At 43.6% G+C, this 288358-nt stretch overlaps 1 pseudogene; it reads right to left on the reverse strand.

Moving 5' to 3' along the window:
• Positions 1–70224: 70224 nt before the first annotated feature.
• LOC142435859 (U6 spliceosomal RNA) lies at positions 70225–70325 on the reverse strand (annotated as a pseudogene).
• Positions 70326–288358: the final 218033 nt, after the last annotated feature.

Raw genomic sequence — 288358 nt, forward strand, 5'->3', positions numbered from 1 at the left:
TGGCGCTAGGCTGCCAGGGGCTGGTGGGGGCAGGCGGGGGTGGGAGGCCGGCGCACGGAGGGCAGGTGGAGACGTCCGCGGCAGCGGTGCGGGTGGATGGTCCCCCGTGGGGGTCGCCAGACAACCCGCGGGTCCGCTCCCCTGAGCTTGGATGAATGGAGGGAGGGACGTGGGCCCGAGGGCAGATCGCTGCCCTGCGGGGATAGGGGAACTGCGGGAGAGGAAAGCTTCTCTCCCAGTGGAGATCCGCCAGTGGGGAGTGGGGAGTGGGCCGCTGGAGTAGGCAGGGCAGGCAAGCGGCTCTGGGCTGGCGTCCGGTTTGGGGATGGAGCCTAAGCCGGTCGCCAGTGAGCTCACGGCAGCTTAGTGGCCAGAGACGTCCCACGAGTCAGGTCCTCTTTCACCTAGACCCCTGCTAGGACTGGGGTGCTGTCCCAGGGGGATATTTCACTCACCAGACTCTTACTATTCAGCTACCTGGTCGCCAATCCCGCTTTGTTTGGAGGAGCTCTCAGAGTATGCGGGTGTCCCTGTCGGCCATCTTCCTCTCTCCACTTGTAGGCTGGTTTTTATATGAGGAGAGGAAATAAGAAAATTTTATGCCTATTAAAATAACATTTTGGTACACATTATTTTAAATGAGTAAAAAAATAGAAGTTCATGGAAGATATAGCTGACTATTTATGAAAACACACTCATTACATGTATAGTAATATTGAGGATGATACAGTAAAATGAGTAAGACTTACCCCACACCCACCACAGTGAATCAGTGAAAAATCACTATACCTCATCACAGACACAGAGGAATGGCCCCCTTGAATGATCTGTATTATTCCATGAGAAGCTGATTGTGTCAGATCTCATCTATGAAGTGAGAGAAATTATAGGGGTCGTGTATAAATGGATACATCTGTACCCGTCATGACCAGCTGTCAACCCACATCATGAGATACACCCACCACTAGCCATCAGGATTCCAGACCACATTTGAGATGAGCAGCGGAGCTATCCTGGTGTGTGGCTCTGTCAAGTTCTCGAGGTTATCTCTTATTTATACCTGATGTAGACCAGAACTGCATTCATGAATGTGAATTATGAGCATGTATAAGTGCCCTATAGAGTTGAAAGCTGAAACCATCACCCCGATACAGCAATAAGCAAGGACATTTCCATATAGGGTGCTCTTGAACCACTGATACCGAAGTGCACTCATCAAGGAGTGACTATGGAGCTTTATTTTCCTATTGGCAGTCATCCTGGGTAAGATAAGACAGAGATGAGGCTGGAGAAAACACTGTGGCAGCTCCAGAGCCCTCACCTTCTGGTTTACCTCCTCACAGGTGTTATGCCCAGATGCAGTTAGTGCAATCTGAGGCAGAGGTGCAGAAGCCAGGAGAGTAGGTGAAGGTGTCCTACAGGACTTCCGGATACACCTTCTCCAGCTATGGTACGAATTGGGTGTGACAAGTACCAGGAAAAGGCCTTTAGTGGAAGGACTGGATCAGTACCCACGCTGGGAAGTCAACATACGCCCCGGGCTTCACACAAGGCAGGAAGACATCTCCTGGGATGCGTCATTCAGCACAGTTTATCTACAGACTGGCAGCCTGAACTCGAGGACACTGCCACCTCTTCCTGTGTGAGACACACGCTGTAGAAATCCACATCCCGAGAGCGTCAGGACACCTGAGGGCAGGGCAGCTGTACTCGCTGAGGCAGTGACTCAGAATATTTAGTTGAATCTTCTCTTTATTTACCTCCTATGAACTTAGAGATGAGAAACAAAGACAATTACTTTCTGTGAAATTATCATTATAATACCGTGAAATTAAATCAGCCCCTCAAGGGGGGAGGTTAAAAATACCTTGGTATGTAGCCTTTCCTTATCTCTCTGTGTAAACACTTACATCTCGGTACTGACAACTATGCCGACTCCATGAAGGTTCGAATTACCACCTCCAGACACAATGAAAAAAACACAGTTTATTGGCAGAGAGAAGGTGAGAAAATGGAAGCCAAGACCATCTAGTACCCAGTGAGAAAAGAGGAAGAGGGAGTCAGTGTGATCCCAGACACAAACTTCCTGCTGGGAGAGACCTGGGCTGCAGGGGGGATTCAGAACCCACATATCACAGGTCACACCCCAGGGGCAGGTGCCCATGCATGGTTTCAGGGCTGGTTTCTTCTTGTGATCTGGGGATGCTTCTCCATCGCACTGTTTCCCCCAAGGAATTTATCTATTTTTTTATGACAAAGGAATGCAAGATTATTGTATAAGAAATATTTAAAATCAGACTATTGCAGGTACGATGTATAATAATGGAATTGAAATCTCAACGGCAGAAAGTGGGAAGGAGCAGATAAAATATAATTTTTATTTCTTAGTGTTATACCTCACTTATTTGTATATTAGTGTTTACAGCAAATGCATGTTTCAAGTACTGTTTGATAATAGTTGAATTGGTTGGATTTCCTTGAAGGCGGACATGATCTTATCACAAACAGTACTGTATTTCATGATGTGTTTAGCAAGATCCTTCCTGCCAATGAATGCCATCTCCTTCTCTTCATTGTGTTGTTCTTTGCGTAGTAAATCTTATGGTTTCCTGATCAACTTGCAATACCATTTAAGTCCTTTTAAGCTCACTAATGCCTAGAATACCAACTAAGTATCCCATTTCATCTTTTGCCCCTTCCAATCTTCCTAAATTTATAGTATGCAAATTATCAATTTTGATCATTAGAAGACTTTTGCGGCTCTTTCTCTTTACCTTGAGTCATGCCCCAGCAGCAAAGGAAGATCCTGACAGCTCCACTCCCAAAGCCTTTACCCAAATTACATCCTCATGGCTGAATCCCCTCCAAGAAACCAGCTCTACTTCAGTCACATTTTGAGTGCCCTCGAACATGAGGGGTCCATCCTCTAACAGTAGTTTCAACAATTTCCTAATTCCTTTTCTTATGCTGTCAGTATTTAACAATGCTTCAAAAGTATGCATAAGATTTTCAAAGCTTCTTCCACTGAAGAAGGTAGTGGGGTCCTTCTGCATTGTCTAGTCTTAGTCTGGAAGCTTTGATGAAATCTGTTCATTTTGGGTGATCCTGCTGGCATTTGATATAACAGTGACATATCTTCCAGCATCACAGCAACACACAAGCCACCACAGTATGATGAACTAACAGACAGGTGGTGAGAATATAACATTATTCCTTCAAAATACACCATACAAATTCTGGCTAATATTTTAATTACAACAAATAAATAATTGCCGAACTCCACCAAATAGTGGAGTAATTCAATTCAATATTTTCAATTTTGGTCTTAACATTTAAATAAAAAGCCATGAGGACATCAAGAATTTAAGTCATGAGAACAACAAGAATTTAATAAGTAAACAAACAAATAAATGGGTCTAGAAAACTAGAATCAATGACCAATATATAGCATACTCAACCAAAAACAAAACATATTGCTCCCGTTAGGCTGGAATTTATTTCAGAAATAAAGTGAAGCATGAAACGAATAGAAACACATAGATATTTAATAGAAATACAGATAGATGAGAGATACAAGATATGGACAGGCTATATAGAGAAAATTGACAGCTAAATCAATAGTTCAGCAGATTGATGGACCAATTAATAGATTTATGATAGATAGATAGATAAATAGATAGAAAGATAGCAGAGATAGGAATATGTGTAGATGGATGACAGAGAGAAAGAGAAACTCGTTCAACAGACACCAGTGTCATTGTGCATTCAGGTTCAGGGGTTTGGGCTGAGTCCAGACAGATGGTGTTCACAGAACACTCTTGTCTATACTGAGATAAATTGAAGACTAAATGCACAAACTACTACATGCAGTGTGTCATAAGGAGGAAGGATGTTATAAAACAATGACTCACTCTTCAAGAGATTGTCTCAAGTACCTGGGTCCCCACAACAGGAACATATCAGTTATTTGATGTGTGTGGTGATGCAGATAAAAGTAGGTCAGGGAAGCTATGTGAGACCAGAGTGTAAGCACCACGAAGGGAAGGTTGGGATGTATTGCATAGGGTCTCGGGACAAACAGCACATGACCCAGTTCAAGACTCAGTGCATGGGGAGCAAGATACAGGTTTCCTTCCTGAATTTGGGGCCTCCCTATTCAATTTTCCCCTGTGTCATGGTTTTTATTCCTCTTCCTGTCTCTGAGAACCAAGATTTAGATGTTTTTAGCATAACCGTCAACTCCAGAGAACAGAGGGAGGAGAATGAAGCATGGAATTAGGACATCTTCTCTGGGTCCTTGCTCTTTTCTTGGGAGACCCCGAGTGCACAAACCTGAGGTGCTTTCTCCCCATCAGAGGAGAACTGAAGGGAAACGTTTTAATATTATTTCTTATTTTTATCTTTACACTTGCTTGTGGATTGTGGGAAGATTTACCAAGATTAATGCTCATTCAACTATTCATACACTCTTGTTTCATTTCATTGACTGTAATACACACAAACTCCTGTTACAATTACCTTTGCTTTCCAAATATTCTGAATGTTCCCCTGGATAAATGTTGCCCTTTTAATCACAGAACTTAGATTATTTTAAGGTAATTGTATCTACCCAGGATTATTGCTCCCAGGTAGGCTTGTCAATTATTTGACTGGAAGTTTTTCCAAGGGGTGAGTTCAGTCCCACACCTGAAGCGATGCTGGAAGCCATGGTCTCAGGACTTCCACAAATCGACCCAACAAGGAAGCCTAGTCTTTGTATTATTCTTTTGTGTGTGTGTGTATTGTTTCACTTTTTGTCCCACTCTACCCAAGACCTTCTAACGCTATCTTTTCCAAAGAAGTGGGTACTGATAGCAAGGCACCACCTATTTCTTCTGGTCATAGAGATCAGGAGACTCCTATCCATGATTCATTACAACATTGGACGAATGGTTTCGTTGTGTCTTCAAGGATCATCACTCTGGAAAGGGTGAAACAATTAGCTGCACCTAGTGTGGTTTAAAGTCCCCAGTCACTACTCTCAAAGCCCAGATGTAGGACATTGTCTTTGTGCGCCGTTATCTCAGCGGGTCTTGTGTCCCTGAGCCCCAAGGCCTCCTCCTGAGAGAGAGAAAAGTTAACAAACTGATGGTTTTCTTTAGTTTAGATCACAGTAGGTCAGAGAAATGTTTAGACAGATTACGAAATTTATGAGATTGTGAAACTGATGAAGGTGAGATATTCTCCATGTTGGATTTTTAACTTCTCTAACAAACAGCTACCCTGTCAGAGAGACGGTGACAAGGGCCAGATTGACCATGAGTATTCAGAGTGACACACTCATCTTTGACTTTAATCTGCACAGATTTGTCTGACACTCCGAGTAAAGCTGACATTCCCTGAGATTTGTTTCCTCTTCTCAGGCAGCAGGAAGTACAGGAGAGACCTGGGCGCTAGGACACACCTGAGAGTCTATTGAGAGTCTATTTAGAAGGGGTCATTCAGTTGATGAGATTCTTCAAAGTCTTCACTAAGGAGACAGAGGTACCTTCCATCATGGACATCATTCCCCACAGACAGTAAGGAGGGACCCAGGCTCCTTGGGCTGCAGATTCACACTGGGTTTGAAACCACTCTCGCCTGAGTGTGAATGAGAGATGCACTAAGTGGAGTCACAGTTCAAAGCTCTCTGTGTGTGAGGTTCTAGTGCTAGTGCCAGTCTTGTCTCCCCGCCCCCGCTCTCTCTCTCTCTCTCTCTCTCTGCATGTGTGTGTTGCAGGATGTTACTAGGATTAAGTTCTGTCCCTCCCAGGAGTCCCAAGACCTGGGTATCCAGGGTTATAGGGCTGGAGGAGTCTGACACGTAGGGCAGGGCAGAAATATGCAAAGTGGAAGACATCCATTTTAGACCCACAGGCCACCTCCACAGGGGAAGGTTTCTCATCACCCAGCTGGTGAACTCAGTGTGATTCCTTTGCATCCTCCTTGCAAGATGGGGTCTGCCACCCTAGATCTCCTCATTGCTCTTCTCCCAGGTCAGGATCACCACAGGTTTGAGATGAATGGAGGATGTGTGTGCAGAGGGAGTCTCTCATCTCTCAATCCTATCTCCACAAGTGTCTGTGCTCAGGTGCAGCTGGTGCAGTCTGGGACAGAGGTGAAGAGACCTGGGGAGTCTTTGAGGATCTCCTGTAAGACATCTGGGTACAGCTTTAATAGAAACTGGATTGGCTGAATTAAGCAGACACCTGGAAAGGGCTTGGAATGGATAGGGATAATTTATCCTAGTGATGCTGATATCAGGTACAACCCATCCTTCCAAGGAAAAGTCACCATCTCCACAGAAAACTCCATCAGCACCATGTACCTGCAGTGGAGCAGCCTGAAGGACTCAGACACGGCCATGTATTACTGTGCAAGAGACACAGTGAGAGAAACTCCTTCCTGAGAGGGGCAGAAACCCTCAGCCTGATGCAGCTGCAGAGCAGGAGTCTCAGAGCATCTCTCAACTCAGCACCAAAGAACAGAGTGTCTGCTGTCTCCCAGTTCGTGAAACCAATAACACAGGCCACTGGCACGACAGGGCGACATCTCCCCACATGGGAGCACTGATGTATCATACCAGTAAGAGTTTCTCTGGAGTGGCCCACTGTGTAACTTCTGATTAACCGCAGCACTATACAGCATATGACGTAAGGTTTCTTCATGAAATTCTCAGAGTTCAGCCCTTGATGCTCTTGAAGATTGAGCAGGTGCGTTGTCATATAGGAAAAAAAAATCAGCTCAAATGTCCTGGCCTTTTCCTCATTAAGGCCATTCCCAATGTTACTAGAATTTCTTCCTAAGAAGTAGCCATGATCTTTGCTTGCTTTCTAACTTGATTCAGTTGCCTGCATTCAACTTGATTCAAGAAACAGCTTTATAGAAACTTCCTGGGGGAGCAGTGGTGCTGTGGCATTAACAAACTGCTCATGGATCCCAGACCTGATACCAGTTAGTTACTGGTATGAAGAAGAATATGGCATCAGGCCTGGAAAAAGGCTTATGACTTATGGCTTATGAACAACCTGTGATATGAAGATAACACAATCTTGCTTGCTGAAAGTGAGGACTTGAAACACTTGCTGATGATGATCAAGGATTGCAGAGGTCATTATGTATTAGGATTCAATGTAAAGAAGACCAAACGATGCTGGCCAGATTCCAATTTTGTTGTTGTTTATGATTACTGTTTATTTTGAACTTACTTTGAAAAGTCAGCATACTTCATGAAGACTCCAGACACCCGCCTTCCTTCCAGCTCCTCTCACAACAAGCTGCCAGGAAGAGAATTCACTCTCTCTCCCAATAGCTCAAGTCAAAGCAAAACAAAAAAAGTGTTACATGACTCAGTCTTTATAAGTGGCCTTGATATTGCCTTGTCTGTTTGAACCAAGTGAAATAAAGCTCAAAGGATTGAAATTTTCTTTTATGTTGCAGGATCCTTCTGCATTTAAACTCTGAAAATTGTCTTTCATTGTGGGACCTTGTGATTCTTTACAATTATTATTGTCCATTCCTAGATTGTTTTCTTCCTTCAATAAAGTCTTTGATATTTACTGAAAGCTCTTGCTTGTCTTTGAAAGGAAGAATAGAAAAGTAAATGTAATATGTACATTTCATGACCATCGATGTCTACCAATCACTATCAAGTTCCTAAAAAGAAATAAAACAAACAATAAATATTAATAAACTTACTATTTATTTGAGCAAAATGTAGTACACACCAAGGGATTGAAAAAGTTATCTTCAATAACTAATTTTTGTTCCAAGATTATATTTGTTGTGATTATAATAACTAAGGAGAATCTTACTACAGTGTAAGAACAATTAAGAACATTGGACATTCTGTTTGAGGCCATACCCCAACATGCTTAACTTTGTGTGGCAATGTAAACTCCACAGCTTGACCAAGGAACCTCCCCTTAGGATATGAGATGGTGCCACAGCATGTTGGAACACCCCAGTTACTTGTTTGTTTCCTTGGCTAAATCTGTAAACCACTCCCACCTTTTTTTCCCCAGGAGCTTTCCTTCAGGAATGTTCTGGTTTAGTTCTTGCCTGATTCAAGTAAAGCAGACCCTTTCACTTTCATGCTGCTCCTGTCTTTTTTCTCAGCTAGAGTGGTGTCGCTAACTTGTTTCACACTTCGTTTGGCTGAGTGTGTTTTTCAATGTGAAAATATACTCTGTCTTATAGATTCGAAATCACCTTAATGACAGTGAGGTTGGGATCGGTGTTATCACAAAGAAGATGATGGGGGTCAGACTTTCTCTTCTCAGTTTCTGAGAAGAATTGGATTGTCTCTACTTCATTCTTGGGGCTTCCAAAATGCAGAACATCTCATCAATTTCCAGGTAAAATCTCAAACCTAGTGGAAAACATTACGTCATGGACAGGGTCCTCTAGGATCCACAAACCTTGTCCGTAGTCATGAATTACCTGTGGAGATTCTTCTGCCAAGTGGTTACTTCTTTCTGATAGTTTCCAGATTCCCAAAATGGGTTGACATAATAAGGTTTCCATTACTTGTCATCAGTAATTATTTTCCCTCTTCCTAGTTGTCCAAGATTTGGGCCTAGGATTGATGAATCCCTCAGATTCTCAACGTAAACTTTGCTATCTCTGGTGACTGCTGAATGCCAGAGCTGGAGCTGCCAAAACCTGCAGAAGAGGTTGGAGTAGTTGTGAGCAATATATTCTAGTAGCAGAAAACAGCCTCCCATCCCTATGGAACTGGTACTCGAACTCCAGAAGAATACCCACAAATCAGTTATCTTGCATCTGAGCTCAATCACACTGAGGGCACAGCTGTTCACTCATGTGGGAGAGAATCAGAGAGAAAACTCAGGTTAGCAGGGCAGGCGTAGGTGGGTAGAAACTAATAAATATTAAAAACTCACCTAACAACACAGAAGGCGCACAGCAAATAACCCAATTAAACAAAAACAGAGAAGACGAATTAAAGTGATAAATACCCAGTTTTAATGCTCATGATAAAAGAAAGGCGGCTGGAATCTCCCAGATCAGAAATCAGAGAAGAGACACCATTCCACAGATTTTATGGACAGTGAAAGGAGAAAAAGAATCTAATAATGTCCCCACATAAGAAACGGATCATAGAGCTGCTCACTGTCATCATGCCTATCCAGCGGTTGAGGGGAACGAGAGGGGATGCACTGTGACCTCTCAGATGGCAAAGGCTGTTGTGTCTGCCATATAAAGCTTATAACTTGAAAGTTACTTTCTTAAAAAATTTAATAATGTGCAACAAAGAAATACTTGGTACAGAACCTGTTTAAGAGCTCTATTTTCCTGAGAATGCTTGTGTTTCTCTGAGTCTGAGGGAGAAGAGTTGCCCATAATCTCTACACAATCGCTTCTAAATATCAGGGAAGATGCAAATGCAGCTCTCTGCCTGCTGATAAACCAGCCACAGCCCCTGATGTTTGAGATCTCAGAGGACATTCCAGTTTCCGGGTCTCTGCTGTTACCATTTCGTGACAGGAGCTTGTCCAGAGGACACATCATGAATTTTGCAGCAACACTGGCTTTCATTTTGGCTATTTCACATGGTAATTGTGGTGTACCGTACTGTGTGTGTGTGTGTGTGTGTGTGTGTGTGTGATGGTGAGTGATTTAGTTTGTATGTGGGTCTGTTTGCAGGTGGTCAGTGTGAGGTGCAGCTGGTGGAGTCTGGGGGCGATATGAGAAAGCCTGGGAGGTCTCTGAAAATCTCCTGTGTAACCTCTGGATTCAACATCAAAAAGGATGGCATGAATTGGGTCCGCCAGGCTCAAGGAAAGGGCCTGCAGTGGGTTCTCGGGTATTTATAGTGGTGGAAGGGTCAATGTACCATCTCCAGAGACAACTCCAAGAACACACTCTATCTTCAAATGGACAGCCTGAAAGCTGAGGACACGTCCATGTATTACTGTGCAAGAGACACCCAATGGGCGCAAATCAGTGAGAGGCCATACACAAATTTTCCCTGCACAGAGGACAGTGGTCTCCAGGGGGCGCCCAGGACCCACAGAGCACAGGACTCAGACCCAGGAGCAGGTGCAGCTGGAGCTTCAAGGCTGGTTTCCTGTGGGGATCTGCGGATTCTGCTAAATCTGTTTCCCTAGGGAATCTCTCTCTAATTTAAGAATATTAGTTCTGTGCCTACTTCTGGTATCTGTGAATTCAAATAGTATATTGTAATGGGAGAATATAGTCTGTCTTACAGCAACAAACAGTCTGTCCCTTAAGGGCAGGAAATGACTCTGTCAGGTGTCCCTGCATCAGAGTTCTCATGACGCTCAGATAAATACTTTCCAATCAGACTCAGGGGAAATGGGAGACTGGGAAAAGGTCACTATTAAGTGCCAACATTATTGACTGAAAATTTCACAGTATATTCTTCCATCACTTTGTAAGGTTTCATGACAATCACTTATTCAAATTATAGAAACGTTGATACATGCACACAATAGAATGCTATACATGCCAAAAAAGTACCAGAGAGACCACAAAGCACATTAGGACATAGACATGAGTGTAACTAGACAATTACACACGCACACAAAACAATGAAGCAAAAACAAAACAAAAAACACCTACAAAGGAGGCTCCACTCAAATTTGGGCATGTTGTCATATAGCAGGAATTGGGAAATGGCAAGGGCTTCTGACATTCGGCAGCGTCCCAGCGTTACTTCAGTGTCATAGAGTCTCCTGTGATGGTGTTCTCAAAGGAACCAAATTACTGTGTTGAACTTAAAGCTTAAAATCTCCAACGTGGGAGGCACAGCTGATTGCTATTCTAAATTCATGAGTTTCAAGGTATGATCACATGATTTCAAATGGTAAAACCAAGATCAGAGGAGGGAATGGAATTAGAGGTTCAATTCAGGACTATCATTGTTGAGGTTCTCTACTTTCTGGACGCCAAGGTCTTCCAGCCTCTACTGATGTGCTGTTGATTTTCTTTCTCTCTTGGCATTGGTCTGACAAGGGAGAAAACAACTCTGCACTTACCTTTTTAGCACCCTCAGGTGGATTCCAGCACTCTTGTGTTTGATGAGTGTAAGTTTTTTCTGGAGCTCCGCTAAAGCTAGAGGTAATTAACTGAAGTTCTGTCATTCTTAGGGAAACATTGTGAACCTAGGTCTGAGGTGTGGCCTTACAAACATCCACGTTTCTCCCTCAGGGGCAATATGGGTCCAGGAGAAATTTCTGCTCTCTTTCCAGGATCGACCTTCTTCTGTTTTTACCTCATCTGTTTCCCCCACAGTTGCTATAGTTTACCACATGAGACCATAACTTCCTGTTTTGGAGTCTTTAACTTCTACATCTTGGTATTTGTATATTATAGATGAGAGGGCCTATATTCTGGGGGGTGGGGGGGAATCATATGGTGTCCTCTGTTTCTATTGGTTTCTTGTGTGACTTAACACTACAGTTAAATGTGATAATAATAAATCATATTTTCCCACAGATTTAGTTGCCAGCTACTTCCTCCAGGACACTATTTCTGCTGTCAGCTACTTTCATAGTAAATTACACACACAATGACACGTTATTCTGCTGATGAAAACCAGACTAGCAAAGGTATTCAACTCTAGGAGAGAGGACACACCCCATAGGATGTCCAGTTCTCCCCATTTACTGGAAAGCTAAGATTATACATAAGTCACAGTGGAATTTTTGCTGACCTAAGATGCCCTTGTGGCAATATTAAAAGTGAACAGAAAAGGTGTTGAACAAGAGAGTGAAACCATGTGTGATGGTTTTCCTGATCAGGATGTCTTTGTGTTTGCATGGTCCAATGCAGCTGGTGGCTCTGGGAGACTTGAGGCAGACTAGGGCCCTTCTGAGATTCTGCAGTCCAACCTGTGGACCCCTCCCCAGCAGTGATGGCATGGATGTCATCAGCCAATTCCATGAAGGGCCTGAAGTGAGTAATAGTTATTCCATATCCTACCTACACACTGTGAATTCCTGATTGACAGTCACCAGAGAAAAGCCAAGAACATTTTTTATCTTCAAATGGACAGCCTCAATCTAGTTCAGTAATGGAGACACGGAATAGGGAATGTGTAAGAATCTGTACACAAACCTCCCTAAAGGGAGGTATGGACTTCAGGGATTGCTCAGGACTCTGATTCACAGAACTCAGTCTGGCAGACAGTGTGGAGGGGAGTTAAGAACTGGCTTCCTCTCCATCTTACAGCTTCCATTGGAGATTTTCACGATGTCAGGGTTTGTATCAACTGCTCAATTATAAATTTTGCATTGTAAGGTGAGGAAACTGGCTCCCATTTCTAAAGTGCAGAAGGACACAAATGGAGTCAGATACACACAGAGGGGACAAGGCAAAGATGAGGGATCTCTCAGCTATGATGCAAATCTGTGTCCAGTAAGGGTTTTGAGAGGAAAGGGTGGCTGGGATTTCCATAAAGTCAGCACAGTCCAGCATGAACTAGCAATCACATCACAATGTCCTCAAGCCATAGTTGTGCATCGGAGCTGTCCTGTGTATCTCAAAACCTGGCTTGTCTTAATGCCCTGGACATCCTCAGACACTGGCTGGGAATCAGGACTAAACAAGTGATGGTTTTCGGAGGACACATTTGAGGGCCTGGAGCATTGTGCTACCTTGTGCAGAGTAAGGAGAGGTGCTTCACTTGAGCAAACATCTTGTCCACTGTTTGCCTTGCGTTTTGATTGCAAATTGTCCCCACCCCTCACAAACATTTAAAAATCCACGTGTCAGAATTTTATAGGTGCATATTAAATAGTTTTATTTAATTGTAATACAAGCATCTTTAGCCTACAGTTGTACTTTCCCAAGGGACCCACAGCCCTGTCAGAAGAGAACTGATAGCCTTCAGTGCCCAAGGCTGGGATTTTAACCTACTGCCTGAAGAATGATTTGCATAGGAGGAAGCCCTGTGCTTATAAATAGAGGCTCCTTTGTTTCTTCTGAGGCCATCATAGGGCAATTCTTCTTTTGAACTCATCTGTGTGTTAGTTTTGAATGAGAGAGCACGTTTTCTAGGAGGTGTCTGTGAATGGTCAAAGGACAGCCCAGCATTTCTGAGCCAAGTATTCTTCCCCTCCAGCCCATCATTGCTCCTGCCCTGACTGAGGCTCCCATATATCCTGTGCATCAGAGGATGGGCAGTATAGAGTTCTTTGAAACCATCAGGTTCACCCCACAGTGTCCTCATTACCCCACACTCTCCAAACACATTGCTTTTTTATACACTGACGCCATTTAATCAACCTTCTCAATGTCCTTGGTCATTTTCATATGTGGTAAATAAATGTTTTAGAAGAATTAATACTAGATCTGTCCCAAGGAGTTGGGGATTGGTTATCCCACAAATATCCACCTCTTCCATGATGCCATCCAGTGCCTTTTTCCACCCACTCCTCCCTTGAGTAGATTTCCTCATGTTTCTGGGCTCTGTGAATTGTTGCAATGTCCAACAGATACTAAGGACAGGCAGCGGTAAGCTCGACAAGAGACTGCCCTTCACTCTTGTCCCTGTATTTCATTAATGTACATATGCCCTGAGGCCTCTGGCAGGATGTCTGCAGTTGGCATTGACTCCCTACTAATGTTCATCAGCCAGGTCTTTCCCCACCTTGGCCAAGATCATCACAAACCCCACCGCTCTTACAAGCAACACCATCACTTCATCCAGTGCCTGATTGCTAAGGAAAACCTCAGGGTAAGTCAAGTGAGTCAAGTGCCACCGTGTTTCAGGGAAGAAGTTGCCAACTAGAAAAGTTGGTCCCCAGACAAGACAAGGTTTTAACTCTGCGGGAAATGCAAGATTCTGAAGAGAGACTCTGTTTGACAGAGAACGTTCAGAAGAGTGCAGACCAGTCAGGTGTCATGACTTCACGTGTAGAGACACAGCAGAGCAAGGAGGGGGGAAGAGTTGTTTAATAGACAGGGCTTTACCTATAAATATAGACACATCGATCTATTTCCCCATCCTCCTATATATATTTGCATGTACATGTCTTTGTCTAGACCTCCATAAATGCCCTTTGACTCCTAGCTCTTTCCTCCATCTCCCTTGACTTTCCTCCTGCCCTACTACCATGCCTCGTTGCCACCTGGGCTAGAGTATACCTCTTGTCTACACAACCTTACCCTTGATCATTCCCCACCAGGCCTGCCATTCCCCCCTCTCTACCATTTGGGGTCCCATGTTGTTCCCTTGTCCCTGTGTTTGTTAACACTACTTCCTTACCCCCCTACCCCCACACCCAAAGTCCCCCCAGAACTGTCGGTCCAGTTTTTTTCCCTACAGATAGTTCATCCAGCCTGTCCTATTCAGACAGACCTGTGGAGACACTAACATGCACGAAAACAAGACAGAGGAAAACAAAGCAACAGTATGCAACCAGACAACAAAACAACAAAAATAAACCACTGAAAATCTGATTATATGTGCTTTTGTATTCTTTCCAGGATGAGGCTTAAAAATGAAGTCCTATTTCCAATATTTTATATTTTCCTAATTATACATTCTCTTCTTGTTCCCAGTTTAGGTCAGCACCTTCAGAGTTGATTCTTCTCTCTGTGCCTGAGATAACAGATCACAGGGAAAAACTGACAAGAGCTTCCACCCTGTGTACCACGTGGTCTAGAACAGATTCAGTAAGAGATTGGCAGTATAACTAGGGGATTTACTGGGGTGGGCATCTGGAGGATCCTTGAGCAAAAGCCGGGAATGGCAGGGTTCAGACTCCATGCCGCTGTCTCTCAGCATCAATGAGGATTCACCTATGGAAGTGGACAGAGACATCATTCCTGAGCAGACAGCCCCCAAGCACTCCTCTCAGACACCACACCCAGGACTCTTCCCAGCAGGACAGTGGGGTTTGGCATTTCTGGGCCCCTGCTGCTTCACAGAAGTCTGGGAGCTGCCACTACCCTTTCAGTGGGCCACTTCCCAGTGTGTGTCTGATGGCACAGAGCATTTTGGAGACTGCAGTTGGATTTTTATCCATGCCTGACCCCAGAAATTCAATAAACACAAATCACAATTATTAAAGAAAAGCTAAATAGTTATCAGTAAGCAGAAAAATGTGGAACCAATAAATAATAAAGGCTTTATACAAATAAAATCATCACAATTCATCTGATACAATTAAAGCTTACTTTAGTGATTTTAAATGAGATGAGAACAGCTTTTAACAATAATACACACCAGCTTTCAATATATTAAGAAAATAAATGATAATATATCTAGGGAAAGTGAGGTAAAATAAAATTGTCACACTTCATGGTATATCATTAAAATTTAGTGATTTTGAATGAGACCTGAGCAGCTTTTAGCATGAATACAAGTCAAGTTTCCAAGTGTTAAGGAAATACATTAATATATCTGAGGAATGAGCAATAAACCCCTCATTATCTTGATGGGATATCATTGTGTTCACAGAATAAAGAAAGGATAAAGTAGAAATAGCATTGTCCCTTTCTAGGGTCACCAGATTCAAAGGAAATAGATGATAACACTATTCTAAACTTTAGAAAGAATGGAAGATACATGTTTAAAGGCAAGATACATTTATGAGATCTACCGAGGCAATAAACCTCAGGTGATTACCCTCTGTCCATAATAGAGGGATGGGAATCACCTGGTTACTAATCAGATTGCATTGGAGAGATGATTATAGTAGATCAAAATGATAAACCTGGCTTGAATGGTTAAAACTTTTTCAGTTAACCCCCCTACTGATACATGTTGGGTCTGATCTGGTTTTTTTTCTTAACTATTAAAATAATTTAATGTGTCTTTAGAGTTTGTTTACAGGTAGACTTTCGATATCAGTATATGTATACAACCCCACACATATTTTAACATTGAAGGACTTGTAACTATCATAGTTAATCATATATAGAGATTTCATGGTACCACAATTGCAACCTAATTATTTACATGGTACAATCAATATAAAGCAGTCCTAGATCTTAAAAGTAAAACAAATAAGAATTTGAAGAAAACATGCAATCTTTGAGCAAGTAACACACCTCTTTCATGTTAAGGACTAACAATAATGACTATTCACACTGAAGGCAGGTAACACCACTGGTTTGAGAGATTTAATAATCAACCTGTTCAGAGTCTGGTGCACAGCCAAAAATAAACATCAAGTGTTCAAATGATACAAGTATGAAGGGTCAAAATTTGGAAGCAATCTAATGAATTAAACCATACCATTAAGTCTCTCTCTCTCTCTCTCTCTCTCTCTCTCTATATATATATATATATATATATATATATATATATATATATATATATATATATATATAATCTAACCCTATATATATATATATATATATAACCTAACCCTATATATATATATAACAGTTACTACTATCAAGCTCTTATATATAAGGGCGAGGGCGAGGGCTAGGGTTAGGGTTAGGGTTAGGGTTAGGGTTAGGGTTAGGGTTAGGATAGGGTTAGGGTTAGGGTTAGGGTTAGGGTTAGGGTTAGGGTTAGGATAGTTACTACTATCAAGCTCTATATATATATAACAGTTACTACTATCAAGCTCTTAAGAGTTTGGTGGCAGTCACTCTTAAGTAGGCACTCTTTAAGTGGATTCCTTATGGTAAAAGCTAAACCTGTTTTCTCGATTTTAAATGTGGTTAAGATGTCCAGGCATGGAAGGAAGCAAGCTGAACCATCACCAGTACACAATAATTAAATACAACATAGTAGAGATATTTCATCTCTGAGAAGTCAGACACATGATTTCTCAAAAATCACAATTGGGACGCAGATTTAGTTGCTGACTTCAATGATAGCCTGAAACTGGCAATTTATGGCCATCTTTAGCTCCAACAAAAAGTATAAGAAAGAGTGATGAGATCAATATTCACCATTCTTGGATCTTCAGCACATTCAGGATCAATGTAGAAAAACCCTGGCATGTCTACTTCCTCTTGTGGATTAAGCCTTTGTTCTTCAAAACAGAAGTACTGTATTCTATTGAAATACTGTCCAGCTTCAAATGGTACAAGATTATATGTAGAAATCCCGATGACTGGCTTGTCAGTCGGGTTCTTAGCTTTGTAAAATGCCAGTGCCGTCTCTCCTGGCATTACATATATTTCCATTTGCTGAGGTCTAAAGTTCCACTGGAGACTTGCATGCACATCCGCATTAAAGGTTACTTTAGAGGGAGGGGGGAACAGGGAGGGAGCGGGGGAAAAAAAGAGGACCTGATGCAAAGGGCTTAAGTGGAGAGCAAATGCTTTGAGAATGATTGGGGCAGGGAATGTGCAGATGTGCTTTATACAATTGATGTATGTATATGTATGGATTGTGACAAAGTTGTATGAGCCCCTAATAAAATGTAAAAAAAAAAAAGAGGAGAAAAAAAAGAAAATGATTAGGGAAAAGAATGTACAGATGTGCTTTATACAACTGATGTATGTATATGTATGGATTGTGATAAGAGTTGTATGAGCCCCTAATAAAATGTTTAAAAAAGAAAAAAAAGGTGACTTTAATAATGTGATCCTTAACAGGCACCATGTTTTCAATCTGGTTAGATCCATGACCAGCTACAGCTGACCCTCCAAGTCCAGTAGTCTGGCAATAGAGCCGATAAAGGGGCACCGCTGCGTAGGACGCCCCCAGCATGGCCATGGCGACCGAGGTCACGTATGTGAGGACAGTCTTGTTGCGGCGCCGCCAGGCCTCCTCCTGCGCGCGCATGAACGGGTTCGTGCTCTTTGGCCCCTGAGGCGGCTGCAAAAGCAGGCCCAGTGCCTGGCTCCGGAGCCCCGACGTCCCTAGCCGCCTCAGTCCCCTGTCAGGAGCTTGGGTGCCACTCCGCCATGGGCAGAGGAGGGGCTCTAGCCTCTGGTCAGCAACGCAGCGTGACCCCAGCGCCCGGCACACAGCTCCAAGTTCCTCCATGCCATGAGCCAGACCTGATCTGGTTTTCAACATTCTCTCTCTCTCCCTCTGTTTCATATTGGGTATACTCTACTCAGATGTATTTTGTCATTGGTGGTAACCCTACTGAATTTATATTATTATCTTTTCTGTTTTTCTCAGAATATGAAACCTGGGATTGATGCACCTATAGACACAGCAAGTAAAATAGGGTTCCTGAAGGATATGGTGGGGTGGGGCTATGGGAGACAGACAGAGTAAGATGGGGTTGATATTAAAGAGTTTAGGAAGTAAGAAAATATTTTGAAACTGACTGGTAGCAAATGTACAATATGTCTTGATGTGATTGAGCTATGGAATTATACGATATCTGCATTATCACACCCAAAAATGGTTTTTGGAAAATAAAAAGCAAGATTATGTGCTTCATAAAATAAGAGATTATACAATATACATATTTAAAACCCCATATAAAATTTAAAATATTATTGTAGTAAATGAAATATAACAGAAATAAATGGAGGAGCATGTCACGGTATTTATTGTAAAACTCAGTGACTCTAAATCTTGCCATTTCTAAACTGAATGATAAATTCAATGTGATAACATTCAACATCTATGTAAGGATAAGGTCACTAGAAGAACAAAACCAGAGCTGCATAGAGAGATAAAGAGAACTGCTCATGCAGTTGTAGAAGTGGGCACCTCCATTCTGACCCTAAGTCCTCGAGTCTTAGTTAGGCTTCTCCTGACTTACGTAGCTTCAGGGGCTGATAAATCTACAATAGGCTGGAGCACAACTTGATGATAGTTTCAAAGGCAGGTAAATAAAAACAAGTCATACTTGTTATTGAAGATGTATATTACTTCAAGGTCAGATCACATGTCAGATACCAGGCCACTGTGGACTCTCAGGATTGGCGGGGGTTATTTCAAGCTTTTGGTCAAATTCAAAACCTAGAGCTTGAAGAGCCCAGATGCAGGATCCAAACCCAGAAGGAAACGAACAAGTTTCCCTACCAATCTGTTTATAAAGGAAGTAGATAACATTCACACAGAATATTTGTTTTCCAGTTGCTTCAGAGCTGTGTCCTGAGTAAGGGAGGTACACTCTACCCTAATCATACAACTGCTTGGCTACGCACAGCAGACCCCATTATGGAATTGATTGAATTGTGTTCTTTCACATGATGAGGAATTACTAGGTGCCAACTACCAAACCACTAAGCACACTACCCCGCCAAGTTGACACAAGCCTAACTATAATAGTCCTCAACAGATACTGTGAAAATCATCAAACTCTTTTACCACTTATTTAAGACCACAGTGCATTAAAACACAAAACCAAAATTAAAACAGCTGACCAGATTTTAGAGAACTTTATGATTTTGTGTCTTTTATACAACTATCAAAACAATAAACAACATAAGGCATCATTAGTTTGCCCTTTATGTTTGCTTGATTCATTCATTTAAACAATATGGTATGTCACTGTTATACTTTACAATTCCCTAATGGCAAATACATTGAACATGCCACCATATTCTCACCAATATAGCTATAGTCTTTGGTGTCTGGTTCGAGTTTGGGATTTCTGATGCTTGTGTGGGAGGAAGTGATAGGTTGTTTTTCTTTTTAAGTTTTCCTATTTAATTTGTATTGTCAAGTATATGTGCAGCAATATTATCTTATGGCTAATATCCCTCTGCAAATTCTGGGCCAAAGAATTTCAGGTGACCATAATCTTATGCTCAGATTTTCACAGTGTTGAAATATATATTTATGTAGAAATTTAAAGATATTCTAACTGACCAGAAAATTAATATGGCCAACCCTAATCTGGGGGAAATAATCTATGATATGAGGGAGAGAAATGAGGAAGGAATCTGAATGGGGAATGGCTTTGTAAACTGCATGTCTAGAGACAATCCCACAGATTCCATAGGCATTAAGGTGAATAATTTTCCTTGAGTCTAGGAAATAAACACAAGCTTTAGATCTCTGAGTAGTTTTCAGAGGGCTGTGCCCAGCGTGCAAATGAAGAGGATGATTTTGGTTGGAAATGCTCACATTTCATATAGAACAGAATCCCCTGGGAAAGGGGCATTTAAAACAGTATGTATGGTTGTCCCCTAAATTTTGAGGACTAGTTGCCTGAATAGACCTTATTTTAATCCAGGGTGCCTGTTGAGTCTCAAGCAGGTGTCTTTTTTTCAAAACCTGAAATATCATTATTCTTTTTCTGCCCCCCTGATAACTTGAATTTCCATTCACTTCTCTGCTGTATCTTTACACTTGAACTCCTGACAGGTTTTGCCCTAATTTTGGATGTGCTCTGGAAAACCAAGTGACTGACATCTCACAGTCTTGCATCAATTAGAAGTTATAGAGTTGAAACTTTTCTTTTCTGGGGTCCACATTCTCCAGTTGGAAACCTCCTCCCTGAGACCCTATGACACTGGCATCTCTTTATTTACACTGAGATTGGCCTTAGTTATCAAAACCTGAGACGTGTTGTTGGTAGGAGTGCTGGAGTTGGTGATGGCAGTGGCTCAAAGAAAACCCCAGAAGACTTTGAGGAGGTTGATAAGGAAGTGGTAGTTTGGAAAGAAAAGGTGTTTGGAGAGCGTGGGTGATGAAGATACCCTGGTGTCCACCTGATGTTTTCAACAAATGATAGCCTGTCCACTCTCTGGGGCACAGGACATACAGGAGCCCAAGGCAGGGCAGAGACTTTGAGGGGCTGGAGGGAGAGAATATTGAGCTCAGAAATATTTGGTTTTCCTTTTATCTTTAATACACACCGCTTAGGTCAAGTGCTCTCTCATTATAGACTAACATGCATACGAGTTCAAACACAGTTACCCTAGCATGGGCTCAGGAGGTAGAGGGTTGTCTGGTCTCTATCACTTTCTGTTTATAAAGACAGTGCTCGCTCACATGCAAATCATTCTTCGGGCACTAGGATAAATTTCCCTTGGGCAGGAAAGCTATCAGTTCTCTTCAGACAGGCCTTCAGGTCTCTTGGGAATGCAGAGCTGTGGTCTAAAAATGCTATTGCTGTGTGTTCTCCTGTGCCTCCTGACAGTTCCCCAAGGTGGGAGATTCAGATATCTGACCTGGGTCTGTGGGGATGGTTGTGAACTCAAGTGAATAATGGGGACCATCTGTTTTTGTTTGCAGGTGTCCTGTCCCAGGTGCAGCTTCAGGAGTCGGGTCCAGGACTGGTGAAGCCCTCCCAGAAGCTGTCCCTCATCTGCACTGTCTCTGATTTCTCCATCACAAGCAGTGGTTACTGCTGGCACTGGATCCGCCAGCCCTCAGGGAAAGGGCTGCAGTGGATGGCATGGATATGCTCTAGTGGCGGTACAAATTATAACCCATCATTCCAAAGCAGACTCTCCATCACTAGAGACACATCGAATAATCAGTTCTCCCTGCAGCTGAGCTCCGTGACTGTTGAGGATTCGGCCATGTATTACTGTGCAAGGGAAACACAGTGAGGGGAAGTCAGTGTGAGCCCAGACACAAACCTCCCCTGCAGGGAAGACACTGGGCAGCAGGGGGCGCGCAGAACTCACTGAGCGCGCACATCCAGCCCTAGACAGGCACAGATAGATGATGGAGCATTTCCTTTTGGAATCAGGGTTCCTTCCGTCTTTCATCTCTCAGCATGTCGACGGACATTTTTTTCTTTTTCTTACTCTCTAAATTTTCTCCTCACTGCCGACCTGAAGGAGAAATTAGCATTCTCTGTGTGCAATACAAATAGTAAAGTGACTCTAAGAGTTCATTTTCATCCTATAGAACCCAGTTTCCTTCTTGAAAAATAGGTTATCATGATAATTCTCACCCTATCTGTTACTCAAAACCTATTGACAATAAAATACAAGCATGTCCAGATTCATGCGTGCAATGAATGATTTCAAATGTACTGAACTCAGTGACCTCCTACAGTCCAGGGTCAGGTCTATGAAGATTTCCTTCTGCATTGTTCTCTGTGCACTGTTGGCAGTGAATGACTAATGATCTCTATGTCTGAGAAAACAATGGTGGTGACTTCTGGGGCTAAATTTCTGACACGTCCTTAGTGATGCTTGCTACCCATTGTCTCCCTGTATGCAGAAACAAAGGTTCCAGGCACAGAGAGACCCCTGCCACTGGGAACAGGTGAACTGAATGACCTGTCTGTTGGGTTGAGTCATTCGAAAGATCATTCATTGGAGTCACAACGAAGGAAGCACTCATTGGAAGACATCTTTGATTCCAAAGGATAGTAAATGTGTCACAAGAGGAGGAAATTGCAAACTGATTTCTCAAAATGTTCTTTAGGCCATGTTTTCAGCAGATGCCAGGGAATGTAGTCAGTGATGCTTTCCTCTCAGAAGCTGTGGTTTCCCCAACTTGTCAGTACCTCTCTAGGGACACCGTGCACAGTGGCTCTTGGGAAACTTCCTGCATTGGAATCTGCCTTCTCTTCATTGGAATGGGCTTTGTCTGTCTGTCACCATTGATCCAAAGGCAGACTTCAGAATAATAGGTATTGATGAGATCTGTTTTCACTCCAGGATACTAACTAGGCCATTTGTTGTCAAAGTTAGAAATAGTTAATGCAAAAAGAAAATATTCTCATGCTGAGTGGAAATTTTCTTCACACCCTCTGATGTATCTTGAAAGTTTTCATCCTAATGAATACTCAAAAATAGATATTTATTCAAAAAATTTCCCTTAGAATGATCCAGAAAAGATTTTCTATGCAATATTATTGTTTGGAATCATATAATTATTAACAAGATTCTCAAGTAAAATGGAAAGAATGAAGAAGAAAAAATAAAGCTAATCCAAAAGAAAAACAGCAAGAGCAAAGCATGAAGCCTTACAAAATAATAACCAAAAAAAGACAAAAATTAAGAGAAAAGATAAGAAAATGAACTCAGGGCAAGAAAACTGAGGAAAAAACACAATAATTCCACAAAGGGGCGGGGGAACCATAAAGACAACCCAATGCATAATGACAGCAATAAATGCATACACATCAATAATGAAATGGAATGTTAATGGATACAATGTACCTCTCAAGAGGCAGTGAGAAGCACAATGGGTAAGGAAACTTGATCCATAAATCTATGCTTACAACAAACACAATTGAGACATAAAGAGAAATAGAATCTAAAAATCAAAGGTCGAAGAAAATACATCAAGAAAATGGCAATAAAAAACAAGGATAGCAATATTAACCAATGACAATTTTGAAATCTGTTACTGGCTATACAAATTAATAGTGAAATATACTTCAAGACCAAATCTTTAATGGGAGACCAATAAGGGCATCATATGATAAAAGGAACAAAAGAGCAAGAAGAAAAAAATATTAATGAATATATATACATTCAATGGCAGACCCTCAAGATATATTCATCAAACTCTTATAGACTTAAAGAGAGAAATACATAATTTTACAGGAATAGAGTTAAATACACCTCACTGGGTTTTACAGAACAACTCAAAAGATCAACTAGATAATAAATCAATACAGTAACAGAAGAACTAAATACTATAATTACTGACCTCTTAGACATATAGGGTGCATGCTATCCGGGAAAACCTCAATGTATCTTCTTCTCATGTTCATATGTACCATTCTTCAGAATAGTCCACATGTTAGGCTACAATGAAGGCTTAATAATTTTTAATTTGTGATATTATAAATAAAAATTTTTACTTCACAACATTATGAAATTAGATATAAACAATAGGAAGATAAAAGAATAAAAAGTTAACATGGAAAATGAGAAATTTTGTGCATTAAATTGCTTGGAAATGGTAGGATTAAGGGATTAAGGTTTTAAATTCCTTACAAAAATGAAAATAAGCATACCACAAGCTTTGGTACACAGCAGAAGCAGTACTAAGAACACTTGTTGTGAACAATGTATGAAGATATCAAAAAAGAGAGCAAAGTCAGTATGGTAACACAACACCTTCAACAATTAGAACAAAAAGAGTTATGTAAAATATCAGTCATAAGAAGGCAATAAATATTAAAGAATGGAGCAGAAATAAATGAAAAGGAACAGGGAAATAATCCATAAGACAAGTTAATTCTTTAAAAATATTAACAAAATTTGACAAACTACTGGTAAACTAATTAAAGTAAAAGGAATAGGAAAAGCAAATATAAAGAATAAGAAATAAAAAATCCAATATCACAACAGAACCAAAACTATGAAGATCACAACAGTGAATTTGAAAATTTAGAATAAGTGGACATATTTCTAGAAAAACACTACCTATCTTTATTTTAAAAATCATTTGGGGGGGGGGCTCATACAACATTATCACAATCTATCCATCCATCCATTGTGTCAAGCACATTTGTACATTTGTTGCCAACATCATTCTCAAAACATTTGCTTTCTACTTGAGCCCTTAGCATCATCTCCTCATTTTCCCCTCCCTCCCACTCCTGCCTCACTCATGAACGCTTGTAAATTATTACTATTTTGTCATATCTCACAATGTCTGACATCTCTCTTCACCCACTTTTCTGTTGCCCATCCCCTAGGGAGGAGGTTATATATAGATCCTTGTAATCGGTTCCCCTTTAAATTTCCACCATCCCTCAACACTCCCAGTATCACCCCTCTCTCCCATTGTCCCTGAAGGGATCATCTGACCTGGATCCCACGTGTTTCCAGTTCCTGTTTGTACCAGTGTACAGCTGGATTTGTAAGGTAGAATTGGGATCATGATAAGATGGGGGGAGGAAGCATTTAAGAACTAGAGGTGGGGGGAGGAATCATTTAAGAACTAGAGGAAAATTGTATGTTCCATCTTTGCTACATTGCACCCTGCACTCTTCTCCTCCCCAAGACCCTTCTGTAGGGGGATGTCCAGTTGCCTACAGATGGGCTTTGGCTCCCAAATCTGCACTCCGCCTCATTCACAATGATATGAATTTTTGTTCTTTGATGCCTAGTCCCTGATCCCTTTGACACCTCGTGATCGCACAGTCTGGTGGGCTTCTTCCATGTGGGCTTTGTTGCTTCTCAGCTAGATGGCTGCTTGTTTACTTTCAAGCCTTTAAGACATCACACACTATATCTTTTGATAACTGGGCACCATCAGCTTTCTTCACCACATTTAATTAAGCACCCATTTGTCTTCAGTGATAGTGTTGGAAGGTGAACATCATGGATTGCTAGTTTAATAGAACAAAGTATTCTTTCATTGAGGGAGTACTTGAGTGGAGGTCCAATGTCAATTGGCTACCTTAATATGAAACTAATAAATATATGCACATAGATTTATTTCCCCATCATCGCATATAAATATATATATACATATATGCATGCCTGCATTGAGATCTCTATAATTATCCTTTGCCTCCTAGCTCTGTCCTCTATTTCCTTTTACTTTCCTCTTGCCCCACTATCATGCTCAGCCTCCATTTTGGTTTTAGTAATTCCTCTCAGTTACATTGTCATTGATCAATCCCTACCAAGCATCTTAAATCCTCCTTGCCACTGATTTTGGATTCCTTGTTGTTCCCTTGTCCCTGGGTTTGTTAACACCACTTCCTTTCTTAAACATATATGAGTTCACTAGGTTTATTTCTCTAGTCACCCTGGCCTAACATACACATAGACTGAGTGAAACAGTTTTTTAAGACAGACATAAATCTTGGAATGAAAGCTACAAACTATGAAAATAATTTTGTTTTAAGTAAGCTCTTTTTTCAGAGCTTCCATTTCTAAAGCCCTAAATATCAGTGAGAAAGGCCGGGTATATAGGCGCCAGTTAATGCCAAGGAGAGAGAGAACTTTATGCACTGAGATAAGCCTTTGGCTTAGCTAGTACCCATGATAACTTGCTCCTGCACACAGTCATGGGAGAATCAGTGAGACAAGGTGGAGGGGGTTAACTTGGGGTTGGAGTTATGGAGCATTTCTTGCTAAGTTACAGGTGAACAAAGTATAACATTTTCCTAACTAATTTATATTTCTACCAAAACAACAGTAGATTGATTCTTCAAGATCCTCTCTCTCGAGTTCATGATACTTTCAACATTCTTGGCCAGAAAAAAAAGCCTCAAATGGGGCTTTCAGTGAAGTTAACACTCAGCTAAGACCCAGAACAAAATTATACCCAATGAGAATGGGGGTGGGGGGCATGGAGTGGAGACCCAATGCCCATCTGTAGACAATTGGACATCCCCTCACATAGGGGTCACAGGGAAGAGATGAGCTAGTCAGGATGCAGTATAGCACCGATGAAGCACACAACTTTCCTCTAGCTCTTTGGTGTTTCTTTCACCCCACTATCATGACCTCAGTACTACCTTAGAAATTGGATTAGATCAGAGCATGCACCTGGCTCCAGATAAGAGCCTGGAAAAACACATGGAATCCAGGATAGATAAACCCCTCAGGGCCAAAAATGAGATTAGAGATACTGTGAGGATTAGGGGAGGAGAAAGGGGGAATTGATCACAAGGATCAATCTAGAAACCTCTATGAGGAGTATAAACAATGGAAAAGTGGGTGAGGGGAGATGGAGGATAATGTAAGATATGAAAATAAAAATCCATAATTTATCAAGGGTTTGTGAGGGAGGATGTACAGGGGAGGGAGGAGGAAGAAATGGGGAGCTGATATCAGGGGCTCAAGGGGTAAGACAATGCTTTGAAAATGATGATGGCAGCATATATGCAAAGGTTCTTGACACAATGGATGAATGTATGGATTGTAATAAGTGATGTAAGAGCCCCCAATGAAAGTATTTAAAATAAATACTCAGCTAAACTCAGATTCTATCTTCACATACACTCAGCCTCTACTGAGTTATTTCTGATCTCTGACTTGCAATGTAAAGCAATGTAAGGAGTGTCAGATGGAGCAAGGTTGCTGAGAGTCCCCTGGCCAACACAGGGTGAGACAATCTTTCATTTAAGAATGTACTGGACATCAGAGGGTTCTGACCCAATTTTGTAAGCTTTTCCAATTGACAGTCTTGTGCCTCTCCCAATCAGGCCCCTTTCCTTTCCCTGCTCCTGTAGTCCCACATTTGATTGTGTTTAATTGATCTACCTATCATTATTGCTTTCTTTTGAATTCTGTAAAGGAGTTCAAAAGAACTACATGTTCGGTGTAAGGAGAGGCTTTCTGCCAAAGAAAAAGACCTGACTTCAGTTTTTGTTGTTGATGATATTTAGTGTGTTTTTTTAACAGACCTTTGAAACTAATCATAGTTCAAGAAGTCTTTAAGAAAAGTATTTCTTTCCTCTCACAACACACTACCAGGAACGATATCCATTATATATATATAATATATATACATACATATATATAATTATATATTATATCTATATAATTGTGCAATTACTCAAATTTTATAAATAGCTAAGCAATCAGAATGTTCTTGTGAGTTCCTGGATCCTCTGTATTTATACTCTCTGAAAATTTATTTTCATGTCAGTACTTTGTGAATCCTTGGAGGTACTACTGCCAACCCCTGGATTGTTTTGTTACTCAAATAAGCTCTTTAATTTTTAACAGAAACCCCAGTATGCTCTTTGACAGGAATGATGGAAGATGAAATGGTATGAACATTTTTTCTCATGGCTGTCTATCAATCGCTGCTACATCCTGAAGGAAAGAAAGAAAGAGGAGGGGAGAAGGATGAAGGAAGGGAGGGAGAGAGAGTAATATAGAAGCAACAATACATGGAAATAGAGTTGCCATCTTAAGGAAATTTTATTTTTATTAATCTAGTAGCTAATCTTTGGTGACAAGGATGTATTTACTACCAATAAATTAGCCAAGAGGAATCAGATTTCAGAATAAGAACAATAAAGTCATTGGCCATTCTGTGTGAGACCACTGCCCAACCAGCTTAACCCTGTGTAACACTGTAAATTTCACACTTACCCAAGAAACCTCCCCTGGGATATGACGTATTGATACACGATGATGAAATACATATACCTCATGTAGTGCCAACAATTATTCTGTATTTTTCTTCCTGATACTCTTTGGATGCATTTCTTTCTAGAAAAGTATACCATTCCATCAACCTACTATCAGTTATGTCTAAATATGCTGGGCAAACATGCAGAGAAAGGACATTCCCAACTTCAGGTCACCATGGAACAGAAGGACTTTGGTCAAGGATCCAGAATGTGCTAGAAAGACATCGCCACATCAAACCAGAAGACATTTAGAAGGAAGAATTATGAAAAACTCATTTCTTGTCAAAAGTCACAACCCCACCCTGATGCACACTCAGGACTGTTGCTGTGAAATTGATGCATATCTGTTATTGCCTACATTTCCTTTGTCGTGTCCGTGCCTAAAACTCTAAACTCCCCTCCTCCACTGTGCTTTTCCTTCAGGAGCTGGCCTTGGAGAGTCTTCTGGCTCACTACATGCTTGTTCCAAGTAGAGCTCCCCCATCTCATTTGTATATAGCCCCCTGCCTTTGTTTCTCAGCAGGAGTTTGATTGGTAACTTGGGACACACTTCCTCTTGATGTGTTTATTCAATATGACATTACATATTCATCTCCGCCTGCCCCTACCGTGTCCTCCCAGAACAGTTATTCTACTAGGTCCTGTGAGGAGTACTGTTTTATGTTTCTACATATTTTTACTTATTTAGTTATCTTTGAGTGTGTTCCAGTTTATACCAACCCTGTGTCCAACAGAACAGGACACAGTCTGATGCTGTGCCATCATCACACTGGTTATGCTTGATCTCACTGCTACATCTGTTGTATCAATTCATGCCACCGAGGAGCTTCCTCTTTTTCACTGACTGTCAACTTTACTAAGCATGGTGTCTTTTCCAGGTTCTGCTCTCTCCTCATAGCATGACCAATGTGTGTAAAGTGAAGTATCACCATCCTTGCTTCTAAGAAATTCTCTGGTTGCACTTCAATTCCAACGATGCTGAGCTTTTCATCAAGTTTAACCTGCTCCAATCCACTTGTCTTCTGGGTATTCTTTAGAATATCTACTGCATGTGAAGAAATGCCTATGGTTAGGTAGCCCATTTATGAACAGTAGAGTGTGATAACTACAGAAACATGCTATAGAGGTGGACAATGAGACAGAGGAACACCAATAGGACATCTGAGATGTACCTTGGCCAAGACAGAGATATCCTGAACAAGAAAACAAGCCAGGAGAAACCTTATTTGCTCCTCTCTTAAGCTCTTGGGTTTATGGTTGTCCATTTTTAAAGCCTTTGTGAAAGACTGCAGCCTACAGTAAAGGAATGGTAATGGGTAGGTAGATGGGTGATGTCATGGGCCAAGGTGATGGCAGAAGCTTAAAAATACAAGACGCATCCAGGAAAGAGATGACTTATCAACATGTTTGTGCCTAGATTCTGGACCCCAAGCTTTCTAGGTAATGCTGACAGATGGCAAACAACACAAACTGTAGGAGAGTGGTTATTGGTTTGGGTTCAAGGATAGCCAATCCATAGTCTTGGTCTGCAAGGGAGAAGGGGAAAACTGAGTGCCTAGGCTTAATCATGTAAAACATGTTCCTCCAGGAACATAGTTTGGCAAGAAAACAAAATGAAAGTGCTGGGAAGAGGCTATGCTGTGATAAAATAGGGAGGCAGTAGCCTGAATGGATAGTTGGACATCATTGGCACTGCCCTTTTGCAATCCCCAGGATGTCTCTGAAGGCAGGGATGTGTGAGGTTGCAGTTATAGGATAAAGGGTGTAGACTAGTGCTCCTCTGAAATTAATCAGCAAGTCAGGCTACTAGAGAAAAACACAATTTGTTTAATGTCCCGTCATCAAGCATACCTTAAATATAAGGCTCACCATACCACCAAGTCTTAAGAACAGGTTTCAACTCAGGGATCTTATTTTGGTCGGTTGCAGAGAACAGTTGCCTTCCAGACCCCTCCGTGAGCAACATTCTTAATCTAAGCTTGACTAAGTTCTAACTCCTTCCAGAAAACTGTTAGCCTATGTAAAAAATACAAAACAACAGAATGGTGATAGTCATTCTATCACCAGTCAAGAGATCAATAGATACATTGTATTGGATGAATAAACCTTATTTGGCTGTTTAGATTGTTGAAGAGCAGGGATCTTACTTTAAAGAGTAGGTTCCCCTCACCCAAACTACCTTATTATGAATGGCCTCATATGTGGAAGTTGATCACTGAATAAGGAAGACTGAAGAAGAACAGATTTGACTGAATTGTAGTGATGGCCAAGAATAGTGAAATAACATTGTTCTCCAAAAGCACAAATAAGTCTGTCTTCGAATAAATGAGCTCAGAATGTTAGTTAGAGGAGAGAGTAGGGAGGCCATATTACATACTTTGGACAATGTTGTCAGAAGGGAGGAGTCCCTTGAGAAGGACAATATGTCCGGTAAAGTAGGGGGGAAGTGAAAAATAGGAATCCCTCAACAAAATGGATTGACAGTGACGGCAGTAATGGGTTCAACCTAAATTGCGAGTCTGTTAAAGGAGAACGCAGTGTTTCTGTTGTGTATTGGGTCCCTACAATGTGGAATCAACTCAATGGCACCTAACATTGACAACCTCAGAAACCACTAATCAATACACAAGAGAGGTGCAAAATACTTGTGTGATAGTTATATTTATAAAAGTTATTTCCTTGATAACAGATGCCAAACCTTTCATGTGAAGTTTTCTGCAACATAAACTCTCTTATTAAAAAGAAAGAATGGCTTGCCTTTGCTATAAAAAAATAAACAAGGTGATGATAAAATCACTGAGGAATTCCTGTCCCTCATTGATGTACACCATTCTCCTGGAGGTGAACTGAAGGAAATTCTCTATGATCCACGCTGCATGTCTTATGGCAGAGTATTTCTCATCTTGGGCTCAAGTGTGAGGGTAGCACACAGTCACTCTGGTGTGAGTGACTATTTGTCCATCAAGGGTACTGTAAATCATTTATCCCTCTATGCAAGTAGTTCTCAACCTGTTGGTCACAACCCCTTTGGGGGTTGAATGACCCTTTCACAGGGGATGCCTGAGACCATCGGAAAACACATATTTTTGATGGTCGTAGGAACTGAGACCTTATCCATCTCCAGGTAGGTCTGCCAACATGCAGATACACCCACATGAGTCCCTGACGTGAAGACTGTTACCCATGCTACACCAGGCTTCAAGACAAATTTTCATTTATTTATAATTAGAAAGAAATATTTCACAATATATAATTATATGTTGTTTTTGTTATTAATCACTATGCTTTATTTATCCTCAATTTGTAACAATAGAAATATATACTGCATATGAGATATTTACATTAGGATTCATAACAGTAGCAAAATTACTGTTATGAAGTAGCAACAAAAATAATTTTATGGTTGGGGAGTCACCACAACATGAGGAACTGTATTAAAGTGTCATAGTATTAGGAATTTTGAGAAACACTGCTCTACACTGGGAGGTCAGTTGCAAGACCTGAGGATCCCTCCAGAACAAGTGATCTATGAGGTGAGTGGGTTTCAAGATGCTCAGAGGGTCCAGAATCAACTGAATCACAATTAAATTCCATGAGAAACTTCAAGGCTAAATCTAAAGTAGATTAAAGACCAGAGGATTCACACAGTATGAATAAACACTTTTTCCCTTAAGTTCAAGTTATTGGGTGAAAACATAACAATAGTTGTGAGAGTACACTTACTAACATTTTCTTTTTTTAAAATCTATATATATTTTTTTACAAAACAATCTTATCACCTTCAAAGTACTCTCCATTACACTTAATAGAGTTGTCAAACCTGTGATTACATTTTTGCAAACATTTTTCAAACTCATCTGTTTGGATGGCTGACAGCACCACCCATGTTTTTTTTTTCCTTCACCTCTTCTTTTTTTTCCTCTTTTTTTTTTAACAATTTATTAGGGGCTCATACAACTCTTATCACAGTTCATAAGTTCATACATATACATACATCAATTGTATAAAGCACATCTGTACATTCTTTGCCCTAATCATTTTTTTCTCCTCTTTTCTTTTTTTACATTTTATTAGGGACTCATACAACTCTTATCACAATCCATACATATACATACATCAATTGTATAAAGCACATCCATACATTCCCTGCCCCAATCATTCTCAAAGCATTTGCTCTCCACTCAAGCCCCCTGCATCAGGCCCTCTTTTTTCTTCTTTTCTTTTTTTTGCCACTTACTAGCATTTTCTATGAGACCAGTAATAAACTGTTAACAAGGTTAGATGATGATACTTCAAGAAAACTGTAGACCAATATTTATAATGGATCTACATGAAAAAGTGCTTGAAAATATTGGGAACTGAGTCAGACAACACACTGAAATAATTATATACCATGACTAATTGGAATCTCCCCCAGAGTTGATTTAACATAAGAAAATAAGCTCTGTAATATCACAAATAATGCAAAAAAGGATTAACTATCTAAATAGACACATGAAACATACTACACAAAGTCAGAGGCTTTTTATGTTAAAAAAAACACCTCTGAAAATCTAACATGAAACAATATAGTTCAATATATGAACATGATAATACACATTCCTATTTTAAAAAAATGAAAATGTCATACTTAGAGGAAAGAGAAAAACATCACCCCACCTCAGAAAAAGGACAAACATAAATGTGCACTTTCACTGCTGATATTAAAAATTGACTATGTTCTAACTAGAGCAATCAAAATATGATTTTTTTTAAAAAAGAAAAGAGGCTTCCCAAATGAAATAAAATTGCCTCTAATCATAAATTAATGTTCATATCCATAAAATATGCAAAATATGCCATAAATAGCTAATAAATATATAAACGTTGTAGGCTACATTTCAACACACAAAAATAACTTTTGAAAGTTAACCCAATAACTATTAATTGTTAATCAACAACTCCCAAACCATTAACCCTTACACCTTAAGATGCTGAGCATCCTTACAGCACACTGATAATATCCTAAAACATTGAACCCCTAACCACCTGAAAAGCTCTTTACATCCACGATGTCTATTAGCATCCTGAGCATTCCCTGATAGCCACAGCTAAGTGGAAAAAATATAGGATTTCCTTAAGAAATCCTAACACCATACACCAGGAATCCTCAAACCAGGCCCGTGGGCCACATGCGGCCTGCCGAGGATATTTATCAGGCCCACCAGTAGTTTTTGTTGCTGCTGCCAGTCCTGCTTAGCAGCAGACCTGTCCAGTGTGCATATAAATTTGTTCATAGTTTCTTTAAAAAAAAACTATAGTCTGGACCTCCAACCGCCTGAGGGACAGTGAACTGGCCCCCTGCATAAAAAGTTTGAAGACCCCTGCCATACACGCTCAAACTAACCTAATTCAATTATCCCAATTGTTTGAGTCAGGAACACAACTTTGAATATATTCTCCAACCTTAATCTTAACTTTATGACACAATGTCTCAATATCAGAAACCACCTTCCAAAACTATACTGTTTAAACCATAACTCTCTATCTTTATGCCATAACACATAAGCCCCTAAGTAGCGCCAAACATAAGCTCGTAGGCACGACACATTGTAAACATAGAGCCCTTTAATCCATCCACCAACATCTGACTCTCCACTCATGACACTGAAATTCTAGTTCTATCCATTGACTCTTGTTCTTGAACCGGGAGCATTAATCCCAGGGCCTAGATTCCAATCTCAAATACAGACTCTGACTCTAGCACTCTACAACCCTACACAGAACCCAAATCTAACCCATCAAGAAACTCACATTGCTAATTATGTATGTGGAACTGTCTGCTCTCTCAGACTTTACCTAAATGTACAGAACTAAGGTAGGTAGACAGGCAAAACCAGGAACCACAAGCACATTTTCAGTAAACTTTTAAGGCATTTGCATCTGATTCATGGAAGGTGGCAAAATAAAGTGGTTTATACATGTTTTATATGAATATTCTATATATGAAATGAAAAGCTCATTAGCAATAATTATGCATGGGAATTCCCACACTGGCAAAATAAATGGATCATAAAGAAACACTAGCAAAAAAGTAAAACAAAAGAGGCAATAGTTAGAAGAAATGCAAATGAGGACTCTCAGGTTTATGACCAATATGTGAAGAGCCCAAAGTCACCATTCCAATCCCCAAGAAAAAAGGTGACCAGATTAAACTCAGAATACAGAGGTCACAGGTCATGGTTTCGTTTGGTTGTCCATTAAAAAAAAATGAACTCTTATTGGGTCAATTCTGACTTATAAAGTCTCTACAGGGCAGAGTACAAAAGGCCCTGTGTGTTTCTGAAACGGCAACTCTTTAAGGGACTAGAAAACATCACCAGTTAATGGTTTTGAATTGCTGAATGTGTGGTTAGCAATCCAACACATAACCCACTACATCCCCATGGGTACATCATGTTCTTATAAACTGGAGAAAACTAGATTGCAGCTAACAATAAGAAAGGTATTCTTTTCAATGTCTCTAATTAATTAATCTAGTTAGGACCCAGACCAAACATCAGTCCTCAAAACAGGGGGTAGGTACACATAGGTAGGTACGCTCTCAGTTGATTTCTACTGTGAAATCATTCTATGTCCCTGCCTATGGGACCATTTTGTTTAGTGGTGGTTTCACCCTATGCCCTTAATAATCTAATTAATTGAATTCATTGAAAACTGTGATTTGAAGAATGTGATGGGATTACCTAAGTGAGACCAAAATAATTTGTTCCAGGAGAAAATATCTTCGGTAGTTATCCATTAAAAATCATATAGAGACTTCCGGGAAGATGGTGACGGAGTAACACATACCAGAGGGACTCCGCAGAATCCAGCCCAGGAGAGTTCCTCAGAGGGAAATTCAACGCCACTGGATCGCAGGAGGCACAACATAAAGATAAGTAGGCTCAGATCCACGGGGTTTTGAGGGGCTGGGGGCTTTTGGCTTACTATAGTGGAAGCCGGATGGGGCTCGACCCTAGCCTAGCCGCTGTGTCTGCCCAAGACGGGACCATTTGGAACCTGTAGCAGGGCTTGGCCTCCGCACATCCACAGTTTTCCCCTGCCTGCCTCAGGGCAGGGACAGGGCCCTTGAGGCTCCACCGGCAGGGATTGGTGTTCAGCTGCATTGTTGATTCTGTTTGCATCTCTGCACTATATTCCCACGCAGGCTTGGAGGGCTGCTCCGGGGCTTTTTCAGGGCACAGCCACAGCTTGCAGCGCCGCATGGGCTGAGCAGGGACTGAACCCAAACCCCCACAGCTCCATAGGCAGGGATCAAGCTTCAGCTACACTGCGGTGCCAGTTAACATCTCTGCTCTTTGCACCCCCACTTCTCTGGGGGCTGCTCAGCAGCTTTCTTGTGACTCTTCTTGGGGCTCAGCTATGGACTGCCACTGGGGCTTGGGGCAGGGAGTGGTCCCTTGCAGGTCCACAGGCAGGGAGTGGGACTCAGCTGCATAGTTGCTTTTCCTTCCCTCGCTTCCCTGTACCCCGGCACAGTCCGGTCTCACTGTTTAATTTTGCTCCCCCTCTTGTTCCTGAACTGCTCTCTCACACTCCATTGCAGACTTATGGGACACTCCCATTGCCCTGGGGCATTTGCGCCTGGGCCACACCCAGCTAGGTGAGCTCCACCCTGCATAGATAGCCCAAGGCTAGGGAAAAGGCCTGCTTGCTCTCCAGGGGATACTCCTCTGACTCCTCACCAGGGAATTCCTGCCTGTGTACCTGGGGACATAAGGCAGCTCAGCCAACACTTATCAATATTCAAACCAATAGCAGGAACTTCAGCCCAGTCCCTGCAACACTGGGGCAGGCAGCCGACCTGCCATCTGGGGCACTCCCCTGATAGGGAAGCCACAGGAAGATAAAGTGGTAGGTTAATAACCTAGCAAAATCAGCTGTAGGCAGTTCAAAGAAGCATTCCTATAAGTCTTCCAGAGAGAGACTAGAAAATGGCACCTGGTTCCTCAAAAACAATTCAATGCAAACAGCCATCAGCCCCAACGACCTCAACAAAAAAACAGGAGAAACAAAAGACAAAGGCAGTAGATGTGCTGAACATAGCAACATACATAGAAGAAGCAGACATTGAGAAGCCATACAAAGAAACTCTCAGAATGCTGCTTGGAGTCATGCAGGATATGAAGGAAACAATACAGAAAAAGGATGAAACGATAGAGGAGATAAAAGCCGTACACCAAAGGGAAATACAGGTGCTTAGGGAGGAAATAACGAAAAACAATAGCAAAATCATGTTCCTTGAGAATCGACTGGAGGAATCAGAAAACCGCATCAGTGTCTTGGAGGACAACCAAGCAGACTTTAATAAACGTGAACAAAAATCTAATAAGAGCATCAGAGAAGCCGAAGAAAACCTAAGAGCTATGTCTGATGCTATGAAGAGGAACAACCTTAGAATTATTGGCCTACCGTAGGAAGACACAACAAAGAAGTCATCTGCAACAGTAGCGAGAGAATTCTTGGAGGAAAACTTCCCCAGCCTAATGAATGAAAACCAAGCAACCATCCAGGAGGCTGAAAGAACACCAGCACGACGGGACCCCAAGAAGAAATCACTAAGGCACATAATAGTTAAACTATCCAACTTTGAGGAAAAGGAGAAAATCATGAGAGCAGCTAGGGCAAAAAAAGCAATCACATATAAAGTCACCACATAAGGATATGTTCAGACCTATCAGCAGAAACTATGAAAAAAAGGAGAGTGGAGTAACATATTCCAAAAGTTGAAGGAAAACAATGCAAATACAAGAATACTCTACCCAGTCAAATTATCGATTGAGAAGTAAAAGTCTTCCCAGACAAGGACAAACTCGAAAAATATGTTACAAAAATCATACAGAGTATAGATTTACTCTGAAACTACAATGGTCACCATACAGAATCAAATGGTGGGCCAAATGCTTGCTATTTATCAAATTATCATCTAATTTAAATACAAGGAGCTCATTGGTAGCTAATCTTTCATGCCATGAATGCTCAAGTGAGTTTCAAAAAGATCATGGAAAAATGGAATAAAGATGAATGGAATTTATACATGATCATTTTGAAGCCTCTGCATATCTGTTCCTAATAGATAATGCTAAACAGTGTAGTATCATTATGTTAAACAGAATAATGCAATAAATCTTTTATAATTCCTCAATTATACATCTTAAAAATCTTTAAGAAACCTGTTCATCTTCCATAAAAACTCAGAAAGAATATTAAGAAATTTACATAGAGTATCTTTCTTGAAGATCTATTAAAATTGGTATTAATTTATTCTCTAGCTATGGTAAAGAGACCAGTTAGGCTACAGTGTATCTGTACAATTCATATAGAAACTTGTGAGAGCTGAAAAATAACAAAATGGTTTAATTTTTCTGGGTCCTGAAAATTTTGCATATTCCAAAAGGTGGTTTCTCATGTTATAGATAAAAATTTAACCTCATTGTACAGTTTTGAGTTTTCTTTCTTTGAAAGAATGCCAGGTTCCATAGGTTCTGGTATGTGTGTACATGCATGCATGTGTGCCTGGCTTAGTTTTTGATATGCTTCCGCACCATAATGGTTAACACGGATAGGTGTTCATGGAGAGATTGGAAGTTTGTGTCTCCTCAGAGTCTCCAGGGAAGAAAGCCTGGGTGATGCACTTTGAGAAACCAGCCACTGAAACCCCTCTGCAACATCCCTGTGCTCTGACACACATGGAGTTTGCAGGAGTTGGTGTGGGTTTGATGGCATCTGTTTGGCCGGTTTCATTTCTAGGGGTGGGGGAGAATGCTGGTTTCATTTGCTACCCTCAAGGCTGTCAGTTCAACTCCACCAGCAGTTCTGTACAAGAAAAGCGAGCTGGTGGTTCCTGTGTAGATTTTGAATCTCAGACACCTACATAGGAACACTATGAGTGAGAATTGACGTTGTGGCAGTGAGTTTGCTTTTTGGGGTTAAGGACAATGAAGGTTTGTAGGTGGTCAAACAGCTTGAACTAGACAGTTCCAATGAGGGTTGACGGGTTAAATTCAGCCTGCATTACTGTGAAGACAGGACTGGAGATCTGTTTCCACAACTTATACTCCAGAAATGCTATGGAGCTGTTCTGTTCTATAACACATGAGGTTGCCATGAGATGGAATTAACATGACTTGGCACCTAACAAAAGGGAAAACTAAACATGATGAAAGCATGTTCATGTCTATGGACACATTGGTTTTATGCTGAAAACATGGCTAAATCAGAAACACAAAAACAATTTTCATTAAGAATCACTGTGCCCATAGTGAAAAACATGTAAGCCTACTGAGAATTTGCATATCTAAATTACTTAGTGAAGAAGTCCTACTGCTACAGTAAATATATGGCAGCTCCACGAAATGTAAGCAGTTGTATCGCACGATGTGGCAATCTGGTCACATTAATTATAGCCTAGAAACCACAAGGAAGAGTTTAAGGTCCTATGGCATCACAGAGTGCACCAAAGCGCACCTGAGAACAATAAAGCAATGAATAAAACAAGTCTTTTATCAAGAATACTTGGATAAAAGGTTAGAGCAATTAAGTATTCCCATGCAGTGGGAGATAGAAAATGGTAACTTTATCTTAAATAAGATGACATCTTACTATATATAAGAATTATATATCTGAATGTTACCTTGTATTAGGAATAATTGTGACCCAATTTTTTTACGAGGAGCTAACCTTAGTAGGACACAGTTCCTACACAGTCAAAGCAAACAAATTGAAGAAGAAACAAATGAAATCAATCAAAAGGATTAAATGAGTTTACATAATTAGAGTTGGGTTCTATGAAACATTGTCTGTATCCACTAGGATAACTGATAAGTGAAAGCTTTAAATACATGTCACTGTGAAAATAACTCAAAACAACCAAAAAAGTGCTTACCTTGAAGGCATGTGTCACTAAAAGATAATATTAATGCACAAAACCAAAACACACTGCCATCGAGTCAATTCTGACTCATAGTGACCTTATAGGGCAGTGTAGAACTTCCCTCTGGATTTTCAAAACTGAAACTCTTTACAGTTGAAGAAAAGCTATTCTTTCTCCAGATTAATACAAAAAAGGACCTGAAAATAAATAAAATATTTGCTGAATTCTGCACATCAAAAGGATGATAAAGGAAACAAAAGTTCCCTATTAATAAAAAGGGTGGACATTAAATCTGGGCCAGCAATGCTCTATGAGTCACGAGGGAAGATAAGGGGATGATGGCACGGGTGGAAGAGCATAGTGATAAAGAGGATGAGCCATTAACAGAACCAATCTCTGAGCTGAGGTGCTCTTCACACTGCAAGTGGAAAGGTACAGCATCAGCAGAGACAAAACCCAGGAGCTGTATTAGAGATTAAAGTCTTAGCACCCCAGTTAGTAAAGGGCTGTGGAAGGCAGTACATGCCTAAAGTCCATTTAAAGGGTATCCCCATAGATTAAATCCTCCTCCGCATTATTTCTGATCATTAATAAATGTTCTCCTTAAATTTTATTTGAGATTGGAGTCCCTCTTGCTGTATAAAACAGAGCACAAGCTAGTTTCTGGTGGGCAGAAATGATTAAGGAAGCACACGCAGTCAAGATGTTTTAGAGTAAAAAGGAGACCCCGTTTTAAATATAGTTTAAAGAGAATATTTGTTAAATCTTAAGAGACAAAGACAAAGTAAAGACACAAACAAAGCATCTATCTGGATGAGGGAGGCCACCAACAGGAGGTGGAAATATCTTCCCAGGTTCACAATTGAGATGTGAATTAAAGAGGTTGTGGGGAAGGCACAGGGCAAAGGAAACTGCCACAAAAGCATGATTGGTTATCAATGAATACATCACAATGACAGATTCTTCCATCCTTTGATAGCAGGCTTACAAGATGGGTCAAGGGCCTCCTGACCAATGCAGTCAGGCCAAGGCTGATAGGACATGGTTCCTGTCTAGGAGACCCCTGTACTGTCTCCAGTTTGGTGACCTCCATCAAGGACACACATGCAGGCAAGCCTCCAAGAGACACTGCCCTCCCCTGGGCTGCCTGGAGAGGTTAAAGTAATCCACTCTCCAAAGCCCTCTGCCCGAGGGCCAGATTACCTACAGCCTTAGTTCCTGGGCAGAAAGCACTCAGTGGAGGTTTACTCTATGCGAGGAATTAAACTGTGCGGGGATTAGGGCTGTGACTGCTATGGCAACCTTTTGCAAAGCAAGGTGCTGGGAAGTTAAGCTCTAATACAAACCTCAGTCCTCATGGGGTGACCTGATGACTGCAAGGCTGGCCTCTTCTTTTGGTAAGGTCACTCTGGGGTCCCTTGCTCTCATGCCTGACACCTGACATGGAGGGAATGGACACCAGACAAGAACCTACCTCCAATCGGGCCTTTCTGGCTTGAGGGGTGAGGGTGCATGAGGGGTTCTGGGCAGGATAAAGGAGGCAGAGTATTCCCATTTGTGAATGCTCTGTGGCCTGTACCCAGCCCAGAAAGGATTTAAATGGAAACGTCCCAGGGGATCCTGGAACTGGGGCCAATAGGATGCGGGAATTGTAACATCCTCAGGAACCAAGACACCACTGGGACGTCACCCTGCAGGGGACTCCACGCATGGGATCCACATAGAAACACAGAGACTCACCTACCCTTATGGGAAGCTCACTCTGAAGCTTCTCAGTCAGAGGAAGTAGGTTCAGCAGGAAATTACATCACCTAGGTAGGGGGTGGGTGGAGTCTGTCCTAAGGGGTGTGACCTGGAAGAGATGAGGAGGGAGTGGCCGAAGGTGAGCTTCAGCACCTGGAGTGGCAACTGATTCTTTCTTAGTTGCACAGTCTGGAAGCCCTGCTGAAACCTGTTCATTTTGGGTGACCCTGTCTGCCTTTGAAACACAACAACACACAAGCCATGACAGGAAGACAAGCTGACAGAAAGTGGTGGGTGGAGAGCAGGCTTCCCAACTGTGAATATCCCCAAGAGACACTCCCATTGCATGGACTACAGAGACATACCTGACAGCACCTGATGCCATCTGCTCCAATTGACCATGCCTCTCCTGGCACCATGTGACTTTCTCATGAACTCCTCCAATCATGCAAGTCAGAGAAGAGGCCTAAGCCTTGTAGACTCAAGAGCCACAATGGAAAGACCCTTCACAAAACTTCATCCTCAGACACTGATTTCAGGCTCTGCTCCCTATGCTAGACCACCCAGACTCCAGCCTCCTTTTCCCTGGTGCATGCTCAGGTGAGCATATAAATTAGAGATTCCTGAAAATGCTGCAGTTGTCTTCTGCTCCTCCTCTACCCCTCCCCCTCTGTCTCAATCTCCTCATTGCTAAAGATGTATTCCCCCCAATCTGTGGGTTCTGTATTACTCTTTTGATGCAATCTTGCTGTGTACATAAATGTCTTATTTCCAGGAAGTTCCAGTCATCTAACTGTCCTTCACCAACAGTGTTTCCTTTAATACATTTGTTGTGTTGATGTCTCTCCCTTCCATTTCTATATTATTGATTGTTTTTTATCAGGAATGGGTGTTGGATATTGCATTATATATTTTCTGCACCTATTAACATGATCAGAGGGTTCTAATTTTCTCCTGTTTATGTAGTCAGTTACATTAATATGTTTTCTAATGATGAAACATCCTAGCATCCCTGGTAATAATCCCACTCAGTCAAGGTGAAATATAAGCTCAAAGGCAGGGATAGGCGCTCTGTAACTCAATCCATCCCATTTCCACAAATCTGTACATAAACTGTTAGGGTGTGTGATGTAATCATTCTCAATTAATTAGAGTCATGAAATCATCAAATTTGTTACTGTGTTTTTAAAACACCAGTGTAATATATCCCGTTGTAGAGTGTATTTTTAAATGCTTTTACCCCACATTCTCTGCAGTTGTACAACTGTGTATTAAAGTTTCTCATGCATGAAAATAAAAAAATAATGTTCTCATGCACATCTACAGTTGTTCAAGATTGTCCTTAACTCTTGATTCATCTTGAATTTATATATTTTAAAATCATGATTATATGTTTTCAACAACTGTTCTGAATGATTATTATGTTAATGCTTATTTTAAAAAATACTCTAACATTTTAGTACTTATTATACTCAGAGCCAGTGTACAATGGAAGTTGCAATTGTTTGGTGTCATTAAGTGAGTTCTGAATTATAGTTACCCTGTGTACCACAGGAAGAAACACTGACCTGTCCTATACCATCTTCATAATTGTTCATATATTTGAGCCCATGGTTTGAGCCTTTGTCACTCTAAAAAGTTATCTTCTTTTTGCTGCCCCTCTACTTTACCAAGCACCACTTTTAATACTATTGTATTTACCTTCAGTGTTCAAATACACAAACACACTAAGGTTTTATGTTTATGAATAAGAACATACATTTAAAAGAACAATAAAATCAGACCTGTCATATGAATTCTAGACTCATAGAACAATAGAGAGCAGAGTAAAAGCTCCTTAGGCTTTTGTTTTTTTCCCTTACATTTTATAGAACATACTGTTTCATCTTTACCATAGCAGGTAGTGTCCTTATAAACAACAGTCCAAAACTAGACCGGTGATGTAGTGGTTTATTTTCTCACTCTCAGACATGCATAAGCACCACATGGAAGTTAAAGTATACGCCAGGTGAGGGGTCGCGCGGTGACCTGTTTGGGGTGACCCTGGTGCACACAGCAGCCTGGCTGGGGTGCAAGCGTCCTTCTTCCCCCTCGCCCGCTCCGTCGGCGCCCCTCGTGTGGTGAGATGTGGGAGGATGACCCAGGGGCTGGTTCCATCCCCCAGTTTTGGGATTGGTTGGGGTTCCTGGGGAGAATTCCTGTTGGAGAAAGGAGGATCCCAGACTGGGGCTTTGGGCGTCGGTGTTTCTGATTCATTGCGGGAATTTTGCGTGTCTCCCCCCCTCCATTGTTTCCTTTCACACAGTGGTGCCTCCTCCCTGAGACTCCTAGAATGTCTTCAGCTCACAGGTGAGCCGTGGGTCTGTTGCTTCTCTCACCACAATGTGAATGCTACTCAGGAAGCCAGTGGCTGCAGCTGGAGCACAAAACGTTTTAGGGCTTCCTCCTGAGGTTTGCCTAGTCTTGTCCCCTGTGCGGGGTGTCTTCTCCAGGAGTAGTGAAGGGGAGAGGAAGGGGTGAATCTGGTCTGGAAACTCCCTGGCTCATTCTTGACAGCCGGTAGGGCAGGGAGCGCGCTCACCCTTGAGGGTGTTAAAGTGATATTCCAGGCATTCCCAGGTTGTTGGGGGTAAGTCCAGGACTGAGACCTCAAGGGAGGTGACCCAGGTTGGTGGCTATCAGTCAACAGTATGGCAGGTGGCAAGTAAAAGGAGAAAGAAACAGGCCAAACTGTACAAAGATGGGGGTTCCGTGAGCAGGAACTCAAGCAAAGAGAGGGCCAGTCTTTCTTTGTGAAAGCATATAAGAAGGGCAAGACCCCTCAAGTACGGAAGATCCCCCAGTCCCACATACACTCTTCAAAAATTTTGCATGTTGCTTCTTTAATTTTTACAAAACCCTGTTTGTTTGTATTTAACAGTAGAAAGAAGCTGGAGGAAAGCTTCTTAGTGGAGGACAGACAGCTGGAGAGAAGGTTTCTTTAAGAGAACAGGAGAAAATTGCCATCAATAATGAATTGCTTTTCATGCAGAGAAAGTAGCCAGTAAAAGACATTCAGGCAATTGAACTGGATCCATATTTCTGCATATTTGTTAGTGTGGGGGAGTGTGAGAGCTGCTCCTGCTTGTTGCCCAGAGGGAAATTTATGTTTTCTGTTGCCTCTGAAGAAGTTTCTAGTAGCTTGCCCTATGTTTAGATTTATGCTGACTCCATTTTAACTGTGTATTCCCACCTGGAGTCATTTTATCCTTATTCTAATGATTTCCCTGCGTATGTTGCTTGGTTTGGGGGTTCTTTTTGTTTTGGTTTTGAATCAGCGATTTAGGAAAAGTTCCAGCTTTAAGGAAGCCATGGCCCAGATCTGGGACCTGAAGGAGGCCGTAGAGTTGCTCAAGGAGATCATCCAAGTGGGGTGTGGCTCTGCCAGTGAGAGACTGAGGGGCTGGCCTGGTGTTCCACACCATTCCTTGAAAACGTGCTGGCATGACAAGAGGCAGTACTCCCCTGAAAACTCACTGCCAGGGATTCTGACCCAGAGACCCTTTGCACAGGGTTGGGGTTTCCCACACTGTAACTCTTCAATGGAGTAGAAAGCCTCATCTTTTTCCAGCCAGTGGTTTCTAGCTGATGGCTTTGTGGTTAGAAGCCTAGCATGCAACCCACCAGACACCAGGACACCTGCTCTATACTGTAGTCTTAATTCTCCACCTCCCAATCTAGCGGGTCGAGAAAAGCTCATCCCCACGCCACATGAGACTCCCTACAGCTCGCTGGCCAGGGGGATGTTCTGCTCCAGTCCCTGCCTGAGTGTGGAATGTGATTCATGTGCATAGACCTGCTCTTGTTGATTCCATGATGTTACATTGTACTTTCTAGATCCAGCTCCTGTGTAGAGACCAAAGCCCTCCAGCATGTCTGTGTAGGCTGATAGGCCCTACTGTCAAAATTGAGGTCAGATTCTAGTCTATTCATTAGCTAATTTCCTTAGGAAAGTCTTTGAGCCTCACTGATCCTCTAGTGGTTCATTTCTAAAGTGGGCCGGATGTTTGCACTTGAGGGTTAAGTGACTCAGTGCAGGGTGTGGCATGCACTTGGTGGCTGCTGCTGTGATCTGTGCCGCCAAGAGGCATGCACACACGTCCTAATGAAGCTTGGCTGAGTGGAAATGAAGGGCATGGGACAATGACAGCTGAGGATGAAGGTCCAGGAACATTGCTGGGGCCTGTCCTCCCTTCCAAATGCCTCAGGGGCACAGGCATTTGAAAGGACGAGGAGAAGGAGCTGGCACAGGTCAGCCAGGACCTGATGCTAACCGGCCTCGCAGAACTCATCCTACTTCTTGATGAGGGCAGGGAACCTTTGGAGGGAGTTGAGCAGAGCAGTGACATGGCCATGGCAGCATGAGGTATATCACTGGGGCTTCAGTGTGGAGCCTGGTGCAGGTACTTGGAGAAAGGGGGCAGGTGTGGATACAGGGAGAGCAGTGGGGAGCTTGTTGGGATAGTTTAAGAAGGAGGTGTGGCCGTGGCATAGGGATTGTAGTGGGGGCTGACGGGAAATATCCGGAGCCATTTTGCGTTGGGGCAGATGATAGAGGGGGGTGGCTGGCAAGATTTGGTAGCATACAGGATCAAGAAATAAAGCTGACACTCAGCTTCGTGATGTAGCTAAAGCTTGGGGACCTCCTGGGTGAGGATCAGGAGGCAGGATGTGGGCATCTTATGCAGGCATTTGCATTCCTTACCTGAGTCATGACCCCAGGAATAACTTGCTACATTGACTGGCAGTTAATGAACTTGCTGGGTCTTTTCCCTCTGTGTCGCAGCAAGGGCCAACCTGACTTAAGCTCTCCTGAGATGGCCAAGCAGCCAGTCTACAACCTGGAGAAAATTGACAACAAAGTAGAACCCACTGTAGACATGCTTCTCAATTACTTGCAAGGTGGGGCTGGTTGCAAGGGGGTGTGGGGTTTCGGGGCTGGGGAGTGGGTGGGGATTCTGCTGGCTCCTGAACAACTACAGGTGTTGACAGCTGTGCCTTCAGTGAGTATGGGACCTGGGGGACACCACTCACCCCAGTGGACCATGTCATTCCAGTTTTCAAGAAGGCCCTGGACCTGGTCATGCAGGTGCAAAAGCGAACCAACAAAGAAACCAGAATAAGAAAAAGCCCCAGTGATGACTCCAAACAAATCTGAAAATAATGGATGTTTCCCACAAACTTTTTGAAGGCCCCTTGTATCTCTCTCACAACTTTTGCCTGTTCAGTTATTTACAGGTTTAAGCCTTATTGACAGCAATTATAAAACTCTGGTGAAAGGTAACATTCCATGATCCTTGTAGTTTTTCCATCACCTCTACCTTTCACCCCCCACTTTCTGCATACTGACCCTATTAACCACCAATAAACTTTGACATCTCACTAGGGGGAAGTTCTGTTCCAGTCTCTGCCTGAGTGTGGAGGGTGATTCATGTGCAGAGACCTGCTCTTGTTCATTCCGTGAAGGTTCACACTGTACTTTCTAGATGCTAGCTCCTGTGTAGCAACAAAAGCCCTCAACATATCTGTGCAGGCTGATAGGCCCTACAGTCAGAATTGAGATCTAATTCTAGTGCTTCTATTCATTAGCTGATTTCCTTGGGAAAGTCCTTGAGCCTCACTGAGCTCCTAGTGGTTCGTCTCTAAAGTGGGCCAGATCTTTGTGGGTTAAGCGACTCAGTGCAGGTCTGGCAGGCAGTCAGTGACTGCTGATGTGATCCGTGCTGCAGAGGCATGCACACACATCCTAATGATGCTGGACTGAGTGGAAATGAGGCCATGGGACACTTACAGCTGAGGATGAAAGTCAAGGAAAATTGTTGGGGCCTGTCCTCCCTTTCAAATGCCTCAGGGACACCGGCATTTGAAAGGACAAGAAGAAGGAGCTAGCACAGGTTAGCCATTCCTGGTGCTAACCAGCCTCCCAGAACTCATCCAGCTTCCTGATGAAGGCAGGGAACCTTTGGAGGGAGTTGAGCAGGGCAGTGACATGGCCATGGCAGCATGAGGTATATCACTGGGGCTTCAGTGTGGAGCCTGGTGCAGGTACTTGGAGAAAGGGTGCAGGTGTGGATGCAGGGAGAGGTGTGGGGAGGTTGTTTGGATAGTTCAAGAATGTGGCTGTGGCATAGGGATTGTAGTGGGGGCTGATGGGAAATATCAGAGCCATTTGGGGTTGGGGCAGATGGGGGTGGAGGTGGCTGGCAGGACTTGGTAGCATATAAGGTGAAAAAATGATGAATTCTTTAATACTTTTTCTTCCTGAGCTGCCCTTTGAGATTATCTGTTCAGCTCTTTAACTTCATCATTTCTTCCATTTGCCTTAGCTACTCTAAGGAATGAGCAATTTCAATGTCTCTTCTGATATCCACTTTGATTTTTTTCTTGCTTTTCTGTCTTTAATGACCATTTGCTTCCTTCACATATGATGTTCTTAATATCACCGCCCCCCACATCCCAGCTCATCAGGCCATTAGTGTTCATTCCATTAAGTCTCTTCTTTAAATGTTACCTAAATTCAGATTGGATAGCCTCAAAATATTATTTTAGCTCTTGTAGACTCATTTTAATATTTTTAAGTTTCAAACAATTTACAGAAATTTTAGACTAAATCTATAATAGAGTTATATAGTTTATATTTAACACACTTGTATCTTTAGAGTAGTGACTAACTTCTTGACTAATTTTTAATTAATTGAGTTTTAGTTTTTGACATAACATTTCTTTATATATTCTGAATACAAGATTATTAGGTATCTCATGAATAGCTACTGATGTAGGTTGCCTTTTAAAATTTCTTGATTGTGTCTTTCCAATTACAAGGGACTTTAATTTTGAGGAAGTTCCACTTATGTTGAACTTGGGCTGCTTATGTTTAAGATGTCATCATTGCTTAAAATGCAAGATATCTTAAGAAACCATTCCCTAATCCAGGGTCACAAACATTTATGTATATGATTTCTATTAAGGGTTTTATAGATTTGGCTCTTACATTTAGGTCTTAGATCTATTTTGAGTTAGTGTTTGCATATGGTGCAAGGTGGGAGTCAAAACCCATTCTTTTTTCCTGTATCTAGTTGTTTCGACAGCATTTGCTGAAATCACAGTGACTTCTCTGTGTACTCTTTTTGAGTCAATTAGCTATGGATGTATGAGGTTGAATTTTTAGACTCTCAATTATATTCCATCAATATGTCTACCTTTTTGTCACTACTACACAGTCTTAATTACGATAGTTTTTTAGTAAATTTTCATATCAGGCAATGTGCATTCTCCACCTATATTTTATTGTCTCTCAGGATTATTTTGGCTATACTAAAACTGTCACATGTCCATAAAAATTTTAGAATCAAAATTATAGAATCAGCTTGTCATTTTCTGGAAAAACAAACCTTGAGAGGAATTAGGTTGAATCTGTAGATGAGTTGTAGAATATTGCCTCTGGATAATAATCAGTCTACCAATCCACCAAAACATCAGCTTTGTACCTGGCTCATTTTTTGCTCAGGTCTCAGTTTAAATGTTTAGCCTTCTCACATCTTATTCAAAGTTCACTCCTCTGCTCCATTATAGTACATTATTTATAAACTTGACATTTATTACACTCTAAATAGTTTGTCTTGATCTGGAGAGTTTATGCTTCAAGTAAGTCTTTTATTATAAAGATTCTCTAGGACCAAACACAATGCCTACTAACAATAATTGTTCTTAATTTTTGTCGGCACCAGTCTGTGCTGAGAGTAGGTGAATGGAGTGTTGTGGAGCGGGAATACTGCAAGAAGTATACTTGAGGGAAGGGGGTTTTCGGCACCCCCATAGAAGCATGCACTTAGTGGATGATGGTTCCGGAGGGGTCCAGTCCCCCAGAGGATCTCTCTGGTGGGAGAGCAACTTTCTGGAGAGGTCTCAGATACACCAACAATTTTTTTTCTGGCAAGTCCCAGACTCCTAGAGCATCATTCTGGTTTGGTCCGGACCCCAAATAGCATCATTCTGGCGGGGTCATGGATCCCTCAGAGCGTCATTCCAGCAGGGTCCCAGAACCCCAAAACATCATTTCACCAATGCTTCCAGTGCTTCATCAATTTGTTGAAACTTTTTAAATTGAATTCAGTCAATGCTTGGCAACTGGTTTTGGCTAATTCCATCAGTGTGGCTTGAGTATCTTCCATTAGTACTGTTGGTTCTTGTTTATATCCTTCCTCTTGAAAGGGTGGAATGCCAACTAATTCTTCTTGGTAGAATAATGTGTATTCTTTCCATCTTCACTTCATGCTTCCTGGATCATTCAATATTTACCCCATAGAATATTTCAGTAGAGTACCTCAAAGCTCAGATTTGTTTTTCTTCAGTTATTTTAAGATATACTGAACATGTTCTTCTATTTTGGTTTTCTCACTCTAGGTCTTTGCACATTTCATTATAGTACTTCTCCGGCTGCTTTCTGAAAGTTTTTGTTCAGCTCCTTGACATCATTTCTTATTAAGTGCCCTAGCTACTCCATGATTAAAAGCAAGTTTCAGAGTCTCTTCTGACATCCAGTTTGAGCCTTTCTTTCCTGTCTCTTCAATGACCTTTCGCTTTCTTCATGTTCTCGGTGATATCCTTAGTGTTTAGTGAGTCAGATATGCTCCTGACATCTCAATATTCAGGTGAGATAGACTCAAGGTTGTATTTGGCTCCCGTGGGCCTGTTGTAATTTTCTTCAGCTTGAATCTGAACTTAGCTACAAGCAATTGATGGCATGTTCCACAGTTGACTACTGGACAGATTTTAGCGGCTGACATTTAGCTTCTCCATCTTCTCTTCCCACAAATGTAGTCAATTTGATTCCTGTCTGTGCCCACAAGTATTTGTTATGAACAAGTTGTTAGCCTTGTAAAATTCTATCATGTGATCTCCAGATTTATTTCTATCACCAGGACCATATTTTCCAATTATTATTCCTTCCTCTTTGTTTCCAACTTTTGAATTCCAATCGCCAATAGTTATCCATGCATTCAGATTGTGTGTTTGATCAATTTCACACTGAAGATGATGGTAAAATCCATCAGATTCTTCATCATCAGCTTTAGTAGTTGGTGCATCAATTTAAATAACCGTATTGACTGGATTTTCTTGTCTGCAGATAGATAGTATTTTATCACATTAGCATCGTACTTCAAGTCGATCTTGAAACGTTCTTTAGGAAGATGAATGTGATTCCACTTGCATGTGTCATTCCCAGCACAGCAAACTGTTTGACTTTCTGATTAAAAATGGCAGATATCAGTCCGTTTCAGCTCATTAACACCTAGTGTATTGATCTTTATGAGTTCCATGTAATATTTTATGACTTCTAGTTTTTCTATATTAGTACTTCAAAATTCTGAGTTTCAATGATTAAATAATTGTCACTGTTTCTTCTCATATTGAGACATCTTCTATCAGCAAATGAAGGTCTCAACTGACTTATTCCATTCACATCATTATGATCAACTCTGCTTTGAGCTGGTAGTTCTTCCCTGACCATATTTTGAGTGCCTTCTATCTTGAGAAAGAGCCCTGGTGGCATAATAGTCATGCATTGGTCCATGAACTACTAATTAGCATTTCAAAACCACCAATGTTCCTTGGGAGAAAGACAGGGCTTTCTACTCCCTTAAAGAGTTACAGTCTGGGAAACACAGAGGGAAATTTCTATCCTGTCCTATAGGGTCAGTACGAGTTGACATCGACTCACTGGCAGTGAGTTGAGTTCTGGACTGAGGTCTTATATTTGGTTGCTATTCATGAGGTTGCAGTGACTAATTCTCCGCAAGTGGACAAATCAGTTCTTCGTATGAACTGCTATCAGGAATCACCTAGCTCTCACCTCAGTAGTTTAATTGATTTGGATTGTGGTATGATCCACTGTTTTTTTTAAACCTTCATTATAAGTGATTATGCTGTGTAACGAGGCTTGAGAACCACTCCAATATGAGTCAGTTCTCCCAACCCCAATATTTACCAAAAGCAGAGAACAAATCACATGCACCCAAATATTCAAACAGGAGATGGCATTATACCTCCCTCAGAAGCCCACTATGGTGGCTAAATGGTCTCATTTCCAGACTTCCTCCCGACCCACCCACACACAAAAAAAGTGTTTCATAAGCCCCTTCTTTGGCAAAATTACTTTTGTTGGATCATTTCTCTATATTTGAATAGAGACCAAGATCATTCACCACCTTATTTGTTAGACATCCAGGAAACACAGAACTTCTGTTACAATCCCTGGCGATAGCTCTCACAGAGTCAAGAATGAAATATTGTACCTGTGTTCCCATGTTTTAAAGACTGTGTATCAGGACACAATGACACACTTAGCACTGCAATTTCAGACTACAGTACATTATTCCATTAAAAATAAACAACTACAATTATATTGTTTCAGTCTGGGTACATTAGAGAAACAAATCCACAGAAACATGAATAAGAGAGTTTTATATAAAGGGTAAGTGCACATCAAGAAAACATCCCAACCCAGTGCTGCCGAAGCCAACAAGTCCAAAATTAGCCCATATGTCCGACACCAATCCATAAAGTCCTCCTCCATCTCACAAAACACACGCAATAAGGCTGACTGCAGAAGGAAACCCGAATCAGTGAGCATGTAAGCATCTCAGCACTGGCAGGGGTCTCCACATGGCTTCTCCAGCAACCAGGGCTGCATCAGGGTAGGTCCATGTGGCTTCTCCTCAGGGATGTCTTTCATGAATGAGCCTTGCCAGTTGAAGAAGGGAACTGGCTAAGGCAACTGCATCCTGATCCAACCATCAGAAAGCAAGAAACCCGAGAATTAGAATGGCAAGGCTCACAGAGCCATTTATCCCTCCACCTTTCAATTAATCCCACACGTGTCAGCCATGTTGGCACAATAAACTTTATCTCACATGCCAACTAGAAATTTTTCAGAAGTAATTTTTATGTGAGGTAAAACATTGTGCACACCAGCAAGTGATTCTTTTTTATAACCGAACTATCAATAAAATAAGTCAAAACCTATATGCTTTTCCCAAGACAGGATTTCACAAGAAGAGTGAAGCATATGTGGGAACTGGCCATGTGTTAGAAAAACTTGAAAGGGACAGAATCCTTTAATCATAACAGTAAGGATGCTTAGGTGAACTTTCCCAGACTTATACAGTCATTAAGTACCAAGGCTGAGATTTCTTCAGTGTGACTCCAGATGAACCAACATGGCCGCTGAGATCTGCAGGAGTAGGAGTTAAAACCACACCACCATCAACAAGTCAATTCTGACTATTGGGACCCTCTAAGACAGACTTAGAAATGCCCCCTGGTGTTTCCAGAGCCTGCAAGTCAGTGTTCCCCAAAGTGAGTAAAGGCGCTCCCCTGAGGGTGAGGTTGGGATCACTGGAATGATGCAGGGAGGTTTCAACAGCAGATACCTATACTTTATCCCAGGTTATGGACTACCCTACAGAAGTTTTCAATTGCCACAGAAGTGCTGAGTGATTATTACTTTCTGTAAGGGCTAGTTAGCCAAATAAATTTGGGAACCTATGAAATTCTTTTTGTCAAAAGATAGTCTCATTGATCTCCCACAGAGCAGCTGGTGGCATTGAACTGGTGACCTTGTGTTTATCAGCCAATACATAATGCACTACACCATCCAGGTTCCTTAAGTAGCAGCTAGTTAGCCCAAAGGCAAACAACCAGTTGCCGTCCAGTGAATTCCAAATCTCAGAGACCCACGTGTGACAGAGGAAAGATATCCTTCCTGGGGTTTTCAATGGTCATTATATTTTTGAAGTACGATGCCAGAACTTTCTTGAGGGTGTTGTTGCTTGTGAACTTAAACTGTCAATCTCTTGATCAGTCACGGGCATTGACTGTTCCATCCAAGGACTCCAGTTAGGAGACAAATAAGAACAAAACTCAAACAAACTCACTGCCATGGACTCAAGGCTGACTCACAGCAACCCTTTATGACAGGCTAGAACTTCCCCTGTGGGTTTCTGGGACTGTGACTATTCAATGGAATAGAAAGCCTCGTCTTTCTCCTGAGGAACAGCTGATGATTTTGAACTGCTGACCTGTAGTTATCAGCACAACACATAGCTACTCTGCCACCAAGGCTATTCAGGATGATTATGAGGTAGGTGAGAGCCTGGCAATTTTCAGGGAATTTAAGAGATCATTGTGATTGGAGCTTTGATTCTGAGATGGAGAGGGAAGTCTTTGACACAAAATGGTTTTCTCTTTCAAATGAATGCTCTAGTTATAACGTGGGGAATAGGTCATGGGAAGCCGGAGTATGTGTGGAGGACACCCTGATGGCACTACATGAAGCAGTTCTCAGCAGCTAACTGAAAGCAGTGCTGTGGAAGAAAGACCTGGCCATTCATTACTGCAGAGACAATATCCTGAGAAATCCTGTGGGGCAGCTTTGCCCTGCCACATGGCTCTACCGTGCGTTGGAATCTGACTGATGGCACCTACAAAAGACTATGCATCTATGCATGGAGGAGAGGTAATAGCTTGAACTTTTACTTTTTGTTTTAACTGTTTTATTGGCCTATAATTCACATATTATACACATACCCTCCTTTATTGTACTCATATTTTTAGCTCCCTATTTTCCCCAAACCTCCCTGTCATGGTGTGAATAACCAGTATTCCAAATGTATGATGAAGTTTTGAACACAAGGATGTGTCTCATTGTACCCCAGCACAGCTAAAGACATAGAGTCTCCATAATTCTACGTCTCCATTTATTTATGTTTTCTCTGTTTCTTCTACTTATGTCTGTCTGGTGCAGACCTACTACTGCAATGTTCTCAGACTCCTAGTGATCAGAGTTCTGTGGTAAAAGTATTTTTAATAGGTTATATGACCAAGGAAAAACCTGATCCCATTGAGTACACCTGTCCCTCTGGGATGTTATTACCCAAGCCTCACTGGCCTTCCTGAGGGCAGGCAAGCTAGGATGCAGGCAGGAAGGTGGTTTCCTGGCTTGTTTACCGTCAGCATGGAGGCAGCCACTGGAAAAGCAGAGCGAGGCTCACAGTGTGTGATGTGAGTGGCCAATAGGTCAGTCACAGAGAAAATCATTAAGAGGGGTATTTCCACACTCAAGGCCCCGAACATGTTACTCCTGTGTAACCCTGTAAATTCCACACGTTGCCTAATGAACCAATCCAAAGGATATGAGAAATGTTTAAATTTACATATACAGCATGCATTGCCCACAATTAAACTAGTTTATTTCCTGCGTTTTGTTTGTTTAGTGGTTTACATATATGTTTCTAACTACAGGGTTGACAGTCCACATCAACCAGTCATTTCTTTGGATAAAGATGAGGCTTCCTGCTCTTTTAAGGATTTACTGGTTGGGAGCCTATGGGAGTATATCTGAAACAAACACACAAACAAAAGCGCTCTACAATCTGCCTTATTTATTTAAATTAGGTTATGCAGTCAGGGTGATTTGGACAGCCTGTCCCCAACTAAAACAGTAACAAAACAGAGAACAACTATTTATTTAATAGTAGAACTCAGGATGACATTGTTCATCAAAATATCTCTCCCTGAGCAACATGGCCTGGGTGTTTATAGACAGTGCTTAAGGATGATGATGCTCTAGCAAGCCAACTTGAAGTGGAGTTTTTGTTTTCAGGTTTTTCTCCTTGTTTGTAAGGGTCTATCCACATCCCAGCTAAAAAAGTTAGCAACTTCTGTCCTTCAAGTAGAAGCGGGCTTAAGTTTTTATTTCAAAGGAGGAGTAGCACTGGTGCGTCAACACATTGTGTACTCTAACAAATTTTCAAATTTGAAATGAGAAAAGGAAAGTACATGACGCCCCAGTGAGGTCCTGTGATGTGTTGCAGCATCAGGAGTACACGCTGTGAACAGCAAATTAAGAAACCTGTACTTTGTATTCTTGCATTAATTTATAATAAATAACAAACTGCTATTAAATTAAGTTTAACTTAGGGATTGAATTCTGAGGTCTACATTTGTGGAAGACTGAGGTTTACGCAAGTTGTTGTTAGTTGCTGTGATAGTTAAGGTTTATTGTGCTAACCTGGCCGATAAATACATGGGATTAATTAAAGAGCAGAGAGATAAATGGTGGCTTGGTGAGCCCCGCCTTTCTTATTCTCTGGTATCTTGTTCTATGATGGTCTGACCAGTGTGTGGCTGCCTTAGCTAGTTCTTTGCCTCAGCTAGCAAAGCTCACTTCCTGGGAGACATCCCTGAGAAGCCACGTGGACCTGCCAAGATGCAGACCTGGGTCTGGAGAACAGCGTGAAGACTCCTGCCAGAGCTGAGATGCTTAAACACTCACTGATTTGACTTTCCTCCTGCATTTGGCATTGCATGTGTTTTGTGAGTTTGAGGAGGACTTTGTAGATCTGTGTTGGATATATGGGCTAATGTCAGATTTATGGGCTTGGACTGGCCTGGGTTGGGATGGTTTCTTAAAGTACACTTTACTCTTACATAAAACTCTCTCTTATATACATAAGAGTTTCTGTGGATTTGTTTCTCTAATCTACCCAGACTGACACAGTGCTCTCCTGTCAGGTCTGAATCACTGATCTTATGCTCACAGATTGAAACACTGCCAAGTCCTGCATCATCCTGAACATTGTGGCTAAGTCTGAGCCTATTGTTGTAGCCAATGTGTCCATTCATCATCTTGAGCTTTTTCCTCTTTGAGTTGCTGTACAACTTTTCCATCCATGTTGTCGTTTTCCAGGGACTCTCTCTCCTGATAACATGTTCAAGGTACATGAGACAAAGTCTTGGGTGAGGCAACACAAAGGAAACCTGTGTAACGTGGCATTTTATGATTTCCTTCACATTCAAGTTGTTGAAAATCTAAGGCATGAGCTGAGAATAATAAAACTGTTTAAGACTCCATAATCGTTTCAGGGGAAACACCAGAATAATTGCCTCTTCCTTAATATACTTGAATCTGCTGGAGTTACATTTGGAGGTCAGATATGGGAAACTGTTTGAATTACAATAGTAAGGAAGTAAAAGAAATTTTACACTGTGGGAAGCTCAAGTGTTTTCATTGGAATCGGTTGTCTGAATGACACACACCTGGAGCTTTTTTTTTTCTTTCAGTTGTAGGTTTTGATTCTGTGTCTTCTCTTCTTTATGCTAGGTTTCCAGGGTATGGACTGCTCTTTCTAGACTTTTGACAAACTCTTAGTCTGCAGGGTTAAGGTCTGGTGCTGGCTGCAGTTTTGTATATGGGAGGGAGAGGGACACAGAATCAAGTGTTTATTCAGATGGTCTATGTGTCCTAACGTAGAAGTCAGACAGAACAGTCTGGTTACTGAAGTTGCCATCCGCCTGGGACTGAGTTTTGGCTGCAGGAGAAGAATGATAGGGATAAAAGTGATGCAAACAGAAGCAAGTATCTTTAATATGTTGATGCCTTCATACTCCAGCCTGGACACTGATCCTTTCTGTTGACTTTACATGCAATCTCCCCTGACTCCAAAACAGTTCTGAGGAGTAGGTTATTGTGACTGAGTAGGAGGGCTCACTGCCTAGTTATCACACTTCGTAAGTCTGCATGAGGGCTATTCCACCTCAAGCGGTGTCTTCGTGTGCCTCAATCAGTGTTTCCACCCAAATTCCTAGGCTTCTGAATTCCCGGTACCCTGTGTCATGCAGTACCTTTTACCCAATAACCCTGGTGTTTATACTTCATAAGCACCTTTTCATTTGTGGAGATCAAAAAAATTTGTTATTAAATAATGAGGTTTATGGAAATTGAAAAAATAAGCCATTAGAAACTTATTTGTTTAAAAAAATAAAGCCAGTTTGCAAGGAAATGTCTGCATAAGCTGAGTAGGCAGTAATTGAGCCGGCTTCAAGTTGGCAGCCAAGCACTTGCTTCATTGAATGTGAGTTACTATCCACAGTGTTGGAAGTAAATTAGGGTCATGAAACAGGTTCCTAAAAAGTCCCCAAATCACTATTACAATGATTGAAACCATACCTTAGCCTTCCAGATCATTCAAGCTTTTAAAAAACAGGTCAATTTCACATTCAGTTCCTCAACCCACAACTCAATTGGCTCATATCAGTTCAAAGACCCAGAAAACACAATCTCTGAGTTGTGCTGTATTATAGTTATGATGAGCTGCATTATGACCATCTGATTCTCTTTCTTTTTTTAGAAAGTTTACCATAAGTAGCATGCACTCATGCTATACCACACACCTCTGATGCCACTGTAGCTGTAAGTTTATATCCAATATATTCAAGCCCCACAGACTGATGACGGTGAGATATGCAAAGCCAGGGGGTGGGAGTCCCCCATCCAGAGATTTTTCACTTTTTTTAATATTAACAAACACACACAATATTGGTTTCTCTTGTTAGTTTTTTACAATTTTTATAAAGATGCTCAGTTACTGTTTTGTTGGGGTTTTTATATTTTGTGTTTGTTTTTTGTTTGTTTTTATTTATTACCTCTTTTGTTTAAGTAGGGAATTTATAATAAAATATGTACTTTATGGAATAAATTTTAAGAACCAAAATATATTTTATTTTAAATAAATTAACGGATCTTTGATCTTACAGCTAAATCACTGATTATATATTTGCAGAGCCGACTTAAAGGATGAAAGAAAATTCTATCAAGAGTTACTTTTGACTTCATAGCCTTCCTAATAAAGTCTTTTAACTACTTATAGAAAAAAATAGAAAAGAAAAGCTAGAATCATGAGGTATTTGACTTCGGTCAGGACTGCCTCATGACAGAATCGTCGGCATGAGGCTGGTCATAACACAGGACTGAGTACCTTTCATCCAAACAGTTACTGTGGTGTAGATTCCAAGTCATGGAACTACCAGGTGTGCAGAGCCAAACTGAACCGTGTGAGATAGGGGCTGCAAGGCTGTGTGTGGGTTCAAAAGCAGACCACCAGGTCTGTGTTCTGAGGTACCACCATATGGGTTCAGATGATCGTTTTAGTTATGATTTGGGCAATTAACTGTTTGTGCCACCCACAGATGGCATGGAGGAAAATAGCTTTTGACTGTTTAGTGTCTTTCCCAAACGGAAATGGGTGCTTACTTGTGTCCTGCCTTTTCTTATATTAGTTGTGTTAGTCTGAGTACATTACAGAAATAAATCCACAGAAACTGTAATGTATAAAAGAGAGCATTAGATAAAGGGTAAATGCACATGGAGAAAAAATCCCAAACCATGCAGCCCACATTAACTCATATGTTACACCACAATCCTCAATGTCCTCCATCTTAACAAACACATGCCGTGAAGGTGGCTGCAGGTGGACAGAACTGCCATCTGGGTGTCTGAGGTTGTTAACTCTTTACTAGAATTAAAAACGCCTTTTGTGCGCCTGGATCGGCTGGTGTGTGTAACCACTCAGACACGAGGGCTCCATCTCCTTTTGCAGGACTACTCATGATTTATTATCTAACCAATGCTGCTCAAAGGGAGGTTCACTCCGCTATGGGAATGAGTTAATCTGTGCACTTTAGATGTTGAAATCCACAGACACACGTGTATAAAAGAGAGTTGTAATTAAATATTAAATGCACATCAATGAAACTTCCCTAAAAGATCTTTTTAATCTCATATGCCCACCATTATCCCATAGGCGCCCCAGAATCCACACAGTCTTCAAACATTTACAAAAGAGATGGAATGAGGCTGACTGCTAGTAAAAGCCAAGTCAGAGAAAGCAAAATACTCTCATATTTGGTGGGCATCTGCATATACATGTGGAAACACCAAAGCTGTTTCAGATAGATAATGTGGCTTCTGCTCAGATATGTCTGAGTGTACTTGAGGCTTGGAAGCAGCAGCATTTAACTGGCTAAGGCATAATCTCACTCTACTGAATTTCAAAATCAAGATCTGTGAGAACTTGCAAAGTTAAAGTGACCAAATGCATGAATCATTCCGCCCTTCAATTAACACCACCTGTGCATCTTGGACATTTGGCATGATAAGCTAACAATATCAGTGAGCATAACCTGTTGTGAAAAACAGCCCCAATGAACTGAAAATAGCCTTATCTGTTTTCTTTGGTAGTTGACTGTTCTTTTATTCTTTCGCTGACCTCAGGATTATCTCTTTTTCCTTGAAATTGAATAGCTTGAATATGAAGTGTTGTGATTTTTTTCATTAGGGATTTATCCTATTTGGGGTTCTCTCAGCTTCTTGAGCAGTTATTTTTCACCTCATGTGTGCTGTTGGGGAATTTTCTTCTATGCTTTCTTGTACTATTTTCTCTGTAGATATTTTGTTTCTTCTTCCAGGATCCTGATAAGATGTAGGTTGTTTCTCTTCATAGTGCCCCATATTATTCTCAGGCTTTCTTCTGATTCCTTTACTTTTTTTGTTGTTGATTGTTCCTTTAGTCGATTGTAGTCATAGTGTTTTTCTTCAAGCTCACTGGTTCAATTTTCCTCTTCTTCCACTCTATTCTTCAGGTTTTTTACTAATGCTGCCTAATTTGGTTATCTCATTGTTTGTTTTCTGTGATTCCTTTTGGTTTGAGGATTTTACTTTTTCCATTTCTTCCTTGTTCTCTTTACTGTTTCTTACATCTCTTGATATGACTTCAACACCCATTTTCTGAATTCAATTTCTGGTAGTTTTATTGCCTGTTTTTCAGAGTACTATATTGCATTTGGGTGATTTTTGGTTGTTTGTGTTTGTTTTTCTTCATATTATGGTTTGTTTACTGTGGTTGAGGGCTATTTCCCCAGTATCATGGAACAGCTCTTGGTGTTGTATGCACTGCTGGTCATGTAGACGCATTTGGCTCTGTTTAGTTATCTGAGAATAGTCTAAATGAAGCTAGAAAATATACAGTGTTGAAATGGAGAAAAGAAGAGTTGGGTAATTGGAGAAGGTGGAGAGAGAAGAGCAAGAGTGACATAATAGATAAGTGGTTGTCTGGAGAGGTGAACACATTTGTAAAATAATGTGGAAATGCACTTTAAGGGTAATAATCAGAATTAATAAATTTCACTGAAATATATTTCATAAGGACAATGAAAGAGAGCAGAATGATATATTGGAGGATTGCAGGCAGATGAGGGGCAAATGAGAAATAAAAAGAGCAGAGAATGTCCATGGTGTGGATGCTAATTTTTGTTATTAATGACAATGTGAATATGTGCATGTTAGTGCATCAGAGAGGGTTGTTGGGAAAGCCCTTGTTTGGGTGGATATGATGGAACCTAAAGGACTGCCTGTTTTGCCTAGGAGGAATGGCTATTTTCAGTTCATTGGGGCTGCAACAGAAGAAAATACTGGAAAAGGAAGTAGGAGAGAATTTAAAAAATAGAGTATTGTAATGGAAAAAATACAAAAATGAATCTCTCTCTCTCTCTCTCTCTCTCTCTCTCTATATATATATATATATATATATATATATATATATATATATATATATATATATACTCTTTGATAGTGTTATTTTGGTAATACATGTGTTATGTGAGGGAGGTGGAAAAGTGGTGGAGGAGGATACTGGAGCAAAAAACACAAAGGGAGGAAGGAAAAGAAAAAATCAGAATTGAAAAGTTGAACTTGGGTACTGATTTTGTCTGCACCGTGCAGTCTACATGGAGCTGTCTTCCATAGACTAGTGAGGTGATAGTTTTGGCTGGCTGGCTTGCTTCAGAGAATGGGAAGTGTGGGCAAAGGGCAGAAATGATTATGCTGACCAGGAGCAGGACTCACAGAAATGGCGCCTGTCTGCTCTCTGGTAAAGGGGAGTCTATAATCAGGCATTGCTGCTTTGTCATTATGAACTTGCGTCTGCTTATCTTTATGTTGAGATTCTTCCAGTAAGATATCCTTCATAGTGGACTTTCTCTGGTAGTTGCTGTACTTGTTATCTGAGAGCCATCTGACCTCTCTTCCCTTTTGATTTCCCATGGATATTAATGGTGGATTCAAGTAAAATGAAAGCCTTGAAAACTTTGATCTTTTCTCTATCATGGTGTCTATTCGTCCAGTTGTAAGATTTTTCCTTTTCTTTACACTGAATTGTAATCCACAGATCAGGCTTTGGTCTTCATCAGTAAATGATTCATGTACTCTTTACTTTTTGGAAGCAATATTGTGTTATCTGCATATTGTGGGTTTTTATCTAATCCCGATGCTACAACTTCTCCAATTATTGGCTCAGCATACAGATTAAGTATGATGAAAGTATACAACCCTGATTGCACACCATTCCTGATTTTAAGCCATGAAGTAATCCCCTTGGTTTGTTAGAAAGATCATCTCTTAGTTTATTCATGGATTCAATAGAAGCACAATTAAGTGCCCTGGATTACACATTTTTAGCAGTGTTATATGAGATTGGTTATGATTCGAACACTCAAATGACTTTGCACAGTCACTGAAATAAGTAACCAACAGCCTTCTGTTACTCTTTGCTTTCAGTCAAGAATCACCTGATATCTATAATATTTCTCATTTCATGTCCTCTAATGAATGCAGCATGCATTTCTCCCAGTTTCTTAATAATTTACTGTTATAACTACTTTTGAATTAACATCTAGTATTTTACTTGTATGTATTATTAATTATATTGTTCAATAATTTCCACAATTCTTTGAAATGAGCACAAACATAGATGCTTTCAAGTCAGTTAGCCTTGTCAGTGGATCTTCCAAATTTCTTGATCCAGTCTAGTGAGTAATCCCAGCACTGCATCATTTTTTTTGGGTAGGGTGGTGATGGTGGTGAGAGATTTCAATAAGCATGCTATCAATTCCTGAAGCCTTGTTTTTGCTAATGTCTTTAGTACACATTGAAATTCTTAATCTTACACTAGCTCTCGAAATGTACAAATGTCCAAAAAATTCAGTACAGAAACTATGTGTATTCCTTCCATCATTTTTTTGATAATTCCAGTATCATTTGATATTTTGCTCATAGACTCTTTCAATATTTCAACTCAAGGCTTGAATTTTCTGCATTTATTTCAGTTTGAGATATACTCAGTGTATTCTTTCTTTTTCGCTTACTAATTCAACGTTTGTGCACATTTCATTTGAATATTTTACTTTTTTTTCCTCTAGCTGCCTTTGAATTATTCTGATCATTTCTTTTACTTCATTTTTTCCCACTTTTCTTTATCTACTCTATTTTCAAGAGTCCTGTTTGGAGTCCCTTTTGACATCTCTAGATATCACCATCATTACCATGGTCTTCTTTTTTTAATTCCTTTATTTTTAATGACTTTCTTTTCATCATATATGATATTCCTGAGGTTATTCCACAGTTTTTCTAGGTATTTAATAAACAATATTAAGTGTATCTAATCTCCCCTAGAGATGGCGTCTAGATTTTTGGAATATACTTGTGGTCATATTTCATTTCTAGTGGACTTGTTTTACTTTTCTTTATCTTTAACCTGAACTTGTGTATGTGCAATTAATTGAGGGTCTGTTTTAAAGTAGGTTCCTGTTCTTCTTTTGTATGATGATATTGATCTTTCCCATTGTCTCTTCCCACAGATATAGTCCATTTGGTTTTGGTGTAGTCCATCTGGTGAGGTCCAGTTGTATAGCCACTGTTTATGTATAGCCATTGTTTATGTTGTTGAAAGGATATTTGCAATGAAGAAGTTGTCAGTCTCACAAAATTCTACCACGTGTTCCCCAGCTCCTTTTATATCCACATTGCCTACTACTTATGTTTCCTTGTTGTTTCCAACTTTCATTTTCAAATCGCCAGTAAATATCAATTGATCTTGATTTCATGTTTGAACAAGTTCAATCTGCAGATGTTGGTGGATTTCTTCAACACTGGCTTTAGTGGCTTCTGCATAAGTTTTTATCATGGTTGCATTAACTTGTCATCCTTATATGGGTATTGATGTTATCCTACCACAACAGCATAGTACTTTAAGATAAGTCTTGAAATGTTTTTTTGATGATGATGATGATGATGATGATGATGAATACAATGTCATTTCTCTTGAAATTTTCCTTTAGACATAGTAAACCATATGATTGTCTAATTCAAAATAACTACTGTCAGTCAACTTTAGTCTACTAATGGCGAGAATATTGATCTTTATGTGTTCATTTGTTTTTACAACTTCCAATTTTGCTATATTTGTACTTGTAACGTTCCGTGTTCTGATTATAAATGGATGTTTGCAGTTGTTTCCTCTCATTTTGAATAATGCCCCATCAGAAAATAAGGGTCTCGAAAGTGTTGCTCTATACATATCATTAAGTCAATTCTGCAATTCTTCCTATCTTATTTTGTGGACATTCCAACTTGAAAGGTTCATCCCTGACACTATGTCAAATAATGTTCCTCATCTTTACAAAGTTTTCAGGGTTAATTTTTGAGAATTGAACTGGCTCAGAATGTTATGTTGAAATCCATTCATCACAATTGATCCTGCTACCATCATAACCACATTTAAGCCGCCACAGTGTAGCAAATGGCAAACATGTGTGTATTTTGTCCATAGAATCCTTCGAAATAGGCAGTTCCCAGGTTATAAATATCAGACTTCATTAACAAATCTTTGTTGTTGATGTTTTTATTAGGTGCCACTGAGTCAGGTCCAACCCAGAGCAACCCTATTACCAGCAGACTAAACACTGCTTGGTCCTGCAGCATCCTCACAATTTTTCCTATGGTTGACAAGCCCATTATTGCAACTGCTATGTTAATCCATATCATTGAGGGCTTTCTTATTTTTAACTGCCCCTCCATTTTACCAAACATGATGTCCTTCTCCAAGAACTGGTCTCTCCTGACAACATGTCCAAAATATGTAAAATACTTTCCTCTAAGTGTGTTCCATCCTTGTCTCCAACGAGCACTCTGACCATATTCATTCGAAGGCAGATTTGTTTGTCCTTGTAGTCCATGATATGTCAATATTCTTCACTAGCATCACAATTCATATGTTCCTGTTCATTCGTCTTCCTTAGTTAATGTCCCAGTTTCATGTGCACATGAGGGTATTGAAAATACTATGCCTTAGGTCAGGCATGTCTTAGTCCTTAGAGTAACATCCTAATTTTCAGTATTCTAAAGAGGACTTCTGCAGCATATTTACCCAATATACCCAACCCATTGTATCACTTGATCTCTTGTCTGCTGCTTCCGTAAGCATTGATTGTGCATCTATGCAAGATTAAATCCTTCAAAGTTTCCATTGTTTCTCCATTTATCATTTTTCCCTGTTGGTCCCTTTGTGTGGATCTTGGTCTTCTTTACATTGAGTTGTAATCCACACTGAAGGCTGTAATCCTTTATCTTCATCAACAAGTACCTTAAGTCCTCCTTACTTCCAGCAAGCAAGGTTATATCATCTGCATATCATGGTTTGTTAACCCTTCCTCCAATTCTGGTGCCACATTCTTCTTCATATAATCCAGCTTCTCTGATGATTTGTTCAGTAAACAGATTGAATAAATATGGCAAGAGGATGCAACCTTGATGCAGACCTTTTCAGATCTCAATGCATGCAGTATTCCCTTGTTCTGTTTGCACAACTGCCTCTTGATGTATGTACAAGTTCTGCATGAATACAATGAGGTATTCTGGAAATCCCATTCTTCTCAATACTATCCATAGGTTATTTAGATCCACATAGTCTAATGCTTTGACATAGTCAATAAAGCACAAGTAAACATCTTTCTGATATTCTCTACTTTCAGCTGAGATCCATCTGACATCAGCAATGGCATCCTTTGTTCCATGTCTTGTTCTGAATCTGGCCTGAAAATCTGGCAGCTCCCTGTAAATGGATTGCTGCAACCATTTTTTGATTATCTTCAGCAAAATTTTACTAGTATTTCATATCAATGATATTATTCACTATTTTGAGCATTCTGTTGGGTCACCATTCTTTGGAATGTGTACAGATATGAATCTCTTCCAGTCAGTCATTCAAGTATCTGTCTTCAAACTTCCCTGGCATAGACGAGTAAATGCTTCCAGTACTTCATGTGCTATTTGAAACATTTCGATTGGTATTCCATCAATTGCTGGAATGTTGTTATTTACAAATGCTTTCAATGTAGCTTGAACTTCTTCTTATAATAACATTGGTTCTTGCTCATATGCTACCTCCTAAACTGATGGAATGTTAAGTTTGTTTCTAATATAGTGACTCTATGTGTTATGTCATCTTCATTTGATGCTTCCTACTTATCATTCAATATTATGCCCATAGAATCTTTCAGTATTGCTACTCACGGTTTGAGTTCTTTCAGTTTAAGTATGTTGGGTATGTTCTTACTTTTCGGTTTTCTAACTCTTTGTCTTTGGATAGTTCATGATAATATTTAACTCTCTCTTCTTGAGCTGCCCTTTGAAATTTTCTGCTCAAACCTTTCACTTCAACATATTTTCCCCAGTTTTTTAAAGTACTCTACAATTAAGGGTAAGCATCAGAGTTTCCCCTGACATCTTCTTTGATCTTTATTTCCTGTCTTTTTAGTGACCTTTTACTTCATGTATAATGTTCTTGACACATTACATTAGGAAAATATCCTGTACAGACCTCTTTAAAGTGTTCAAAAGCAAGGATATTACTTTGAGGACCAAGTCATACTTAAGCCAAATCATGTGTGTTAGGCAGCATTTCCTATAGAAACAAAACTAGGCCACTTATGATTATACAGGTTTTTATAGCAAAAAAAGGAATACAGCAGCAAATGGGTCCACGTGGCAGTACAGACAGCTCAGTCCAACTCAATTTTGTGGAACAGTTAATATACTGAAGGTCCTTCCAGCTCCCACCAGCCACTTGCCCAAGGCCAAGGAAGCAAACAGTAGGAAGATGAGATGTTGAGGTGGAGCAGAGGCCAGTAGTGCAGGGTAGCAAGTAGCAAAGCACCATGGTGTAGATGTAGGGGGATCAAGTGGCTGTGGGGTGGGGTGGCATCTGGAGTGGTGGGAAGATGAGTGGAGTCGGCCCGCAGGCAGCAGACACAGCAAAGTGGGGCAGTGCTAGGTCATGGAACAGTACCACACAGCAACTGGGTCCACCATGGTCCAGAGTTTGGCTCAGCCCACAGGTAGCGTAGCACATGGTTGAGACAGTGCAGCTAGCTCAGGTATGATCACCAGGGAGAGAGCGGAAGGGGTTTGGCTCAAGGAATCATTTATCTCAGTCACATCTTCAAAAGAGGTCATCAAGCTGGGACCTGATCAACAAGTTAAACTACCTACATCTTCTAATGTATGCCGTGTTGGCAAAAAACAATAACAATAACAACAACAAAAGAACCCAAACAAACCCAAAAATGCTATCACACCATATTTCAATTTCCTCTTTTGCATGTGATTTGGACATTGAATAAGGATGATCAAAGGAAACATGGCAAAGATGTATTTTGCCATGGACTGACAAAACAGGCATGTCTTGAAAGAAGTACAGCCAGAAGGCTATTTAGAGGCAAAGATAACACTTTCTCTCACAAATTTGGGGGCATTGTATTAGGAGAGATTATTCTCTGGACATGGGTAATCATGCTTGGTAAAGTGGAGGGGGGTGTAAAAGAAACCCTGGATGAAAGAGATTGACAGAGTGGCTGAACAGAGGGATCATTGAACAATTGTGAGAATCCCTGAGATCTGAGAAGTGCTTCTTCCTGTTAGGCATAGGGTTGAGATGAGTCAGAACTGACTAGTGGCATCTAATTGCACTGTATTAGATCTCATCAAGTGAAATTATTAGCTTTAACTGCCTAACGCTGGCTGAGAACGCTGGCCCAATCAAGTTGACACAAAACCTTATATCATAATTTCCATCATCTCCACTTTGTACTGAGTAATACTATTGTATACTTCTCCTTGATATTTTCTGCAGATATACTCTACTTGGTTTCAATGTGTTTCATTTGGTGATGTTCATATGAAGAGTCATCAATGATGTTATTGAAAAGGTTATTTCCAATTATTAGGAATTGGTCTTGCAAAACTCTATCATGTGGTCGCTATTCTTGTTTCTATCACCTCCTGATGAATATCTTCCAACTACTTATCCTCCTTTTTGTCTCTTTCCAGTTACCAATACAGACCAATCTATCTAAACTGTATGCTTGATTAATTTCAGACTGCAGAAGTTGGTAAAAATCTTCAATTTCTTCAATACTAGCTTTAGTGGTAGATGTTTAAATTTTGATAATAGTTGTACTATTTGTTATCTTTGTATAAGTTGTCTTCCTTGTATAAATATAGATGTTGTCCTATCACAGGCTATATTGTACTTCAATAGAGACCATGAGATGTTCTTTTTGATGCTCAATGTGATATAATTCCTCTTGAATTTGTAATTTCTTACAGAGCCAGTGGTCATCAAACTTTTTAAAGAGGGGACCAGTTCACTGTCCCTCAGACACATTGGAGGGCCGGACTATAATTAAAAGAAAAACTATGAACAAATTTCTATGCACATTGAACATATCTTATTTTGAAGTAAAAAACAAACGGGGTAAAACACCTGGCAGGCGGGATAAATGTCCTTGGTGGACCGTATGTGGCCCACGGGCCGTAGTTTGAGGACGCCTGATTATCTGATTCAAATAAGTCAATACCAGTCAGTTCAGCTCACGAATGGCTAGCCTACCAGTTTTTATGCATTCCAGTTCATTTCTGATGACTTATAAATTTCCTATATTTGTATTTCAGATATCCCACATTCCAATTTTTAATGGATGTTTGAAGTGGTTTCTCCTAATTTTGAGTACTTTCCCATCATTAAATGAAGGTTACAACACATTTGTTCCATCTGTATCAATAAGGCCAGTTCTACTTTGTGGAGGCAGCTCTTGCCTAGTGAAATTTGGAGTGCCTTCCAACCTGAGTTGTTCATCTTCTGGTGCTATATCAGATAATATTCTACTGGTATTCATACGATTTTCAGAGGCTACATTTTCAGAAGCGAAGCTCCTTTTCTTTGTTCCTAATCTGTTCTTAGTCTGGAAGACCTGCTGAAACCTTCACCATGGGTGACCTGGCAGTGTTTGAAATACCAATGGCATATCTTCTAACATCAAGCAACACACTAGCCACAATAGTAAAAACAAGCATGTCTGATGGCCACTGTTATCCTTTTATCTCCCTGTATTTGCCTATTCTATATACTTCGGATAAGTGGGATCATATGATTTCCTTACAAGTTATTTCAGTCAGCATACTGTTCTCAATGTTTATTCAAGTGGTAGCATATATCAGAACTTCATTTCTTTTTATGGCTGAAATATATCTTATTTTATAACGCTACCACATTTACTTATCCACATTTGGATAAATTCCACCCTTTGGCTATTACGAATAATGTTGCAATGACATTGGTGTACAAGTATCTCTTTGAATGCCTGCTTTCAAGACTTTTGAAATAGACCTGGTAGTGAAATTGATGACTCATAAGATAATTCTATAATTAACCTTTTGAGAAACTGTTTTTCCAGTGGCTATACCATTTTGCATCCAAAGATGTGCCAATATTTTATATTTCTCTGATAAAAGTTATCCTCAAAACTTTGAGTTAATTCTGGCTCTAAATAATCCTGTTAGACAGGATAGAACTTCCCCAGAGGATATCCCAAATTTTTACAAAATAGACTTTCACATAATTTTCTGGTAAAATGGCTAATGGGTTTGAATACTAACCTTTTGATTTGCAGTCAAGCATTTAATCACTGGGTGTATTAGTCTGAGTAGACTAGAGAAACAAATCCATTGAAACTCATATGTATATAAGAGAGAGTTTTATATAAAGGGTAATTGTACATTAAAAATGCATCCCAAAATAGTCCAGCCCAAGCCCATAAGTCTGATATTAGCCCATATGTCTGATAATAATCTATACAGTCCTCTTTAGACTCAAGAAACACATGCAATGACAACAAGTGTAGTGGGTAGAAAGTCTTTGGATCCAATGAGGTTTAAAATCTCAGCCCTGGCAGGGGTCTCTACAGGGTTTCTCTGGCTTTAGAGGTCTGATTGCATCAGAGTAGATTCATGTGGCTTCTTCAGCTCAGGAAACTAGTGTAGTTCCATGTGTCTTGTCAGCAGCAATGTTTCCCAGGGACTCCAAGGAGGAGATACCAGATTTCCCAAAATTCTCAGGAGAAGGCTATGCCCACAGAGAGGCTTCATTGGCTATGACCCAATTGACCGACTAGATTCCACCCCTTCATTCTTATCCTCAAATTCACAAATGATTATATAAATACCACACTGGGTAACTAGGGCTCCTATAATCAATTTCAAAACAATGTTGTTGAGTTGATTCAGACTCATAGTGACCCGGTATGTAGGTTTTCTGAGACAATACATCTTCATAGTAGTAGAGCACCTAATTTTACCCCTGTAAAATGGTTACTTGGTTTGAACTGTCCACCTTGAGGTTAGCAGCTATGTTAGGCTGACTTCTGGAGAGAAGGAAAATCAGTGACATATGTGCATGAGCACACACAGGAACACAGAGAAGTGTATGTGAAAATAGAACTAATGTAATTGTAAAAGTGGAGAGTCCAGTTTGGTTCCAAGTCCATGGGTCACATGTTAGACTTGACATTTCACCTGTCTCCTGTAGCTTTAGTATCTGATGAAACCAAAATAGGCAAGAAGATCACAGAATAGATTTGTTACTGGATACGTGAATTAATCCAAGTTTGACAGGTCAAATGTCAGGCCACTAAATAGGATCAGCAAGCATATGATAGGTCATTGGCTCAAGTCCACAGAACCAGCATTTGACATATCAGATAACAGAATCCAGACTCAGCAATAAAAAGCAAGCATTCCCATTTTATAGGAAGTAGGCTAACCCCCAAGGAAACTTCCTTTCATTTGCATCTGGACAAAAGGATTTCACACCAACCAACCTAATCTTCTGTTAGGTCACATCATTGGCAATTATTAGGCCTCACATGCCAATTTGACATGAAATATACAAGAGCTGGCTTACGGTCAACCCTCAGTACAACCAGGGTTCCTATATAATCATCCAAATTGGGATGAAATAGTATCTTACTGTGATTTGACTTGCATTTTCAAAATTCATGATGTGAACATCTTTTCATGTGATTATTAGCTACACACATCCTCTTTGGAGAACTGTTTATACTTTTGCCCATACGAAATTGATTACCTGAAATGTAATAAAAATTAGAAATAAAAATTTATTTACCTATTTTATTTTTTAAAGGATATTTCATTGCATTTTCAGTGAAGGCTTAGATGCAGTTTAGATTCTCTTTCCATAATGTCTACACAAGTTGTCAATTGACATTAGTTACATTCTTCACAATGCAATAGCATTCATTTCTGTTCAGGTTGTCCCATTTTCATTAATCTACTTTCCATTTCCCCATGTCTTCTCATCTTTTCTAAACAATAATTATTGACCATTTGACCTTATATAAGTGATTTTTTAAAGAAGCCTAGTACATACAAATGATTTCCTTTTTTTTTGTTTATTTGAGCCAAGCTATTACTTAGGTTAAAGTGGGTTGATTTTACTTGACAATTTAAAATTATCTTAGTGTAGTAGTCTCAACTGACTTTTAAGTATGGATTTTTAATGAAGCTTTTGATATTTTACTGAAGCAAAAAATGCGAAAATCTTCACCAATTTGAGTGTAATCTTTGGGCAGGGTCTGTGCTGATCTTTTTTGTACCATTCTGATTTTACTATATGTGTTTCTAAAACTGGTTATATGTGGATTTTTTAAAAGGAATTTGCCATTGTGTTTCATAAATTTTTTTTCTATTTTATCAGTATCCAACTATGTGAAATTAATGAGAACAGTTGGTAAGTGGGCAGAATAGGACTGTGGTGTGTGTACACTCATAATCTTTTTTTTAAATCATTATATTGGGGACTCTTACAGCTCTTGTCATAATGCATAGATATATTATGTCAAGAACATTTGTACATATGTTGCCATCATCATTTTCAAAACATTTTCTTTTCACTCGTAATCAGACGTCCTGCTTTTGGCGGGACAGTCCCGATTTTTAACAATTGTTTCCGCATCCCGCGGCATTTTTAATAAGTCCTGATTTTGGAAAAGAATGCACAAGCTAGGTTATATGGTTTTCAGCTGCCATGTGGCTATTTCACCAGGATATGAGTTTTATCAATGGTGTCCCGCTGGTGTCCCGCTTTACCAATGTTAAAATCTGGTCACCTACACCAAGTGCTGTCTTCCTTCATCCACTTTTATGTTGTCTGTCCCCCTTGGAGTGGGTTATATGTTGATCATAGTGATTGGTTCCATATTTCTCCTCCCAACTTCCCCTTCCTTTTCAGGTGTCACTGCTCTCATTATTGGTCCTAAGAGGGTTATCTGTCCCAGATTCCCTGTGTTGTGAGCTCTTATCCGTAGCAGTGTACATGCTCTGGTTTAGCCGACTTGTAAGGTAGAATTGGGGTCATGATAGTGAGGAGGAAGGAAGCATTAAAGAACTAGAGGAAAATTGTATGTTTCATCAATGCCATACTGCATTATGACTGGCTCGTCTCTTCCTTGTGACCCTTCTGAGAGGGGATGTCCAATTGTCTACAGATGGGTTTTTGGTCTCCACTCTGCACACCGCCTCATTCATATTGATATAATTTTTTGTTCTGGGTCTTCGATGCCTGATCCCTGATCCCATCGACACCTCATGATCACAGAGATGGGTGTACTTTTTATATGTAGGTTTTGTTGCTTCTCAATTAGGTGTCCACTTATCTTCAAGCCTTTAAGACCCCAGATGCTTTATCTTTTGATAGTCAGACACCATCAGCTTTCTTCACCACATTTGCTTATGCACCCATTGTGTCTTTAGCCATCTTGTTGGGAAGGTGAGCATTACAAAGTGTTCTTGCATTGAGGGAGTACTTGTGTAGAGGCCCAATATCCATCTACTACCTTAATACTTAACATTTAAATATATATACATAGATCTATTTCCCTATCATTGTATATAAATATATTTACATATATACATGCCTCTATTTAGACCTTTAGAAATATCCTTTGACTCCTAGTTTTTTCCTCTATTTCCTTTTACTTTTCTCTCATCCCACTATCATGTTTCAGGTTTCAGGTTTCAGGTTTCAGTAATTCCTCTCAGCTACATTGCTCTTGATCAAGCCCCACCAGGCATCCTACATCCTCCTCCCTGTGTATTTTACATCACTTGTTCCTTTGTCCTTAGGATTGTTGACACACCCCTTCCTTTTTCCACCTCCCCCTCTTCTATGTCCCCTCTCCTGAAACAGTTGTTCCTGTTCATTTCACCACCAGATTGTTTATTCTGCCTATCTTATCCGTCTAGACAGACATGCAAAAACAACAATAAGCACAAAACCAAAATAAAACAAACAGCAAAAAGCAAAACAAAACAAAACAAAAAACCCTCAAGCAAACAAACAACAAAAAAGAAAACCCTATAAATAGTTCCAGGTCTGATTTGTTGGTTTTTATGAGGGTTTTCCGGTTGAGTTTTGATGGGGTGCCATGCTCTGGCCCCAAAGTCTATTTCTGGTATTCCCCGGGGACTTAAATGCTTTGCTCCCCTTACTGCTCTGCAGGCCCTTCATGTTTCTCCCTGGTGTGGTGGGGTCAGATTGGGCTCACTTCCTGCATTGTGTCTCCAGTCTTGTGCCCCTTAGCGCTCGGGGTCAGTGAGGGATATTGTGTCTCATAGTGGGGCTAGCCCTATGGTTCTCTCTGTACATTGACTGTTCAGAGCAGGAATATCATCTTTGTGGTTTGGTGGGCCAGAATATGTTCCATTTTCCTTCCTTCTTTGCTTGCTCCTGTGTGCTCTGCTCAGACATGCCCCTCTCCCTGAACCGTAGCTTCAGTGCTAAACTAATTTTTCTTTCTGTTTTTTTTCTTTCTTTCCGTTTTTTTTGCTTCATATAAGTAAAGACTGATTGTTTTCTTCGAAATAGCTTTTCACCAGTTGTTAAGATCCCAGACTCTATTCAATAAACTAAGCTAATTGTTATGTCGATTAACCAAAGCATTTGAACCTGTTTTTAAACTTAGAAAACCAATCTCGAGAGGTATAATGCAAATATATGCATACACATATTCACACACATTCTGGCATATGAATATACACAAGTAACCCTGGGGGAGTAGAGGGTTAAATATTGGGCTGCTAACAACAAAATCAACGCTTCAAATCCACTAGCCACTTCATAAGAGAAAGATGAAACTTTCTACTTCTCTAAAGATTTATAGCATTAGAAAACCTATGAAATGTTTATAAAAGTATATATATATCTTCTGGTTGTTGTTACTGTTGCCAAATTATATGTGCTACAGTGATTGCCAAAAGATCCTTTTTTCTTATGTACATCTTGGTAAAATTGTTTACTTTTGTTAAGTTGTGCGCATATCACATTCACTTGGTGTTGTTACCATCACCAAACACACCAGTATGTATAATCTAAAGAGAAACTCATTTCTCCAATCTGCCCCAATCCCTAGAAGTCACTAATAAATATTAGTTTTTATGTTTATCTTTTCATGTTATTTCTTAAAAGTGAAAATGTATAATACTTCCTTTTGGTGATTGACTTATTTTGCTCCACACAAGGTTCATCCATGTTGCAAGATGTTTTAGAAAGATATTTTTCTTTATCTCTGAGTAGCGTTTTATTGATATATGTACTACACATTATTTATCCATTCATCTAATGATGGACACTTAGATAATTTTTATATTTTTGCTGATATGAATAGTATGGCAATAAACATAGGTGTGTATAAGCATGTGTTTTTCTCACTCCAATATACCTATCAAAAAAAACAAACTCACTCCATTGTATCAATTTTAACTCATAGTGAACCTGTAGGAGAGAGTAGAATTGCTCTCCTGACAGGGGAAGCCAGCCCCTAACACATCATTACTGGTCCAGTAGGTGCAATTGTACATCAATAATAAGTCAAGATTATAGCAAAGTTACAGAGAGCATGAGAGATAGAAGAGAAATATTGAAATAAATGGAGTCAGAAACAATTCATAGTAGCATGCTCACCTCAGCCCCCCTTGGTGGTCCACGTGGAGAGAGAGAGAGCTCTTTAATGCTTGCCCAGGGTTTTATATTCTCTGGAGACCTGCAAGCCCCCTAATTACAGGTAAGGACGTACGTCACAGGAAGGGGCTGTGCTATAGGTAATACAGTAATGAGAGGGGGTGGTCTAGGGAACTACACGCAATAGGAAGAGGAGGGATTGGGGGTATACATGTGACAAGATGGGCAGATCCTAGATTTAGGATGGCAACCTAACCTTGACCTGTTTTCTGGACCTTCATAGGAACCATAAACAGTAGGGTGTAAACCCCACCTACAGGAACCAAGCTAATGGTCCCAAGCTTCAGTGAGAAGTAATCTGTTGTCTCCAGCAGCAGGGAGCAGGCCCACCCCTGTGGTGTGGGGAGACAGCAGTCTGGCAGGGACTGCCTTCAGGGAAGATGTCTATAAGCATCTGACCTCCCCCCACACTCCCCAGGGTTTGTAAAGCACCAAATTTTTATGGGAGCAGAAAATTTCAGCTATGAAGTGCTGGTGAGTTCAAAATGCTGACCTTTGGTTAATACCTTACAATAAAACCAATTAAGTGGTTAGAGCTCCTGTATATACTGAGAAGTAGAATTTCTGGGTGGCATAGCAGGTTATGAGTAGGGTCAAAGAAAGATTAAGCTGTCTTCTCCCATAAATATTTACATTCCCCCAAACCTAAAGGGGCATGTCTACTCTGTGTTAATGGGTCACTATGAGTTAATTGAAGCCATGGCAGTGGGTTTGGTTGGGGGTGGAGGGTTATTTGTTTTTATTTTATGACAACATTTTCTCTAGTAGTTGGAGGAATTTCCAGACTGTTTGATAGATTTTGCATTCCCACAAACAGTCGGTGAGAATTCTAATTTTTCCAAATCCCTTCAAACCTTTGTTCTTTTCCATTTTAAAGTTTATTTTCATCCTAACTGTTCCTGGTGGGAGTGAAATGCTTATCCCTGGTTGCTTTTGATTTGCATTTATCTGATGGCTAATAACATTGATAATCTTTATATGTGTCTGTCAACTATTGAAATATCCTTTGTTGGAGTGTTTGCTCATGTACTTTATTAAGTTATTTATTATACCTTTTCCCAGTTTTAATTGGGTTGCATGTGTGTGTGGTGTTTGTGGTGGTTGTGGTTATTCCATCAATTAGCTTTAACCTGTGTCTTTACAATTAAACTGCATTTCTGTGGAAACATTTAGTTGGATCTTAGTTAGTAGCTTTGTATTATTTTGATTTTTATTCTAAACTAGGCATTTTAATAGTTATCAACACCAACTAGACATATTTACTCCATGGTTTTGTTGCACATAAATCTCTGGATTTTCTTAGGAATTAAAGATGCTGTCAGATAAGCCAAGAAATAATTTGTTTTCTCACCTACTGCACATCCCTGGTGGTATCGTGTATAAACAATGGACTGTGATTTGAAAGATCACCAACAGTGAAAGCACAAGCCACTCCTTGAGAGAAAGACCTGCGGCTTTCTACTCCAATGTGGTTACAGTCTCAGAAAATCACAGGGGCATTTCTATCCTGTTCAAAAGGGTTACCATGAGTCAACATTGACATGATGGCAGCAAGTTGAAGGGCTCTTTTTGTGTGTCATAATCATATGATACTAATTAATTGGAATCCAAGGAGTTGTTGATCATATGCGGGCCCTTCTCTCACTGGTTCTGAAGATTTGGGTCTTGGCAGATTCTTGACTCATTAAAGCAATGGTAGAACTTCCAAACAGGGATTTCATGTTCAAATGCTGTACCACTGAAGCTGTCTAGGACCAAGTATCCTCAGTTTTTCTGTGTGAAACAAACCCTTTAGGCTACTTGCACACAAAATGTGGAGCCTATACTGGCTTCCTCGGTTTCAAGTGATGGACACTGTAGCACACGTGTTCCCAGAGGCTCATACAGGATTAGGAACCTGGGAGAATCATGTTAAAAACAGTGTTTAGGAAGTCGATTCTCTTTCTGGGATATAGTATTTGGGAAACTGGATAATTGGAAAAATAGTGTTACTTCCAAACCTAGTTCGGTCATCTCAGACTTCAGAATAAAGATGATTAGCAAAATATATGTGCTTCATATGGACAACAGTGGGGAAAATTTAGCTAGACCCTACATTTGTTTCACAGCTGCAACTAAATACTCTACTGTTATTTTCTCTCATGAGAAGAATTTATCTACATGGCCACACAGAGAATTGACCCAAATAGATAGCACCTTCTTTTCCTACTGTGCATTCTATTTTCATTAAGACTCCATATACCTCATTTCATGATTTTTCAATTGCCTTGACATTTCTCAGAGGCAGATCACATGGATTGCATTTTGTCTTCTCCCTTAGATAAAGGAGGAAACTAACATGTGGAGACTAACAAATTACCTTTTTCAAAATATAAAAACAAACTGTAATATCTCAACATGATTCAAGTGATATGAGGGAAAAGCCCAATATAACCTATTGCTTAGTTCAGTTACTGCATTCATCTCACTATCAAAACAATCACGTGTTCATAGAATAAAACTTTGGTGAACATGGGCTCATATTTTGAAATAAATTCACACATTTCTTAGAAAAGCATTCCCTCAGAGTTACTAGTGAAGAAACTTGTTTGAATAAATTAAATGCTAAGAAATCATCCCGAGTGAGGTCCAGGTAGGATGGCAGGGGCCAGACCAAGTCCAAGTATACATATGGCAGCCAACTAAAAAGGGGGCGGGGAGGGAGGAAAAGGGAAAGAAAAAAAAAAGTGTGGTGGGGGAATAGGACACTGAGCCACCCAAAGGGAGGGTATTGTTTGTGCCTCCACAGGGACCGAGGGACCAGATAATAAGCCACTGCCAGATGAATGCAGTGTGCCAAGAAGGAGTGGGGAGCCAGTATAGGGGCCTGAGGGCTTGGCCCCATATCAGCTATGTGGAAAACTGTCCTTTCTGTCAGAAGAATTTACTTGAGAGGATGGCACTGAAGCTGCAGCTAGGAGAGAGGAGTATGTCTGATGAGACCAAATGGGAGCAAATGAAGGGGGAGGAAGAGAGTGGAGCACATCCTGGCCCATCAGGCCGGGAGGATGATATCCCCGCTCTGAACAGCCAGTGCACAGAGTGGACAAGATGGTTGATCCCATTACGAAACAAGCTGTCCCTTGATGGCCCAGGGCCCTAAGGGGGACAACACTGGAGACTCACTGTTGGGTTGGCCCAGACTGACCCTGTGACACTGAGGCAAACCACTAAAACCATGTGGCAAACCAACTGTGGGAACAGCGCAGGGAGCCCCTGAGAGAGTACAAAGGACAGACCCTGGGGCCAGAGCATGGTACCCCATCTGACCTGACTGAAGGACACGCCTAGAGATAAAAAATCAGACCGTGATCTATTTACAGGTTTTTCTTTCTTTTAAATTTTTTTTCTTTTAATTAATTTATTTTTCTATGGGTAATTGGTTTTCTTTTTTGTTTTCATCGCTGTGTTCATTGCCTGTCTTGCTATGGCTTGATTTTTGGTCTATATTATTATCTCTGCAGATCTATCTAGAAAAGGTAGGCTGGACGAATTGTCTGGAGGAGAAAACAATGGGATCAATGGTTCCAGGGGGACACGGGAGAGGGGGATGCGGGAGTAAGGAGGTGGTGCTGACCAACCCAGGGACAGGGGAGTAACAAGTGATCCAAAGTCAGTGGCAAGGAGGGTGTGAGAGGCCTGGTAGGGATCCAGAAAGGGCAATGTGACCGAAAGAAGTTACTGAAACCCAAATGAAGGCTGAGCATGATAAATGGGACAAGAGGAACATAAAAGGAAATAGAGGAAAGAACTAGGTGATAAAGGCTATTTATAGAGGTCTAAAGACTGGAATGTACATATGTAAATATATTTATATAAGAGTTCGGGGAAACAGATCAACATGCATATTCTTATAGGTTTAGTATTAAGGCAACAGATGGACATTGGGCCTCCACTCAAGCACTTACTCAATGCAAGAACACATTGTTCTATTAAATTGGCATTCCAGGATGCACACCTTCCTGACACGATTGTTGAAGAAAAATGTGTGCATGAACAAACGTGGTGAAGAAAGCTGATGGTGCACAGCTATCAAAAGATATAGCATCTGGGGTCTAAAGGCTTGAAGATAAACAAGAGGCCATCTAGCTGAGAAGCATCAAAGCCCACATGGAAGAAGCACACCAGCCTGTCTGACCACAGGTGTAGAAGTGACCAGTTATCAGACATCAAAGAGCTAAAAACCGTATCAGTGGGTGCCCACCTCCCCGATATGATCACTGAGGACAAACGTGTTCATAAGCAAATGTGGTGAAGAAAGCTGATGGTGCTCGGCTATCAAAAGATATAGTGTCTGGGGCCTTAAAGGCTTGAAGCTAAACAAGCAGTCATGTAGCCCAAAAGCAACAAAGCCCACTTGGAAGAAGAATACCACTCTGTGTAACCATGAACTGTCAAAGGGTTCAGGTATCAAGCATCAAAGAACAAAAAAATCATATCATTGTAAATGTGGGTGAGTGCAGAGTGGAGACTCAAAGCCCATCGGTAGGCAACTGGCCACCCCATTACTGAAGGGTTGTGTGGAGGAGATGAGCCAGTGAGGGTGCAGGGTAGCGAAGATGAAACATACAACTTTCCACTAGTTCTTAAATACTTCCTCCCCCCTACCCCACACTATCATGATCCCAATTCTACCTTACAAATCTGGCTAGACCAGAGGATGTGCATTGGTACAGATAGCAACTGGAAACACAGGGAATCCAAGACAGATGACTTCTTCAGGATAAGTGTTGAGAGTGGTGATGCCTGGAGGGTGCAGGGAAGTGGGGTAGAAAGGGGGAACTGACTACAAGAATCTACATATAGCCTCCTCCCTGGGGAATGGACAGCAGAGAAGAGGGCGGGGGTGGGGGGAGACATCGCACAGTGTAACATATAATAAAATAATAATAATTTATGAAGTATGAAGGGTTCATGAGGGAGGGTGGTGGGGAGGGAGGGGCTCAAGTAGAAGGCAAATGTTTTGAGAATGATGACGGCAACAAATGTACATATGTGCTTGACACAATGGATGTGTGTATGGATTGTGATAAGAATTGTATGAGCCCCCAAGAAAATGATTTAAAATAACCAAAATAAACCAACAACCCGGGTATTATAAATGGTCAAGAAAAGTTATTCACACTAAAATAAGGTTTTTTTAAAAACATTTTATTAGGGACTCATACAACTCTTATCATAATCCATGCATACATCAATTGTGTAAAGCACATCTGTACATTCTTTGCCCTCATCATTTTCAAAATATTTGCTCTCCACTTAAACCCTTTGCATAAAGTCCTTTATTCCCCTCCCTCCCCACTCCCCACTCCCTCATGAACCCTTGATAATTTATAAATTATTATTTTGTCATATCTTGCCCTATCCGGTGTCTCCCTTCACCCCTTTTCTGTTGTCCAACCCCCAGGGAGGAGGTCACATGTAGATCCTTGTAATCAGTTCCCTCTTTCGAACCCACTCACCCTCTACCCTCCCAGTATCGCCCCTCACACCCCTGGTCCTGAAGGTATCATATGCCCTGGATTCCCTGTGCCTCCAGCTCTTATCTGTACCAGTGTACATCCTCTGCTCTATCCAGAATAGCAAGGTAGAATTCAGATCATAGTAGTTGGGGGGGTGAGGTGGGGAGAAAGCATTTAGGAACTGGAGGAAAGCTGTATTCTTCATCAGTGCTACATCACACCCTGACTGACTCATCTCCTCCCCTGGACCCTTCTGGGAGGGGATCTCCAGCGGCTGACAAATAGGCTTTGGGTCTACACTCTGCACTTCGCCATTCATTCACTATGGTAAGATTTTTTTTTTTCTGATGATGCCTTATACCTGATCCTTTTGAGAGTTCGTGGTCGCACAGGCTGGTGTGCTTCTTCCATGTGGACTTTGTTGCTTCTGAGCTAGATGGCCGCTTATTTACCTTCAAGCCTTTAACACCCCAGACATTATCTCTTTTGATAGCTGGGCACGATAAGCTTTCTTTGCCACATTTGCTTATGCGCACATTTGTTCTCGGCGATCATATCATGGAGGTGTGCACCGAATGATATGATTTTTTTGTTCTTTGATGCCTGATAACTGATCCCTTCGGAACTATGTGATCATACAGGCTGGTGTGTTCTTCCATGTGGGCTTTGTTGCTTCTGAGCTAGATGGTCGCTTGTATATCTTCAATCCTTTAAGACCCCAGATGCTATCTCTTTTGATAGCTGGGCACCATCAGCTTTCTTCATCACATTTGCTTGTTCACCCGCTTTGGCTTCAGCAGTTGTGTTGGGAGGGTGAGCATCATAGATTGCTAATTTAATAGAAGAAAGTATTCATGCATTGAGGGAATGCTTGAGTAGAGGCCCAAGGTCCTTCCGCCTCCTTAATGCTAAACCTATAAATATAGGCACATAGATCTATTTCCCCATCCTCATATATATATTTGCATATGTACATGTCTTTGTCTAGACCTCTATAAATGCCCTTTGCCTCCTAGATTTTTCCTCTATTTCCCTCGACTTTCTTCCTGTCCCACTATCATGCTCCATCCCCACCTGGGTTACAGTTATACCTCTTTGTTACCTTACCCTTGATCATTCCCTACCAGGTCTGCCACTCCCACCTCATCACCAATTTGGATCCATTGTTGTTCCCTTGTCCTGAGTTTGTTAGCACCACTTCCTTACCCCTCAACTCCCCCTATCCCATGTCCCCACGGAACTGTCGGTCCCGTTGTTTTTCTTCCAGATAGTTCATCCAGCCAATCTTATTAAGATAGACCTGTGGAGATAATAACATGCAGAAAAACAAGACAGAGGAAAACAAAGCAACAAGACAGAGGAAAACAAAACAACAACAACAAACCACTGAGAAAGAACAAAACAAAACACATCAAGAAAGAACAGCTTGTAGTTAGTTCAAGGATCGTTTATTGGTCTTTAGGAGTGTTTCCCAGTCCAGTCTGTTGGGGCACCACTTTCAGCATTTCCTGGGGATTTTGCTGCTCCATTCCCTTGCTGTTCTGCTGTACTGCCCCATTGCTTTGCCTCAGCGTGGTGGGATCAAGTCAGGCACAATTCCCACACTGTGTCTCCGGTGCTGTCCCCTGTAGGGCCATGGGTCAGTGTGGGGCATCATGTCTCATAGTGGGGCCAGCCATGTTGTGCTCTCTGTGGACTGGCTGCTCTAATCAGGGACATCATTCTCACGGCCTGGTGGGCCAGGATGTGCTTCACTCTCTCCTCCTCCCCCTTCTAAAATAAGTTTTATAGTTATCAGTGTTTGGAGGAAAAAGGAAAGAAGTGGAAATAGAAAGGAAAATATAGACTAGATGTTAGACAGATATTAACTGGTGAAGGGCAAGACAATATTCAACAAGAGCGAAATGGGAAAAATATGATAGAAACAGAGCAATGTATTGGGATGTTTGCAAGAGTTAAAGACAACAGGTCAAATATAATATATAATATACAAGGTTTCAATAGTGATAAATTCTAAATAGATGCCTGGATAGATGTGTAGATTCAATAGATATGAATGGAAGAGTGAGAGGATACCCACAAATATATACAAATTTAACAGAGGATATTTGTATATTTTATCTATTATTGCTACAAATGTACCCATGAATGTACAGAGCAAACAGGAGGCAAAGTTTTAAATACTCTAGATTTGCACTCTCTAATACAGTAGCCACCAGTTCCATATAAATAATTTAAATAAAATATGCTTAGAAATTTAGTTCTTGTATCATATTAGTTACATTTCAAATGCTAATAAGCTATGAGTATTTTATTCAGCAATACAACCTTCATCATAACTCCTTGAATCACTTCATAATTTTCCAAGAAAAACCGTTTGAAACAAGGCCAAGTGGTATGGACCCACTATTAAAGTTGTTTGATCTTAAATTCGAGTGTGAGGATATTAAAAATGCATCGTGAACACTTATCTGACAGTGAAGATGCTGTGGCTGAAAAGCCACAAGTTTGATGATTAAAATATAAATGACCCAAACTCTTCAACTTTGAAACGGAAAAACCCAAGCTCTTCTATCCCATTTCACGTTGTGGAATCCCTACGGAAGGGGCGCTTGGGTGATGGAGGGAAACTTCACTTGTTTTAAATGTTGAGGATTCTGCTTTTCTAGGCTGCAGTGGAACCACTTTAACAGGATTTTGACATGACTTTTCCCTTATAAAACGTGCTCAGCAAATAGCACAAAGTAAGTATAGTTTGGGAAAATTTTATGTTAACTATTGTGACATCTGCAAAGTTTTATAAGGCAACTAATTTAACAAATTCACTATTGTGAGGAGTTGAAAACATCAATGGGTGTTTTATGGCTAGCATGGTTGACAATTCAGATATGTAACTTTTTCTGTTATTATAACTACTTCTCTGCCAATTTGTCAAAACAGGGTGACCTGTGTGTTGCTGTAATGCTGGAAGCTGGGTCACTGGTATTTAATATACAAGCAAGGTCACCCAAAATTACAGGTTTCAGCGGAGCTTCAGAAAAAGAACATACTACAAAGGACTTGGTGCCCACTTCAGAGGAAGTAGTTACCGAAAACCTTATGTATAACATGGATACTTTGTAAAGTACTGAAGGCCTGGTGAATGGAGTCAGAACACTGCAGTGACAGTGCCAGAGGATGGACCCCTCAGGTCAGAAGGCACTAGAAATGTGTCTGAGGAGGAGCTGCTTTCTCAGTATAGAGTTAACAATGTTGATAAGAATGGAATAAAGTATATAAGAATGGAACCCCAGTATCTTCATTTGCTAATGGGAACAACTCAAGGTGAGAAGACACAGCTGGACAAATCTACTAACACTTGGAATGTATGAACTATGAAGTAGGAAAATTGGAAGTAGTAAAAAATGACATAGAACACATAAGCATTGATATTCTAAGCAATAGTGAGCTGGCCAGTTTGAATATGAAAATCATATGACTTACTATGCCAGGAATGAAACAATCTAGGGGAATGGCATTTGATTTATTGTCAACAAGGACATTTCAAGGTCAAGCACAATGCTGACTGTGGTAGATATAATTTATCCATCTTCAAGGAAATCCAATCAACAATGCTATTATTCAAAATTATGCTCTAACCACAAAAGCTAGTGATAAACAAATTGAAGAATTCTACCAACAACTTCAGTCTGGAATTGATCAAACCTGCATCAAGATGCATTGATAATTATTGGTGATTGGGATGCAAAAATTATAAACAAAGAGGAAGGAATAGTAGTTGGAAAATATGACCTTGGTGAGGAAACAAATTTGGATATCTCATGGTAGAATTTTGTAAGACTTATTACTTGTTCGTAGATAATACCCTTTTCCAGTAACATAAGCAGCAACTATACACATACACTTCTCTAGATAGAATACACAGAAATAATATTTATTACTACTATGGGAAGAGATGATGGAAAAGATTAAGAAAATTGGTCCAAGTTCATAAGATACAACATACAACATTGAGTCTATCCAACCTGAATTTCAAGAACATCTCAAAAAAATATTTGCTTCATTGAACACTGGTGACAGAAGACCTGATGAGCTGTGGAATACATCAAGAACATTATACAAAATGAAAGCAAAAGATCATTAAAAAGACACGAATAAAAGTAAAGATAATCAAATATGTGAGTCAGAAGAGGGGATAGTAGTGGGCTTATGGACCTGAGTTGGACTGGGCTGGGATGCCTTTTTGATAAAAACTCTTTCTGATACCTTTAGGCGTGGCACTGGATTTGTATCTCTGTACTACCAAGACTAACATATATGGTACCATGGAGGTGATGTCCAGAGGAACAAATCATGAAGATCGAGAGTGGAGACTTGTCTGACATGTGCTGCAAGGTAGTCAGGTAGAGTTGGATTTCCCTTATCCTTTGTGGAACTAGTAGAGGTCAGATATGGCCACATGGTTAACTCAGTGTGTTAGTCTGGGTTGACTGGAGAAACAAATTCATAGACACTCTTATATGCATAAGAAAGAGTTTTAAATCAAAGAGTAATTTTACATTAAGAAAACATCCCAGCCCAGTCTAGATCAAGTCGTTAAGTCCAGTTTTAGCCCTATGTGCAATACATATCTATAAATTCCTCTTCCGACTCATGAAACACATGCAATGATGCAGAATGCAGGATGATCACAGGCCACTGAGTGGAAAATCTTGTGGATCCTGTGGCTGTGTAAGCATCTCTGTGCTGGTAAGGGTCTCCATGTGGCTTCTTCAGCACCAATGCTCTGGCTGCCATCATTCTGTCTCTATGTGGCTTGTCAGCAAGAATGCCTCACAGTGACTGAGCTGACAGAGAGAATGTCTCCCGCTTCCAAGGAGGAATATAGGTGTTTACAGAATTCTCAGGAGAAGGACATGTCCACACAGAGGCCTCATTGGCTATGACCTGATTGACAGGCTAGACTTCACTCCTTCACTCTTAATGCTCTCAAATGCACTCAGTTTGTTTCTGGAAAAGGCATGGAACGTGAAAAAATTGAACCTTAGGAGTTGTCTTTGGTTGTTCCTATCTGAAATGGAGCAAAGAAATGTAATGACTATTAAATTACAGTTCAGGAAAGGAAATGCTTCTTGGATTTGTCTGAGCTTAAAGCCTTCTCTTTAGTCAAAATAGGTGACAGAAGGTCTGGCCCTAGGTTGAAGCCTATGGCCACACTGCATATGAATGAATAGTCTATACAAGAAAGGATTGAATTTGAGTATTTTAAAGGAAATTGTGTTTAGGATCTGGCTATACTTCATTTATATTGATTTCTTTTACCTGATATTACTGATATAATATGTGATAGAAATGATTATTGGGAAGTAGGATTGGAGAGGATTTGTAATCCCACTGCCTTCAGTCATTATAATGGAATTTATAAAGAGGTTGTTAAAGGGACTTTAGGAATTTTTTTCAAGGAAAGGCTTTTTATTTGAAGCCTAATCTTAGGCAAGGTAAGTACTCACTGAGTGCTTTAAGTTGCAGGACATTTGCATTTGAAAAGACATGCCACTAAAACTGTTGGGAAATTGAAGGGGATAAAAGTGACTTTGGCTTTTTAAATTTTGAGCAAGCAGTTTGTGTCTAAGCCTGAAAAGTCTGGGCCCATGAGAGAACTCCGCCCACCCCCCCTTCTCCCCAAGGCTGAATTGTAAGGGGGGCTAAGGGTACCCTGAAATGCCTGCTAGTTGACTACCTGAATTCATTTTTGTTCAGTGGAAGTGGGGAAAACATAGCAACAGGGGTTGAATCTGGCCATTGACACATGTGGACCTAGTTCACAGAGCGTAGAAGAGAAGGGAGTAGGTTGGTCAGTCTGAATTAAAGATTTGCTTAAAAGTTGCGTCTATGGTTTTAACCTAGCCTAAGGGGATAGGTTTTTCAGAATTTGTGAAGGGGCCATCAAGTGGGTGATTCTAGCTTGCTATGGCAACCACTGAGGTAACTTGGATGGCTAAGACTGAGTTAACCAGACCCAACCTGATGAATATGTTTGGCCTTATGAACTGATGTACATTGTATACTTATTTGATGGGTTGCCTGCTCTGTATTTGACTTTGTTTATGGATGTAGACAAAAGGTCTCAAGTTGAATGAAGATTCTTCACATCCAAGAGCATGCTTGTCCCTCAGAACACTGGCTTGGTAGAAATGGGCAGTATGGAAATTGAGCACCCAAAATAGGGGGAGATAAAGACATGGAGTGGCTTGCTTACAAACTCATGGATGGAGGAAGATGTTGAAAGGATTATAGGATTAAAGTGTGAGTGTCCACACAATTGCAAATGTTAGACATAGAATAGTTTTGTTTTTCTAATTTATTGAATGAAGGTTTAAATGGGGCTGGTGTATTTTCAGTTGTACATTGTTAGTTGCATCATGTTAGGTGCAAGTACGATTTTATTATTGTCTCTGGTGATGCTGTAGGTTAAAGAGTTGTGTAAAGGTGTCAATTTATATCAAGACATAACTAGACATTCCTGGGTATGGGTAGGCACAGGGCCCAACCTATTAATTGGTTTGCAGCCTGAGGTAGTTAGTTTATTTTTCTAACATGGCCGATAAATACATGTGGGATTAATTGAAGGGTGGAGAGATAAATAACTTGGTGAGCCTCGCCTTTCTTGTCTCTTGCTCTTTTATCATGGGACCAGTGTGCAGCTGCCTTGCTTGTTCTGTGCCTCAATTTGCATGCTACACTACCTGTGGGACACCTAAACCATGGACTGGGTCACTGTAATTTGAGGTTCCTTCAAGACCTGCTTCGTCACACCACTGAATTCATATCTCTTGAGGTGGAAACTGTTGGACCCTGCCATCTGGCTGACTGTTGATTACCTGCCTTGCTGTTTGCTGCCTGTGCCCGGATAGCCTGAATTACTCTACAGAGGACTACCCGGTGCCCTCAAGGACTGCCAGTGTCTCACAGGAGTGAGTTGCACTGAGCCATTTGTACTGCTTTATATTTCAATTAACTGTTTATTTCTTATGTTATACATCTATCTATCTGTGTGTGTGTGTGTATATATATATAAATTATCAGCATTCTGATTTTGTTTCTCTAGAGAACCCTGTCTAACACACAGCCTAATGATACCTATTTGGTTTCATAGCCTTTTTTGTAAGTGTGAGATACACTGGGAATTCCCTCTCTGTTCCTTCCCCTTTCTGCTTGCTGGAACTCTGCCTACCCTGGGGCAGCCTTCAGAACTCTGGGCATCTTGCCATGGTCTCACCTATCATGGAATCATTTTACTCTGCACCTGCTAGCCTGAGATCTTCCAGTTTTCCAGTTTACCTTTATGCATCATTGGTCTGCAGCTAAATGAGTCTGCACAAAGACTGGCATTAAATTTAAGGACTTTATATATACTTATTTGACATAAAACTCGTATACATATGTGTGTTAAGCCAGGTTGACTTAGAGAAAAAACATTTATTGATGCTTACATATGTGTAAGAGAGAGCTTTATATCAAAGAGCAATTTTATATTAAGAAAACATCACAGCCCAGTCCAGATCAAGCCCATAAGTCCAATATTACAGCATATGTCCAATAATAGTCCATAAATTCCTCATCAGACTCATGGTGCACAAGTAGTGATGATGAATAGAGGAAGACTACAGGCCGGTGGATGAAAAATCTTGTGGATCCCATGGCGGTGGAAGCATCACAGAGCTGTCTCCACAGGTCTCCACTGCTCGTTTAGGTCTCAGCATTGCCTCACGTTGCTTGTCCACAGGAAGATGAAGGCAGAGAGAGTGTGTGACCCACCTCCAGGAAGAAAGAGAAGTTTTCAGAATCTTCATGAGAAGGCCATGCCCACAAGGAGGCACCATCAGACTGTGACCTAATTGACAGGGTAGACTCCACCCCTTAACTCTTAATATCCTCATGTTGACAGGAGATTATGTAACTACCACAATATGTGAGTGCCACTGTATATCTCTAGACAACCCAGCCCAACACAAGATGGATCAATAAGTCCTGGTCATATTATTGTGTAAACACTGGAAAGATTTATAGTTTTCAAACCCCAAACATGGGGTTTGCGTCAGAATCAACTCACTGGCAGCGAGTTTTTTAATGGGGTACATGGTTACATGAATTAAGGTGCAGATTCTTACTTAAAGGTAAATGATGCTATGAAACTTTATTTCTATATAATACATAAACTAAATGGTAAAATGATTTAATTTTACTGTTTTTTTCATCATTATCTCTAATATTTTCAAACCTATTTCCTTAATCTTATCATAGAGTTTCTTACTCTCTGGTGTGTTTTATTATGTGTAGATTCTGTCCCAACGCTACTCTTTTTAGGAATTTTTTTCAGGATGCCCACTAGCGACACCATTTAATAAAAGCACAAATGATGATTATATGGCTCTCTTGTGAAACATCGCCTGGTCCTGTACCATTCTCACAATTGTTCTTATGTTTGAGCCTATTATTGCAGCCACTGTGTCAATTCATCTTATCAAGCAACTCCCTCTTTTTTCCAGTCCTCTATTTTACCAAGCATAGTGTCCTTTGCAGGAACTGGTATCTCCCAGTAATGTGTCCAAAGTACATGAGGTGAAGTCTCACCATTTTTGCCTAATGGAAGACTCCGCTGTCTGCTTCCTTAACCTTGGACTGGGCTGTCTATGTGAATTGAAGGACTTTGAGTATATTAACTGTTCCACTAGGGTGAGCTGAACTGAGCCCTCTGCACTGCTAACTTGACTAATTAGCTGTTATATTTCTTCTTGATATATATACCATAAGTGTCCTGGTTTGTTTCACTAGAGAACCCTGTTTAACACAACACGATTCTTCCTTTATTAATGAGTGTTATTGAAAATTTTGCTCTATTGCCAGCCCCTCTTTTTGTGTAAATAGTGTTTAATAACTTAATCTCTATAAGTCAACAATTCGTGTATTACACTCTGACACTGGCTTATATTTGTGTAATTTCCTTTTATTTCTATTATTATATTTATATTGAAATATTCTTCATGTATTACATAATGTGATCATTCACTTATATTTAGAAGATTTGTCCAATCATCACCACAACCAAATTCAGAACGTTTTTTTCTAGTCCTTATTTTAATTAACTTTCTATTTCCTCTATCCTCCCCTGCTAAGCCCCTAACTAATTATTAATCCAGTTACAGTCTCTATAGATCTAACTATTCATGGCTTCATATACAGAAAATCATACAAAATACAAGCAGGGAGCAAACAAACAAGGAAAAATCAAGTACTATAAAAATAACTAGACAAAAATAGAAAAATCTCATTCAAGAAAGTACAAAACATTAAAAATTGAAGCAACCTAAAAATAGAACAAAAGGGAAAATAAATGATTAGTTATCACATATTAATCTATCTACATCTGCCATAATCAACTTTACAATGCTCTCTGTCTGTTAGCAATGCTGTTCATACAACCGTCTGATACTATTTCCTTTTTCAGATTTGGATTTTATTATCTACAAACCATGGATCTCACAGGCTGGTATGCTTCTTCTAGGTGTACTTGGTTGATATCTCATTTAGGTGACTCTGTTTTAAGACAAGCTTTTGAAACCTCATTCCTTTTCTCAACATTGTTTTAACTTCCATGCAGTTGGATAAATTAGTGACACTCTCAATAGTACTACCTCATGCCACAGGGGATGATTTATAAGTCTATCTATTATAAAATTATAATGGTGCTTCTAAAATGAACCAGAGACAAGACATACATAAACCATAGAAATATGGATGGATTTGAGGCTCACACTTTATTCTAGCCCCAGACTAAGGCCAATTAGTTTCCATAAGATGGCCACGTTTGAGTTTGCCCTCATGAAAAAATCACTAAAGAGTTGGGTTTTATAGCAAAGTGTGGGGAACAAATCAGATGGTTCCTGGCTGTCAGAAAGAATAGGCTCTGTGTCTTAAAGGTGTGTCTTCCTTCAAACAAGGAGCCATCTAAGTGAGGTGTCAACTAAGTCCACATGGAGAAAGCACACCAGCCTGTGTGATCCAAGGATTGTAATTAATAAAATTTACATCCAAAGGTGGAAATAGTATCTGTACTTAACTTATAAACACTCCGTTTTCAAAACACTATGGAGAACAGGGGAGCCCAAAATTCATTTGCAAGGCCTCCACATTGGGTGAATTCTCTCTGGTCATAATTAAGGGATGTGAATAGCTTTGATATCAGATAGAGAACATTGTAAAGTTGATCATGACAGATGTAGTTAGGTTAAAATATAAGACTATTATTCAATCTCCCTTTTGATGCATTTTATAGTTGTTTCAGCTTTTAATATTTTCTGCTTCCTATTTGATTGAGGGTTTTCTGCTTTGTTTAGTCATTGTGGTAGTTATATAATCCGTTGTCAATTTGAGGCTTATGAGTGAAGGCATGGGGTTTAGCCTGTCAATCCCACTGCAGCTTGGTGTCCTCATTTGGAGGCGCTAAGGAGATAAACAGCTCAATGGAGGTGGGTCACATGTTCACTCCCTGGGAGACATTGCAGGTGACAAGACACATGGAGCTATGTTAGAACCCTGAGCTGAAGGAGACATGTGGAGGAGACATGTGAAGACCCATGCCAGGGCTGAGATTTGCCACTAGATCCACAATACTTCGCACCCATTGGCCTGTGATCTTCCTGCATTTGGCATTACTGCATGTGTTTCGTGAGTTCGAAGAGGACTTTATAGATTGGTATCAGACATACAGGCTAATATCAGACTTATGGACTTGATCTAGATTGGTAGGGGTGCTTTCTTTTTTTAAATTGTTTTATTAGGGGCTCATACAACTCTTATCACAATCCATGCATACATCAATTGTGTAAAGCACAACTGTACATTCATTGCCCTCATTCTCAAAACATTTGCTCTCCACTTAAGCCCCTGGCTTTAGGTCCTCAATTTTCCCCTTCCTCCTCGCTGCCCCCTACTTCATGAGCCCTTGATAATTTATAAATATTATTTTGTCATATCTTTCCCTGTCTGACGTCTGCCTTTCACCCACTTTTCTCTTGTCCATTCCCCAGGGAGGAGGCCACATGTAGATCCTTGTAATTTGTTCCCTCTTTCCAACCCACTCACCCTCGACCCTCCCAGTATCGCCATCCACACCACTGGTCCTGACGGGATCATCCGTCCTGGATTCCTTGTGCTTCCAGTTCCTATCTGTACCAGTGTACATCCTCTGGTCTAGTCATACTTGTAAGGTAGAATTAGGTTCATGATAGTGGGAGAGACGGGGAGGAAGCATTTAGGAACTAAAGGAAAATTGTATTTTTCATCATTGCTACATTGCACCTTGACTGGCTCTTTTCCTCCCCTAGACCCCTCTGCAAGGGAATCTCCAGTGGCCGAAAATGGGCTTTGGGTATCCACTCTGCACTCCCCTCCTCATTCACTATGGTAAGATTTTTTTTGTTCTGATGATGCATTATACCTGATCCCTTCAACACCTTGTAATCACACAGGCTGGTTTGCTTCCTCCATGTGGGCTTTGTTGCTTCTGAACTAGATGGCCGCTTGTTTTCCTTCAACCTTGAAGACCCCAGACGCTATAAATTTTGATAGCTGGGCACGATCAGCTTTCTTCGCCACATTTTCTTATGCACCCATTTGTCTTCAGCATCATATCATGGAGGTGTGCACCCAATGATACGATTTTTGTTCTTTGATGCCTGATAACTGATCCCTTCAGGACCTCATGATCACGCAGGGTGGTGTGTTCTTCCATGTGGGCTTTGTTGCTTCTGAGCTAGATGGCGGCTCTTTTACCCTCAAGCTTTTAAGACCCCAGCTGCTATATTTTTTTATAGCCAGGCACCATCAGCTTTCTTCACCACATTTGCTTATTCACCCTCTTTGTCTTCAGCGGTTGTGTCAGGAAGGTGAGCATCATAGAACGCCAACATAATAGAAGAAAGTATTCTTGCATTGAGGGAGCACTTGAGTGGAGGCCCAATGTCCTTCTGTTACCTTAATACTAAACCTATAAATATAGGTACATAGATCTATTTCCTCATCCTCATATATAAATATATTTGCATATGTACATGTCTTTATCTAGAACTCTATAAATTCCCTTTCCCTCCCACATATTTCCTCTATTTCCCTTCACTCTCCTCCTGTCCCACTACCATGCTCAGTCCCCACCTGGATTTCAGCAATTCCTCTTGGTTACATTACCCTTGATCATGCCCTACCAGGCCTCCCACACCCACCTCACCACCAATTTGGATCACTTGTTTTTTTATTGTCCTTGGGTTTGTTAACATCACTTCCTTTCCCCTCACCTCCCTGTCTCTCCTGTCCTCCTGGAACCCTGGGTCCCGTTGTTTTCTCCTCCAGATTGTTAATCCAGCCTATCTTCTTTAGACAGGCCTGCGGAGATAATAACATGCACGAAAACAAGACAGAGCAAAGCCAAACAACAATATACAACAAAACAACAACAATAACAACAAACCACTGACAAAGAATCAAACAAAACACAACAAGAAAGAAAAGCTTGCAGTTAGTTCAAGGATCATTTTTTGTCCTTTAGGAGTGTTTTCCAGTCCAGTTTGGTGTTTTCTTAATGTACAATTACTCTATATAAATTGACTATGCTGAAAAAAAGAGTAATTGACTATGCAGAAAAAAGTTCCTTCTTACTCAGGTATAAGTCTCTTTGATTTTTTTTCTCTAGTCTACCTGGACTAACAGAGGTGTCATTGAGGTTGTTTTACTTTCAATGATTTTTTATGGTTGTGTTTTGCTTTGTATGATTTATGGTACATAAAACACAGGATAGTACATCTATAGAGACAGTAAGTGGATAGAGGCTTGGCAGATTAGGATTGGAGGAAATTAGGAGATAACAACAAATATGAGAAGAAAATGTTCTGGAATTGATTGTGGTGATGATTGCACAAATCTTCTTAATGTGATTGAACAGTTAAATGGTATGGCATATAAAGTATATGCCAACAAATCATTTAAAAATTAGATGGGCAATCAGACAAATTTGCAGCAAGAGATCTCTTAAAAGTGTGAAAATATGTCACGTAGAGGACTGAGGTGTTCCTCACGTAACCTATAGTATTTTCAGTCACTTCACATGCATGTGAAAATTGGACAATGAGTAAGGAAGACTGAAGAAGGATTAGAACCTTTGCATTGTACAATGCTGGTTAAGAATAATGTACATACTAGAAACTTCCAAAAGAATGAACAAATCCATCTTGGAAGAAGCACTGTTGGAATGCTCCTTAGAATAAGGGATGGTGAAACTTTTCCTTACACACTTTGGATATGTAAACAAAAGGGCCCAGACCCTGGAAAAGAATATCATACTAGGTAGAGGGTCAGAGAAAAAGAAGATGATTAAAGAGACTTTTTGACACAGTGACTGCAACAATGGCTTCAAACATCACTGATTGTAATGATCCCATACCACCAGCCAATGTTTCACTCTGTTGGACATATAGAACTAAATCAAGAAAAACAGCAATAGCAATTTATTGTTTGCTTTTGGTCTCTATCCAGACAACTGAAGTATTTTTTTCAGACTTTTTTTCAGTTTTACAGTTAGTTTTGGGGAAGAAGATTTATCATCCTCTCTACAATAGCAGGAATTCTGATTTGTTTTCACTTTTAATATATGTAAATTAATTCAATTTTAGAATATAGTTTTATGTATTTTTATCATTTTTTCCTTCTTTATTTGTTAAATATATCTTCCAATATTTGTGGTATTTTTGTTGCATATTTAAATCACTTGAATACTGCATATGGTATAAGGAATGTGATATTATTATTTTAATTTCTGCATAAATAATTGCATATTTGTATGTATCTTGTTCAAATCAAGGTGGCCTGAATTTTGCTAAAATCTTTACAAGTCAGCATGTCAGGTGGAGTGAATATCACACCTTCTTTTCTTCTAAATTATTTGTCTACTTTTGGCTACATGTTCTGCATATAAATTTCAGAATCAGTTTATCAACACTATAATAAATCCTGTTTGGGCTTTTAATGTAACTGTATTATTTTGCTTTTTATGTAATTTAATTAAATCTAAGGATTTTGTTTTCATAATAAATTAATTTATTTAACTTTTGATGGCAATTTTATAAAATTCTATCTATGTAGTCTATATATGTGTGTTTATACATATATATGTATAAAGTAGCCAACAATGATATCCATCAACTCCTGATATTAATAATTTCTCTGTGCGAATTTGTAAATAAGAATGTTTTTAAACTATCTTTTTGTACTTTATAATTTTACTTTAGAGATGAGTGTTAGGTTTTTATTTTTTTTTATAATTTTTTCTTTTCTTTCTTTATTTCTCTAACCCTAACCCTAACCCTAACCGAGTGTTAGGTTTTTAAAGAGACTTGTTTTTCTTTTTTAATGTCTCAAAGGAAAAGCTGTTTATGAAGGTAGACTAAATCAGAGTTGATGTTTTCTCTGATGTGGGTATAAGACAAGTGGTCAGATCTCTTCCAGCATGGTAATATTCTCAAACCAACAAGGTTGGAGAATTTGTGGTACTTGTAAGTCAGATATTCTACCAGAAGAGAATTGGAATACAATTCTAATTTCCCACTTAGTATATTTTATTTAACCTTTATCTCAATTTGAAAATAACATAGTGACAATAATCTCGACTTTTAGATATTTTATCAGTCACAATAAAATAAAAACACTTATAACCAATTCCATTTGTTTTAACTTTACTTAAACTTTCAATATCATGGCCTGAGAAGGTCAGATTTCTTTCTCACCATTTCACTGATATCCTGAATTTAAACATTTGTTTCTCCACACTCAATTCTTATTATGCTGTCTTTGTTTTGCCTTACAAAACTTAGGTGTGAAATCTCAGTTATTTATGACTTTCTGTGCAATGGATTTATAGCTATTTAGTGAAAACTTATACGTGACTAAAGGCAGGTTAAAACCCAGAATGTATTATTTTTTTACCACTTCTGATGATGCACTATTTTGTAAAGCCCATCAATTGTAAAGTCAACTTCTAGCCTCCTTCCCCTGTGGCATTGAAATTGACCTCAAAAGTGCAACAATATTTCTGTGTCCAGAAAAAGTAATAAATAAAATGGCATACACAAATACTCCTGCTTGGACAGCAATTAGCATTGGAAAATTAGAGGAGTATATGTGTGTATGTGTGAAATGTAGACACTTGCTAAGACTCATTTTCAGTTAGGATACCATCTATGGCAATATGAAAATTAAATTTAAGCATAATTATGGATGTTGATTTGTCCAAGAAGAGGCATTTTAGGTAAGTTTCAAGAGCCATGCTCTAGCCTCCTTGCTTTATCAGATAGCTAATATTCATCTTGCCTTCGGCAGCTAGTGGAATATCTGTGTTACAGCAGCATAAACACTGTCTTTGTTCATGTTTTGTTTCCTGTCAGCTATTCTTCTCAGTTTCTGCTGGCACTTATAGGGACTTAAAAGGGAAAATAAGATTCAGCATTTACAAAACATGTCAGATTTTTGGAGGCAGCATTTTGTGGACTCTGATTTGCCAAACCATCTGTTCCAGATTAGCCTCATTCAAATTAAGTTGTAATAATTTTGTTCATTAAAACACTGTGAGTAGAGCAAAGTTATGTATTTCATTATTTTAATGAACTTGCTCAAATGGATGATGTTTCTCAGCGTGTGCCAATATTAACCGTGCCCAGGTTCACTTGAATTCCCCTTCTGTGGACTGACAAAGACCCAGTTCCCTGGGTGCATCCACAGGATTCGCTTCTGACTGACAAATGAAAACGTGTACAAAGGAAGTCAGAAAATAATTCTCGCACCTGGCTTCAGGACATATGGCAACTTCTTTCTCTGATGTCCCTTAATGCGTTCCTAACTGGGCTGCCACTTCTTTGAAATTATTATTTATATTCGTTTAAAGGGGCAGGAGGAGAGAGTGGAGCACAGCCTGGCCCACCAGGCCGTGATGATGATGTTCCTGAGTAGAGCAGCCAGTCCACAGAGAGAACAACATGGCTGGCCCTACTATGAGACATGATGCCCCTCAGTGACTAAGGGCGATACAGGGGACAGCACCGGAGACACAGTGTGGAAATTGCACCTGACCTGATCCCACCACACAGAGGCAAATCACTGGGGGAGTGCAGCGGAACAGCAAGGGAATGGAGTCGCAAGGTCCCCAGGGAATGCTGAAAGTGGACTTTGGGGCCAGGGCGTGGTGCCCCAACAGACTGGACTGGAAAACGCTCCTAAGGGCCAGCAAACAATCCCTGAACTAACTACAAGCTTTTCTCTTGTGAACTGTTTTGTTCTGTTCTTTGTCAGCGGTTTGTTTTTGTTGTTTTGTTGTCTGGTTGTATACTGTTGCTTTGTTTCCCTCTGTCTAGTTTTCGTGCATGTTAGTGACTCCACAGGTCTGTCTGAATAGGACAGGCTGGATGAACTATCTGGAGGAAAAACAACGGGATCGACATTTCCGGGGGGACTTGGGGTGGGGGGGTAGGGGTGGGGTAAGGAAGAGGTGTTAACAAACCCAGGGACAAGGGAAAAACATGGGACCCCAAATGGTAGAGAAGGGGGAGTGTCAGGCCTGGTGGGAAATGATCAAGGGTAAGGTTGCTTAGAGAAGAGGTATACTCTAGCCCAGGTGGTGATGAAGCATGGTAGTAGGGCAGGAGGAAAGTCAAGGGAGATGGAGGAAAGAGCTAGGAGTCAAAGGGCATTCATGGAGGTCTAGACAAAGACATGTACATGCAAATATATGTAGGAGGATGGGGAAATAGATCTATGTGTCTATATTTATAGGTCAAGTATTAAGGTGGCAGAAGGACCTTGGGCCTCTACTCAAACACTCCCTCAATGCATGAATACCTTCTTTTATTAAATTTGAACTCTACGATGCTCACTCTCCCGACACAACGGCTGGAGCCAAAGTGGGTGAACATGTGGGTGGGGTGAGGAAGGCTGATGGTGCCCGGCTATCAAAAGAGATAGTGACTGGGGTCTTAAAGGCTTGAAGATAAACAAGCGGCCATCTAGCTCAGAAGCAACAAAGTCCACATGGAAGAACACACCAGCCTGTGTGATCGAGTGGTCCCAAAGGGATCAGTTACCAGGCATCAAAGAACAAAGGATCATATCATTGACTGCACACCTCCATGATAGGATCGCTGAAGACAAATGGGTGCATAAGCAAATGTGGCGAAGAAAGCTGATGGTGCCCGGCTATCAAAAGAGATAGTGTCTGGGGTCTTAAAGGCTTGAAGGTGAACAAGCGGCCATCTAGCTCAGAAGCAAATAAGCCCACATGGAAGAAGCACAGCGGCCAGTGCAATCACGAGGTGCCCAAGGGACCAGGTATAAGGCATCATGCAAAAAAAAAAAGATATAAGTGTGTGTATGTATGTGTATATATGTGTATATGTATATATGTATGTGTATATATGTATATATATATCATATCAAATGAAGGGGGAAGTGCAGAGTGGAGACCCAAGGCCCAAGTGTCGGCCAATGGAGATCCCCTCATAGAGGGGTTTAGGAGAGGAGATGGGTTAATTAGGGTGTGAGGTAGTATCGATGAAGAACACAGCTTTCCCCCAGATCCTGGATGCTTCCTCCCCTCAACTACCATGATCTGAATTCTACCTTGCAGGGCTGGATAGGACAGAGGCTGTACACTGGTACATATGAGGGTTGGAGGTACAGGGAATCCAGTGTGGATGATGCCTTCAGGACCAAGGGTGTGAGGGACGATGCTGGAAGAGTGGAGGGTGAGTGGGTTGGAAAGGGGGAACTGATTACAAGGATCCACATGTGACCTCTTCCCTGGGAGAGGGACAGCAGAGAAGGGGGAAAGGGAGACTCCGGATAGGGCAAGATATGACAAAATAACGATGTATAAATTACCAAGGGCATATGAGGGAGGGGGGAATGGGGAGGGAGGGGGGAAAAAAGAGGACCTGATGCAAGGGGCTTAAGTGGAGAGCAAATGCCTTGAGAATGATTGGGGCAGGGAATGTATGGATGTGCTTTATACAATTGAAGTATGTGTATGTATGGATTGTGGTAAGAGTTGTATGAGTCCCTAATAAAATGTAAAAGAAGAAAAGAGAAAAAAATAATTAGGGCAAAGACTGTACAGATGTGCTTTATACAATTGATGTATGTATGTGTATGAACTGTGAAAAGAATTGTATCAGCCCCAATAAATTGTTAAAATACATAAATAAAAAAAAGACATATAATTAGCATCATTCTATACCATTTTATAGATGAGGAAACTGAAGGAAATAAAAATTCAAAAAAAATCTCACGAGAAGCACACAGCTCATATGTGTTACAGAAGTTCTTGCATGGTACAATTGTTTACTGTGCTAACTGCTGCTGGAGGCTTGAATCTATTCAGAAATGCCGCCAAAAAAATCTCCACTGTCCTGGTCCATCTTTCTCTCTTTCTCCCCTTCAGGAACCAATAGTTGTTAAACCTTTTCAATTCAAACAAATTGTCCAGTGATTAATTAATTAAACAACTTAAAAAAATCTATCATCATTCATCCCTATAGAATCATATAAATGAAACACTATTTGCAACATCCCCGGAGAGGAAAAAAATCTTACCACTACTCAAAACCTCCCCACTTAAATAAGCAAAATAGACTAATAATGGTATGTCTTCAAGGCTTAGTTGGGTAGGCATTTGTTCCTTTTAGATAACCATATTTTTACAGAAAGTTAAAATATGTGTTATACTGACTGTGCTTCATGGAATGTCTTAAGCCTGGTAAAATAACTTTGTAGTAATTAGAATGTTAATCCAATTGTATGTTGATTACTTTATTGTAAATATTGATTACTTTATTGTAAATACTATGGTCAATAAATAATTTTATAATCCTTTGAAAAATACCTGATATCTACCTCCTGAGAATCAGTCAATGAAAAGCTTATTATTAACCCATTAAACACGACAGATTATTGCCCAGTATAGTACTGGAAGATGAGCCTCTCAGGTTAGAAGTTACTCAAAATACACAGTGGCCACAATAGTGAACTCAAGAGTTCTAGTGATCATAAAGATGGAACAAAACCAGGTAATATTCTGTTATTTAGAAGTTTGTCTTGAGTTAGAGCAAAGTTGACAGCAACCTATAAAAACTGTGACAATTGTTTTATTGAATGATAGAGCTAATTTTCAAATCACAAAGCTCTTGTTCCTTTCACTAACAATAGAAACCTCAGACATTTTATGTGTAAGATTTTATTACCCATTATCCCTGATACATACTTATGCTTAAATTTAATTTTAATAATTGTTATAGATGATAGCCAAACTGCTATCTCTGATGGAAGGCTGATGAAGTACTTGAGTTCACAGAGCAAATTAGTGAGTCTGTTGGCATCTTTCTATGAAAGCTGCATCAAAAGTCCCAAGTAGGAGATTGTTATTGTCCTTGCTAGCAAAATATATTGGAGAAATTCAAGTGAAACATACTCAAGGTCCTATTTTGGCTCTTGTGTATTTATTTTAATTTTTTTCAACTTGAATAAGCAATTGATGGTCGGTTCCACAGTTAGGCTCTGGCTGTGATAATATTGTCTCTTCCCACAGATGTAGTCAATTTGATTTCTGTGATTCCATCTGGAGAAGTGCACGTGTATAGTTATAATTTTTCTGTTATAGAGAGGCATTGGAGATGAAGAATTCTGTCATTCATTCTCCAGTTTCATTTTTATTATGAAGGCCAACCTTTCTAGCTAGTGTTTTTTTCCTCTTTATTCTTAACTTTTGCATTCCAATCACCAATAATTTTCAATGCATCTTGATTGCATGTTTGATCAATTTCAGATTGAAGACACTGGTAAAGTTCTTCAATGTTTTCCATCACTAGTTGCTACTGAAATTTTACTAATAGTTGTATTGGTTGAGATTCCCTCTGTAAGTATAGATATTATCCTGTCACAGACAGCATTGTACTCCAAGATCAGTCTTGGCATACCCTTTTTGATGAGGAATGAGATGCCATTTTCAAAGTTTTAATTTCAGGCATAGTAAGCCATATGATTATCTAATTCAAAATTACAAATACCAGTCTATGCAACTCACAAATATCTAGGATATTGATCTTTATGTGGTTATTCTTCTAAAAATCCCAGCCTAGCATATTAACCATTTACACAGATTTTCTTTACCTCCCTCAAACTCCGCAATTATTTTCCTTTGGGAATTAGTGACTAAATAGACCCTCCACTTAAATTGGCCCTCTCACAGTGAAATGAAATTCAGACTTTAGGAACAACAGATCCCATAGAAAAATGCAGACAGTGCAGATACCATACATCAGATTATAGCAGGTGGCAGTCAAAGTGGGACCCTAGAGTCCATATCTGATCTCACTAAATATTTGCAAATATATTTCCAAATTCTTGGTTCTTCTAAATTAAGTTGTTCAAAATTATGATATCATGTTCCGGTTTCAATATTCACCACTTTCCATGAGCCATCCCGACTATTAACATTGTCTCACTAACTCTCTTAGGCTTCCCAGATCTAGAATTCTTTGCTCTGATACTTTAATTGATGGTTGCTACTGCCTTCAACACCCATGGTACTCACATTGCCTCAGTTATTTACTTCAGGATATCAGTAGTTTTATTGACCTGTTATAGGAGTCAAACAGGTATTTTCACTAGAAGTATAAAAGAAGATGAGACTGGGTTGAGAAAGAGATGGCAGGAGTTGGAAAAGATTTGGTGATGGTGACAAGTATAATTGTGACTGTGAAAGTATTATTGTTTGCTGTTCACTGTGTCCAATCATTGAAGAGCCACATGTCTTAATCTATAAAATACTAAAACTAATAGTATCTAGTCCATAGGGCAGTTAGTTTGAGAACTAAATAAGATAGTGTGTAAAAACACATAGAATCCATGATACAGAAATGATAATCTCACAAAATTACCAAATAATATTATATTGTCAATATTTTATTTCACATTATGTAAGTAAAACTAATTGCTACAAAATCATAGGTACTTTTATTATTTTGTTAAATAAAAATATCAACACGTGAGAACATTTTTCCTCATCATAGCCCCCATTTAGATGTATGTATTTCCATACTTGTCTGTCAATTTGTCATGCTGTAGTTCCTTGGGTGATTTGGTGATGTTGGGAACTCTGTCCCCAATATTTCAATTACCAGCAGTCACTCATGGTAAACAGGTTTCAGTGAAGCTTAAAGACTAAGAACAGACTGGGAAAAAGGGATATATTGTCCACTTCTGAAAAGCTAACACTTTAAAATTTTTAGGAATAGCAACAGAATATTGCCTGATATACCTCCAGATGTGAGACTCTAAAATTGTGACTGGAGAATGGTTCCCTTTTAAAGTAGAGATGACCATAAGGACGTGGGTGGAGCAAAGCTTTTCAGAGCTTACTTTTTGTGGTGGGGCATGATTCAACTTGAGCAGAAATATCTGCAAGCATCCATTAACAAATGGAACATAGAGTGTACAAAGCACGAATCTAGGAATATTGGAAGTCATAAAAATGAAATTGAAAACAAAGTTTGACATTCTAGGATTTAACAAGCTGAAATGGACTAATATTGGTCATTTTGAATCAAGCATACCATGGAAATGTTTAATTGTAGAATTCATTTAATTCATCCTTGCATGTTAAATCACTATACTCAATTATAATTATTCTTTCCATTGTAGGATTGCCAGTTTATCAAATAAAAATGAAGGATGTCAAATTAAATTTGACTTTCAGAAAACAGCAAATATTGCTAACATGGGCCATTGCTTATTAATTTGATATTACTCGATGCATTTCAGAAGCATCCCCTTTAGAATTGAACACCCAACAGTTCACATCTATCAATGTTCAAGGATGATCATAAGGACATTGATTCACAGAACATCTGAAATGCTCGAGTGAGTATCAATGGATTTCTGTGAGTTCCACTGCAGCAGGGATAAGAAGCCTGAAGAGAGATGCCATCAGATTATACCTGTGTGAAGCTGGTTTTTGCAGCAGTGGATGGTTTACAAGGTAAGGTTAAGAAGATTTGGAATAGTATAAAAGAGTGATTGATATGCCTCTCATTCTATGTCCTTACAAGGGAACTGAAAATATACCTCTATTTTAGGTGACTATATGGAATAACTTAGATAATATAAAATGTTTGACACATAATAAGCACAGAATATTCTTAACCATTGTGGTGGTTGTGGTTTCAGATAAAAGAAGACCACTACAATGTCAAATTAAAATTATTGAAGTCTTTATTTTATTTCAGGCTATCTTGGGCTACAGTGGGAATATTCAAAGGGAGCATCTCTCCAGACTGCCAGCTGGAGCTGAAGGAGCCATGTGGAGACACCTGTCAATACTGAGATGCTACTGCCACTGGATCCACAAGACTTTCTACCTACTGGCCTGTGATCTTCCTGCATTGGCATCATCGCATGTGTTTCATGAGTCTGAAGAGGAATTTATAGATTGGTATCAGACATATGGGCTAATATTGAACTTATGGACTTGATCTAGACGGGGATGAGATGCTTTTACAATACTCAATTGCTCTTGTATATAAAGCTCTTTCTAATAAACATGAGTACCTATGAATTTACTTCTCTAGTCTGCCCAGACTAACACAACCATTGATTTTATTCTGTTGATTATATTAAAGAAATTAATGTTAATCATTATCAGGGAAAGTTTGTACCTTTCACCCAAATATCATAAACATTTAATGGGACACATCTATTTTATTGAGCTGTCCATAGCATATCATACAATTCAGAAGTTTTATCAAGAAGGGTTGTACAATCAGTGCCACAATCAACTTCAGAAACTTTCTTCCTTTTGCACAGAATGATGTTGACTTCCCATTCCCCATCCTCCTTTTCTATGTCCCCAGGCAATCATTAATCCAGCTACTGTCTTCAGAATTCAACTCATCCTAGGTTCCCTATACAGATAAACAAACAAAACAATGGCAAACAACCAAAAGGCACCCAGCAACAATGACCATATAGAATAATACCGCAATCTCATATAAAGCAGAGAATATTAAAATTTTAAACCAAAAGCACATTGGATCTGGAGGGATATCAAATTACAAGATGGTACATTCCAGCCTAAGGAGTACTGCTGAAATCCACATTTCAATACTCATTATTTGATATTAGGGCTGTTAATCTTAGTAACCTATGTGAATTGGGGATTTATCAGGTACTCAATCCATGTGGGGCCCCTAAAAATTGATCTGCGGATACCATTGTGATCTGTAGTTTTCTGCAGACTGAATGTTTAGAATTTAGGCATAGGTTCTATTCCCTTCTCCAGTTTTGGATGTTATAATTTACAACCCTTGATTCATGTAGGCTATTGTGCTTCTTCTGTGTGGATTTAGCTGACTCCTCACTTAGATGGCTGCTTGCTTTTGAGACAAGGCTTTAATATCACAGATGCAATTTTTCATGATACCCATCTGATCATGGCAACATCTGATTTCTTCACCATACCTTTTTGCTATCTATGACTTAAGAGATCTTCTCATACGGGCAAGTACCAGGCAGGGCCATGTCTTAAGAACTAATTGTTCTTATATTAGGGTTATGATCATGTGAGTGCTAAAAATCTATTCATATAACTATTATTTCTGTGGGTCATGTCATTGTAGTACACAGTATTTCTTACCCAAGGGGTTTAAGGCAACTTTACTGATAGTACCCTTATTTTAGTCAATGGCAAAGCATTGCTTGCTGGTCAAAAGATTGTATAAATGTATAGGATTTATCTGACTCTGACACGAGTTATTAACATATTTCTTCAAAATGTGGTGACTGGGCATTAGTTACACATGCTGTGTGTATCAGAGATAAGGCAGTACTTTCAGTAAACTCATTTAGAAGGGTGGAACCATGCCAGGTAGCTTAACCCATGCCACTTTAAAGTAGATAGAGCATGAAAACAGCAAATAAATATTTGTCCATTCACTGGTACCTTCAGAGTAAAAGGTCCAACCAAACCCACCCAAAATCCAATGACCACCAATTCCTGAATCATAGGTTAGTGATAGGCTATTTTTCTTCATTTTAGACATTTCACCTTACAAAATAATAATGATTTATAAATTATCAAGGGTTCATAAGAGAGGGAGGGAGGGAGGGGAAAAATGAGGAGCTGATACCAAGGACCAAGTAAAAGGCAAATGTTTTGAGAATGATGAAGGCAACAAATGTACAAATGTGCTTGACACACAATGGATGGATTGTGTTAAGAGTTGTAAGAGCCACCATTAAAATGATTTTTTTAAAAAGACAGTTCACCTTAAAGAAGAGAGTGTTTCTATTTCTTGGTTCTGTTGCAAGTGATATAATAAAAGTGTTCCATTGCTTCTATAAAATTCAAATTTAACTAGATGTCCTGTAAATTTGGCAGTCCCATTCAAAGGTAGCATAATAATTTATAGTGAGTTAAGTCTTTGGATACTAACCACAAGGCCCACAATTCAAATTTACCAGCCACTGTGTAGGAGAAAGATGGGGCTGTCTGTCCTTGTAGAGATTTACAATTTTGGAAACCCTAAGGAGCAGCTTTACTCAGTCTCAGAAGGTCACTATGAGCTGGAATCTACTCAACAGCCATGGTTGGCTGCTGTTACAGCCTTAGAGTATGTGAGATATTGAGCTCTATGCATGCACTTCAAAATTGTTCTCTTAGATCAATCAAAACTCTTGCTTCCTTGTCATTTTTAAAAAAAATTAACAGTTTTATTAACATATAATTCACATTCCATTCAGTTCAGTTCTGCAATCATGACCACAATAAATTCTAGAACATTTTCTTCAGTCTTATATTTATTATTAGCCCCCTATTACCCCTCAATCTTCCCTGCCATTACCTTAAGAAATCATTAATGCAGTTATCTCTATAGCTTTACTTATGCTGAATTTCATTTGAAGAAACACATAACACCCTCCCCCCAAAACACACAACCATTAAAAAAAAAACCCTGGGAAAAAGTCTCAATCAAAAAGGAAGCTGAAAAATAAACACTAGGACAAATTTAAAATTGGTCAAAAGAGGGGACAAATGATAAGGTGTTATAGATTTACCTAACTGTATGTGCATTAATCCACTTTCCAGTGCACTGTCTCTGAGACCAAGGCTATTCAAATTCATGATCATTGTCACAGCAGATTCTTAAGAATCTTAATCCACATGGGGAACCTGCAAATGAGTTTTGGGCTTTTACTGTCAGCCATAGTCTTCTGAAACTTGGCTCTCAGAATTTAAACCTTAAAACTATTCCCTTGTTTGGCTTTGGATTTCATTATTTACAGTCTTTAAGTCACACAAACTGATGTGCTTCTTCCATGTGGACTTAGTTGACACCTCACTTAAAGACTTAAAAAAATAAGTTAACCTTTAAAACCCAGACACTGTTCTTACCAATAGGTGGGCACCATCTGATATCACCACATTTTTCTATAGCACCGATATCATCAGTGTTCCCTTCATGATTGTGGCAGTTACCTAATCTGTTGTCAATTTGAGACTTAAAAGTAAAGGGCTGGAGTTTAGCTTGTCAATCAGATCTCACACAGCTTTATGACCTCATTTGGAGACCCCAAGGAAATGAATAGCTCATTGGAAACAGAACACAAGCTCACTCCCTGAGAGTGCAGCTGACAAAACACTTGGAGCCAGGCCAGTGTCCCAACACGTGGAGACCCCTGCCAAGACAGAGATACTCACAATGCTTCTGTATCCACAAGACTTCCAACCCACTGACCTGTGATTTTCCTGCATTCAACATCATTGCATGTGTTTTATGAGTCTGAAGAGGGCTTTATAGATTGATATTGGATATATGGGCTAATAATGGACTTATGGACTTGATGGGACTGCTCTGGGATGTTTTCTCAATATTCAACTCCTCTTGTATACAAAGCTCTTTCTTATAAACGTATGAATGCCTCTCTGGATTTGTTGATCTAGTCAACCCAGACTAACACAATGAGAGTGAGTATTGAGTAGGACCACATCATATGAACTTAGATTAGAACTACGGTTAAGGGGGAGCTAAACATCTCTTTATGAAAATGTGGTTTATATGTCTCTGGTCCACTTTAGAGACACCACTATGGGACATTATAAATCATCCCAATGGTGTATAGAGAGATTCTATTGTTAGTGTAATTAATATAGTCAATGGTATAGAATTTGACATACTGTGGAGAAAAGGGATGTAAACAGGTACAGGATAAATTTTTAGATTAAACATAGATTGTTGACTTGTACAGATTAAAATTTTATGTGACTGGATACTGGTTAAACAATGAGGGTTGAAAATAGGGCAAATTTTTCAATAACACTCATTCACAAAGACAGAAATATGTCTGCACTAAGGCAAAGAGAGTGTGAAAATAGTGAACTATATAATATTCTTGGGTTGCCATTTACTGGGCACCATCAAAATAAGAAATTTGAACCAAGTTCAATGATTTCCTATACCATAACCTTGGTATAGTAGTAATCAGCTTCTTCTCACAATAGAGCATTTCAGCCTTCAATCCAAGGGAATATTTCAGTTCCTTTAATCTGCTATTAGTAAGCTTAAGGTAAAGTCTGGTTCAATTAGTGGGTTTCCAAATCAGATCCTTCTAGTGTGACCTATGAAGGATGTTGTGTACTTTGTAAGGACAGGATCTAATGTGCCACAAGTGTATAACATGCAATCTGGGTCACTGTAGGCTGGATAAAAACTTAATCAAAGTGCAAGATTAGGAATGTAATGCCCAGTATATTTTCCCATTGGTGGTGACAGTCTATATAATTAACGTGAAGTGTTTGACTTTTTACAGCAGATATGTACACACACCAACACTACCAAAGGATAAGGAATTTCCACACAAATAGTATTTTGGTTTTGTTTTTAATTTTATTTTCCTCCCTTACTTTTTCCCATGTGAGCTCAATCTCCCTGTGAATATGAATGCCTCCAAGGTGGACATAGTCATGCCCAGCAGCATCACCCCCAACTGGGCAGACCCACCAAATGCAGGTATACTTTTCTACTTGGCCCCTCCTTCTTGGAAAGCCTCACAGCTGGTCACTCCCAGAATGTACCCTGCATACCCTGAACCAGGATATTATAATTAATCTGGCTATTGTTTAATATTGCTCTCTTTCGATGTTGTAATTAATCCATTAATTTTTGTCTTCTTGCTTTTGTCATGCTTGCTTGCTTAACTCAAATGTCCTTGATGAATGAGTGAAATGTTTTTTTGTGGGTTTTGCCTTTATAAGCTTTCCTAGTAATGTCACTTGGGACTGCAGCATGTGAAAATAGTTCAGATTCCCTGCAGTCGGCATGCCTTAATAAAGACTCTTCTAAATTTTCAAAACACCACAGTGGCTATTATTTAACCTACAACATTGGGCTGCTAACCACAAGGTCAGCAGTTTGAATCCACCAACCCCTCCGTGGTAGAAAGAGTTTTTCTACTTTTGTAAAGATTTTTAGTCTCAGAAACCTGCAGGGGCAGTTCTACTCTGTCCTATAGTTTTGAGATGAGTCAGAATCTACTTGATGGCAGTGAGTTTGTTTTGTTTGTTTATTTGTTCACATCCCTAGTTACTAAAGGGAATTCACTGGAGGCTTAATGGTTTCGGGCTTTTACTGATATCCAAAAAAGCATCTCTATATCTGAAAAGGAAGTACTGGTAGTGCAATTGTTAAGCACTGGGCTGCAAACCAAAAGGTCAACTAGTTGGATTCACTAGCAGCTTTATGGGAACCATGGTGACATAGTGGTTAAGTGTTGGGTTCTAATCCACAATGTCTGGAGCTTAAAACCACCAGCCCCTCCTAGGGAAAAAGAAAGGGCTTTCTACTCCCATAAACTGTTACAGTCTCAGAAATCCACAAGGACAATTCTACCCTGTCTTATAGGGTCACTATGAGTCAACATCATCTTAATGGCAGTGAATTTTAATTTTTTGAGAGCAATTTTATGGTAGAAAAGACTTAGTGATCATGGTAGTAAAGGCCTTAAAAACTAGACTACAAAATCCTATAGGGCAGTTGTTGTACACTGTCATATGGTGTCACTATGTGTCAGAATGGATCCAACAGCACACAATAAGACATGTCTAAAAACAATATTGCTGGTATTGTTAGAAACTGCTTTAAACTTATACACAATTGTGGATAGGAGCTTTTATTTTCATTCTCTTCCAGATTATATCATCCATTTATTCAAGAGAAATATGGTGCTGTTTCACAGAGTAGGAAGAACCCTGTTCTTTCTAGAGATGTTCAGCTACTACTTTATTTTGTGCTGGGAGCAAGTTGCTAGCAGTAGCACTAGGTCCTAAGGTAATAACAACAATTCCCTGTAATCTCCACGTAGTGTCTCCTGTCCCAGTTACAAGCTGTACATGAGTGATCTGTGTTTGGAGCTGCCTTGCCTCATCGGTGTTTAATCACTCAATCCTTGGGTCAAGCAGAGATGAATCCGTTCTTTTAGTATTCCAATTGAAGAAAGTAAAATCTTCTGACGTCTATGTATGAAATCATAAAAAAATCTGTTTTAAAAGAGTTACTCCAACTCCTGTAGTGCTTACAGTTTGGTCATCATGGTTGGCAGTTCAAAACCAAGAGCAGCTCCTCGGGAGAAAGGTTAGAATTTCAACTCCTGTAAACTGTTACAATCTCAGACCACAGGGGGTTGCTATGAGTTGGCATTGACTTGGTGACTGTGAAACCTTGGACAATGACAGTATCTGTGATGTGGCCAGGTTAGAAGTATCATTCACCTATTTTCTGCCTTGATGTAAGGCTTCCCTCATGTCTGTAAATATAAAAACATTAATTAAAAAGAAACAATTGCCATTGAGTCAATTTTGTCTAATGGTGACCCAATGTGAGTTTTCAGTGACTGTGACTTTTTGGAAGCTAGCAGCTAACCTTTCTTCTGGAGTACCTCTGAGTGTTGTAGGGAATACAACTAGTAAGAATCCCAGGCTGTGATGAAAACAAAGCAACTCCTAAACCATCCCTGGATTCATTCACCAAACTTTTTTTGCTTTTGTTTTTACTATTACTTTCAGAAAATTGGGTGTGGATCTGGTAGCTTGCTTTCTGCATGAATGAACATAATCTGGAAAACATAATTTTGAAGTTTGCTGAGGCAGGGACAGCGAACAGAAAGTGAAGCTGAAGCATTTTACTGCCTCAGCCCAGAAAAGGTTCTGGTTCGCTGGCAAGCTCTAGTCACAGGACCCAGTTTACTTTCAAGAGAGGAAAGGAAATGTGATCACTATGAATACTAAATATCTGCCAATAACAACGATGAGAGAAAGTCATTCTACCTGGAGATAATGTCGGACCTTATTTAAAAGGAATAAACACGACAATTCTTTTGAACACATTTTTGTCGTGATTTCATACCCATGAAAGTGCTGTAGACATGTTGCCTAAGCTGAGGTATTTGAATGATGCAACTCAGATTTACTAGTGTACATACCAACACAGTGCTTAACTCTACTTGTTATAAAAATACCTAGCTGTCTTCCCTGAAGTGCTAAGAAGAGGAAAAATGGCCAAAAGAGGATTGCTGTTTTTTAGCTGTCTTAGAAGGTGTTAGACAGGGTTCTCTAGAGAAACAAAACCAGAATGCTAATAATTTTATATATATTTATACAGATAGACATAAGAAACTGACAGTTAATTAAACTATAAAGCAGTACAAATGGCTCAGTGCAACTCCTTCCTATGAGACAGTTGTGAGAAGCTGGCAGTCCTTCAAGTATTCAGGGCCACCAGGTAGTCCTCTGTAAAGCAGTTCAGGATATCCAGGCACAGGCAGCAAACAGAAAGACAGGTCACCAACAGTCATCCAGATGACAGGGTCCAACAGTCTCCAGCTCAAGAGATATAAATTCCAGTGGTGTGGCAAAGCAGGTCTTGAAGGAACCTCACATTACAGCAACACAGTCCACGGGTTAGGTGTCCCACAGGTAGTGCAGCTTGCAAATTCAGGCAAAGAATAAGCAAGGCAGTCCCACACTGGTCTGATGATCAAAGAGGAAGAGACAAGAAAGGCGAGGCTCGCTGAACCATTTATCTTTCCACCCTTCAATTAATTACACATGTGTTTATTGGCCAGGTTGGCACGATTAACTACCTCAGTAGGAATTCTTGATGATCATAAGTCTAATAGGGGAGAAAAATTGCCCACTTCTGAAACATCTTCATTATCTCCAGCAAATTGATCATTGCAGTCATTGGGCTACTCCATCTCACAAAGGATATCCCCATGCTCACCAAGCATACTACCTTCCTATTGATCTTTCCTGACAACATGCCAAAAGTCTTAAAAGGTGGACTGCAAAAACTGCAAGTCATTTCTAAACTTCATTTCCAGTTTCCCCTGAATATCATTTGCTTAGAATCTTACCCTATTTTCTTTCCTTGATTGCAATGTCTTAGCATTCATGATCTTCAATATCAGATTCCACATTTATGACAATGAAAATTGTCATTTAAAAAAAATTGATTCTCACAGAGGAGGCAAGAATAAAATGGTAGCACTTTCTTGACATTCTCACCTCTTACTAGGTCTTCTTTGATGCATCTATCTTCTATGGATAGCATTTGCAGCATAGGCAAACCTGTATCTAAGAATGAAATATAATGAGTTTTTCTAAAAATGAAGGCATGGGAAGATGTCGGTTTTGACAATGATTCACCTGTAACCTGAAGAACCAAGATCAGCACAATGTAATGCTTCTGCTCAGTAGGAATCTCTTCTTTAGAAAATTTTTATCTCAATATGACAAACATCTCTACCATAGTTCATATCTACCATTGTTTAATCTTCAGTGCTTACCTCTCATAGCCAAATATCACACTGAATTGCATCTAGTTTAAATACACCCCAGCCAACTCTAATTGCTGTTGGGTCATCTCCAACTTGCATCCACTCACGTCTGTCATAAAACTTGTGATCCATGGGGCTATCAATAGCTGATAGTTTTTCTTTTGAATAGCTTACCAGTTATTTCTTTTGAGGTGTCTGAATATGTGTTGCAACTGCTTTGTTGTGTCCAGGATCTCTTGGTCTCAAAACCCAAAGAATGTGCTCAAGAATCATAAAAAAAGGCAAGCAGAAAACAGAATTTATTTGGAAAGGAAAGAAAGGCACCTGACAAAGCAGGTGGGGACTTGAGTTGCCACAGAATGAACTGCCTCTAGGGGTTTTTTTATCAGGTGTTGGATACTTGAATTGTCCATCTCTGGTTATGAACGAACCGATACCAGCACTGGCCCTATTTCTTGCTTCTAACAAAATTTGATCATGCTCTTCTGTTTGCAAGGTCTTGCCTGGGATGGACAAGGAAGCACATAATCAAAAGTCAGTAAAAAGAGTCCTTGTGATGAAGGGGAGACATGTAAAGGAGTCCATGTAGAAAAAGAATTTTTTTGAAATTGATTGGGGTAGCAATTGTACAGGACAATATTCTGCAGAACATGATTGAACTATGGAATGTTAGGATATATATTAATTAAAAATAAATAAATTTTAAATTTAAAAAAAAGTGTCTTGGGTTTGATGACCTCAGAATTAGAACCAGTCTAGGTTTTTGCCTGCAGGCATAAGATTGGATTGTCCTAGGCTGTTGAGATAACCCTTAGAGGTACTCTGTGTCTCCCAATGCTTCCCTACACTGGACCTCTTTCTTTCACTCTGCCTCATGACTAGTTAAATCCTATCTCTCAGTTGGACTCAAAGTCACCACCCATTCAGTTCTCAGTTGTGTTACCCATTTTTACCACCCTGCTATGCCAATATGTCTTTAGGGATTCTGAAAAAAATGTAGTATATATACAAGTGGCTTCAAAATATTCCTGAAAAAATGAAATTAAATGATAACTAAATTTTTTCAATAAACTTTTTGAAGTTCATGATATGTAACAGAAATCAAAGGTCATATTTATTTCTTACTCCTTTCAAGGCTGAAAGAAGAATGTTCTCAACCATTTATGCATATAACTTTGAGACAAATGAGTGTGAATTTAAAAGTCCTTTGTAATCAGTTCCCCCCACCACACACACACACACACACACACACACACACACACACACACAGAAGGCAACTCATTCTATGAGGAAAATGTAAATCACCATGAAGCTTCATAATATTGCTAGAAACAAGAATAATGTCTCCACTCTAGGGAAGACCACTGTGCCACACACAAAGACGAGGGAAGCCAGTTTTGGAGATCTGGAAACCTCACCAAGCCAACAATGTTTTCACTCTTTTCTACAACTAAAACATCACACAGAAAAGCACACAAATAATTTTATGGATAATTTATTTTGACTCTGAGGATAGGATTTGATCCATCATGCCCAACTAAAAAAATGGCAGTTCTGACCATAATTGTGAACTTGGGTGTGTGAATAAGAGACATCACATTAGACTTCCAATAAGTGTCCAGAGGCAATAGGCAGGTTTATTGCGCCAACCTGGCCAATGAACACACGTGAGATTAATTGAAGCGGGGGCAGATAAATGGCTTCACAAGCCTCACCTTTCTTGTCTCTTGCTCTTTGATGACGAGACCAGTGTGCATCAGCCTTAGCTTTTTCTCTGCTTCAATTTGCAAGGTACACTATCCGTAGGACACCTAATCCTGCACTGTGTCGCTATAGTTTGAGGTTCCTTCAAGACCTGCTTTGCCACGCTACTGGAGTATACATCACTTGAGCTGGGGACTGTAGGATCCTGTCATCTGGCTGATGGTTGGTGACCTGCCTTGTTGTTTGATGCCTGTGGCCAGATAGCCTGAATTGCTCCACAGAAGACTACCTGGCAGTCCTCAAGACTTGAAGGAATGCCAATGTCTCACAGCTCCTGCATGGGAGTGAGTTGCACTGAGCTGCTTATTCTGCTCTATAGATTAGTTTACTGCTTATTTCTCATGTTATCTATCAATCTATATAAATATATGTAAAATCACTAGTGTCCTGGTTTTGTTTCTCTAGAGAAACCTGCCTAACGGAGCATATCTCAGAGATATTGTAGATTCATTTCCAAATCAAAAGAGTGAGTCACACTTTAAAATTTTTCCCATTGTCTAGAAAAGTTATGTGTACACAATATTATAGTCTATTAAGAGGAAAATAGTACTGTAAAAATGTTTACAATTTTGTGAGGAGTACCAAAATATGACACAAAGACAAGAAATGCATATCTGGAAAATGGAATAGGTGCACCTGCTTAACAAAAAGTTGACATAAACCTTCAATCTGTAAAAAGTGTATTAACTGTGAAGTGTCATAAAGTGAAGAAAATTGAAATGAAGTTTGCTTGCTAAGTAATGTTCTTTGAGTTGACTTGGCATATTTGATCTTTGCAAATCACCAGAATATGGGGCTCACCATTTACATTATTTGGTGTAGCAATATAGACCTATGCATTCTCAGGGTCACTGCTTTAAGCACTGCTTTGCATACCTCATTTCTTACTGGTCAGCATAATTTCTACTGCTGTCAGCTTGAGTTTCATTTGTTGGAGCAAACACAGGCGGTGTCCAAGAGGACATTAAGTCAAATAATCCATCCAAATTTATTGAGCATAGAATATTGAAAAGTGAAGAAACTGTGATATATGTGAAAGGAAGGCAAGATTATCTGGTGGAACCCTATTAAATATCAAGAGCACTAGGGAGATGACATCAAATAAATCACTAGTGGTCTGCACCTCACAAGAATACCCTTTGGTACCTGGCAAGGTAGGTGAGGAGTTGGACACAAGGCAGAAAAGCCAGTTGGTTCTTATAAAATGTGATGAAAACACCGGCATCCCCGGAGTGCTTGCACATAACTCCATTCTCAGCCCAACTTAAGTGAGAAATCCACAAAACTCCCATCTAAAAGCTTCCCTCTTACTACAGAGGCAGTAAAGTCTTTGCTGGTCTATGGACCAGCAGATTTTCTAAGATCCTGATGCTGGCTGTGCTACCTCAGGGACCAGTCAATTCCAAAATCCATTGCTCCTTGAGTTCAGTGTACCAATAGCACTCAGCAGTAAATCAGCTGTATAAGGGGTATAAACTGTATAAAATGGTTCTAACTCCTCCTGAAGAACAGAGAACTGTAAAGCCTTAGACCAGAGACATAATTCACAAATATAGTTAAGCTTATAAGACTGAAGATAGAAAACCAGAAATGACAATTTATAAACAACAACTACAAAACAAAAAGTGAAAGAAAATGCTATAATTATGCACAGGAAGTCAGGTAACAGGTAAACATTGATATAGAAAAGAGTGTTTAAGCTTAGGAAGATAGAAATACATTACAGTGTAACTTAAAAATATAACCAAAATAAGAAACATGTAAGGACTTGTGGATTTTGTTAGGTTCCAACAAGTCAATTCCAACCCATGGTGATGCTATGCATAGCAGAAAGAAACACTGCCTGGGCCTTCCTTTTCATCACAACTGTTTTGATTCTAGAGTCTATTGTTGTCGTCCTGTGTCAATTCATCTCATTGAGGGCCTTCCCTTCTTTCACTGCCTCTCTACCAAAGTAATGTCTTTCTCCAAGGACTAGTTTCTCATGACAACTTGTCCGGGCTTAATTAACACAAAACTGAAAACAACAAATAAAGCCTGGTTAATAACAACAACAACAAAACAAACTCAGCACAGAAAAATAAATGGTACAAAAATAGGTAATGAAAAAGCCACAAAATGCATAAAACAATCATTAAATAAAATTGAAAAAAATAAATAAATGACATGTTTACACACTTAAAATATTGAGCTATAATTGACATGATACAATTTAATAGTTTATTTATATCAAAAGGGCTGTGTGATCATCACCATTATCAACTCTGGGACCTTTTCTTCCTTTTGCACACATTGATGTTGACTACTCATTTTTCCATCCTCCTCTTCAGTGTCCTCAGGCAATGATCAATCCAACTACTGTCTTGGTAATTACACCTATCCAGGTTTCCTTATACAGATAAACATACAAAAGAAGGGCAAAACACAAATAAGGACCCATCAACAATGACCACATGAAACAGATTAAAACCACAATCTAAGAGAATGCAAAGAATATTACAATTTTAGAATAAGTTCACATTAGGTCCAAAGGGACATTAAATTACAAGGTATTACATTCCAGCCCAAGTACATATTCTAAAATCTACTTCAAGAATGCTCTTTGTCTGATTTGTTAATGTTCCTAGTTTATGTGCATTAAGGAATCATTGGGTACTTATCCATACAAGATCTCTGCAAATGGATTTGGGGTTACCGCTATGATCCACAGCTTTCTGTAAAGTACTTACACACAACTTTCAATGAAGGACAAAACAATTGGAAAGAAACTTAACAAAGACACAGAGAATCTTAACAATGAAATCAACTAACACCCCAAAACACAATTTCAATAACACAAGTAACCAACCTCATAAACATATAATGGACCCTACAGTCTAAAGAACAAAATAAACATTCTTTTGCATATACATGAATAATTATCCAGTATTGACCATTTTTAGGCCACAAAATAAATCTCACTAAATTTTAAAACATTGAAATAATTCTAAGCATCATCTCAGTTCCCAATGTTATAAATTAGAATTCAATACTAAGAGAATCAGTGGAAAAAATCCAACACATTGAACAATCATGCTGAGAAAAGTATGGAGTAAATTACTAAAATGTGAACTAAAAATATTTCTAAAAGTAAATATTGAGTAAATTAATAAAATTTAAACTAAACATTTTTCTAAAAGTAAATAAAAACAGATACACAATACACAAAAACCTTTTGGACACAATAGAAGTATCATTCACAGGAAAAATTACAGCAATAAACACACACATCTAAAAAGTTGAAAGAATAAAGTGTAAAAAAACAGTAAAAATTTACAAAGCCCTACAATCTGAGAAGAAAGGAAACAATGATCAGAGAACTAATACATGAAACAGTAAATTAAAAAACAAAAACAAGTCTAAGAGTTAGTTCTTCAAAATGATTAACAAAATTGACAAATACTAATCAATTTAACAAAGGAAAAAGAACATATAAGGAATACATATAAAAAATTAAATGAGCCACCTCACAAAAGAAACAACCAAAATAAAAAGAATAAGAATGAAATACTACACATTATTATACCAGAAAAATAGAGTTTCCGCAAGAAAACTACTGAATTTAATTTAAATATTCAGCAAAGAGGCAAGGTATGAGACAGACATTCTAAAATTAGCCTGATTTCGTTATACCAATGCAAGAACACTGAAAAGGAAATTTTAAAAACAGCATCATTTACCATAGCTAAAATATTTAGGAATAACTCTAACACTATCATAAGAAACAGAATGAGATACACGTAAGTAAATAGTATGTTATGCTCATGAATATGAAGAATTTACTATGAAAAGCAATCTATAAATATAATGCAATCCTGATTCAGAAACTATTAACATTCTTAAGATATGGGGGTAGGGGGACAATCATGAATTTATATGGAAAAGAAGACACCTCAGATAAATATGACTGATGAACAAAGTGAGTCTCAAACTTTTTCATTTCTAAATGTATTATACAGCTAACTCACTACTATCAAGTCCTTTCTTTTTCATAGCAACCCCACTGAAAACAATGGAACTGCCCCTCTGAGCTCTCATGACTGTAGCTCTCTACTGGAGTAAAAAGCCTCATTTTTCTCCCATGGAGGGGTTGTAGTTTTGAACTGCCCACTGTGCAGTTAGCAGCACAATTGTAACCCACTATGCCACCAGGACTCTTCAGTCAAAACAGCCTGCTATTTATACAATGACAGGCACACAGAGGAATACATGATGAAGTGAAATTTCTTAATATGACTTTTCTATCCAAGTATCTGTAACTCCTACAAAATGATTAGGAGAGATTCTGAAAACAGGGCATATGTTTGCATAATAACACTAATAGAGAGGATTGTTACTATGCCTCCTGGGTATATGCAGGAACCACTTGAAGCAATAGCAGAGAAAACCCAGGACCACTTTTAAAGAGCACATCCAAGTATTCTATCTAAAATGACAGAGACTACCAAAACTAGTGACACCAGGCACTGTGGCATGACCACTCAGAGAAGCAGTAGGTACCTTTTGCTCTGTGGCCCAAGACTGGAACATTGAGATAGCTACAGGCAAGCTGGCTTGTTTGACAATAGAGGCAAAATCAAAGGGACCACATGGCTAAGAGACTGAGGACTAGAGAGACACTTGGCTATTACGTGGCTGAGGGGCTAGGAGCCAGCAATATTGGTGGCCAACAAACACATGAAGAAATGCTCATGATCATTAGTCATTATACAGTGCAAATCTAAACACTAATGAGGTATACTTTTACTCCCTATTAACAGCACAGACTACTCAAACAATAAATACTCTTAAGGGTGTAGAGAATTAGATTCTCAAGCACTGCTGGTAGTACTGTAAAGTGGTACAACCACTGTTGAAAATGGTATGGTATTTTCTTTAAACATTGAAACTAGCATACTATTTGATCCTGAGATTCCACTACCAATTACATATTCTAAAGGAAGAATAACTGGGACATTTACAATAGAGAATAGATGACATTTCATCTTTAACCTATGAGAACATCCTGGATGAATAGGTGCACAAATTATGGAACATGCACATAACTGAATATTAAGCAACATTTAAAAATAACAAGAAAAAACACCTCATAATGTAGATTAACCTAGAAGTTATTACATGGAGTGAAATGTGCCCATCATTGGAGTATAAACACTGAATGAGTTCATTATTATAAAAAGTCAAGGAAAGGATTAAATGCAGGAAAAAAGTTATTATGGGGGAAAAGAAGAAAAAAATCACCAAGACAATAGACATGCATTAATTTGGGTGAAGGGAAAGGCAACATAAAATAAGAGGGCGACTAACACAATCACTAAAGAAAAAGGAAGACTTTATGAGATGTGCAAGAGTTACAGACAGTAAAGTAAATATGATTAAGTACACAATTCTACATCATCAGAAATTAAGTCTACAATTAAATATTTAGGGAAACAAGCAAGAAAAAAAGGTCCGAATAGGTGCAAAGGTGAAAAAATACATATGATGACCATATGTGTGTTTCTTAAACATATGTGCTGTCAAAATTTGTATTTGTAATAGCTCAAACAAGGGACAAATATTTGCAAACATCTTCATTAAAAACCAACACCTGAAGAAATAATTCACTGGGTGTAGAAACTTGGGAACCCAACCACAGGAGACATCAGGTCAATTGGCCTAACATAATTCAAAAGACAATGCAATACGTCCTATTTTGAGGAATAGAGATGGATCTAAGGTAAAACTATTGGTCTCTTCCCTTCCAGAGCAAAGACCAATGGAGAAAACCAAATGTGTATGGAAACAATGAGTTCAAAGCCATAAAGAATCACACGAATTTCAGTCTCTACCACCTTAAGATTAGAATAACTACATGGTGCCTGGTTATCAGTGCTGACCGCTCAGAAAGGGATTACATTAGAAGGCCCTCAATGTTGTTGTTAGATGCTATCAAGTTGCTCACTTCTAGTTACCCTATGTGCAACAGAATAAAACACTGCCCTGCCTGCACAAACCTCACAATTATCCTTACGCTTGAAGCCATGGTTAAAGCTACTGTGTCAATCCATCTTGTTGAGGGTTGTCTTCTTGACTGGACTCTCATGATAACATGTGCAAAGCACAGGAGTTGAAGGCTCACCAGTCCTCCTTCTAAGGAACACCCTGGCTACACTTCTCCCAAGGCATATTTCTTTGTTCTTTCAATCTACTTCACTAGCACCATAATGAAAATGCACTGATTTTTCACAGGTCTTCCTCATTCAATCTCCAACTTTCACATGCATATGAGACAATTGAAAATACCATGGATTGGGTCAGGCACACCTTAGTTTTCTAAGAAAATCTTTGCTTTTTATCACTTTAAAAAGGTTTTGTGCAGCAGATTTATTCAATAAAATGCATCCCTTAATCTCTGAACTGCTGTTTCCATAAGCATTAGTTGTAGAGCCAAGCAAGAAAAAAATCCTTGACAACATCAATCTTTTCACAGTTTATCATGATATTTGTAACCTATTGGGTCATTTGAGAGCATTTTTGTTCATTTTTAAACATTAATTTAAAGTACATATTGACAGCTACAATCCTTGGTCTTTTATCAACAAGTACTTCAAATCCTCCTCACTTTCAGCTAACAAGGCTGTGTCATCTACGCATGGAAAGCTGTTAAAAAAGCTTTCCTCAAACCTGTTACTATTTTGTTTTCATATGGCCCAGCTTCTCGGTATACAGATTGAATAAGTATGGTGAAAGGATACAAATTTTAGGGACAATTTCCTGATTATAAACCAGCTAGTATGTCCTTGTTGTGTTCATACAACTGCCTCCAGATCTATGTACAGGTTCCAAAGGAGCACAATCAGGTGCTCTAGAATTCCTATTTTTATCAAGGCTATCCATAGTTTTTTTTTTTTAAATCATTCATACAGCCAAATACCATTGCATAGTCAATAAAAACACAAATAAACATCTTTCTGATATTTTCTTTTTTCAGCCAAGATCTATCTGTTGCCAGCATGATATTCCTTGTACTACATCCTCTCCTGAATAGCCTTGATTATCTGATTGCTCTCTGTCAATGCACTGCTGCAACTATTGTTGGGTGATCATCCACAAAATTTTACTTGCATGAGATATCAATGATATTATTCTATAATTTGAGCATTCTGTTATGTCACCTTTCTTTGGAATAAGTACAAATATGAATTGTTACCTGTTGGCTGACCAGGGAGTTGTCTTCCAAATTTTGTGGCATAGACAAGTGAGTGTTTCCAGGGCTTCATCAGCTTGCTGAAGCATTTACATATTTCCATCAATTCTTGTATCATTTTTTGTTGGCTAAATCTTTTAGTATAACTTGAACTTCTTCCTTCAGTACCTTTAGTTCTTGATGAGGCGCTACCTTTTGAAATTGTTGAATATCAACTGGCTCTTTGTGGTATAGGCACTCATATTCTTTCTATCTTCTTTTGATGCTTCCTGCATTATTCAATATTTTGCCTGTAGCAACTCAGCCGCACAATATCTAATGCCAGTAAGTTCACTCGTTTCTCACTCACTGACACCAAGTGGATGCTAACTTATAGAGACACTGTAGGACAAAGAACTTTCCCTATGGTTTTCTGAGACTGAAACTCTTCAAAGGACTAGAAACCTTCATCTTTCTTTTTTGAGGACAGCTGGTGGTTTCCAAAAGCCTACCTTTTTTTTTTTTTATTTGCCAGTGGGATCTAGATGGGGTCTAAGAAACAGTTGTGTGAATGACAGGAAGAGATTAAGAGGCAGACAAAAGTTTTAGGATGCTCACCTCCTCCATGGTATCAGGAACCAGGCAGGTCTGAGTAGGAGAGAGAGTGTAAATGCATTCTTATACCAATTTATATAGTCTTGGGCATGCAAGCCACCCTAACTACAGGTAACTACATACATAACACAGGAGCTTAACCATAGAGATCTCTGAACTCAGAGGGGGAGTAACCTAACTTGTGAGCAGAGAGTATCTGTTTCCTGACCTGGGAGAACACTAGCAACATGTCTGCTCCTATAAATAAAGCTGCCAGCAGATAGCAATCATGTAAGAGCTAACTTTAGGGTAGCACTATTAGGGGAGGATATTGTGGGGATGATTTTTAATTATGAGACTGTTACTAGGACTCATCTCCAATTCATAAATATGAAGGCCGCCTTCCACCCAGAACCCTGGTCTTCCTGGCTTTTTAGTTATGAGAATAACTTCTCCATCCTCAGTTTCCCACCTTTCCAACTTTTATTTTATATAAAATTCAAAAGAGCCACCAAGGCTACATAATGTTTTTTTCATACTTCCTAGATTTCTATAGAAACAGCATGTCATCGCAAGGACAACAATTATGACTTTAAACAAGACAGTAAGGCTAGAACCTAAGCTATGCAAAATGCTATGAACCCAGGCACGTGGGTCAAGCCTCTCTAAGCCATCTACCAGTTGTTTATTTCAGAGTTAGGGGATGACCTTATCCCATTCTTAAATGTATAGGAAATTTCCTTTTTTAGCTGATTAGCATCGAAATAAAAGTTTCCTTAAACCCCTGCAAATGATTTCTAATTAAGCCAAATCATGTAAGGTTACATTATATGGATAAAGAGTAACACAAAAATCAGTAATATTCCAATCACATTTCAGTATCAATGATGCTGCAAATCCATGATTTGATCTAGCCACTACAGAATTTGTTGCAGCTTAGCCATTTTTCCTTCCAGTCTATCATCTACCTTTGCCTGAGTGGTCCAGAGTTGGTGTGAATCCGTCTGCCACTTTTGTACACAATGTTCATTTTGATCAAGTCAACACTCCTAATACTACTGCAGCAGTGGTGCCAATAGTTATAATTTCAATAACGGTTGCAATAATCATTCCCAACAATTGATGAGGTATTTTTAACATCTCCAACATGAACTGCAACATGAAGGAAATGTCCGGACTGCCTTGACATTGGCAGTTCATCTGCATTGAGACCCACACCCTTTAAGATGAGCACACTGTCTTTAAACAGAGCATGGTTAATGCAAGTATACAGTCTACAGTCAGAACAGGTGGCACTCGAAGCAATTTCATTTATCAAGATGTTGCCAACAGCAAATACATAGAGCAGCTTTACATTGGAAAGTATATTCTGTGTCTGGTTTTTTAAATAAGTATACGTGGAATCAGGTTGACTGGTACCTGTAAAGCTTCCTGTATATCCTGTGAAGGGTTTAGTGGAAAGAAGTATTCTCCATAGGTCCCACTGTTCATGTCCTGTTTCAGGTTTCTATAATCAGGGTAGAAGAGGTGCAAGACCTCCCTCATTCCATGCCACCAGTTGTGGCCCAGTGGTAGCAATACCATCCGAGGTTTTGTGCCATTTGCAAGTACTGACATAGTCACATGACGTAAATTTGGATGATTCAGAGCAATTGGTTAGAAATTTTCCATTGGACCCCAGTCAATGATAGTAGCAGTATCATTTCTTAATACTTTTCCATGTGGACCCGCGAACTTGAGTCATTTGAGTCTATTGGATTAGAAATGCCAGTAGCTTATGATCTTATAGGTTTCTATGTCTCTTATCATATTCTGTAAATGCTTCTCCCACTACCATGTAGAACCATGATCAGTGTTGTTAAATATTAGCCAGTTATTCCAACCTTTTGATTTAATGGCTAAACAGCTTGAGCTGGCACCCATCACAAAGGAAACACCTCAAAGCCAAAGGTAAAATTAAACCCCCCTACTTTCTTCCTCAGGGTACTTGGCTATCCCATTTCCCCAAGTCCCTGGAATCCATACAGAATTATTTACACATATGATAGGGCTTGTTTGGGTCGACTCTACAGGAGAGAATGGGGAACATAAATCCAATAAGCATGGTTAGCACCTACACCACTGGTGACAGATATGACTGCAACCATTAATAGAAACATACTTTCAGGGGTTATATGTCTGCCAGTATTTGCTAGTATTGTCTGTGCTTGGCGTTTCATCAGCTTAACTGGGAGCGGAGGACAAGGGTGACAGGGGGTTGGCGGGTGGAGGCTGATAGTTGGTGAGTGCCTAGCACCTTTTTCTTCACAGCAGGGTCTCTTTATTATGTGTAGGACTGCCATCTCCTTGATTGGAATGGATTGGGTCAAAAGGGCTAGGTAGATTCTTTCCCTTATCTTCCTGGACAGGCTATCAAAAGAGATAGCATCTTGGGTCTTAAAGGTGTGAAGGTAAACAAGTGCCCATCTAGTTCAGAAGCAACAAAGCCAATATGGAAGAAGAACACCAGCCTACGTGATCATGAGGTGCCAAAGGGATCAGTTATCAGGCATCAAAGAACAAAAAATCCTATCATTGTGTGCTCACCTCCCTGATATGTTCGCTGAAGACAAATGGGTGCATAAGCAAATGTGGCAAAGGAAGCTGTTGGTCCCCGGCTATCAAAAAATATATTGTCTGGGGTCTTACAGGCTTGAAGGTAAACAAGTGGCCATCTAGCTCAGAAGCAACAAAGCCCACATGGAAGAAGCACACCAGCCTGTAAAATCACGAAGTGTCAAAGGGATCAGGTATCGGGCATCATCAGAACAAAAAAATCTTACCATAGTGAATGAGGGATGGGCGGTGCGGAGTGGAGGCCCAAAGCCCATTTGTAGGTCACTGGACATCCCCTACAAAAGGGTCTCAGATAGGAGATGAGCCAGTCAAGGTGTGATTTAGCAATGATGAAACATACAACTTTCCTCTAGTTCCTAAATACTTCCTCCCCACCCACTGTCATGATCCCAATTCTACCTTACAAATCTGGCTAGACCAGCGGATGCACACTGGTACCGATTGGAACTAGAAACACAGGGAATCCAGGACAGATAATACCTTCAGGACCTGTGGTGAGAGTGGTGGTACTGGGAGAGTGGAAGAAGAGTGGGTTGGAAAGGGGTAACTGATTACAAGGGTCTACATGTGACCTCCTCCCTGTTGAATGGACAACAGAAAAGTGGGTAAAAGGAGACATCAGAAAGTGCAAGAAATAACAAAATAATAACATAAATTATCAAGGGTTCATGAGGGAAAGGGAGTGGGGAGAGAGGGGGGAAATGAGGAGCTGATGCCAGAGGCTTAAATGGAGAGCAAATGTTTTGAGAATGACAAGGGCAATGATTGTACAAATGTGCTTTACACAATTGATATATATATATATATATATATATATATATGGATTGTGATAAGAGTTGTATGAGCTCCTAATGAAATGATTTTAAAAATTCCAAACATCAATTGTATCAAACATATTTGTCCATCTGTTGCCATCATCATTTCTAAAACATTTTCTACTTCAGCCCTTAGTATCAGCTCCTCTCTCCGCCCACTCCCTCATCTTTGACCTTTGTGAATCCTTCATCAATTATATCATTATTATTTAGCATGTTACACTGTCCTTTGTCTCCTGTCTGTTATTTGTCCCCCTTCGGGTTTAGGGGGTTGTATATCCAACCTTCTGATGGTTTCCACCCTTTCTCTCCATTTCCCTTTCCTAGCCATCCCCCCTATCCTCATGATATTGCTACTCCCACTACTGGTCCCGAGGGGGTTATCATTCCTGAATTCTATTTGTCGAGAGTTCTTATCTGTGTTCTCCAGTCTAGCAAGATTTTTAAGGTAGAACTGGGTCATGGTATTGGGGGGTGGGGGTGGGGAGCATTCAGGAGCTAGAGGAATGATGTGTGTTCTGTATGTGTTATACTGCACCTTGGCTGAATCATCCTGTCCTTATAACACTTTTGTTGGGTGGGGGGGGGGATAATCCATTGGCTACATTTGGGTTTTGGGTCTCCACTGCAAACCCCTTTGTTCACATCAATATATGTAACTTGCTCTTAATCATGGAGTAGCTAAGATAAATGGAAGGAATGTCAAAGGATTGAACAGAAAATTTCAAGGGGCCTATTAGGAAAATAAAGTAAAATACTAGAGTCACTGTGCCAAACAGAACTAGTAAAATTCAACCATTTCCAGAGGTAGTATATAAGCAAGAACCAAGGTAATGAATAAAAGTTCAAGGTGCACTAAAAGCATTAGCCCTAAACAATTCCAGGAATTTATAGAATATCAATTGGAATGTTCCACTGGCTGATGAAGTACTGGAAGCCCTCCCTTGTCTGTGCTAGGAATTTTGGAATACAACTACTTGACCAACTGATTAGAAGAGATTCATATTCGTATCTATTCCAAAGGTAGGTGAACCAACATAATGCTAAAATTATAAAAACAACATCATTAATACCACAGACAAGTAAAGCTTGGCAGAAGATCATCCAACAATGGTGGCAGTAGTACATGGATAGGAAGTTGCAAGATTTAAAAGAGGATGTAGAATGATGTATATTGCTGATGTCAGAGGACCTTGACTGAAAGTAGAGAATACCAGAAATATATTTACTTGTGTCTTATTGACTACACTAATGAATTTAACTCTGTAGATCATAACAAATTATGGACAACTTTGAGAAGGAGAATCCCTGAACACCTAATTGTGATCACAGTAAACCTGTATATTGTGCAAACAGATCAAGGGAAAACTGCAAGGTTTAAAATCAGGAAAGGTGTGTGTCAGGGTTGCACCCACTCATCATCTTTATTCAATCTGAATGCTGAGCAAATAATCAAAGAAGATGCATTATATGAAGAAGAATGGGGCATCAGGATTGGAGGAGGACTTATTAGCAACCTGCAATACACAAATGACCCAACCTTGATTGTTAAGTAAAGAGGACTGGAAGCACTTGCTAATTAATGAAGGTCAAAGATGGAAGCTTATTCTATGGATTACTGCTAAATTTAAAGAAAACAAAAATCCTCACAACTAGACTAGTAGGAAATATCAAGACAAAGGGGGAAAAGATTGAAATTGTCAAGGATTTCATCTTTCTTGATTCCAAAGCTGATGAAAGCAAGTGAATATATAAAAAAATACATTGAACTAGGTAAATCTTCTGCACAGATTCTTTAAAGTCTTGGAAAGCAAGGATGCTACTTTGAGGACTAAATTGTGCTTCACCCAAGCCATGATATATTCAACTGCCTCCTATGCATGTGAAAGATTGCCTTTGAATAAGGAAGAGCAAAGGAAAATCTTTGCATTTGAATTATGGTGAAGAATATGGAAAGTAATGTGAGCTACCAGAAGAACATACAGATCTATCTTGGAGTTACAGGCAGAATGCTTCTTGGAGGCCATGTTGTGAGACTTTGTCTCACCTACTTTGGACATATCAGGAGACCAGTCCCTGGCAAAAGACAACATGCTTGGTAATATTGTGTAGCAATGAAAAAGATGAATACCGTCAACAAGATGAATGGACAGAGTGGTTGAATAATAGACTCCAACATACCAACAATTATGAGGATGGCACAGGACATGGCAGGATTTCATTCTGTTGTACATGGGTAGCTACGGGTCAGAATGTACTCAATAACACCTAACAACAATGGCAACAACATTCATGAACATGGGATATTCTTCCATTTATGTAGCGCTTTTTTTGTTTTCTAATTATAGGATTCTGTAGTTTTCTTTGTACAATTTTTTGTGTCTTTTGTCAGGTTTTTCCTAAGTATTTTATCAATCGGATGACTATTGTAAAAGGTTTATTTAATTTTAATAATATTATTTATTAATATACATATATTTAAATCATTTTATTGGTGCTCATACAACTCTTATCACAATCCATACATATGTCAATTGTGTAAAGCACACTTGTACATCCGTTGCCCTCATCATTCTCAAAATTCGCCTTCCGCTTCGGTTCCTGGAATCAGCTCCTCATTTTCCTTTTTCCCTCCCCCTCCCTCGCTGTTCCCCTCTCCCTCATGAACCCTTAAAATTTTATAAATTATTATTTTATCGTATCTTATACTACACGGTGTCTTCCTTCACCCACTTTTCTGATCCCCACCCCCCAAAGAGGAGGTAATATGTAGATCCCTGTGATTGGTTCTCCCTTTCTACCACCACTTCCCTCCCAGTATTGCCACTCTCACCCTTGGTCCTGAGGGGTTCATCTGCCCTAGATTACTGGTGTTTCCAGATCCTATCTGTACCGCTGTACATCCTCTGGTCTAATCAGGTGTGCAAGGTAGAATTGGGTTCATGGTAGTTGGGGGGAGGAAGCGTTTAAGAACCAGAGGAAGGTTGTGAGTTTCATTATTGCTACACTGAGCCCTGAGTGGCTCATATTCTCCCCACTATCCCTCTGCAAGGGATGTCCAGTTGTCTACAGATGGGCATTAGGTCCCCATCATGCGCTCCCTGATGATATGATTTCCCCACCCCCTCCTTTGGTTCTTGAAACCTGGTCCCCGTGGCCCTTCATGATCACGCATGTTGGTGTGCTGCTTCCATGTGGGCTTTGTTGCTTCTGGGCTACATGGCCGCTTGTTTACTTTCAAGCTTTTAAGTTCTGAGAAGCTATATCTCTCGATAACCAGGCACCATCATCACTCTTCACCACACTTACTTATGCACACGTTCGTCTTCAGCGTTTATGTGGGGAAGGTGATCACACAATCATTGATTTTGTTCTTTGGTGTCTGCTACCTGATCCCTTCAATACCTCATGTTCACATAGGCTTATGTGCTTCTTCTGTGTGGGCTTTGTTGCTTCTGAGCTAGATGGCAGTTTGCCTGCTTTAAAACCTTTAAGACCCCAGACACTATATCTTTTGATAGCCAGGTACCATCAGCTTTCTTCACCATGTTTGCTTATGCACATGTCTGTCTTCAGCTATCATGTCAGGAAGGTGGGTATCATGAAATGACCGTTTAGCTGAGCAAGGTACTCTTGTATTGAGGGAATGCACGTAAGGAGGCCCAATGTTTACCTGATACCCTATTATTAAACCTATATCTATTCCCCCATAATTATAAATATTTTATATGTATTTTATATGTAAATATTTATATATACATGTCTATATTTATGCTTTTATATATGCCATTTGCCTCCTACTCCTTTCCTCTAGTTCCTTACACGATCCTCCTGTCCTACTACCATGTTCAGCCTTCATTCTGGTTTCAGTAATTCCTCTCACTTACCTTGCCCTTGGTCACTCCCAACCAGTCCTCCCATTCCCTGCTTCCACTGGGTTTGAACCACTCATTGTTCCCTTGTCCCTGGGTTGGCCAACACCTCCTCACTTCCCCTACCTCCCATACTCTCATGTTCCTCTGGGACCGTTGGTGCCATTATTTTCTTCTCACATAGCTTATCCAGCCTATCTTATCTAGGTGGACCTGCAGATAGAGTAATATGTGCATAAAAATGCAAATGGCTTTGACAGCACCAAAGTGGCATATAAGAACATGGCATTGACAGCAGGAACACTGATAAGCTAACAAACAAAAAAGTCACTGACATACAAAATTTAAAAGAAGAGATAAAAAGGAAAAAAAAACAAAACAAAAAGACAGCAAAAAAACAAACAAAAAACCAACCAAAACACCTGTTAGTAGTTTGAGGTGTGTTTGTTGACCTTTAGGAGTGTTTTCCAGATGAGTCTGATGGGGTGCCACGTCATGTCCCCAAAGTTCATCCTTTACACTTCATTGGGACCTCCTTGCTCTGCTTCCCCTGCCACTCCATTGCATGCCCCCAGTATTTTGCCTCAGTGTGGTTGGGTCAGCTCAGTCGCATATCCCCCCTCTGTGTCTCAGGTGCTGCCCCATGTAAGGCCATGGATCAGTGCAGGATGTCGCATCTTGCCATGGGGCCTGCTGTGTGGTCCTGTCTGTACAATGGGCCCTTCGAGCTGGGCTATCGTCCTCTGAGCTTGGTGGACCCAGGTGTGCTCTGCTCCCTTCTTCCTCCTACCTTTGATTCAGCTTCCTTCTGGGTGTGGTGTTGTAGGTCAGTTTCTTTCCCACACCAGACAATCACTTTTCATTTTTTGTTGTACTCTTTTCGATGGTGGGAATTGGGCTAATTCTGGTTGGGGCCGGCATATGGTCCAGTCTCTTTGTAGATTCCTCCGCCCGTTACATTGCTCTCCTGGTTTGGCGTGTCATGGTGGGGTCCACATGCATGTTACAGTTCTGTGGGGACACAACCAATACTCTCCTCCTGGGTGGGTTAGGGCCCTGTTCCCCCCGTGCCATCCACTCGGTTTCTCCCCACCCCACTTCTCCCTCCAGCTGCTCCCCCTTCTCCTTCTTTATGTTGGGCTCTCATTTACCTCGTTAGGTGTGGACTGCCCTCCCTCCAACTATCCATGCTTCCACCAGTTTATTGCGAGATAGGTGTTTATTCTTCTATACCTGGCATGCTGATTGTACTTACCTCAGGGGACTCATGTTACACCTGTCCTTCTGAGTTTGGCTTACCTCGTTTAACATGATTCCTTCCAGCTCTTCTCATGAAATGACGTGTTTCATATGATCATCCATGCTTTTCAGTGTTACATAGTACTCTATTGTATGTATGTATGCACCAGAATTTACTAATCCACTCATCTATCGATGGAAACATAGGCTCTTTCCAAGTCTTTCTTATTGTGAATTGTGCCGCAATAAACATTGGAGCACAGATGACTGGTCGTGTTTATGCCCAGTGAAGGGATGGCTGGGTCATAAGGTAGATCAATTTCCATTTTCTTTAAGTATTGCCAGATTGCTTTCCACAGTGGCTGTACAAATCTACACGACCACAAGCAGTGGAGGAGGGTTCCTACTTTACCACAGCCCCTCCAACACTTGTTGCTCTCTGATTTGCTGATTTGGGAGAACATCAGGTGTGTTAGGTGGTATCTCATGGTTGTTTTGATTTGCATTTCTCTTATGGCTTATGAACTGGAACACTTTCTCATATGCTTATTGGCCATATGGATCTCTTCCCCAGTGAAAGTCCTTTTCAGTTCTTTTGCCAACTTCCTTAGGGATTAATTGTTTTCCTCTTTTTGAAGGTCATGTTGGTGTTGTGGATTTTAGTAATGAGCCCTTTGTGCAATGTGTCCTTACTAAAAATCTTTTCCCAGTCTGTGGGTTGTCTTGTCACCCACTTGGTGAAGTCTTTCTAGGTGCACAGGTGCTTTATTCTTAATAAATTCTATTTGTTGATTTACAGCTCACCTGTGTGTTTACCCTTCACTATTGCAGTGAGCCTTTCCCTGGGCCAGTGCTCTGAGATTAGTCCCAATTCCCTCCTTGATGGTCCTGATGCTTTGGGTTCAAGTTCTAGGTATGTGATCCACTTTGAGTTTATTCTTGTGCATGGGGTGAGGTAAACGTCTTTTTTCATCTTTCTACATGTGGATATCCATTGTTTCCAGCACCACTTGTTAAAAAGGGCACCAAGTTCCCATTTGATGGTTTTGGGACCCTTGTCAAAGATCAGTTATCTATATGCTGATGGTTTTATTCTTGGGCTTTCTATTATTTTCCAATGGTCTGAGTGTCTGTCGTGTGCCAGTAACAAGCTGATTTGACCATTGTAGCTGTGTAATAGGCATAAAAATTGGGCAAGGCGGGTCCTCCAACTGTGTCCTTCTTGAGGAGTTCTCTGCTAATTCTGGTTTCTTCCCTCTCCGTGTGAAATTGGTGGTCAGTTTTTCCAATTCTTTGAAGAAGGTTGATGGTATTTGAATTGGTATAGCATTGAACTTGTAAAGCGCTTTAGGTAGGACAGTCATCTTTACTATGTTGAGCCTTCAAATCCATGAGCAGGGGATGTTCTTCCATTTGTGGAAGTCGCTTTTGGTTTCCTATTGTAGGGTTTTATAATTTTCCTTGTATAGGTCTTCACTATTTTTTGTTAAATATATTCCTAAGTATTTCAGTTTGTTCTATCTACTGTGAAGGATATTTCCTTCTTTATCCTCTCTTCCATGGTCCGATGTGTATAGAAAACCAACCGACTTCTGTTTATTGATCTTGTATCCTGCTACTCTTCCATATCCTTCAATGACTGTAAGTACTTCAGCTGTGGAGATTTGGGGGTTTTCAATGTACAGGACCATGTCGCCTGCAAATAGTCAATGTTTCACCTCCTCCTCTCCCTTTGGATCCCTTTGATGTCCTTCTGCTGCCTTATGCTGTTAGCCAGAACTTCCAAAACGATATTGAATGGAAGTGGGAACAGGGGCATCCTTGTCTTGTACCCTTTTTCAGTGGATTTTTTTTTTGTCTTTTCTCCATTGACTATGATGTTGGCCATTGGTCTTTCATACATAGGTTGTATCAGCTTGAGGAACTTACCTTCCATTCCTATCTTCATGAGTTTCTTGATTAGGAATGGGCGTTGTATATTATCAAATGCTTTTTCTGCATCTATAGATATTATCATAAGGTTTTTCTTCTTTTTCTTCTCAAAGTGATTTATAATAATGTTGAATTTTCAAATATTAAACCATCCCTGAAACCCTGGGATGAATCCTACCTGGTCATGGTTGATGATATGTTTTATATACTTCTGTATTCTACTGGCCAATACTTGTTAAATATTTTTGTATCTGCGATCATTAGAGATCTTGTCTGTAATTTTCTATACCTGTGGCGTCTTTACCCTGTTTGGGTATCAAAGTAATGCTGGCTTCGTAAAATGATTTTGGGACTTTGCCATCCTTTTCTATGTTATGGAATACTTTGTGGAGGATACCTGCCAACTATTCCCTGAATGCTTACTAGAATTCTGCTGTGAAACCATCTGACTCTGGGGCTTTTTTGTTGGTAAGTTTATGATGACCCTCTCTATTTCTTATTTCGCTGGGGGTTTGTTGAGTTTCTTGACCTCTGTCTGAAATAATCTAGGGAAAGACTGTTTTTCCAAATATTTAGCCATATCATCCAGGTTTCTGAATTCATTAGAATACAGACCTTCATAATACTTTGTGCTTATCCTTTGCATCTCATTGGTGTCTGTTGTTATTGGCACTTGATCATCCCTCATCCTGGCTATTGATGTTTGCTCCTTTCCATCCTTGGAAAGCTTTGCTAGAGAACTGTCAATTTTGTTAATTCTTTCGTAGAACCAGGTTTTAGTTGCATTTATCTTTTGCATTGTTCTCTTGTCTTCCCAGTGGCTTAACTCCGCCCTGATTTTTATTATTTCTTTTCTCTTGCTATTGGAGGGGTTGGTCTGTTGACTTTGTTCTAGTTGTTGGAGGTTTTGTGTTAACATATCTGCCATATGCCTTTCTACTTTTTCCATATATGCATTTTCAGAGTCACATACGTTTTGAAACATTGTATTCTTGTACTTGTTAGTTTCTAGAAACTTCCTAATATCCTCTCTGATCTAGGCCCATACCCATTCATGTCACAGGAGATCGTTGTTCATTCTTTGATTGGTTGCCCTTACTTTTCTGGACATCCTCTTGTTAATCTCCAGCTTTATGGCATGGTGATCTGAGAAAGATGTCTGGATAATATCTATATGCTTGAATTTACTCAGTTTGGACTTGTGTCCAAGCATGTGGTCTATTCTTAAAAAAAAAAAAAAAAAGATCCATGTGGTTTGAAAAGAATGTGAAACCCTTTGTGTTTGGATGGAAAGCTCTATAGATGTCTTTCAGGCCCTGTTGCTTAATTACATTCTTTAGCTATATGGCATCTTTGCTGAGCTTCTTTCCCAGTAATCTGTCTTTCTCTGATAGGGGAGTGTTAAAATCACCTACTATGATTGTTGAGTCCGTGATTTTTCTTTTTCATCTTTTTAGTAGTTTGATGAATTTCACCGCACAATTATTAGGAGCGTAAATATTCAATATGCTAAGTGCTTCTTTGTTTACTGAACCTTTGAGCATTACGTACTGTCCCTCTTTGTCTCTATTTATGGTTCCGATCTTGAGGTCCATTTTGTTGGAGATTAAGATAACCACCCCTGCCTTTTTGGAGTAACAATTCAATTGGTAAACTTTTTGCCAATCCTTTGTTCTTAGCATATTCTTGTCTCTCTGCTTAAGATATGTCTCTTTCAGGCAACAGAGTGATTGATTATGTTTTTTGAGACAGTCCTCAAGCCTTGTTCTTTTAATGTATGAATTGAATCCATTGGGTCAGTTCTTATCACTATCTGTGGATTCATAATTATCATACCCTGTTTTGTGCCTTTACCTACCTCCCTTCATATCAGTGTGCTGTGTTTGAGTGGAGAGTTTCTATCTTGTCCTCTTTTCCATCTGAGACCTGTTGTCCTGGTAATTGTGGCTGGCATGTTGACTTCTAGATGGAGATGGGTTATATGGTGGTCTCTTGTTTGTTCTTGGTGGAGGTTTATCCTCTGGGCATAGTGAGTCCTCCAGTATCTTCTGCAGGCTCGGGTGTCTTGCAACATATTCTTTGAGTCTTTCCTTGTCCTGGAAGACCCTTATCTCACCATTTATCTTAATTGATAACTTGGCAGGGTACAGGATTCTGGGGGAGGCATTTTTTTTCTTTCAGCATTTGGAAGCTGTTGCTCCATTCTCTCCTCTTCCTGGTATCTGCTGATAGGTCTGAGCATATTCTTACCTGCGCTCCTTTGTATGTGACTGTCCTCTTGTCTCTTGCTGCTTGTTAAATTTTCTCTTCTTCCTCTAAGTTAGATATTTTTACTATTATATGTCTTTCCGTGTTGTTCTTGGAATTTATTCTAGCTGGCGCCCTTTCTGCTTCCTGTATGAGTGCCTGGTTCTCCTTTGTTAGGGTAGGAAAGTTTTCTTCCAGAAAGTCCTTTGCTATCTTGGCTGTCAACTTGTGTGTTTTGTTGTCCTCCGGTAGGCCAATTATTTGAATATTATTCCTCTTCATTGCATCTGTCATTGTTCTTAGGCTATCCTCTGTTTCTTAGTTTTCCTATCTGACCGTCTTTCTCACTTGAGTAGGTCTGTTTGAATGTCCTTGAGATCACTGATAAGATTATCTGGCTCCTCAAACCTAGTAATAAATTCTGTGACATGTGTGCCTTCTGCTTCCTACCCTGATAGCTCCTTGCAGTTCCCTTTGTTGGGTGGATTTAATCCCCTCTTGTGAACTTCATCCTCTCTATTGTAGACTTCCCCTCCTCTATCATTGCATCCTTATTCTGGGTTGCTTCCATCAGCTCCTGTATTACTGAGAGCAGACTTCTGAAGATTTCCTTCTGTGGTTGATCTGTATCTGTTTCTTCTATGAGAAATGTTATCTCTGCTACTATGTTTCGTCTCTCTGGTTGTTGTTTTTTTGTAGGGAGTAATGTGGTCTGTTGATTTTTTCTCGACCCTTTCATAGGTCCCATGCTTCTGGGAGGCCAGGGGAACTTTATCTGTGTTACTGCTAAGGATTATTTCAGGTGACTGCCTATTACCTACTATAAGGATGGGTCAGACTGCTGTGTAGGCAGAGTTCCCAGAAGCTTTGTGACCCGTAGTGGTGAGATGTTTCATCAACTGGAGTGTGGGCTGGAGCCTCAGTGAGTGCCCCCAGGTTGCTTTGATTTGGTTTGTAAGGGTACCCTTAGTAAGAAAAAAGAAGAATTTAAAAATAATTTTAAACAAAATTTTGGGAGGAAAAAGAAAAAGATGGAGAGCGCGGAAGAAGGAGAAGCTATAACAGAGGAGAGAAAAGAAGTGATAATGGAACTGGAAGGAGAAGAAAAATGAAATAGAAGGAAACCTATAGAAAGGGGGCAAAAGAGAAGTACTAGCAATAATGAAAAAGGAAGAAGAAAGAAGAGTCAAAAGACAACAAAGGAAGTAAAGAGAAAAACTAGCATGAGATAAAAGATATATATGTATATATATGTATATATGTATATATATATATACATATATATATATATTTAAAATTTCCCCTTTTTCCCTCCAAGTTCTAATGATGCCTAATAGAAACTGGAGTTGTACTAGGCCTTGCTGCCACTGGACGTGGTGGTGATCTGGGCTCTGGAGCCGGCCTATGTGTGTGTGTGGGGGGGGATGCTCTTCAGATCAGCAAGCCCTCCAAGTTTCCTGCAGTCCTGTAGAGTTGAGCCTGTAGGCCGAGGCTACACAGGTGGGAACAGGCCCCCGGGGCAGGCCTCTGGCACCAGCTGGAAAATGCTGGGGCTGCAAGGGGTGCTGAGAGAGGCATAGGCCACAGTGCCTGCCTCCTATGCCCGCTGGGAAGGGCTGGGGCAGGCTTAGATGCTGGCGCTGGGCACTCCGCAGTGCACCCCAGCAGTGGGAACTGGGTGGGGCGCAAAGACGGCTCCGGCCGGGACGGGAAAGCCATCTCCTAGGCTTCCTAGCAGGCTGGGACTTTTATCTCATTAGCTGCCGGCCCTGTGAGTGGCGCAGGCTCTGCAGCAATGAGGTCTGAGCCGGATTGCACAGCAGCAGCTCTGGCGGGAAACAGCGGTTAATGGCGCTTGTCCTCTGCCTTGGAAGAAATGTGTCATGGCAGGCTCAGAGCTTGGAGTCGCCTGCACTGGAATGCCCACAGTGCACCAGGTAGGGCAATGCCGCTCCAGCAGGGGTGCAAAGCTCCATTGCTCATGCTCCCAGTAGGCAGGACCACTCACTGTTGCACCCTGGGCTGTCTGTGTTGGAAGGGGCACCCGCGACAGGCAGGTCTAGTGCTCCAGGCTCCAGGCATAGGTCTCCGTGGCGGTGCAGGCCAGCCTGAAGTGGCTCAGGTGGCAGAAATATAGTGTCGGGGGTTGAAGCAGGATGGGGCTCTGGCTGCAGGCCGAACCGGCGGGAAGTGCTCAGCACAGGTTCCTGGGCCGGGAGTGGAGCAGGTGCTAAGCTGACGGGGGTGGGTGGCCAGGCAAACGGGGTGCCGGTGGAGTGGTCCCAGGCAGGAATGGGAGTGGTTGGTCCCCGGTGGGTCTAACTCAGGAAGCCCCCGGTGTCTGCAGGTCAGTTACCCAGGCCTTGGATGAATGGAGGGAGGGACGCGGGCCCAAGGGTAGATCGCTGCCACATGGGGAGAGGGGAATCATGGGAAAGGGAAGCTTCTCTCTTAGTGGGGTCCCACAAGTGGGCCACTGCTGTAGGGGGTCCCGCACCACTGCACTTGTCTCAGCAGGGCAGGCATGCGAATCTGGGCTTGGGGTCCCGGTCTGGGGATGGTGTGGGGCTATAGCTATTTGCTGCGGCGATGGCAGCAGCCTAGTGACAAGAGATGCCCCATGAATCAGGTCCTGTATCTCAGAGCCCTCTGCTCAGAACAAAAGCGTGGGGGTGGGGTTGGGGTGCTGTCCCAGGGGGATATTTCACTCACTAGACACCTACCACTCAGCTACCTGGACACCAAACCCACTTTGCTCTAAAGAACTCTCAGACTATGCGAGTCCCCTGGTCCATCATCTTCCCTGCATTCTTAATAATAATAAATGGTTTTCTTTATTCCATTTTCAGAGCTCTATTTGTTGATATTCAGAAATCCAATTGATTTTGGCTTATATTAATCTATTTTGCCAGTTTACTAGATTGTTAGTACAACCTTTATGTAATCTTTTGGGATATATATATACATACACACACACACACATATGATCTGCAAATAGGGAATTTTGCCTCGTCTTTGACTAATTGCATTCCCTGGTCATTTTGTCATCCAAACAGTTCTAAGCCTAAGACTTCCAGCATGATGTTGCAATAGGGACCATCTTTGTCTGATTCCCGTTTTCTGAGAAAATGCTTCTGATTTCCATCCTTTCAGCTTGATGTTGGCCATTGACGTTTAGAATATGGCTTTTATTTATGTTGCAGATTTTTCCTTCTATTCCTATTTTGCTGAGTGGTTTTAAATCAGAAATGGGTGATGGATATTGTCAAATGCTTTTTCTGCAACCTCTAATTAGATCATGTGGTTTTATTTTAAGTGGTAGGTTGCAATGAGTTTTTCAAATATTGAACAAGCCTTGGATTCCTGGTCTGAATTCCACTTTATCACGATGAACCTATTTTTTGATATTGTTGGATTCTAATGGTAAGAATTTTGTTGAGAATTTTTGCATCTTTGTTCACAAAGTATTGCTTCATAGTTTTCTGTCATTGCTTGCTTGTAGTATTCAGGCTATACTTACTTTATAGAATGAGTTGCTGTTCCTTTTTATATTCTGGAATAGTCTTTGTAGAATTGGTAACAGCTATTCCTTGAATACTTGATGGAAATCCCATGGAAGCTATCTTGTCCTGGCATTAATTTTTGAATCTTTCTTCATGACCTTCTATAATTCTCCTTTTTTGATGGCTCTGCTCATATTTTCTACATCCAAGTGCTTTCATTTATGTTGTTACCCTGTTCTGGATATTGGAAGTCTTGGGTTAAGTTATTCATTTTGGTTTCTCCTTTCTTGCTATCTGCATTAATTGCTATAAATTGTCCTCTGATAACTGATATTACTGTGTATCAAAAGCTTTGTTATGATGGTATTGTTCTGACTTGTGTCAAAAAATTCCTGAATTCCATCCCTTATTTGATTTGTTACCCAGTGAGTTTTTAAGTAGTATGTTATTCAGTCTCTATATGCTTGTATTTTTATTCCTGTTCTTTCTATTATTGATTTTCAGTTTTATAGAATTGTGATCAAATGGATTGTAAGATCTCAATGTTTTAAAATTTGTTGACACTTGCTTTGTGGCCGTACATGAGTTGTATTCTGGGTATGCCCCAATGTGTTAGAGAAGAGAGTATACTGTTATTGGGTTGAGAGCTCTATATAAGTCTAGGAGATTGAACTGGTTGATTGTGTTGTTTAGCTATTCTGATTCTTTATTAAGTTTCTTTCCTGATTATCTATCTTTTAGTATGGTATGTTGTAGTTTCCAATTATATATCTTTGCTATGTTTTCAAATTTTTGAGAATTGTATTAATGAATTTTGAGAGCCTTTCATTAGATACACATATTATTATAAAGGTTATATATTCCTGATGTATTTTTCCTTTATCCATTATGTAGTGCCCATTCTTGTCTTTTATTGTTATTCACCTTTAAATATGTTTTCTACTCTTACCTTGTTATGGCTGCTATTGGCTGAGTAGATTTTTTTTCTCCTAGCTTTGGATTCTTACTCTATTTTTGTTACTCCGTTTAAGTTTTGTCTGTTATAGGCAGAATTAAGAAGGATCTGTTTTTATAATCCATTCTGCTCCTCTCAGTCTTTTCATTGCTGCATTTAATCCATTACATTAGTGTCACTATTGATATATTTGTATTTTTTGCTGTGATTTTGGTGCATTTGGTTTCATTTACTTTTTTGTGGTTTTATTTGTGCCTTTGTTCCCCTCTATTCTGTGTTATTTTGAGTACCACTTTAATTATATTACTTTATGGGTGGTGGTTTCTGTGAAATGCTCACAGGGTTGTCCTCTTTGTTATTAGTTATCTAGCTAATATTTTTTGTAAAAAGTTCTTTGTTTTCATTCATTTCTATGTCTTGGAATATATTTCTTCCTCATGATTTTTCTGTGTATAGGTTTCTTGGGTGACGGGTTTTTGGTTGCTGTTATTTGTTTTGTTGTTATTGCTCAGAATTCTTATGTCACTCCATGTCATCTTGCCCACATAGTTTGTGCTGAAAAGTCTTAGCTTAGTCTTATTGGTGTATCTTTTGTTTTTTGTTTGTTTGTTTGTTTATAGCTTCCCTCGGGATTCTCTCCTTTCCCTTGAAATTGGGAGTGTGACTATTACATATCATGCTATTTTTCCTTGGGGGTCTATCTTATTTGGTGTTCTCTCGCCTTCTTGAACAGTTATTTTGTTCTCCTTTGAGATGTTATGGAAAGCAAAAGACAAGGAGTAAAAGAGGGGCAAGAAATTTGCATTATAGAGAAGAAGAGAAAACAGAGACAAAAAACAGGGAGTGGTTTGCTTGTGGGTGTTGTAACTCTGTTGCTATGGCAACAAGAGTGTATTCCTCTCTACAAGGAGGAAAATGGGAAAAGAAAGTATGTTCAAAACCAAAAGCCTATCTGTTTTTGCCTGGGAGAAATGCATATTCTCAGGATGGTGGGATCTTACTAGAAAAGGAAGTGAGAGGCTACTAGTATAAAAAATCATAGAAGTATAAATACTAAATAAATAAAGTTGTGTTAGGTCATGTTGACTAGGGAAATAAATCCAGTGACACTCATATATTTATAAGAGTTTCATATCAAGAAGTAATTATATATAAAGAAATCATCCAAGCCCATTTCAACTCAAATCCATAAGGCTAATACTGGTCCATAAGTTCCTCTTAAGACTCTCTTAGCCACATGCAGTGCTGCAGAATTCAGGAAGATCACAGGTCACTGGGTATACAGTTGTGGGGATTCAAGGTATGTGGAAACATGGCAGTGCACTGGCAACTCTGAGTGGCCAACAGGGTCCCAGAAAGCAGGAGGCAGAGTCGCAGAGTGAGTAGGGGGTTCCCAGTATCCTTTTTATGAGAAGGCCACACTTCGAACTATGTAACACAAAGCTATGATCTGATATACAGTTTGACTCCATCCTTTGCCAGAAGTACCCAGTTCACATAAAATCATCTAACTATTACGAGTACAACTACCAGTAAGAAACAAAATTGCCCTGTGGGCTAGGATTTCTGCTCCTTTGGTTGTATTGTATGGGCCTGTGTGCACATGGGGGAATGGCACTAGAGAAGGAGACAGAAAACAAGGAGAAAGAATAAAATGGCAAAAAAGTGTAGTTAGCTACTGAGAATAACTGCGCCAAGATACTAACGAGGTCTGCTATCCAAGGAGGTCCCCCAGAAGAAGCGAGGTAAGAGGTTTGGTTAGCTGATTTGCTTCAGCGTCCAGGATAAATCGACTATTCAAGAGAAGAGTAGGCCTCACAGAAACACTTCCTGCCACTTCTGATCAATGGTAAATGGGAGTCTGTCAACATGCATTGCTACTCTGCAAATTTAGGAAACATTTGTCTACATAGCTTTTAAGTTGATATTTTTTTTACGCAGGAAATCAATGATTGGCCAAGGTTATCTGTTGGAATATTTTTATATGCCTGAATTAAAATGCAATACCCAAATGAATTTCTACAACACTTCTCTCTTTTCAATAAAGCTCTGCCAAATGAGGGGACATATTAATTAATTTGCTTGCTTCTTTTAAATTGTATTTATTTAATTTTACGATATGGTTTTGCTTCTATTTCTTTTTAAAAACAGTTCTATAGGCACATAATCTACATATGAATTTCAGTAGTTTAATTACATAAAAAAATTACCACAATAAATTCTAGAACATTTTCTTCTTTCTTGTACTCATTGTAATTAACAAAAACAACACCCTGAAACAACTGTAAAATTTGACAAAAGGAGATCAAATGGTAATATGTTATATTTTAGCTTGACTAAATATACAATAATCCACTTTAAAATGCTCTCTGTCTGATAATAAAGTTATTCAAGTCCCTCAACAATATTCAGAACAGATTATTAGAAGCTTGATTTATGCATATACCCTGAAAATGGATTTTGTGCTCCCACTGTCATCCATAGAATTTTGCAAACTAGGTGATCTTAATTCAAGCTCTGATCCCTCCTTCATGTTTGGATTATATTATTTAAAAACTTTAGATAACACAGGATTTAGATCACACATGTTTCTTCCATGTGGACTTAGTTGATGCCTCATTTAGATGACTGCTTAGATGCCTTTAAGACCTCAGACATTTTTCTTTCTGATAGCCCAGTATAATCTAGTTTCTTCACCACACTTTGCTATAGTATCCATAACTTCACGAAGGTGAGCATCAAACAGGGCCATGTCATAAGAACAAATTATTCTTAGATTGGGGCTAGGATTAAATTTGAGGGAACAAATTCATATATATATATCACTTGAGATACATCATTGTAATTTTATGTTAGAGAATATTATCAACCATCTCCCTGTGGCTTCTTCTCACCAGAGCTACCAGTGAGTTTGAGGCAAAGCTCAGTTCACTTAGAGGGGTTTCGCATCAAATCCTTCTGGTGGGGCCTCTGAAGGATGTTGTGTACCTGCTTCTTGAGCTACATGTGAACAACTGCACAAGCTACAAAGCACCCTATATCAAGACATAATGAAGTGGCATGAACTTTGGGGATATCTTGGTACATGTTATCTGAAGAAAATCTAACACTAGGCAGAATATTCAAGTGATTTTCAAGCAAGAACAAACCAAACCAATAATTTTGCCCATTATATGAGCAGAAACATAAGCCTGGGTTATCTACAAAATAAGGGTACTAGATTATGGTTTCATAGCCGAGCATGGTCCAAAAAGTTTACTTTATTTTCTAATTATTAATTATTCAAATTATTTTATACTCTCTAGGTCATAGCTAGAATGATTGCAAGATGAATGACCTGAGTTAGAAGTGAGATATGACTAGTGTAGGAACTTCACTGTAGATAGAAACATTCAAGCTATAGGGTATAATGCTGGAATGAGTTGGAATTCTGAACAGGAAGAGAATGAAGGCTCAAAAGTCTGTCCTATAAGAATGTTTGACGAGGTGTTGTGCTGAGCTAACCAGTTACCCAATACAATGTGTCTTTTTATCTCTTGAATGCTGCTGCCATTAACTTTGATTGTGGAAACAAATAAGAGAAAATCATTGACAACTTCAGTCTTTTCTCAATTTACCATGATGTACCTACTGGTCCATGTGAGGATCTGGGGTTTCTTTACATTGAGTTCTAATCCATACTGAAGGCTATAGCCTGTGATCTTCAGTAAAGGCTTCAAGTCCTCACTTTCACCAAGAAAAATGTGTCATCTATATAGCATAGGTTGTTATTGAGCCTTCCTCTAATCTTGATGCTGAACTCTTCATCATATAATCCATATGCTATGATTATTTACTCCACAAAACTTGCTACCATTCATGAAATATAAACATTTAATTAAACACTTATCATCATTACTACTACCAGAATCACCCTTATTATTGCCATTACATATTTCATTTATTAAAAACTATTACTTCAAGAAGGTCATTGGTAATGTAGAGAGAAAACATGCAGCTGCAAAAGACTTATATATTTAAAGAATCCAGAATAAACTTAATATGCATAGCCTTTTCTTTAAACCATTAACTTCAACAAATGAGTCACAAAGAATCTATGTAAAAATAGCAGATGAAACTCAGAGAGTTATAGAACAATGGCCTGTGAAAGATGTCTGTGGCCTAATCCCCCGAAAATTTAATTATAATCCTTAAACCAAACTTTTTCACTGCCATTGGAGTCAATGCTAACTTATTTCAATCTCCTGTGGGTTTCTGAGACTGTAACTGTTTATGAGAGTAGAAAACCCAGTCTTTCTCCAGAGGAGATGCTGCTAGTTTCAAACTGCCAACCAAGTGGAACACATCTCAACATATAACCACACCACGAGGGTTCCTATAGTCCTTAAAAGAAGAAGAAAGAGGTAAGAAAAGAAGAATGCAGAAAAAAGAAGAAATTAAATAGTAAAACAGTACATTTGACACTATTGTTAGAAAAGCAATATAGATGGTATGTTAGGCTGGGTTGTCTAGAGAAACAAATTCATAGACACTCATATGTGTACAAGAAAAACCTTCATTTATAGAGTAATTGTATATTAAGAAAACACACCAGCCAAGTCCAGATCAAGTCCACAAGTCTGGGATTAGCCCATATGTCTGATAACCAGTCTTTAAATTCCTTTTCAGGCTCATGCAACAATGCAATGATGCTGAATGCAGGAAGATCACAGGCCAGTGGGTGGAAAGCCTTCTGGATCCAGTGTCAGTAAAGCATCTCAGTGCTAGTGTGGTTCCTCCAGTTTCAGGGCTCTGGTTCCATCAGCTCAGCTCCATATGGCTTGTCAACAGGAATGTGTAGCAGAGAGAGTGTGGCTGGCCTCCAGTGAGCTAATTATCTCTGTCATGCTTCCATATGATGTCATCAAGCTGTGGCCTGATTAACAGGCTAGACTCCATTCCCTCCTCAAGTAGACAGATTACATAACTGCCACAAATGGAGAAAGGTGGGGAGGGGTAACCATGGAAGGAATTACTGGTACAGATAGAAGTGAAGAACAGAGAAGGCATATTTCCTTTATCAATATATTTTTAAAAAGAAGGAATTCTCTACACAGAGAAGCAAGGATTGTACTGAGAAGTGAATGCAAAATACAGCCATGTGGGGCCTGGGCGTGCACAACATCTGTAAAAGGAAATTATAAAGTAAATGTATGCCAATAGCAGAAGGTCAGCCATCAGCAGTATAAAAATCTGATTTTCCATCCAGCTGGGCTCTCAGGTTAACTGGATGCCCATTTGCACAATCTTGTTGGACATAATCCTTAAATAAACTAATTCACTCCATATGAAATGTATGCCTATCTCTTGTTGGAACACTTTCTTGCGAGCATGACAAAAACCAAGAAATGAGCAACCTGAAGCCTCCGGTCCTTTCTTGTAACACGCCATATCTATAGTTACATTACATGTAAATAATCTCAATCTCTAACTAGATGGAAGATATTGTTAAACCAAGTTAGTAAAAAAATAATATATCTGTAATACATTGGTGAGCAGTCAAAGCAAAATTGGAGATAGTACAATGACAAACGATTTCGAGAAGCATCACTTCATTAATATAGATAACTATTACATTAGTTTAATTTTTAAAATGCATACACAGTGGTGGAGATTGGAGGGAAGAGTATTTGAGGGATGATGTGGGGATAAAACTATACCATCCAGTTGAGAAAATTACATAAACTTCTTGATGTTTTCTCTAATGTAACCTTTATAAGGTTTGAATGGACTTCAAGTTACCTTTAAATACTTAATGAAATTTATAATTAAATAAATTGTGAATTATATATACTTTCTTTGAAACATTCATAATTTCAACTAACAGTACCAAGTGAAGAAATAGTTGCCATAATTTTTTACTATTTGCTAAATTTAGTGTTTTTAATAGAAGCATAATTAACATTATGCCATACTCTGTCTTATTTGACGGTCAATGGAAACTTTTTCCCCCTAAAGACTTCAAATATGAAACCTGAGGCTAAAGAGATTAAATATATCATTCACATATTGGTAATGTAGTTTAAATAATGTTTTATATTCATTTTATATTTCCATTACACTTTCAAATTGTAATGGAAAATAATTCTCCCAAAAAAACTAATAAAAATTTCAGGAACTTTTCAGTTTTCCTTATTTTAATTAGCTAAGCATTGTAGATTTTCTTTTCTTGTTATTACTTTTTAGACTAAAAAGTACTCATCTCTTCAATCTACCAGGTATTTAAATTTTAAAGTAATTGATTTGTGGAAGACTGTAGTTTGAGTCAGAATTGACTCAATGGTAGTTAGTTAGCAGCTTATATTAGGAATTCTACCTTATTTTGAATCTTGGCACACATTCACACACCATTTGAATTCATTTTGACTATTAAACAGCAAGATGGTGGCTTAATCCTTAACCACAGTGGGTTTGAAAGAAGATTGCAACTCCAGACAGCCTAGGAAAGAGCAGTCCTCCCCTCAGAGAATGTGTCTAGGATGTCCTTAATCATTTACAGATCACCTAGAAGTTGAGATACCAGGCTGAAAGGTCATGAATTATACCCCAACCATCAAATATCCAGGTGGTTACAGAGCCTCAGAACTAATCATTAAACTTTTCTAATCTACAATTGTGTATTTATCCCAATTATCATCTGCCCCCCATTTTGGTAGTCTCACCTCTGACACTGATGAATTGATTTGTGGCCAATCATGATTTTGGGATTCTTTCCTTTGTTTCCTGTCATATACAACTAGCCACACCCTGGACCCTAGAGGCCCATCAAATAAAACATGGAGTTGCCAACCACCAACCACTGCACAGGAGAAATATCAGCTTGTTTACTTCTGGAAAGATTTACAATCTCAGAAACTCTAAGTAGCAGTTCTACTCTGTCCTATAGGGTTACTATGTGTAGAATTGACTGCCTGGCAGTGAGTATGTATATTCTTATTAAGCATATGAACCATACGTTGGACAGGGGGAGATATGACAAAATAATAATTTATAAATTATCAAAGGTTCATGAGGGAGGGGAGAGCGAGGAGGAAGGAGAAAAAATAAGGACCTGATGGCACAGCTTATTTAGGGTTAGGGTTAGGGGTTAGGTTTTCCGATTAGGGTTAGATTTAGGTTTAGGGTTATGGTTGGGTGTTAGTTTTAGGGTTAGAACTAAGGTTAGGGTTAGGTTTAGGGTTATACCTAGGTTTAGGGTTAGGGTTAGTGTTAGGGTTAGGTTTAGGGTTAGACCAAGAGTTTAGGTTAGACCTAGGGTTAGGGTTAGGGTTAGGGTTAGGGTTAGGGTTAGGGTGAGGGTGAGGGTTGGGGTTAGTGTTCGGCTTAGGGGTAGGTTTAGGGTTAGGGTTAGACCTAGGGTTAAGTTTAGGATTATGATTACACGTAGGGTTAGGGTTAGAGTTAAACCTAGGATTAGTGTTAGTGTTAGAACTAGGGTTAGGGTTAGGGTTAGGTTAGGGTTAGGCTTAGGGTTAGGGTTAGACCTAGGGTTAGGGTTATGGTTATGGTTAGGGTTAGTCCTAGGCTTGGGGTTAGGGTTAGGGTTAGACCTAGGGTTAGGGTTAGGGTAAGTGTTAGGGTTGGGTTAGACCTATGGTTAGGGTTAGGGTTAGATTTAGCCTTAGGCTTAGGGTTAGGCTTACGGTTTGGGTTAGGTTTAGGGTTTGACCTAGGGGTAGGGTTAGGGTGAGGATTGGGTTAGGGTTAGGTTTAGCATTAAGATTAGGGTTAGGGTTAGACCTAGGGTTTGGTTTAGGGATAGGGTTAGGGTTAGGGTTAGGGTTAGAACTAGGGATAGGATTAGGGTTGGGGTTACAGTTAAGTTTAGACCTAGGGTTAGGGTTAGTGTTAGGGTTAAGGTTGGTTTAAACCTAGGGTTAGGGTTAGACATAGGGTTCGTGTTAGGGTTAGTGTTAGGGTGAGGGTGAGGGTGAGGAATAGGGTTAGGGTTATGGGTAGGGTGAGGATTAGGGTTAGGGTAGACCTAGTGATAGGGTTAGGATTACTGTTCGGTTTACGGTTAGTGTTAGGGTTAAACCTAGGATTAGGGTTAGGGTTAGACCTAGGGTTAAGGTTAGGGTTAGACCTAGGGTTAAGATTAGGGTTAGTGTTAGGTTTAGGGTTAGGATTAGACCTAGGTTTAGGGTTCAAATTAGGGGTAGGTTTTGGGTTAGGGTTAGTCCTTATCTTAGTGTTAGGGTTAGGGTTATGGTTAGGGTTAGGTTTACACCTAGGGTTAGGGTTAGGATTAGTGTTTGGTTTAGGGTTAGGGTTAGACCTACGGTTAGGTTTTGAGTTAGGCTTAGGGTGAGGTTTAGGGTTAGACCTAGGGTTAGAGTTAGGGTTAGCATTAGGGTTAGGTTTAGGGTTAGTGTTAGGGGTAGACCAAGGTTTAGGGTTAGACCTAGGTTTTGGTTTAGGGTTATTGTTAGGGTTAGGGTTAGACCTAGGGATAGGGTTAGGGATAGACATAGGGTTAGGTTTAGGGATAGAGTTACAGTTAGGTTTAGGGTTAGGGTTAGACGTAGGGTTAGGGTTAGACCAAGGGTTAGGGTTGGGGTTAGGGTTAGGGTTAGGGTTAGAGCTAGGGTAGGTTTAGTCGTAGGGCTAGGAATAGGGTTAGGGATAGGTTTAGAGTTTGGGTTAGGGTTAGGGATAGGTTTAGGATTAGGGTTAGACCTAGGGCTAGGGTTACGGTTAGCGTTAGGGTTAGGGTTACGGTTAGGTTTACGATTAGGGTTATGTTTAGGTTTAGGGTTAGGTTTAGGGTTAGGGTTAGCGTTAGATCTAGGTTTAGGGTTAGGGTTAGGTTTATGGTTAAACCGAGGGTTAGGGTTAGGGTTAGACCTAGGTTTAGCTTTTGTGTTAGGGCTAAGGTTAGACCAAGGGTTAGGGTTAGACCTAGGTTTAAGTTTAGGGTTAATATTAGACCAAGTGTTAGGTTTAGGATTAGACCTAGGGTTAAGGTTACACCTCGGGTTAAGTTTAGGGTTAGGGTTAGACTTAGTGTTAGGGTTAGGATTAGTCCTAGGGTTAGACTTAGGGTGAAGGTTAGGGTTAGGGTTAGTTTTAGTGTTAGTGTTAGGGTTAGGTTTAGTGTTAGACCTAGTGTTAGGGTTAAGGTTAAGTTTAGGGTTTGGTTTAGTCCTAGGGTTAGGGTTAGACCTAGGGTTAGGTTTAGGGTTAGTGTTAATGTGAGGGTTATTTTTGGGGTTAGGTATAGGGTTAGTGGTTTGGTTAGGTTTAGGGTTTGACTTAGGGTTAGGTTTAGGGTTAGACCTAAGGTTAGGATTAGGGTTCGGGTTACGGTTACAGTTAGGGTTTGGTTTAGTCCTAGGGTTAGGGTTAGTGTTAAGGTTAGGGTTAGGGTTAGACGTAGGGTTAGGTTTAGATCTAGGGTTAGTGTTAGGTTTAGTGTTAGCGTGAGGGTGAGGGTGAAGGATAGGGTTAGGGTTAGGTTTAGACCTAGTGTTCGGTTAGGATTAGTCCTAGGGTTAGGGTTAGACTTTGGGTTAAGGTTAGGGTTAGGGTTAGACCTAGGGTTAGGATTAGGTTTAAGGTTAGACCTAGGTTTAGTGTTAGAGTTAGGCTTAGGGTTAGGGTTAGAACTAGGGTTAGGTTTAGACTTAGGTTTAGGGTTGGGGTTTAGGGTGAGGGTTAGGGTTAGAATTAGTCCTGGTGGTAAGGTTAGGGTTAGGGTAAGATTTAGGGTTAGACCTACTGTTTGGTTTAGGCTTAGGTTTAGTGTTAGTGTTAGTATTAGTGTTAGGGTTAGGTTTAGTGTTAGACCTAGTGTTAGGGTTAAGGTTAAGTTTAGGGTTTGGTTTAGTCCCGGGGTTAGGGTTAGTGTTAAGATTAGGCTTAGGGTTAGACGTAGGGTTAGGTTTAGACCTAGGGTTAGTGTTAGGTTTAGTGTTAGGGTGAGGGTGAGGGTGAAGGATAGGGTTAGGGTTAGGGTTAGACCTAGTGTTAGGGTTAGGATTAGTCCTAGGGTTAGGGTTAGACTTAGGGTTAAGGTTAGGGTTAGGGTTAGACCTAGGGTTGGGATTAGGTTTAGGGTTAGACCTAGGTTTAGGGTTAGCATTAGGCTTAGGGTTAGGGTTAGACCTAGGGTTAGGGTTAGACTTAGGTTTAGGGATGGTGTTAGGGTGAGGGTTAGGGTTAGGGTTAGGGTTAGAGTTAGTCCTAGTGGTAAGGTTAGGGTTAGGGTAAGGTTTAGGGTTAGACCTACTGTTCGGTTTAGACTTAGGGTTAGTGTTAGTGTTAGTATTAGTGTTAGGGTTAGGTTAAGTTGTAGACCTAGTGTTAGAGTTAAGGTTAAGTTTTGGGTTAGGTTTAGTCCTAGGGTTAGGGTTAGTGTTAAGGTTAGGGTTAGGGTTAGACGTAGGGTTAGGTTTAGACCTAGGGTTAGTGTTAGGTTTAGTGTTAGGGTGAGGGTGAGGGTGAAGGATAGGGTTAGGGTTAGGGTTAGACCTAGGGTTAGGTTTAGACTTAGGTTTAGGGTTGGGGTTTAGGGTGAGGGTTAGGGTTAGAATTAGTCCTGGTGGTAAGGTTAGGGTTAGGGTAAGGTTTAGGGTTAGACCTACTGTTCGGTTAAGGCTTAGGTTTCGTTTTAGTGTTAGTATTCGTGTTATGGTTAGGTTTAGTGTTAGACCTAGTGTTAGGGTTAAGGTTAAGGTTAGGGTTTGGTTTAGTCCCGGGGTTAGGGTTAGTGTTAAGGTTAGGGTTAGGGTTAGACATAGGATTAGGGTTAGACCTAGGGTTAGGGTTGGGGTTTAGGGTGAGGGTTAGGGTTAGTGTTAGGGTTAGGGTTAGGGTTAGGGTTAGGTTTAGGCTTAGGGTTAGGGTTAGACCTAGGGCTAGGTTTAGGGTTAGCGTTAGTGTTAGGGTTAGTTTACGATTATGGTTAAGATTAAGTTTAGTGTTAGAGTTAGGGTTATGGTTAGGGTTAGACCTAGGATTAGGGTTAGGGTTAGATCTAGGGTTAGACCTAAGATTAGGGTTAGGGTTAGGGTTAAGGTTAGACCTAGGGTTAGGGATAGACCTAGGTTTAGGTTTAGGTTTAGACCTAGTGTTAGGGTTAGGATTAGTCCTACGGTTAGGGTTAGACTTAGGGTTAAGATTATGGTTAGGGTTAGACCTAGGGTTAGGATTAGGTTTAGGGTTAGACCTAGGTTTAGGGTTAGCGTTAGGCTTAGGGTTAGACCTAGGGTTAAGGTTAGACTTAGGTTTAGGGTTGGGGTTAGGATGAGGGTTAGGGTTAGGTTTAGAATTAGTCCTAGTGGTACGGTTAGGGTTAGGGTAAGGTTTAGGGTTAGACCTACTGTTCGGTTTAGGCTTAGGTTTAGTGTTAGTGTTAGTATTAGTGTTAGGGTTAGGTTTAGTGTTAGGCCTAGTGTTAGAGTTAAGGTTAAGTTTTGGGTTTGGTTTAGTCCTAGGGTTAGGGTTAGTGTTAAGGTTAGGGTTAGGGTTACACGTATGGTTAGGGTTAGACCTAGGGTTAGTGTTAGGTTTAGTGTTAGCGTGAGGGTGAGGGTGAAGGATAGGGTTAGGGTTAGGGTTAAACCTTATCTTAGTGTTAGGATTAGGGTTAGACCTAGGGTTCGGGTTAGGGTTATGGTTAGGATTAGGGTTAGACCTAGGGTTAGGGTTAGGATTAGACGTAGGGTTAGGGTTAGGTTTAGGGTTAGGGTTAGGGTTAGGGTTAGGGTTAGGCTTAGGGTTAGGATTAGACCTAGGGTTCGTTTTCGCATTAGGGGCAGGGTTTGTATTAGGGTTATTGGTTATCTTAGTGTTTGGGTTAGGATTATGTTTAGGGTTAGACCTAGAGTTAAGGTTAGGGTTATGTTTAGGATTAGTGTTTGTGTTAGTGTTAGGGTTAGACCTATGGTTAGGGTTAGGGATAGACCTAGGGTTAGGGTTAGTGTTACACCTAGGGATAGTGTTAGGTTTAGACCTAGAATTAGGTTAGGGTTAGTTTTAGGGTTAGGTTTAGACTTTGGGTTAGGTTTAGGGTTAGAGTTAGGGTTAGACCTAGAGTTAGACTTAGGGTTAGGGTTAGGTTTCGAGCTAGGGTTAGGATTAGGGGTAGGGTTAGGGTTAGGGTTAAGGTTAGACCTAGGGTTAGGGATAGACCTACGGTTAGATTTAGGGTTAGATCTAGGGATAGGGTTAGCATTAGACCTAGGGTTAGGGTAAGGGTTAGGATTAGGTTTTGGGTTAGGATTAGATTTAGGGTTAGGTTTAGGGTTAGAGTTAGGGTTAGACATAGGGTTAGGGTAAGGGTTAGGATTAGGTTTTGGGTTAGGATTAGACTTAGGGTTAGGTTTAGGGTTAGAGTTAGGGCTAGAGCTAGGGTTAGGGTTAGGGTGAGGGTTACGAATAGGGTTAGGATTAGGGTTACAGTTAGGTTTAGGGTTAGGGTTAGGTTTATGATCAGGTTTAGGTTTAGGGTTAGGGTTAGGTGTTGGGTTAAGTTTAGGTTTAGGGTTAGGGTTAAGAAGAGAGTTAGATTTAGGTTTAGGGTTAGGGTTAGTGTAAGGGTTAGGATTAGACCTAGGGTTAGGGTTAGACCTAGGGTTAGGTTTAGGGTTAGGGTTAAAGTTAGACATAGGGTTATGGTTAGACCTAGGTTTAGGTTTAGGGTTAGGTTTAGGGTTAGAGTTAGACGTAGTGTTAGGTTTAGGATTAGACCTAGTGTTAGAGTTAGACTAAGGGTTAAAGTTAGGGTTAGGGTTAGACCTAGGGTTAGGTTTAGGTTCAAGGTTAGACCTAGGTTTAGGGTTAGGGTTAGGTTTAGACATAGGGTTAGGTTTAGGGTTAGGGATAGGGTTAAGTTTAGGGCTAGACCTAGGATTAGGGTTAGGGTTAGGGATAAGGTTAGGGTTAGGGTTAGTGTTAGACCTACGGTAAGGTTTAGGTTTAGGGTTAATGTTAAGGTTAGGAATAGGTTTATGGTTTGGGTTAGGTTTAGAGTTAAACCTAGAATAAGGTTAGGGTTAGACCTAGGATGAGTGTTAGGGCAAGGGTTAATGTTAGACCTAGAGTTAGGATTAGGGTGAGGTTTAGGGTTAGGGTTAGTGTTAGACGTAGGGTTAGGTTTAGGTTTAGACCTAGGGTTACGTTAGGGTTAGCGTTAGGGTTACGGTTATTGTTAGGGGTAGGGTTAGCCCTAGGGTTTGGATTAGGTTTAGGGTTAGGGTTACAGTTAGGTTTATGTTTAGACCTAGGGTTAGGGTTAGTGTTAGGGTTTGGGTAAGGGTTAGACCTGGGTTAGGGTTAGACCTAGGGTTGCTGTTAGGTTTAGTGTTAGGGTGAGGGTGAGGGATAGTGTTAGGGTTAGGCTTAAACCTTATGTTAGTGTTAGGGTTAGCGTTAGGGTCAGACCTTGGATTAAGGTTATGGTTATGGTTAGGGTTAGGGTTAGAGCTAGGGTTAGGATTTGGGTTAAGTTTAGAGTTAGGGTTAGACCTAGGGTTAGGGTTTGGTTTAGGGTTAGGATTAGACCTAAGGTTTGGGTTAGGTTTTGGGTTAGGTTTAGACCTTGGGTTAGGGTTGGGTTAGACTTAGGTAAGGCCTAGGGTTGGGGTTAGACCTATGGTTAGGGTTAGGCTTAGGGTTAGAGCTAGGGTTAGGGTTAGGGTTACGGTTACAAATAGGGTTAGGGTTAGGTATAGAATTAGGGTTAGGTTTAGGTTTGGGTTAGGGTTAGGGTTAGGGTTAAGGTTAGACCTAGGGGTAGGGTTACGGTTAGCGTTAGGGTTATGGTTAGGTTTACGATTAGGGTTATGTTTAGGGTTAGGGTTAGGTTTAGGGTTAGGGTTAGGGTTAGATCTAGGTTTAGGGTTAGGGTTAGGTTTATGGTAAAACCGAGGGTTAGGGTTAGGGTTAGACCTAGGTTTAGCTTTAGGGTTAGGGTTAGGGTTAAGGTTACACCAAGGGTTAAGGTTAAACCTAGGTTTAGGGTTAGGGTTAATGTTAGACCAAGTGTTAGGTTTAGGATTAGACCTAGGGTTAGGGTTAGGGTTTGGCTTAGGGTTAGGATTAGACCTAGGGTTGGGTTAGGTTTAGACCTAGGGTTAGTGTTAAGGTTAGAGTTAGGATTAGGATTAAGTTTAGTGTTAGAGTTAGGGTTAGGGTTAGACCTAGGGTTAGGTTTCGGGATAGACCTAGGTTTAGGGTTAGGGTTAAGGTTAGATCTAGTGTTAGGGTTAGGATAAGTCCTAGGGTTAGGGTTACACTTAGGTTTAAGGTTAGGGTTAGACCTAGGTTTAGGATTAGGTTTAGGGTTAGACCTAGGTTTAGGGTTAGCGTTAGGCTTAGGGTTTGGATTAGACCTAGGGTTAAGGTTATACCTTGGGTTAAGTTTAGGGTTAGGGTTAGACCTAGGGTTAGGGTTAGGTTTAAGTTTAGACCTAGGTTTAGTGTTAGGGTTAGTGTTAGACCTAGAGTTAGGTTTAGACTTAGTGTTAGGGTTAGGGTGAGGGTTAGGTTTAAGGTTAGGATTAGTGTTAGTCTTATGGTTAGGGTTAGGGTTAGACCTAGGTTTAGGGTTAGGCCTAGCGTTACGGTAAGGGTTAGAGTTAGTGTTAGGGTTAGGGTTAGGCTTAGACTTAGGGTTAGGATTAGACCTAAGGTTAGGTTTCGAATGAGGGGTAGGGTTTGGTTTAGATGTAGTCCTTATCTTAGTTTTACGGTTAGTGTTAGGGTTAGGATTAGACCTTGAGTTAGGGTAAGGTTTAGGGTTAGGATTAGGGTTAGACCTATGGTTATGGTTAGGGTAGGGTTAGTGTTTGGGTTAGGGTTAGGTAATAAACCTACAGTTAGGGTTAGGGTTAGGCTTAGGGTTAGGTTTAGGTTAGACCTAGGGTCAGGGTTAGATTTAGGGTTAGGGTTAGGGATAAGCTAGGTTTAGGGTTAGGGTTTGGTTTAGGTTCAGTATTAGACGTAGGGATAGGGTTTCAGTTAGACGTAGGGTTAGTGTTATGGTTAGGTTTAGGGTTAGGTTTAGACCTAGGGTTAGTGTTAAGGTTAGAGTTAGGATTAGGATTAAGTTTAGTGTTAGAGTTAGGGTTAGGGTTAGGGTTAGACCTAGGGTTAGGTTTAGGGGTAGGGTTAGGGTTAGGGTTAAGGTTAGACCTAGGGTTAGGGATAGACCTAGGTTTAGGGTTAGGGTTAGATCTAGTGTTAGGGTTAGGATTAGTCCTAGGGTTAGGGTTAGACTTAGGTTTAAGGTTAGGGTTAGACCTACGTTTAGGATTAGGTTTAGGGTTAGACCTAGGTTTAGGGTTAGCGTTAGGCTTAGGGTTAGGATTAGACCTAGGGTTAGGGTTAGACCTAGGGTTACTGTTAGGTTTAGTGTTAGGGTGAGGGTGAGGGTGAGGGATAGGGTTAGGGTTAGGGTTAAACCTTATGTTAGTGTTAAGGTTAGCGTTAGGATTAGACCCTGGATTAAGGTTAGGGTTAGAACTAGGATTAGGATTTGGGTTAAGGTAGGGTTAGGGTTAGACCTAGGGTTAGGGTTAGGGTTTGGCTTAGGGTTAGGATTAGACCTAGGGTTGGGTTAGGTTTTGGGTTAGGTTTAGACCTTGGGTTAGGGTTGGGTTAGACTTAGGGTAAGGCCTAGGGTTCCGGTTAGACCTATGGTTAGGGTTAGGCTTAGGGTTAGAGCTAGGGTTAGGGTTACGGTTACAAATAGGGTTAGGGTTAGGTATAGAATTAGGGTCAGGTTTAGGTTTGGGTTAGCGTTAGGATTAGGGTTAGGTTTACGATAAGGGTTATGTTTAGGGTTAGGGTTTAGGTTTAGGGTTAGGGTTAGATCTAGGTTTAGGGTTAGGGGTAGGTTTATGGTAAAACCGAGGGTTAGGGTTGGGATTAGGCCTAGGTTTAACTTTTGGGTTAGGGTTAGGGTTAAGGTTACACCAAGGGTTAGACCTAGGTTTAGGGTTAGGGTTAATGTTAGACCAAGTGTTAGGTTTAGGATTAGACCTAGGGTTAAGGTTAGGCCTTGGGTTAAGTTTAGGGTTAGGGTTAGACCTAGGGTTAGGGTTAGGTTTAGGGTTAGACCTAGGTTTAGGGTTAGTGTTAGACCTAGATTTAGGGTTAGACTTAGTGTTAGGGTTAGGGTGAGGGTTAGGTTTAAGATTAGGATTAGGGTTAGTCCTATTGTTAGGGTTAGGGTTAGGGTTAGACCTAGGTTTAGGGTTACGGTTAGGTTTAGTCCTAGAGTTAGGGTTAGACTTAGGGTTAGGGTTAGGATGAGGGTTAGTTTTAAGGTTAGGATTAGGGTTCATCCTATGGTTAGGTTTAGGTTTATGGTTAGGGTTAGACCTAGGCTTTGGTTTAGGGTTAGACCTAGGGTAGGTTTAGATCTACTGTTCGGTTTAGGCTTAGGGTTAGTGTTAGGGTTATGGTTAGGGTTAGGGTTAGGTATAGTATTAGACCTAGTGTTAGGGTTAGGGTTAGGGTTAAAGCTAGGGTTAGGTTTAGGATGAGGGTTAGGGTTAGGGTTAAGGTTATAGTTAGGGTTAGACCTATGGTTAGGGTTAGGGTTAGGTTTAGGGTTAGACCTAGGTTTAGGGTTAGACCTATCGTTACGGTAAGTTAGTGTTAGGTTTAGGGTTAGGCTTAGACTTAGGGTTAGGATTAGACCTAAGGTTAGGTTTCGAATTAGGGGTAGGGTTTGGTTTAGATGTAGTCCTTATCTTAGTTTTACGGTTAGTGTTAGGGTTAGGATTAGACCTTGAGTTAGGGTAAGGGTTAGGGTTAGGATTAGGGTTAGACCTCTGGTTATGGTTAGGGTAGGGTTAGTGTTTGGGTTAGGGTTAGGTTTAAACCTACTGTTAGGGTTAGGGTTAGGCTTAGGGTTAGGTTTAGGTTAGACCTAGGGTCAGGGTTAGATTTAGGGTTAGGGTTAGGGATAACCTAGGTTTAGGGTTAGGGTTTGGGTTAGGTTTAGTGTTAGACCTAGGGATAGGGTTTCAGTTAGACCTAGGGTTAGTTTTAAGGTTAGAGTTAGGATTAGGATTAAGTTTAGTGTTAGAGTTAGGGTTAGGGTTAGGGTTAGACCTAGGGTTAGGTTTAGGGGTAGGGTTAGGGTTAGGGTTAAGGTTAGACCTAGGGTTAGGGATAGACCTAGGTTTAGGGTTAGGGTTAGATCTAGTGTTAGGGTTAGGATTAGTCCTAGGGTTAGGGTTAGACTTAGGTTTAAGGTTAGGGTTAGACCTAGGTTTAGGATTAGGTTTAGGGTTAGACCTAGGTTTAGGGTTAGCGTTAGGCTTAGGGTTAGGATTAGACCTAGGGTTAAGGTTATACCTTGGGTTAAGTTTAGGGTTAGGGTTAGACCTAGGGTTAGGGTTAGGTTTAGGTTTAGACCTAGGTTTAGTGTTAGGGTTAGTGTTAGACCTAGAGTTAGGTTTAGACTTAGTGTTAGGGTTAGGGTGAGGGTTAGGTTTAATGTTAGGATTAGTGTTAGTCTTATGGTTAGGGTTAGGGTTAGGGTTAGACCTAGGTTTAGGGTTGACCTAGCGTTACGTTAAGGGTTAGAGTTAGTGTTAGGGTTAGGGTTAGGCTTAGACTTAGGGTTAGGATTAGACCTAAGGTTAGGTTTCGATTTAGGGGTAGGGTTTGGTTTAGATGTAGTCCTTATCTTAGTTTTATGGTTAGTGTTAGGGTTAGGATTAGACCTTGAGTTAGGGTAAGGGTTAGGGGGTTAGGATTAGGGTTAGACCTATGGTTATGGTTAGGGTAGGGTTAGTGTTTTGGTTAGGGTTAGGTTTAAACCTACTGTTAGGGTTAGGGTTAGGCTTAGGGTTAGGTTTAGGTTAGACCTAGGGTCAGGGTTAGATTTAGGGTTAGGGTTAGGGATAACCTAGGTTTAGGGTTAGGGTTTGGGTTAGGTTTAGTGTTAGACCTAGGGATAGGGTTTCAGTTAGACCTAGGGTTAGTGTTAAGGTAAGAGTTAGGATTAGGATTAAGTTTAGTGTTAGAGTTAGGGTTAGGGTTAGGGTTAGACCTAGGGTTAGGTTTAGGGGTAGGGTTAGGGTTAGGGTTAAGGTTAGACATAGGGTTAGGGATAGACCTAGGTTTAGGGTTAGGGTTAGATCTAGTGTTAGGGTTAGGATTAGTCCTAGGGTTAGGGTTAGACTTAGGTTTAAGGTTAGGGTTAGACCTAGGTTTAGGATTAGGTTTAGGGTTAGACCTAGGTTTAGGGTTAGCGTTAGGCTTAGGGTTAGGATTAGACCTAGGGTTAGGGTTAGACCTAGGGTTACTGTTAGGTTTAGTGTTAGGGTGAGGGTGAGGGTGAGGGTGAGGGATAGGGTTAGGGTTAGGGTTAAACCTTATGTTAGTGTTAAGGTTAGCGTTAGGATTAGACCCTGGATTAAGGTTAGGGTTAGAACTAGGGTTAGGATTTGGGTTAAGTTAGGGTTAGGGTTAGACCTAGGGTTAGGGTTAGGGTTTGGCTTAGGGTTAGGATTAGACCTAGGGTTGGGTTAGGTTTTGGGTTAGGTTTAGACCTTGGGTTAGGGTTGGGTTAGACTTAGGGTAAGGCCTAGGGTTGCGGTTAGACCTATGGTTAGGGTTAGGCTTAGGGTTAGAGCTAGGGTTAGGGTTACGGTTACAAATAGGGTTAGGGTTAGGTATAGAATTAGGGTCAGGTTTAGGTTTGGGTTAGCGTTAGGATTAGGGTTAGGTTTACGATAAGGGTTATGTTTAGGGTTAGGGTTAGGGTTAGGGTTAGGGTTAGATCTAGGTTTAGGGTTAGGGGTAGGTTTATGGTAAAACAGAGGGTTAGGGTTGGGGTTAGGCCTAGGTTTAGCTTTCGGGTTAGGGTTAGGGTTAAGGTTACACCAAGGGTTAGACCTAGGTTTAGGGTTAGGGTTAATGTTAGACCAAGTGTTAGGTTTAGGATTAGACCTAGGGTTAAGGTTAGGCCTTGGGTTAAGTTTAGGGTTAGGGTTAGACCTAGGGTTAGGGTTAGGTTTAGGGTTAGACCTAGGTTTAGGGTTAGGGTTAGTGTTAGACCTAGATTTAGGGTTAGACTTAGTGTTAGGGTTAGGGTGAGGGTTAGGTTTATGATTAGGATTAGGGCTAGTCCTATTGTTATGGTTAGGGTTAGGGTTAGGGTTAGACCTAGGTTTAGGGTTACGGTTAGGTTTAGTCCTAGAGTTAGGGTTAGACTTAGGGTTAGGGTTAGGATGAGGGTTAGTTTTAAGGTTAGGATTAGGGTTCGTCCTATGTTTAAGTTTAGGTTTATGGTTAGGGTTATACCTAGGCTTTGGTTTAGGGTTAGACCTAGGGTTAGGTTTAGATCTACTGTTCGGTTTAGGCTTAGGGTTAGTGTTAGGGTTATGGTTAGGGTTAGGGTTAGGTATAGTATTAGACCTAGTGTTAGGGTTAGGGTTAGGGTTAGACCTAGGGTTAGGTTTAGGATGAGGGTTAGGGTTAGGGTTATAGTTAGGGTTAGACCTATGGTTAGGGTTAGGGTTAGGTTTAGGGTTAGACCTAGGTTTAGGGTTATGGTGAGGATTAGGTTTAAGTTTAGCGTTAGGGTTAGGGTTTGACCTAGAGTTAAGGTTAAGTTTAGTGTTAGGGTTACAATTAGGTTAAGGTTAGACCTAGGGTTAGGATTAGGGTTAGGGTTAAGGTTAGGGTTAGGTTTAGACCAAGGGTTCGGGTTAGTGTTAGGATTAGGGTTAGGTTTAGACCAAGGGTTAGGGTTAGGGTTAGACCAAGTGTTAGTGTTAGGGTTAGTGTTAGGGTGATGGTAAGCGTGAGGGATAGGGTTAGTGTTAGGTTTATGGTTAGGTTACGGTTAGCGTAGACCTAGTGTTAGGTTGAGGATTAGCGTTAGGCTTAGGGTTAGTGTTAGTGTTAAACCTTGGATTAGGGTTAGCATTAGAAGGAGGGTTTGGGTTAGTGTTAGGCTTAGAGTTAGGATTAGACCTAGGGTTATTGTTCGGGTTAGGGGTAGAGTTTGGGTTAGGGTTAGACTTTATTTTAGTGTTAGGTTTAGGGGTAGTGTTAGGGTTAGACCTAGGGTTAGGGTTGGGGTTAGGTTTAGGATTAGATCTAGGTTTAGGGTCAGGGTTAGGGTTAGTGTCAGTTTTTAGGTTAGGGTTAGGGTTAGACCAACGCTTACGGTTAGGATTAGGCTTAGGGTTATGTTTAGGGTTAGACCCTAGGTTAGGGTTAGTGTTAGGGTTAGACCTAGGATAGGGTTAGGGTGAGACCTAAGTTTAGGGTTAGGTTTAGGTTTAGGGTTAGGTTTAGACCTAGGCTTAGGGATAGGTTTAAAATTAGGCTTAGACTTAGGGTTAGGGTAAGACCTAGTGTTAGGGTTAGGGTTAGGGTTAGGGTTAAGAATAGGGTTAGGGTTAGATTGGGGTTAGGTTTAGGGATAGGGTTAGGTTTAGGGTTCGACCTAGGTATAGGGTTAGGGTTAGCGTTAGGTTTAGAGTTAGTGTTAGGTTTGCAATTAGGTTTAGGTTTAGGGTTAGTGTAGGGCTACGGTTAGACCTAGCGTTAGGGTAGGGTTAGAGCTAGGTTTAGGTTTAGGCTTAGACCTAGGGTTAGGGTTAGACCTAGGTTTAGGTTAAGGGTTAAGGTTAGGGTTAAGGATAGACCTAGTGTTAGGGTTAGACCTAGGTTTAGGGTTAGGGTTAGACCTAGGGTTAGGGTTAGACTTAGGGTTACGGTTAGGTGAATATTTAGGGTTATTGCTAGGGTTAGGGTTAGTTTTAGGGTTTCATCTAGGCTTTGGGTTAGATTTGGATTAGGTTAGGATTAGACCTACGGTTAGCTTTAGGTTTAGGGTTAGTGTTAGGGTAAGGGTTAGGGTTAGGTTTAGTGTTAGGTTAGGGGTAGGTTTAGGGTTAGGTTTGGGCCTAGGGTTAGGCTTAGGATTAGGGTTAGGGTTAGACCTAGGGTTAGCATTAAGGTTAGTCTTAGGGTTACGGTTATGATTAGGGTTAGGATTAGGGTTAGTGTTAGGGTTAGACCTAGTGTTAGGATTATGGTGAGGGTTAGAGTTAGGTGTAGGGGTAGGGTTATGTTTAGGGTTAGAACTAGGGTTAGGGTTAAGGTTAGCGTTAGGGTTAGGATTGTTAGGGGTAGGGTTAGACCTTGGGTTAGGATTAGACCAAGGGTTAGTGTTAGGGTTAGGGCTAAATTTAGTGTGAGGGTTGGTTTTAAGGTTAGACCTAGGATTACGGTTAGACCTAGGTTTAGGGTTAGGATTAGACCTTGGTGTTAGGGTTAGGTTTAGTGTTAGATCTAGGTAAGGTTAGGGTTAGGGTTAGACCTAGCGTTAGGGTTAAGGTTAGGTGAAGAGTTAGGGTTAGGTTTAGGGTCAGGTTTAGGTTTAGTGCTAGGGTTAGTGTTAGGGTTAGGTGTAGGGTTAGACCAAGGCTTTGGGTTAGGGTTAGGTTAGGGGTACACCTATGGTTAGGTTTAGGGTTAGTGTTAGGGTTAGCGATAGAGTTAGTGTTAGGGTTAGGAGTAGGTTTAGGGTTAGGCCTAGGTTTAGGGTTAGGATTAGGGTTAGGGTTAGGGTTAGACATAGGGTTAGGGTTAGTGTGAGGGTTAATTTTGGGGTAAGGTTTAGGGTTAGGATTAGGTTTAGGGTTAGACCTAGGTTTAGGATTAGGGATAAGGTAAGGGTTAGGTTTAGTGTTAGGGTTAGGGTTAATGTTAGACCTACGGTTGTGTATAGAGTTAGGGTTAGGGTTAGGGTTAGAGTTAAACCTAGGTTTAGGGTTAGGGTTAGACCTAGGGTTCAGGTTAGGGTTAGGATTAGGGTAAGGGTTAATGTTTGACCTAGGGTTAGGATGAGGATGAGGGTTAGGTTAAGGGTTAGACCTAGGCTTTGGGTTAGGTTTAGGGTTATGGTTAGTGTGAGGGTTAGGGTTAGTGTTAGGCTTAGGGGTAGGGGTAGGTTTAGGGTTAGGGTTAGGCCTAGGGTTCTGGTTAGGATTAGGATTAGGGTTAGACCTAGGGTTAGGGTTAGTGTGAGGGTTATTGTTGGGGTTAGGTTTAGGGTTAGTGGTAGTATTAGGTTTAGGGTTAGACCTCGGGTTAGGGTTAGGATTAGGGTTAGGGATAAAGTTAGCATTAGGGTTAGTGTTATGGTTAGTGTTAGGGATAAACCTACTTTTAAGTTTAGGGTTTGGGTTAGGGTTAGGGTTAGGTTTAGGGTAAATGTTAAGGTTAGAGTTAAACCTAGGATTAGGGTTAGTGTTAGACCTTGGGTTAGGGTAAGGGTTAATGTTAGACCTAGCGTTAGGATTAGGGTGAGGGTTGGGTTTAGGGTTAGGATTAGCGGTAGGGTTAGGGTTAGATCTACGGCTAGTGTTAGGGTTAGCATTAGCATTAGGGTTAGGGTTATTTTATTGTTAGGGTTAGGGTTAGACCTAGGGTTAGGATTAGTGTTAGGGTTACGGTTAGGGTTAGATTTAGACCTAGGGTTAGGTTTAGTGTTAGGGTTAGGGTTTGGGTTAGACCTAGGGTTAGGGTTAGACCTAGTGTTAGTGTTAGGGTCAGTGTTCGGGTGAGGGTGAGGGATAGGGTTCATTTTAGGGTTAGGTTATACCTAGTGTTACGGTTAGGATTAGAGTTAGGCTTAGGGTTAGTGTTAGGCTTAAACCTAGGGTTAGATTTAGGATTAAAACTAGGGTAAGGCATAGAGTTAATGTTAGGGTTAGGCTTAGGGTTAGGGTTAGACCTAGGGTTAGGGTTATTGTTATGGTTAGCGTTAGACCTATGGTTAGGGTTAGGGTTAGATCTAGCGTTAGGTATAGGGTTAGAGTTAGGTTTAGTCCTAGGGTTAGGGTTATGGTTATGGTTAGGTTTAGACCTAGGGTTAGGGTTAGGTTTAGGGTTAGGGTTAGTGTTTGTGTTAGGTTTAGCGTTAGACCTATGGTTAGGTTTAGGTTTAGGCTTAGGGTTAGGTTTAGGGTTAGACGTAGGTTAAAGGTTGGGGTTAGGGATAGGGTTAGGGTTAGGATTAGACCTATTGTTAGGGTTAGGGTTAGGGTTAGGTTTAGGGTTAGACCTAGGGATAGGGTTAGTGTTAGACCTAGAGTTATGGTTAGGGTTGGTTTAGGGTTAGATCTAGGGTTAGGGTTAGGGTTAGAGTTTGGTTTAGACCTAGGGTTAAGGTTAGGTTTAGGGTTAGGGTTAGAACTAAGGTTAGGGTTATTTTTAGGGTTAGTGTTTGGGTTAGGGATAGGGTTAAGGTTAATATTAGGGTGAGGGTAGGGTGAGGGTGTGGGTTAGGGTTAGGGTTAGAGTTAGGTTTAGGGTTAGGCTAGACCTAGGTTTAGGGTTAGGCTTAGAGTTAGGCTAAGGGATAGTGTTAGGGTTAAACCAAAAATTTAGGGTTTGGGTTAGACCTAGCGTTAGGTTTAGGGTTAGGGATAGGGTTAGTGTTTGGGTTATGTTAGTGAAATAGTTAGACATATGGTTATGGTTATGGTTATGGTTAGGGTTGGGGTTAGGTTTAGGGTTAGAACTAGGGTTAGGGTTAGGGTTAGAGTTAGGGTCAGGGTTAGGTTAGGATTAGGGTTTGGGTTAGACCTAGGGTTAGGGTTAGTCCTAGGTTTAGGGTTTTTATGGGTTACGGTTAGTTTTAGACTTAGGGTTAGACCTAAGGTTAGGGTTTGGTTTAGGGTTAGGGTATGACCTAGGGCTAAGGTTAGGGTTAGGGATAGACCTAGGGTTAGGGTTAGGTTTAGGTTTAGAGCTAGGGTTACGGTTAGAGTTAGGTTTTGGGTTAGAGCTAGGGTTAGGTTAGGGTTTGGGTTAGGGATAGTGTTAGTGTTGGGGATAGAATTAGGGTTAGGGTTAGACCTAGGGTTAGGGTTAGTGTTAGGGTAAGGGTTAAGATTAGGGTTAGGTTTAGGTTAGTGTTAGGGTTTTGGTTAGGGTTAGGTTAGACCTAGTGTTAGGATTATGGTGAGGGTTAGGAGTAGGGTTAGGTTTAGGGTTAGACCGAGGTTTAGGGTTAGGGTAAAGGTTCGGGTTAGTGTTGGGGTTAGGGTTAGGATTAGGGTTAGGGTTAGGGTTAGATTTAGACCTAGGGTTAGGGTTAGGGTTAGGTTTAGGTTAGACCTAGGGTTAGTGTTGGGGGTACAGTTAGGGTTAGGGTTAGATCTAGGGTTAAGGTTAGGGTTAGGGTTATGTTTACGATTAGACCTAGGGTTAGCGTTAAGGTTAGGGTTAGAGTTAGGGTTAGGTTTAGGGTTAGACCTAGGGTTACAGTTATGGTTAGGGATATATTTAGACCTAGGGTTAGGGTTAGGGTTAGGTTTAGACCAAGGTTTAGGGTTGGGGTTAGAGTTAGGGTTAGTGTTAGGGTTAGACCTAGGTTAGGGTTAGGGTTAAGGTTATGGTTAGACCTAGCGTTAGGATTTGGGTTAGGGTCAGGGTTAGGTTTAGGGTTAGGTTTAGACGTGGGGTTAGGGTTAGGGTTAGGGTTAGACCATGGGTTAGGGTTAAGGATAGGTTTAGGGTTAAGTTTAGATTATGGTTAGGGATAGGGTTAGACCTAGGGTAAGGGTTAGGGTTTGGGTTAGACCTAGAGTTAGGGTTATGGTTACGGTTAGGATTAGGGTAAGACCTAGGGTTAGGTTTAGGGTTAGGGTTAGGGTAAGACCTAGGGGTAGGGTGAGGATTAGGTTTAGGTTTAGGCTTACACCTAGGGTTAGGGTTTGGGTAAGATTTAGACCTAGGGTTACGGTTAGGGTTAGGTTTAGGTTTAGACCTAGGGTTAGGGTTATGGATAGGGTTAGGTTTAGACCTAGGGTTAGGGTTAGGTTTAGGTTTAGATTACGGTTAGAGTTAGGGTTAGACCTACGTTTAGGGTTACAGTTAGGGTTAGACCTAGGGTTAGGGTTAGGTTTTGGGTTAGACCTATGGTTAGGATTATAGCTAGGGTTAGGGTAAGACCTAGGGTTGGGTTTAGGGTTAGGGTTAGTGTAAGTCCCAGGGATAAGGTTAGGATTAGGGTTAGGGTTAGCGTTAAGTTTAGGGTTAGGCTTAGTATTATGGTTAGGGTAAGTGTTAGGATTATGGTTAGACCTAGGTTTAGGGTTAGGGTTAGGTTTAGAGTTAGGGTTAGGGTTAGGCCTAGGGTTAGGGTTAGGGTAGGGTTAGTATTAGGGTTAGACATAGGGTTAGGGTTAGGTTTAGGGTTAAGTTTAGGGTTAGGATTAGGGTTAGGGTTAGGTTTTGGGTTAGACCTAGGTTAGGGTTAGGGTTACGGTTATTTTTAGGGTTAGACCTAGGGTTAAGGTTAGGGTTAGGGTTTGGTTTAAGATTAGACTTAGGGTTAGCGTTAGGTTTAGGGTTAGAGTTAGGGTTAGGTTTATGGTTAGACCTAGGGTTAGGGTTAGATTTAGACCTAAGATTAGGGTTAGGGTTCGGGTTAGACCTAAGGTTAGGGTTGGGGTTCGGGTTAGGGTTAGGGTTAATTTAGGTTAGACGTAGGCTTAGGGTTAGTGTTAGGGGTAGACCTAGTGTAAGGGTTTGGTTTAGATCTAGGATGAGGGTTAGGGTTAGGGTTAGGGTAAGACCTAGGGTTACGGTTAGGGTTAGGTTTAGGATTAGACTTAGAGTTAGCGTTAGGGTTAGAGTTAGGGTTAGGTTTAGGTTTAGACCTAGGGTTAGGGTTAGTGTTAGATTTAGACCAAGGGTTAGGGTTAGGGTTAGGTTTGGACCTAGGGTTAGGGTTGGGGTTAGGGTTAATTTATGTTAGACCTAGGTTTAGGGTTAGTGTTAGGGGTAGCTCAAGGGTAAGGGTTTGGGTTAGATCTAGGGTTAGGGTTAGGGTAAGACCTAGGGTTAGGGTTAGGGTAACGGTTAGTATAAGACCTAAGGTTAGTGTTAGGATTAGGGTTAGGGTTAGGTTTAGGTTTAGGGTTAGGGTTGGGGTTAGGGTTAGGGTCAGTGTTAGGGTTATGGTTAGATCTAGGGTTATGGTTATGGTTAGGGATAGGGTTATGTTTAGACCTAGGGTTAGGTTTAGGGTTTGACCTAGGGTTAGGGTTAGGGTTAGTGTTAGCGTTAGACCTAGGTTAGGGTTAGTGTTAGGGTTAGGGGTAGGGTTAAGTTTAGGGTTAGGTTTAGACCTAGGGTTAGGGTTAGGGGTAGGGTTAGGTTTAGGGTTAGACCTAGGCTTAGGGTTAGGGTTATGGTTAGGGGTAGGGTTAGGGTTAGACCTAGTTTTAGGGTTACGGGTAGGGTTAAGATTAGGGTTAGACCTAGGGTTATTGTTAGGTTAAGGGTTAAGGTTAGACCTAGGATTAGGATTAGGGTTAGCGTTAGGATTAGTGTTAGGGTTAGAGTTACACCTAGGTTAGGGTGAGGGTTAGGGTTAGGGTTAGATCTAGGGTTAAGATTAGGGTAAGGGATAGATATGGACCTAGGGTTAGGTTTAGGCTTAGAGTTAGGGTTAGGGTTAGGATTAGACCTAGGCTTAGGTTTAGGGTTTAGGTTAAGATTAGTGTTCGAGCTAGCGTTAGGATTTGGGTTAGGGTCAGGTTTAGGTTTAGGGTTAGGTTTAGGGTTAGGGTTAGGGTTCGGTTAGGGTTAGGTTTAGACCTAGGGTTAGGGTTAGGGTTAGGATTAGGGTTAGGGTTAGGGTTAGCATTAGACCTAGGTAAGGGTTAGGTTTAGGGTTAGGGTTAGGGTTAAACCTAGGGTTAGGGTTACTGTTAGGGTTAGGTTTAGGTTAAGGTTAGGCTTAGACCTAAGGTTTGGTTTAGGGTTAGGGTTAGGTTTAGACCTAGAGTTAGGGTTAAGTTTAGGTTTATGGTTAGGGTTAGGATTAGGGTAAAGGTTTGGGTTAGACCTAGGTTTAAGAGTTATGGTTAGATTTAGTCCAACGGTTAAGTTAGGGTTAGGGTAAGACCTAGGCTTAGGGTTAGGTTAAGGGGTAGGGTTAGGGTTCGGGTTAGATCTAGAGTTAGGATTAGGCTTAGGGTTAGGTTTAGGTTTAGGGTTAGGGTTAGACCGAGCGTTAGGGTTAGGGTTAAGTTTAGACCTAGGTTTAGGGTTAGGGTTTGGGTTAGGTTTAGGGTTAGGATTAGGGTTAAGGTTAGGGTTAGCTTTAGACCTAGGGTTAGTGTTAGGGTAAAGGTTAGGGTTCGTGTTAGTGTTATACCTAGGGTTAGGGTTAGGGTTACTGTTAGGGTGAGGGTTAGGATTAGGGTTAGGATTAAGGTTAGGGTTAGGCTTAGACCTAGGTTTAGAGTTAGGTTTAGGGTTAGGGTTAGTTTTAGGGTAAGACATAGGGTTAGGGTTAGGTATAGGATTTGACCTAGGTTAGGGTTACATTTGGCATTAAGGTTAGGGTTAGGGCTAGTGTTAGACCTAGGTTTAGTGTTAGGGTTAGGGTTATACCTAACCTTAGGGTTAGGGTTAGGGTTAAGGTTAGACCTAGGGTAGGGTTTGGATTTAGGGTTTGGATTAGGATTAGACCTAGTGTTAATGTTAGGGTAGGGTTAGCTTTAGGGTTAGGGTTAGACCTAGGGTTAAGGTTAGATTTAGGGGTAGGTTTAGGGTTATACCTAGGGTTAGGGTTAGGTTTAGGATTAGGGTTACGATTAGAGGTAGACCTAGTTTTAGGTTTGGGGTTAGGTTTAGTGTTAGACCAAGGGTTAGGGTTAGACCTAGTGTTAGGGTTAGGGTTAGGGTTATGGTTAGGGTTAGGGTTAGTGTAAGACCTAGGTTTAGGGTTCGGTTTAGGTTTAGGATTAGGGTTAGGGTAAGTGTTAGCGTTATGGTTACACCTAGGGTTAGGGTTAGGGTTATGGTTAGACCTAGGGTTAGGGTTAGGGTTAAATTTAGACCTAGGTTTAGGTTTAGGGTTAGGTTTAGACCTAGGGTTAAGGTTAGGGTTTGGGATAGGGTTAGGTTTAGGCTTAGGGTTAATTTAGGTTAGACCTAGGTTTAGGGATAGTGTTAGGGGTAGACCTACTGTAAGTGATAGGGTTAGACCTAGGGTTAGGGTCAGACCTAGGGTTACGGTTAGGGTTAGTGTTACGGTTAGAGTTAGACCTAGGATTAGGGTTAGGGTTAGGGCTAGAGTAGGGTTAGGGTTAGGGTAAGACCTGGGATTAGTGTTAGGATTAGGGTTAGGGTTAGGTTTAGGTTTAGTGTTAGGGTACGGGTCAGTGTTAGGGTCAATGTTAGGGTTATGTTTAGACCTAGGGTTAGTGTTAGGGTTAGACCTAGGTTAGGGTTAGGGTTAGGGTTAGGTTTAGGGTTAGTTTTATGGTTAGACTTAGGGTTAGGGTTATGGTTAAGATTAGCGTTAGACCTAGGGTTAGTTTTAGGGTTAAGTTTAGACCTAGGGTTAGGATTAGGATTAGGGTTAGGGTTAGGATTACTGTTAGGTTTAGAGTTAGACCTAGGGTTAGGTTTAGGGTTAGACCTAGGGTAAGGGCGAGGGTTAGGGTTAGGTTTAGACCTAGAGTTAAGATTAGGGTTAGGGTTAGGTTTGGATCTAGGGTGAGGGTTATGGTTAGAGTTAGGGTTAGGGTTAGGATTAGACCTAGGATTAGGATTAGGGTTAAGGTTAAGGTTATGGTTAGACCTAGCGTTAGGATTAGGGTTAGGGTCACGGTTAGGTTCAGGGTTTGGGGTAGACCTAGGGTTAGGGTTAGGTTTAGACCTAGGGTTAGTTTTAGGGTTAGGGTTAGGATTAGGGTTAGGGTTAGATCTAGGTTAGGGTTAGGGTTAAACCTAGGGTTAGGGTTAGTGTTAGGGTCAGTTTAGGGTTAGGCTTAGACCTAGGGTTGGGGTTAGGGTTAGGTTTAGACCTAGAGTTAGGGTTAGACCTAGGTTTTAGTGTTAGGGTTAGGTTTAGTCCTACGGTTAGGTTTAGGGTTAGGGTAAGACCTAGGTTTAGGGCTAGGGTTAGGAGTAAGGTTTAGGGTTAGGGTTAGTCCTAGCATTAGGTTTAGGGTTAAGTTTAGACCTAGGGTTAGGGTTAGGTTTAGTGTTAGGATTAGGGTTAAGGTTAGGGTTAGAGTTAGACCTAGGGTTAGGGTTAGGATTAGGTTTAGACCTAGGGTTAGGGTTAAGGTTATGGTTGGGGTTAGGGTTAAGTTTAGTTCAGTTTAGACCTAGGTTTAGGGTTACGATTAGGGGTAGACCTAGGGTAATTGTTAGGGTTAGACCTAGGGTTAGAGTTAGTGTTAGGGATAGGGTTTGGTTTAGACCTGGGTTAGGGTTAGTGTTAGACCTAGGGTTAGGGTTAGGGTTAGTTTTAGGGTTAGAGATAGAGTTAGGGTTAGATTAGGGTTAGGGTGAGGGTGAGGGTTAGCCCTAGGGTTAGGGTTAGGCTTAGGGTTTGGGTTATGGTTATGGTTAGGGAAAGGGTTATACCTAGGGTTAGGGTTACTGTTAGGGTTATGGTTAATCCTAGAGTTAGGATTAGGGCTAGGGTTAGTATTTGGGGCTGGGTTAGGTTTAGGATTAGCCCTAGGTTTAGGGTTAAGGTCAGGGTTAGACCTAGTATTAGGATTAGGTTTAGGGTTAGGGTTAGACATAGGGTTAGGGTTAAGGTTAGGGTTAGGTTTAGAGTTAGGGTTTGGGATAGGGTTAGGTTTAGATATAGGGTTTGGATAGGGTTAGGGTTAGTCTGAGGGTTAGGTGTAGGGTTAGACCTAGGGTTAGGGTAAGGGTTAGGGTTAGGGTTAGACCTAGGGTTTACGTTAGGGTTAGGTTTAGACCTATAGTTAGGATTGGGTTAGTCTTAAACCTAGGGTTAGGGTTAAGTTTAGTTACCTAGGATGAGGGTTAGGTTTAGGGCTAGGGTTGGGGTTAGACCTAGGGTTAGGGTTAGAGTTAGGGTTAGGGTTAGTTTTAGACCTAGGGTTAGGGTTGGGGTTCGAGTTAGACCTAAGGTTAGGGTTAGTGTTAGTGTTAGTGTTAGTGTTAGTGTTAGACCTAGGGTTAAGATTAAGGTTAGGCTTAGGTTTAGGGTTAGGGTTAGGGTTAGGGTTAGATTAGGGTTAGGGGTAGACCTAGGGTTAGGGTTAGGGTGACGTTCAGCGTTAGGGTTAGTCATAGGGTTAGGGTTAGGGTAAGACCTAGGGCTAGGGTTAGATTTAGATTTAGGGTTAGGTTTACGGTTAGGGTTAGGGTAACCTACATAGTCGAAGTACCCGCTAAGAAACCTACATAGTCCAAGTGCCCGCTAGTTAACCTAGATAGTCCAAGTGCCCTCTAGTTAACCTAGATCGTCCAAGTGCCCGCTAAGAAACCTAGATATTCCAAATGCCCGTTACCTAACCTAGATAGTCCAATTGCCCGCTACGTTACCTACATAGTCCAAATGCCCGTTCGGTAACCTAGATAGTGCAAGTGCCCGGTAGTTAACCTACATAGTCCAAGTGCCCGCTAGGTAACCTAGATAGTCCAAGGGCCCGCTAGTTAACCTATATAATCCAAGTGCTCGGTAGTTAACTTACGTAGTTCAAGTGTCCGTAGGGAACATACAGAGTCCAAGTGCCCGCTAGGGAACCTACATAGTCCAAGTGCCCGCTAGTTAATCCACATAGTTCAAGGACCCGCTAGTTAACCTACATAATCCAAGTACCCGCTAGTTAAACTAGATCGTCCAAGTGTCCGCTAATTAACCTACATAGTACAAGTGCCCGCTAGGGAACCTAGATAGTCTAAGTGCCCGCTCTGGAACCTACATAGTCCAAGAGACTACTAGGGAACCTACATAGTCCAAGTGCCCGCTCTGGAACATACATAGTCCAAGTGCCCGCTAGGGAATCTACATAGTCCAAGGCCCGCTAGTTAACGTAGATAGTCCAAGTGCCGCTAGTTAATCTACATAGTCCAAGGGCCTGCTAGTTAAACTACATAGTCCGAATCCCCGCTAGTTAACCTAGATCGTCCAAGTGCCCACTGGGTAACCTACATAGTCCAAGGGCCCGCGAGTTAACCTAGATATTCCAAGTGCCCGCTAGTTAACCTACATCGCCCAAGGGCCCTCTAGTTAACCTAGCTAGTCCAAGTGCCCGCTAGTTAACCTACATAGTCCAAGTGCCCGCTAGGTAACCTAGACATTTCAAGTGACCACTAGGTTACCTACATAGTCCAAGTGCCCGTTCGTTAACCTACATAGTCCAAGTGCCCTCTAGGTAACCTATATAGTAAAAATGCACGCTAGGGGCCCTAATAGTCCATATGCCCGCTAGTTAACCTTGATAGTCCAAGTGCTCGCGAGTTAACATAGATAGACCAAGTGCCCACTAGGAAACCTATCTAGTCCAAGTACCCACTAGGAAACGTACATAGTCCAAGTGCCCGCTAGGTAACGTACATAGTCCAAGTGCCCGCTAGGTAACTGAGATAGTCCAAGTGCCCGCTAGGGAATGTACATAGTCCAAGTGCCTGCTAGGTAACCTAGATAGTTCAAGTGCCCACTAGTTAACCTACATAGTCCAGGTTCACCCTAGGTAACCTATATAGTCCAAGGGCCCGCTAGGTAACCTATATTGTCCTGGTGCCCCCTAGTTAACCTACATTCTCCAAGTGCCCGATAGGGAACCTACATAGTCCAAGTGCCCGCTAGGTAACCTACATAGTCCAAATGCACGCTAGTTAATCTACATAGTCCAAGGGCCCGCTAGGGAACCTACATAGTCCAAGTGCCCGTTAGTTAACCTTGATAGTCCAAGTGCCCGCTAGGTAACCTAGATACTCCAACAGCCCGGTAGGTAACCTACATACTCCACGTACCCGCTAGGTAACATAGATAGTCCTAGTGCCCGCTAGGTAACCTACAAAGTCTAAGTGCCCGCTAGGTAATCTATATAGTCCAAATGACCGCTAGGGAGCCTACATAGTCCAAATGCCCGCTAGGTAACCTAGATAGTCTAAGGGCCCTCTAGGTAACCTACATAGTCCTAGTGCCCCCTAGTTAACCTACATTTTCCAAGTGCCCGATAGGGAACCTACATAGTCCAAGTGCCTGCTAGGTAACCTACATAGTCCAAATGCCCTCTAGTTAACCTACATAGTCCACGTGCCCGATAGGGAACTTACATACTCCAAGTGCCCGCTAGGGAACTTACATATGCCAAGGGCCTGCTATGGAACCTACATAGTCCAAGTGCCCGTTAGTTAACCTAGATAGTCCAAGTGCCCTCTTGGTAACCTACATAGTCCAACAGCCCGCTAGGTAACCTACATACTCCAAGAACCCGGTAGGTAACGTAGATAGTTCAAGTGTCAGCTAGGTAACCTACAGGGTCTAAGTGCCCGCTAGGTTATCTATATAGTCCAAATGCCCGCTAGGGAACCTACATAGTCCAAGTGCCCGCTAGGTAACCTAGATAATCCAAGTGCCCGCTAGTTAACCTAGATAGCCCAAGTACCCGCTAGTTAACATAGATCGGCCAATTGTCCGCTAGTTAACCTACATAGTCCAAGTGCCCGCTAGGGAACCTAGATAGTCCAAGTGCCCTTTAGGGAAACTACATAGTCCAAGTGCCCGCTAGGGAACCTACATAGTCCAAATGCCCGCTAGGGAACCTACATAGTCCAAGTGCCCGCTAGTTAACCTAGATAGTCCAAGTGCCCGCTAGGTAACCTACATAGTCCAAGTGCCCGCTAGGTAACCTATATAGTCCAAATGCCCGCTAGGGAACCTAATAGTCCAAGGGCCCGCTAGTTAACCTAGATAGTCCAAGTGCCCGCTAGTTAACCTAGATAGTCCAAGTGCCCGCTAGTTAACCAGGATCATCAAAGTGCCCTCTAGTTAACTTACATAGTCCAAAGGCCTGCTGGTTAACCAACATAGACCAAGGGCCCGCTTGTTAACCTACATAGTCCAAGTCCCCGCTAGGTAACCTAGACAGTCCAAGTGACCATTAGGTTACCTACATAGTCCAAGTGCCCGTTCGTTAACCTACATAATCCAAGTGCCCGCTAGGTAACGTAGATAGCCCAAGTGCCCGCTAGGGAACATACATAGTCCAAGTGCCCACTAAGTAACCTAGATAGTCCAAGTGCCCGCTAGTTAACCTATATAGTCCAAGGGCCCGCTAGTTAACCTACATAGTCCAAGGGCCCGCTAGTTAACCTACACCGTCCAAGGGCCCGCTAGTTAACCTACGTAGTCCAAGTGCCCGCAAGTTAACCTACATACTCCAAGTGCCCGCTAGGTAACCTAGACAGTTCAAGTGACCACTAGGTTACCTACATAGTCCAAGTGCCCGTTCGTTTACCTACATAGTCCAAGTGCCTGCTAGGTAACCAATATAGTCCAAATGCCCGCTAGGGACCCTAATAGTCCAAATGCCCGCTAGTTAACCTATATTGTCCAAGTGCTCGCTACTTAACATAGATAGTCCAAGTGCCCGCTAGTTAACCTAGATAGACCAAGTGCCCGCTAGGGAACCTATCTAGTCCAAGTGCCCGATAGGGAACCTACATAGTCCAAGTGCCCGCTAGATAACATAGATAGTCCAAGTACCCGCTAGGAAACGTACATAATCCAAGTGCCCGCTAGGTAACGTACATAGTCCAAGTGCCCGCTAGGTAACCTAGATAATCCAAGTGCCCGCTAGGGAACGTACATAGTCCAAGTGCCCGCTAGGTAACCTAGATAGTCCAAGTGCCCGCTAGGGTACCCACATAGTCCAAGTGCCTGCTAGGGAACTTACATAGTCCAAGGGCCCGCTAGGGAACCTACATAGTCCAAGTGCCCGTTAGTTAACCTAGATAGTCCAAGTGCCCGCATGGTAACCTAGATAGTCCAAATGCCCGCTAGGGAACACACATAGTCCAAGTGCCCGCTAGGGAACTTACATAGTCCAAGGGCCCGCTAGGGAACCTACATAGTCTAAGTGCCCGTTAGTTAACCTAGATAGTCCAAGTGCCCGCATGGTAACCTAGATATTCCAACAGCCCGGTAGGTAACCTACATACTCCAAGTACCCGCTAGGTAACGTAGATAGTTCAAGTGCCAGCTAGGTAACCTAGATAGTCCAAGTGCCCGCTAGGTACCCTACAAAGTCTAAGTTCCCGCTAGGTAATCTATATAGTCCAAATGACCGCTAGGGAGCCTACATAGTCCAAATGCTCGCTAGGTAACCTAGATAGTCTAAGGGCCCGCTTGGTAACCTACATAGTCCTAGTGCCCCCTAGTTAACCTACATTTTCCAAGTGCCCGATAGGGAACCTACATAGTCCACGTGCCTGCTAGGTAACCTACATAGTCCAAATGCCCTCTAGTTAACCTACATAGTCCAAGTGCCCGATAGGGAACCTACATAATCCAAGTGCCCACTAGGGAACCTACATAGTCCAAGTGCCCGTTAGGTAACATAGATAGTCCAAATGCCCGCCAGGAAACCCACATATTCCAAATGCCCGCTAGGGAACTTACATAGTCCAAGGGCCCGCTAGGGAACCTACACAATCCAAGTGTCCGTTAGTTAACCTAGATAGTCCAAGTGTCCGCTTGGTAACCTAGATAGTCCAACAGCCCTCTAGGTAACCTACATACTCCAAGAACCCGCTATAACGTAGATAGTTCAAGTGCCAGCTAGGTAACCTAGATAGTCCATGTGCCGCTAGGTAACCTACAAAGTCTAAGTGCCCGCTAGGTTATCTATATAGTCCAAATGCCCGCTAGGGAATCTACATAGTCCAAGGGCCCGCTAGTTAACGTAGATAGTCCAAGTGCCGCTAGTTAATCTACATAGTCCAAGGGCCCGCTAGTTAACCTACATACTCCAAGTACCCGCTAAGAAACCTACATAGTCCAAGTGCCCTCTAGTTAACCTAGATCGTCCAAGTGCCCGCTAAGAAACCTAGATATTCCAAGTCCCCGTTACCTAACCTAGATAGTCCAATTGCCCGCTAGGTTACCTACATAGTCCAAATACCCGTTCGGTAACCTAGATAGTGCAAGTGCCCGGTAGTTAACCTACATAATCCAAGTGCCCGCTAGGTAACCTAGATTGTCCAAGGGCCCACTAGTTAAGCTACATAGTCCAATTGCCCGGTAGTTAACTTACGTAGTTCAAGTGTCCGTAGGGAACATACAGAGTCCAAGTGCCCGCTACGGAACCTACATAATCCAAGTGCCCGCTAGTTAATCTACATAGTTCAAGGGCCCGCTAGTTAACCTACATAATCCAAGTACCCGCAAGTTAAACTAGATCGTCCAAGTGTCCGCTAATTAACCTACATAGTACAAGTGCCCGCTAGGGAACCTAGATAGTCTAAATGCCCGCTCTGGAACCTACATAGTTCAAGTGACTACTAGGGAACCTACATAGTCCAAGTGCCCGCTCTGGAACATACATAGTCCAAGTGCCCGTTAGGGAATCTAAATAGTCCAAGGCCCGCTAGTTAACGTAGATAGTCCAAGTGCCGCTAGTTAATCTACATAGTCCAAGGGCCCGCTAGTTAAACTACATAGTCCAAGTGCCCGCTAGTTAACCAACATCGTCCAAGGGCCCTCTAGTTAACCTAGCAAGTCCAAGTGCCCGCTAGTTAACCTACATAGTCCAAGTGCACGCTAGGTAACCTAGACATTTCAAGTGACCACTAGGTTACCTACATAGTCCAAGTGCCCGTTCGTTAACCTACATAGTCCAAGTGCCCACTAGGTAACCAATATAGAAAAAAATGCCCGCTAGGGGCCCTAATAGTCCATATGCCCGTTAGTTAACCTAGATAGTCCAAGTGCTCGCGAGTTAACATAGATAGACCAAGTGCCCGCTAGGGAACCTATCTAGTCCAAGTACCCACTAGGAAACGTACATAGTCCAAGTGCCCGCTAGGTAACGTACATAATCCAAGTGCCCGCTAGGTAACTTAGATAGTCCAAGTGCCCGCTAGGGAACGTACATAGTCCAAGTGCCCGCTAGGTAACCTAGATAGTCCAAGTGCCCGCTAGGGTACCCACATAGTCCAAGTGCCTGCTAGGGAACTTACATAGTCCAAGGGCCCGCTAGGGAACCTACATAGTCCAAGTGCCCGTTAGTTAACCTAGATAGTCCAAGTGCCCGCATGGTAACCTAGATAGTCCAAATGCCCGCTAGGGAACACACATAGTCCAAGTGCCCGCTAGGGAACTTACATAGTCCAAGGGCCCGCTAGGGAACCTACATAGTCTAAGTGCCCGTTAGTTAACCTAGATAGTCCAAGTGCCCGCATGGTAACCTAGATATTCCAACAGCCCGGTAGGTAACCTACATACTCCAAGTACCCGCTAGGTAACGTAGATAGTTCAAGTGCCAGCTAGGTAACCTAGATAGTCCAAGTGCCCGCTAGGTACCCTACAAAGTCTAAGTTCCCGCTAGGTAATCTATATAGTCCAAATGACCGCTAGGGAGCCTACATAGTCCAAATGCTCGCTAGGTAACCTAGATAGTCTAAGGGCCCGCTTGGTAACCTACATAGTCCTAGTGCCCCCTAGTTAACCTACATTTTCCAAGTGCCCGATAGGGAACCTACATAGTCCACGTGCCTGCTAGGTAACCTACATAGTCCAAATGCCCTCTAGTTAACCTACATAGTCCAAGTGCCCGATAGGGAACCTACATAATCCAAGTGCCCACTAGGGAACCTACATAGTCCAAGTGCCCGTTAGGTAACATAGATAGTCCAAATGCCCGCCAGGAAACCCACATATTCCAAATGCCCGCTAGGGAACTTACATAGTCCAAGGGCCCGCTAGGGAACCTACACAATCCAAGTGTCCGTTAGTTAACCTAGATAGTCCAAGTGTCCGCTTGGTAACCTAGATAGTCCAACAGCCCTCTAGGTAACCTACATACTCCAAGAACCCGCTATAACGTAGATAGTTCAAGTGCCAGCTAGGTAACCTAGATAGTCCATGTGCCGCTAGGTAACCTACAAAGTCTAAGTGCCCGCTAGGTTATCTATATAGTCCAAATGCCCGCTAGGGAATCTACATAGTCCAAGGGCCCGCTAGTTAACGTAGATAGTCCAAGTGCCGCTAGTTAATCTACATAGTCCAAGGGCCCGCTAGTTAACCTACATACTCCAAGTACCCGCTAAGAAACCTACATAGTCCAAGTGCCCTCTAGTTAACCTAGATCGTCCAAGTGCCCGCTAAGAAACCTAGATATTCCAAGTCCCCGTTACCTAACCTAGATAGTCCAATTGCCCGCTAGGTTACCTACATAGTCCAAATACCCGTTCGGTAACCTAGATAGTGCAAGTGCCCGGTAGTTAACCTACATAATCCAAGTGCCCGCTAGGTAACCTAGATTGTCCAAGGGCCCACTAGTTAAGCTACATAGTCCAATTGCCCGGTAGTTAACTTACGTAGTTCAAGTGTCCGTAGGGAACATACAGAGTCCAAGTGCACGCTACGGAACCTACATAATCCAAGTGCCCGCTAGTTAATCTACATAGTTCAAGGGCCCGCTAGTTAACCTACATAATCCAAGTACCCGCAAGTTAAACTAGATCGTCCAAGTGTCCGCTAATTAACCTACATAGTACAAGTGCCCGCTAGGGAACCTAGATAGTCTAAATGCCCGCTCTGGAACCTACATAGTTCAAGTGACTACTAGGGAACCTACATAGTCCAAGTGCCCGCTCTGGAACATACATAGTCCAAGAGCCCGTTAGGGAATCTAAATAGTCCAAGGCCCGCTAGTTAACGTAGATAGTCCAAGTGCCGCTAGTTAATCTACATAGTCCAAGGGCCCGCTAGTTAAACTACATAGTCCAAGTGCCCGCTAGTTAACCAACATCGTCCAAGGGCCCTCTAGTTAACCTAGCAAGTCCAAGTGCCCGCTAGTTAACCTACATAGTCCAAGTGCACGCTAGGTAACCTAGACATTTCAAGTGACCACTAGGTTACCTACATAGTCCAAGTGCCCGTTCGTTAACCTACATAGTCCAAGTGCCCACTAGGTAACCAATATAGAAAAAAATGCCCGCTAGGGGCCCTAATAGTCCATATGCCCGTTAGTTAACCTAGATAGTCCAAGTGCTCGCGAGTTAACATAGATAGACCAAGTGCCCGCTAGGGAACCTATCTAGTCCAAGTACCCACTAGGAAACGTACATAGTCCAAGTGCCCGCTAGGTAACGTACATAATCCAAGTGCCCGCTAGGTAACTTAGATAGTCCAAGTGCCCGCTAGGGAACGTACATAGTCCAAGTGCCTGCTAGGTAACCTAGATAGTTCAAGTGCCCACTAGTTAACCTACATAGTCCAGGTTCACCCTAGGTAACCTATATAGTCCAAGGGCCCGCTAGGTAACCTATATTGTCCTGGTGCCCCCTAGTTAACCTACATTCTCCAAGTGCCCGATAGGGAACCTACATAGTCCAAGTGCCCGCTAGGTAACCTACATAGTCCAAATGCACGCTAGTTAATCTACATAGTCCAAGGGCCCGCTAGGGAACCTACATAGTCCAAGTGCCCGTTAGTTAACCTAGATAGTCCAAGTGCCCGCTAGGTAACCTAGATACTCCAACAGCCCGGCAGGTAACCTACATACTCCACGTACCCGCTAGGTAACATAGATAGTTCTAGTGCCCGCTAGGTAACCTACAAAGTCTAAGTGCCCGCTAGGTAATCTATATAGTCCAAATGACCGCTAGGGAGCCTACAGAGTCCAAATGCCCGCTAGGTAACCTAGATAGTCTAAGGGCCCTCTAGGTAACCTACATAGTCCTAGTGCCCCCTAGTTAACCTACATTTTCCAAGTGCCCGATAGGGAACCTACATAGTCCAAGTGCCCGCTAGGTAACCTACATAGTCCAAATGCCCTCTAGTTAACCTACATAGTCCACGTGCCCGATAGGGAACTTACATAATCCAAGTGCCCGCTAGGGAACCTACATAGTCCAAGTGCCCGTTAAGTAACCTAGATAGTCCAAATGCCCGCCAGGAAACCCAAATAGTCCAAGTGCCCGCTAGGGAACTTACATAGGCCAAGGGCCCGCTATGGAACCTACATAGTCCAAGTGCCCGTTAGTTAACCTAGATAGTCCAACAGCCCTCTAGGTAACCTACATACTCCATGAACCCGCTAGGTAACGTAGATAGTTCAAGTGCCAGCTAGGTAACCTACAGAGTCTAAGTGCCCGCTAGGTTATCTATATAGTCCAAATGCCCGCTAGGGAACCTACATAGTCCAAGTGCCCGCTAGGTAACCTAGATAATCCAAGTGCCCGCTAGTTAACCTAGATAGTCCAAGTACCCGCTAGTTAACCTAGATCGGCCAATTGTCCGCTAGTTAACCTACATAGTCCAAGTGCCCGCTAGGTAACCTACATAGTCCAAGGGCCCTCTAGTTAACCTATATAGTCCAAGTGCCCGCTAGGGGACGTACATAGTCCAAGTGCCCGCTAGGCAACCTAGATAGTCCAAGTGCCCGCTAGGTTATGTACATAGTTCAAGTGCCCGCTAGGTAACCTAGATTGTCCAAGTGTCCGCTAGTTAACCTACATAGTCCAAGTGCCCGCTAGGTAACCTAGATAGTCCAAGGTCCTGCTCGTTAACCTACATAGTCCAATGCCCGATAGGGAACCTACATAGTCCAAGTGCCCGCTGAGGAACCTACATAGTCCAAGTGCCCGATAGGGAACCTACATATTCCAAGTGACGTTAGGGAACCTAGATAGTCCAAGTGCCCGTAGGGAAACTATATAGTCGAAGTGCCCGCTAGGGAACCTACATAGTCAAAATGCCCCCTAGGTAACCTGCATTGTACAAGTGCCCTCTAATTAACCTAGATAGTTCACGTGCCCGCTAGTTAACCTACATAGTCCAAGGTCAGCTAGTTAACCTTGATAGTACAAGTGCCCGCTATTTAACCTACATAGTCCAAGTGCCTGCTAGTTAACCTACATAGTCCAAGGGCCCGCTAGTTAACCTAGATATTCCAAGTTCCCGCTAGTTAACCTAGATCGTCCAAGTGTATGCTAGTTAACCTACATAATCCAAGTTCCCGTTAGGTAACCTAGATAGTACAAGTGCCCGCAAGGTAACCTCCATAGTCCAAGTGCCCGCTAGGTAATCTAGATATTCCAAGTTCCTGTTAGCTAACCTAGATAATCCAAGTGCCCGCTAGGTAACCTACATAGTCCAAGTGCCATTTCGTTAACCTAGATAGTCCAAGTGCCTGCTAGGTAAGCTACATAGTCCAAGGGCCTGCTAGGTAACCTATATAGTCCAAGTGTCCGCTAGGTAACCTACATAGTCCAAGTTCCCGCTAGGTAACCTACATAGTCCAAATGCCCTCTAGTTAACCTACATAGTCCAAGTGCACCATAGGGAACCTACATAATCCAAGTGCCCGCTAGGGAACCTACATAGTCCAAGTGCCCGTTAGGTAACCTAGATCGTCCAAATGCCCGCCAGGAAACCCACATAGTCCAAGTGCCCGCTAGAAACTTACATAGTCCAAGGGCCCGCTAGGGAACCTACATAGTCCAAGTGCCCGTTAGGTAACCTAGATCGTCCAAATGCCCGCCAGGAAACCCACATAGTCCAAGTGCCCGCTAGGGAACTTACATAGTCCAAGGGCCCGCTAGAGAACCTACATAGTCCAAGTGCCCGTTAGTTAACCTAGATAGTCCAAGTGCCCGCTTGGTAACCTAGATTGTCCAACAGACCGCTAGGTAACCTACATACTCCAAGAACCCGCTAGGTAACGTAGATAGTTCAAGTGCCCGCTAGGTAACCTACAGAGTCTAAGTGCCCGCTAGGTTATCTATATAGTCCAAATGCCCGCTAGGGAACCTACGTAGTCCAAGTGCCTGCTAGGTAACCTAGATAATTCAAGTGCCCGCTAATTAAACTATATCGTCCAAATGCCCTCTAGTTAACCTAGATTGTCCAAGTGCCCACTAGTTAACCTACATAGTCAATTGGCCCGCTAGTTAACCTACATAGTGCAAGAGTCCGCTAGTTAACCTAGATCGTGCAAGTGTCTGCTAGTTAACCTACATAGTCCAAGTGCCAGTTAGCTAACCTAGATAGTCCAAGGGCCTGCTAGTTAACCAACATAGTCCAAGTGCCCGCTAGGTAACCTACATAGTCCAAGTGCCCGCTAGGTAACCTATATAGTCTAAATGCCCGCTAGGGAACCTAAATAGTCCAAGTGCCCTCTAGTTAAACTATTGTCCAAGGGACCGCTAGTTGACCTAGATATTCCAAGTACCCGCTAGTTAAGCTAGATCGTCCAAGTGCCCGCTAGGGAACCTACACAGTCCAATTGCCCGCTCTGGAACATACATAGTCCAAGTGCCCTTTAGTTAACCTATATAATCAAAGTGCCCGCTAGTTAACTTAGATAGTCCAAGAGCCCGCTAGGTAACCTACATAGTCCAAGTGCCCGCTAGGTAACCTATATAGTCCAAATGCCCGCTAGGGAACCTACATTGTCCAAGTGCCCGCTAGTTAACCAAGATAGTCCAAGTGCCCGCTAGTTAACCTAGATAGTCCAAGTGCCCGCTAGTAAACCTAGATAGTCCAAGGGCCCGCTAGTTAATCTAGATAGTCCAAGTGCCCGCTAGTTAACCTACATAGTCCAAGGGCCCTCTAGTTAACCAAGATAGTCCAAGTGTCCGCTAGGGGACGTACATAGTCCAAGTGCCCGCTAGGTAACCTAGATAGTCCAAGTGCCCACTATTGTATGTACATAGTTCAAGTGCCCTGTAGGTAACCTAGATTGTCCAAGTGTCCGCTAGTTAACCTACATAGTCCAAGTGCCCGCTAGGTAACCTAGATAGTCCAAGGTTCTGCTAGTTAACCTACATAGTCCAATGCCCGATAGGGACCCTACATAGTCCATGTGCCCGCTAGGAACCTACTTAGTCCTAGTACCCGATAGGGAACCTACATATTCCAAATGCCCGTTAGGGAACCTAGATAGTCCAAGTGACCGTAGGGAACCTATATAGTCCAAGTGCCCGCTAGGGAACCTACATAGTCAAAGTGCCCGCTAGGGAACCTGCATTGTACAAGGGCCCGCTAATTAACCTAGATAGTCCAAGTGCCCGGTAGTTAACCTAGATAGTCCAAGTGCCCGCTAGTTAACCTTGATCATCCAATTGCCCACTAGTTAACCTACATAGTCCAAGTGCCTGATAGGGCATCTACATAGTCCAAGTGCAAGCAGAGAACCTACATAGTCCAAGTGCCCGATACGGAACCTACATATTCCAAGTGCCCGTTAGGGGACCTAGATAGTCCAAGTGCCCATAGAGAACCTATATAGTCCAAGTGCCCACTAGGGAACCTACATAGTCCAAGTGCCCGCTACGTTCCCTACATAGTGCAAGTGCCCGCTAGTTAACCTAGATAGTCCAAGTGCCCGCTAGGTAACCTACATAGTGCAAGTGTCCGCTAGTTAACCTATTGTCAAAGGGACCGCTAGTTAACCTAGATAGTCCAAGTACCCGCTAGTTAACCTAGATCGGCCAATTGTCCGCTAGTTAACCTACATAGTCCAAGTGCCCGCTAGGTAACCTAGATAGTCCAAGTGCCCTTTAGTGAACCTACATAGTCCAAGTGCCCGCTCTGGAACATACATAGTCCAAGTCCCCATTAGTTAACTTAGATAATCCAAGTGCCTGCTAGTTAACCTAGATAGTCCAAGTGCCCGCTAGGTAACCTACATACTCCAAGTGCCCGCTAGGTAAACTATATAGTCCAAATGCCCGCTAGGGAACCTGCATAGTCCAAGTGCCCGCTAGTTAACCTAGATAGTCCAAGTGCCCGCTAGTTAACCTAGATAGTCCAAGTGCCCGCTAGTTAACCAGGATCATCAAAGTGCCCTCTAGTTAACTTACATAGTCCAAAGGCCTGCTAGTTAACCTACATAGACCTAGGGCCCGCTAGTTAACCTAGATAGTCCAAGTGCCCGCTGGTTAACCTACATAGTCCAAGTCCCCGCTAGGTAACCTAGACAGTCCAAGTGACCATTAGGTTACCTACATAGTCCAAGTGCCCGTTCGTTAACCTACATAATCCAAGTGCCCGCTAGGTAACGTAGATAGCACAAGTGCCCGCTAGGGAACGTACATAGTCCAAGTGCCCGCTAAGTAACCTAGATAGTCCAAGTGCCCGCTAGTTAACCTACATAGTCCAAGTGCCTGCTAGGTAAACTACATAGTCCAAGTGCCCACTAGGTAACCTAGACAGTCCAATTGCCCGCTAGTTAACCAAGACAGTCCAAGTTCCAGATAGGGACCTACATAGTCCAAGTGCTTGCTAGGGAACCTACATAGTCCAAGTGCTAGCTAGGCATCCTACATAGTCCAAATGCCCATTAGTTAACCTAGATAGTCAAAGTGCCTGCTAGGTAACCTAAATAGTCCAAGTGCCCGCTAGGGAACCTACATAGTCCATGTGCCGGTTAGCTAACCTAGATAGTCGAAGTGTCCGCTAGTTAACCTACATTGTCCAAGTGCCCGTTGGTTAACCTAGATAGGCCAAGTGCCCGCTAGGTAACCTAGACAGTCCAAGTGCCCGCTAGGTTACCTACATAGTCCAAGTGCACGTTCGTTAACCTAGATAGGCCAAGTGCCCGCTAGGTAACCTAGACAGTCCAAGTGCCCGCTAGGTAGCCAACATAGTCCAAGTGCCCACTAGGTAACCTAAATAATCCAAATGCCCGCTAGGGAAACTACATAGTCCAAGTGCTCGCTAGTTAACCTAGATAGTCCAAGTGCCCGCTAGTAAACCTAGATAGTCCAAGGGCCCGCTAGTTAATCTAGATAGTCCAAGTGCCCGCTAGTTAACATACATAGTCCAAGGGCCCTCTAGTTAACCTTGATAGTCCAAGTGCCCGCTAGGGGACGTACATAATCCAAGTGCCCGATAGTTAACCTAGATAGTCCAAGTGCCCACTATTGTATGTACATAGTTCAAGTGCCCGGTAGGTAACCTAGATAGTCCAAGGTCCTGCTAGTTAACCTACATAGTCCAATGCCCGATAGGGACCCTACATAGTCCAAGTGCCCGCTGAGGAACCTACATAGTCCAAGTACCCGATAGGGAACCTACATATCCCAAGTGCCCGTTATGGAACCTAGATAGTCCAAGTGCCCGTAGGGAACCTATATAGTCCAAGTGCCCGCTAGGTAACCTACATAGTCAAAGTGCCCGCTAGGGAACCTGCATTGTACAAGTGCCCGCTAATTAACCTAGATCGTCCAAGTGCCTGCTAGTTAACCTAGTTAGTCCAAGTGCCCGCTAGTTAACCTTGATCATCCAATTGCCCGCTAGTTAACCTACATAGTCCAAGTGCCTGATAGGGACCCTACATAGTCCAAGTGCCCGCTGAGGTACCTACATAGTCCAAGTACCCGATAGGGAACCTACATATTCCAAGTGCCCGTTAGGGAACCTAGATAGTCCAAGTGCCCGTAGGGAACCTATATAATCCAAGTGCCCGCTAGGGAACCTACATAGTCAAACTGCGCCGCTACGTGACCTACATAGTGCAAGTGTCCGCTAGTTAACCTACATAGTCAAAGTGCCCGCTAGTTAAACTAGATAGTCCAAGTGCCCGCTAGGTAACCTACATAGTGCAAGTGTCCACTAGTTAACCTATTGTCCAAGGGACCGCTAGTTAACCTAGATAGTCCAAGTACCCGCTAGTTAACCTAGATCGTCTAATTGTCCGCTAGTTAACCTACATAGTCCAAGTGCCCGTTCGGTAACCTAGATAGTCCAAGTGCCCTTTAGGGAACCTACATAGTCCACGTGCCCGCTAGGGAACCTACATAGTCCAATTGCCCGCTCTGGAACATACATAGTCCAAGTCCCCATTAGTTAACCTAGATAATCCAAGTGCCTGCTAGTTAACCTACGTAGTCCAAGTGCCCGCTAGGTAACCTATATAGTCCAAATGCCCGCTAGGGATCCTACATAGTCCAAGTGCCCGCTAGTTAACCTAGTTAGTCCAAGTGCCCGCTAGTTAACCAGGATCATCAAAGTGCCCTCTAGTTAACTTACATAGTCAAAGGCCTGCTACTTAACCTACATAGACCAAGGGCCCGCTAGTTAATCTAGATAGTCCAAGTGCCCGCTAGTTAACCTAATAGTCCAAGTCCCCGCTAGGTAACCTAGACAGTCCAAGTGACCATTAGGTTACCTACATAGTCCAAGTGCCCGTTCGTTAACCTACATAATCCAAGTGCCCGCTAGGTAACGTAGATAGCACAAGTGCCCGCTAGGGAACATACATAGTCCAAGTGCCCGCTAAGTAACCTAGATAGTCCAAGTGCCCGCTAGTTAACCTACATAGCCCAATTGCCTGCTAGGTAAACTACATAGTCCAAGTGCCCACTAGGTAACCTAGACAGTCCAATTGCCCGCTAGTTAACACAGACAGTCCAAGTTCCCGATAGGGAACCTACATAGTCCATGTGCTCGCTAGGGAACCTACATAGTCCAAGTGCTCGCTAGCCATCCTACATAGTCCAAATGTCCGTTAGTTAACCTAGATAGTCAAAGTGCCTGCTAGGTAACCTAAATAGTCCAAGTGCCCGCTAGGGAACCTACATAGTCCAAGTACCCGCTAGGTAACCTAGATAGTCCAATTGCCCGTTAGCTAACCTAGATAGTCGAAGTGTCCGCTAGTTAACCTACATAGTTCAAGTGCCCGTTGGTTAACCTAGATAGGCCAAGTGCCCGCTAGGTAACCTTGACAGTCCAAGTGCCCGCTAGGTTACCTACATAGTCCAAGTGCCCGCTAGGTAACCTACATAGTCCAAGTGCCCACTAGGTAACCTAAATAATCCAAATGCCCGCTGGGGAAACTACATAGTCCAAGTGCCCGCTAGTTAACCTAGATAGTCCAAGTGCCCGCTAGTAAACCTAGATAGTATAAGGGGCCGCTAGTTAATCTAGATAGTCCAAGTGCCCGCTAGTTAACCTAGATAGTCCAAGTGCCCGCTAGTTAACCTAGATCGTCTAAGTGCCCGCTAATTTACCTAGATAATCCAAGTGCCCGTTAGTTAACCTACATAGTCCAAGGGCCCTCTAGTTAACCTAGATAGTCCAAGTGCCCACTAGGGTATGTACATAGTTCAAGTGCCCGCTAGGTAACATAAATTGTCCAAGTGTCCGCGAATTAACCTACATAGTCCAAGTGCCCGCTAGGTAACATAGATAGACCAAAGTCCTGCTCGTTAACCTACATAGTCCAATGCCCGATAGGGAACCTACATAGTCCAAGTGCCCGCTGAGGAACCTACATAGTCCAAGTGCCCGATAGGGAACCTACATATTCCAAGTGACGTTAGGGAACCTAGATAGTCCAAGTGTCCGTAGGGAAACTATATAGTCCAAGTGCCCGCTAGGGAACCTAGATAGTCCAAGTGCCCGTAGGGAACCTACATAGTCCAAGTGCCCCTAGGGAACCTACATAGTCAAAATGCCCGCTAGGGAACCTGCATTGTACAAGTGCTCGCTAATTGACCTAGATAGTCCAAGTGCCCGCTAGTTAACCTACATAGTCCAAGTGCCTGCTAGGTAAACTACATAGTCCAAGTGCCCACTAGGTAACCTAGACAGTCCAATTGCCCGCTAGTTAACCAAGACAGTCCAAGTTCCAGATAGGGACCTACATAGTCCAAGTGCTTGCTAGGGAACCTACATAGTCCAAGTGCTAGCTAGGCATCCTACATAGTCCAAATGCCCATTAGTTAACCTAGATAGTCAAAGTGCCTGCTAGGTAACCTAAATAGTCCAAGTGCCCGCTAGGGAACCTACATAGTCCAAGTGCCCGTTAGCTAACCTAGATAGTCGAAGTGTCCGCTAGTTAACCTACATAGTCCAAGTGCCCGTTGGTTAACCTAGATAGGCCAAGTGCCCGCTAGGTAACCTAGACAGTCCAAGTGCCCGCTAGGTTACCTACATAGTTCAAGTGCACGTTCGTTAACCTAGATAGGCCAAGTGCCCGCTAGGTAACCTAGACAGTCCAAGTGCCCGCTAGGTAGCCAACATAGTCCAAGGGCCCACTAGGTAACCTAAATAATCCAAATGCCCGCTAGGGAAACTACATAGTCCAAGTGCTCGCTAGTTAACCTAGATAGTCCAAGTGCCCGCTAGTAAACCTAGATAGTCCAAGGGCCCGCTAGTTAATCTAGATAGTCCAAGTGCCCGCTAGTTAACATACATAGTCCAAGGGCCCTCTAGTTAACCTAGATAGTCCAAGTGCCCGCTAGGGGACGTACATAATCCAAGTGCCCGATAGTTAACCTAGATAGTCCAAGTGCCCACTATTGTATGTACATAGTTCAAGTGCCCGGTAGGTAACCTAGATAGTCCAAGGTCCTGCTAGTTAACCTACATAGTCCAATGCCCGATAGGGACCCTACATAGTCCAAGTGCCCGCTGAGGAACCTACATAGTCCAAGTACCCGATAGGGAACCTACATATCCCAAGTGCCCGTTATGGAACCTAGATAGTCCAAGTGCCCGTAGGGAACCTATATAGTCCAAGTGCCCGCTAGGTAACCTACATAGTCAAAGTGCCCGCTAGGGAACCTGCATTGTACAAGTGCCCGCTAATTAACCTAGATAGTCCAAGTGCCTGCTAGTTAACCTAGTTAGTCCAAGTGCCCGCTAGTTAACCTTGATCATCCAATTGCCCGCTAGTTAACCTACATAGTCCAAGTGCCTGATAGGGACCCTACATAGTCCAAGTGCCCGCTGAGGAACCTACATAGTCCAAGTACCCGATAGGGAACCTACATATTCCAAGTGCCCGTTAGGGAACCTAGATAGTCCAAGTGCCCGTAGGGAACCTATATAATCCAAGTGCCCGCTAGGGAACCTACATAGTCAAACTGCGCCGCTACGTGACCTACATAGTGCAAGTGTCCGCTAGTTAACCTACATAGTCAAAGTGCCCGCTAGTTAAACTAGATAGTCCAAGTGCCCGCTAGGTAACCTACATAGTGCAAGTGTCCACTAGTTAACCTATTGTCCAAGGGACCGCTAGTTAACCTAGATAGTCCAAGTACCCGCTAGTTAACCTAGATCGTCTAATTGTCCGCTAGTTAACCTACATAGTCCAAGTGCCCGTTCGGTAACCTAGATAGTCCAAGTGCCCTTTAGGGAACCTACATAGTCCACGTGCCCGCTAGGGAACCTACATAGTCCAATTGCCCGCTCTGGAACATACATAGTCCAAGTCCCCATTAGTTAACCTAGATAATCCAAGTGCCTGCTAGTTAACCTACATAGTCCAAGTGCCCGTAGGGAACCTATATAGTCCACGTGCCCGCTAGGGAACATACATAGTAAAAGTGCCCGCTAGGGAACCTACTTTGTGCGAGTGCACGCTAGTTAACCTAGATAGTCCAAGTGCCCGTTAGTTAACCTAGATAGTCGAAGTGCCCGATAGTTAACCTACACAGTCCAAGGTCAGGGAGTTAACCTAGATAGTCCAAGGTCCTGCTAGGTAACCTACATAGTCCAATGCCCGATAGGGAACCTACATAGTCCAAGTGCCCGCTGAGGAACCTACATAGTCCAAGTGCCCGATAGGGAACCTACATATTCCAAGTGACGTTAGGGAACCTAGATAGTCCAAGTGTCCGTAGGGAAACTATATAGTCCAAGTGCCCGCTAGGGAACCTACATAGTCAAAATGCCCGCTAGGGAACCTGCATTGTACAAGTGCCCTCTAATTAACCTAGATAGTTCACGTGCCCGCTAGTTAACCTACATAGTCCAAGGTCAGCTAGTTTACCTAGATAGTACAAGTGCCCGCTAGTTAACCTACATAGTCCAAGTGCCTGCTAGTTAACCTACATAGTCCAAGGGCCCGCTAGTTAACCTAGATATTCCAAGTTCCCGCTAGTTAACCTAGATCGTCCAAGTGTATGCTAGTTAACCTACATAATCCAAGTTCCCGTTAGGTAACCTAGATAGTACAAGTGCCCGCAATGTAACCTCCATAGTCCAAGTGCCCGCTAGGTAATCTAGATATTCCAAGTTCCTGTTAGCTAACCTAGATAATCCAAGTGCCCGCTAGGTAACCTACATAGTCCAAGTGCCATTTCGTTAACCTAGATAGTCCAAGTGCCTGCTAGGTAAGCTACATAGTCCAAGGGCCTGCTAGGTAACCTATATAGTCCAAGTGTCCGCTAGGTAACCTACATAGTCCAAGTTCCCGCTAGGTAACCTACATAGTCCAAATGCCCTCTAGTTAACCTACATAGTCCAAGTGCACCATAGGGAACCTACATATTCCAAGTGCCCGCTAGGGAACCTACATAGTCCAAGTGCCCGTTAGGTAACCTAGATCGTCCAAATGCCCGCCAGGAAACCCACATAGTCCAAGTGCCCTCTAGGAACTTACATAGTCCAAGGGCCCGCTAGGGAACCTACATAGTCCAAGTGCCTGTTAGGTAACCTAGATCGTCCAAATGCCCGCCAGGAAACCCACATAGTCCAAGTGCCCGCTAGGGAACTTACATAGTCCAAGGGCCCGCTAGAGAACCTACATAGTCCAAGTGCCCGTTAGTTAACCTAGATAGTCCAAGTGCCCGCTTGGTAACCTAGATTGTCCAACAGACCGCTAGTTAACCTAGATAGTCCAAGTGCCCGCTAGGTAACGTAGATAGTTCAAGTGCCCGCTAGGTAACCTACAGAGTCTAAGTGCCCGCTAGGTTATCTATATAGTCCAAATGCCCGCTAGGGAACCTACATAGTCCAAGTGCCTGCTAGGTAACCTAGATAATTCAAGTGCCCGCTAATTAACCTATATCGTCCAAATGCCCTCTAGTTAACCTAGATTGTCCAAGTGCCCACTAGTTAACCTACATAGTCAATTGGCCCGCTAGTTAACCTACATAGTGCAAGAGTCCGCTAGTTAACCTAGATCGTGCAAGTGTCTGCTAGTTAACCTACATAGTCCAAGTGCCAGTTAGCTAACCTAGATAGTCCAAGGGCCTGCTAGTTAACCAACATAGTCCAAGTGCCCGCTAGGTAACCTACATAGTCCAAGTGCCCGCTAGGTAACCTATATAGTCTAAATGCCCGCTAGGGAACCTAAATAGCCCAAGTGCCCTCTAGTTAAACTATTGTCCAAGGGACCGCTAGTTGACCTAGATATTCCAAGTACCCGCTAGTTAAGCTAGATCGTCCAAGTGCCCGCTAGGGAACCTACATAGTCCAATTGCCCGCTCTGGAACATACATAGTCCAAGTGCCCTTTAGTTAACCTATATAATCAAAGTGCCCGCTAGTTAACTTAGATAGTCCAAGAGCCCGCTAGGTAACCTACATAGTCCAAGTGCCCGCTAGGTAACCTATATAGTCCAAATGCCCGCTAGGGAACCTACATTGTCCAAGTGCCCGCTAGTTAACCAAGATAGTCCAAGTGCCCGCTAGTTAACCTAGATAGTCCAAGTGCCCGCTAGTAAACCTAGATAGTCCAAGGGCCCGCTAGTTAATCTAGATAGCCCAAGTGCCCGCTAGTTAAACTACATAGTCCAAGGGCCCTCTAGTTAACCAAGATAGTCCAAGTGTCCGCTAGGGGACGTACATAGTCCAAGTGCCCGCTAGGTAACCTAGATAGTCCAAGTGCCCACTATTGTATGTACATAGTTCAAGTGCCCTGTAGGTAACCTAGATTGTCCAAGTGTCCGCTAGTTAACCTACATAGTCCAAGTGCCCGCTAGGTAACGTAGATAGCACAAGTGCCCGCTAGGGAACGTACATAGTCCAAGTGCCCGCTAAGTAACCTAGATAGTCCAAGTGCCCGCTAGTTAACCTACATAGTCCAAGTGCCTGCTAGGTAAACTACATAGTCCAAGTGCCCACTAGGTAACCTAGACAGTCCAATTGCCCGCTAGTTAACCAAGACAGTCCAAGTTCCAGATAGGGACCTACATAGTCCAAGTGCTTGCTAGGGAACTTACATAGTCCAAGTGCTAGCTAGGCATCCTACATAGTCCAAATGCCCATTAGTTAACCTAGATAGTCAAAGTGCCTGCTAGGTAACCTAAATAGTCCAAGTGCCCGCTAGGGAACCTACATAGTCCAAGTGCCCATTAGCTAACCTAGATAGTCGAAGTGTCCGCTAGTTAACCTACATAGTCCAAGTGCCCGTTGGTTAACCTAGATAGGCCAAGTGCCCGCTAGGTAACCTAGACAGTCCAAGTGCCCGCTAGGTTACCTACATAGTCCAAGTGCACGTTCGTTAACCTAGATAGGCCAAGTGCCCGCTAGGTAACCTAGACAGTCCAAGTGCCCGCTAGGTAGCCAACATAGTCCAAGGGCCCACTAGGTAACCTAAATAATCCAAATGCCCGCTAGGGAAACTACATAGTCCAAGTGCTCGCTAGTTAACCTAGATAGTCCAAGTGCCCGCTAGTAAACCTAGATAGTCCAAGGGCCCGCTAGTTAATCTAGATAGTCCAAGTGCCCGCTAGTTAACATACATAGTCCAAGGGCCCTCTAGTTAACCTAGATAGTCCAAGTGCCCGCTAGGGGACGTACATAATCCAAGTGCCCGATAGTTAACCTAGATAGTCCAAGTGCCCACTATTGTATGTACATAGTTCAAGTGCCCGGTAGGTAACCTAGATAGTCCAAGGTCCTGCTAGTTAACCTACATAGTCCAATGCCCGATAGGGACCCTACATAGTCCAAGTGCCCGCTGAGGAACCTACATAGTCCAAGTACCCGATAGGGAACCTACATATCCCAAGTGCCCGTTATGGAACCTAGATAGTCCAAGTGCCCGTAGGGAACGTATATAGTCCAAGTGCCCGCTAGGTAACCTACATAGTCAAAGTGCCCGCTAGGGAACCTGCATTGTACAAGTGCCCGCTAATTAACCTAGATAGTCCAAGTGCCTGCTAGTTAACCTAGTTAGTCCAAGTGCCCGCTAGTTAACCTTGATCATCCAATTGCCCGCTAGTTAACCTACATAGTCCAAGTGCCTGATAGGGACCCTACATAGTCCAAGTGCCCGCTGAGGAACCTACATAGTCCAAGTACCCGATAGGGAACCTACATATTCCAAGTGCCCGTTAGGGAACCTAGATAGTCCAAGTGCCCGTAGGGAACCTATATAATCCAAGTGCCCGCTAGGGAACCTACATAGTCAAACTGCGCCGCTACGTGACCTACATAGTGCAAGTGTCCGCTAGTTAACCTACATAGTCAAAGTGCCCGCTAGTTAAACTAGATAGTCCAAGTGCCCGCTAGGTAACCTACATAGTGCAAGTGTCCACTAGTTAACCTATTGTCCAAGGGACCGCTAGTTAACCTAGATAGTCCAAGTACCCGCTAGTTAACCTAGATCGTCTAATTGTCCGCTAGTTAACCTACATAGTCCAAGTGCCCGTTCGGTAACCTAGATAGTCCAAGTGCCCTTTAGGGAACCTACATAGTCCACGTGCCCGCTAGGGAACCTACATAGTCCAATTGCCCGCTCTGGAACATACATAGTCCAAGTCCCCATTAGTTAACCTAGATAATCCAAGTGCCTGCTAGTTAACCTACATAGTCCAAGTGCCCGTAGGGAACCTATATAGTCCACGTGCCCGCTAGGGAACATACATAGTAAAAGTGCCCGCTAGGGAACCTACTTTGTGCGAGTGCACGCTAGTTAACCTAGATAGTCCAAGTGCCCGTTAGTTAACCTAGATAGTCGAAGTGCCCGATAGTTAACCTACACAGTCCAAGGTCAGGGAGTTAACCTAGATAGTCCAAGGTCCTGCTAGGTAAGCTACATAGTCCAATGCCCGATAGGGAACCTACATAGTCCAAGTGCCCGCTGAGGAACCTACATAGTCCAAGTGCCCGATAGGGAACCTACATATTCCAAGTGACGTTAGGGAACCTAGATAGTCCAAGTGTCCGTAGGGAAACTATATAGTCCAAGTGCCCGCTAGGGAACCTACATAGTCAAAATGCCCGCTAGGGAACCTGCATTGTACAAGTGCCCTCTAATTAACCTAGATAGTTCACGTGCCCGCTAGTTAACCTACATAGTCCAAGGTCAGCTAGTTTACCTAGATAGTACAAGTGCCCGCTAGTTAACCTACATAGTCCAAGTGCCTGCTAGTTAACCTACATAGTCCAAGGGCCCGCTAGTTAACCTAGATATTCCAAGTTCCCGCTAGTTAACCTAGATCGTCCAAGTGTATGCTAGTTAACCTACATAATCCAAGTTCCCGTTAGGTAACCTAGATAGTACAAGTGCCCGCAATGTAACCTCCATAGTCCAAGTGCCCGCTAGGTAATCTAGATATTCCAAGCTCCTGTTAGCTAACCTAGATAATCCAAGTGCCCGCTAGGTAACCTACATAGTCCAAGTGCCATTTCGTTAACCTAGATAGTCCAAGTGCCTGCTAGGTAAGCTACATAGTCCAAGGGCCTGCTAGGTAACCTATATAGTCCAAGTGTCCGCTAGGTAACCTACATAGTCCAAGTTCCCGCTAGGTAACCTACATAGTCCAAATGCCCTCTAGTTAACCTACATAGTCCAAGTGCACCATAGGGAACCTACATATTCCAAGTGCCCGCTAGGGAACCTACATAGTCCAAGTGCCCGTTAGGTAACCTAGATCGTCCAAATGCCCGCCAGGAAACCCACATAGTCCAAGTGCCCGCTAGGAACTTACATAGTCCAAGGGCCCGCTAGGGAACCTACATAGTCCAAGTGCCTGTTAGGTAACCTAGATCGTCCAAATGCCCGCCAGGAAACCCACATAGTCCAAGTGCCCGCTAGGGAACTTACATAGTCCAAGGGCCCGCTAGAGAACCTACATAGTCCAAGTGCCCGTTAGTTAACCTAGATAGTCCAAGTGCCCGCTTGGTAACCTAGATTGTCCAACAGACCGCTAGTTAACCTAGATAGTCCAAGTGCCCGCTAGGTAACGTAGATAGTTCAAGTGCCCGCTAGGTAACCTACAGAGTCTAAGTGCCCGCTAGGTTATCTATATAGTCCAAATGCCCGCTAGGGAACCTACATAGTCCAAGTGCCTGCTAGGTAACCTAGATAATTCAAGTGCCCGCTAATTAACCTATATCGTCCAAATGCCCTCTAGTTAACCTAGATTGTCCAAGTGCCCACTAGTTAACCTACATAGTCAATTGGCCCGCTAGTTAACCTACATAGTGCAAGAGTCCGCTAGTTAACCTAGATCGTGCAAGTGTCTGCTAGTTAACCTACATAGTCCAAGTGCCAGTTAGCTAACCTAGATAGTCCAAGGGCCTGCTAGTTAACCAACATAGTCCAAGTGCCCGCTAGGTAACCTACATAGTCCAAGTGCCCGCTAGGTAACCTATATAGTCTAAATGCCCGCTAGGGAACCTAAATAGTCCAAGTGCCCTCTAGTTAAACTATTGTCCAAGGGACCGCTAGTTGACCTAGATATTCCAAGTACCCGCTAGTTAAGCTAGATCGTCCAAGTGCCCGCTAGGGAACCTACATAGTCCAATTGCCCGCTCTGGAACATACATAGTCCAAGTGCCCTTTAGTTAACCTATATAATCAAAGTGCCCGCTAGTTAACTTAGATAGTCCAAGAGCCCGCTAGGTAACCTACATAGTCCAAGTGCCCGCTAGGTAACCTATATAGTCCAAATGCCCGCTAGGGAACCTACATTGTCCAAGTGCCCGCTAGTTAACCAAGATAGTCCAAGTGCCCGCTAGTTAACCTAGATAGTCCAAGTGCCCGCTAGTAAACCTAGATAGTCCAAGGGCCCGCTAGTTAATCTAGATAGCCCAAGTGCCCGCTAGTTAAACTACATAGTCCAAGGGCCCTCTAGTTAACCAAGATAGTCCAAGTGTCCGCTAGGGGACGTACATAGTCCAAGTGCCCGCTAGGTAACCTAGATAGTCCAAGTGCCCACTATTGTATGTACATAGTTCAAGTGCCCTGTAGGTAACCTAGATTGTCCAAGTGTCCGCTAGTTAACCTACATAGTCCAAGTGCCCGCTAGGTAACGTAGATAGCACAAGTGCCCGCTAGGGAACGTACATAGTCCAAGTGCCCGCTAAGTAACCTAGATAGTCCAAGTGCCCGCTAGTTAACCTACATAGTCCAAGTGCCTGCTAGGTAAACTACATAGTCCAAGTGCCCACTAGGTAACCTAGACAGTCCAATTGCCCGCTAGTTAACCAAGACAGTCCAAGTTCCAGATAGGGACCTACATAGTCCAAGTGCTTGCTAGGGAACTTACATAGTCCAAGTGCTAGCTAGGCATCCTACATAGTCCAAATGCCCATTAGTTAACCTAGATAGTCAAAGTGCCTGCTAGGTAACCTAAATAGTCCAAGTGCCCGCTAGGGAACCTACATAGTCCAAGTGCCCGTTAGCTAACCTAGATAGTCGAAGTGTCCGCTAGTTAACCTACATAGTCCAAGTGCCCGTTGGTTAACCTAGATAGGCCAAGTGCCCGCTAGGTAACCTAGACAGTCCAAGTGCCCGCTAGGTTACCTACATAGTCCAAGTGCACGTTCGTTAACCTAGATAGGCCAAGTGCCCGCTAGGTAACCTAGACAGTCCAAGTGCCCGCTAGGTAGCCAACATAGTCCAAGGGCCCACTAGGTAACCTAAATAATCCAAATGCCCGCTAGGGAAACTACATAGTCCAAGTGCTCGCTAGTTAACCTAGATAGTCCAAGTGCCCGCTAGTAAACCTAGATAGTCCAAGGGCCCGCTAGTTAATCTAGATAGTCCAAGTGCCCGCTAGTTAACATACATAGTCCAAGGGCCCTCTAGTTAACCTTGATAGTCCAAGTGCCCGCTAGGGGACGTACATAATCCAAGTGCCCGATAGTTAACCTAGATAGTCCAAGTGCCCACTATTGTATGTACATAGTTCAAGTGCCCGGTAGGTAACCTAGATAGTCCAAGGTCCTGCTAGTTAACCTACATAGTCCAATGCCCGATAGGGACCCTACAAAATCCAAGTGCCCGCTGAGGAACCTACATAGTCCAAGTACCCGATAGGGAACCTACATATCCCAAGTGCCCGTTATGGAACCTAGATAGTCCAAGTGCCCGTAGGGAACGTATATAGTCCAAGTGCCCGCTAGGTAACCTACATAGTCAAAGTGCCCGCTAGGGAACCTGCATTGTACAAGTGCCCGCTAATTAACCTAGATAGTCCAAGTGCCTGCTAGTTAACCTAGTTAGTCCAAGTGCCCGCTAGTTAACCTTGATCATCCAATTGCCCGCTAGTTAACCTACATAGTCCAAGTGCCTGATAGGGACCCTACATAGTCCAAGTGCCCGCTGAGGAACCTACATAGTCCAAGTACCCGATAGGGAACCTACATATTCCAAGTGCCCGTTAGGGAACCTAGATAGTCCAAGTGCCCGTAGGGAACCTATATAATCCAAGTGCCCGCTAGGGAACCTACATAGTCAAACTGCGCCGCTACGTGACCTACATAGTGCAAGTGTCCGCTAGTTAACCTACATAGTCAAAGTGCCCGCTAGTTAAACTAGATAGTCCAAGTGCCCGCTAGGTAACCTACATAGTGCAAGTGTCCACTAGTTAACCTATTGTCCAAGGGACCGCTAGTTAACCTAGATAGTCCAAGTACCCGCTAGTTAACCTAGATCGTCTAATTGTCCGCTAGTTAACCTACATAGTCCAAGTGCCCGTTCGGTAACCTAGATAGTCCAAGTGCCCTTTAGGGAACCTACATAGTCCACGTGCCCGCTAGGGAACCTACATAGTCCAATTGCCCGCTCTGGAACATACATAGTCCAAGTCCCCATTAGTTAACCTAGATAATCCAAGTGCCTGCTAGTTAACCTACATAGTCCAAGTGCCCGCTAGGTAACCTATATAGTCCAAATGCCCGCTAGGGATCCTACATAGTCCAAGTGCCCGCTAGGGAACCTGCTTTGTGCGAGTGCACGCTAGTTAACCTAGATAGTCCAAGTGCCCGTTAGTTAACCTAGATAGTCGAAGTGCCCGATAGTTAACCTACACAGTCCAAGGTCAGGTAGTTAACCTAGATAGTCCAAGGTCCTGCTAGTTAACCTACATAGTCCAATGCCCGATAGGGAACCTACATAGTCCAAGTGCCCGCTGAGGAACCTACATAGTCCAAGTGCCCGATAGGGAACCTACATATTCCAAGTGACGTTAGGGAACCTAGATAGTCCAAGTGTCCGTAGGGAAACTATATAGTCCAAGTGCCCGCTAGGGAACCTACATAGTCAAAATGCCCGCTAGGGAACCTGCATTGTACAAGTGCCCTCTAATTAACCTAGATAGTTCACGTGCCCGCTAGTTAACCTACATAGTCCAAGGTCAGCTAGTTAACCTAGATAGTACAAGTGCCCGCTAGTTAACCTACATAGTCCAAGTGCCTGCTAGTTAACCTACATAGTCCAAGGGCCCGCTAGTTAACCTAGATATTCCAAGTTCCCGCTAGTTAACCTAGATCGTCCAAGTGTATGCTAGTTAACCTACATAATCCAAGTTCCCGTTAGGTAACCTAGATAGTACAAGTGCCCGCAAGGTAACCTCCATAGTCCAAGTGCCCGCTAGGTAATCTAGATATTCCAAGTTCCTGTTAGCTAACCTAGATAATCCAAGTGCCCGCTAGGTAACCTACATAGTCCAAGTGCCATTTCGTTAACCTAAATAGTCCAAGTGCCTGCTAGGTAAGCTACATAGTCCAAGGGCCTGCTAGGTAACCTATATAGTCCAAGTGTCCGCTAGGTAACCTACATAGTCCAAGTTCCCGCTAGGTAACCTACATAGTCCAAATGCCCTCTAGTTAACCTACATAGTCCAAGTGCACCATAGGGAACCTACATATTCCAAGTGCCCGCTAGGGAACCTACATAGTCCAAGTGCCCGTTAGGTAACCTAGATCGTCCAAATGCCCGCCAGGAAACCCACATAGTCCAAGTGCCCGCTAGGAACTTACATAGTCCAAGGGCCCGCTAGGGAACCTACATAGTCCAAGTGCCTGTTAGGTAACCTAGATCGTCCAAATGCCCGCCAGGAAACCCACATAGTCCAAGTGCCCGCTAGGGAACTTACATAGTCCAAGGGCCCGCTAGAGAACCTACATAGTCCAAGTGCCCGTTAGTTAACCTAGATAGTCCAAGTGCCCGCTTGGTAACCTAGATTGTCCAACAGACCGCTAGGTAACCTACATACTCCAAGAACCCGCTAGGTAACGTAGATAGTTCAAGTGCCCGCTAGGTAACCTACAGAGTCTAAGTGCCCGCTAGGTTATCTATATAGTCCAAATGCCCGCTAGGGAACCTACATAGTCCAAGTGCCTGCTAGGTAACCTAGATAATTCAAGTGCCCGCTAATTAACCTATATCGTCCAAATGCCCTCTAGTTAACCTAGATTGTCCAAGTGCCCACTAGTTAACCTACATAGTCAATTGGCCCGCTAGTTAACCTACATAGTGCAAGAGTCCGCTAGTTAACCTAGATCGTGCAAGTGTCTGCTAGTTAACCTACATAGTCCAAGTGCCAGTTAGCTAACCTAGATAGTCCAAGGGCCTGCTAGTTAACCAACATAGTCCAAGTGCCCGCTAGGTAACCTACATAGTCCAAGTGCCCGCTAGGTAACCTATATAGTCTAAATGCCCGCTAGGGAACCTAAATAGTCCAAGTGCCCTCTAGTTAAACTATTGTCCAAGGGACCGCTAGTTGACCTAGATATTCCAAGTACCCGCTAGTTAAGCTAGATCGTCCAAGTGCCCGCTAGGGAACCTACATAGTCCAATTGCCCGCTCTGGAACATACATAGTCCAAGTGCCCTTTAGTTAACCTATATAATCAAAGTGCCCGCTAGTTAACTTAGATAGTCCAAGAGCCCGCTAGGTAACCTACATAGTCCAAGTGCCCGCTAGGTAACCTATATAGTCCAAATGCCCACTAGGGAACCTACATTGTCCAAGTGCCCGCTAGTTAACCAAGATAGTCCAAGTGCCCGCTAGTTAACCTAGATAGTCCAAGTGCCCGCTAGTAAACCTAGATAGTCCAAGGGCCCGCTAGTTAATCTAGATAGTCCAAGTGCCCGCTAGTTAACCTACATAGTCCAAGGGCCCTCTAGTTAACCAAGATAGTCCAAGTGTCCGCTAGGGGACGTACATAGTCCAAGTGCCCGCTAGGTAACCTAGATAGTCCAAGTGCCCACTATTGTATTTACATAGTTCAAGTGCCCTGTAGGTAACCTAGATTGTCCAAGTGTCCGCTAGTTAACCTACATAGTCCAAGTGCCCGCTAGGTAACCTAGATAGTCCAAGGTTCTGCTAGTTAACCTACATAGTCCAATGCCCGATAGGGACCCTACATAGTCCATGTGCCCGCTAGGAACCTACTTAGTCCTAGTACCCGATAGGGAACCTATATATTCCAAATGCCCGTTAGGGAACCTAGATAGTCCAAGTGACCGTAGGGAACCTATATAGTCCAAGTGCCCGCTAGGGAACCTACATAGTCAAAGTGCCCGCTAGGGAACCTGCATTGTACAAGTGCCCGCTAATTAACCTAGATAGTCCAAGTGCCCGGTAGTTAACCTAGATAGTCCAAGTGCCCGCTAGTTAACCTTCATCATCCAATTGCCCGCTAGTTAACCTACATAGTCCAAGTGCCTGATAGGGCATCTACATAGTCCAAGTGCAAGCAGAGAACCTACATAGTCCAAGTGCCCGATAGGGAACCTACATATTCCAAGTGCCCGTTAGGGGACCTAGATAGTCCAAGTGCCCATAGAGAACCTATATAGTCCAAGTGCCCACTAGGGAACCTACATAGTCCAAGTGCCCGCTACGTGACCTACATAGTGCAAGTGCCCGCTAGTTAACCTAGATAGTCCAAGTGCCCGCTAGGTAACCTACATAGTGCAAGTGTCCGCTAGTTAACCTATTGTCAAAGGGACCGCTAGTTAACCTAGATAGTCCAAGTACCCGCTAGTTAACCTAGATCGGCCAATTGTCCGCTAGTTAACCTACATAGTCCAAGTGCCCACTAGGTAACCTAGATAGTCCAAGTGCCCTTTAGTGAACCTACAGAGTCCAAGTGCCCGCTCTGGAACATACATAGTCCAAGTCCCCATTAGTTAACTTAGATAATCCAAGTGCCTGCTAGTTAACCTAGATAGTCCAAGTGCCCGCTAGGTAACCTACATAGTCCAAGTGCCCGCTAGGTAACCTATATAGTCCAAATGCCCGCTAGGGAACCTGCATAGTCCAAGTGCCCGCTAGTTAACCTAGATAGTCCAAGTGCCCGCTAGTTAACCTAGATAGGCCAAGTGCCCGCTAGTTAACCATGATCATCAAAGTGCCCTCTAGTTAACTTACATAGTCCATAGGCCTGCTAGTTAACCTACATAGACCAAGGGCCCGCTAGTTAACCTAGATAGTCCAAGTGCCCGCTAGTTAACCTACATAGTCCAAGTCCCCGCTAGGTAACCTAGACAGTCCAAGTGACCATTAGGTTACCTACATAGTCCAAGTGCCCGTTCGTTAACCTACATAATCCAAGTGCCCGCTAGGTAACGTAGATAGCACAAGTGCCCGCTAGGGAACGTACATAGTCCAAGTGCCCGCTAAGTAACCTAGATAGTCCAAGTGCCCGCTAGTTAACCTACATAGTCCAAGTGCCTGCTAGGTAAACTACATAGTCCAAGTGCCTACTAGGTAACCTAGACAGTCCAATTGCCCGCTAGTTAACCAAGACAGTCCAAGTTCCAGATAGGGACCTACATAGTCCAAGTGCTTGCTAGGGAACCTACATAGTCCAAGTGCTAGCTAGGCATCCTACATGGTCCAAATGCCCATTAGTTAACCTAGATAGTCAAAGTGCCTGCTAGGTAACCTAAATAGTCCAAGTGCCCGCTAGGGAACCTACATAGTTCAAGTGCCCGTTAGCTAACCTAGATAGTCGAAGTGTCCGCTAGTTAACCTACATAGTCCAAGTGCCCGTTGGTTAACCTAGATAGGCCAAGTGCCCGCTAGGTAACCTAGACAGTCCAAGTGCCTGCTAGGTTACCTACATAGTCCAAGTGCACGTTCGTTAACCTAGATAGGCCAAGTGCCCGCTAGGTAACCTAGACAGTCCAAGTGCCCGCTAGGTAGCCAACATAGTCCAAGTGCCCACTAGGTAACCTAAATAATCCAAATGCCCGCTAGGGAAACTACATAGTCCAAGTGCTCGCTAGTTAACCTAGATAGTCCAAGTGCCCGCTAGTAAACCTAGATAGTCCAAGGGTCCGCTAGTTAATCTAGATAGTCCAAGTGCCCGCTAGTTAACATACATAGTCCAAGGGCCCTCTAGTTAACCTAGATAGTCCAAGTGCCCGCTAGGGGACGTACATAATCCAAGTGCCCGATAGTTAACCTAGATAGTCCAAGTGCCCACTATTGTATGTACATAGTTCAAGTGCCCGGTAGGTAACCTAGATAGTCCAAGGTCCTGCTAGTTAACCTACATAGTCCAATGCCCGATAGGGACCCTACATAGTCCAAGTGCCCGCTGAGGAACCTACATAGTCCAAGTACCCGATAGGGAACCTACATATTCCAAGTGCCCGTTAGGGAACCTAGATAGTCCAAGTGCCCGTAGGGAACCTATATAATCCAAGTGCCCGCTAGGGAACCTACATAGTCAAAGTGCCCGCTAGGGAACCTGCATTGTACAAGTGCCCGCTAATTAACCTAGATAGTCCAAGTGCCCGCTAGTTAACCTTGATCATCCAATTGCCCGCTAGTTAACCTACATAGTCCAAGTGCCTGATAGGGACCCTACATAGTCCAAGTGCCCGCTGAGGAACCTACATAGTCCAAGTACCCGATAGGGAACCTACATATTCCAAGTGCCCGTTAGGGAACCTAGATAGTCCAAGTGCCCGTAGGGAACCTATATAATCCAAGTGCCCGCTAGGGAACCTACATAGTCAAACTGCGCCGCTACGTGACCTACATAGTGCAAGTGTCCGCTAGTTAACCTACATAGTCAATGTGCCCGCTAGTTAAACTAGATAGTCCAAGTGCCCGCTAGGTAACCTACATAGTGCAAGTGTCCACTAGTTAACCTATTGTCCAAGGGACCGCTAGTTAACCTAGATAGTCCAAGTACCCGCTAGTTAACCTAGATCGTCTAATTGTCCGCTAGTTAACCTACATAGTCCAAGTGCCCGTTCGGTAACCTAGATAGTCCAAGTGCCCTTTAGGGAACCTACATAGTCCACGTGCCCGCTAGGGAACCTACATAGTCCAATTGCCCGCTCTGGAACATACATAGTCCAAGTCCCCATTAGTTAACCTAGATAATCCAAGTGCCTGCTAGTTAACCTACATAGTCCAAGTGCCCGCTAGGTAACCTATATAGTCCAAATGCCCGCTAGGGATCCTACATAGTCCAAGTGCCCGCTAGTTAACCTAGTTAGTCCAAGTGCCCGCTAGTTAACCTGGATCATCAAAGTGCCCTCTAGTTAACTTACATAGTCCAAAGGCCTGCTAGTTAACCTACATAGACCAAGGGCCCGCTAGTTAACCTAGATAGTCCAAGTGCCCGCTAGTTAACCTACATAGTCCAAGTCCCCGCTAGGTAACCTAGACAGTCCAAGTGACCATTAGGTTACCTACATAGTCCAAGTGCCCGTTCGTTAACCTACATAATCCAAGTGCCCGCTAGGTAACGTAGATAGCACAAGTGCCCGCTAGGGAACATACATAGTCCAAGTGCCCGCTAAGTAACCTAGATAGTCCAAGTGCCCGCTAGTTAACCTACATAGCCCAATTGCCTGCTAGGTAAACTACATAGTCCAAGTGCCCACTAGGTAACCTAGACAGTCCAATTGCCCGCTAGTTAACATAGACAGTCCAAGTTCCCGATAGGGAACCTACATAGTCCATGTGCTCGCTAGGGAACCTACATAGTCCAAGTGCTCGCTAGCCATCCTACATAGTCCAAATGCCCGTTAGTTAACCTAGATAGTCAAAGTGCCTGCTAGGTAACCTAAATAGTCCAAGTGCCCGCTAGGGAACCTACATAGTCCAAGTACCCGCTAGGTAACCTAGATAGTCCAATTGCCCGTTAGCTAACCTAGATAGTCGAAGTGTCCGCTAGTTAACCTACATAGTCCAAGTGCCCGTTGGTTAACCTAGATAGGCCAAGTGCCCGCTAGGTAACCTAGACAGTCCAAGTGCCCGCTAGGTTACCTACATAGTCCATGTGCCCGCTAGGTAACCTACATAGTCCAAGTGCCCACTAGGTAACCTAAATAATCCAAATGCCCGCTAGGGAAACTACATAGTCCAAGTGCCCGCTAGTTAACCTAGATAGTCCAAGTGCCCGCTAGTAAACCTAGATAGTATAAGGGGCCGCTAGTTAATCTAGATAGTCCAAGTGCCCGCTAGTTAACCTAGATAGTCCAAGTGCCCGCAGGTTAACCTAGATCGTCTAAGTGCCCGCTAATTTACCTAGATAATCCAAGTGCCCGTTAGTTAACCTACATAGTCCAAGGGCCCTCTAGTTAACCTAGATAGTCCAAGTGCCCACTAGGGTATGTACATAGTTCAAATGCCCGCTAGGTAACCTAAATTGTCCAAGTGTCCGCGAATTAACCTACATAGTCCAAGTGCCCACTAGGTAACCTAGATAGACCAAAGTCCTACTCGTTAACCTACATAGTCCAATGCCCGATAGGGAACCTACATAGTCCAAGTGCCCGCTGAGGAACCTACATAGTCCAAGTGCCCGATAGGGAACCTACATATTCCAAGTGCCCGTTAGGGAACCTAGATAGTCCAAGTGCCCGTAGGGAACCTACATAGTCCAAGTGCCCCTAGGGAACCTACATAGTCAAAATGCCCGCTAGGGAACCTGCATTGTACAAGTGCTCGCTAATTGACCTAGATAGTCCACGTGCCCGCTAGTTAACCTAGATAGTCCAAGTGGCCGATAGTTACCCTACATAGTCCAAGTGCCTGATAGGGAACCAACATAGTCCAAGTGCCCGCAGAGGAACCTACATAGTCCAAGTGCCCGTTAGGGAACCTAGATAGTCCAAGTGCCCGTAGGGAACCTATATAGTCCAAGTGCCTGCTAGGGAACCTACATAGTAAAAGTGCCCGCTAGGGAACCTGCTTTGTGCGAGTGCCCGCTAGTTAACCTAGATAGTCCAAGTGCCCGTTAGTTAACCTAGATAGTCGAAGTGCCCGATAGTTAACCTACACAGTCCAAGGTCAGGTAGTTAACCTAGATAGTCCAAGTGCCTGCTAGTTAACCTACATAGTCCAAGGGCCCGCTAGTTAACCTAGATATTCCAAGTGCCCGCTAGTTAACCTAGATCGTCCAAGTGTACGCTAGTTAACCTACATAGTCCAAGTGCCCTTTCGTTAACCTAGATAGTCCAAGTGCCTGCTAGGTAACCTACATAGTCCAAGGGCCCGGGAGGTAACCTATATAGTCCAAGTGCCCGCTAAGAAACCAAGATAGTCCAAGTGCCCGTTAGGTAACCTATATACTCCAAGTGCCCGCTAGGTAACCTACATAGTCCAAGTTCCCGCTAGGTAACTTAGATAGTCCAAGTGCCCGTTACCTAACCTAGATAATCCAATTGCCCGCTATGCAACATACATAGTCCAAGTGCCCATTCGTTAACCTAGAAGTCCAAGTGCCCTTTGGTAACCTAGACTGTCCAAGTGCCCGCTAGGTTACCTACATAGTCCAAATGCCCGCTAATTAACCTACATAGTCCAAGTGCCCCCTAGGTAACCTAGATAGTGCAAGTGCTCGCTAGGTAACCTACATAGTCCAAGTGCCCGCTAGTTAACCTAGATAGTCCAAGTGCCCGTTCGTTAACCTAGATAGTTCAAGGGCCCGCTGGTTAACCTACATAGTCCAAGTGCCCGCTAGTTAACCTACATAGTCCAAGTGCACCATAGGGAACCTACATAGTCCAAGTGCCCGTTAGGTAACCTAGATCGTCCAAATGCCCGCCAGGAAACCCACATAGTCCAAGTGCCCGCTAGGAACTTACATAGTCCAAGGGCCCGCTAGGAAACCTACATAGTCCAAGTGCCTGTTAGGTAACCTAGATCGTCCAAATGCCCGCCAGGAAACCCACATAGTCCAAGTGCCCGCTAGGGAACTTACATAGTCCAAGGGCCCGCTAGAGAACCTACATAGTCCAAGTGCCCGTTAGTTAACCTAGATAGTCCAAGTGCCCGCTTGGTAACCTAGATTGTCCAACAGACCGCTAGGTAACCTACATACTCCAAGAACCCGCTAGGTAACGTAGATAGTTCAAGTGCCCGCTAGGTAACCTACAGAGTCTAAGTGCCCGCTAGGTTATCTATATAGTCCAAATGCCCGCTAGGGAACCTACATAGTCCAAGTGCCTGCTAGGTAACCTAGATAATTCAAGTGCCCGCTAATTAACCTATATCGTCCAAATGCCCTCTAGTTAACCTAGATTGTCCAAGTGCCCACTAGTTAACCTACATAGTCAATTGGCCCGCTAGTTAACCTACATAGTGCAAGAGTCCGCTAGTTAACCTAGATCGTGCAAGTGTCTGCTAGTTAACCTACATAGTCCAAGTGCCAGTTAGCTAACCTAGATAGTCCAAGGGCCTGCTAGTTAACCAACATAGTCCAAGTGCCCGCTAGGTAACCTACATAGTCCAAGTGCCCGCTAGGTAACCTATATAGTCTAAATGCCCGCTAGGGAACCTAAATAGTCCAAGTGCCCTCTAGTTAAACTATTGTCCAAGGGACCGCTAGTTGACCTAGATATTCCAAGTACCCGCTAGTTAAGCTAGATCGTCCAAGTGCCCGCTAGGGAACCTACATAGTCCAATTGCCCGCTCTGGAACATACATAGTCCAAGTGCCCTTTAGTTAACCTATATAATCAAAGTGCCCGCTAGTTAACTTAGATAGTCCAAGAGCCCGCTAGGTAACCTACATAGTCCAAGTGCCCGCTAGGTAACCTATATAGTCCAAATGCCCGCTAGGGAACCTACATTGTCCAAGTGCCCGCTAGTTAACCAAGATAGTCCAAGTGCCCGCTAGTTAACCTAGATAGTCCAAGTGCCCGCTAGTAAACCTAGATAGTCCAAGGGCCCGCTAGTTAATCTAGATAGTCCAAGTGCCCGCTAGTTAACCTACATAGTCCAAGGGCCCTCTAGTTAACCAAGATAGTCCAAGTGTCCGCTAGGGGACGTACATAGTCCAAGTGCCCGCTAGGTAACCTAGATAGTCCAAGTGCCCACTATTGTATGTACATAGTTCAAGTGCCCTGTAGGTAACCTAGATTGTCCAAGTGTCCGCTAGTTAACCTACATAGTCCAAGTGCCCGCTAGGTAACCTAGATAGTCCAAGTGCCCTTTAGTGAACCTACAGAGTCCAAGTGCCCGCTCTGGAACATACATAGTCCAAGTCCCCATTAGTTAACTTAGATAATCCAAGTGCCTGCTAGTTAACCTAGATAGTCCAAGTGCCCGCTAGGTAACCTACATAGTCCAAGTGCCCGCTAGGTAACCTATATAGTCCAAATGCCCGCTAGGGAACCTGCATAGTCCAAGTGCCCGCTAGTTAACCTAGATAGTCCAAGTGCCCGCTAGTTAACCTAGATAGGCCAAGTGCCCGCTAGTTAACCATGATCATCAAAGTGCCCTCTAGTTAACTTACATAGTCCATAGGCCTGCTAGTTAACCTACATAGACCAAGGGCCCGCTAGTTAACCTAGATAGTCCAAGTGCCCGCTAGTTAACCTACATAGTCCAAGTCCCCGCTAGGTAACCTAGACAGTCCAAGTGACCATTAGGTTACCTACATAGTCCAAGTGCCCGTTCGTTAACCTACATAATCCAAGTGCCCGCTAGGTAACGTAGATAGCACAAGTGCCCGCTAGGGAACGTACATAGTCCAAGTGCCCGCTAAGTAACCTAGATAGTCCAAGTGCCCGCTAGTTAACATACATAGTCCAAGTGCCTGCTAGGTAAACTACATAGTCCAAGTGCCTACTAGGTAACCTAGACAGTCCAATTGCCCGCTAGTTAACCAAGACAGTCCAAGTTCCAGATAGGGACCTACATAGTCCAAGTGCTTGCTAGGGAACCTACATAGTCCAAATGCCCGCTAGGGAACCTGCATAGTCCAAGTGCCCGCTAGTTAACCTAGATAGTCCAAGTGCCCGCTAGTTAACCTAGATAGGCCAAGTGCCCGCTAGTTAACCATGATCATCAAAGTGCCCTCTAGTTAACTTACATAGTCCATAGGCCTGCTAGTTAACCTACATAGACCAAGGGCCCGCTAGTTAACCTAGATAGTCCAAGTGCCCGCTAGTTAACCTACATAGTCCAAGTCCCCGCTAGGTAACCTAGACAGTCCAAGTGACCATTAGGTTACCTACATAGTCCAAGTGCCCGTTCGTTAACCTACATAATCCAAGTGCCCGCTAGGTAACGTAGATAGCACAAGTGCCCGCTAGGGAACGTACATAGTCCAAGTGCCCGCTAAGTAACCTAGATAGTCCAAGTGCCCGCTAGTTAACATACATAGTCCAAGTGCCTGCTAGGTAAACTACATAGTCCAAGTGCCTACTAGGTAACCTAGACAGTCCAATTGCCCGCTAGTTAACCAAGACAGTCCAAGTTCCAGATAGGGACCTACATAGTCCAAGTGCTTGCTAGGGAACCTACATAGTCCAAGTGCTAGCTAGGCATCTTACATAGTCCAAATGCCCATTAGTTAACCTAGATAGTCAAAGTGCCTGCTAGGTAACCTAAATAGTCCAAGTGCCCGCTAGGGAACCTACATAGTTCAAGTGCCCGTTAGCTAACCTAGATAGTCGAAGTGTCCGCTAGTTAACCTACATAGTCCAAGTGCCCGTTGGTTAACCTAGATAGGCCAAGTGCCCGCTAGGTAACCTAGACAGTCCAAGTGCCCGCTAGGTTACCTACATAGTCCAAGTGCACGTTCGTTAACCTAGATAGGCCAAGTGCCCGCTAGGTAACCTAGACAGTCCAAGTGCCCGCTAGGTAGCCAACATAGTCTAAGTGCCCACTAGGTAACCTAAATAATCCAAATGCCCGCTAGGGAAACTACATAGTCCAAGTGCTCGCTAGTTAACCTAGATAGTCCAAGTGCCCGCTATTAAACCTAGATAGTCCAAGGGCCCGCTAGTTAATCTAGATAGTCCAAGTGCCCGCTAGTTAACATACATAGTCCAAGGGCCCTCTAGTTAACCTAGATAGTCCAAGTGGCCGCTAGGGGACGTACATAATCCAAGTGCCCGATAGTTAACCTAGATAGTCCAAGTGCCCACTATTGTATGTACATAGTTCAAGTGCCCGGTAGGTAACCTAGATAGTCCAAGGTCCTGCTAGTTAACCTACATAGTCCAATGCCCGATAGGGACCCTACATAGTCCAAGTGCCCGCTGAGGAACCTACATAGTCCAAGTACCCGATAGGGAACCTACATATTCCAAGTGCCCGTTAGGGAACCTAGATAGTCCAAGTGCCCGTAGGGAACCTATATAATCCAAGTGCCCGCTAGGGAACCTACATAGTCAAAGTGCCCGCTAGGGAACCTGCATTGTACAAGTGCCCGCTAATTAACCTAGATAGTCCAAGTGCCTGCTAGTTAACCTAGTTAGTCCAAGTGCCCGCTAGTTAACCTTGATCATCCAATTGCCCGCTAGTTAACCTACATAGTCCAAGTGCCTGATAGGGACCCTACATAGTCCAAGTGCCCGCTGAGGAACCTACATAGTCCAAGTACCCGATAGGGAACCTACATATTCCAAGTGCCCGTTAGGGAACCTAGATAGTCCAAGTGCCCGTAGGGAACCTATATAATCCAAGTGCCCGCTAGGGAACCTACATAGTCAAACTGCGCCGCTACGTGACCTACATAGTGCAAGTGTCCGCTATTTAACCTACATAGTCAATGTGCCCGCTAGTTAAACTAGATAGTCCAAGTGCCCGCTAGGTAACCTACATAGTGCAAGTGTCCACTAGTTAACCTATTGTCCAAGGGACCGCTAGTTAACCTAGATAGTCCAAGTACCCGCTAGTTAACCTAGATCGTCTAATTGTCCGCTAGTTAACCTACATAGTCCAAGTGCCCGTTCGGTAACCTAGATAGTCCAAGTGCCCTTTAGGGAACCTACATAGTCCACGTGCCCGCTAGGGAACCTACATAGTCCAATTGCCCGCTCTGGAACATACATAGTCCAAGTCCCCATTAGTTAACCTAGATAATCCAAGTGCCTGCTAGTTAACCTACATAGTCCAAGTGCCCGCTAGGTAACCTATATAGTCCAAATGCCCGCTAGGGATCCTACATAGTCCAAGTGCCCGCTAGTTAACCTAGTTAGTCCAAGTGCCCGCTAGTTAACCTGGATCATCAAAGTGCCCTCTAGTTAACTTACATAGTCCAAAGGCCTGCTAGTTAACCTACATAGACCAAGGGCCCGCTAGTTAACCTAGATAGTCCAAGTGCCCGCTAGTTAACCTACATAGTCCAAGTCCCCGCTAGGTAACCTAGACAGTCCAAGTGACCATTAGGTTACCTACATAGTCCAAGTGCCCGTTCGTTAACCTACATAATCCAAGTGCCCGCTAGGTAACGTAGATAGCACAAGTGCCCGCTAGGGAACATACATAGTCCAAGTGCCCGCTAAGTAACCTAGATAGTCCAAGTGCCCGCTAGTTAACCTACATAGCCCAATTGCCTGCTAGGTAAACTACATAGTCCAAGTGCCCACTAGGTAACCTAGACAGTCCAATTGCCCGCTAGTTAACATAGACAGTCCAAGTTCCCGATAGGGAACCTACATAGTCCATGTGCTCGCTAGGGAACCTACATAGTCCAAGTGCCCCTAGGGAACCTACATAGTCAAAATGCCCGCTAGGGAACCTGCATTGTACAAGTGCTCGCTAATTGACCTAGATAGTCCACGTGCCCGCTAGTTAACCTAGATAGTCCAAGTGCCCGATAGTTACCCTACATAGTCCAAGTGCCTGATAGGGAACCAACATAGTCCAAGTGCCCGCAGAGGAACCTACATAGTCCAAGTGCCCGTTAGGGAACCTAGATAGTCCAAGTGCCCGTAGGGAACCTATATAGTCCAAGTGCCTGCTAGGGAACCTACATAGTAAAAGTGCCCGCTAGGGAACCTGCTTTGTGCGAGTGCCCGCTAGTTAACCTAGATAGTCCAAGTGCCCGTTAGTTAACCTAGATAGTCGAAGTGCCCGATAGTTAACCTACACAGTCCAAGGTCAGGTAGTTAACCTAGATAGTCCAAGTGCCTGCTAGTTAACCTACATAGTCCAAGGGCCCGCTAGTTAACCTAGATATTCCAAGTGCCCGCTAGTTAACCTAGATCGTGCAAGTGTACGCTAGTTAACCTACATAGTCCAAGTGCCCTTTCGTTAACCTAGATAGTCCAAGTGCCTGCTAGGTAACCTACATAGTCCAAGGGCCCGGGAGGTAACCTATATAGTCCAAGTGCCCGCTAAGAAACCAAGATAGTCCAAGTGCCCGTTAGGTAACCTATATAGTCCAAGTGCCCGCTAGGTAACCTACATAGTCCAAGTTCCCGCTAGGTAACTTAGATAGTCCAAGTGCCCGTTACCTAACCTAGATAATCCAATTGCCCGCTATGCAACATACATAGTCCAAGTGCCCATTCGTTAACCTAGAAGTCCAAGTGCCCTTTGGTAACCTAGACTGTCCAAGTGCCCGCTAGGTTACCTACATAGTCCAAATGCCTGCTAATTAACCTACATAGTCCAAGTGCCCCCTAGGTAACCTAGATAGTGCAAGTGCTCGCTAGGTAACCTACATAGTCCAAGTGCCCGCTAGTTAACCTAGATAGTCCAAGTGCCCGTTCGTTAACCTAGATAGTTCAAGGGCCCGCTAGTTAACCTACATAGTCCAAGTGCCCGCTAGGTAAACTAGATAGTCCAAGTGCCCGCTAAGTAACCTACATAGTCCAAGTGCACGCTAGTTAACCCAGATAGTCCAAGTGCCTGCTAGTTAACCTAGATATTCCAAGTGCCGCTAGGTAACCTATATAGTGCAAGTGTCCTCTAGATAACCTACATAGTCCAAGTGCCCGCTAGTTAACATAGATAGTCCAAGTGCCCGCTAGGGAACGTACATAGTACAAGTGCCCGTTAGGTAACCTAGATAGTGCAAGTGCCCGGTAGTTAACCTACATAGTCCAAGTGCCCGCTAGGTAACCTAGATAGTCCAAGGGCCCGCTAATTAACCTACATAGTCCAAGTAACCGTTAGTTAACTTACATAGTTCAAGTGTCCGTAAGGAACATACATAGTCCAAGTGCCCGCTAGGGAACATACAGAGTCTAAGTGCCCGCTAGGGAACCTACGTAGTCCAAGTGCCCGCTAGGGAATCTATATAGTCCAAGGGCCCGCTAGTTAACGTAGATAGTCCAACTGCCGCTAGTTAATCTACATAGTTCAAGGGCCCGCTAGTTAACCTACATAGTCAAAGTACCCGCTAGTTAAACTAGATCGTCCAAGTGTCCACTAGTTAACCTACATAGTACAAGTGCCCGCTAGGAAACCTACATAGTCCAAGTGCCTTCTAGGGAACCTACATAGTCCAAGTGTCCGCTCTGGAACATACATAGTCCAAGTGCCGCTAGTTAATCTTTATAGTCCAAGGGCTCGCTAGTTAACCTACATAGTCCAAGTATCCGCTAGTTAACCTAGATCGTCCAAGTGCCCGCTAGGTAACCTATATAATCCAAGGGCCCACTAGTTAACCTACATAGTCCAAGGGCCCGCTAGGTAACCTACAAAGTCTAAGTGTCCGCTAGGTTATCTATATAGTCCAAATGCCCGCTAGTTAACCTAGATAGTCCAAGTGCCCCCTAGTTAACCTACCTACTCCAAGTGCCCGCTAGGTAACCTAGACAGTTCAAGTGACCACTAGGTTACCTACATAGTCCAAGTGCCCGTTCATTAACCTACATAGTCCAAGTGCCCGATAGGTAACCAATATAGTCCAAATGCCCGCTAAGGACCCTAATAGTCTAAATGCCCGCTAATTAACCTAGAGAGTCCAAGTGCTCGCTACTTAACATAGATAGTCCAAGTGCCCGCTAGTTAACCTAGATAGACCAAGTGCCTGCTAGGGAACCTATCTAGTCCAAGTGCCCGATAGGGAACCTACATAGTCCAAGTGCCCGCTAGTTAACATAGATAGTCCAAGTGCCCGCTAGGTAACCTACAAAGTCTAAGTGCCCGCTAGGTAATCTATATAGTCCAAATGCCCGTTAGGGATCCTACATAGTCCAAGTGCCCGCTAGGTAAACTAGATAGTCCATGTGCCTGCTAAGTAACCTACATAGTCCAAGTGCACGCTAGTTAACCCAGATAGTCCAAGTGCCTGCTAGTTAACCTAGATATTCCAAGTGCCGCTAGGTAACCTATATAGTGCAAGTGTCCTCTAGATAACCTACATAGTCCAAGTGCCCGCTAGTTAACATAGATAGTCCAAGTGCCCGCTAGGGAACGTACATAGTACAAGTGCCCGTTAGGTAACCTAGATAGTGCAAGTGCCCGGTAGTTAACCTACATAGTCCAAGTGCCCGCTAGGTAACCTAGATAGTCCAAGGGCCCGCTAATTAACCTACATAGTCCAAGTAACCATTAGTTAACTTACATAGTTCAAGTGTCCGTAAGGAACATACATAGTCCAAGTGCCCGCTAGGGAACATACAGAGTCTAAGTGCCCGCTAGGGAACCTATGTAGTCCAAGTGCCCGCTAGGGAATCTATATAGTCCAAGGGCCCGCTAGTTAACGTAGATAGTCCAACTGCCGCTAGTTAATCTACATAGTTCAAGGGCCCGCTAGTTAACCTACATAGTCCAAGTACCCGCTAGTTAAACTAGATCGTCCAAGTGTCCACTAGTTAACCTACATAGTACAAGTGCCCGCTAGGAAACCTACATAGTCCAAGTGCCTTCTAGGGAACCTACATAGTCCAAGTGTCCGCTCTGGAACATACATAGTCCAAGTGCCGCTAGTTAATCTTTATAGTCCAAGGGCTCGCTAGTTAACCTACATAGTCCAAGTATCCGCTAGTTAACCTAGATCGTCCAAGTGCCCGCTAGGTAACCTATATAATCCAAGGGCCCACTAGTTAACCTACATAGTCCAAGGGCCCGCTAGGTAACCTACAAAGTCTAAGTGTCCGCTAGGTTATCTATATAGTCCAAATGCCCGCTAGTTAACCTAGATAGTCCAAGTGCCCCCTAGTTAACCTACCTACTCCAAGTGCCCGCTAGGTAACCTAGACAGTTCAAGTGACCACTAGGTTACCTACATAGTCCAAGTGCCCGTTCATTAACCTACATAGTCCAAGTGCCCGATAGGTAACCAATATAGTCCAAATGCCCGCTAAGGACCCTAATAGTCTAAATGCCCGCTAGTTAACCTAGAGAGTCCAAGTGCTCGCTACTTAACATAGATAGTCCAAGTGCCCGCTAGTTAACCTAGATAGACCAAGTGCCTGCTAGGGAACCTATCTAGTCCATGTGCCCGATAGGGAACCTACATAGTCCAAGTGCCCGCTAGTTAACATAGATAGTCCAAGTACCCGCTAGGAAACGTACATAGTCCAAGTGCCCGCTAGGTAACGTACATAGTCCAAGTACCCGCTAAGTAACCTAGATAATCCAAGTGCCCGCTAGGGAACGTACATAGTCCAAGTGCCCGCTAGGTAACCTAGATAGTCCAAATGCCCGCTAGGGAACCCACATAGTCCAAGTGCCCGTTAGGTAACCTAGATAGTCCAAATGCCCGCTAGGGAACCCACATAGTCCAAGTGCCCGCTAGGGAACTTACATAGTCCAAGGACCCGCTAGGGAACCTACATAATCCAAGTGCCCGTTAGTTAACCTAGATAGTCCAAGTGCCCGCATGGTAACCTAGGTAGTCCAACAGCCCGGTATGTAACCTACATACACCAAGTACCCGCTAGGTAACGTAGATAGTTCAAGTGCCAGCTAGGTAACCTAGATAGTCCAAGTGCCCGCTAGGTAACCTACAAAGTCTAAGTGCCCGCTAGGTAATCTATATAGTCCAAATGCCCGTTAGGGATCCTACATAGTCCAAATGCCCGCTAGGTAACCTATATAGTCTAAATGCCCGCTAGGGAACCTACATAGTCCAAGTGCCCGTTAGGTAACCTAGATCGTCCAAATGCCCGCCAGGAAACCCACATAGTCCAAGTGCCCGCTATGAACTTACATAGTCCAAGGGCCCGCTAGTAAACCTAGATAGTCCAAGGGCCCGCTAGTTAATCTAGATAGTCCAAGTGCCCGCTAGTTAACTTAGATAGTCCAAGTGCCCGCTGAGGAACCTACATAGTCCAAGTGCCCGTAAGTTAACCTAGATAGTCCAAGTGCCCGCTTGGTAACCTAGATAGTACAACAGACCGCTAGGTAACCTACATACTCCAAGAACCCGCTAGGTAACGTAGATATTTCAAGTGCCAGCTAGGTTACCTACAAAGTCTAAGTGCCCGCTAGGTTATCTATATAGTCCAAATGCCCGCTAGGGAACCTACATAGTCCAAGTGCCTGCTAGGTAACCTAGATAATCCAAGTGCCCGCTAATTAACCTATATCGTCCAAGTGCCCACTTGTTAACCTACATAGTCAATGGGCCCGCTAGTTAACCTACATAGTGCAAGAGCCCGCTAGTTAACCTAGATCGTGCAAGTTTCTGCTAGTTAACCTACATAGTCCAAGTGCCAGTTAGCTAACCTAGATAGTCCAAGGGCCTGCTAGTTAACCTACATAGTCCAATTGCCCGCTAGGTAACCTATATAGTCCAAGTGCCCGCTAGGTAACCTATATAGTCTAAATGCCCGCTAGGGAACCTACATAGTCCAAGTGCCCGCTAATTAAACTATTGTCCAAGGGACCGCTAGTTAACCTAGATAGTCCAAGTATCTGCTAGTTAACCTAGATCGTCCAATTGTCCGCTAGTTTACCTACATAGTCCAAGTGCCCGTTCGGTAACCTAGATAGTCCAAGTGCCCTTTAGGGAACCTAGATAGTCCAAGTGCCCGCTAGGGAACCTACATTGGACAATTGCCCGCTCTGGAACATACATAGTCCAAATGCCCGTTAGTTAACCTAGATAATCCAAGTGCCCGCTAGGTAACCTACATAGTCCAAGTGCCCACTAGGTAACCTAAATAATCCAAATGCCCGCTAGGGAAACTACATAGTCCAAGTGCCCGCTAGTTAACCTAGATAGTCCAAGTGCCTGCTAGTAAACCTACATAGTACAAGGGCCCTCTAGTTAACCTAGATAGTCCACGTGCCCGCTAGGGGACGTACATAGTCCAAGTGCCCGCTAGGTAACCTAGATAGTCTAAGTGCCCACTATTGTTTGTACATAGTTCAAGTGCCCGGTAGGTAACCTAGATTGTCCAAGTGTCCGCTAGTTAACCTACATAGTCCAAGTGCCCGCTAGGTAACCTAGATAGTCCAAGGTACTGCTAGTTAACCTAAATAGTCCAATGCCCTATAGGGAACCTTCATAGTCCAAGTGCCCACTGAGGAACCTACATATTCCAAGTGCCCGTTAGGGAACCTAGATAGTCCAAGTGCCCATAGGGAACCGATATTGTCCAAGTGCCCGCTAGGGAACCTACATAGTCAAAGTGCCCGCTAGGGAACCTGCATTGTACAAGTGCCCGCTAATTAACCTAGATAGTCCAAGTGCCCGCTAGATAACCTAGATAGTCCAAGTGCCCGCTAGTTAACCTTGATCATCCAAGTGCCCGCTAGTTAACCTACATAGTCCAAGAGGCTGATAGGGAACCTACATAGTCCAAGTGCCCGCAGTGGAACCTACATAGTATAAGTGCCTGATAGGGAACCTACATATTCCAAGTGCCCGCTAGGGAACCTACATAGTCAAAGTGCCTGCTAGGGAACCTGAATTGTGCAAGTGCACACTAGTTAACCTAGACAGTCCAAGTGCCCACTAGTTAACTTACATAGTCCAAGGTCAGCTAGTTAACCTAGATAGTCCAAGTGCCGGCTAGTTTACCTACATAGTCCAAGGTCAGCTAGTTAACCTAGATAGTCCAAGTGCCCGCTAGTTAATCTACATAGTCCAAGAACCGGCTAGTTAACCTAGATAGTCCAAATGCCCGCTAGTTAATCTACATAGTCCAAAGGCCCGCTAGTTAACCTAGATATTCCAAGTGCCCACTAGTTAACCTACATAGTCAAAGTGCCCTTAGGGAACCTATATAGTCCAAGTGCCCGCTAGGGAACCTGCATTGTGCAAGTGCCCGCTACTTAACCTAGATAATCCAAGTGCCCGCTAGTTAACTTACATAGTCCAAGGTCAGCTAGTTAACCTAGATAGTCCAAGTGCCCGCTAGTTAACCTACATAGTCCAAGGTCAGCTAGTTAACTTAGATATCCAAGTGCCCGCTAGTTAACCTACATAGTCCAAGAACCCGCTAGTTAACCTAGATAGTCTAAGTGCCCGCTAGTTAACCTACATAGTCCAAGGGCCCGCTAGTTAACCTAGATATTCCAAGTGTCCGCTAGTTAACCTACATAGTCCAAGTTCCCGTTAGGTAACCTAGATAGTCCAAGTGCCCGCTAGTTAACCTACATAGTCCAAGTGCCCGCTAGGTAACCTAGATAGTCCAAATGCCCGCTAGGCAACCTAGATAGCCAAGTGCCCGCTAGGTACCATAGACAGTCCAAGGGCCCGCTAGTTTACCTACATAGTGCAAGTGTCCCCTAGTTAACCTACATAGTCCAAGTGCCCGGTAGTTAACATAGATACTCCACGTGCCCACTAGTTAACATATATAGTCCAAGTGCCCGCTAGGGAACGTACATAGTCCAAGTGCCCGCTAGGTAACCTAGATAGTCCAAGGGCCCGCTAGTTTACCTACATAGTCCAAGTTCCCGGTAGTTAACTTACATAGTGCAAGTGCCCGCTCTGGAACCTACATAGTCCAAGTGCCTGCTAGGGAACCTACATAGTTCAAGTGTCCGTAGGGAACATACATTGTCCAAGTGCCCGCTAGGGAATCTATATAGTCCAAGGGCCCGCTAGTTAACGTAGATAGTCCAAGTGCCGCTAGATAATCTACATAGTCCAAGGGCCCGCTAGTTAACCTACATAGTCCAAGTACCCGCTAGTTAACCTAGATCGTCCAAGTGCACGCTAGTTAACCTACATAGTCCATGGGCCTGCTAGTTAACCTATATAGTCCAAGTGCCCGCTAGGGATCCTACATAGTCAAAGTGCCCGCTAGGGAACCTACATAGTCCAAGTGCCCTCTAGTTAACATAGACAGTCCAAATGCCCACTAGTTAACCTAGATAGTCCTAGTGCCCGCTAGTTAACCAGGATCATCAAAGTGCCCTCTAGTTAACTTACATAGTCCAAAGGCCTGCTAGTTAACCTAAATAGAGCAAGGGCCCGCTAGTTAACCTTGATAGTCCAAGTTCCCGCTAGGTAACCTAGACAGTCCAAGTGACCATTAGGTTACCTACATAGTCCAAGTGCCCGTTCGTTAACCTACATAATCCAAGTGCCCGCTAGGTAACGGAGATAGCCCAAGTGCCCGCTAGGGAACGTACATTGTCCAAGTGCCCGCTAGGTAACCTAGATAGTCCAAGTGCCCGCTAGTTAACCTACATAGTCCAAGTGCCTGCTAGGTAAACTACATAGTCCAAGTGCCCACTAGGTAACCTAGACAGTCCAATTGCCCCCTAGTTAACCTAGACAGTCCAAGTACCCGATAGGGGACCTACATAGTCTAAGTGCTCGCTAGGGAACCTACATAGTCCAAGTGCTCGCTAGGCAACCTGCATAGTCCAAGTGCCCGTTAGTTAACCTAGATCGTCAAAGTGCCTGCTAGGTAACCTAAATAGTCCAAGTGCCCGCTAGTTAACCTACATAGTCCAAGTGCCCGTTCATTAACATAGATAGGCCAAGTGCCCACTAGGTAACCTAGACAGTCCAAGTGCCCGCTAGGTTACCTACATAGTCCAAGTGCACGTTCGTTAACCTAGATAGTCCAAGTGCCCGCTGGTAACCTACATAGTCCAAGGGCCCGCTAGGTAACCTTGATAGTCCAAGTGCCTTCTAGTTAACCTACATAGTCCAAGTGCCCGCTAGGTAACCTACATAGTCCAAGTGCCCGTTAGTTAACCTAGATAGTCCAAGTGCCCGCGTGGTAACCTAGATAGTCCAACAGCCCGCTAGGTAACCTACATACTCCCAGAACCCGCTAGGTAACGTAGATAGTTCAATTGCCAGCTAGGTAACCTAGATAGTCCAAGTGCCCGCTAGGTAACCTTCAAAATCTAAGTGCCCGCTAGCTTATCTATGTAGTCCAAATGCCCGCTAGGGAATCTACATAGTCCAAGGGCCCGCTAGTTAACCTACATAGTCCAAGTACCCGCTAGTTAACCTAGATCATCCAAGTGCCCGCTAGGTAACCTACATAGTCCAAGGGCCCGCTAGTTAACCTACATAGTCCAAGGGCCCGCTAGGTAACCTACAAAGTCTAAATGACCGCTAGGTTATCTATATAGTCCAAATGCCCGCTAGGGAACCTACATAGTCCAAGTGCCCGCTAGTTAACCTAGATCGTCCCAGTGCCCGCTAGTTAACCAACATAGTCAATGGGCCCACTAGTTAACCTACATAGTGCAAGAGCCCGCTAGTTAACCTAGATCGTGCAAGTGTCTGCTAGTTAACCTACATAGTCCAAGTGCCAGTTAGCTAACCTAGATATTCAAAGGGCCCGCTAGTTAACATTGATCATCCAAGTGCCCGCTAGTTAACCTAGATAGTCCAAGTGCCCTCTAGTTAACATAGATCGTCCAAGTGCCCGCTAGTTAACTTACATAGTCCAAGGTCAGCTAGTTAACCTAGATAGTCCAAGTGCCCGCTAGTTAACCTACATAGTCCAAAGTCAGCTAGTTAACTTAGATATCCAAGTGCCCGCTAGTTAACCTACATAGTCCAAGAACCCGCTAGTTAACCTAGATAGTCTAAGTGCCCGCTAGTTAACCTACATAGTCCAAGGGCCCGCTAGTTAACCTAGATATTCCAAGTGTCCGCTAGTTAACCTACATAGTCCAAGTTCCCTTTAGGTAACCTAGATAGTCCAAGTGCCCGCTAGTTAACCTACATAGTCCAAGTGCCCGCTAGGTAACCTAGATAGTCCAAATGCCCGCTAGGCAACCTAGATAGCCAAGTGCCCGCTAGGTACCATAGACAGTCCAAGGGCCCGCTAGTTTACCTACATAGTGCAAGTGTCCCCTAGTTAACCTACATAGTCCAAGTGCCCGGTAGTTAACATAGATACTCCACGTGCCCACTAGTTAACATATATAGTCCAAGTGCCCGCTAGGGAACGTACATAGTCCAAGTGCCCGCTAGGTAACCTAGATAGTCCAAGGGCCCGCTAGTTTACCCACATAGTCCAAGTTCCCGGTAGTTAACTTACATAGTGCAAGTGCCCGCTCTGGAACCTACATAGTCCAAGTGCCTGCTAGGGAACCTACATAGTTCAAGTGTCCGTAGGGAACATACATTGTCCAAGTGCCCGCTAGGGAATCTATATAGTCCAAGGGCCCGCTAGTTAACGTAGATAGTCCAAGTGCCGCTAGATAATCTACATAGTCCAAGGGCCCGCTAGTTAACCTACATAGTCCAAGTACCCGCTAGTTAACCTAGATCGTCCAAGTGCACGCTAGTTAACCTACATAGTCCATGGGCCTGCTAGTTAACCTATATAGTCCAAGTGCCCGCTAGGGATCCTACATAGTCAAAGTGCCCGCTAGGGAACCTACATAGTCCAAGTGCCCTCTAGTTAACATAGACAGTCCAAATGCCCACTAGTTAACCTAGATAGTCCTAGTGCCCGCTAGTTAACCAGGATCATCAAAGTGCCCTCTAGTTAACTTACATAGTCCAAAGGCCTGCTAGTTAACCTAAATAGAGCAAGGGCCCGCTAGTTAACCTTGATAGTCCAAGTTCCCGCTAGGTAACATAGACAGTCCAAGTGACCATTAGGTTACCTACATAGTCCAAGTGCCCGTTCGTTAACCTACATAATCCAAGTGCCCGCTAGGTAACGGAGATAGCCCAAGTGCCCGCTAGGGAACGTACATTGTCCAAGTGCCCGCTAGGTAACCTAGATAGTCCAAGTGCCCGCTAGTTAACCTACATAGTCCAAGTGCCTGCTAGGTAAACTACATAGTCCAAGTGCCCACTAGGTAACCTAGACAGTCCAATTGCCCCCTAGTTAACCTAGACAGTCCAAGTACCCGATAGGGGACCTACATAGTCTAAGTGCTCGCTAGGGAACCTACATAGTCCAAGTGCTCGCTAGGCAACCTGCATAGTCCAAGTGCCCGTTAGTTAACCTAGATCGTCAAAGTGCCTGCTAGGTAACCTAAATAGTCCAAGTGCCCGCTAGTTAACCTACATAGTCCAAGTGCCCGTTCATTAACATAGATAGGCCAAGTGCCCACTAGGTAACCTAGACAGTCCAAGTGCCCGCTAGGTTACCTACATAGTCCAAGTGCACGTTCGTTAACCTAGATAGTCCAAGTGCCCGCTGGTAACCTACTTAGTCCAAGGGCCCGCTAGGTAACCTTGATAGTCCAAGTGCCTTCTAGTTAACCTACATAGTCCAAGTGCCCGCTAGGTAACCTACATAGTCCAAGTGCCCGTTAGTTAACCTAGATAGTCCAAGTGCCCGCGTGGTAACCTAGATAGTCCAACAGCCCGCTAGGTAACCTACATACTCCCAGAACCCGCTAGGTAACGTAGATAGTTCAATTGCCAGCTAGGTAACCTAGATAGTCCAAGTGCCCGCTAGGTAACCTTCAAAATCTAAGTGCCCGCTAGCTTATCTATGTAGTCCAAATGCCCGCTAGGGAATCTACATAGTCCAAGGGCCCGCTAGTTAACCTACATAGTCCAAGTACCCGCTAGTTAACCTAGATCATCCAAGTGCCCGCTAGGTAACCTACATAGTCCAAGGGCCCGCTAGTTAACCTACATAGTCCAAGGGCCCGCTAGGTAACCTACAAAGTCTAAATGACCGCTAGGTTATCTATATAGTCCAAATGCCCGCTAGGGAACCTACATAGTCCAAGTGCCCGCTAGTTAACCTAGATCGTCCCAGTGCCCGCTAGTTAACCAACATAGTCAATGGGCCCACTAGTTAACCTACATAGTGCAAGAGCCCGCTAGTTAACCTAGATCGTGCAAGTGTCTGCTAGTTAACCTACATAGTCCAAGTGCCAGTTAGCTAACCTAGATATTCAAAGGGCCCGCTAGTTAACATTGATCATCCAAGTGCCCGCTAGTTAACCTAGATAGTCCAAGTGCCCTCTAGTTAACATAGATCGTCCAAGTGCCCGCTAGTTAACCTACATTGTCCAATGGCCCGCTAGTTAACCTATGTAGTCCAAGGTCCGCTAGTTAACCTAGATACTCCAAGTGCTCGCTAGTTAACCTACATAGTACAAGGGCCCGCTAGTTGACCTAGATAGTCCAAGTGCCCGCTAGTTAACCTAGATAGTCCAAGTGCACGCTAGGTAACCTAAGTAGTCCAAATGTCTGATAGGAATCCTACATAATCCAAGTGCCCGCTAGGTACCCTACATAGTCCAAGTGCCCGTTCGTTAACCTAGATAGTCCAAGTGCCCGGTAGGTAACCTAGACTGTCCAAGTGCCCGCTAGGTTACCTACATATTCCAAGTGCCCGTTCGTTAACCTAGATAATCCAAGTGCCCGCTAGGAAATATACATAGTCCAAGGGCCCGCTAGGTAACCTAGATAGTCCAAGTGCCCCTTAGGTAACCTAGAGTCCAAGTGCTCGCTAGTTAACCTACATAGTCCAAGTGCCCGCTATGTAACCTAGATAGCCAAAGCGCCCGTTAGGTAACCTAGATAGTCCAAGTGCCCGCTAGGTAGCATATATTGTCCAAGTTCCCGCTAAGTAACCTAGATACTCAAAGTGCCCGTTACCTAACCTAGATAGTCCAAGTGCCCGCTAAGCAACCTACACAGTCCAAGTGCCCGTTCGTTAACCTAGAAGTCCAAGTGCCCGCTAGGTAACCTAGACAGTCCAAGTGCCCGCTAGGTTACCTGCATATTCCAAGTGCCCATTCGTTACCTTAGATAGTCCAAGTGCCCGCTAGGTAACCTAGACTGTCCAAGTGCACGCTAGGTTACCTACATATTCCAAGTGCCCGTTCGTTAACCTAGATAGTCCAAGTGCCCGATAGGAAATCTACAGAGTCCAAGGGCCCGCTAGGTAACATAGATAGTCCAAGTGCCCACTAGGTAACCTAGAGTCCAAGTGCTCGCTAGTTAACCTACATAGTCCAAGTGCCCGCTATGTAACCTAGATAGTCAAAGTGCCCGTTAGGTAACCTAGATAGTCCAAGTGCCCGCTAGGTAACATATATTGTCCAAGTTCCCGCTATGTAACCTAGATACTCAAAATGCCCGTTACCTAACGTAGATAGTCCAAGTGCCCGCTAAGCAACCTTCATAGTCCAAGTGCCCATTCGTTAACCTAGAAGTCCAAGTGCCCGCTAGGTAACCTAGACAGTCCAAGTGCCCGCTAGGTTACCTGCATATTCCAAGTGCCCGTTCGTTACCTTAGATAGTCCAAGTGCCCACTAGGTAACCTAGATAGTCCAAAGGCCCGCTAGTTAACCTACACAGTCCAAGGGCTCACTTGTTAACTTTGATAGTCCAAGTGCCCGCTCGTTAACCTAGATCCTCCAATTGCCCGCTAGTTAACCTAGATTGTCCAACTGCCCGCTAGGGATCCTTCATAATCCAAGTGCCTGCTAGGTAACCTAGATAGTCCAAGTGCTCGCTAGTTAACCTAGATAGTCCTAGTGCCCGTTAGTTAACCTAGATAGTCCAATTGCCCACTAGGGGACGTACATAGTCCAAGTGCCCGCTAGGTAACCTAGATAGTCCAAGTGCGCGCTAGGGTATGTACATAGTCCAAGGGCCCGGTAGTTAACCTACATAGTCCAAGATCCGCTAGTTAACCTAGATAGTCCAAGTGCCCGCTTGTTAACCTACATAGTACAAGGGCCCGCTAGTTGACCTAGATAGTCCAAGTGCCCGCTAGTTAACCTAGATACTCAAATTGCCCGCTAGTTAACCTAAGTAGTACAAATGTCTGATAGGGATCCTACATAGTCCAAGTGCCCGCTAGGTAACCTACATAGTCCAAGTGCCCATTCGTTAACCTAGATAGTCAAAGTGCCCGCTAGGTAACCTAGACTGTCCAAGTGCTCGCAAGGTTACCTACATAGTCCAAGTGCCCGTTCGTTAACCTAGATAGTCAAAGTGCCTGCTAGGAAACCTAAATAGTCCAAGTGCCCACTAGGGAACCTACATAGTCCAAGTGCCCGCTAGGTAACCTAGATAGTCCAATTGCCCGTTAGCTAACCTAGATACTCGAAGTGTCCGCCAGTTAACCTACATAGTCCAATTGCCCGTTGGTTAACCTAGATAGGCCAAGTGCCCGCTAGGTAACCTAGACAGTCCAAGTGTCCGCTAGGTTACCTACATAGTCCAAGTGCACGTTCGTTAACCTAGATAGTCCAAGTGCCCGCTGGTAACCTGAATAGTCCAAGGGCCCGCTAGGTAACCTTGATAGTCCAAGTGCCTTCTAGTTAACCTACATAGTCCAAGTGCCCGCTAGGTAACATACATAGTCCAAGTGCCCAGTAGGTAACCTAAATAATCCAAATGCCCGATAGGGAAACTACATAGTCCAAGTGCCCGCTAGTTAACCTAGATAGTCCAAGTGCCCGCTAGTAAACCTAGATAGTCCAAGGGCCCGCTAGTTAATCTAGATAGTCCAGTGCCCGCTAGTTAACCTAGATAGACCAAGTGCCCGCTAGTTAACCTAGATCGTCCAAGTGACGGCTAGTTAACCTAGATAATCCAAGTGCCCGCTAGTTAATCTACATAGTCCAAGGGCCCTCTAGTTAACCTAGATAGTCCAAGTGCCCGCTAGGGAACGTACATAGTCCAAGTGCTCGCTAGGCAACCTACATAGTCCAACTGCCCGTTAGTTGACCTAGATAGTCCAAGTGCCTGCTAGGTAAACTACATAGTCCGAGTGCCCACTAGGTAACTTAGACAGTCCAATTGCCCGCTAGTTAACCTAGACAGTCCAAGTGCCCGCTGGGAACCTACATAGTCCAAGTGCTCGCTAGGTAACCTACATAGTACAAGTGCCCGTTAGTTAACCTAGATAGTCAAAGTGCCTGCTAGGAAACCTAAATAGTCCAAGTGCCCGCTAGGGAACCTACATAGTCCAAGTGCCCGCTAGGTAACCTAGATAGTCCAATTGCCCGTTAGCTAACCTAGATAGTCGAAGTATCTGCCAGTTAACCTACATAGTCCAAGTGCCCGTTGGTTAACCTAGATAGGCCAAGTGCCCGCTAGGTTACCTACATAGTCCAAGTCCACGTTCGTTAACCTAGATAGTCCAAGTGCCCGCTGGTAACCTAAATAGTCCAAGGGCCCGCTAGGTAACCTTGATAGTCCAAGTGCCTTCTAGGTAACCTACATAGTGCAAGTGCCCGCTAGGTAACATACATAGTCCAAGTGCCCAGTAGGTAACCTAAATAATCCAAATGCCCGCTAGGGAAACTACATAGTCCAAGTGCCCGCTAGTTAACCTAGAGAGTCCAAGTGCCCGCTAGTAAATCTAGATAGTCCAAGGGCCCGCTAGTTACTCTAGATAGTCCAGTGCCCCCTAGTTAACCTAGATAGTCCAAGTGCCCGTTAGTTAACCTAGATCGTCCAAGTGCCCGCTAGTTAACCTAGATAATCCAAGTGCCCGCTAGTTAATCTACATAGTACAAGGGCCCTCTAGTTAACCTAGATAGTCCAAGTGCCCTCTAGGGGACGTACATAGTCCAAGAACTCGCTAGGCAACCGACATAATCCAACTGCCCGTTAGTTGACAGAGATAGTCAAAGTGCCTGCTAGGTAACCTAAATAGTCCAAGTGCCCGCGAGGGAACCTACATAGTCGAAGTATCCGCTAGTTAACCTACATAGTCCAAGTGCCCGTTCGTTAACCTAGATTGTCCAAGTGCCCGCTAGGTAACCTAGATAGTCCAATTGCCCATTAGCTAACCTAGATAGTCGTAGTGTCCGCTAGTTAACCTACATAGTCCAAGTGCCCTTCGTTAACCTAGATAGGCCAAGTGCCCGCTAGGTAACCTAGACAGTCCAAGTGCCCGCTAGGTTACCTACATAGTCCAAGTGCACGTTCGTTAACCTAGATAGTCCAAGTGTCCGCTAGTTAACCTAAGTAGTCCAAATGTCCGATAGGGATCCTACATAGTCCATGTGCCCGGTAGGTAACTTACATACCCAAGTGCCCGTTCGTTTACCTAGATAGTCAAAATGCCCGCTAGGTAACCTAGACAGTCCAAGTGCCTGCTAAGTTACCTACATAGTCCAAGTGCCCGTTCGTTAACCTAGATAGTCCAAGTGCCCTCTAGGTTACCTAGACAGTCCAAGTGCCCGCTAGTTAACCTACATAGTCCAAGTGCCTGCTAGGTAAACTACATAGTCCATGTGCCCACTAGGTAACCTAGACAGTCCAATTGCCCGCTAGTTAACCTAGACAGTCCAAGTACCCGATAGGGAACCTACATAGTCCAAGTGCCCGCTAGGGAACCTACATAGTCCAAGTGCTCGTAGGCAACCTACATAGTCCAAGTGCCCGTTAGTTAACCTAGATAGTCAAAGTGCCTGCTAGGTAACCTAAATAGTCCAAGTGCCCGCTAGGGAGCCTACATAGTCCATGTGCCCGCTAGGAAACCTAGATAGTCCTATTGCCCATTAGCTAACCTAGATAGTCGAAGTGTCCGCTAGTTAACCTACATGGTGCAAGTGTCCGTTGGTTAACCTAGATAGGCCAAGTGCCCGCTAGGTAACCTACATAGTCCAAGTGCACGTTCGTTAACCTACATAGTCCAAGTGCCGGCGAGGTAACGTAGATAGTCTAAGTGCCCGCTAGGGAACGTACATAGTCCAAGTGCCCTCTAGGTAACCTAGATAGTCCAAGTGCCCGCTAGTTAACCTACATAGTCCAAGAGCCTGCTAGGTAAACTACATAGTCCAAGTGCCCTCTAGGCAACCTAGACAGTCCAATTGCCCGCTAGTTAACCAAGACAGTCCAAGTACCCGATAGGGAACCTACATAGTCCAAGTGCCCGCTGGGAACCTACATAGTCCAAGTGCTCGCTAGGTAACCTACATAGTCCAAGGGCACGTTCATTAACCTACATAGTCCAAGTGCCGGCTAGGTAACCTAGATAGTCCAAGTGCCCGCTAGTTAACCTACATAGTCCAAGAGCCTGCTAGGTAAACTACATAGTCCAAATGCCCACTAGGTAACCTAGACAGTCCAATTGCCCGCTAGTTAACCTAGACAGTCCAAGTACCCGATAGGGAACCTACATAGTCCAAGTGCCCGCTGGGAACCTACATAGTCCATGTGCTCGCTAGGTAACCTACATAGTCCAAGTGCCCGTTAGTTAACCTAGATAGTCAAAGTGCCCGCTAGGAAACCTAAATAGTCCAAGTGCCCGCTAGGGAACCTATATAGTACAAGTGCCCGCTAGTTAACCTAGATAGTCCAATTGCCCGTTAGCTAACCTAGATAGTCAAACTGTCCGCCAGTTAACCTACATAGTCCAAGTGCCCGTTGGTTAACCTAGATAGGCCCAGTGGCCGCTAGGTAACCTAGACAGTCCAAGTGCCCGCTAGGTTACCTACATAGTCCAAGTGCACGTTCGTAAACATAGATAGTCCAAATGCCCGCTGGTAACCTACATAGTCCAAGGGCCCGCTAGGTAACCTTGATAGTCTAAGTGCCTTCTAGTTAACCTACATAGTCCAAGTGCCCGCTAGGTAACCTACATAGTCCAAGTGCCCACTAGGTAACCTAAGTAATCCAAATGCCCGCTAGGAAAACTACATAGTCCAAGTGCCCGCTAGTTAACCTACATAGTCCAAGAGCCCGCGAGTTAATCTAGATAGTCCAAGGGACCGCTAGTTAATCTAGATAGTCCATGTGCCCGCTAGTTAACCTAGATAGTCCAAGTGCCCGCTAGTTACCTAGATAGTCCAAGGGACCGCTAGTTAATCTACATAGTCCAAGTGCCCGCTAGTTAACCTAGATAGTCCAAGTGCCCGCTAGTTAACCTAGATCGTCCAAATTCCCGCTAGTTAACCTAGAAAATCCAAGTGCCCGCTAGTTAACCTACATAGTCCAAGGGCCCTCTAGTTAACCTAGATTGTCCAAGTGCCCGCTAGGGGACGTACATAGTCCAAGTGCCCGCTAGGTAACCTAGATAGTCCAAGTGCCCGCTAGGGTGTGTACATAGTTCAAGTGCCCACTAGGTAACCTAGATTGTCCAAGTGTCCGCTAGTTAACCTACAAAGTCCAAGTGCCCGCTAGGTAACCTAGATAGTCCTAAGTCCTGCTAGTTAAACTACATAGTCCAATGCCTGATAGGGAACCTACATAGTCCAAGTGCCCGCTGAGGAACCTACATAGTCCAAGTGCCCGCTAGGGAACCTATATATTCCAAGTGCCCGTTAGGGAACCTAGATAGTCCAAGTGCCCATAGGGAACCTATATAGTCCAAGTGACCGCTAGGAAACCTACATAGTCAACGTGCCCGCTAGGGAACCTGCATTGTGCAAGTGCCCGCAAGTTAACCTAGATAGTCCAAGTGCCCGCTAGTTAACCTACATAGTCCAAGGTCAGCTAGTTAACCTAGATAGTCCAAGTGCCCGCTAGTTAACCTACATAGTCCAAGGGCCCGCTAGTTAACCTAGATATTCCAAGTGCCCGCAAGTTAACCTACATAGTCCAAGTTCCCGTTAGGTAACCTAGATAGTACAAGTGCCCGCAAGGTAACCTACATAGTCCAAGTGCCGTCTAGGTAACCTACATATTCCAAGTTCCTGTTAGCTAACCTAGATAATCCAAATGCCCGCTAGTTAACCTACATAGTCCAAGTGCCCTTTCGTTAACCTAGATAGTCAAAGTGCCCGCTAGGTAACATAGACAGTCCAAATGCCCGCTAGGTAACTAAGATAATCCAAGTGCCCGCTAGGTAACCTAGCCCGGCACTTGGACTATCTAGGTTAACGAACGGGCACTTGGACTATGTAGGATAGCTAACAGGAACTTGGACTATCTAGGTTAAATAGCGGGCACTTGGACATGCAGTTTCCCAAGCGGGCACTTGGACTATGTAGGTTACCTAGAGGGCACTTGGACTATCTAGGATAACGAACGGGCACTTGGACTATGTAGGTTAGCTAACAGGAACTTGGACTATATAGGTTACCTAACGGGCATTTGGACTATGTAGGTTCCCTAGCGGGCACTTGGATTATGTAGGTTCCCTTCTTTCACTTGGACTATGTAATTTACTAGCGGGCATTTGGACTATGTAAGTTACCTAGCGGGCACTTGGACTATGTAGGTTACCTAGCAGGCACTTGGGCTGTCTAGTTTACCTAGCAGGCACTTGGACTATCTAGGTTAACGAACGGGCACTTGGACTATGTAGGTTAACTAGCGGGCCATTGGACTATGTAGGTTAACTAGCGGGCACTTTGACGATCTAGGTTAGCAAACGGGCACTTGGACTATGTAGGTTAACTTGCGGGCACTTGGATTATCTAGGTTAACTAGCGGGTTCTTGGACTATGTAGGTAAACTAGCGGGCACTTGGACTATCTAGGTTAACTAGCTGACCTTGGGCTATGTAGGTTAACTAGCGGGCACTTGGACTATCTAGGTTAACTTGCGGGCACTTGCACAATGCAGGTTCCCTAGCGGGCACTTTGACTATGTAGGTTCCCTAGCGGGCACTTGGACTATCTATGTTAGCTAACGGGCACTTGAATTATCTAAGTTATCTAGCGGGTACTTGGACTATGTAGGTTACCTAGCGGGCCCTTGGACTATGTAGGTTACCTAGCGGGCACTTGGACTATCTAGGTTAACGAACGGGCACTAGGACGATGCAGGTTCCCTAGCGGGCACTTGGACTATGTAGGTTACCTAGCGGGCACTTGGACTATCTAGGTTAACGAACGGGCACTTGGACTATGTAGGTTAGGAACAGGAAATTGGACTATCTAGGTTACCTAACGGGCATTTGGACTATGTAGGTACCCTAGCGGGCACTTGGATTATGTAGGTTCCCTTCTTGCACTTGGACTATGTAGTTTACTAACGGGCATTTGGATTATGTAAGTTACCTAGTGGGCACTTGGACTATCTAGGTTAACTAGCGGGCCCTTGGACTATGTAGGTTAACTAGCGGGCACTTGGATTGTCTAGGTTACCTAGCGGGCACTTGGACTATCTAGGTTAACGAACAGGCACTTGGACTATGTAGGTTAGCTAACAGGAACTTGAACTATCTAGGTTACCTAACGGGCATTTGGACTATGTAGGTTCCCTAGCGGGCACTTGGATTATGTAGGTTCCCTTCTTGCACTTGGACTATGTAGGTTACCTAGCAGGCACTTGGACTGTCTAGTTTACCTAGCGGGCACTTGGACTATCTAGGTTAACTAGCGGGCCCTTGGACTATGTAGGTTACCTAGCAGGCACTTGGACTATCTAGGTTAACGAACGGGCACTTGGACTATGTAGGTAACCTAGCGGGCACTTGGACTATCTAGGTTAGCTAACGGGCACTTGGACTATCTAAGTTACCTAGCGGGCACTTGGACTATGTAGGTTACCTAGCGGGCCCTTGGACTATGTAGGTTACCTAGCGGGCACTTGGATTATCTAGGTTAACGAATGGGCACTTGGACTATGTAGGTTAGCTAACAGGAACTTGGACTATCTAGGTTACCTAACGGGTATTTGGACTATGTAGGTTACCTAGCGGGCCCTTGGACTATGTAGGTTACCTAGCGGGCACTTGGATTATCTAGGTTAACGAATGGGCACTTGGACTATGTAGGTTAGCTAACAGGAACTTGGACTATCTAGGTTAACTAGCGGGCACTTGGACGATGCAGGTACCCTAGGGGGCACTTGGACGATGCAGGTACCCTTGCGGGCACTTTGACTATGTAGGTTCCCTAGCGGGCACTTGGACTAAGTGGGTACCCTAGCGGGCATTTGGACTATCTAGGTTACCTAACGGGCATTTGGACTATGTAGGTTCCCTAGTGGGCACTTGGATTATGTAGGTTCCCTTCTTGCACTTGGACTATGTAGTTTACTAGCGGGCATTTGGACTATGTAGGTTACCCAGTGTGCACTTGGACTATCTAGGTTCCCTAGCGGGCACTTGGACTATCTAGGTTCCCTAGCGGGCACTTGGACTATATAGGTTCCCTAAAGGGCACTTGAATTATGTAGGATCCCTAGCAGGCACTCGGACTATGAAGGTTCCCTAGCGGGCAATTGGACTATGTAGGTTCCCTAGCAGGCCCTTTGACTATGTAAGTTCTCGAATGGGCACTTGGACTATGTGGGTTCCCTAGCGGGCATATAGACTATCTAGGTTACCTAACGGGCACTTGGACTATGTACATTACTAGCGGGCATTTGGACTATGTAGGTTACCTAGCGGATACTTGGACTATTTAGGTTCCCTATCAGGGACTTGGACAATGTAGGTTAACTAGCGGGCACTTGGACTGTCTAGTTAACCTAGCGGGCACTTGGACTATCTAGGTTAACTAGCGGGCCCTTGGACTATCTAGGTTAACTAGCGGGCACTTGGACGATGCAGGTACCCTAGCGGGCACTTTGACTATGTAGGTTCCCTAGAGGGCACTTGGACTATGTGGGTACCCTAGCGGGCATTTGGACTATCTAGGTTACCTAAAGGGCATTTGGACTATGTAGGTTCACTAGTGGGCACTTGGATTATGTAGGTTCCCTTCTTGCACTTGGACTATGTAGTTTACTAGCGGGCATTTGGACTATGTAGGTTACCTAGCGGGCACGTGGACTATCTAGGTTCCCTAGCGGGCACTTGGACTATCTAGGTTCCCTAGCAGGCACTTGGACTATATAGGTTCCCTAATGGGCACTTGGACTATGTAGGATCCCTAGCAGGCACTCGGACTATGAAGGTTCCCTAGCGGGCAATTGGACTATGTAGGTTCCCTAGCAGGCCCTTTGACTATGTAAGTTCTCTAACGGGCACTTGGACTATGTGGGTTCCCTAGAGGGCCTATGGACTATCTAGGTTACCTAACGGGCACTTGGACTATGTACGTTACTAGCGGGCATTTGGACTATGTAGGCTACTTAGCAGATACTTGGACTATGTAGGTTACCTAGCGGGCACTTGGACTATCTAGGTTAACGAACGGGCACTTGGACTATGTAGGTTAGCTAACAGGAACTTGGAATATCTAGGTTACCTAACGGGCATTTGGACTATGTAGGTTCCCTAGCAGGCACTTGGATTATGTAGGTTCCATTCTTGCACTTGTACTATGTAGTTTACTAACGGGCATTTGGACTATGTAAGTTACCTAGCGGGCACTTGGACTATGTAGGTTCCCTTTCAGGGACTTGGACAATGTAGGTTAACTAGCGGGCACTTGGACTATCTAGGTTAACTAGCGGGCCATTGGACTATGTAGGATAACTAGCGGGCACTTTGACGATCTAGGTTAGCAAACGGGCACTTGGACTATGTAGGTTACCTAGCAGGCACTTGGAATGTCTAGGTTACCTAGCGGGCACTTGGACTATCTATGTTAGCTAACGGGCACTTGGATTATCTAAGTTATCTAGCGGGCACTTGGACTATGTAGGTTACCTAGCGGGCATTTGGACTATGTAGGCTACCTAGCGGAAACTTGGACTATGTAGGTTACCTAGCGGGCACTTGGACTATCTAGGTTAACGAACGGGCACTTGGACTATGTAGGTTAGCTAACAGGAACTTGGACTATCTAGGAAACCTAACGGGCATTTGGACTATGTAGGTTCCCTAGCAGGCACTTGGATTATGTAGGTTCCCTTCTTTCACTTGTACTATGTAGTTTACTAGCGGGCATTTGGACTATGTAAGTTACCTAGCGGGCACTTGGACTATGTAGGTTCCCTTTCAGGGACTTGGACAATGTAGGTTAACTAGCGGGCACTTGGACTATCTAGGTTAACTAGCGGGCCATTGGACTATGTAGGTTAACTAGCGGGCAGTTTGACGATCTAGGTTAGCAAACGGGCACTTGGACTATGTAGGTTACCTAGCAGGCACTTGGAATGTCTAGGTTACCTAGCGGGCACTTGGACTATCTATGTTAGCTAACGGGCACTTGGATTATCTAAGTTATCTAGCGGGCACTTGGACTTTGTAGGTTCCCTAGCGGGCACTTGGATTATGTAGGTTCCCTTCTTGCTCTTGGACTATGTAGTTTACTAGCGGGCATTTGGACTATGTAAGTTACCTAGCGGGCACTTGGACTATGTAGGTTACCTAGCAGGCACTTGGACTGTCTACCTAGCGGGCACTTGGACTATCTAGGTTAACGAACGGGCACTTGCACTATGTTGGTTAACTAGCGGGCCATTGGACTATGTAGGTTAACTAGCGGGCACTTTGACGATCTAGGTTAGCAAACGGGCACTTGGACTATGTAGGTTGCCTAGCAGGCACTTGGACTGTCTAGGTTACCTAGCGGGCACTTGGACTGTCTAGGTTACCTAGCGGGCACTTGGACTGTCTAGGTTACCTAGCGGGCACTTGGACTATCTAGGTTAACGAACGAGCACTTGGACCATGTAGGTTACCTAGCAGTCACTTGGACTATCTATGTTAGCTAACGGGCACTTGGATTATCTAAGTTATCTAGCTGGCTCTTGGACTATGTAGGTTCCCTAGCGGGCCCTTGGACTATGTAGGTTACCTAGCGGGCACTTGGACTATCTAGGTTAACAAACGGGCACTTGGACTATGGAGGTTAGCTAACAGGAACTTGGACTATCTAGGTTACATAACGGGTATTTGGACTATGTAGGTTACCTAGCGGGCCCTTGGACTATGTAGGTTACCTAGTGGGCACTTGGATTATCTAGGTTAACGAATGGGCACTTGGACTATGTAGGTTAGCTAACAGGAACTTGGACTATCTAGGTTACCTAACGGGTATTTGGACTATGTAGGTTACCTAGCGGGCCCTTGGACTATGTAGGTTACCTAGCGGGCACTTGGATTATCTAGGTTAACGAATGGGCACTTGGACTATGTAGGTTAGCTAACAGGAACTTGGACTATCTAGGTTAACTAGCGGGCACTTGGACGATGCAGGTACCCTAGGGGGCACTTGGACGATGCAGGTACCCTAGCGGGCACTTTGACTATGTAGGTTCCCTAGCGGGCACTTGGACTAAGTGGGTACCCTAGCGGGCATTTGGACTATCTAGGTTACCTAACGGGCATTTGGACTATGTAGGTTCCCTAGTGGGCACTTGGATTATGTAGGTTCCCTTCTTGCACTTGGACTATGTAGTTTACTAGCGGGCATTTGGACTATGTAGGTTACCCAGTGTGCACTTGGACTATCTAGGTTCCCTAGCGGGCACTTGGACTATCTAGGTTCCCTAGCGGGCACTTGGACTATATAGGTTCCCTAAAGGGCACTTGAATTATGTAGGATCCCTAGCAGGCACTCGGACTATGAAGGTTCCCTAGCGGGCAATTGGACTATGTATGTTCCCTAGCAGGCCCTTTGACTATGTAAGTTCTCTAACGGGCACTTGGACTATGTGGGTTCCCTAGAGGGCCTATGGACTATCTAGGTTACCTAACGGGCACTTGGACTATGTACATTACTAGCGGGCATTTGGACTATGTAGGTTACCTAGCGGATACTTGGACTATTTAGGTTCCCTATCAGGGACTTGGACAATGTAGGTTAACTAGCGGGCACTTGGACTGTCTAGTTAACCTAGCGGGCACTTGGACTATCTAGGTAAACTAGCGGGCCCTTGGACTATCTAGGTTAACTAGCGGGCACTTGGACGATGCAGGTACCCTAGCGGGCACTTTGACTATGTAGGTTCCCTAGAGGGCACTTGGACTATGTGGTTACCCTAGCGGGCATTTGGACTATCTAGGTTACCTAAAGGGCATTTGGACTATGTAGGTTCACTAGTGGGCACTTGGATTATGTAGGTTCCCTTCTTGCACTTGGACTATGTAGTTTACTAGCGGGCATTTGGACTATGTAGGTTACCTAGCGGGCACTTGGACTATCTAGGTTCCCTAGCGGGCACTTGGACTATCTAGGTTCCCTAGCAGGAACTTGGACTATATAGGTTCCCTAGCGGGCACTTGGACTATATAGGTTCCCTAAAGGGCACTTGAATTATGTAGGATCCCTAGCAGGCACTCGGACTATGAAGGTTCCCTAGCGGGCAATTGGACTATGTAGGTTCCCTAGCAGGCCCTTTGACTATGTAAGTTCTCGAATGGGCACTTGGACTATGTGGGTTCCCTAGCGGGCATATAGACTATCTAGGTTACCTAACGGGCACTTGGACTATGTACATTACTAGCGGGCATTTGGACTATGTAGGTTACCTAGCGGATACTTGGACTATTTAGGTTCCCTATCAGGGACTTGGACAATGTAGGTTAACTAGCGGGCACTTGGACTGTCTAGTTAACCTAGCGGGCACTTGGACTATCTAGGTTAACTAGCGGGCCCTTGGACTATCTAGGTTAACTAGCGGGCACTTGGACGATGCAGGTACCCTAGCGGGCACTTTGACTATGTAGGTTCCCTAGAGGGCACTTGGACTATGTGGGTACCCTAGCGGGCATTTGGACTATCTAGGTTACCTAAAGGGCATTTGGACTATGTAGGTTCACTAGTGGGCACTTGGATTATGTAGGTTCCCTTCTTGCACTTGGACTATGTAGTTTACTAGCGGGCATTTGGACTATGTAGGTTACCTAGCGGGCACGTGGACTATCTAGGTTCCCTAGCGGGCACTTGGACTATCTAGGTTCCCTAGCGGGCACTTGGACTATATAGGTTCCCTAATGGGCACTTGGACTATGTAGGATCCCTAGCAGGCACTCGGACTATGAAGGTTCCCTAGCGGGCAATTGGACTATGTAGGTTCCCTAGCAGGCCCTTTGACTATGTAAGTTCTCTAACGGGCACTTGGACTATGTGGGTTCCCTAGAGGGCCTATGGACTATCTAGGTTACCTAACGGGCACTTGGACTATGTACGTTACTAGCGGGCATTTGGACTATGTAGGCTACCTAGCAGATACTTGGACTATGTAGGTTACCTAGCGGGCACTTGGACTATCTAGGTTAACGAACGGGCACTTGGACTATGTAGGTTAGCTAACAGGAACTTGGAATATCTAGGTTACCTAACGGGCATTTGGACTATGTAGGTTCCCTAGCAGGCACTTGGATTATGTAGGTTCCATTCTTGCACTTGTACTATGTAGTTTACTAACGGGCATTTGGACTATGTAAGTTACCTAGCGGGCACTTGGACTATGTAGGTTCCCTTTCAGGGACTTGGACAATGTAGGTTAACTAGCGGGCACTTGGACTATCTAGGTTAACTAGCGGGCCATTGGACTATGTAGGATAACTAGCGGGCACTTTGACGATCTAGGTTAGCAAACGGGCACTTGGACTATGTAGGTTACCTAGCAGGCACTTGGAATGTCTAGGTTACCTAGCGGGCACTTGGACTATCTATGTTAGCTAACGGGCACTTGGATTATCTAAGTTATCTAGCGGGCACTTGGACTATGTAGGTTACCTAGCGGGCATTTGGACTATGTAGGCTACCTAGCGGGCCCTTGGACTATGTAGGTTACCTAGCGGGCACTTGGACTATCTAGGTTAACGAACGGGCACTTGGACTATGTAGGTTAGCTAACAGGAACTTGGACTATCTAGGAAACCTAACGGGCATTTGGACTATGTAGGTTCCCTAGCAGGCACTTGGATTATGTAGGTTCCCTTCTTGCACTTGTACTATGTAGTTTACTAGCGGGCATTTGGACTATGTAAGTTACCTAGCGGGCACTTGGACTATGTAGGTTCCCTTTCAGGGACTTGGACAATGTAGGTTAACTAGCGGGCACTTGGACTATCTAGGTTAACTAGCGGGCCATTGGACTATGTAGGTTAACTAGCGGGCAGTTTGACGATCTAGGTTAGCAAACGGGCACTTGGACTATGTAGGTTACCTAGCAGGCACTTGGAATGTCTAGGTTACCTAGCGGGCACTTGGACTATCTATGTTAGCTAACGGGCACTTGGATTATCTAAGTTATCTAGCGGGCACTTGGACTTTGTAGGTTCCCTAGCGGGCACTTGGATTATGTAGGTTCCCTTCTTGCTCTTGGACTATGTAGTTTACTAGCGGGCATTTGGACTATGTAAGTTACCTAGCGGGCACTTGGACTATGTAGGTTACCTAGCAGGCACTTGGACTGTCTACCTAGCGGGCACTTGGACTATCTAGGTTAACGAACGGGCACTTGCACTATGTTGGTTAACTAGCGGGCCATTGGACTATGTAGGTTAACTAGCGGGCACTTTGACGATCTAGGTTAGCAAACGGGCACTTGGACTATGTAGGTTGCCTAGCAGGCACTTGGACTGTCTAGGTTACCTAGCGGGCACTTGGACTGTCTAGGTTACCTAGCGGGCACTTGGACTGTCTAGGTTACCTAGCGGGCACTTGGACTATCTAGGTTAACGAACGAGCACTTGGACCATGTAGGTTACCTAGCAGTCACTTGGACTATCTATGTTAGCTAACGGGCACTTGGATTATCTAAGTTATCTAGCTGGCTCTTGGACTATGTAGGTTCCCTAGCGGGCCCTTGGACTATGTAGGTTACCTAGCGGGCACTTGGACTATCTAGGTTAACAAACGGGCACTTGGACTATGGAGGTTAGCTAACAGGAACTTGGACTATCTAGGTTACATAACGGGTATTTGGACTATGTAGGTTACCTAGCGGGCCCTTGGACTATGTAGGTTACCTAGTGGGCACTTGGATTATCTAGGTTAACGAATGGGCACTTGGACTATGTAGGTTAGCTAACAGGAACTTGGACTATCTAGGTTACCTAACGGGTATTTGGACTATGTAGGTTACCTAGCGGGCCCTTGGACTATGTAGGTTACCTAGCGGGCACTTGGATTATCTAGGTTAACGAATGGGCACTTGGACTATGTAGGTTAGCTAACAGGAACTTGGACTATCTAGGTTAACTAGCGGGCACTTGGACGATGCAGGTACCCTAGGGGGCACTTGGACGATGCAGGTACCCTAGCGGGCACTTTGACTATGTAGGTTCCCTAGCGGGCACTTGGACTAAGTGGGTACCCTAGCGGGCATTTGGACTATCTAGGTTACCTAACGGGCATTTGGACTATGTAGGTTCCCTAGTGGGCACTTGGATTATGTAGGTTCCCTTCTTGCACTTGGACTATGTAGTTTACTAGCGGGCATTTGGACTATGTAGGTTACCCAGTGTGCACTTGGACTATCTAGGTTCCCTAGCGGGCACTTGGACTATCTAGGTTCCCTAGCGGGCACTTGGACTATATAGGTTCCCTAAAGGGCACTTGAATTATGTAGGATCCCTAGCAGGCACTCGGACTATGAAGGTTCCCTAGCGGGCAATTGGACTATGTATGTTCCCTAGCAGGCCCTTTGACTATGTAAGTTCTCTAACGGGCACTTGGACTATGTGGGTTCCCTAGAGGGCCTATGGACTATCTAGGTTACCTAACGGGCACTTGGACTATGTACATTACTAGCGGGCATTTGGACTATGTAGGTTACCTAGCGGATACTTGGACTATTTAGGTTCCCTATCAGGGACTTGGACAATGTAGGTTAACTAGCGGGCACTTGGACTGTCTAGTTAACCTAGCGGGCACTTGGACTATCTAGGTTAACTAGCGGGCCCTTGGACTATCTAGGTTAACTAGCGGGCACTTGGACGATGCAGGTACCCTAGCGGGCACTTTGACTATGTAGGTTCCCTAGAGGGCACTTGGACTATGTGGTTACCCTAGCGGGCATTTGGACTATCTAGGTTACCTAAAGGGCATTTGGACTATGTAGGTTCACTAGTGGGCACTTGGATTATGTAGGTTCCCTTCTTGCACTTGGACTATGTAGTTTACTAGCGGGCATTTGGACTATGTAGGTTACCTAGCGGGCACTTGGACTATCTAGGTTCCCTAGCGGGCACTTGGACTATCTAGGTTCCCTAGCAGGAACTTGGACTATATAGGTTCCCAAATGGGCACTTGGACTATGTAGGATCCCTAGCAGGCACTCGGACTATGAAGGTTCCCTAGCGGGCAATTGGACTATGTAGGTTCCCTAGCAGGCCCTTTGACTATGTAAGTTCTCTAACGGGCACTTGGACTATGTGGGTTCCCTAGAGGGCATATGGACTATCTAGGTTACCTAACGGGCACTTGGACTATGTAAGTTACTAGCGGGCATTTGGACTATGTAGGCTACCTAGCAGATACTTGGACTATGTAGGTTACCTAGCGGGCACTTGGACTATCTAGGTTAACGAACGGGCACTTGGACTATGTAGGTTAGCTAACAGGAACTTGGACTATCTAGGTTACCTAACGGGCATTTGGACTATGTAGGTTCCCTAGCAGGCACTTGGATTATGTAGGTTCCATTCTTGCACTTGTACTATGTAGTTTACTAACGGGCATTTGGACTATGTAAGTTACCTAGCGGGCACTTGGACTATGTAGGTTCCCTTTCAGGGACTTGGACAATGTAGGTTAACTAGCGGGCACTTGGACTATCTAGGTTAACTAGTGGGCCATTGGACTATGTAGGTTAACTAGCGGGCACTTTGACGATCTAGGTTAGCAAACGGGCACTTGGACTATGTAGGTTACCTAGCAGGCACTTGGACTGTCTAGGTTACCTAGCGGGCACTTGGACTATCTATGTTAGCTAACGGGCACTTGTATTATCTAAGTTATCTAGCGGGCACTTGGACTATGTAGGTTACCTAGCGGGCCCTTGGACTATGTAGGTTACCTAGCGGGCACTTGGACTATCTAGGTTAACGAACGGGCACTTGGACTATGTAGGATAGCTAACAGGAACTTGCACTATCTAGGTTAAATAGCGGGCACTTGGACATGCAGGTTCCCAAGCGGGCACTTGGACTATGTAGGTTACCTAGCGGGCACTTGGACTATCTAGGTTAACGAACGGGCACTTGGACTATGTAGGTTAGCTAACAGGAACTTGGACTATCTAGGTTACCTAACGGGCATTTGGACTATGTAGGTTCCCTAGCGGGCACTTGGATTATCTAGGTTCCCTTCTTTCACTTGGACTATGTAATTTACTAGCGGGCATTTGGACTATGTAAGTTACCTAGCGGGCTCTTGGACTATGTAGGTTACCTAGCAGGCACTTGGGCTGTCTAGTTTACCTAGCAGGCACTTGGGCTGTCTAGTTTACCTAGCAGGCACTTGGACTATCTAGGTTAACGAACGGGCACTTGGACTATGTAGGTTAACTAGCGGGCCATTCGACTATGTAGGTTAACTAGCGGGCACTTTGACGATCTAGGTTAGCAAACGGGCACTTGGACTATGTAGGTTAACTTGCGGGCACTTGGATTATCTAGGTTAACTAGCGGGTTCTTGGACTATGTAGGTTAACTAGCGGGCACTTGGACTATCTAGGTTAACTAGCTGACCTTGGACTATGTAGGTTAACTAGCGGGCACTTGGACTATCTAGGTTAACTTCCGGGCACTTGCACAATGCAGGTTCCCTAGCGGGCACTTTGACTATGTAGGTTCCCTAGCGGGCACTTGGACTATCTATGTTAGCTAACGGGCACTTGAATTATCTAAGTTATCTAGCGGGTACTTGGACTATGTAGGTTACCTAGCGGGCTCTTGGACTATCTAGGTTAACGAACGGGCACTAGGACGATGCAGGTTCCCTAGCGGGCACTTGGACTATGTAGGTTACCTAGCGGGCACTTGGACTATCTAGGTTAACGAACGGGCACTTGGACTATGTAGGTTAGGAACAGGAACTTGGACTATCTAGGTTACCTAACGGGCATTTGGACTATGTAGGTTCCCTAGCGGGCACTTGGATTATGTAGGTTCCCTTCTTGCACTTGGACTATGTAGTTTACTAGCGGGCATTTGGATTATGTTAGTTACCTTGTGGGCACTTGGACTATCTAGGTTAACTAGCGGGCCCTTGGACTATGTAGGTTAACTAGCGGGCACTTGGATTGTCTAGGTTACCTAGCGGGCACTTGGACTATCTAGGTTAACGAACAGGCACTTGGACTATGTAGGTTAGCTAACAGGAACTTGAACTATCTAGGTTACCTAACGGGCATTTGGACTATGTAGGTTCCCTAGCGGGCACTTGGATTATGTAGGTTCCTTTCTTGCACTTGGACTATGTAGGTTACCTAGCAGGCACTTGGACTGTCTAGTTTACCTAGCGGGCACTTGGACTATCTAGGTTAACTACCGGGCCCTTGGACTATGTAGGTTACCTAGCAGGCACTTGGACTATCTAGGTTAACGAACGGGCACTTGGACTATGTAGGTAACTTAGCGGGCACTTGGACTATCTAGGTTAGCTAACGGGCACTTGGACTATCTAAGTTACCTAGCGGGCACTTGGACTATGTAGGTTACCTAGCGGGCCCTTGGACTATGTAGGTTACCTAGCGGGCACATGGACTATCTAGGTTAACGAATGGGCACTTGGACTATGTTGGTTAGCTAACAGGAACTTGGACTATCTAGGTTAACTAGCGGGCACTTGGACGATGCAGGTACCCTAGCGGGCACTTTGACTATGTAGGTTCCCAAGAGGGCACTTGGACTATGTGGGTACCCTAGCGGGCATTTGGACTATCTAGGTTACCTAAAGGGCATTTGGACTATGTAGGTTCACTAGTGGGCACTTGGATTATGTAGGTTCCCTTCTTGCACTTGGACTATGTAGTTTACTTGCGGACATTTGGACTATGTAGGTTACCTAGCGGGCACTTGGACTATCTAGGTTCCCTAGCGGGCACTTGGACTATCTAGGTTCCCTAGCGGGCACTTGGACTATATAGGTTCCCTAAAGGGCACTTGGACTATGTAGGATCCCTAGCAGGCACTCGGACTATGAAGGTTCCCTAGCGGGCAATTGGACTATGTAGGTTCCCTAGCAGGCCCTTTGACTATGTAAGTTCTCTAATGGGCACTTGGATTATGTGGGTTCCCTAGAGGGCATATGGACAATCTAGGTTACCTAACGGGCACTTGGACTATGTACGTTACTAGCGGGCATTTGGACTATGTAGGCTACCTAGCGGATACTTGGACTATGTAGGTTACCTAGAGGGCACTTGGACTATCTAGGTTAACGAACGGGCACTTGGACTATGTAGGTTAGCTAACAGGAACTTGGACTATCTAGGTTACCTAACTGGCATTTGGACTATGTAGGTTCCCTAGCAGGCACTTGGATTATGTAGGTTCCCTTCTTGCACTTGTACTATGTAGTTTACTAGCGGGCATTTGGACTATGTAAGTTACCTAGCGGGCACTTGGACTATGTAGGTTCCCTTTCAGGGACTTGGACAATGTAGGTTAACTAGCGGGCACTTGGACTATCTAGGTTAACTAGCGGGCCATTGGACTATGTAGGTTAACTAGCGGGCACTTTGACGATCTAGGTTAGCTAACAGGAACTTGGACTATCTAGGTTACCTAACGGGCATTTGGACTATGTAGGTTCCCTAGCGGGCACTTGGATTATGTAGGTTCCTTTCTTGCTCTTGGACTATGTAGTTTACTAGCGGGCATTTGGACTATGTAAGTTACCTAGTGGGCACTTGGACTATGTAGGTTACCTAGCAGGCACTTGGACTGTCTACCTTGCGGGCACTTGGACTATCTAGGTTAACGAACGGGCACTTGGACTATGTAGGTTAACTAGCGGGCCATTGGACTATGTAGGTTAACTAGCGGGCACTTTGACGATCTAGGTTAGCAAACGGGCACTTGGACTATGTAGGTTACCTTGCAGGCACTTGGACTGTCTAGGTTACCTAGCGGGCACTTGGACTGTCTAGGTTACCTAGCGGGCACTTGGACTATGTAGGTTAACGAACGAGCACTTGGACCATGTAGGTTACCTAGCAGTCACTTGGACGATCTATGTTAGCTAATGGGCACTTGGAATATCTAAGTTATCTAGCGGGCACTTGGACTATGTAGGTTACCTAGCGGGCCCTTGGACTATGTAGGTTACCTAGCGGGCACTTGGACTATCCAGGTTAACGAACGGGCACTTGGACGATGCAGGTTCCCTAGCGGGCACTTGGAATATGTAGGTTACCCAGCGGGCACTTGGACTATCTAGGGTAACGAACGGGCACTTGGAGTATGTAGGTTAGCTAACAGGAACTTGGACTATCTAGGTTACCTAACGGGCATTTGGACTATGTAGGTTACCTAGCGGGCCCTTGGACTATGTAGGTTACGTAGCGGGCACTTGGACGATGCAGGTACCCTAGCGGGCACTTGGACGATGCAGGTACCCTAGCGGGCACTTTGACTATGTAGGTTCCCTAGCGGGCACTTGGACTATGTGGGTACCCTAGCGGGCATTTGGACTATCTAGGTTACCTAACGGGCATTTGGACTATGTAGGTTCCCTAGTGGGCACATGGATTATGTAGGTTCCCTTCTTGCACTTGGACTATGTAGTTTACTAGCGGGCATTTGGACTATGTAGGTTACCCAGTGTGCACTTGGACTATCTAGGTTCCCTAGCGGGCACTTGGACTATCTAGGTTCCCTAGCGGGCACTTGGACTATATAGGTTCCCTAAAGGGCACTTGGACTATGTAGGATCCCTAGCAGGCACTCGGACTATGAAGGTTCCCTAGCGGGCAATTGGACTATGTAGGTTCCCTAGCAGGCCCTTTGACTATGTAAGTTCTCTAACGGGCACTTGGACTATGTGGGTTCCCTAGAGGGCATATGGACAATCTAGGTTACCTAACGGGCACTTGGACTATGTACGTTACTAGCGGGCATTTGGACTATGTAGGCTACCTAGCGGATACTTGGACTATGTAGGTTACCTAGCGGGCACTTGGACTATCTAGGTTAACGAACGGGCACTTGGACTATGTAGGTTAGCTAACAGGAACTTGGACTATCTAGGTTACCTAACGGGCATTTGGACTATGTAGGTTCCCTAGCAGGCACTTGGATTATGTAGGTTCCCTTCTTGCACTTGTACTATGTAGTTTACTAGCGGGCATTTGGACTATGTAAGTTACCTAGCGGGCACTTGGACTATGTAGGTTCCCTTTCAGGGACTTGGACAATGTAGGTTAACTAGCGGGCACTTGGACTATCTAGGTTAACTAGCGGGCCATTGGACTATGTAGGTTAACTAGCGGGCACTTTGACGATCTAGGTTAGCTAACAGGAACTTGGACTATCTAGGTTACCTAACGGGCATTTGGACTATGTAGGTTCCCTAGCGGGCACTTGGATTATGTAGGTTCCTTTCTTGCTCTTGGACTATGTAGTTTACTAGCGGGCATTTGGACTATGTAAGTTACCTAGTGGGCACTTGGACTATGTAGGTTACCTAGCAGGCACTTGGACTGTCTACCTAGCGGGCACTTGGACTATCTAGGTTAACGAACGGGCACTTGGACTATGTAGGTTAACTAGCGGGCCATTGGACTATGTAGGTTAACTAGCGGGCACTTTGACGATCTAGGTTAGCAAACGGGCACTTGGACTATGTAGGTTACCTTGCAGGCACTTGGACTGTCTAGGTTACCTAGCGGGCACTTGGACTGTCTAGGTTACCTAGCGGGCACTTGGACTATGTAGGTTAACGAACGAGCACTTGGACCATGTAGGTTACCTAGCAGTCACTTGGACGATCTATGTTAGCTAATGGGCACTTGGATTATCTAAGTTATCTAGCGGGCACTTGGACTATGTAGGTTACCTAGCGGGCCCTTGGACTATGTAGGTTACCTAGCGGGCACTTGGACTATCCAGGTTAACGAACGGGCACTTGGACGATGCAGGTTCCCTAGCGGGCACTTGGAATGTGTAGGTTACCCAGCGGGCACTTGGACTATCTAGGGTAACGAACGGGCACTTGGAGTATGTAGGTTAGCTAACAGGAACTTGGACTATCTAGGTTACCTAACGGGCATTTGGACTATGTAGGTTACCTAGCGGGCCCTTGGACTATGTAGGTTACGTAGCGGGCACTTGGACGATGCAGGTACCCTAGCGGGCACTTGGATGATGCAGGTACCCTAGCGGGCACTTTGACTATGTAGGTTCCCTAGCGGGCACTTGGACTATGTGGGTACCCTAGCGGGCATTTGGACTATCTAGGTTACCTAACGGGCATTTGGACTATGTAGGTTCCCTAGTGGGCACATGGATTATGTAGGTTCCCTTCTTGCACTTGGACTATGTAGTTTACTAGCGGGCATTTGGACTATGTAGGTTACCCAGTGTGCACTTGGACTATCTAGGTTCCCTAGCGGGCACTTGGACTATCTAGGTTCCCTAGCGGGCACTTGGACTATATAGGTTCCCTAAAGGGCACTTGAATTATGTAGGATCCCTAGCAGGCACTCGGACTATGAAGGTTCCCTAGCGGGCAATTGGACTATGTAGGTTCCCTAGCAGGCCTTTTGACTATGTAAGTTCTCGAACGGGCACTTGTACTATGTGGGTTCCCTAGCGGGCATATAGACTATCTAGGTTACCTAACGGACACTTGGACTATGTACATTACTAGCGGGCATTTGGACTATGTAGGTTACCTAGCGGATACTTGGACTATGTAGGTTCCCTATCAGGGACTTGGACAATGTAGGTTAACTAGCGGGCACTTGGACTATCTAGGTTAACTAGCGGGCCATTGGACTATGTAGGTTAACTAGCGGGCACTTTGACGCTCTAGGTTAGCAAACGGGCACTTGGCCTATGTAGGTTACCTAGCAGGCACTTGGACTGTCTAGGTTACCTAGCGGGCACTTGGACTATCTAGGGTAACGAACGGGCAATTGGATTATGTAGGTTACCTAGCAGGCACTTGGACTATCTATGTTAGCTAACGGGCACTTGGATTATCTAAGTTATCTAGCGGGCACTTGGACTATGTTGGTTACCTAGCGGGCATTTGGACTATGTAGGTTCCCTAGCGGGCACTTGGACTATCTAGGTTAACGAACGGGCACTTGGACTATGTAGGTTAGCTAACAGGAACTTGGACTATCTAGGTTAACTAATGGGCACTTGGACATGCAGGTTCCCTAGCGGGCTCTTGGACTATGTAGGTTTCCTAGCGGGCACATGGACTATCTAGGTTAACGAACGGGCACTTGGACTATGTAGGTTAGCTAACAAGAACTTGGACTATCTAGGTTACCTAATGGGCATTTGGACTATGTAGGTTCCCTAGCGGGCACTTGGATTATGTAGGTTCCCTTCTTACACTTGGACTATGTAGTTTACTAGCGGGCATTTGGACTATGTAAGTTACCTAGCGGGCACTTGGACTATGTAGGTTACCTAGCAGGCACTTCGACTGTCTAGTTTACCTAGAGAGCACTTGGACTATCTAGGTTAACGAACGGGCACTTGGACTATGTAGGTTACCTAGCGGGCCCTTGGATTATGTAGGTTACCTAGCGGGCACTTAGACTATCTAGGTTAACGAACGGGCACTTGGACTATGTAGGTTAGCTAACAGGATCTTGGACTATCTAGGTTAACTAGCGGGCACTTGGACGATGCAGGTTCCCTAGCGGGCACTTGGATTATGTAGGTTCCCTAGCGGGCACTTGGACTATGTGGGTACCATAGCGGGCATTTGGATTATCTAGGTTACCTAACGGGCATTTGGACTATGTAGGTTCCCTAGCGGGCACTTGGATTATGTAGGTTCCCTTCTTGCAATTGGACTATGTAGGTTACTAGTGGGCATTTGGACTATGTAGGTTACCTAGCGGGCACTTGGACTATGTAGCTTAACTAGCGGGCGCTAGAACTATGTAGGTTACCTAGCGGGCACTTGGACTATGTAGGTTAAATAGCGGGCACTTTGACTATCTAGGTTAACTAACAGGAACTTGGACTATCTAGGTTACCTAGCGGGCACTTGGACTATGTAGGTTACCTAGCGGGCACTTGGACTATGTAGGTTAACTTGCGGGCACTTGGACTATCTAGATTACCTAGCGGGCACTTAGACGATGTTGGTTAAGTAGTGGGCACTTGGACGATCTAGGTTAACTAGTGGGCACTTGGACGATATAGGTTAACTAGCGGGTAATTGGATTATCTAGGTTAGCTAGCGGGCACTTGAACTATGTAGGTTAACTAGTGGGCCCTTAGACTATCTAGGTTAGCTAACGGGCACTTGGACTCTGTTGGTTAATTAGCGGGTATTTGGACTATGAATGTGCCCTAGCGGGAATTTGGACTATATATAGGTTACCTAGCGGGCACTTGGACTTTGTAGGTTACCTAGCGGGCACTTGGATTATGTAGGTTCCCTATCAGGCACTTGGACTATGTAGGTTACTAGCGGGCATTTGGACTATGAAGGTTACCTAACGGGCACTTGGACTATGAGGGTTCCGTATCCGGCACTTAGACAATGTTGGTTAACCAGCGGGCACTAGGACTATGTAGGTTACCTAGCGGGCACTTGGACTATCTAGGTTAGGTAACAGCACGTGGACTATCTAGGTTACCTAGTGGGAACTTGGACTATGTAGGTTACCTAGCGGGCAGTTTGAGTATGTAGGTTACCTAGCGGGCCCTTGGATTTTGTAGGTTATCTAGCGGGCACTTGGACTATCTAGGTTAACGAACGGGCACTTGGACTATGTAGGTTAGGAACAGGAACTTGGACTATCTAGGTTACCTAACGGGCATTTGGCCTATGTAGGTTCCCTAGCGGGCACTTGGATTATGTAGGTTCCCTTCTTGCACTTGGACTATGTAGTTTACTAGCGGGCATTTGGATTATGTAAGTTACCTAGTGGGCACTTGGACTATCTAGGTTAACTAGAGGGCCCTTGGACTATGTAGGTTACCTAGCGGGCACATGGACTATCTAGGTTAACGAATGAGCACTTGGACTATGTAGGTTAGCTAACAGGAACTTGGACTATCTAGGTTAACTAGCGGGCACTTGGACGATGCAGGTACCCTAGCGGGCACTTTGACTATGTAGGTTCCCTAGAGGGCACTTGGACTATGTGGGTACCCTAGCGGGCATTTGGACTATCTAGGTTACCTAAAGTGCATTTGGACTATGTAGGTTCACTAGTGGGCGCTTGGATTATGTAGGTTCCCTTCTTGCACTTGGACTATGTAGTTTACTAGCGGACATTTGGACTATGTAGGTTACCTAGCGGGCACTTGGACTATCTAGGTTCCCTAGCGGGCACTTGGACTATCTAGGTTCCCTAGCGGGCACTTGGACTATATAGGTTCCCTAAAGGGCACTTGGACTATGTAGGATCCCTAGCAGGCACTCGGACTATGAAGGTTCCCTAGCGGGCAATTGGACTATGTAGGTTCCCTAGCAGGCCCTTTGACTATGTAAGTTCTCTAACGGGCACTTGGACTATGTATGTTACCTAGCGGGCACTTGGACTATCTAGGTTAACGAACGGGCACTTGGACTATGTAGGTTAGCTAACAGGAACTTGGAGTATCTAGGTTACCTAACGGGCATTTGGACTATGTAGGTTCCCTAGCGGGCACTTGGATTATGTAGGTTCCCTTCTTGCTCTTGGACTATGTAGTTTACTAGCGGGCATTTGGACAATGTAAGTTACCTAGCGGGCACTTGGACTATGTAGGTTACCTAGCAGGCACTTGGACTGTCTACCCAGCGGGCACTTGGACTATCTAGGTTAACGAACGGGCACTTGAACTCTGTAGGTTAACTAGCGGGCCATTGGACTATGTAGGTTAACTAGCGGGCACTTTGACGATCTAGGTTAGCAAACGGGCACTTGGACTATATAGGTTACCTAGCAGGCACTTGGACTGTCTAGGTTACCTAGCGGGCACTTGGACTGTCTAGGTTACCTAGCGGGCACTTGGACTATCTAGGTTAACGAACGAGCACTTGGACCATGTAGGTTACCTAGCAGTCACTTGGACTATCTATGTTAGCTAACAGGCACTTGGATTATCTAAGTTATCTAGCGGGCACTTGGACTATGTAGGTTACCTAGCGGGCCCTTGGACTATGTAGGTTACCTAGCGGGCACTTGGACTATCTAGGTTAACGAACGGGCACTTGGACGATGCAGGTTCCCTAGCGGGCACTTGGAATATGTAGGTTACCCAGCGGGCACTTGGACTATCTAGGTTAACGAACGGGCACTTGGACTATGTAGGTTAGCTAACAGGAACTTGGACTATCTAGGTTACCTAACGGGCATTTGGACTATGTAGGTTACCTAACGGGCACTTGGATTATGTAGGTTCCCTTCTTGCACTTGGACTATGTAGGTTACCTAGCAGGCACTTGGACTGTCTAGGTAACCTAGCGGGCACTTGGACTATCTAGGTTAGCTAATGGGCACTTGGATTATCTAAGTTATCTAGCGGGCACTTGGACTATGTAGGTTACCTAGCGGGCCCTTGGACTATGTAGGTTACCTAGCGGGCACTTGGACTATCCAGGTTAACGAACGGGCACTTGGACGATGCAGGTTCCCTAGCGGGCACTTGGAATATGTAGGTTACCCAGCGGGCACGTGGACTATCTAGGGTAACGAACGGGCACTTGGAGTATGTAGGTTAGCTAACAGGAACGTGGACTATCTAGGTTACCTAACGGGCATTTGGACTATGTAGGTTACCTAGCGGGCCCTTGGACTATGTAGGTTACGTAGCGGGCACTTGGACGATGCAGGTACCCTAGCGGGCACTTGGACGATGCAGGTACCCTAGCGGGCACTTTGACTATGTAGGTTCCCTAGCGGGCACTTGGACTATGTGGGTACCCTAGCGGGCATTTGGACTATCTAGGTTACCTAACGGGCATTTGGACTATGTAGGTTCCCTAGTGGGCACATGGATTATGTAGGTTCCCTTCTTGCACTTGGACTATGTAGTTTACTAGCGGTCATTTGGACTATGTAGGTTACCCAGTGTGCACTTGGACTATCTAGGTTCCCTAGCGGGCACTTGGACTATCTAGGTTCCCTAGCGGGCACTTGGACTATATAGGTTCCCTAAAGGGCACTTGGACTATGTAGGATCCCTAGCAGGCACTCGGACTATGAAGGTTCCCTAGCGGGCAATTGGACTATGTAGGTTCCCTAGCAGGCCTTTTGACTATGTAAGTTCTCGAACGGGCACTTGTACTATGTGGGTTCCCTAGCGGGCATATAGACTATCTAGGTTACCTAACGGGCACTTGGACTATGTACATTACTAGCGGGCATTTGGACTATGTAGGTTACCTAGCGGATACTTGGACTATGTAGGTTCCCTATCAGGGACTTGGACAATGTAGGTTAACTAGCGGGCACTTGGACTATCTAGGTTAACTAGCGGGCCATTGGACTATGTAGGTTAACTAGCGGGCACTTTGACGATCTAGGTTAGCAAACGGGCACTTGGCCTATGTAGGTTACCTAGCAGGCACTTGGACTGTCTAGGTTACCTAGCGGGCACTTGGACTATCTAGGGTAACGAACGTGCAATTGGATTATGTAGGTTACCTAGCAGGCACTTGGACTATCTATGTTAGCTAACGGGCACTTGGATTATCTAAGTTATCTAGCGGGCACTTGGACTATGTTGGTTACCTAGCGGGCATTTGGACTATGTAGGTTCCCTAGCGGGCACTTGGACTATCTAGGTTAACGAACGGGCACTTGGACTATGTAGGATAGCTAACAGGAACTTGCACTATCTAGGTTAAATAGCGGGCACTTGGACATGCAGGTTCCCAAGCGGGCACTTGGACTATGTAGGTTACCTAGCGGGCACTTGGACTATCTAGGTTAGCTAACGGACACTTGGATTACCTAAGTTATCTAGCTGGCTCTTGGACTATGTAGGTTCCCTAGCGGGCCCTTGGACTATGTAGGTTACCTAGCGGGCACTTGGACTATCTAGGTTAACAAACGGGCACTTGGACTATGTAGGTTAGCTAACAGGAACTTGGACTATCTAGGTTACCTAACGGGTATTTGGACTATGTAGGTTACCTAGCGGGCACTTGGATTATCTAGGTTAACGAATGGGCACTTGGACTATGTAGGTTAGCTAACAGGAACTTGGACTATCTAGGTTCCCTAGCGGGCACTTGGACTATCTAGGTTCCCTAGCGGACACTTGGACTATATAGGTTCCCTAAAGGGCACTTGAATTATGTAAGATCCCTAGCAGGCACTCGGACTATGAAGGTTCCCTAGCGGGCAATTGGACTATGTAGGTTCCCTAGCAGGCCCTTTGACTATGTAAGTTCTCGAACGGGCACTTGGACTATGTGGGTTCCCTAGCGGGCATATAGACTATCTAGGTTACCTAACGGGCACTTGGACTATGTACATTACTAGCGGGCATTTGGACTATGTAGGTTACCTAGCGGATACTTGGACTATTTAGGTTCCCTATCAGGGACTTGGACAATGTAGGTTAACTAGCGGGCACTTGGACTGTCTAGTTAACCTAGCGGGCACTTGGACTATCTAGGTTAACTAGCGGGCCCTTGGACTATCTAGGTTAACTCGCGGGCACTTGGACGATGCAGGTACCCTAGCGGGCACTTTGACTATGTAGGTTCCCTAGAGGGCACTTGGACTATGTGGGTACCCTAGCGGGCATTTGGACTATCTAGGTTACCTAAAGGGCATTTGGACTATGTAGGTTCACTAGTGGGCACTTGGATTATGTAGGTTCCCTTCTTGCACTTGGACTATGTAGTTTACTAGCGGGCATTTGGACTATGTAGGTTACCTAGCGGGCACGTGGACTATCTAGGTTCCCTAGCGGGCACTTGGACTATCTAGGTTCCCTAGCGGGCACTTGGACTATATAGGTTCCCTAATGGGCACTTGGACTATGTAGGATCCCTAGCAGGCACTCGGACTATGAAGGTTCCCTAGCGGGCAATTGGACTATGTAGGTTCCCTAGCAGGCCCTTTGAATATGTAAGTTCTCCAACGGGCACTTGGACTATGTGGGTTCCCTAGAGGGCATATGGACTATCTAGGTTACCTAACGGGCACTTGGACTATGTACGTTACTAGCGGGCATTTGGACTATGTAGGCTACCTAGCAGATACTTGGACTATGTAGGTTACCTAGCGGGCACTTGGACTTTCTAGGTTAACGAACGGGCACTTGGACTATGTAGGTGAGCTAACAGGAACTTGGACTATCTAGGTTACCTAACGGGCATTTGGACTATGTAGGTTCCCTAGCAGGCACTTGGATTATGTAGGTTCCATTCTTGCACTTGTACTATGTAGTTTACTAACGGGCATTTGGACTATGTAAGTTACCTAGCGGGCACTTGGACTATGTAGGTTCCCTTTCAGGGACTTGGACAATGTAGGTTAACTAGCGGGCACTTGGACTATCTAGGTTAACTAGCGGGCCATTGGACTATGTAGGTTAACTAGCGGGCACTTTGACGATCTAGGTTAGCAAACGGGCACTTGGACTATGTAGGTTACCTAGCAGGCACTTGGACTGTCTAGGTTACCTAGCGGGCACTTGGACTATCTATGTTAGCTAACGGGCACTTGGATTATCTAAGTTATCTAGCGGGCACTTGGACTATGTAGGTTACCTAGCGGGCCCTTGGACTATGTAGGTTACCGAGCGGGCACTTGGACTATCTAGGTTAACGAACGGGCACTTGGACTATGTAGGATAGCTAACAGGAACTTGCACTATCTAGGTTAAATAGCGGGCACTTGGACATGCAGGTTCCCAAGCGGGCACTTGGACTATGTAGGTTACCTAGCGGGCACTTGGACTATCTAGGTTAACGAACGGGCACTTGGACTATGTAGGTTAGCTAACAGGAACTTGGACTATCTAGGTTACCTAACGGGCATTTGGACTATGTAGGTTCCCTAGCGGGCACTTGGATTATCTAGGTTCCCTTCTTTCACTTGGACTATGTAATTTACTAGCGGGCATTTGGACTATGTAAGTTACCTAGCGGGCTCTTGGACTATGTAGGTTACCTAGCAGGCACTTGGGCTGTCTAGTTTACCTAGCAGGCACTTGGGCTGTCTAGTTTACCTAGCAGGCACTTGGACTATCTAGGTTAACGAACGGGCACTTGGACTATGTAGGTTAACTAGCGGGCCATTCGACTATGTAGGTTAACTAGCGGGCACTTTGACGATCTAGGTTAGCAAACGGGCACTTGGACTATGTAGGTTAACTTGCGGGCACTTGGATTATCTAGGTTAACTAGCGGGTTCTTGGACTATGTAGGTTAACTAGCGGGCACTTGGACTATCTAGGTTAACTAGCTGACCTTGGACTATGTAGGTTAACTAGCGGGCACTTGGACTATCTAGGTTAACTTGCGGGCACTTGCACAATGCAGGTTCCCTAGCGGGCACTTTGACTATGTAGGTTCCCTAGCGGGCACTTGGACTATCTATGTTAGCTAACGGGCACTTGAATTATCTAAGTTATCTAGCGGGTACTTGGACTATGTAGGTTACCTAGCGGGCCCTTGGACTATGTAGGTTACCTAGCGGGCACTTGGACTATCTAGGTTAACGAACGGGCACTTGGACTATGTAGGTTAGGAACAGGAACTTGGACTATCTAGGTTACCTAACGGGCATTTGGACTATGTAGGTTCCCTAGCGGGCACTTGGATTATGTAGGTTCCCTTCTTGCACTTGGACTATGTAGTTTACTAGCGGGCATTTGGATTATGTTAGTTACCTAGTGGGCACTTGGACTATCTAGGTTAACTAGCGGGCCCTTGGACTATGTAGGTTAACTAGCGGGCACTTGGACGATGCAGGTACCCTAGCGGGCACTTTGACTATGTAGGTTCCCAAGAGGGCACTTGGACTATGTGGGTACCCTAGCGGGCATTTGGACTATCTAGGTTACCTAAAGGGCATTTGGACTATGTAGGTTCACTAGTGGGCACTTGGATTATGTAGGTTCCCTTCTTGTACTTGGACTATGTAGTTTACTTGCGGACATTTGGACTATCTAGGTTCCCTAGCGGGCACTTGGACTATCTAGGTTCCCTAGCGGGCACTTGGACTATCTAGGTTCCCTAGCGGGCACTTGGACTATCTAGGTTCCCTAAAGGGCACTTGGACTATGTAGGATCCCTAGCAGGCACTCGGACTATGAAGGTTCCCTAGCGGGCAATTGGACTATGTAGGTTCCCTAGCAGGCCCTTTGACTATGTAAGTTCTCTAACGGGCACTTGGACTATGTGGGTTCCCTAGAGGGCATATGGACAATCTAGGTTACCTAACGGGCACTTGGACTATGTACGTTACTAGCGGGCATTTGGACTATGTAGGCTACCTAGCGGATACTTGGACTATGTAGGTTACCTAGCGGGCACTTGGACTATCTAGGTTAACGAACGGGCACTTGGACTATGTAGGTTAGCTAACAGGAACTTGGACTATCTAGGTTACCTAACGGGCATTTGGACTATGTAGGTTCCCTAGCAGGCACTTGGATTATGTAGGTTCCCTTCTTGCACTTGTACTATGTAGTTTACTAGCGGGCATTTGGACTATGTAAGTTACCTAGCGGGCACTTGGACTATGTAGGTTCCCTTTCAGGGACTTGGACAATGTAGGTTAACTAGCGGGCACTTGGACTATCTAGGTTAACTAGCGGGCCATTGGACTATGTAGGTTAACTAGCGGGCACTTTGACGATCTAGGTTAGCAAACGGGCACTTGGACTATGTAGGTTACCTAGCAGGCACTTGGACTGTCTAGGTTACCTAGCGGGCACTTGGACTATCTATGTTAGCTAACGGGCACTTGGATTATCTAAGTTATCTAGCGGGCACTTGTACTTTGTAGGTTCCCTAGCCGGCACTTGGATTATGTAGGTTCCCTTCTTGCTCTTGGACTATGTAGTTTACTAGCGGGCATTTGGACTATGTAGGTTACCTAGCAGGCACTTGGACTGTCTACCTAGCGGGCACTTGGACTATCTAGGTTAACGAACGGGAACTTGGACTATGTAGGTTAACTAGCAGGCCATTGGACTGTGTAGGTTAACTAGCGGGCACTTTGACGATCTAAGTTAGCAAACGGGCACTTGGACTATGTAGGTTGCCTAGCAGGCACTTGGACTGTCTAGGTTACCTAGCGGGCACTTGGACTGTCTAGGTTACCTAGCGGGCACTTGGACTGTCTAGGTTACCTAGCGGGCACTTGGACTATCTAGGTTAACGAACGAGCACTTGGACCATGTAGGTTACCTAGCAGTCACTTGGACTATCTATGTTAGCTAACGGACACTTGGATTACCTAAGTTATCTAGCTGGCTCTTGGACTATGTAGGTTCCCTAGCGGGCCCTTGGACTATGTAGGTTACCTAGCGGGCACTTGGACTATCTAGGTTAACAAACGGGCACTTGGACTATGTAGGTTAGCTAACAGGAACTTGGACTATCTAGGTTACCTAACGGGTATTTGGACTATGTAGGTTACCTAGCGGGCACTTGGATTATCTAGGTTAACGAATGGGCACTTGGACTATGTAGGTTAGCTAACAGGAACTTGGACTATCTAGGTTCCCTAGCGGGCACTTGGACTATCTAGGTTCCCTAGCGGACACTTGGACTATATAGGTTCCCTAAAGGGCACTTGAATTATGTAAGATCCCTAGCAGGCACTCGGACTATGAAGGTTCCCTAGCGGGCAATTGGACTATGTAGGTTCCCTAGCAGGCCCTTTGACTATGTAAGTTCTCGAACGGGCACTTGGACTATGTGGGTTCCCTAGCGGGCATATAGACTATCTAGGTTACCTAACGGGCACTTGGACTATGTACATTACTAGCGGGCATTTGGACTATGTAGGTTACCTAGCGGATACTTGGACTATTTAGGTTCCCTATCAGGGACTTGGACAATGTAGGTTAACTAGCGGGCACTTGGACTGTCTAGTTAACCTAGCGGGCACTTGGACTATCTAGGTTAACTAGCGGGCCCTTGGACTATCTAGGTTAACTCGCGGGCACTTGGACGATGCAGGTACCCTAGCGGGCACTTTGACTATGTAGGTTCCCTAGAGGGCACTTGGACTATGTGGGTACCCTAGCGGGCATTTGGACTATCTAGGTTACCTAAAGGGCATTTGGACTATGTAGGTTCACTAGTGGCACTTGGATTATGTAGGTTCCCTTCTTGCACTTGGACTATGTAGTTTACTAGCGGGCATTTGGACTATGTAGGTTACCTAGCGGGCACGTGGACTATCTAGGTTCCCTAGCGGGCACTTGGACTATCTAGGTTCCCTAGCGGGCACTTGGACTATATAGGTTCCCTAATGGGCACTTGGACTATGTAGGATCCCTAGCAGGCACTCGGACTATGAAGGTTCCCTAGCGGGCAATTGGACTATGTAGGTTCCCTAGCAGGCCCTTTGACTATGTAAGTTCTCCAACGGGCACTTGGACTATGTGGGTTCCCTAGAGGGCATATGGACTATCTAGGTTACCTAACGGGCACTTGGACTATGTACGTTACTAGCGGGCATTTGGACTATGTAGGCTACCTAGCAGATACTTGGACTATGTAGGTTACCTAGCGGGCACTTGGACTTTCTAGGTTAACGAACGGGCACTTGGACTATGTAGGTTAGCTAACAGGAACTTGGACTATCTAGGTTACCTAACGGGCATTTGGACTATGTAGGTTCCCTAGCAGGCACTTGGATTATGTAGGTTCCATTCTTGCACTTGTACTATGTAGTTTACTAACGGGCATTTGGACTATGTAAGTTACCTAGCGGGCACTTGGACTATGTAGGTTCCCTTTCAGGGACTTGGACAATGTAGGTTAACTAGCGGGCACTTGGACTATCTAGGTTAACTAGCGGGCCATTGGACTATGTAGGTTAACTAGCGGGCACTTTGACGATCTAGGTTAGCAAACGGGCACTTGGACTATGTAGGTTACCTAGCAGGCACTTGGACTGTCTAGGTTACCTAGCGGGCACTTGGACTATCTATGTTAGCTAACGGGCACTTGGATTATCTAAGTTATCTAGCGGGCACTTGGACTATGTAGGTTACCTAGCGGGCCCTTGGACTATGTAGGTTACCTAGCGGGCACTTGGACTATCTAGGTTAACGAACGGGCACTTGGACTATGTAGGATAGCTAACAGGAACTTGCACTATCTAGGTTAAATAGCGGGCACTTGGACATGCAGGTTCCCAAGCGGGCACTTGGACTATGTAGGTTACCTAGCGGGCACTTGGACTATCTAGGTTAACGAACGGGCACTTGGACTATGTAGGTTAGCTAACAGGAACTTGGACTATCTAGGTTACCTAACGGGCATTTGGACTATGTAGGTTCCCTAGCGGGCACTTGGATTATCTAGGTTCCCTTCTTTCACTTGGACTATGTAATTTACTAGCGGGCATTTGGACTATGTAAGTTACCTAGCGGGCTCTTGGACTATGTAGGTTACCTAGCAGGCACTTGGGCTGTCTAGTTTACCTAGCAGGCACTTGGGCTGTCTAGTTTACCTAGCAGGCACTTGGACTATCTAGGTTAACGAACGGGCACTTGGACTATGTAGGTTAACTAGCGGGCCATTCGACTATGTAGGTTAACTAGCGGGCACTTTGACGATCTAGGTTAGCAAACGGGCACTTGGACTATGTAGGTTAACTTGCGGGCACTTGGATTATCTAGGTTAACTAGCGGGTTCTTGGACTATGTAGGTTAACTAGCGGGCACTTGGACTATCTAGGTTAACTAGCTGACCTTGGACTATGTAGGTTAACTAGCGGGCACTTGGACTATCTAGGTTAACTTCCGGGCACTTGCACAATGCAGGTTCCCTAGCGGGCACTTTGACTATGTAGGTTCCCTAGCGGGCACTTGGACTATCTATGTTAGCTAACGGGCACTTGAATTATCTAAGTTATCTAGCGGGTACTTGGACTATGTAGGTTACCTAGCGGGCCCTTGGACTATGTAGGTTACCTAGCGGGCACTTGGACTATCTAGGTTAACGAACGGGCACTTGGACTATGTAGGTTAGGAACAGGAACTTGGACTATCTAGGTTACCTAACGGGCATTTGGACTATGTAGGTTCCCTAGCGGGCACTTGGATTATGTAGGTTCCCTTCTTGCACTTGGACTATGTAGTTTACTAGCGGGCATTTGGATTATGTTAGTTACCTAGTGGGCACTTGGACTATCTAGGTTAACTAGCGGGCCCTTGGACTATGTAGGTTAATAGCGGGCACTTGGACGATGCAGGTACCCTAGCGGGCACTTTGACTATGTAGGTTCCCAAGAGGGCACTTGGACTATGTGGGTACCCTAGCGGGCATTTGGACTATCTAGGTTACCTAAAGGGCATTTGGACTATGTAGGTTCACTAGTGGGCACTTGGATTATGTAGGTTCCCTTCTTGCACTTGGACTATGTAGTTTACTTGCGGACATTTGGACTATCTAGGTTCCCTAGCGGGCACTTGGACTATCTAGGTTCCCTAGCGGGCACTTGGACTATCTAGGTTCCCTAGCGGGCACTTGGACTATCTAGGTTCCCTAAAGGGCACTTGGACTATGTAGGATCCCTAGCAGGCACTCGGACTATGAAGGTTCCCTAGCGGGCAATTGGACTATGTAGGTTCCCTAGCAGGCCCTTTGACTATGTAAGTTCTCTAACGGGCACTTGGACTATGTGGGTTCCCTAGAGGGCATATGGACAATCTAGGTTACCTAACGGGCACTTGGACTATGTACGTTACTAGCGGGCATTTGGACTATGTAGGCTACCTAGCGGATACTTGGACTATGTAGGTTACCTAGCGGGCACTTGGACTATCTAGGTTAACGAACGGGCACTTGGACTATGTAGGTTAGCTAACAGGAACTTGGACTATCTAGGTTACCTAACGGGCATTTGGACTATGTAGGTTCCCTAGCAGGCACTTGGATTATGTAGGTTCCCTTCTTGCACTTGTACTATGTAGTTTACTAGCGGGCATTTGGACTATGTAAGTTACCTAGTGGGCACTTGGACTATGTAGGTTCCCTTTCAGGGACTTGGACAATGTAGGTTAACTAGCGGGCACTTGGACTATCTAGGTTAACTAGCGGGCCATTGGACTATGTAGGTTAACTAGCGGGCACTTTGACGATCTAGGTTAGCTAACAGGAACTTGGACTATCTAGGTTACCTAACGGGCATTTGGACTATGTAGGTTCCCTAGCGGGCACTTGGATTATGTAGGTTCCTTTCTTGCTCTTGGACTATGTAGTTTACTAGCGGGCATTTGGACTATGTAAGTTACCTAGTGGGCACTTGGACTATGTAGGTTACCTAGCAGGCACTTGGACTGTCTACCAAGCGGGCACTTGGACTATCTAGGTTAACGAACGGGCACTTGGACTATGTAGGTTCCCTAGCGGGCACTTGGAATATGTAGGTTACCCAGCGGGCCATTGGACTATGTAGGTTAACTAGCGGGCACTTTGACGATCTAGGTTAGCAAACGGGCACTTGGACTATGTAGGTTACCTTGCAGGCACTTGGACTGTCTAGGTTACCTAGCGGGCACTTGGACTGTCTAGGTTACCTAGCGGGCACTTGGACTATGTAGGTTAACGAACGAGCACTTGGACCATGTAGGTTACCTAGCAGTCACATGGACGATCTATGTTAGCTAATGGGCACTTGGATTATCTAAGTTATCTAGCGGGCACTTGGACTATGTAGGTTACCTAGCGGGCCCTTGGACTATGTAGGTTACCTAGCGGGCACTTGGACTATCCAGGTTAACGAACGGGCACTTGGACGATGCAGGTTCCCTAGCGGGCACTTGGAATATGTAGGTTACCCAGCGGGCACTTGGACTATCTAGGGTAACGAACGGGCACTTGGAGTATGTAGGTTAGCTAACAGGAACTTGGACTATCTAGGTTACCTAACGGGCATTTGGACTATGTAGGTTACCTAGCGGGCCCTTGGACTATGTAGGTTACGTAGCGGGCACTTGGACGATGCAGGTACCCTAGCGGGCACTTGGACGATGCAGGTACCCTAGCGGGCACTTTGACTATGTAGGTTCCCTAGCGGGCACTTGGACTATGTGGGTACCCTAGCGGGCATTTGGACTATCTAGGTTACCTAACGGGCATTTGGACTATGTAGGTTCCCTAGTGGGCACATGGATTATGTAGGTTCCCTTCTTGCACTTGGACTATGTAGTTTACTAGCGGGCATTTGGACTATGTAGGTTACCCAGTGTGCACTTGGACTATCTAGGTTCCCTAGCGGGCACTTGGACTATCTAGGTTCCCTAGCGGGCACTTGGACTATATAGGTTCCCTAAAGGGCACTTGGACTATGTAGGATCCCTAGCAGGCACTCGGACTATGAAGGTTCCCTAGCGGGCAATTGGACTATGTAGGTTCCCTAGCAGGCCCTTTGACTATGTAAGTTCTCTAACGGGCACTTGGACTATGTGGGTTCCCTAGAGGGCATATGGACAATCTAGGTTACCTAACGGGCACTTGGACTATGTACGTTACTAGCGGGCATTTGGACTATGTAGGCTACCTAGCGGATACTTGGACTATGTAGGTTACCTAGCGGGCACTTGGACTATCTAGGTTAACGAACGGGCACTTGGACTATGTAGGTTAGCTAACAGGAACTTGGACTATCTAGGTTACCTAACGGGCATTTGGACTATGTAGGTTCCCTAGCAGGCACTTGGATTATGTAGGTTCCCTTCTTGCACTTGTACTATGTAGTTTACTAGCGGGCATTTGGACTATGTAAGTTACCTAGCGGGCACTTGGACTATGTAGGTTCCCTTTCAGGGACTTGGACAATGTAGGTTAACTAGCGGGCACTTGGACTATCTAGGTTAACTAGCGGGCCATTGGACTATGTAGGTTAACTAGCGGGCACTTTGACGATCTAGGTTAGCTAACAGGAACTTGGACTATCTAGGTTACCTAACGGGCATTTGGACTATGTAGGTTCCCTAGCGGGCACTTGGATTATGTAGGTTCCTTTCTTGCTCTTGGACTATGTAGTTTACTAGCGGGCATTTGGACTATGTAAGTTACCTAGTGGGCACTTGGACTATGTAGGTTACCTAGCAGGCACTTGGACTGTCTACCTAGCGGGCACTTGGACTATCTAGGTTAACGAACGGGCACTTGGACTATGTAGGTTAACTAGCGGGCCATTGGACTATGTAGGTTAACTAGCGGGCACTTTGACGATCTAGGTTAGCAAACGGGCACTTGGACTATGTAGGTTACCTTGCAGGCACTTGGACTGTCTAGGTTACCTAGCGGGCACTTGGACTGTCTAGGTTACCTAGCGGGCACTTGGACTATGTAGGTTAACGAACGAGCACTTGGACCATGTAGGTTACCTAGCAGTCACTTGGACGATCTATGTTAGCTAATGGGCACTTGGATTATCTAAGTTATCTAGCGGGCACTTGGACTATGTAGGTTACCTAGCGGGCCCTTGGACTATGTAGGTTACCTAGCGGGCACTTGGACTATCCAGGTTAACGAACGGGCACTTGGACGATGCAGGTTCCCTAGCGGGCACTTGGAATGTGTAGGTTACCCAGCGGGCACTTGGACTATCTAGGGTAACGAACGGGCACTTGGAGTATGTAGGTTAGCTAACAGGAACTTGGACTATCTAGGTTACCTAACGGGCATTTGGACTATGTAGGTTACCTAGCGGGCCCTTGGACTATGTAGGTTACGTAGCGGGCACTTGGACGATGCAGGTACCCTAGCGGGCACTTGGATGATGCAGGTACCCTAGCGGGCACTTTGACTATGTAGGTTCCCTAGCGGGCACTTGGACTATGTGGGTACCCTAGCGGGCATTTGGACTATCTAGGTTACCTAACGGGCATTTGGACTATGTAGGTTCCCTAGTGGGCACATGGATTATGTAGGTTCCCTTCTTGCACTTGGACTATGTAGTTTACTAGCGGGCATTTGGACTATGTAGGTTACCCAGTGTGCACTTGGACTATCTAGGTTCCCTAGCGGGCACTTGGACTATCTAGGTTCCCTAGCGGGCACTTGGACTATATAGGTTCCCTAAAGGGCACTTGAATTATGTAGGATCCCTAGCAGGCACTCGGACTATGAAGGTTCCCTAGCGGGCAATTGGACTATGTAGGTTCCCTAGCAGGCCTTTTGACTATGTAAGTTCTCGAACGGGCACTTGTACTATGTGGGTTCCCTAGCGGGCATATAGACTATCTAGGTTACCTAACGGGCACTTGGACTATGTACATTACTAGCGGGCATTTGGACTATGTAGGTTACCTAGCGGATACTTGGACTATGTAGGTTCCCTATCAGGGACTTGGACAATGTAGGTTAACTAGCGGGCACTTGGACTATCTAGGTTAACTAGCGGGCCATTGGACTATGTAGGTTAACTAGCGGGCACTTTGACGATCTAGGTTAGCAAACGGGCACTTGGCCTATGTAGGTTACCTAGCAGGCACTTGGACTGTCTAGGTTACCTAGCGGGCACTTGGACTATCTAGGGTAACGAACGGGCAATTGGATTATGTAGGTTACCTAGCAGGCACTTGGACTATCTATGTTAGCTAACGGGCACTTGGATTATCTAAGTTATCTAGCGGGCACTTGGACTATGTTGGTTACCTAGCGGGCATTTGGACTATGTAGGTTCCCTAGCGGGCACTTGGATTATGTAGGTTCCCTTCTTACACTTGGACTATGTAGTTTACTAGCGGGCATTTGGACTATGTAAGTTACCTAGCGGGCACTTGGACTATGTAGGTTACCTAGCAGGCACTTCGACTGTCTAGTTTACCTAGAGAGCACTTGGACTATCTAGGTTAACGAACGGGCACTTGGACTATGTAGGTTACCTAGCGGGCCCTTGGATTATGTAGGTTACCTAGCGGGCACTTAGACTATCTAGGTTAACGAACGGGCACTTGGACTATGTAGGTTAGCTAACAGGATCTTGGACTATCTAGGTTAACTAGCGGGCACTTGGACGATGCAGGTTCCCTAGCGGGCACTTGGATTATGTAGGTTCCCTAGCGGGCACTTGGACTATGTGGGTACCATAGCGGGCATTTGGATTATCTAGGTTACCTAACGGGCATTTGGACTATGTAGGTTCCCTAGCGGGCACTTGGATTATGTAGGTTCCCTTCTTGCAATTGGACTATGTAGGTTACTAGTGGGCATTTGGACTATGTAGGTTACCTAGCGGACACTTGGACTATGTAGCTTAACTAGCGGGCGCTAGAACTATGTAGGTTACCTAGCGGGCACTTGGACTATGTAGGTTAAATAGCGGGCACTTTGACTATCTAGGTTAACTAACAGGAACTTGGACTATCTAGGTTACCTAGCGGGCACTTGGACTATGTAGGTTACCTAGCGGGCACTTGGACTATGTAGGTTAACTTGCGGGCACTTGGACTATCTAGATTACCTAGCGGGCACTTAGATGATGTTGGTTAAGTAGTGGGCACTTGGACGATCTAGGTTAACTAGTGGGCACTTGGACGATATAGGTTAACTAGCGGGTAATTGGATTATCTAGGTTAGCTAGCGGGCACTTGAACTATGTAGGTTAACTAGTGGGCCCTTAGACTATCTAGGTTAGCTAACGGGCACTTGGACTCTGTTGGTTAATTAGCGGGTATTTGGACTATGAATGTGCTCTAGCGGGAATTTGGACTATATATAGGTTACCTAGCGGGCACTTGGACTTTGTAGGTTACCTAGCGGGCACTTGGATTATGTAGGTTCCCTATCAGGCACTTGGACTATGTAGGTTACTAGCGGGCATTTGGACTATGAAGGTTACCTAACGGGCACTTGGACTATGAGGGTTCCGTATCCGGCACTTAGACAATGTTGGTTAACCAGCGGGCACTAGGACTATGTAGGTTACCTAGCGGGCACTTGGACTATCTAGGTTAGGTAACAGCACGTGGACTATCTAGGTTACCTAGTGGGAACTTGGACTATGTAGGTTACCTAGCGGGCAGTTTGACTATGTAGGTTACCTAGCGGGCCCTTGGATTTTGTAGGTTATCAAGCGGGCACTTGGACTATCTAGGTTAACGAACGGGCACTTGGACTATGTAGGTTAGGAACAGGAACTTGGACTATCTAGGTTACCTAACGGGCATTTGGCCTATGTAGGTTCCCTAGCGGGCACTTGGATTATGTAGGTTCCCTTCTTGCACTTGGACTATGTAGTTTACTAGCGGGCATTTGGATTATGTAAGTTACCTAGTGGGCACTTGGACTATCTAGGTTAACTAGCGGGCCCTTGGACTATGTAGGTTACCTAGCGGGCACATGGACTATCTAGGTTAACGAATGAGCACTTGGACTATGTAGGTTAGCTAACAGGAACTTGGACTATCTAGGTTAACTAGCGGGCACTTGGACGATGCAGGTACCCTAGCGGGCACTTTGACTATGTAGGTTCCCTAGAGGGCACTTGGACTATGTGGGTACCCTAGCGGGCATTTGGACTATCTAGGTTACCTAAAGTGCATTTGGACTATGTAGGTTCACTAGTGGGCGCTTGGATTATGTAGGTTCCCTTCTTGCACTTGGACTATGTAGTTTACTAGCGGACATTTGGACTATGTAGGTTACCTAGCGGGCACTTGGACTATCTAGGTTCCCTAGCGGGCACTTGGACTATCTAGGTTCCCTAGCGGGCACTTGGACTATATAGGTTCCCTAAAGGGCACTTGGACTATGTAGGATCCCTAGCAGGCACTCGGACTATGAAGGTTCCCTAGCGGGCAATTGGACTATGTAGGTTCCCTAGCAGGCCCTTTGACTATGTAAGTTCTCTAACGGGCACTTGGACTATGTATGTTACCTAGCGGGCACTTGGACTATCTAGGTTAACGAACGGGCACTTGGACTATGTAGGTTAGCTAACAGGAACTTGGAGTATCTAGGTTACCTAACGGGCATTTGGACTATGTAGGTTCCCTAGCGGGCACTTGGATTATGTAGGTTCCCTTCTTGCTCTTGGACTATGTAGTTTACTAGCGGGCATTTGGACAATGTAAGTTACCTAGCGGGCACTTGGACTATGTAGGTTACCTAGCAGGCACTTGGACTGTCTACCTAGCGGGCACTTGGACTATCTAGGTTAACGAACGGGCACTTGAACTATGTAGGTTAACTAGCGGGCCATTGGACTATGTAGGTTAACTAGCGGGCACTTTGACGATCTAGGTTAGCAAACGGGCACTTGGACTATATAGGTTACCTAGCAGGCACTTGGACTGTCTAGGTTACCTAGCGGGCACTTGGACTGTCTAGGTTACCTAGCGGGCACTTGGACTATCTAGGTTAACGAACGAGCACTTGGACCATGTAGGTTACCTAGCAGTCACTTGGACTATCTATGTTAGCTAACAGGCACTTGGATTATCTAAGTTATCTAGCGGGCACTTGGACTATGTAGGTTACCTAGCGGGCCCTTGGACTATGTAGGTTACCTAGCGGGCACTTGGACTATCCAGGTTAACGAACGGGCACTTGGACGATGCAGGTTCCCTAGCGGGCACTTGGAATATGTAGGTTACCCAGCGGGCACTTGGACTATCTAGGTTAACGAACGGGCACTTGGACTATGTAGGTTAGCTAACAGGAACTTGGACTATCTAGGTTACCTAACGGGCATTTGGACTATGTAGGTTACCTAACGGGCACTTGGATTATGTAGGTTCCCTTCTTGCACTTGGACTATGTAGGTTACCTAGCAGGCACTTGGACTGTCTAGGTAACCTAGCGGGCACTTGGACTATCTAGGTTAGCTAACGGGCACTTGGATTATCTAAGTTATCTAGCGGGCACTTGGACTATGTAGGTTACCTAGCGGGCCCTTGGACTATGTAGGTTACCTAGCGGGCACTTGGACTATCCAGGTTAACGAACGGGCACTTGGACGATGCAGGTTCCCTAGCGGGCACTTGGAATATGTAGGTTACCCAGCGGGCACTTGGACTATCTAGGGTAACGAACGGGCACTTGGAGTATGTAGGTTAGCTAACAGGAACTTGGACTATCTAGGTTACCTAACGGGCATTTGGACTATGTAGGTTACCTAGCGGGCCCTTGGACTATGTAGGTTACGTAGCGGGCACTTGGACGATGCAGGTACCCTAGCGGGCACTTGGACGATGCAGGTACCCTAGCGGGCACTTTGACTATGTAGGTTCCCTAGCGGGCACTTGGACTATGTGGGTACCCTAGCGGGCATTTGGACTATCTAGGTTACCTAACGGGCATTTGGACTATGTAGGTTCCCTAGTGGGCACATGGATTATGTAGGTTCCCTTCTTGCACTTGGACTATGTAGTTTACTAGCGGTCATTTGGACTATGTAGGTTACCCAGTGTGCACTTGGACTATCTAGGTTCCCTAGCGGGCACTTGGACTATCTAGGTTCCCTAGCGGGCACTTGGACTATATAGGTTCCCTAAAGGGCACTTGGACTATGTAGGATCCCTAGCAGGCACTCGGACTATGAAGGTTCCCTAGCGGGCAATTGGACTATGTAGGTTCCCTAGCAGGCCTTTTGACTATGTAAGTTCTCGAACGGGCACTTGTACTATGTGGGTTCCCTAGCGGGCATATAGACTATCTAGGTTACCTAACGGGCACTTGGACTATGTACATTACTAGCGGGCATTTGGACTATGTAGGTTACCTAGCGGATACTTGGACTATGTAGGTTCCCTATCAGGGACTTGGACAATGTAGGTTAACTAGCGGGCACTTGGACTATCTAGGTTAACTAGCGGGCCATTGGACTATGTAGGTTAACTAGCGGGCACTTTGACGATCTAGGTTAGCAAACGGGCACTTGGCCTATGTAGGTTACCTAGCAGGCACTTGGACTGTCTAGGTTACCTAGCGGGCACTTGGACTATCTAGGGTAACGAACGTGCAATTGGATTATGTAGGTTACCTAGCAGGCACTTGGACTATCTATGTTAGCTAACGGGCACTTGGATTATCTAAGTTATCTAGCGGGCACTTGGACTATGTTGGTTACCTAGCGGGCATTTGGACTATGTAGGTTCCCTAGCGGGCACTTGGACTATCTAGGTTAACGAACGGGCACTTGGACTATGTAGGATAGCTAACAGGAACTTGCACTATCTAGGTTAAATAGCGGGCACTTGGACATGCAGGTTCCCAAGCGGGCACTTGGACTATGTAGGTTACCTAGCGGGCACTTGGACTATCTAGGTTAACGAACGGGCACTTGGACTATGTAGGTTAGCTAACAGGAACTTGGACTATCTAGGTTACCTAACGGGCATTTGGACTATGTAGGTTCCCTAGAGGGCACTTGGATTATCTAGGTTCCCTTCTTTCACTTGGACTATGTAATTTACTAGCGGGCATTTGGACTATGTAAGTTACCTAGCGGGCTCTTGGACTATGTAGGTTACCTAGCAGGCACTTGGGCTGTCTAGTTTACCTAGCAGGCACTTGGGCTGTCTAGTTTACCTAGCAGGCACTTGGACTATCTAGGTTAACGAACGGGCACTTGGACTATGTAGGTTAACTAGCGGGCCATTCGACTATGTAGGTTAACTAGCGGGCACTTTGACGATCTAGGTTAGCAAACGGGCACTTGGACAATGTAGGTTAACTTGTGGGCACTTGGATTATCTAGGTTAACTAGCGGGTTCTTGGACTATGTAGGTTAACTAGCGGGCACTTGGACTATCTAGGTTAACTAGCTGACCTTGGACTATGTAGGTTAAGTAGCGGGCACTTGGACTATCTAGGTTAACTTCCGGGCACTTGCACAATGCAGGTTCCCTAGCGGGCACTTTGACTATGTAGGTTCCCTAGCGGGCACTTGGACTATCTATGTTAGTTAACGGGCACTTGAATTATCTAAGTTATCTAGCGGGTACTTGGACTATGTAGGTTACCTAGCGGGCCCTTGGACTATGTAGGTTACCTAGCGGGCACTTGGACTATCTAGGTTAACGAACGGGCACTTGGACTATGTAGGTTAGGAACAGGAACTTGGACTATCTAGGTTACCTAACGGGCATTTGGACTATGTAGGTTCCCTAGCGGGCACTTGGATTATGTAGGTTCCCTTCTTGCACTTGGACTATGTAGTTTACTAGCGGGCATTTGGATTATGTTAGTTACCTAGTGGGCACTTGGACTATCTAGGTTAACTAGCGGGCCCTTGGACTATGTAGGTTAACTAGCGGGCACTTGGATTGTCTAGGTTACCTAGCGGGCACTTGGACTATCTAGGTTAACGAACAGGCACTTGGACTATGTAGGTTAGCTAACAGGAACTTGAACTATCTAGGTTACCTAACGGGCATTTGGACTATGTATGTTCCCTAGCGGGCACTTGGATTATGTAGGTTCCCTTCTTGCACTTGGACTATGTAGGTTACCTAGCAGGCACTTGGACTGTCTAGTTTACCTAGCGGGCACTTGGACTATCTAGGTTAACTACCGGGCCCTTGGACTATGTAGGTTACCTAGCAGGCACTTGGACTATCTAGGTTAACGAACGGGCACTTGGACTATGTAGGTAACCTAGCGGGCACTTGGACTATCTAGGTTAGCTAACGGGCACTTGGACTATCTAAGTTACCTAGCGGGCACTTGGACTATGTAGGTTACCTAGCGGGCCCTTGGACTATGTAGGTTACCTAGCGGGCACATGGACTATCTAGGTTAACGAATGGGCACTTGGACTATGTTGGTTAGCTAACAGGAACTTGGACTATCTAGGTTAACTAGCGGGCACTTGGACGATGCAGGTACCCTAGCGGGCACTTTGACTATGTAGGTTCCCAAGAGGGCACTTGGACTATGTGGGTACCCTAGCGGGCATTTGGACTATCTAGGTTACCTAAAGGGCATTTGGACTATGTAGGTTCACTAGTGGGCACTTGGATTATGTAGGTTCCCTTCTTGCACTTGGACTATGTAGTTTACTTGCGGACATTTGGACTATGTAGGTTACCTAGCGGGCACTTGGACTATCTAGGTTCCCTAGCGGGCACTTGGACTATCTAGGTTCCCTAGCGGGCACTTGGACTATATAGGTTCCCTAAAGGGCACTTGGACTATGTAGGATCCCTAGCAGGCACTCGGACTATGAAGGTTCCCTAGCGGGCAATTGGACTATGTAGGTTCCCTAGCAGGCCCTTTGACTATGTAAGTTCTCTAACGGGCACTTGGACTATGTGGGTTCCCTAGAGGGCATATGGACAATCTAGGTTACCTAACGGGCACTTGGACTATGTACGTTACTAGCGGGCATTTGGACTATGTAGGCTACCTAGCGGATACTTGGACTATGTAGGTTACCTAGCGGGCACTTGGACCATCTAGGTTAACGAACGGGCACTTGGACTATGTAGGTTAGGAACAGGAACTTGGACTATCTAGGTTACCTAACGGGCATTTGGACTATGTAGGTTCCCTAGCAGGCACTTGGATTATGTAGGTTCCCTTCTTGCACTTGTACTATGTAGTTTACTAGCGGGCATTTGGACTATGTAAGTTACCTAGTGGGCACTTGGACTATGTAGGTTCCCTTTCAGGGACTTGGACAATGTAGGTTAACTAGCGGGCACTTGGACTATCTAGGTTAACTAGCGGGCCATTGGACTATGTAGGTTAACTAGCGGGCACTTTGACGATCTAGGTTAGCTAACAGGAACTTGGACTATCTAGGTTACCTAACGGGCATTTGGACTATGTAGGTTCCCTAGCGGGCACTTGGATTATATAGGTTCCTTTCTTGCTCTTGGACTATGTAGTTTACTAGCGGGCATTTGGACTATGTAAGTTACCTAGTGGGCACTTGGACTATGTAGGTTACCTAGCAGGCACTTGGACTGTCTACCTAGCGGGCACTTGGACTATCTAGGTTAACGAACGGGCACTTGGACTATGTAGGTTCCCTAGCGGGCACTTGGAATATGTAGGTTACCCAGCGGGCCATTGGACTATGTAGGTTAACTAGCGGGCACTTTGACGATCTAGGTTAGCAAACGGGCACTTGGACTATGTAGGTTACCTTGCAGGCACTTGGACTGTCTAGGTTACCTAGCGGGCACTTGGACTGTCTAGGTTACCTAGCGGGCACTTGGACTATGTAGGTTAACGAACGAGCACTTGGACCATGTAGGTTACCTAGCAGTCACTTGGACGATCTATGTTAGCTAATGGGCACTTGGATTATCTAAGTTATCTAGCGGGCACTTGGACTATGTAGGTTACCTAGCGGGCCCTTGGACTATGTAGGTTACCTAGCGGGCACTTGGACTATCCAGGTTAACGAACGGGCACTTGGACGATGCAGGTTCCCTAGCGGGCACTTGGAATATGTAGGTTATCCAGCGGGCACTTGGACTATCTAGGGTAACGAACGGGCACTTGGAGTATGTAGGTTAGCTAACAGGAACTTGGACTATCTAGGTTACCTAACGGGCATTTGGACTATGTAGGTTACCTAGCGGGCACTTGGACGATGCAGGTACCCTAGCGGGCACTTGGACGATGCAGGTACCCTAGCGGGCACTTTGACTATGTAGGTTCCCTAGCGGGCACTTGGACTATGTGGGTACCCTAGCGGGCATTTGGACTATCTAGGTTACCTAACGGGCATTTGGACTATGTAGGTTCCCTAGTGGGCACATGGATTATGTAGGTTCCCTTCTTGCACTTGGACTATGTAGTTTACTAGCGGGCATTTGGACTATGTAGGTTACCCAGTGAGCACTTGGACTATCTAGGTTCCCTAGCGGGCACTTGAACTATCTAGGTTCCCTAGCGGGCACTTGGACTATATAGGTTCCCTAAAGGGCACTTGGACTATGTAGGATCCCTAGCAGGCACTCGGACTATGAAGGTTCCCTAGCGGGCAATTGGACTATGTAGGTTCCCTAGCAGGCCTTTTGACTATGTAAGTTCTCGAACGGGCACTTGTACTATGTGGGTTCCCTAGCGGGCATATAGACTATCTAGGTTACCTAACGGGCACTTGGACTATGTACATTACTAGCGGGCATTTGGACTATGTAGGTTACCTAGCGGATACTTGGACTATGTAGGTTCCCTATCAGGGACTTGGACAATGTAGGTTAACTAGCGGGCACTTGGACTATCTAGGGTAACGAACGGGCAATTGGATTATGTAGGTTACCTAGCAGGCACTTGGACTATCTATGTTAGCTAACGGGCACTTGGATTATCTAAGTTATCTAGCGGGCACTTGGACTATGTTGGTTACCTAGCGGGCATTTGGACTATGTAGGTTCCCTAGCGGGCACTTGGACTATCTAGGTTAACGAACGGGCACTTGGACTATGTAGGTTAGCTAACAGGAACTTGGACTATCTAGGTTAACTAATGGGCACTTGGACATGCAGGTTCCCTAGCGGGCTCTTGGACTATGTAGGTTTCCTAGCGGGCACATGGACTATCTAGGTTAACGAACGGGCACTTGGACTATGTAGGTTAGCTAACAAGAACTTGGACTATCTAGGTTACCTAATGGGCATTTGGACTATGTAGGTTCCCTAGCGGGCACTTGGATTATGTAGGTTCCCTTCTTACACTTGGACTATGTAGTTTACTAGCGGGCATTTGGACTATGTAAGTTACCTAGCGGGCACGTGGACTATGTAGGTTACCTAGCAGGCACTTCGACTGTCTAGTTTACCTAGAGAGCACTTGGACTATCTAGGTTAACGAACGGGCACTTGGACTATGTAGGTTACCTAGCGGGCCCTTGGATTATGTAGGTTACCTAGCGGGCACTTAGACTATCTAGGTTAACGAACGGGCACTTGGACTATGTAGGTTAGCTAACAGGATCTTGGACTATCTAGGTTAACTAGCGGGCACTTGGACGATGCAGGTTCCCTAGCGGGCACTTGGACTATGTGGGTACCATAGCGGGCATTTGGATTATCTAGGTTACCTAACGGGCATTTGGACTATGTAGGTTCCCTAGCGGGCACTTGGATTATGTAGGTTCCCTTCTTGCAATTGGACTATGTAGGTTACTAGTGGGCATTTGGACTATGTAGGTTACCTAGCGGGCACTTGGACTATGTAGCTTAACTAGCGGGCCCTAGAACTATGTAGGTTACCTAGCGGGCACTTGGACTATGTAGGTTAAATAGCGGGCACTTTGACTATCTAGGTTAACTAACAGGAACTTGGACTATCTAGGTTACCTAGCGGGCACTTGGACTATGTAGGTTACCTAGCGGGCACTTGGACTATGTAGGTTAACTTGCGGGCACTTGGACTATCTAGATTACCTAGCGGGCACTTAGACGATGTTGGTTAAGTAGTGGGCACTTGGACGATCTAGGTTAACTAGTGGGCACTTGGACGATATAGGTTAACTAGCGGGTAATTGGATTATCTAGGTTAGCTAGCGGGCACTTGAACTATGTAGGTTAACTAGTGGGCCCTTAGACTATCTAGGTTAGCTAACGGGCACTTGGACTCTGTTGGTTAATTAGCGGGTATTTGGACTATGAAGGTGCCCTAGCGGGAATTTGGACTATATATAGGTTACCTACCGGGCACTTGGACTTTGTAGGTTACCTAGCGGGCACTTGGATTATGTAGGTTCCCTATCAGGCACTTGGACTATGTAGGTTACTAGCGGGCATTTGGACTATGAAGGTTACCTAACGGGCACTTGGACTATGAGGGTTCCGTATCCGGCACTTAGACAATGTTGGTTAACCAGCGGGCACTAGGACTATGTAGGTTACCTAGCGGGCACTTGGACTATCTAGGTTAGGTAACAGCACGTGGACTATCTAGGTTACCTAGTGGGAACTTGGACTATGTAGGTTACCTAGCGGGCAGTTTGACTATGTAGGTTACCTAGCGGGCCCTTGGATTTTGTAGGTTATCAAGCGGGCACTTGGACTATCTAGGTTAACGAACGGGCACTTGGACTATGTAGGTTAGGAACAGGAACTTGGACTATCTAGGTTACCTAACGGGCATTTGGCCTATGTAGGTTCCCTAGCGGGCACTTGGATTATGTAGGTTCCCTTCTTGCACTTGGACTATGTAGTTTACTAGCGGGCATTTGGATTATGTAAGTTACCTAGTGGGCACTTGGACTATCTAGGTTAACTAGCGGGCCCTTGGACTATGTAGGTTACCTAGCGGGCACATGGACTATCTAGGTTAACGAATGAGCACTTGGACTATGTAGGTTAGCTAACAGGAACTTGGACTATCTAGGTTAACTAGCGGGCACTTGGACGATGCAGGTACCCTAGCGGGCACTTTGACTATGTAGGTTCCCTAGAGGGCACTTGGACTATGTGGGTACCCTAGCGGGCATTTGGACTATCTAGGTTACCTAAAGTGCATTTGGACTATATAGGTTCACTAGTGGGCGCTTGGATTATGTAGGTTCCCTTCTTGCACTTGGACTATGTAGTTTACTAGCGGACATTTGGACTATGTAGGTTACCTAGCGGGCACTTGGACTATCTAGGTTCCCTAGCGGGCACTTGGACTATCTAGGTTCCCTAGCGGGCACTTGGACTATATAGGTTCCCTAAAGGGCACTTGGACTATGTAGGATCCCTAGCAGGCACTCGGACTATGAAGGTTCCCTAGCGGGCAATTGGACTATGTAGGTTCCCTAGCAGGCCCTTTGACTATGTAAGTTCTCTAACGGGCACTTGGACTATGTATGTTACCTAGCGGGCACTTGGACTATCTAGGTTAACGAACGGGCACTTGGACTATGTAGGTTAGCTAACAGGAACTTGGAGTATCTAGGTTACCTAACGGGCATTTGGACTATGTAGGTTCCCTAGCGGGCACTTGGATTATGTAGGTTCCCTTCTTGCTCTTGGACTATGTAGTTTACTAGCGGGCATTTGGACAATGTAAGTTACCTAGCGGGCACTTGGACTATGTAGGTTACCTAGCAGGCACTTGGACTGTCTACCTAGCGGGCACTTGGACTATCTAGGTTAACGAACGGGCACTTGAACTATGTAGGTTAACTAGCGGGCCATTGGACTATGTAGGTTAACTAGCGGGCACTTTGACGATCTAGGTTAGCAAACGGGCACTTGGACTATATAGGTTACCTAGCAGGCACTTGGACTGTCTAGGTTACCTAGCGGGCACTTGGACTGTCTAGGTTAATTAGCGGGCACTTGGACTATCTAGGTTAACGAACGAGCACTTGGACCATGTAGGTTACCTAGCAGTCACTTGGACTATCTATGTTAGCTAACAGGCACTTGGATTATCTAAGTTATCTAGCGGGCACTTGGACTATGTAGGTTACCTAGCGGGCCCTTGGACTATGTAGGTTACCTAGCGGGCACTTGGACTATCTAGGTTAACGAACGGGCACTTGGACGATGCAGGTTCCCTAGCGGGCACTTGGAATATGTAGGTTACCCAGCGGGCACTTGGACTATCTAGGTTAACGAACGGGCACTTGGACTATGTAGGTTAGCTAACAGGAACTTGGACTATCTAGGTTACCTAACGGGCATTTGGACTATGTAGGTTACCTAACAGGCACTTGGATTATGTAGGTTCCCTTCTTGCACTTGGACTATGTAGGTTACCTAGCAGGCACTTGGACTGTCTAGGTAACCTAGCGGGCACTTGGACTATCTAGGTTAGCTAACGGGCACTTGGATTATCTAAGTTATCTAGCGGGCACTTGGACTATGTAGGTTACCTAGCGGGCCCTTGGACTATGTAGGTTACCTAGCGGGCACTTGGACTATCCAGGTTAACGAACGGGCACTTGGACGATGCAGGTTCCCTAGCGGGCACTTGGAATATGTAGGTTACCCAGCGGGCACTTGGACTATCTAGGGTAACGAACGGGCACTTGGAGTATGTAGGTTAGCTAACAGGAACTTGGACTATCTAGGTTACCTAACGGGCATTTGGACTATGTAGGTTACCTAGCGGGCCCTTGGACTATGTAGGTTACGTAGCGGGCACTTGGACGATGCAGGTACCCTAGCGGGCACTTGGACGATGCAGGTACCCTAGCGGGCACTTTGACTGTGTAGGTTCCCTAGCGGGCACTTGGACTATGTGGGTACCCTAGCGGGCATTTGGACTATCTAGGTTACCTAACGGGCATTTGGACTATGTAGGTTCCCTAGTGGGCACATGGATTATGTAGGTTCCCTGCATGCACTTGGACTATGTAGTTTACTAGCGGGCATTTGGACTATGTAGGTTACCCAGTGTGCACTTGGACTATCTAGGTTCCCTAGCGGGCACTTGGACTATCTAGGTTCCCTAGCGGGCACTTGGACTATATAGGTTCCCTAAAGGGCACTTGGACTATGTAGGATCCCTAGCAGGCACTCGGACTATGAAGGTTCCCTAGCGGGCAATTGGACTATGTAGGTTCCCTAGCAGGCCTTTTGACTATGTAAGTTCTCGAACGGGCACTTGTACTATGTGGGTTCCCTAGCGGGCATATAGACTATCTAGGTTACCTAACGGGCACTTGGACTATGTACATTACTAGCGGGCATTTGGACTATGTAGGTTACCTAGCGGATACTTGGACTATGTAGGTTCCCTATCAGGGACTTGGACAATGTAGGTTAACTAGCGGGCACTTGGACTATCTAGGTTAACTAGCGGGCCATTGGAGTATGTAGGTTAACTAGCGGGCACTTTGACGATCTAGGTTAGCAAACGGGCACTTGGCCTATGTAGGTTACCTAGCAGGCACTTGGACTGTCTAGGTTACCTAGCGGGCACTTGGACTATCTAGGGTAACGAACGGGCAATTGGATTATGTAGGTTACCTAGCAGGCACTTGGACTATCTATGTTAGCTAACGGGCACTTGGATTATCTAAGTTATCTAGCGGGCACTTGGACTATGTTGGTTACCTAGCGGGCATTTGGACTATGTAGGTTCCCTAGCGGGCACTTGGACTATCTAGGTTAACGAACGGGCACTTGGACTATGTAGGTTAGCTAACAGGAACTTTGACTATCTAGGTTAACTAATGGGCATTTGGACATGCAGGTTCCCTAGCGGGCTCTTGGACTATGTAGGTTTCCTAGCGGGCACTTGGACTATCTAGGTTAACGAACGGGCACTTGGACTATGTAGGTTAGCTAACAAGAACTTGGACTATCTAGGTTACCTAATGGGCATTTGGACTATGTAGGTTCCCTAGCGGGCACTTGGATTATGTAGGTTCCCTTCTTACACTTGGACTATGTAGTTTACTAGCGGGCATTTGGACTATGTAAGTTACCTAGCGGGCACTTGGACTATGTAGGTTACCTAGCAGGCACTTCGACTGTCTAGTTTACCTAGAGAGCACTTGGACTATCTAGGTTAACGAACGGGCACTTGGACTATGTAGGTTACCTAGCGGGCCCTTGGATTATGTAGGTTACCTAGCGGGCACTTAGATTATCTAGGTAAACGAACGGGCACTTGGACTATGTAGGTTAGCTAACAGGATCTTGGACTATCTAGGTTAACTAGCGGGCACTTGGACGATGCAGGTTCCCTAGCGGGCACTTGGATTATGTAGGTTCCCTAGCGGGCACTTGGACTATGTGGGTACCATAGCGGGCATTTGGATTATCTAGGTTACCTAACGGGCATTTGGACTATGTAGGTTCCCTAGCGGGCACTTGGATTATGTAGGTTCCCTTCTTGCACTTGGACTATGTAGGTTACTAGTGGGCATTTGGACTATGTAGCTTAACTAGCGGGCGCTAGAACTATGTAGGTTACCTAGCGGGCACTTGGACTATGTAGGTTAAATAGCGGGCACTTTGACTATCTAGGTTAACTAACAGGAACTTGGACTATCTAGGTTACCTAGCGGGCACTTGGACTATGTAGGTTAACTTGCGGGCACTTGGACTATCTAGATTACCTAGCGGGCACTTAGACGATGTTGGTTAAGTAGTGGGCACTTGGACGATCTAGATTAACTAGTGGGCACTTGGACGATATAGGTTAACTAGCGGGTAATTGGATTATCTAAGTTAGCTAGCGGGCACTTGAACTATGTAGGTTAACTAGTGGGCCCTTAGACTATCTAGGTTAGCTAACGGGCACTTGGACTCTGTTGGTTAATTAGCGGGTATTTGGACTATGAATGTGCCCTAGCGGGAATTTGGACTATATATAGGTTACCTAGCGGGCACTTGGACTTTGTAGGTTACCTAGCGGGCACTTGGATTATGTAGGTTCCCTATCAGGCACTTGGACTATGTAGGTTACTAGCGGGCATTTGGACTATAAAGGTTACCTAACGGGCACTTGGACTATGAGGGTTCCGTATCCGGCACTTAGACAATGTTGGTTAACCAGCGGGCACTAGGACTATGTAGGTTACCTAGCGGGCACTTGGACTATCTAGGTTAGGTAACAGCACGTGGACTATCTAGGTTACCTAGTGGGAACTTGGACTATGTAGGTTACCTAGCGGGCAGTTTGACTATGTAGGTTACCTAGCGGGCCCTTGGATTTTGTAGGTTATCTAGCGGGCACTTGGACTATCTAGGTTAACGAACGGGCACTTGGACTATGTAGGTTAGGAACAGGAACTTGGACTATCTAGGTTACCTAACGGGCATTTGGACTATGTAGGTTCCCTAGCGGGCACTTGGATTATGTAGGTTCCCTTCTTGCACTTGGACTATGTAGTTTACTAGCGGGCATTTGGATTATGTAAGTTACCTAGTGGGCACTTGGACTATCTAGGTTAACTAGCGGGCCCTTGGACTATGTAGGTTACCTAGCGGGCACATGGACTATCTAGGTTAACGAATGAGCACTTGGACTATGTAGGTTAGCTAACAGGAACTTGGACTATCTAGGTTAACTAGCGGGCACTTGGACGATGCAGGTACCCTAGCGGGCACTTTGACTATGTAGGTTCCCTAGAGGGCACTTGGACTATGTGGGTACCCTAGCGGGCATTTGGACTATCTAGGTTACCTAAAGTGCATTTGGACTATGTAGGTTCACTAGTGGGCGCTTGGATTATGTAGGTTCCCTTCTTGCACTTGGACTATGTAGTTTACTAGCGGACATTTGGACTATGTAGGTTACCTAGCGGGCACTTGGACTATCTAGGTTCCCTAGCGGGCACTTGGACTATCTAGGTTCCCTAGCGGGCACTTGGACTATATAGGTTCCCTAAAGGGCACTTGGACTATGTAGGATCCCTAGCAGGCACTCGGACTATGAAGGTTCCCTAGCGGGCAATTGGACTATGTAGGTTCCCTAGCAGGCCCTTTGACTATGTAAGTTCTCTAACGGGCACTTGGACTATGTATGTTACCTAGCGGGCACTTGGACTATCTAGGTTAACGAACGGGCACTTGGACTATGTAGGTTAGCTAACAGGAACTTGGAGTATCTAGGTTACCTAACGGGCATTTGGACTATGTAGGTTCCCTAGCGGGCACTTGGATTATGTAGGTTCCCTTCTTGCTCTTGGACTATGTAGTTTACTAGCGGGCATTTGGACAATGTAAGTTACCTAGCGGGCACTTGGACTATGTAGGTTACCTAGCAGGCACTTGGACTGTCTACCTAGCGGGCACTTGGACTATCTAGGTTAACGAACGGGCACTTGAACTATGTAGGTTAACTAGCGGGCCATTGGACTATGTAGGTTAACTAGCGGGCACTTTGACGATCTAGGTTAGCAAACGGGCACTTGGACTATATAGGTTACCTAGCAGGCACTTGGACTGTCTAGGTTACCTAGCGGGCAATTGGACTGTCTAGGTTACCTAGCGGGCACTTGGACTATCTAGGTTAACGAACGAGCACTTGGACCATGTAGGTTACCTAGCAGTCACTTGGACTATCTATGTTAGCTAACAGGCACTTGGATTATCTAAGTTATCTAGCGGGCACTTGGACTATGTAGGTTACCTAGCGGGCCCTTGGACTATGTAGGTTACCTAGCGGGCACTTGGACTATCTAGGTTAACGAACGGGCACTTGGACGATGCAGGTTCCCTAGCGGGCACTTGGAATATGTAGGTTACCCAGCGGACACTTGGACTATCTAGGTTAACGAACGGGCACTTGGACTATGTAGGTTAGCTAACAGGAACTTGGACTATCTAGGTTACCTAACGGGCATTTGGACTATGTAGGTTACCTAACGGGCACTTGGATTATGTAGGTTCCCTTCTTGCACTTGGACTATGTAGGTTACCTAGCAGGCACTTGGACTGTCTAGGTAACCTAGCGGTCACTTGGACTATCTAGGTTAGCTAACGGGCACTTGGATTATCTAAGTTATCTAGCGGGCACTTGGACTATGTAGGTTACCTAGCGGGCCCTTGGACTAGGTAGGTTACCTAGCGGGCACTTGGACTATCTAGGTTAACGAACGGGCACTTGGACTATGTAGGTTAGCTAACAGGAACTTGGTCTATCTAGGTTAACTAGCGGGCACTTGGTTATGCAGGTGCCCTAGCGGGCACTTGGACTATGTATGTTACCTAGCGGGCACTTGGACTATCTAGGTTAACGAACGGGCACTTGGACTATGTAGGTTAGCTAACAGGAACTTGGACTATCTAGGTTACCTAACGGGCATTTGGACTATGTAGGTTCCCTAGCGGGCACTTGGATTATGTAGGTTCCTTTCTTGCCTTGGACTATGTAGTTTACTAGCGGGCATTTGGACTATGTAAGTTACTTAGCGGGCACTTGGATTATGTAGGTTACCTAGCAGGCACTTGGACTGTCTACCTAGCGGGCACTTGGACTATCTAGGTTAACGAACGGGCACTTGGACTATGTAGGTTAACTAGCGGGCCATTGGACTATGTAGGTTAACTAGCGGGCACTTTGACGATCTAGGTTAGCAAACGGGCACTTGGACTATGTAGGTTACCTAGCAGGCACTTGGACTGTCTAGGTTACCTAGCGGGCACTTGGACTATCTAGGTTAACGAACGAGCACTTGGACCATATAGGTTACCTAGCAGTCACTTGGACTATCTATGTTAGCTAACGGGCACTTGGATTATCTAAGTTATCTAGCGGGCACTTGGACTATGTAGGTTACCTAGCGTGCCCTTGGACTATGTAGGTTACCTAGCGGGCACCTGGACTATCTAGGTTAACGAACGGGCACTTGGACGATGCAGGTTCCCTAGCGGGCACTTGGAATATGTAGGTTACCCAGCGGGCACTTGGACTATCTAGGTTAACGAATGGGCACTTGGACTATGTAAGTTAGATAACAGGAACTTGGAGTATCTAGGTTAACTAGCGGGCACTTGGACGATGCAGGTACCCTAGCGGGAACTTGGACGATGCAGGTACCCTAGCGGGCGCTTTGACTATGTAGGTTCCCTAGCGGGCACTTGGACTATGTGGGTACCCTAGCGGGCATTTGGACTATCTAGGTTACCTAACGGGCATTTGGACTATGTAGGTTCCCTAGTGGGCACTTGGATTATGTAGGTTCCCTTCTTGCACTTGGACTATGTAGTTTACTAGCGGGCATTTGGACTATGTAGGTTACCCAGTGTGCACTTGGACTATCTAGGTTCCCTAGCGGGCACTTGGACTATCTAGGTTCCCTAGCGGGCACTTGGACTATATAGGTTCCCTAAAGGGCACTTGAACTATGTAGGATCCCTAGCAGGCACTCGGACTATGAAGGTTCCCTAGCGGGCAATTGGACTATGTAGGTTCCCTAGCAGGCCTTTTGACTATGTAAGTTCTCGAACGGGCACTTGTACTATGTGGGTTCCCTAGCGGGCATATAGACTATCTAGGTTACCTAACAGGCACTTGGACTATGTACATTACTAGCGGGCATTTGGACTATGTAGGTTACCTAGCGGATACTTGGACTATTTAGGTTCCCTATCAGGGACTTGTACAATGTAGGTTAACTAGCGGGCACTTGGACTGTCTAGTTAACCTAGCGGGCACTTGGACTAGCTAGGTTAACAAGCGGGCCCTTGGACTATGTAGGTTAACTAGCGGGCACTTGGATTGTCTAGGTTACCTAGCGGGCACTTGGACTATCTAGGTTAACGAACGGGCACTTGGACTATGTAGGTAACCTAGCGGGCACTTGGACTATCTAGGTTAGCTAACGGGCACTTGGACTATCTAAGTTACCTAGCGGGCACTTGGACTATGTAGGTTACCTAGCGGGCCCTTGGACTATGAAAGTTACCTAGCGGGCACTTGGACTCTCTAGGTTAACGAATGGGCAATTGGATTATGTAGGTTAGCTAACAGGAACTTGGACTATCTAGGTTAACTAGCGGGCACTTGGACGATGCAGGTACCCTAGCGGGCACTTTGACTATGTAGGTTCCCTAGAGGGCACTTGGACTATGTGGGTACCCTAGCGGGCATTTGGACTATCTAGGTTACCTAAAGTGCATTTGGACTATGTAGGTTCACTAGTGGGCACTTGGATTATGTAGGTTCCCTTCTTGTACTTGGACTATGTAGTTTCCTAGCGGGCATTTGGACTATGTAGGTTACCTAGCGGGCACTTGGACTATCTAGGTTCCCTAGCGGGCACTTGGACTATCTAGGTTCCCTAGCGGGCACTTGGACTATATAGGTTCCCTAAAGGGCACTTGGACTATGTAGGATCCCTAGCAGGCACTCGGACTATGAAGGTTCCCTAGCAGGCAATTGGACTATGTAGGTTCCCTAGCAGGCCCTTTGACTATGTAAGTTCTCTAATGGGCACTTGGACTATGTGGGTTCCCTAGAGGGCATATGGACTATCTAGGTTACCTAACGGGCACTTGGACTATGTACGTTACTAGCGGGCATTTGGAATATGTAGGCTACCTAGCGGATACATGGACTATGTAGGTTACCTTGCGGGCACTTGGACTATCTAGGTTAACGAACGGGCACTTGGACTATGTAGGTTAGCTAACAGGAACTTGGACTATCTAGGTTACCTAACGGGCATTTGGACTATGTAGGTTCCCTAGCAGGCACTTGGATTATGTAGGTTCCCTTCTAGCACTTGTACTATGTAGTTTACTAACGGGCATTTGGACTATGTAAGTTACCTAGCGGGCACTTGGACTATGTAGGTTCCCTTTCAGGGACTTGGACAATGTAGGTTAACTAGCGGGCACTTGGACTATCTAGGTTAACTAGCGGGCCATTGGACTATGTAGGTTAACTAGCGGGCACTTGGACTGTCTAGGTTACCTAGCGGGCACTTGGACTATCTAGGTTAGCTAACGGTCACTTGGATTATCTAAGTTATCTAGCGGGCACTTGGACTATGTAGGTTACCTAGCGGGCCCTTGGACTATGTAGGTTACCTAGCGGGCACTTGAACTATCTAGGTTAACGAACGGGCACTTGGACTATGTAGGTTAGCTAACAGGAACTTGGTCTATCTAGGTTAACTAGCGGGCACTTGGATATGCAGGTACCCTAGCGGGCACTTGGACGATGCAGGTACCCTAGCGTGCACTTTGACTATGTAGGTTCCCTAGCGGGCACTTGGACTATGTGGGTACCCTAGCGGGCATTTGGACTATCTAGGTTACCTAACGGGCATTTGGACTATGTAGGTTCCCTAGTGGGCACTTGGATTATGTAGGTTCCCTTCTTGCACTTGGACTATGTAGTTTACTAGCGGGCATTTGGACTATGTAGGTTACCCAGTGTGCACTTGGACTATCTAGGTTCCCTAGCGGGCACTTGGACTATCTAGGTTCCCTAGCGGGCACTTGTACTATATAGGTTCCCTAAAGGGCACTTGGACTATGTAGGATCCCTAGCAGGCACTCGGACTATGAAGATTCCCTAGCGGGCAATTGGACTATGTAGGTTCCCTAGCAGGCCCTTTGACTATGTAAGTTCTCGAACGGGCACTTGGACTATGTGGGTTCCCTAGCGGGCATATAGACTATCTAGGTTACCTAACGGGCACTTGGCTATGTACATTACTAGCGGGCATTTGGACTATGTAGGTTACCTAGCGGATACTTGGACTATGTAGGTTCCCTATCAGGGACTTGGACAATGTAGGTTAACTAGCGGGCACTTGGACTATCTAGGTTAACTAGCGGGCCATTGGACTATGTAGGTTAACTAGCGGGCAATTTGACGATCTAGCTTAGCAAACGGGCACTTGGCCTATGTAGGTTACCTAGCAGGCACTTGGACTGTCTAGGTTACCTAGCGGGCACTTGGACTATCTAGGATAACGAACGGGCAATTGGATTATGTAGGTTACCTAGCAGGCAATTGGACTATCTATGTTAGCTAACGGGCACTTGGATTATCTAAGTTATCTAGCGGGCATTTGGACTATGTAGGTTCCCTAGCGGGCACTTGGACTATCTAGGTTAACGAACGGGCACTTGGACTATGTAGGTTAGCTAACAGGAACTTGGACTATCTAGGTTAACTAGCGGGCACTTGGACATGCAGGTTCCCTAGCGGGCTCTTGGACTATGTAGGTTTCCTAGCGGGCACTTGGACTATCTAGGTTACCTAACGGGCATTTGGACTATGTAGGTTCCCTAGCGGGCACTTGGATTATGTAGGTTCCCTTCTTACACTTGGACTATGTAGTTTACTAGCGGGCACTTGGACTATGTAAGTTACCTAGAGGGCACTTGGACTATGTAGGTTACCTAGCAGGCACTTGGACTGTCTAGTTTACCTAGCGGGCACTTGGACTATCTAGGTTAACGAACGGGCACTTGGACTATTTAGGTTACCTAGCGGGCCCTTGGATTATGTAGGTTACCTAGCGGGCACTTAGACTATCTAGGTTAACGAACGGGCACTTGGACTATGTAGGTTAGCTAACAGGAACTTGGACTATCTTGGTTAACTAGCGGGCACTTGGACGATGCAGGTTCCCTAGTGGGCACTTGGATTATGTAGGTTCCCTAGCGGGCACTTGGACTATGTGGGTACCATAGCGGGCATTTGGATTATCTAGGTTACCTAACGGGCATTTGGACTATGTAGGTTCCCTAGCGGGCACTTGGATTATGTAGGTTCCCATCTTGCACTTGGACTATGTAGGTTACTAGTGGGCATTTGGACTATGTAGGTTACCTAGCGGGCACTTGGACTATGTAGGTTAACTGGCGGGCGCTAGAACTATGTAGGTTACCTAGCGGGCACTTGGACTATGTAGGTTAAATAGCGGGCACTTTGACTATCTAGGTTAGCTAACAGGAACTTGGACTATCTAGGTTACCTAGCGGGCACTTGGACTATGTAGGTTACCTAGCGGGCACTTGGACTATGTAGGTTAACTTGCGGGCACTTGGACTATCTAGATTACCTAGCGGGCACTTAGACGATGTTGGTTAAGTAGTGGGCACTTGGACGATCTAGGTTAACTAGTGGGCACTTGGACGATATAGGTTAACTAGCGGGTAATTGGATTATCTAGGTTAGCTAGCGGGCACTTGAACTATGTAGGTTAACTAGTGGGCCCTTAGACTATCTAGGTTAGCTAACGGGCACTTGGACTCTGTTGGTTAATTAGCGGGTATTTGGACTATGAATGTGCCCTAGCGGGAATTTGGACTATATATAGGTTACCTACCGGGCACTTGGACTTTGTAGGTTACCTAGCGGGCACTTGGATTATGTAGGTTCCCTATCAGGCACTTGGACTATGTAGGTTACTAGCGGGCATTTGGACTATGAAGGTTACCTAACGGGCACTTGGACTATGAGGGTTCCGTATCGGGCACTTAGACAATGTAGGTTACCTAGCGGGCACTTGGACTATCTAGGTTAGGTAACAGCACGTGGACTATCTAGGTTACCTACTGGGTACTTGGACTATGTAGGTTACCTAGCGGGCAGTTTGACTATGTAGGTTAACTAGCGGACACTTGAACGAACTAGGTTAACGAGCGGGCCCTTGGACTATGTAGGTTACCTAGCGGGCACTTGGACTATCTAGGTTAGCTAACAGGAACTTGGACTATCTAGGTTACTAGCGGGCACTTTGACTATGTAGGTCACCTAGCGGGCAGTTGGACTATCTAGGTTAGCTAATGGGCACTTGGACTATCTAGGTTACCTAGCGGGCACTTAGACTAGGTAGGTTACCTAGCGGGCACTTGGACTACCTAGGTTACCTATCAGGCACTTGGACTATGCAGGTAACCTAGCAGGCACTTGGACTGTCTAGGTTACCTAGCGGGCACATGGACTTCTAGGTTAACGAACGGGCACTTGGACTATGTAGGTTTCCTAGCGGGCACTTGGACTATGTAGGTTAACTAGCGGGCACTTAGACTATCTAGGTTACATAGCGGGCACGTGCACTATGTACATACCCTAGTGGGCACTTGGACTATCTAGGTTACCTAGCGGGCACTTGGACTATGCACGTCCCCTAGTGGGCACTTGAACTATCTAGGTTAAATAACGGGCAATAGGACTATCTAGGTTAACTAGCGGGCACCTGGACTATCTAGGTTACCAAGCGGACACTTGGACTACGTAGGTCAACTAGCGGGCACTTGGACTATCTAGGTTAGCTTACGGGCACTTGGACTATGTAGTTTAACTAGAGGGCACTGGGACTATGTAGGTTAACTAGCGGGCTCTTGGACTATATAGATTACCTAGTGGGCACTTGGACTTTGTAGGTTACCTAGCGGGCACTTGGACTATGTAGGCTCCCTAGCGGGCACTTGGACTACATAGGTTCCCTAAAGGGCACTTGGACTATGTAGGTTCCCTAGCAGGCCCTTTGACTATGTAATTTCTCTAACGGGCACTTGGACTATGTGGGTTCCCTAGCGGGCATTTGGACTATCTAGGTTACCTAATGGGCATTTGGACTATGTAGGTTCCCTAGCGGGCACTTGGATTATATAAGTTCCCTATCGGTCACTTGGACTATGTACGTTACTCGTGGGCATTTGGACTATGTAGGTTACCTAGCGGATAATTGGACTATATAGGTTCCCTATCAGGGACTTGGACAATGTAGGTTAACTAGCGGGCACTAGGACTATGTAGGTTACCTAGCGGGCCCTTGGACTATGTAGGTTAACTAGCAGGCACTTGGAGTACCTAGGTTAACTAGCGGGCCCTTGGACTATGTAGGTTACCTAGCAGGCACTTGGACTGTCTAGGTTACCTAGCGGGCACTTGGACTATCTAGGGTAACGAACGGGCACTTGGACTATGTAGGTTACCTAGCGAGCACTTGGACTATCTATGTTAGCTAACGGGCACTTGGACTATCTAAGTTACCTAGCGGGCACTTGGACTATATAGGTTACCTAGCGGGCCCTTGGACTATGTAGGTTACCTAGCGGGCACTTGGACTATCTAGGTTAACGAACGGGCACTTGGACTATGTAGGTTAGCTAACAGGAACTTGGTCTATCCAGGTTAACTAGCGGGCAATTTGACCATATAGGTTAACTAGCGGGGACTTGGACGATATAGCTCAACTAGCGGACACTTCTATTAGCTAGGTTACCTAGCGGGCACTTGAACCATGTAGGTTAACAAGTTGGCCCTTGGACTATCTAGGTTAGCTAACGGGCACTTGGACTATATAGGTTAATTAGCGTGTACTTGGACTATGTAGGTGCCCTAGCGGGCATTTGGACTATATAGATTACCTAGTGGGCACATGGACTTTGTAGGTTACCTAGCGGGCAATTGGACTATCTAGGTTACCTAGCGGGAACTCGGACTATCTAGGTTACCTAGCGGGCACGTGGACTACATAGGTTACCTAAAGGGCACTTGGACTATGTAGGTTCCCTAGCAGGCACTCGGACTATGAAGGTTCCCTAGCGGGCACTTGGACTATGTAGGTTCCCTAGCAGGCCCTTTGACTATGTAAGTTCTCTAACGGGCATTTGGACAATGTGGGTTCCCTAGCGGGCACTTGGATTATGTAAGTTCCCTATCGCTCACTTGGACTATGTATGTTACTAGCGGGTATTTGGACTATGTAGGTTACCTAGCGGATACTTGGACTATATAAGTTCCCTATCAGGGAATTGGATAATGTAGGTTAACTAGCGGGCACTAGGAGTATGTAGGTTACCTAGCGGGCCCTTGGACTATCTAGGTTAACAAGCGGGCCCTTGGACTATGTTTCTTTGTCTCTGTCGTGCTAGGGTCATCTCTGTTGTTATACACTCAATGAGCCACGTGTACTAAATCACTAAGATTTTTCCCTTCAAACGCTTCCCACTTCTTTTTCATGTCTGAGGCAGACTGACTGAGTCATAAAGGCAATACTTATTGCCCTCCTGTTCTCGGGGCCTCTGGGCCGTTAGGGGTATAAAGCCCGAGGGTTCCATCAGCCACTCTAGAAAGGCAGGCGGACATTCTCTTATAAGAGCCTGAAAATTCTCACTGACCTTAGATAAATTCATAGGTTTCCTAGCTCTTCCGCAGAGGGTCATGTAAGAGCAACGGGTGATACCTGGTAAAGCGCTCATGGGGACTTTGATGCTCCGTTTTCTTTCTCTTCTGCTGCACTCTCTTAGTGTCATGCCTCGATGTGGCAGGATCAGTTCGGGCGCAGCTCCCACACTGTGTCTCCAGTGTTGTCCCCTCTAGGGCTATGGGTCTTTGAGGGACGTTTCTCATCGTGGGGCTGCCCATGTGGTCTTCTCTGTGAGCTGGCTTCTCTGATTGGGAACATCATCCTCAATGTATATTGGGCCAGGATGTGCTCCATTCTCCCCTCCTCCCCCTTGTTCTGCCCTGTGTTCTCTGATCAGATATGTCCCTCTCCGCGAGCTGCAGATCCGGTGCCACGCTGTGAAATACAATCTTCGGGGCCTGCAAGCATGTAGGGGTGGGTAGGTGTCAGCTCAGATCTTTTGAGAGTCCAGGAGATATTGACTGCTTGATGGCACAGTTCTGTGGAGCACCGGGCTCTTGGTCCAGACGCTGGTTGTGAATATGACTTTGTTGTTAACCAATTGTGTGTCTCTGGGTCAACTCCTGTGTGTTTTTGAGTGAGTTTTCTCATCTGGAAAGTAAATGTACTGGATTATTCAGACTCCCATGTCAGCAAGTTATCGAGAGGGGTTAATCAGAGACTGTTTCATATAGTGTGTACCTGCGAGCTGCATTCTATACCTGGGGCGGCAATTATGAGCTCGGAATAGAAATGGTGTCTAGCAGGTGACATACGTGGCTCCATTTTGAAAAAGGAAGACCACTGTGGAGATTTGGTCCTTCTGTTGATGGCCACGGGCCACCTAGTCTTCTCCTGCTATAACTGCTTCACTGGCTCAGCAGCTGAGCCAGGAGCCAGTGCCATCATAACCAGTTGGCTAACTGGGACAAAGGGCAGATAGATATTTGTTATCTTGTTGTCTTGAGAAGCCCATCTAACCTCCATGCAAACCTTCTGGTGTGAGTTATCTGTGGAAGGAATCATAGGCTCACAGTAATTCACATCTTTCTTTTTGACAATGTGCCCGTATTCCTATCTGAACCTGAGAAGGTGGCCCCAGTGTCCACCAAGAAATTTACTGGCTGGCCCCCTACATGGAGAGTTAGCCTGGGCTTTTGGCGGCGAAGTTAAACAGAGCCCTGACCCCTTCACTCAGCTTCTTCAAGCATTATTGTCTCTTTCTTGGGTCTTTCTAGGTGCAGATGAGGCCCGTCTACTCTAGTGGAGGGTCATGCACCTCTCCTGGGGTTTAAAAGGCACTGAATTTTCCAGTGTCCTTCTTTCCTGCAGTAGGCACATTGATCCTTCCCCATGGCTTGGCGGTGTCCACAGGTTAGTCTCTCCGTGAGTGGGCCATGCTCTCCATTTCCTGTGTCTCTGGGGTCTCTCATGGCAATTACTAGTATTTTAGCTAGTTTCTTTGTCTCTGTCGTGCTAGGGTCATCTCTGTTGTTATACACTCAATGAGCCACTTTTACCAAATCACTAAGATTTTTCCCTTCAAACCCTTCCCACTTCTTTTTCATGTCTGAGGCAGACTGACTGAGTCATAAAGGCAATACTTATTGCCCTCTTGTTTTCAGTGCCTCCGGGCCGTTAGGGGTATAAAGCCCATAGGCTTCCATCAGCCACTCTAAAAAGGCAGGCGGACATTCTCTTATAAGAGCCTGAAAATTCTCACTGACCTTAGATAAATTCATAGGTTTCCTAGCTCTTCCGCAGAGGGTCATGTAAGAGCAACGGGTGATACCTGGTAAAGCCCTCTGGGCCTTGCTAGCAATTGAGATCCCACATTGTTCGTGTAGTGGCCAAAAGAGTTTCTCTCAAGTGGGGAGTGCCCGCTCGCTGACCATCAGGTTCACTGACTGCTTACTGGGCCTCTGTCTGGAAGGGCTACCCTTCCTCCGTTGTGAACAGCACCTGGAGAAGTTGCTGGCAATCATTCCAGGTGGGCTGATGAGTATGGAAGACATACCAGGACTAGTGTGTGGGGGGGGGCTGCTGGTAGGGCGGGGGATGGGATGGGGTGCCGGTGAGGGAGGGCATGACTCAATAAGGGCCTGTTAGAAGTTTTCTATTTCTGTCCCCTAGAAACTTTATAGGGCGGGGCTGGAACTAAAGGGTCTGAAGCCAGCTCTCCCACTCCCAGAGTTCTCCTGAAAAATGGGATAAAGCAGATTAGGGGAGAGAGATTGGGAGAGGAGGGGAGGGGAAGGGATGGGGAAGGGGTCAGGGTGGGGGACGGGGAGGGATGGCCTCGCCCTATTTGGTTTTGGGTACTTGGACCGTGTGTTTTTCCGGTCCTGCCATGTTTCCTGAAACCTTGGAAACAAGGACTCTTTCTTTGAGGGAGGGAATAAGTCTTTTATATTTGCAGGATTCTTAGTGGCAATGTCAGCCCACACTTGAATTAAAGGGATCACATCGGGATGTCCTGGTTCCCCATAACCATAACTATGAACTCTTTGTAATTGGGGATGGGAAAGCTAGTCTTGCGTGGGTCAATCAGGGACTCCTTCTGCCCCATCACTTTTAAACAAATTGTAGAGTCTCCAAGCTTTGGGGTTGAAACCACATCCTCTTGGTGAACGCCTAGAGCAGGGGTCCTCAAACTACAGCCTGTGGGACACATGCAGACAACCGAGGTCATTAATCCTTTCTGCTGGGTGGATGTGCCCCATTTATTTATTTTTTTTTGAAATTCAAATCAAGATATGCAGTGTGCACATGAATTTGTTCGTAATTTTTGTTTTTTTTAAACTATAGTCTGTCCCTCCAATGGCCTGAGGGACAGTGAACTGGCCCCCTGGGTAAACAGTTTTGGGACCCTGCCCTAAGGTATCCTGGACTTAGGTGTTACTAATCTCCCAGCCCTGAAACATTCCTGAACATTCTACCCGTTGTAGGAGGCACCATGGGAATTTGGACCCCGGGTAATTTACAAGCCTTTACTCCAATTGAACCCAAGAAAATACAAAATGACTTAGTCAGTTACTCTCTTTTGGTCACTTTTGACTCCTCCTGTACTAGCCCATTATTTCCATTTAACTCTATAACACGGAGCATGATGTTTTCATAACATTTTAAAAAATGTATATATCTATATCTATATCTATGTCTATATATATATATATATATATATATATATATATATATATATAAAACTATGAAAGTCCACAACAAAAAGAAAATAATTTTTCCCAAAATTAAAATTGAAGCGTTATAGGGTTAAAAAGAAGGATGGGTCTTATCAGCAGGTCCAAGACCTTAGCATCATAAATGAATCAGTGATACCACTGCACCTAGTAGTGCCCAAACCTGTACCCTCCTAGGGGAAAGTATGAATGCTTTTATCCCTCTTCCTGTACTTCCAGTGAACAAACACACATGTCTGGTAATTCTCAGATTTTTTTTTCCTGTGACACTCATCTAATTTCAAGGCCACTGCCACCACACAAGCTTACCCTTGTCGAAGTCAAACTGTTCACCTTTTAGACCGTTTGTTTTTCCCAGAAGTTATCGGGTGACTAAAGCTTCTGAACCAAGTGTGCCAGGTCCACGACTACCACCTCCTGGACTACGTCAACTTTATCCATCCTGGATTAAGTTGCCCTCAATGGACAACCCCTCCCAGCAGTGTAGGAAGGGTGTGGACCCAAAGCCCCACTTCGCCAATTTTGCCAGCAGGAAGTAGCTAGAGATGTCGTCGCCCAGTACCCCAAAGATTTGGGTCCATATCTCTTAAAGGAGGCAACTGTTAGGTAGCTATCCTAGGAATTGGGGCATCCGTTATGCATGCCCATAGGGTCAAGATAAGAGCCCAGTTAGGAAAAGCACCCTGTGCATGCTCAGAGGTACAGGTTTCTGGACATGAAGGGGAGGTACACCTGGGTGGGTCCTGTACCTGGAGTGACCAACCTAGGCCATGTAAATTCAATTAAGCCACTGGGGTCGGCTAGACTTGCCCACCACGCCTCCCTAGCGCTCATAAAACTCACTTTAGTGACAGACCAGGCTACTGCGTGATATCTCTCTCACTCAAGAAGGCTCTTTGGAGGCAGCAGGGCTGCACATGAGTGGCTGGTGGATACTGTTCAGATGCATGGCTTTCTGCTTGCAAGGGTTTTTGTCTCAGCTGACTGGAAGGGAGGAGGTAGTACATCTGGATCACAGAGTATCCATGTCCACAAATGAGGCTGCTCTTTCCACAGTGCTGGCAGTGCTTTATGAAAACCCTCTGCTTTGCAATGTAACTCCTTGTAGATTAGAGTGGGAGGGGCTTGGACCAAGGTATGCTTCCTCTTACTCCCAGTTGCAGGTTTCTGGATGCTGATTGTATCTCTTACAGCATCAGTTAGTGGGCTTGTTGTCTGCCTCAGGCTTTGTTCACGGAGATCCTCAAGCTTGTTGTTGGTGTGTGGCATG

This window comes from Tenrec ecaudatus (genome assembly GCF_050624435.1).
Source record: "Tenrec ecaudatus isolate mTenEca1 chromosome 2 unlocalized genomic scaffold, mTenEca1.hap1 SUPER_2_unloc_3, whole genome shotgun sequence".
Lineage (NCBI taxonomy): Eukaryota > Metazoa > Chordata > Mammalia > Afrosoricida > Tenrecidae > Tenrec > Tenrec ecaudatus.